This window comes from Canis lupus, chromosome 22 (assembly GCF_011100685.1).
Source record: "Canis lupus familiaris isolate Mischka breed German Shepherd chromosome 22, alternate assembly UU_Cfam_GSD_1.0, whole genome shotgun sequence".
Taxonomy (NCBI): domain Eukaryota; kingdom Metazoa; phylum Chordata; class Mammalia; order Carnivora; family Canidae; genus Canis; species Canis lupus.
The window spans coordinates 1,460,042-1,717,889 of record NC_049243.1 but is presented as its reverse complement, the minus strand read 5'-3'; the positions used below and the strand labels follow the sequence as shown (position 1 = coordinate 1,717,889).

The following is a 257,848-nucleotide window of genomic DNA, read 5'->3' as shown; positions in this document are numbered from 1 at the left end:
CTGAGTGTTGTGTGGGATACAATGAAAGAGGGAATAAAGTGAGAAGGCATTCTCGAACCAGTTAAATAATGCGGGAGGACAGCCTATGATACGTATACCTACACTTAGTAATTTAGAAAAAGGAAGGCACAGTGGGATTATTTAAAGAGCTAAAATACCTACAACTTACTTCTGTCACTTCAGTGGTCATGGACTCCAAAACCCTATGGGAAAGGGGCTGGTAAGGACGGAAGAAGGCTTGCTCGTTTCTTCTTTGCTCAAGCGATGATGCTCTTGTGAGTCAAGGTCTATGGAAATTTGGGACTTGATGGGAAATTATTTTCACAAATAGAGATGAAGGCAGTAATGCTAGGATATTATCTAGCTGTAGGTCTTGCCTTCTGTCCGTCGACCCAGAGAGCTGAGTGTACATATGTATTCTTCTAGCTACTGCAGTCCATTCTTTAAAAAATTTTTTAAAAAATTACTACTATTCATCATCATCTTCATTATTTTTTTATCCAAGTATAATTAACATACAGTGCAGTCCGTTCCTGCATGGGCACAGATCTGTCTGAGGTCACGGGCGCTCACCTTGATTTCTATTTTTTCAGAAGAATGTTAGTCAAATGTCAATTTGAGGCAGGGAGAGACAGAGAGCCCTATGTGGAGTCCTGTTTCTTCCTCGCTGCTTCTCCTCTTCCCTGACCTCAATGCCCCCTTCCCAACATTTTTACGGATTCCCTTTTCTCCCTTCCTCCTAGGAGCACGTCTCCTTTTTCCTGGCATCCATTCCTCGTTTTCATTCTCGCTGCTGTCCATATGCCACTGTCTGTGTCTAAGTCTGAAGAAGGAAAAGGACTAAAAGAAAGGTTGCCAAGAAAGACGCTTCCTTTCCCTTCATGTTTGGAAGACTCACTCCTGGGATATAGCCCTTCAGGTGCAGGAGCCTTTGCACCTTTGTTCTGCACACATTCCAGGGTGCTCCAGACATTTCATAGAGGTCAGATGGGAACAGTAACAGTCAGGCGTCCTATGCAAGACGTTCTGGGCTTCAGCTGAGGGAGGCGGCGCATCGCTCCATCTGTCTCATTCACTTGTTTAGAATTCATTCATGCCCCGAATACAGAGGGAAGCCCAAGCCAGATCTCGCTCAGCCTTCCAGGCCATAATGAGTTCAGGTTTGGTTCTAAGAACTGTAGGAGACCAGGGGAATGGCATGCTCTGATTTGTGTTTTTAAGACTTCCGTGTGGCTGTAGCGTGAGAATAGATGGAGGCCAAAGGCATGAGCAGGACGTGGATTGCAGGATTCTACGCTAGAGGTGATGACGACTTAGACCAGGGTGTTTGAAGTGGAGAGAAATGACCAATTCTGGCCAAAGTGTGTTTCTGTAGGCCAAACCCTGTTCCTTATACCAGGGTAGCCTTCTTTGATGACTGGGTGGCTCTAGCATTTGTGTGCTTAGTGTCTGAGCAGCTCGTTTGGAACCCGAGAGGCCAGGCTTCCCTGGAGCATCTCACTGGTTTAGATGCGCTCCTTGTCTGCTTGCCATGCATGCCTGCGTCGGAGGCTTGATGCTGCTCAGAATGTTTGGTAACTTGATTATTGTTTGTTTCACCTTATATTCCACTGGCTTAAACTATACATATATATTAAAAATATATATATATATATTTTAATAGCAAGCAGATGCTGGAACTGATGGTTTACAAAAATTGCAAAAATGCTTTTCCCATCCATGTCTTACTTTATTTATTTATTTTTTTTTTGTGTCTTACTTTATTTAATTGCATTGGGTTGTGAGGTATTTCATCCAGTCTGCTGAAATGGAAGTTTTAATATTTTGAGCATAAGGACGGCCCGTGTTCTTTTGGAAAACACTGCGTCAGCTGTCACCAAAAAGCACTGGACGTGGTGGGGCTCGTCTCAGCAGGTATTTGCTAAAGGCTGAGTATGTGTAAGACAAAAGAAGAAAAATAAAAGATAATAGAAAAGACGTGGTCTCTGCCTCCAAGACACTTGAGAGGAAGGGAACGTAACAAAATTATTGTGCATCTGTTAAGGCCCGGCCTCTTACGTCTACCTCTCATTTGACCTTTGTGACAGCTCTGAGGTAGGTGCTGTTCTTACCCATATTTTATGATGAGGAGAGGGGCACCATCCTCTGCCCCAGGTCACACTGCAGTTGTGTGTAGAGCCAGGGTTGAAGCCCAGAGCCCAGGGTTTCCCCACGTTACACTGTAGGTACCGTACACTTCTCAAGATTTCAGAATATTGCCCCTGCCCCCTTGACAGCTGCAAAATCTTGGGGAAAATGTCTTCATCTTCCTGAGCCTCTGTTTCTGTATCTATAAAATATGGGTAATAGTATTTACCTCAAAAGGGTGTGTATGAAACACGTATGAAGATTTTCTGGCGCATAAGTAGCAAGCAACTAAAGTTCATGTTTCCTTTGTTTTGTGAACCAGCTTTATGGCAAGAGAACCTGTGATGTGATTTTGTTGGAGAGCCCCAAGCAAACATGGCAAAGCACTGCTTTTATCATTATCATCATCATCATCATCATCATCATCACCATCATTTTAAGCTTACAACTGTCAGAAAAACCTGTGTTATGCATTTGGGCCTGGGGGATAGGAGAGGGCTGTACGATTGTGGGATTTGTTTCTGGAATATCTGTGTGCAGGAGGCAAGACATTTTCAAGCCCCTTGGTCCATATCAGGCAATTGGGGGAGCAGCAGGAGGGTAAAAGGCAGTTGTTTATTTAGGACATATGGATGAAGGCCTCAGATCCCAAGGGGTCACGTTTGTGTGTCCTTTGGAGGTGAAATTAATGGATATTTCCCTTTGAAGGATCAGCTGTACAGTCACTATCCAGTGGAATAAAATGACCTCATGTTGCTTTTTTTATTTTTTCAATTCTTTTTTTTTTTAATTAAAAAGAATTTTTAAAGAATATTTTTTCAATTCTTGTTGAAAACCAATCTGCCTTTCTTGAACCTAAACACGTAAAGTTTGATGAGCTAACGAGAAGGGAAAAGAAGAACCACAATAATCTTCCAGTTGATATCAGACTCTTAAAAATAGTGCATGGGACAATAAATAATACTGTTGGTTTTTCTCCAAAGTGGCCTATTATACACATGTGAGGAAGAGGAGAAACTACCACCCTGGGAGGAAAAAAAAAAAAAAAAAGCCAAAAGGCTAATCTTAACTATTGAAGTGTTCTGTAGTATTCTCCAAAGTTTTTTTTTTTTTTTAGATTGTATTGTGGGGGAATTTGGGGGGACACCCTCAGTCTCACTGGGAGACTGTGGTTTATTAAAATCATCAAAACACAGATGATTGTTTTACTCTTCTTCCTTTACTCTGTGTCTGCTTTGAATCAAGTCTTGTCCAATAAACAAGGACACCGAGAGACTTTGTTGGACTCATCAACTATCCTTGGTCGTTGGATTGCTTCTCTTCCAATTTCATTTTCCTGTAGTAGGATCTATTCCACACTGGTGGCCAGTCTCCAGCAACCTTTTTTTTTTTTTTTTTTTAAGATTTTTATTTATTTATTCATGAGAGACACAGAGAGAGAGGCAGAGACCCAGGCAGAGGGAGAAGCAGGCTCCATGCAGGGAGCCCGACATGGGACTCGATCCCGGGACCCCGGGGTCATGCCCTGGGCCGAGGGCAGATGCTCCACCGTGGAGCCACCCGGGGGGCCCCAGTCCCCAGCAATCTAATGAAGGCTCTGCAAAGGGCACTACCCGTGTGTTCACACGATCATGCGTGTTTCTAAATTCTGCAAAAGCAAGATGTTTTCAATGTAATCACCCAAGATCATCTCTGTGTACTCTGACTTCTCCACCACCCTGTGTCAGTTGGCTTCAGAGTGATAGGCATGTATTGGCACAGGCTAAGAGGAAGTTGAACTGAAGATACGTGTAGTTTGGTGCAATATTTTTATGTAGTCTGCAGTGCCTTTTGTGGCCCTCTGGGTGAGGAATGCCTTCTAGGAATACTCCTACCACCCGCTGGATGACTCACCCAACAGGGATGGTGAGGAAACGCCAGGGCCAGAGGTCTTAAGGGTATAAGCCAGTTTATGGTGCTCGGCCCTGGAAGGGAAGCACAGTGGTAGTGGAGATAAAAAAAAGTTTTGAAGCGAGGTTTGAGAAGCTCAGCTGTGGGAAATTCTTACCTTCAGCAGACATAAAATTGTGAGTGGAGGTTTGATGCCCAGCCAGGTATATCCTCTCCTACCTGGAAGACGCTTGATCATGCTGAGTGTCCAATTATCAACTCCGTACCTATGTTTTTCTATTTTCATGTGGAATAGATTTCATCAGAATTCTTGTGTTTGTGCGTGTTTCTTCATCCCCTTCCGGATCTCATCTTGTTATATCTGTTGCATCTTGTCCCCATAAGACTTGGTGGTTTCAGAGGAGAGGTGTCCAAAGTCACCACCGAAGCAAGAGAAACGCCCTGAGAATAAGTGTTCTGGGGCTGAAACTCTCACAATTGGTCCGCAAGTCACAGTACGTAGCACAAGAGGAGCCCAGTTATCCCATCACGTAGCGGAATGCCGTGGGGGGACATTTGACTTAGTCTTGTGGGTGCCTTCATTTTAGGTTAATTTTGTCTGTGTTTTGTTTTTCCCTAGAATTATTGCTCATACCAAAATTCAATGTGATAGAAAGGGTGTATGTCTATTGCAAACCAAAAGTATAAATTGAAAGAAAATGTCTGCGATATCTGTCATCTTCAAAAAGACGTGCAATTTCTTTACTCGTTCTCAAGGAATATTGAATTTTTGTGTATCTAATTTTGCATTTTGTTTTCCTTAAAGAGGGGTGCAGAAATCCTATTCCCCTCTGGCCCCACAGAGCCCGATCCACTGTGCCCCGTGCCCTTGCCCTCACGTGGACACAGCAGCAGCCGGAGAGGGGCCGGGCTGTGGGGATCTGCATGTCTGTGGGGGCAGGAGCCTTGAATCTGCCCCCAGCCACCCTGGGGCCCCAGCAAATTTCTTAGCCTCTCTGAACTTCAGGTTCTTCAACCGTAAAGTCATAATAATGTGACAGTTTAATAATCACAGGATTATCGCGAGGCCTAAAGAAGCACTTCATAAAGGCTTGGCAGGGACAGACACTCAGAAAATGTCATTTTCCTTTTTTTCCTCTCCAGTGGTTCACAGGTTTATCTCAGGTCAGGGACCCAGCTGAGGACATATTTCGTCTTTTCAAAGGGCATTTTGATAGAAGGGTATGAAAAAGAGAGTTGGGGCTCCCCCATGATTCTCCTCTTTATTTTTATTTTTATTTTTTGATTCTCATCTTTAAAAAACCCCAGGCCCAGTGGCTCAGCGGTTTAGTGCCGCCTTTGGCCCAGGGTGTGATCCTGGACTCCCTGCATGGAGCCTGCTTCTCCCTCTGCCTGGGTCTCTGCCTCTCTCTCTCTCTCTCTCTCTCTGTGTGTGTCTCTCATAAATCAATCAATCAATCAATCAATCAATCAATCTAAAAAGTAGATTAAAAAAAAAGCCCCACACAGTGTGAATCCCGAAGTGATCTTCTCTGGGTAAAAAGCAAAGAATGACGTGCCCTGAGCAGCTGTGCAGAGTAGTGGACCGAGACTGCTAACCCCGCGTGGCTGGGCTGTGCGCACCTGCCACCCCTCAGCCCCGCACATGCTCTCATTCATGTGACAGGGCCCAAGGATTAGATTATTCTGAGTCACTGCAGTTTTTCTTTTTCTTTTCCTTTTTTTTTTTTTTTTAAGATTTTATTTATGTATTCGTGAGAGACACAGAGAAGGAGGCAGAGAGCCAGCAGGGGGAGAAGCAGGCTCCATGCAGGGAGCCTGACGCAGGACTCGAACCTGGGACCTCGGGGTCATGTCCCGGGACCCCAGGCAGACGCTCCACCACTGAGCCCCCTGGGGGCCCTCACTGCAGTTTTTCTACATCTCAGGTATCCGTCAGAAACGGTTGGTGAGCAGGCCCCGAGCCAGGTGCTGGATTGATGCTGCGGGAGTCCTTCTGCCGAGGCTTCCCACCCTGGGCACCCCATGAGCCCCGCTGCCCTGGAGCAATGTGGTCTCCCTGGAGCCGCTTCCTGAGCCGCGGGCACAGAGAGATGGGCTCAGGGAGGTGGGGCCGGGCACCGACTCGCTGTTAGGATAGCAGTGGGGGCCCCCGGGGCCTGGGCTGCTGCTGTGCTGCAGTGATGCCTTCGGGGACCGTGCCACCCAGCACCGCGTTCCTCTTGGTTTCCCCAGGCGCCCCCGAGCTAGGGGTGCCTGCGGGCTTTCTCGGGGGCACTTATGCTCTATCGGCAATGGGGGCACAAGGCGAGGCTTTTAGGACGCCCGAGCGGTTTTCCTTTTTGAACGAAAAGCATAGCTTTTGATTTATAAGCACGCCCATTATGTCCCTTGCCCTGCTGTTTTGGGAGAAGAGGAATGTTTTTGAAAAGGGACGTCAGGAAGCTACTTGGCCTACTTAGTCTAGAAAGGCTTCTAGGCCTTTCTTCCTCTGTGGGAGAGAATCCTAACCAGTGGAGGGCGGGTTGCAAAGTCAGCCCACCTGGAGAGACAAAGGGATCCCCGGGTGGCGGTCTGCTGAGCGGAGGCCAGCGCGACTCTAACCTGTGGGCCTCTAACCTGTGGACCTCTAACCTGCGGGCCTCTAACCTGCGGGCCTCTAACCTGCGGCCAGTCAGGGAGAGGCTGGGCCGAGACGCGCCCTGGCCCCATGGCTGCCGCCAGAGACTGGCTTCCAAGGACGAGCGATTGCTGATTGAATAAGAAAGAGGCTGGGAAATGCGCGTTGTAGCGAGTTACACGTCTGCCCCCCGGTTGTTGGGAGGCCTGGCGCACTGGACTTCACATACCTTATTTGAGGCTGCCTCGGTTCCCTCGCCTGCCTTCCCCACCACGGCGTTCAGCGGGCTCCCCAGGTGGTGGCGCAGTGACCCCACCTGGTCTCACTGACACCTTGGGGTCTGGATCACAGGTACCCAGGAGCCCGTCTATGTGGCTGCTAAGCACCGCCCCCGCCCCGGGTGTATACACGCACGCTTGTTTACACGTATCCTCGGTGTCTGCTGTGGCCGGGGAGTGTGCCGAGCATGGAGGGCGGGAGCACAGTCCTGTCCCCCTGAGGGACGCAGCGGCCGTGTCTCCTCTTTGCCTGTTACGGGGACACCTGCAGCGTGTCCCCAGCTTTCCCAAGTGTTTCCAGTGGTGGCCACACTTGCTGCTTATTTAGCCTCCCAAGGGCAAGCCCAGCAGGTCACTGAGGGGACAAATGCCCCCCTTCATTTTCTCCTGGACCTCTGCAACGTTGATCCGCTGATCACACGAAAAAATAGAAAAAGTCTCAGAGAGCGATAATCTCTTCAATAGCCATGTTTGATGTGACTTGGTAGTTACCTGGTTGCGTCTGTGGGATGAGACGAGCCTCGGGTTCCCCGCCCCCTCGGTTGTCATCTTCCTCGTAAGTGGCTCAGGTTAAAGGCCACTTCTTACATGGGTAAAATATTGAACGTGAGTGAATCGATCATTTTAAGGCCCTTCATGACAACTGTCTTTAATTGCAGTAGTTTTACTTTTGGACACCGATTGTGGGGGTACGTTTTAAACCTGGTTGGAAAATGGCACTGAAATGGTACCAGTTTTGCCAAATTTTAGTACATGGGTACTTGGAGTCATTGAGATCGACTCTTTGTATGTTGAGGAACGTCAGCCGATTCAGACTGGAATATGACTGGGTGCAGCCAGTCGAATAAAATTCCTGCAGTTCATCCATTCTTCTCCTACCAGCAGGTGTCATTATGGAAATATGAAAATACTGTAAATTCCAAAGTCGTAGGAACTGGCTGTGAGAAAGAGAAGTAGCACTTTGGATATGAAAAAACAACAAAAAGTGAAGAGAAAATTTGGTGCTAACCGAGGATGGCATGTTTAATGGCCAGTTTGGCAAATGTTTTACAACGTAATGTAACTGATACAGGATTTTAAGGCACGAACTTAATTTATTTTAATTAGATTAAGCAAATATTTATTAAGGCCTGCTCTAGGCTCCTAGGAGTCTCAAAAGAAAAGTCATAACTCTTATCCTTAGGGAGCCGGCATGCTATCTAGGGCGAAAAGGGCACATTCATGAAATAATTAGCAGAATGCGTCGGTCTTTCTTTTTATTGGTGTATACCAGATCGAAGTGCATTCACAGTAGAAGTAGAGAAAGTTCCAGCTGGAAGGGTCGTGTGTAGTATTGTGGATTCTGGATTAATCAAATAATGCTCTTTGTAAATTTATGAAGAGAGGAGCTTCAAAATTAGTAACTTGACAGGTCATCCCTTCCTGTCTTGCTCGCTGCCATCGCCTGTCTTTGTCCATGATGTCTTAAGTAATACGGATAATATAACAGTGTGCTATCACCAATCGATGATATGATTAAGTCTTTGTGAAAAACCAAGGTAAGTACTACCAGCGGTCATTTTTACTAGAGGACTTAATACAGTACCCAGGATAGGAAGAGTATTAAGTGTTCGAGCTCAGGGTCAGTGCTTCCTCTAGTCCATTTCCCCTGCTAGACTGTGAGCTGTTTCACGGCACGGGATATAGGGCGCTTGTCTCTGTACTGCTGATGCTCTAAAGCTGTGTCCGTATCTTTACTGGGCTCTTAGTACATGTTTGCCGAATGACTAAATGAGTGATATTATCCCCAAAGGATAGGGTATTAGCCATTGTGCATCCATTATGTCGTTAGAATGTGTGTTGGTATTAGATTAAGAAATCTCAGACAGAATAACTCGGGATTGAAAAGTTTATGGAATCCTAAAGTTTTCTCTTCTGATTCCATTAGTCCATCTAAGGAGATTTGTTTCAAAAATTATTTACAGACTGTAGGAAGGACGTTATAATTTACCTAAATAGAATGAGTCCATCTTTTCCAGTGACAGTTGACTTACTGTATTCACACTAATTCTTTTTATTTGTGCTCATACCAACTTTATTTGTTCTCATACTAATTTTGATTAATTTAACAGCTGCCACGCAGTGAGTCTGACATCCTCAGCCTACCTTTGGTGGGTTGGGCTAACTGCCCTTTATTCATTAGTTACTTAACATCTCCAGCTGCTTACTGGACTTCCCCATTTTGATTTTCTCTTGTCAGCTCCAACCTAACATGTCAAAACAGGAAATTATTATTTTTTACCCATAAACTACCTCCTTCTGCTGGGCATGCCTTTCGTTTTTCTAGTTCCTGGGCTAAAAACGTTGATGTTTCCTTTTTCTTAGTCATTTTCTCCACCCGATCGGTCAACAGATTTTGTATATTTCCTTCGTGATGCTTTGGTACAAATTCTTTTCTTCCTTTCCATTTCCTTTACCAAGACCTTGGGTTAGACCATGCATGGATAAAAAAAGCCTCCTGGATCATCCTGCTACCAGTTTCTCCTCTTTTTTCCTATGAATGACTATGAATGTTTGAATCATTCAAACATCACTACTAAGTCCAAACTCTTTATCGGAGTTGCCATGGCCCCTCATGTTATGCTATCTGACCACCGCTCTAATTCAAATCTGGTTTACTCCACTGCTTTGCATCAGTTGTATGGAAAAAATGCAATTTTCTGGTCTAGCCATTCTCTCTCTGACTTCTAGAATTTTTTTATGGTGGTAAAATACACATAATGTGTACATTTATAGTAACGTACACATTATTTTGTACCAAATTTATAAAATTTATCATTTTAACAATTTGGTTAAAAATTTGGCAAATTTTTGTAAAACGTATACAGTTCAGCAGCATTAAGTACATTCATATTGTTGTGCAACCTTCACCAGTATCCATCTTCTGAGCTTTCTAATCTTCCCCAAATGAAACTCTATACCCATTAAACAACTCTCAGTGACCCCTTCCCCCAGCCCGACAACCACTACCATTGTTCAACCTTCCGTCTCTGAATTTGGCTACTCTACGTACCTCACGTAAGTGGAATTACATATTTGTCCTTCCGTGACTGGCTTATGTCACCTACCATAACGTCTTAAGGTTCATCTGTGTCGTAGCATGCGTCAGAGTCCTTTAAAAGGCTGCACACTATTCCATTGTGTGCATATATCACAGTTTGTTTATCCATTCATCCGTCAAGGGACATTTGTAATTTTTACTCTTTTAACCTGTCTTACTAATTGCGAAGGATTAATCTTCCTATACGTTACTTCAGTTACATGACTTGACTGCTCAGAAGCCTTCAGTGATTTCCTTTTTACAGGTAGGATGAGGTACAGCATTCATAACCCCACATCCATGGCTCTCCCCAGTGGGTCCCGACCGAGGTATAGAATATTATTGCTCATTATTGACCTTCAAGATTCATTCATCAAACAAATATTTTTTCCATGCCTGGTGTGTGTTGGCCCTGAAATAAGTGCTGCCAATCCAGCGCTAAACTCCAGTATTAAACCAAATAGACCTGGTCCCTTGTCTCAGGAACCTGACCCTGGAGCTAAGTGATTCCTTCATTCATGCCAGGATGCTCTCCTCACCTTGGAAGCTGCCTACTTCACCCAACATGAAATTGCTGACCAAGTTGCCCAAAGCTAATTCTCTAGTAATCATTAGACCAAAAGATGAACTTGCTGAAATACTGAATTTTTCTAAAAATTTCTTTTTGTCTTGGTGTCACTGAAGTTCTTTGCGTGGAGACCTATTTTGGCCAAATGCTGATTGATATCAGCTTTGCCTGTGTTTCACCTTGTAGACCCCGAGAATTCCTAGGACTCTTAATGCTTTCTGACGTTAAGATGATTAAGTTTTTAACAGTGATTTTTGTCAGAATTATTATTGCCACTGTCCCTGTTGCTTCTGCCCCTGACTGTGCCCCTGCATTGACAAATGGTCCTATATAAGGTATTAGTCCCATGATTGCTCAGCAAGGTGGTTATGTGTTGAATTAGTCATTAGGGGCTGATCATTTGACAAATCAGTTTCCAAAAAATTCCAGAATGTCTTCTCTCCCTTGTAGTAAATCAGAGGGAAGGAATTTCTCTTATTTTTCAGGGTCTATCTTCTCTATTGAACCATAGTATTTTTTTGATAGCTCTTTTGATTTGCCTTTATCAGTGTCCTTCTTATGACATCTTGTGTTTAGAGCCAACAGTTGGTTGGTTAATCATGAGAAGTTGGGGGATAATAGAAAATCATACAGACGCATCTTTTAAAATAAAACATATTAATGTAAACTCTATTAGCCAGTCTTTCAGTGGAGGGCCAAGGCATTTTCTTTGCAAATAGGCCAACTGATTATTCATATCATCTCTCTTATAAAAACCACACTCATGATGAATCACCTGTGATTTCCAGTTTCATGTGTTTAAAATAAGAGCAAAATCTTAAAGACACTTGTGCTATAATGAGTGCAGAATCCTCGTATATTTTTATTATGCTTCCCTGTCTCACTGATACTACGTTTAAGAGCAGCTTTTTTAGCAACTCTTCACTGATTCTTTTAAATTTTTTGAATTTTTCTATTTTTTAAAGATTTTATTTATTTATTCAGGAAAGACACAGAGAGAGAGGCAGAGACCTAGGCAGAGGGAGAAGCAGGCTCCCTGCGGGGAGCCCGACAGGGGACTTGATCCCGGGACCCAGGGTCATGCCCTGGGCTGAAGTCGGCGCTCAACCGCTGAGCCACCCGGGCATCCCTTCATTGATTCTTTAAGAGTTCAGTTTGCTCTTTAAAGAAATACAACTGTCTCTGTTGTCATATTTCATCAGATAATACACATATTTAATTGAATTATAGAATTATAATAATACAAGTGGCACAACTTTAGTCCTTTGGAAAGCCCCCCACGTGGTCGGTGGCAGTGGAGGCTGCGACCCTGCGACCCCGTGACAGCAGACGCAGGCCCCGAGCACAGAGGGTGCTGGGTGTGTCACCTGATGGTTTCCCGAGGCCCCGGGAGCCCCGAGCTCGGCTGCGTGCGTAGTGTCTGCGCGTGCTGCCTCATGCTAGCGGGCCTTGACACGGGCACAGAGAGCCGCGTGCTTGCGGCCTGGCACTGAGGCGGGAGCTGAGGAGGGTGTGGGTGTGCCGGAGCCGGTGTGGGGAGCTGCGCCAACCCTGCAGCTCACACGGTAGGAGGTAGCCCCTGCTTCGCTGCAGATCCACACGCAGGCAGCCGCTCTGGGGCCCGGGCCGGGGTGCAGGGGGCCGGGGAGGGCAGGCCTGCGGGCCCTCACGACCGGCCACCTGGTCTCCAGGCAGGTGACGTTTTCCCGGCCCCCCCCCCCCCCGCCCACTTAGGTCCCCCACTTAGGTGGCCGCGCAGGGCACAGCCAGGGATGGCAGCCACTTCGGTGTCACCTGACTGCCCTCCTCGTGGCAGGCCCCCCTCTGCGGCCAGAGGCTGTGCTGGTGCTGCTGGGTCAGGGGCTGCCCTGGGCACTTGCACACGTGTGTGTGTGTGTGTGTGTGTGTGCGGGGGGGGATGTGTGTGCGGGGGGGGACACCATTAAACGTCCTCCTTCCTCATCAGACCCCAGGCCACGGGGTGACGATGGGGGCATCTCTCCCGTGCGGTGCCTCCCGGGGTGAGGGGGCTTTGTCGCCTCGGTCCCCGAGGTAAGTAACCAGGCTCTTGAGAAGAGTGCCGGTGGGCAGCACTTCAGCTGAGGCGGGAAGGGAGCTGTTTCTCCTCTCCGGTCTGCTCGGCCTGCAGTGCAGTCGGGCACTTCGTGACCCCTCTGCTCCCAGCTCTGTCTCTGCAGCGGTGTCAGGACACCAGCTTGTAGTGCTCGCCGCCCCCCGCCCCCCAACCGATACAGCTTTTGACAGAAAAGAAAGCTAGACTACTAAGCAATGTCAAGGAGAGCGCAGACCCCAGGCCAAGTCTCGAAGCCAGCTTTCGGACACTAGTGGCCGGGGGGCCTGGCCTCCCATCTTGTGTTCTAACTGCCCAAGTCTGCACGGTCATGGACGGGCCCATTTCTGCTGGATCAAGGAAAAGGTGAATTCTGTGGCTTTGGAACAACATTTTCTTCTATTTCTTCAATCTCTTCTTTTTCTATTTCTTCAGTTGCCTAACCACAGGCAGAAGAGGGTCTTTTTGAGAAAGGGAAACTGGACTACAGGCATCTTTCTTGCATCAGAAGACGAAATGGATCCTCCATCAGCCTCACCACATCCAACTCTTGCTTTATGTTGACTTATGTTGAAATCTTAGGGACTCTGTCATTGATCTCTGAACTCTAAATTCTCTTGTAAGGCTATAAATTACCCTCCCTGGCTTCCTTTTTAAAGCTCTAGTGAAGAATCCAAGTGTTCTCAGGTTTCTGTTCTAAAAATGCCCTCCAGCGACTTACAGTGAGAATGAGGCATTGTTTTATGTTTTTTTTTTTTAAATATTTTACTTATTTATTCATGAGAGACAGAGAGAGAAAGAGAGAGAGAGAGAGAGAGAGGCAGAGACACAGGCAGAGGGAGAAGCAGGCTCCACGCAGGGCCTGATGTGGGACTCGATCCCGGGTCTCCAGGATCACGCCCTGGGCTGAAGGCGGTGCTAAACCACTGGGCCACCTGGGCTGCCCTGTTACATATTGTTTGAACCCGGTCCCTGCTTTGACTTTGGAGGCTGACCATAGGTGAGGGGTTCTCTCAGCCCCCAGCTAGGCCAGATTCCCTCTCCTCGTCCTTGCCGCCGGGCCGGAGCCTCTGCCTGCACGGAGGTGGGATAAGGAGTGTGACCCACGTAGGGAACAGTGGAGGCTTGCTCCCCCAGCGAAGCGATGAGCCTTGATGAAGTGGTCCTGGAAACGATCCCCCGTTAAGACTGTCAAACACGAGCAATGCTCAACAGAATGCTGTGCATATATTAGGCCCTCAGTGTTTGTTGAATGAAAGATGAATGCTGCAAAGGGTGGCAGTCGTTCTATTCCTGGCAGCACCCCCCCCCCCCGGTGATGGTGACAGCCTTCCTCTCTAGCTACTCTCTCTGTTCTTGACCTGCCCTCCACCGTCCCACTGCTGCTCTACCCTTTCTTCTCTTACTAGGAGAAAAGACAAGGGCTCGTCTGGGGATCTCCTTCGGAGGCAGGACTGGGCTGATGGCAATTACAGGTCACGGCCTGAGGAGGCTGCAGAACCAGCTTCTCTCAACTGCATACATGGACACCTGCCTCGACTGCCCTGTCCTGGGGCTTGGCTGGTGGGAAGGTCATATAGGTGGTCCAAAGAAGTTCATAGAATATTAACTTTTCAGGGTTCAGGTTGGGTTTCTACTGTTTGATAAACCGAGGAGTTTAATTAGCTGTGTTCCCACCACGCATCTGTATCCTAGCGTACTTTGGATGAGTTGCATGCTCTTGACTCTGGCAATGTGATGTGTCCTCCTCTAACGTCTTAGCTTTACAGAACATGGTTTGTGTCTATTACCATTGTCATTTCTGGCTTTCGTATGGCCACAACTATCTGTTAAGTCAGTGGAAAACAGGCTGTGGTTTTTCTTAGATATTTTCTTAAACTCCTCCGGGGCAGTGTCTACTCTGGAGGCAGATTTTCCTTTCTCCACCTTTAGGATAATTCTGAGAATCTAAAGAAAAATTGGTATCTTTTGGATTTTCAGCCAAGCGTATTTGCTGGCGAAGCTAAACATTCAAGCAGATTTAGAGTGAGTAACACTCAGTCTTCGGTTACGGGGTGAAGTTCATCACTTTGATGTGTCTTCTTTCCCACTGTGTGTGTGTGTGTGTGTGTGTGTGTGTGTGTGTGTTTCTTCTGAATAGAAGAAAAGTCCTATCAAATGTATACTTAGCTTAAACAAATACAATTATGTTCTCTACTGCAACCAGTAAGTGTTTGCCTTGGGGTGCACAGAAGATGATAATAGGAAAGAACCTGCTATTCCCCTTTTTGTCTCAGTTCCCATGTGCTGCTCGTGGTGTTAACTTTTCGTTGTGCCAAGTGTGATTCTAATATTGATTGTACAAGAGATTCTTGTTACCACGTAGTCTCTAAACAGAAGTTAGGTCGCTGGTCTCAACCAAAGCCATGGTTATCTGTTCCATCTTAGCAGGAAAATTTGAGTATGTTGGACTGAACTGAGAGACTGTGTCTCCGACATGGTACATTCCTTAAGGATTTTCAAGGGTAATTTTGGTGACATGAAATTTTAGCCCAAAGTGCTCTCACCTCAGAATCTGTCACCTAAGATAATACACCACAGTAGTGTTTGATTTATCTTTATGGTGCCTTTTGTGATAAATAATTCAAATCCTGGTAACATTCTGCATTTTAAAAAAATTTTATTTTTAAATTTTATTTATTTTTTTCCCTTTTTAAAAATTTAAAGTGTTTTCTAGTCTTTTTAGATAGTGAGGATATAGTTTGAGCTGGTGTTTGCTGTCTTCTCTACATTTGCTATATTGGGCCTATATAACCTTTCTGTTGTTCTGGGACATTATGGAAACTTAGAACCATGTCTGGAGCCAAAATGTTGGACACACCCCAATTTGCTTTTTTAAAAGAGTTGATTGATGGATACTGTATGCCACAAGATACTAAGAGTCATAAAAATAAGCTAAGATTTCTGAAAGATAAACACCAATAACACCAAAGCTCAGTCCTACTGTTCTGGACAATGACTTGCACTGTTTATTGTGGATTGTAAATTGTTATAGTAACAGGAAAGGTTTGCCCCGGTGGGGGATTGGGAAGGATGTTGGAATACGAAGATGGGCTTTGTCTAAGTGCAATGAAACCCACACAAAGCCAGGCTTCCGTGTACGGCAACGTGCAACAACAGTGTAACTCAAGAAATCTTGAAGAATGATGTCAATATTTACTCTTAAGTTTTATTTTTAAGGGATTTCAGATAGTTGAAATCATACAGAATCTTTCTAAAAATTCCTTTTACATGCCTTTCTTTTTCCCCAGCTTCCCACTCATGGCAACTGCATAAGGCCCTCTCCCGCTCTGCCTAGAGTGCACTCGTGGGTGGCTCTGCCCTTCTGAGCCCTCACACAGCACACACTGACCTTCTCTGGTGTATGCAGTCTTCTGGAACATGTATTGTCTAGTGCTGGTGGTTTTTCTCGTAAGCATAATCTACTCCTGCCCTAGAATTTTGGTGAATAAAATCTTCATATCAGTATGAAAGTTTTGCTTCATTTACTCTTTGATATTGACTTGAGACCTATCACTTGCTCTCATGTTGATATAATATGTTCAGTCTAGGTGTCTTCAACCCTGACGACCAACCAATCTGCCTTCGCTCAGACGTTAGATCAGCGGGGCCACTATAAGGAGAGGTATGGATACGGTCACAATTACAGTGTAGAGCAAACGGCAGGCCCAGAGTGATGCTCCTCACTGCCGCTCTCCCCCTCTTGGCCTCTGCAGAAGGCCACGTGCAGGTGGTGGATTTAGACGTAAATGGCTCTGACTGAATGTGGCGGCTGAGTATGGTGCTAGTGGTGGTGGCTGTGGCTTTCCTTTTTAGTTTGGGTGTGACTTTTGTATCAGATGATTCTTTGAGTTACTACCAGAGTAGAGCTTATGGCTGCGGGCTGGGGGAGACGAAAGCAGCTAAGTCAACTTGGTATATCTTTATTCTTTGACACAACTTTGCTATAGAATTTATCCAAGCATCCTTTTTCGTCAGGTTCTCCAGAGAACCAGAACCAATGGAATGTGCCTGTGTTTCTCTCTCTCCTCTCTCTCTCTCTCTCTCCTATCTATCTATCTATCTATCTATCTATCTATCTATCTATCTATCTCTAAAGAGATTCGTTATAAGGAATTGGCTTATGCAGCTGGGCGGCTGACACATTTTAGGGGCTGCAGGTTGAGTTGGCAAACTGGAGACTCAGCAGAGCACTGGTGTAGTTCCAATCGAAGGCCAGCTAGGCTCAAGACTCAGGAGAAGTACAAAGCTGAGGTTTTAGTTCAGGTTTGAGAAAAATGGATGCAGTCAGACAGAGGGAATTCTCTCCTTCTCGGCCTGGTCCTCTTGCTCTATTGGCCTTCTATTGATTGGACAAGCCCCGTCAACAGTAGGGAGGACTGTCTGCTTAACTGAGTCTCCCAATTCAAATGTTGATCTCTTCTGGAAGCACCCAGTAGACACACCCAGAGCAAGAGCTGGGCACTCTGTGGCCCAGGCAAGTTGACATATAAATTTATTCATCGCAGCCTTCATGATTTATAATTCAATTCCCATTTACAGGTATGGCTATTACTTGATGGATGTGATCATGCTTTTAGAATTCCATGAGAAAATTTTAATGAGATTATTTATTTCCTGTGTTTTTCTCAAGGAGTTATGTTAACCTGAAGATCTTTTTTTCCTCTACTTCATTAACTAACTTCATTATCTCCTTCATTTAACTAACTAATGTGTATACATTATCTTTCTGTCTTTGGCATCGAAAAATGATGTGATAGATCTTTCTCTGTTCTGTGAGAAATGATTTTTTTTTTTTTCTCTAAAGAAGGTGCCGTAAAATCTAAATGGTTGACCCACCTCAAAAGGAGCGTTTGGGCCAGAATTTCTGCGTGAACGGTAGCTTAAGGAAATCCTGTGGTTGTGTTCGTTTTGTCAGCACTTATACTAAAACTGGGATGATCCAGAGAAGATTAGTGGTGGCCCTTGAGCAAGGATGACATGCAGGTTTGTGAAATGTTCCATATTAAAAAAAAAAAAAAGATAGAAAAGAAATCCTGTGGCTTTTTTTCCATTAGCTTCAACCAACATGAATTGTCTCAGAGAAGCCTGCTTGAGCTGACTCACCTCAATTTGATGCCTGTTGGGTTTTGCATTACCAGCTTTCTTCACCTGAGAATTTGACGAAGAGAGAAGTCTGTCAGCAAATTACAGCTTGATCCAATTGGTGGTAATTTGGGTCACAGCACAGGGAGATATCTGAGGGTTGGATGGGCCTTCTAGGTGTGAGGCTCCTTCCTGCAGACGTGGTTTATACATGAGACAGAGAGGCAGTGCCTGACTTTCTTAATCCAATCAACAGGGAGGAAAAATTTATGCTGTGATTGTATCATTTCTGTGGTAAACCTTCTCAGAGATCTCTGGCCCAGGAATTGGCCCAAAAGAAAGACTCAACAGAAATACTAACTTTACTTAAAGTCTATGGGCTATTTTTCAAAAAAAAATATTTTATTTATTTATTTATTTATTTATTTATTTATTTATTTATTTATTTATTTATTTATGAAAGAGAGAGAGAGAGAGAGAGAGAGAGAGCATGAGCAGAGGGGAGGGGCAGAGGGAGAGGGAGAAGTAGACTCCCCGCCAAGCAGGGAGCCCGATGCAGGGCTCCATCCCAGGACCCCAAGACCACAACCCAAGCCAAAGGCAGATGCCGGAGCAGTTCACCCAGGTGCCCCTGTGTGGGTTATTTAAAAAAAGTTTTTATTTTAATTCCAGTCAGTTAATATATAGTGTTATATTAGTTTCAGGTCCACTATATAGTGATTCAGCACTTCCATAGGATATCCAGTCTTCATCGTGACAGGTACACTCTTTCCTCCCTATCACCTGTTTCTCCCAATTCCCACCCCTCTCCCCTCTGGTAATCATCAGTGTTTTTCTGTATAATTAAGAGCCTGTTTCTTGCTTTGTCTCTCTCTTTTTTATTCTCTTTGCTCATTTGTATTGTTTCTTAATTCCACATATGAGGGAAATCATATGGTATTTGCCTTTCTCTGGCTTATTTCACTCAGCATAGTACTCTCTAGCTCTGTCCATGTTGTTGCAAGTGGCAAGATTTCATTTTTTTTGTGGCTGAATAATATTTCATTGTAAATATATAGCACATCTTTATCCATTCATCAACTGATGGACACTTGGGCCGCTTCCATCTCCTGGTTGTGGTAAATAATGCGGTTATAAACATAAGGGTGCATGTATCCCTTTGGATTACTGTTCTTGTATTCTTTGGGTAAATACATATCCAGTAGTGTAATTCCTGGGTCATTGGGTAGTTCTGTTTTTAACTTTTTGAGGACCCTCCATATGGTTTCCCACACTGGCTGCACCAGTTTGCATTCCCACCAACAGTGCAAGGGGATTTTTTTTCCACATCCTCACCAGTACCTGTTGTTTCTTGTGTTGTTGATTTTAACTGTTCTGACAGGTGTGAGGTGATATCTCATTGTAGTTTTGATTTGCATTTTCCCGATAAGTGATGTTGAGCATCTTTTCATGTATCTGTCGGCCATCTGTATGTCTTCTTTGGAGAAATGTCTGTTCGTGTCTTCTGCTCGTTTTAAAAAATAGATTATTTATTTGAGAGAGAGAGGAAGAGGGAGAGAGAGCGTGAGCACGTGCAAGTGGGGGGGAGGGGCAGAGGAAGAGAAATAATCCTCAAGCAGACTCCCTGCTGAGAGGGGAGTGTAATGTGGGGCTCAATCACAGGACCTTCAGATCATGACTTGAGCTGAAATCAAAAGTAGGATGCTTAAAAAAAAAAAAAAGTAGGATGCTTAACCAACTGAGCCACCCACATGCCCTTTCTGGCCATTTTAAAATCAGATTATTTCTCTTTTTGGGTCTTGAGTTGTATAGGTTCTTTATATATTTTGGATACTAACCCTTCATTGGAAATGCCATTTGCAAATATCTTCTCCCATTCCACAGGCTGCCTTTTAGTTTTACTCATTGTTTTCTTTGCTGTGCAGAAGCTTTTTATTTTGATATAGTCCCAAACGTTCATTTTTGCCTTGTTTCCCCTGCTTCAGGAGACACATCTAGAAAGTGGTAGCTACAGTTGATGTCAAGTTACTACTTGTGTTCTAGAATTTTTATGGTTTCAGGTCTCACATTTAGGTCTTTAATTCATTTTGAATTTATTTTTGTGTTTGCTGTAACAAAGTGGTCCAGTTTCATTCTTTTGCATGTAGCCGTCCAGTTTCCCAACACCATTTGCTGAAGAGACTTTCTCTCATTGCATATTCTTGCCTCTTTTGTTGAACATTAATTGACCATAGAATTATGGGTTTATTTCTGGATTTTCTATTTTTTAAAAAGATTGATTAATTTTAGAGAGAGAGAGGGAGAGAGCGAGAGAGAGAGCGAGAGAGAGAGTGAGCACGTGAGCACGGGGGAAGGGTAAAAGGAGGGGGAGAGAGAAAATTTCCAGCAGACCCCCTTGCCAAGCATAGACACCAATGCAGGGCTCGATCTCATGACCCTGACATCGTGACCTGAGCCAAAATCAAGACTCAAATGCTTAACCAACAGAGCCACCCAGGTGCCCCTGGATTTTCTGTTCTGTTCCATTGATCTATGTGTCTGCTTTTGTGCCGATACCACACTGTTTTGATCACTGCAGCTTTGTAATATAACCTGAAGTCCAGAATTATGGGGCTTCCAGCTTTGTTTCTCTTTTTCAAGATTGCTCTCTTTATTTGGGGTCTTCTGTGGTTCCATACAAATTTTAGAATTGCTTGTTGTATTTTTGTGAAAAATATTGTTGGTATTTTGATAGAGATTGCATTAAATGTGTAGATTGCTTTGGGTAATACAGACATCTTAACAGTATTTGATCCTCTAAACCATGAGCATGGCACATCTTTCCACTTTTTGTGTCCTCTTCAATTTCTTTCATCAATATTTTATAGTTTTTAGACTACGATTTTTCACCTGTTTGGTTAGGTTTATTTCTAGATGTCTTATTATTTGGGATACAATTATAACGAAACTGTTTTCTTTTTTTTTTCTTTTTTTCTTTTTTTGCTGCTTCATTATTGGTCCATGGAAATGTGACAGATTTCGGGGATCCCTGGGTGGGTGGCTCAGCGGTTTAGCGCCTGCCTTTGGCCCAGGGTGTGATCCTGGAGTCCCGGGATCGAGTCCCACATCAGGCTCCCTGCATGGAGCCTGCTTCTCCCTCTGCCTGTGTCTCTGCCTCTCTCTCTCTCTCTCTCTCTGTCTTTCATGAATAAATAAAATCTTAAAAAAAAAAGAAATGTGACACCTTTCTCTACACCAATTTTGTATTTTGTGACTTTACTGAATTTTTTTTATCAGTTCTAGCAGTTTTTTTGGTCTTCTGTACAGAGTATCACGTCATCTGCAAAGAGCAGTAGTTTTACTTTTTCCTTACCAATTTGAATACATTTTGTATTTTTTTGTTGTCTGATTGCTGAGGCTGGGACTTCCAGTACTATGTTAAATGTAAATGATGAGAGTGGACATCCTTGTTTTGCTCCTGACCTTAAGGGAGACGCTCTCAGTTTTTCCTCATTAAGGATGTGCTAACTGTGGGTTTTTCATAGATGGCTTTGATTAAGTTGAGGTCTATTCCCTCTAAACTTATTTTGTTGAGGGTTTCGTCATGAATGGATGTCATACTTTGTCACATGCTTTTTCTGCATCTATTGAAATGACCATATGGTTCTTATCATTTCTCTTATTAATGTGTTGTATCGTGTTGATTGATTTGTGAATATTGAACCACCCTTGCAACCAGGAATAAATCCCACTTAATTGTGGGATTGAATGATTTTTTTAATGTACTATTGGATTTGGTTTGCTAATATTTTATTGAGGATATTTGCATCTCTGTTCATCAGGGTTATTGCCCTGTAGTTATCTTTTTTAGTGGGATCTTTTTTGGGCCATTCTTATTGCTGTTCTTTGTATCTTATGTCTTTCCAGGCTTGTGCTTGCCATTTTGGATTGATGAAATTTTCAACTTCTTTGACTCCCGTACTCTTCTCTAACTCTTCTTGTTTCTAGGTTTTTGGAATAGACGACTCTTCTAATCCTATTCTGGGCTTGCCATTTTGGATTGATGAAATTTTCAACTTCTTTGACTCCCGTACTCTTCTCTAACTCTTCTGGTTTCTAGGTTTTTGGAATAGACGACTCTTCTAATCCTATTCTGTCTTGTGCTAACCTGTCCAGTCTATGGTGGGGATGGGTAGAAGAGGAGCAATCTAATGAATATCCCATGAGATCCAATTTATGTATACAATGGAATATTCCTCAGCTGTTAGAAACGACAAATACCTACCATTTGCTTCGACATGGATGGAACTGGAGAGTATGATGCTGAGTGAAATAAGTCAATCGGAGAAGGACAAACATTATATGGTCTCATTCATTTGGGGAATATAAAAAATAGTGAAAGGGAACAAAGGGGAAAGGAGAAAAAATGAGTGGGAAATATCAGAAAGGGAGACAGAACATGGAAGACTCCTAACTCTGGGAAACGAACTAGAGGTGGTGGAAGGGAGGTGGGCGGGGGGTGGGGGTGACTGGGTGGCGGGCACTGAGGGGGGCACTTGACGGGATGAGCACTGGGTGTTATTCTGTATGTTGGCAAGTTGAACACCAATAAAAAATAAATTTATAAAAAAAATAAAAAAATTTAGCACTTACCATAGCTATTTTGAAAGTAGCAAGCTCATTTTATAGACTAAACTTATATATCAAATAAATATATGAAAATAAATAAACATATATAAAATTACTTCATTTCCCAAATTATTTTTCTTCCAGACTTTTGCTTGCTAAGATCAGAATTTTGCCCCTTTAGAACATTCATAGTAAATCACTAAGGAAAATGCAAAATCTGCCCCTAATAAAACAGCCTCCAACATGGAGGATGGAGGGCCAAACCAAAAGGAGAAAAAAATAAAATTTGAGAAATAAGAGAAATATCTCTTTTGGAATTAATACTTTTTAGATTATATTTCCATGTAGTAAGCTCTCAGCATTTTATGGGGCAAACAGGAGTTTAATAACAAAAGTGTTAGGTGGTTAAAACATACAGGAGGCCAAGCTTAATTGTTAGGCGTTTTAAGGTATCACAGAAGGGGTCACTTTGCTTAGGGGACTCAAGCAAAAACTCTGTTTTGAAAGGTTTTCCAAATGATAAAACATTGTTAGAAATGAGTGAGATTTTTCTATTATGTGTAAACTCTTCATCAGAAAGAATTAAGAATTTCTTATCCTTATATAATTGACCTAGGTTTTTTTTTTCATTAACAATAAAAAATAGTTACTGCCTGCATTGTTTTCACCCTGGGGCTTATTGGCCATAAAGTACTCTAAAAACAAATTAATTTGTAGAGCTTATTTTGACAAGAAGTAAATACAAAGGTAACGCATAGTTTGTATAGGGTTGTTATCATGGCACTCTTGGGCATAATTTATATATCAAGAAAATAAAAGGGCAAACATAACTTTCAATCTGATTGCCTGTAAAGAACTTAATTGAAAACAGTTTTCTTTTAAAAAGTGATTTATTTTAAATGTGCTTTTAAGAACAAAGGTCTTATTGATAACCATTTTAAGTGTTATCTCAGTGTGGGATTTAAGTAAAAGGTCAAATTTATAGAGGTATTTTTCGTATGACTCAGTTCTGATCACAGACAAACTATCAAGAAAATGAAATTAGTTAACATTCTCACATCTGAGTACTTGTCTAGAGAGGCAGCAACAACACCCCGCCCCCACCACCACACATACAGACTACAAGGAGAGAACTTTGGTTGAGAAACATGGAAAACAAAAAATTCAAAATGCTGTTGTATAAATGTTCTTTAAGTAAGATAGTATTATATGATGGGAAAAGCACTGGATATGTTTCACTAGAAGAATAAACTTAAATCACATGTATGATTTTTGCAGTGTGGACAGATGAATCAGATTTTTTTCTTTCTTTTTTTTTTTTTTTTTGCCTAAAGTTATTTGCATTTATTCAACATATTCAAATCAAGGGTCCACATTTTATTTCAGGAAAGCTAATGTGGAATTTTTAATTTAACATTTACCTCCTGTCCAGTAGTTAATCTTTCACCCCTAGCCCCCTCAGCTTCCATCTCTGGAACATCTGTGACTTGTCTTTTTCCTGGATCTAGTGTGACTCCTACAAGTAGTTTATTGGCCAAATGAGAGTCAACACACCCGGTCATAGCAAGGAAGGCTCCGTTTGCCGATGGGCTGCGGGACTTGGGGCTCACAATATTTAGTCATTCAGCTACTTTTCCAAGGAATAAGGCCCAACCATTCGAGTAATTGACCTTTGCTAGTCTGGAGGTTCATCAGGGGCAGGGCAGGAAGGACCTTCCTTTCACTTTCCTTCTCAGTGCCGGAGCTCTCCCCAGCTTCATGGTTGACACCAGAACTGTGCGCTAAGGAGGGAGCAAGTGGCACCCACGTCCCTAGCACTACATGGTAAAAAAGTTCTCAGCTATCTAAAATATTAGACAATGACAGTCTCTTACTCCCTACTGTTCCCTGATGGGGAACTTTTATACCATTGGATTTCATTGTCTTTATCCCATTTCCTGCTCTGGAAGTGGCTGAAAGGAGGTGCCTTCCTTTAGGAGTCTGATGGCCAGTGGGGCAGGAGGTTGGGCAGCAGCGAAGACCTCCAGGCCTCTGTCTGCATTCCTGATAGCCTCTGCCTTAGATGTGACTGATACTTCAGGCTCTTCCTGAACTTCTGTTGTAGGCTCTGGCAAACGGATGCCTGTCTTGACTCTTTTCCACTATGTTGTGTGTATTGGAGTCGGAGATAGTGGTTGATGTTGTCCTAGACTCTGCTTCCAGCTTGCCTATTTTCCGTTACTCCCTTCTGCCTTGCTAGCAGAACTCTGGTTTTCTTCATAAATTGGGTGCAACATGCTGAGACCTAGACAGTGGATCCTGACTGGTCTAGGCAGGTTGGAATATTTTTTTCCAGTGGCCCTTGTAGCTTGAGGAAGCTCAGTAATCTAGTTCTGTCCAGTAAGACTTCAGCCACAAAAGTCCCCTGGGAGGAAGTGTGGAGGGACAAGAGAAGGCAGCCTCCTGAGAAAGTTTTTGTGCTCCCGATGAAAAGGTACAGAAATTGCTGGGCTTTTTGTCTCTTTATGTTGGCTTGAATGTGAATGTGTTGCCTAGAGCTGGTGCAGCCATTTTGTGACCATGAAGCACAGGTCTAACTGCTTGTTATGTGAGAAAAACATATCCCCACCCACGTAAGCTCCTGTCACTGGAGGATTCCATTACTTGGTATAGAATTTCTGATTGTTACACACAAAAATTCTAAGATGTGCAAAGAGAATATAATTTCTTTATATTTTTTGTAACTTGATTTTACCTTCTTCCTGAGTTTCCGAGGTTGGATATGATGACAGAGGCAGTGGTAGTAGACACTAACATTTATCAGTTAGTGATAATTTACTTTGGGTAAGTGACTCAGTTGTTCATTTTTCCTTCCACTTGCCCTGTACCTCTCCAAGATGACGTTTGGAGGAAATGGGTAGGAGTTTGTAAGCAGTGGCATGCTCAGCTGGCTTGCACTGACTTTTCAGAATGGATTGTTTAATTTTTTTTTTTTTTGATTGCTTAACTTTTGGGAGTTTTGCAAGTCAGTTTTTATATACAGTCTTTATTGACAACTAAAAGCTTGCAATTAAATAAGTAATATTAAAAAGAAAGTTTAATCCTCAAAACTCATCATTTCCTAATTATGAACTACATTTGACAATTATCTGTACGATTGGAGTTATTTATGTCTATGGTATTGTAAGTGGAAATACCATGTAATAGTACACTGCCATGTATCTCATCTATCCCAACTCTAAGGTCAATGGTATAATGTTGGTAGCTTGAAGTCGGCCTTGGTGGGAGCATTCATACCATAGAAATCTCCGAGTGCTACAAATGGGGGCTTTTTCCTTAGGAAGAGTCTCTTGTTAAGCATTTACTGGAGCTCTGTGGGTCTTACATGACTTTAAGTTTTGAGCAGAGAGGAGGCCTCAATTCCACACATGCTTAGGCCCTTGTGCTCCTCCCTTCTCCACACCAGTGTCACTCATCTTCAGGTCACTGATAGTCCTTTGGTATCTGCTTCCTGTGAATTTGGGTCTCTGTTATTCTTATAAGGTCCTTATGGTTGGTCTTCCCCGGATAACTTGACTCGTGGATTCCTTCCTTGACGTTTGTGAGCAGAGGAAGACTTAGGGGTGTTACTACAGACCTTATTTCTTCTACTCACATCATTTTTCCTCCCATGAGACTCCTCCATGTTGGTGTGGAAGTTATTCTGGGATGCATTTTCCTCCTGGAGTCCTTTAGAGGAAGTGGGACAGAAACTCCTCTACTTTTGACATTTCCCTTAGCCTCTACCTCATAAGGCTCCTGTTGAGATTTAGGCCTAAGGCAAAGAAACCATGCCATGCTCGTCTCCTGGCTTATGTCTCTTACTTGAGGTCACCATTTAATTCCCCCTTGTGTGTGGTAGGAAATATTTCTAAATGCTGTCCTCCTCCCTGAGGAAGGAGTTGCCTTTTCCCTTTCTCTGAGGCCATCCTGGTGAAAAGGCCGCCTGAAAGCTGAATAGGAGAGAATGAATTAAAAATACATCTGTAGGCATAAAAATTATCCCCATCATGCTTATTCATATGAGTCATCCTGCCCAGCCTTTTACTTCCCAGAACTCCATTAATGACTCCAACGCTCCACAGATCTGAGAGTAAAAGGATTGAAGTGAAGAATAACAGACAGACATTTGTCACTGAAAAAGAATGAGTGGTTGCATTACCCTTTACCCTTGATATGTCAGGACTTAAAAAGATATCTTTTGCAATTAATAAAACCCTTGAGTCCTTTTGGGTACTAGAAATAAAATTGGAGGTAAAAAAAAATAAAATGGTCTTTAAGAGGTTAAAATATACTGTTACAGGGACCAGTTTAGGAAGTAGGCAAAGAATTTTGCCAATGCTTTGCTATCTCTGCAACAGCTTTCTCAGTGCCCCTGGCACTTGTGTCTTCAACGGAGTCCCAACCCTCTGTCAACCGGTCCTTCCTACTATTAATTGTTAATGGCTTAAGATGTCACCACCCCCTTAATTGCATTTAAAACCTTAAATATGCTTTTACTATTTCTGGTTATGAATAACAACTCATGTTCATTTTAGAAAATATAGATAATCGTAATAAAAGTCACTAAAAACTGTTGCCTAGAGACAACCACCACTAATCCCATGGGGTGCATCCTTTATTAACCATTTTTCTACAAATTACTTTAAATGGCTGCAGAGAGTAGGTCATATTCATTTTTATTAGTTATAAATAACAACATATTTATGGTTTAACAGTAACTTCGAAACCTTTTACTGACATTTGGAACCTGTTGACAAGGACACTTGTGTTGGGGAGTTGTTCCTGGTGCACCTTAGATCACTCCATGCCTTTGTTGTTTTGCTTCTCAAACTCAGAAGTCTTTTCCTCCTCTTTTACGTCAGTTACAATCCTCCCTGTCTTTTAGGGTCCACTGGAGTCTTACGTGTTCATTCTCCTTCAAATTTCCTGCTAATGTTGCTCTTCCCTTTCCCTGAAGCCCTTATTACATGTGTTTGCTCACATAGTACTCGTTTGTGCATTTTCTCAAGTTGCAATTAATAAAATCCTTGAATCCTTTTGGGTACTAGAAATAAAATTGGAGGTGAAAAAGAATAAAATGGTCTTTCACCAAACTCCTTGTCTCACAGAAATGTTTAGGGCAGAAAGGGCCCTCATGATCACCCAGTCGGTTTAAACAATGAGACCCAGAGATCTTGTTATGTATAAAGATTCCGTGGCTGGGATTAAATCCCTGTTCTCCTGACTTCCAATCCAGCTTTCCAGTACTTCAAATTCCACCTCTTCGTTTATGAAGCTAGCTAATAAGCTTTATACGCAAGGAGCCACTAGTCGTATACTCTCCATTTTAAGGGTGAGGAAACCGAGGCCACGGTTGAGTAATTCAACGCAAAGTCAAACTGTGTAGTTGGTGGAAACTGTTCCTGCTTTTAACTCACATGGGATAACTTCAGGGAAGAATTATTATTTTTTATTTTTTATTTATTTTTATTTATTTTTTATTGGTGTTCAATTTACTAACATACAGAATAACCCCCAGTGCCCGTCACCCATGCTCCCACCCCCCGCCCTCCTCCCCTTCTACCACCCCTAGTTCGTTTCCCAGAGTTAGCAGTCTTTATGTTCTGTCTCCCTTTCTGATATTTCCCACACATTTCTTCTCTTCAGGGAAGAATTAGATGAGAACTGAAAACCGGGTTTGACATGCTGGAAAATGCTGATTTTTTTTTCCAGGGGAATTTTGATATGGAAGCAGGATTGGGAGCAAAACTACGGCTTGGCTGTGAATGGAGGGTAGCCACAGCAGGGTGGTGGTTTGAGGACGAGGTGGGACTGAGGGGAGGCTTTATTGACCGTTGCTTATTGACTGTTTGGATGGGGAAGACTCAAGAACCGATGAAACATCTCAGAAAGGGAAGGCAAGGGTGGGATCAAAATGTGGGTGAGGTGACTAGTCCTGGAAAGGATTAGGATACTTTTCTTTTTAAATGAGAAGGAAATGGGGAAGATGGGTAGGAATAAAACCTGAAAGGTAGAAGGAATGGAAGTTGTGGATGACAGTTTTGTGTGTGTGTGTTTGGAATTTAGGCAGTAATGTTGTCTTAGGATAAAGGGGCTAAGGTTGGGATAAGGAACTTGAAAATCGTGGGACAGCTTTGGAGGTGCTGCTAAAGGGAAACGTAGTAGAGGGATATTTAGGGGAGGGCAGAGATTGGAGCTCTTAAATTTGTAATTTTGGTAATCAACCTGGTTTTGTGAGTCTCTCCAGTAGTTCCAGGACTCTCAGAGTCGGGGAAATATCAGAGAGTTTCTGGGGATTGTCAGGAGAGGGGACAGTAGGACAGGACAACGGGGCAAGAGAACGGAGATGTTGATGAGAACATCGTTGAGGGGATTGAGCGGGCCTCATCGTGCGTGTTACCCGCAGGCTCAGAACTCGTCTGACACCTACGTCCTGTTTGCTTACGCTTTTGTCGTACCTAGAGATGAAGAACGTACAGGTGTGCATAGGCTTGCGCATCACACTGCCAAAGTCCATTTCATCCACTCTCCGACCTTCCCGGCAAACCCTGGTTCTGGAGAAGAGGGAGGGAGGTCCCTAGTGAAGGTCACATTTTACTTTCCCTCGCATTCAGGGGTGGTGGGTGTATGCTGATGGATGGTAAAGGGAAGGAGATATTTTTCAGCCACCTACGGACCCCTGGAGTGCTGAGTCACTGTCTTCGGGATGGAAAGAGACAGCATGTCTTTCAGATCATGCCAGCAGTGACATCATGGTCAGAGAGTGTGCTCCTGTTAGATCAAGAGCCCCACGGGGCTCAAGGGAAAGCACAGGGCCTCATTTTTACGAGGCTAACTGGGAATAGCCATGGTTCTTATCAATTGCCACCTGCCATCAGCTGTTTTCTCTCCACCTGGTTCCAAGCAATCTAACACACTTATTAAAAGTTCAAACCGGCACTTACATCACCATCATAACATTGCTTACAATTCTAGGCCGAGAGGATTTCACTAATTTAATCAGTAGTCTGGTGATCAAAGGGAGAGGGTTCATTATGTGGGCATTGAGCCAAAGGAACAATTTCATGAGGGATTTTCCTGGCATTTCCTCTGGCCACAGGTATGGAAGGAAGAAGTGTCAGGAAGGGTTGATAAGCTGGGAGTAAAGGCCGGGGTTGACAGGTTGGACATTTGATGAGGTGGGGGAAGAGGTTTAATGGGAGAAGTAGCAAGGTAAGAATGTAGGGTCAGAGAGCGGGATTTTCGGGTTTACATTTTTACATGTTAGATGCATTCTGAGGCAGTGTTGTAGAGAGAGGAGGACATGAACTTGGGAGTCTGACCAGCATGGTTGCGAGGCCCAGCTCCCGCTGTCTCTAAATAGGGGTGCTGTGGCCTACCTACAGATCTATTGTGAGGGTTACAGGTAATGATGCAAAGTTACAGATAGGACGTCTGGCACTCTGTGAATACAGAGGACGTCAGACTGGCTGGGTCATCGACACGAACGCTGAGGTTAGGACTCCAGGGGAGAGAAAGACGTAGAGCCCGAGGCCAACGCCTTCAGGCACCCCGGGGGAGGGAATGGAAGAGGCTGGTGTTTCAGAATAGCACAGGCTTCAAAGAAGAGGATCCTCAGGAAAGACCACAGCGGTGATTTGGAGAAGACAATGGAGAGCGAAGGGGGACAGCCCTTTCACGCGTGGGCCCGAGGAATGTGCTACCTCCAGTCACTCAAAGGTTTGTTCACGGCTGGATCCCAAGGCCAATCCATCCATACTCATCCTGCCTCTCAGGATTCTTCTCCTTCCTCCTCCCTGTCCCCCTCCGCTCCCCCGGGAATGAAGGCATGGTGGTCATTGCTCCCTTTTCTAGGGCCTTCTTCCTTTCTGGTCTTCCCCAGGTGAAGTCTACCCAGGATCACTATGGATTTGGGTGGTTGCTTTTCCGCTTGGTAGAGAATAAGGGTCGGGGCTGTGACTAGATCCAACTCATTAACTCCTTCCCCACGGAGAGCTTCCTTGGGAGAGACCCTACACCTTCTGGCGGGAGCAGGTGTCCCTTGTCTCTCCCCTACTCCTTTCTCTTCCTTTCCCAGCCCCTCTTCCAGCCCTTGGGGCTCCCGTCCTGGGGGCCGTACCGTCCCTGAGGCAGTGCTGCTCCCATCCTCTGCGGGGGAGGCCTTGTCCTTTCTTGTCTTTGCTCTTCAGATCATCCAGCTTGTGGGCAGCCAACGGTGGTGCCTGTGGGGTTGGGGTGGACTCGGCCTCGCGTGCAGGTGGCTTCAGGGCTCCAGAAGTGGAGGATCAGCAGCCCCGTCCGTGGGCCTGCTGCATTGGCCTGGCTGTTCCCGAGGCTCTGGGCGCGCCCTGTCCCCGGGCAGACTCACGCTGTTCCGTGTGGTTGGTTGGTCATCACTAGAAGGATCATGTAGGACAAGAGCATGTGTACACGGTACGGGTGCACGTGCGTGTGTGCACACGTGTGACATTTGCAGAGCTGCCCTGTCTGCTGAGACCTGCGACCTAGGCCCTGGCCAGCCGGGCACCCCGCTTTCCTGGAGCGAAGAAGGCCCCGCTCAGCAAGCGTTTATGGCAAAACAGGCTATGGGAAGCATCGAACCCACTAGATTTTCACACATTAAATTTTGTTATTTTTACTTTCTTACATCAGGCCTTTTAAATCCTGGAAGGAGAGCAGACGTTTAGGGATGACTTTTTTTTTTCCTTCTGTTTGGAAATAAACTATGTTCGTGTGACAGTTCAGACGGGCTGCGTGGGAGCCCCTGGGGAAGCCCGGCGTGGGGGGCAGGAGGAGGCCTCGGGGTTCTGTGCTTAAGCCCTCGACTGTGATCCTGTCCATGGGACACAGCGGAAAGGCACAGTTGGCATCTCACCCCCGGGGAACCGCCTGGGTTGTCTGGGCCAAAGTCAGACTTGGAGGTTTGCTTAGTCATTTCAACGCAGCTCCAGGAGCTGGGCCCCCGGAGTGACCCCTCGCTGTCGGTAGAGTGACACCTGAGGACCCGCCTGGCCCCACAGGTGTGGCTGGTGGCTCCGGCGCTGGCCTGTCACAGCCTCCCGGGCCTGCCGTGGGCATCCAGGTGACAACACTTGCTCCACGTCAGGTGGGCCGGCCGAGGCTTCAACATACTGCTGTATGCTGTTGCTGGAATAATCATACCCCACGTCACTAGGCGGTTTCCCTGCACAGAGCGGTGGTTGGAGCAGGAGCCTGGGGCGTTGGCGTGTGTGCATGGGTTTGGATACTGGTTGTTTCCCGAGTAGACAAATCACTGAGCCCTTCTGGGCCTCTGTGTTTCCACTTATCAGAGGGATCCTGGCACCCACTTTTTAGTCTGGAAGAGAGGAGTCTTTATTTTCAATATTCCTGGGTCTAGAGACTCTACAACCACATTAAATAGCCCTTCTAAGTCAACGATTTGATGACAAACAAAATCTTTTTCTTTTCATTGGAAGTCAGAAGACCTACACTCTGGTCCCAGCTCAGCTGCTAGTTAGTCATGTAGACATGATGAATTTAATCTTTTTGTATCTCTATTTCATCATGTGTAAAAAGTGATAAGGACGAAATGAGTTAATACCTAAAAAGCGCTGAGGGTGGTGGCTGAGACGCGGAGAATGCCCAACGAGGTCGCTGCTATCATCACATCTGAAAGCACTTGAGAGCCAAAGTGCCAGTCAAGTTCTTCCCTCTGTGTTAGGTAGAGGATGGTATCGAGTCTTCTTGTCACTCTCTTGTCTGCATGGCCTCCATTACCCCCCCAGCACCCCCCCAAGGCCTCCACTTGGGGTATTGATCCCCTTCTTCCCTCAATACCTCTCAGTGGCTCTCCTGAAAAGCCAGCCACCCTGAGCCGTGAATTTCCCAGGATTACCAAGTAACACCCCAAATGCATCCTACTGAAATTATTTGCCTTACATTCCATCTGTCAGGTGGGGATGTTTGCTTTATAAACTCCTCAGGCGTCTATCTTCTATGCGCGCTTGTGTAAAATGCTTTAGGTACTCAGATTGCTTTCTTCTGAAAGCCTAGCAGGGACCCCTGATTCTGGGGGTGTTGTTTGTGGAGCCAGGAGGGGGAAGGAAGGTGCATTCTGGATGTGGTTCTCTAAAGGAGGGTGGGTTTGGATAAGGTAAGGCGGTGGGGACTACGGCGGGAGGTGGCATTTGGGCCTTTAGTGTCTGAGGGCCAGAGAAGGGATGGGGGTGGTGGGGGGGAAGGCGGATGAGGGTTTGGAAGAGAGGTGAAAGTTTGCCAAAGATAGCACAGGGCAAGAATGACTGTCTCTGGATAGGCCTAGGCCAGACCTCAGCTCTTTCACTGTATAGATCTACGGGGAGGCCGTTTCGTTCTCTCACGATGGGGATTTTTCTGTCTCGGGCCCTAATCAAATACCTGATGCTATGACTTAATTTCCATAGTTTAACATTTTATATTTCCAAAGAAGGGAAGGGATTTGGAAAGGGAATCCCTTTTATTTTTTAGTGCCTTATGCCTTCTTTCTGGTGTTAAGGGGGCGTAGATAAATGTCCCCGTTTGCTAGGGCTGCTGTAAACAAGTGCCACGAACCAAGTGGCTTAGAGCGACAGAGATTTATTGTCTCATGATTCCGGAGGCCAGAAGTCTGAGGCCAAGATGTCAGCAGCGTTGGTTCCTTCTGAGGGTTGTGAGGGAGATATTGGTTCCATACTTGTCTTTCTTAGCCTCCTGGCGGTTGCCTTCTCTCTGTGCATCTTCGCATTTGTCTTCTCTCTGTGCCCGTCTGTCTCCATGTCTAAGGTTCCACTTTTCATATGGACACCAGTCACACTGGGTTAGAGCCCCATCCACTCCGGTATGACCTCATCTAATTTAATTAATTGCACCTGCAATGACCCTGTTTCCAGCAAGGGTCACGTTGTGAGGAACTTCTGAGGTACTGGGAGTTGGGACATCGACATACAGATTTTTGGGGGAATCCCATTCAACCCATCACAGGAGGCTTGAAAGTCATCTCTCTGTGTATCTGGGTTCATAGGACAAGGACCAGTTTTCTCTAAATTCTGTTCCTTTGTTGGAGGTGATAACATGTGATATCCTTCCCCCCACGGTGTCTGCGTATCATGCTGTATCATATTTCATCTGATATGATAATCCTATGGTGCTGACGTCTTATCGGATGAAGATGGTAAGAACTTTTTCTTCATGGGTCATTCTTCTTGGAATAGTTGTGTAATTTGAAGCCGAAAATCACTTGCTTAACTGATTTACAAATGTAATTTAATATTGCTAAGTGTCAGATGATAGGATAAATTTTGGGATGTCTTTACTGGAGTCTCCAATGTATGAGCCGGTGTAGACTAACTCAGTGAGTCCAGCACTATCCCCTGGCGCGCCAAAAGCAGCCATTTCTTTCTCATATTTTGGACCTAGTGTTCCTGGGCTCATTTGCACATGTAATTTGTACATTTGAAATTTTGGCATTAAGCAGACTGTGGGGGAAGGAAGGGCTTTTCATCTTACCCGGTGGTTTCTATTTGTCTGAGCATCTGGACTGCTCTCAAGAAGAAGGCATCTTAGGGGGCACCTGGGGGGCTCAGTGGTTGAGCATCTGCCTTTTGGTTCAGGTCATGATCCCGGGGTCCTGGGATCGAGTCCTGCATCAGATTTCCCCTGGGGAGCTTGCTTCTCCTTCTGCCTGTGTCTCTCATGAATAAATAAATAAAATCTTAAAAAAAAAAACCATTTTATTGGAGTAAATGTGGGTCTGATTTGAACTACCAGACTTCTGATTTGAAGAGGCTGGTTGGTGCCCATGAGAAACCAACAGAAGCCAAACACAACCTCCAGAACCCCTAGAAAACGCTAGTGAGTTTAAGGAAGCATGCTGCAGAAAAACAGGAAAGAACCTTTTGGAAATGTACCTAATTTAATCTTATTATAAACCTCTTACCACTAAGAAGCTCCTGATGCTCTCTTCTTAACTTAGATTTTTGATTATTGCATATATGTTTATTGCAAGCACCTCAAATTATTTAGGAGGAGGGACAGTCATAAATAAAGACCACATTATTTTTTTTATAATAATAGAATTCATAAGCAGAACCTTAGTACTTATTTCTGCTCATTATTCATTTTTTCTTTGTAGCTGACTTTCTACATAGGATACATACTCGGCGACAATAAAGGCCACATGTTTAATATTCAGCAAGAGCTTATCCCCTCCCCCCTCATCTGTCTTTTCATCTGTGTACTTCATTAGTTTTACAATTGCTGCTTCTTCCAGTCGAATCTAAAGGAGCTGGTAACGTGGAAATGTCATATAGGGGTTGACAAGCAAGGAGAGACATGGAGGAGCTTTGTCTCTCACCCCACATATAACACTATATTGCAGTGTCCTAGAATATTTGTCGCCATGGCTGGTGCTCAGTATACTTCTCTGTGTGCTTTTTCCATGTCAAACAGAATCAACAGATAAAAGTCCATGTGTCATGTTAATAAAAGCCTGCTTGTGCATGTAATAAAATCTATCTGATGCTGTTAAGTCGTAGGCTATCTTTTTTTTTATTTTATTTATTTTTTAATTTATTTTATTTTTTAGTAGGCTATCTTTTTACTTTATCATTTTCTTAAAGATTTATTTATTTATTTTAGAGGTGTGTGTGTGTGGGGGGAGGGACAGAAGGAGAGGGAGAGAGAGAATCTCAAGCAGACTCTCCACTGAGCCAGGAGCCCAGTGTGGGACTTGATCTCATGACCCTGAGATCGTGACCTGAGCCAAAATCAAAAGTCGGATGCTTAACTGACTGAGCCACCCAGGAGCCCCATCTGATGTCTTTTTAATCACTCTATTATTTTGTTATAGGGCACAGATTGTGTGTGTGTGTGTGTCTGCAGCATATACACCCTTACCATAGGTGTATTACATATATGTATCATAGAGATATTAAAATCACGTCTAACACCTGTCCTCGTAAGGACATACCTGAATATCTCACATCCAGTAACAATCATCAAATCCTTTTTCTTTTTCTTTTTTTTTTTTTACCAACATTTTATTATAAGATTTTCAAACCTGCAGAAAAGTTGAACGAGTTTGATAGTGAACAACCATATGCCCACCGTTTAGACTCCATGGCTAACATTTTTGCTGTACTTGCTTCTTCACATGTAGATCTCCACGTGCCTATCTGTCTATTTATTAACACATCTCCTTTTGGGGATACATTTCAAAGTAAGTTGCAGGCATCAAGACATTCATTCCTGGACACGTCAGCATGCATTATCTTTAACCAGAGTCAATTATTTTCTATGTTTTTTTTTTTCCCCTATGAGGTGAAATACACATACAGAGAAATGTACACATCTGAACTGTGTCGCTGGAGAGGCTTTGGTAAGTGCATACGGCTGTGGAACCAGACCACTGTTCGGAGGTAGAACATTACTCTCATTCCAGAAAGTTCCCTTCTCACTCCTTCTCGGTGAGTCCTCCTGCCCTCACGCCCACCGCAACAGGTATCTTGATTTTTTTTTTATTAATCATAGATGAGTCTTGCTTATTTTGGAGCTCTCAGCTGGAGTCATACAACTGCTTTCGAGAATAAAAAAGGTTTTCTTTTATTGTTAATACCATTTAAATGTGTGGGATAGGGCAGCCTGGGTGGCTCAGCGGTTTAGCGCCGCCTTCAGCTCAGGTCATGACCCCGGGGTCCTGGGATCGAGTCCCGTATTGGGCTCCCTGCGGAGAACCTGCTTCTCCCTCTGCCTCTGTCTCTGCCTCTCTCTGTGTCTCTCATGAATAAATAAATTTAAAAAATTTAAAAAAAGAAAATTCAGTAAATGCCTGGGATAATTAAATGTGGCTCTCAGGGTCCTAAAGGACTTTAAACGCCATCGATTATTGTAGGTGGGAGCACTGCCCAGGGCAGGCCGGCCGGCCTGAGTCCAGGTGGCAGGGGACGCCTCCACCTATGTTCTTGGGCAAGTCACTTCCCGTCAAGTTTTCCCCTGTGGAATGAAAAAGTGCAAAGCTCTTGGAAGGGAGTCCAGTGAGCAATCAAATAGGCACAAGTCTGCGGTCGTCTGGCCAAGGATTACTGGTTAGTCATGGGGACACTGGGCTGGCTGGCTGCCCCAGGGACAGGGACAGAGGGGACAGCGGGGGGCCCTGGGCGCTTCTCCTCAGGCCCTTCTTCTCCTTTCCTCCCTCTCTTTTTCTCCCTTTGCCTTCTGTGCCCTCTTGGCCTCTGCTTTCTCTCCCTGCCCCCTTCCTCTGCTGGGCCTGAGGTCACCGTGCGGCCCCCAGGCCTCCGGGCCTTCCGGGCACCTCTGCCCCCCAACCCCGGCCTTGCTCCCCCTCACCCCCCCGTAGACTGCAGGGGCACAGGCTGGGGCTGCGGGGCACACTCGTGTGAGCTGGGGTCGCAGGCCTAACCGGCTGCTTCGGCCTCAGGCCCCGAGGGTGGGGAAGGCGAGTTCTCAGGATGACAGGAGGACCGCGGCCACCCAGCTCAATCACATTCTCACGTCTAAGACGTGCGAGGCAATGTTCGAAACATGTCAGAATGGTTTAAAAAGTCTTTGAGGGTCTTTTTTTTCCCCTGAACTTTTTTTTCCTTCTCTTTAAACGTCCAGTGTGATGCTTATAAAAAGCTTTACACATAATAGACATATAATAGGTATTCAGCAGGTTTTTGTTGGTCACAAGAAGTGCAATAAATTAAAGAGATCATGAGAGATTACTCTGTATTTAAGGGACTGCGATTTTCTACTATTTTTAGCCAAAGAACAATTTGCACTTTTGAATTCCAAAATTACTCATTACCGATTGGGAGCTGGACTATTTTGTGAAAGCTGGTTGCTGTATAATATTATATGATGGTGAGGTATCTTTGTAAGTTTAGTCTTGCTATATAGTGAATTTTGAATTTTAGTCTTGATATTAGTGAATTTTGAATAAACACAGTTAAAAAAAAAACCCTCTGGCTTATTTATCTTCATGTAGCTTGCCTGGCTCACAAAATTTTATTTCAATAGTCACTTGAAAGTAAATTCCTGAATTTTTTGCATTGTATAGAAATATCCCAGGAACCATTTCTGGGCTGAACAAGACTTTTTTTTTAATCAGTTCCTGAGACATAGGAATATATGCTTGAAGTTGGCTGTGGCTGTAGCCACTTTACATTTCTGGATATGGTGATACGATTTTTAATTAGTCACAGCCACTGGTGAAGACAGATGACTAATTTTAAAATGCTCGGCAGGCTCATGGGCATTGTATCCTGCTAACAATCTTCACAGATTATTCCTTTTGTCTAACTTAGATTTCTCTGGGTGAGATTTAGACTCATTTCCTCTGGTTCTGCCTTTGATGGTGACTAAGGCCAGCTTTATCCCTACGGCTGAAAACTGCTGGGTGCCGAGGCAGTAGCTTTCCTCGAGGGCCCAGTTTACCCTGGAGAACCAGCCTGGCCCCTATGTCCTTGTCTCCTCCACGGGAGAACATGGAGTCCCTTTTTCTCAGAGCCGGTTATGGCTTAACCATCCTGCACCTCTCAGTGGTGTGACATGTGAGTCCTTGGACCTCTGGTGAGAACAGTGGACTTCTTTCAGGGATGAGCTGCGAATACTTCAGCACCTCTCTTGGTACCAAGCACCACGAGGTGTTGGAGGACCTCACAAACCCCTAGAGATCCACATGTGCTCTAAGTAGAGCTAGACTTTCAGTATCAGGATCCTTAATTTGTGCCATAGGAAGACGATGTCTGTGGAAATGGCTTCCCTCTTCCGTGTCTAGATTTTCTCAGTTTAGCCCGACTCTATGTGTTAAGAGACATATTATAGAAAGCATGCTGAGATTAGAGAGTTCTGCTGAATATCTAGGAGTTTATATCTAGAATAATGGGATGAGCTATGTCCTAGGCCATAAATCTGGGTATCCTTGTTCTAAAATGAGACATTGCCCAATTACAAAGTCTACTCTATTTAAAGCAATATGAGCCTGGAGAAATAATTTTTCTACAAACCCCCTTTGGAAATCAGGATGAAGGTAGCCTAGTTAAAATGTTGCTTGGAGACCTTCACGGAGAGTAAAGTAAAATTTCAGGATGGCACATGGCACGACACCGTTCAAATTGCTCTGCAGAGTGTGGATCTTCCTTAGGCAGGACCAACCCACTTTGCTACTAAAATGTTGAAAAAATGAGTGCCTTTTCTTGATTTTAAGAAGAAGAATTTTCCCAGCATTATTTTTTTTATTCCAATAATACTTTCTTAAGCTTTGATATCTGATCTCTGCTAGAGTCTAGTGTAAGAGAGTATCTGATTAAACATAGCACATTAACTTAAAAAAATTTGAATATCAAGATTTCAAAAATATCATTACTTTTATGTACCCCACCACCTGAAAAGCTTTGAGAACAATTGATATGGTATAAAGAACACTGAAGTATCAGGAGGACCAAGTTCTAATTCTAGCACTGCCACTAACTAGCTAGGTGTCTTTGGGGCGTCAAGAGAAGCTTCATGACAGAGGAAGGATATGAATGGGATCCTGAAAGAAAGTCAGATTTTGGATAGGCAGAGATAGGTAGATTAGGTCATTTCAAGCAGAGGAGAGAGGGAAAGGGGAGCAAAGACTTGAGAAGAACAAGGTGAATGTGGGTTGTCAGATAGTACATCTGCTTGTCATGAAATGTTTTTGCTTAGTTTGGTTAGGCTCAAATGCAGGCCTGGTGTCTCTGTTCTCATCTGTGATCTCACCTGGGAACATATGTCAGTTTATCATGCCACACTGGATTAAAAGAGTTCCACAGGCCGAGGGGGACCCTGACACCAGATATTGATGTTATAAACCATATAATACATTGCAATTGATTTTTCTTTGAATAATCAATTACCTTTTAATGAATTAATAAATAAAAAGATGAGATTACTCACATTGTATCTTCCACTTGAAGGTCTTTGGCAATGAATTTTTCGCTTTATTTTGTCTGTGCTTTTATTTTGCCTTCATTTTTGAAGGATATTTTTACTGGTTATAGAATTGTAGGTTACAGCTTTTCTCTTAGTGCTTTAAAGATGATAGTCTGTTGTCTCTTGGTTCACATTGTTTCTGATGAGAAATCAGTGATATTTTTAATTATTAGTGTGTTGGTGATATGTCTCTTTTCTCTGGTTCCTTTAAAGATTTTCTCCTTATCATTGGGTTTTTTGCAGCTTGATTATGATGTGCCTTGGAATCTGTATGTGTGTATTTTACTTGTGGTTTATTGAGCTTCTTGGATCCTTAATCCAGGGAACATTCATTCAAGAAAAATGGCTGAATTTTGGTAAGATTAGAAAGTCTTGTGGTGTATAACTTGTCCCACCCAAACCCTTCACTTGTTCCTGGATCTACATTAGCCTTGAAAACCAATAGCCTGTAAATCATAGTTAAAACCAGCAGTCTGGTAGGCACCAGAGAGGGTGGAATGAGGCTGAATTTCCTTCAAATCCCCATTCTCAGAGACTTACCATTATGGACCTATCTGGTGGTTCATTGGAAGGCCCCACTTGCAGGGCTGTTTTTATTTGGTCAAAGTTAGAGCTCATTTAATGTGAATAGTTGTTTCATTGGGAATGTTTGTTAAAAACAATGAGAAATGAATATTGAAATCTCAGCTGCCAGTGAAGCCGTGAATAACAGTTGAGTCAAACAATAGGCTAACCAAAATGGTTTAAAAGGAATATCTGAGGAACTAAATGTCCACAGGGGGCTTTGAAAGCCTGTGACATATTTCCAGGAATCTAAAAGATCACATTTACGTATGGGATTGTGTGAGCCCAAGCTGTGCACATACTCAGGAAAGACCTCTGAGCTCTGGCTAATCTTGAGGCTCTGCAAGAACAAAAAGTATAGGCTAAGGTGCAGTTGTAAACTGCCTGGGTGACTGTTGAAAGCATGCTTAAAAATGCATACAGAGTCCCATAGCAAAGACTGGGAAACTTACTGATTCCAAGGGAATCTTTAATTTATTTTTTTATTTTTATTTTTTAAAAATTTTATTTGAATCTTTAATTTATTAGCTGAATACCTAACTGAGCAGAGATTTCAGTGGCTACATGCCATAAAGAATGCAACCTTATGGAATTAGTTCAGAAAAGTCATTAGCCCATAGGCACACCCTCACTATCACCAATAACAACAAACCCTAGGGAAGATTGTACTCTGCAGTTGCCACATTATATTATTTAAAAATCTAGTTTTCAACAGAAAATTATGAGATATGCAAAGAAATAAGAAAGTATAGCTCATACACAGGAAAAAAAGTCAACAGAAACTGTCCCTGAGGAAGCCCTGATGTTGGACTTTCTAGAAAAAGTCTTTAAAATGCTATTTTAAATATGTTCAAGGAGCTAAAGGAACATATGAAAATGATATCCCACCAAATAGAAAATATAAAAAAGAGAAATTGTAAAAAAAAGATCCAAATAGAAGTTGTAAATTGAAATAGTATAGAATGATAAGTTGAAAGTTACAATAAACAAAATAAAAAATTCTTTAGAAGGGCTCAGCAGTAGATGTGAGTAAGTAGAGGAAGAATCAGAGAACTTGAAGGTATCATTCGAAATTATCTAGTCTGAGGAAAAAAGAAAAAAAAATGATGAAAATAAACAGAACCTCAGAAACCATGGGACACTATCAAAGTATCAACATATGTACATAATGGGAGCACCAGAAGAACAAAAGAGAGAGAAAGGGGCAGAAATAATAATATAAGAAATAATGGCTCCAAACTTTCCAATTTGAGGGAAAACAATAATCCACAAGTAATAATAATAATAATAAAAACCCTGAATGAACTCTGAATAAATATCTTTAAAAAAAGTTCTACATCTAGACAGATCATAATCAAACTGTCAAAAGCCAAAGACAAAATGTTAAAAGTTAATAAGTTTCATTGATTTTTCAAAGAACCAATTTTTGGTTTTGTTGATTTTATCATCTTTTTAGTCCCTATTTCCATTATTTCTACTCTAATCTTTAGTATGTCTTTCTTTCTGATTGTTTGGGTTTAGTTTGATAATTTTTTCTGGTTTCTTGAGGAATTTTTCTGGTTTCTTCTAATTAGGTTATTTTTGAGATCTTCTTTTTAAAAATAAGAATTTATAGCTATAAATTTTCCACTAAGCACTGCTTTAGCTGTGTCCATGTTTTGGTATGTTGTATAATCATTTTCATTCATTTCAAAGTATTTTCTAAGTTCCCTTCTGATTTTTGCTTTTACACAGTGGATAATGGTAATGTGTTGTTTAATTTCCACATAATATGTGTGAGTTTCACAATGGAATGCTGCATTCCATTATGGTTGGAGAACATACTTTGTATGATTCCAGTCCTCCTTTTGAATTTATTGAGACTTGTTTTATGGCTTGACCTATGGTCTGTCTTGGAGAATGTTCCATGTGCAATGGGGAAGAATGTGTATTCTGCTATTGTTTGGTAGGATATTCTATAGACGTGTTAGATCTACTTGGTTTATAGTTTTGTTCAAGTCTTCTTTTTCTTTACTGATCTTTTATCTAGTTCTTCCCCCAGTAGGGAGAGTATTGAAGCTTCTAACTATATTATTGGATTATCTAATTCTCCCTTCAATTCTGTCAGGTTTTGCTTTATGTATTTTGAGGCTCTATTATTAGATGCATATGTTTATAATTCTTATCTTTTCTTGATGTACTGAACTTTATATCATTACAAAGTGTTCTTTCTTAATCTTTGGCACATATTTTTGTCTTGAAGCCTATTTTATTTGATGCTAGCAAAGCCACTCTGGTTCTCTTGTTGAGTGTTTGCATGGTATGTCTCTTTCCATCTTTTTATTTGAACCTGTTTTATCTTTGAGTCTAGAGTATGTCTTATAGATGTCATATAGTTAAGTCCTTGTTTTTTATCCATTTGCTAATTTCTGCCTTTTAATTGGAGTGTTTATTTACATTTCATGGCTTACAAAGGTAAGGTTTAGCTATTTTTTTCTATATACAAATGTTATGCCTTCTTTGTTTCTCCATTCTTACGTACTGCCTTCTTTTGTGATGAGTAGATATTTTCTAATGTAGCATTTCCACTTCTTGTCTTTTCCTTTACTGTATTTCTATTTTCTTATTGATTTATCTAAGGATTACAATTAATATCTTAATTTATAGCAATTTTTGTACCTCAGGGAGGCTTATTCACATGTTATTCATGTGATTATTCAGAGATACAATAGGAGATATAGTATAGAACTTTTTATTGACATCAGAATAGTTATTCATATTATATGTAGTTTTGTTAATTGTTGCAAGTTTTACTTGCTACTTACCATATTAAAAAAAGAGAGAGCTAAAAGTATAAAACTCTTAGAAAAAAATAGGTGTAAATTTTTGTGACCTTGGATTAGATAATAGTCTTTTAGACATATCACCCAAAGCATAAGCAAACAAAGAAAACATAGGTAAATTGGATCTCACCAAAATAAAAAACTTTGAACTTCAAAAGACATTATCAAGAAAGTAAAAATAAGCTCTCTTAATGGGGAAAAATATTCACAAATCATACATCTGATAAAAGTGTAGCCAGAATATATGAAGAACTATTACAATTTAACAATAAAAAGACAAATAACTCAATGAAAAATGGCAAAATATTTGAATAGACAGCTCTCTTTCCTTTTTTAATTTTATTTAATTTTATTTATTTTAAAAATTTATTTATTTATTTTTAAATTTTCTTAATTGGAGTTCAATTTGCCAACATATAGCATAACACCCAGTGCTCATCCTGCCAAGTGAATAGGCAGCTCTGTAAAGAGGTGTATAAATGGTCCATAAGCACATGAAAAGATGTTTAACATCAATTGACATTAGGAGAATGCCAATCAAAACTGCAGTCTGGTATCACCTAACACCCGATAGAATTTAAAATAAAAAAGGCAGACAACCACAAGTGTTGATGAAGATATGTAGAAGTTGGGAATGTACATGTTACAGCCACTTTGGAAAACAGTTTGGTAGTTCCTCAAAAATTTAAACGTGGAGTTCCTACATACAACCTAGTGATTCTGCTCCAAGGCATATGCCCAAGGGAATTGACATCACGTGTCCACATAAAAACTTGTGTATGGATGTTCATAACAGCATTATTTACAAGCTAAATGTGGACACAGCCCAAATGTCCATCAACTAATTAGCAGAGAAACAATATGTTGTATTTTTATACAATGAAATATTGTGTGGCTACAATCAGGAATTAAGTACTGATATATACTACGTGAATGAACTTTGAATAATTTACACTAAGTGAAAGAAGTCAGGCACCAGAGGCCATGTGTTGTATGTTCCCATTTTATGAAATGCCCAGAATAAGCAAATCCATACAGAAAGTAGATTAGTGGGGGCGCCGGCATGACTCAGTCGGTTAAGTGTCTGCCTTCAGCTCAGGTCATGATCCCGGGTCCTGGGATGAAGTAAATTAGTGGTTGGCAGGGGCTGGGCAGACAGGAACATAGGAAATGACTGCTAATGGATTTCTTTTTAGGGTGACGAAAATGTTCTGGAAATAGATAGTGGTGACAGTTGCACAGCGTTTTGAATGTGCTAAAGACCACTGAATTGTACTCCTTAAAAGGGTGAATTTTATGGTATGTGAATTATATCTCACTTTAAGAAAATGCCAGTTAAGAGAGTATGGAAAAATACCTGTTTAGTAATCCTCAGAGCTGTCAAGGTCACCAAAAACAAGCAAAGTCTGACCAACTATCACAACCCAGAAGAGTCTAAGGACACCTGACGGCTAAATGTAATTTAGTATCCTGGATGGGATTCTGGGTTCGTAAAAGAATTATAGGGAAAATCTGAGGAAATTTGAGGTAAGTATAGACTGTAGTTAATAACAATGTATCATTATTGTCTCATTAATTGAGAAAAATACACCATATAGTAGATGATACTAATGGGGGATACTGGTGTAGGGTATTTGAGAATTCATGGTACTATCTTCACAACAATCTAGAAGTGTTTTAAAATATGAAGTTCATTAAGAAAAAAAGTAACAGGGAAAAATGTAATTAAGAGCCTATTGGATTATTAGGCATGAATTCCCAGAGAGAAACGAATCCCTGAGACTCCTTCTAACTTTAGAAACGTGATTTCCTGTGCAGTTTGGCCAGTTGAGTTTTGGGCTGTTTCACAGTCCCCTTCCCAGGCAGGCCAGGGTTAGCCCTCTGGCTGTGGGCTCAAGGGCGACAGGAAGCACTGAGTGAAAACTTCTGTCGGCCCAGAACACCCCTGTCGGGTGCATCCTCACCCACACTGTGCACAACTTCGGTTGTTCTTTGGAACTACTATCGTGTCACGTCAAAGCGATGCACTGCGTTTGTGGCAGGCATCGCCGAGGTGCTTATTTCGTCAGACGCCTGGGAGAGGCCAAGGCGAACACAGCGCAAAGCACACATTCGGCTACTAGCTGCACACGTGGTCAGTACAGTTGTGATGTGATGCTAAGCATGATGAAGAGCAGGGTGCTTTGAGAGGATCTCACCTCATTTGGCAACTGGGAAGGTTCTGGAAAGAGTGCACTTTTAAGCAGAGAGGAAGGACCAGTAGGAGTTCTTCAGGTGAAGAAGTGGGAGGGGCATTTGTGGCGGAGGGAGTGGCATTGGGAAGTGTCTGAAGGAATGGAAGGAAGGCCCTCGTGGCTCTGAGGTGCAGGGGCAGATGCTGGCAGGGGGGTGAAGGGGAATACTGGTGTGAGATTGTGCTGGAGAAGTATGAGGGGGTTATTAGAAAGTCATTGAAAGTTTTTAAGCCTGACGTGTTTTGGTCAGATTTGTTTTAAAAATCCAGGGCTCTGAGTGCAGTGTATGGATTTGGGGGGCAATGGCGGAGTAGGGGGGCCAGTCAGGAGAGTAATATTGAAGGCGAAGGTGACAGGGGCTTAGACAGGGTGAGTGTGACGAAGAGAAGTCAGTTGAGTTGACTGAAAGCTAGGAGGTGGAATCAACAGAAAAGTTCACGGAGTGATAACAATTTCTAGACACAGGTAACGTGAGTACACAGGTAGCTTTTACTATAAAAAAAAGAAATCAACACCAAGTACGTCTTAAGAGGCAAAAGACAAAACAACGACTGCACTAATGAACCCAAGGATAAGTTAAAACCAAGGCTCTGGTCTGAAAAATAATAGGTTAGATATCATGATAAAATGCCTGATTTTTGTTTTAAATCATAATTATTTCTGCAAAATAGCTACTATTTATCCCCCTAAAATTTTGGCTTGCTCTTTATCAAATTATATAAGGTCTGTCACCGAAGGTTAGTGCCTGTTTTCCACATTGCCCACGGCGGGACAGCAGCGGCGCGTCTTGGGACGTGAGGCCCAAGAGGGTGCCCAGTTGAGAGGAACTCTCCGAGGCCGGCCGGGCGCCGATGTCAGTGCCCGGTGGGATGGGTTCAGGACGCGGTCCCAGGGAGGGTGTTCAGTGGCCAGGCAGGCCAGGGGCAGGGGCAGCTGAGACTCTGTGGACGGACTCATGCCCTCCGCGTCTACAATCCCCACAGCTGCTGCCTGGCTGCGTTACAAGGGTGTCTCGGCCGAAGCCTTTGCTGTCTGAAATCTGGCCTGCGCACAAGCCTCAGACTATATTTTACAAGTTCATTTTCTAACACGCAGGCCCACTTTTATGGCATCTGGAGCATTTTGCTGAATGGCTTGGTGGTGCACTGCTGACCAGACAGCACATTTCCAGATTTAGATTATAAGAGAAAAACAGCAAGTGGTAAGTTCAGCTGCAGGTCAGTGGCTACTCGCACTGCAGTTCCCTGACTGCGCACGGGGTGCTTTGTCCCATGGGACCGGTACCGTGAAGCATGGAGATGGCCCTAGGTGCTTGCTTTTACAACTGTGGGCCACACTCACATTGGCGGTGTGCTGCTACCAGTGTAAACATTATTCTTAATATCAGAGAGCAAACTGGGGGGAGTGGCGAGAGCTGGCGTGCAAAAACTGGGATAACGTTGCCAGTGGACACTCTTCTTATTTTCTGGACATTCACGCGTGATGGGAGGTAGGTGCAGTTTATAAAAGACAGAGGTGATGAGAGACATTAGCCAATGTTTACTGATTTTACTTCAAACTGTGTGCATCCTACATGTTTTAGGTTCTTGCTGGAGTTGGGATAACTTAGAGGGGACGTAAGGATGTTCATTGACGAACAGTCTTCTGAAAGAGTCAGGAGTTCATACATGATTCCACAAGGATCAGAGACTCCTGGAGCTTTGCAAATTATGATCGTATAACTTTTGTCCGATCTATCCAATCTGTCTAATTTAATTCTAAGAATGAGGGAGGATTAATTAAGATGGTCGTAGTATTAAATATATGAAACCTTGATTTTAAATGATGGCTGTCAGCAAATTTGCCATCACCGAGAATGAAAATTTAAAAACGTTTGTGCTGGAGATAGCAGACATTGCTTGGTCACCCACAGGCCCTTAATAATTATGTTTTACGCTACAGGATCTTACCCTGTCTGTCTGGACCTTGGTGGGCTCTTCCCTTCAGTCAGGGATGTCTCCAGCCTAGGTCGCTGGGGAGTCTCCCGCCTAGACTGACCAGTTACGTTGTCCCACAAAGATGCTATGGGCCCTTGAGAATCAGAAAACGGGAGACCAAAACCAAGGCCAGCCAGCTAAGAAGGTCACGTAATAGACTTAGGAGATGGCCATTTTGATCTGGCGTAGGCTGGAGGGACAAGGAGGCCAGATGGCAAAGAGAAAAGAATGAAACCCGTGGTGGAGGGAAGGATGTGGTTTAAAAGAGAAAGAGGAGAGTAACTGCCTAGGATCCTGATAGTTTCTGAGCCAGGCCTGGTCCCCTTGTCTTTAAATATCGTTTTTCCTTGAGGCAACCTGAACGAGGTTCAATCTTTACTACAAGAGAGGAATTACTCTCACCAGGGACACCTGCCTGTGTGGTTGGTGAGCAGTCAAAACTGGCAACAGGAGGGACAGCTTCAGCGGGGAATGAAGTTTGGCTATGAAATTTGGTTTCAAGTCAGAGGGAGTTTTAAGGATTGCGACGTCCTTGTTCAGTCCTTTCTGCCTTGGAGGCGGTATGGTGACTCCCATTTATCCGAGGCATACTTGCCTGGGTAGCAGTTTTGTCTCACCTTTGGTGAGATCACCTAAAAAGAAAATACTATAACCATGATGGCTTACCTTCGGCTTTCGCCAAACAAAACAACAACTGCACAACACCTACCTGAGTCCTCTGAGGTTGGATTGAGAAAAAGGAGGGGAGCTTGTGAAACCCGGCCAAGGCCCGTGCCCATGTGCCTGATGACTAAGATGGAACCCCATGTAGGAGTTGAGTCAGTAATAACATGCCTCTTGCTGCAGCTCAAGTTGCCTGCAAACCCCCACGCTTTTTAGCAAATATTATTTTGAATGTCAGAGTGCACAGAGCTGTTCTCTAGGGTTGGGCTAAATTTGACTCTGTGGGAGAATAAAACTAGAATTCCAAATGTGGTGATCCCAACAGAGTATGTGATGCAAGACCAATTTTCCACTTGTGTCGGGTGGGTTTGTTCAAATCTCACACAGAAATGAGAGATGCCAGACAGAGTGTTGACTTGCCCAAACATAAGGTAGTAATTTAGGTTTTATTTTAAATAGGCATTGGAGTCTGGGTAATCCAAAATTTTAATTTAGGAAGGAGCCTGGAGAATGGCAGAGGACAGGAGCTAGGTGGCCCTCTGATGTAGGGTGGGAGTGGAGGAGTGAGGCCCCATGGGCTTCGGTTCAGTTCTGGAAGAATTGCTTTGTGATAGACTAAAGGCAAACTCCAAGTCTGTGTCTTTACACGATGCTGAAGATGGATCTAAAGGAGATGCTGGTGTCGTGATTTGGAGCGGTCGTTCTATTCTTTAACGTGCAGATGACCGAGTAAACTCTAATGATTAAAGCTTTGTAAGCTGACCGTGGTGTTTAGACACTGACCCAGTTTCCGCAGTGACCTAATCAGGGTGGCCTGGGAGAAGCGGGGCTTGGAGAGCAGCTCGGAGGAAATAGGTCAAAAGGATTCCTGCCAGCTCTCGTCGGGCGGACACAATGGGCTTTTGCAGTCTTCAGACAAAACCCAGGGGTTGCACGAGGAGTTCTCTCCCAGAATGCCCCTCCAAGTGACTTGTTCTTGGTTCAAGTCCATGCCTGGCATGCTGGGCCATTCCCTTAGTCTGAGGAGGATGCACAGTGTGTTCGCTTAGCAACTGTGTAGTGAGCACAATACTCTATATTCCAGGCACCACGTGGGCGGCTGAGGACACAGCACGAGTGAGCCAGGATCCGGGATCTCTGTGCTCATGGAGCTGCCCTACAATGGAGAAAAATCAGAGTTCAGATTCAGACTCGGTTATTGGCTTGTTGAGTTACTCAACCTTGAATACACTAATCCCTGTGCGTCCCCAGGCTCCATGTCTATAAAGCAGGATGAGTACATCGTACTTGCTCATAAAGTTGTTTTGAGGATTAAATGAGGTAATATGTGTGAAGAGCTTACAGCAGCGGATGCCTTCTAGGGAGGACTCAGCAGTGGTGATTATACGTCAAGCGAACTTGAGCCGTAGTCCAAGGACGGGCAAGAGCAAGAAAACGGTCGAGCTTCTGGTTAGTTCGGAGCAAGTGTTTAGGTGAGGCCTCCTGCCAAATGTAGCTGTTGGGTGTGGAGTTCAACACTTGTGAAGAGCAAAGGGACCCAGAAACCTTTTTTTAAAGCGAACATTAGCCTTTGAAATGGAAGCCTAAGTGGAAATGTGTTAGAGAAATTGACTGTATTCTTTTGCTGTCACATTTATAGCCAGGAGATTCTGCTTGGAATTAGTGGGAAGTATGAATCAGCCCCCTACGGGGAGGAAGCGCCCCCATTTGCCCCAGTTGAAGACTTGCTATGTGAATCTACCCACGGGCGACCAGGCGTTTTGAAACATTGATAACACGCTTTGGCTTGTGCAGAGGAGAGTGATTTGGTGTCTCGATTTTTTGTATGACATCTTGAGAATTCTGTGACTTTTTTTTTTCTTTTCTTTTTTTTTTAAGTTTAGGCTCCATACCCAACGTGGGGCTTGAACTCATGGCCTTGAGATCAAAAGTCGCATGCTCTACTGACTAAGCCAGTCAGGAGCCCCAAGAATTCTAAGATTTTTAATATGCGTGTTAGTGTCGATCAGGCTGGTCTAGCTGATGTGTCACTCCACTACCTCCCAGCTTAATTTCTTTAACTGCTGGCAGAGGAAGCTCAAAGAGTGACCTCTGGTTAAATCAGTAGGACGCTAGGAAACATTTCTGCACAAGCAAATGCCCATTGGCTAGGGTACCTGCAATATTGTGCGGCAGGAGCAAAGCACCTACATCTTCCTTGCTTCAAGGTGATACTAATTCGTACCTGGAGTCGATTCTGATGGGCAATGTTAATTCTGTTACGTTGAGAGACATGACACTCTTTAAATAGCTGTTTGTTCATCTCAGATTCTTCCAGTTGTTGTGGTCTGAGCCTTTGAAATGTCCAAATATGGTTCTAGAGAAAATGGGTACATGTTCTTTCTTTTTGGAGCAAAGGCTTTTTGGAACAAGGGCCGTGTTACTGATGAAAATGTTATATTGGGTCTCATGGCAATTCATTTATTGCTTTCTTGACCCTGTGTCATCCCGGGAGTGTCAAAAACCACATGGTGCTTCTGAGCCCTACAATTTTTGCAGTTGAGTCTCTGATTTAGCTGACAGATGTTAAAACACAGACACGGCCAGATAATTCCCCAGTGACAACACAGATGCAAAAACTGAAAAGTGCAGTTATTCCAGCTTGGGGAGGGATTATATTGATGCTCCAAATTTCCCCTATTCATAGCTCTTACTTTTTTTTTTTTTTTTTTTGGTAGTTTACTATGGCCTAGGTTAGAGGAAACTGAGTCTCTTGCCTTCTGCTTCATTCAATCTCCCATCACTACCCCTAAGAAAATGTGCAGACCTGGAGCTCAGGAGACCATGGAAATATTAGCAATAATAATGGGATCAAGTCTCTTTTATGGCCAAGCACAGCTTTAACTGAGCAACTTTTGGCTCCGAAGAGAGAGAGAGAGGGAAAAAAAAAAAAGGCCTTAGATCTGGAGGGAACTTTCCTTGGTGCGCACCCAGTCATTTTATGGATTAGGAAATAATGAGGCCCACACTGACTTTGTCTGGGTCAGAGACGGGACTGGCCAAACTAGGACCAGAATCAGGTCTCCTCATCCTCAGTAGAGCCTTTCCCCATTGGGTCCTGACCTCTTAGGTGTCCTCTGCCTGTCTTCATTTCCACCTCAGATTTCTCCTTGGATTGGTGTTGGGGGCCAGGGGTGATGCACAGAGGGGGGTGGTATAGGGCTTCTGGCTCTGCCTTGCCTCGGGTGTGTCTCATCTCAGCCCATTTCCTTTTGGGAAATGCTAACCACAAGCATGGTTAAATTTTTTGACTATAGAGACGATTCATAATTGTGAACTGATAAATAAAGAAACTGAGGCTCAAAGAGGGGATGTAACTTGCTAAAGTTTCCATAGCAAGTCAGGAAATCAATCGATAAATATTTATTGAGCACCGAAGATGGGCCAGGCTGGTGGAACCTACACAGGATTTGACCAAGGTGAAGACGGTTGTGGTTCTGATGTTGGAAGAATTTGCATCCTGTATTAAGACATGCAGAAAACGGCCACAAATGGGAGGAACTTTATGGAAGGGATGTGCAGAGTCCTTTTGGATAACCTAACCTGGTCTTTCAGAACACTGGTGGAGAGTTGAAAGCTAGGGAAAGATGCCTTTGAGGTGACTTTCTTTCTTATCCTATTTGGATGTTTGGATTGACTTTAAAAAAGTCTCTTTCCTGTACAGCTGTCCTGGTGCTACTCAGATCCTTTCTGTCATCACCCTGTTATTTACCACACTGAGGCATCGGTTCAAAGTGTGGCCTCCCACAGGCCACCCTGGGAGACGCAGAGGTAGGGGTAGACTGGTTATTGGGGCTCGCAGGGGAACGGGGCCCGGTGTACCTCCAAGAGAGAACTGCTGCCTGCATGGCTTCTGGTCACCTCTGGAAAAAATACAAAACCCCAATAATAGATTTGTGACATTAACTAGTTGCCTGCGTCTGCCTGGGCTACAGACATGTATCCTGGCAGGATTGTGCCTTTGGACCTACAGACCTTTTTTCTCCATGTTTCATTTCTCAAATTCTGGAACTTTTCTATATGACAGCCATTTTTTCTTGCTGGAAGAGAGTGCACCATGCCTTTCTCTGAGCTGTGCTTCTCCACCCCTTTCTGCTCAAAGCTCTCCTCTTGCAGACCAACCCCACCCCTCCTCCAGTAGCCCCTGACGGCCCTTGCGTACCAGCTGCAACTGGTTTTGCATATGGCTATATATTCAAAACAATTTGTATTCCTGTCTCTTTTCGTTATGTGCATCCTTCCTTCTCCTCTGGATTACAAGTGTCCTGAGAAGAGGGCTTGGGGCTCCTGTTTCCTATAGGGCTTAGATCACCAAGAGTGAAGTTGGCTAAAGGCTGGGAAGATGGGTCCCTGCTACTTCAAAAGCAGATAGGAGAGCAGGAGCGGGGAGGATCCATGCCAGGAGTGCAGTGACAAAGGCAGTTGTCGGAGGCCAGACAGGAGTCTGAGACACTGATTTGCTATGTAATTTCGGACTGGGTTTTAGTTGCTTGTCTGTAAATGTGTGCAAGCGCGCAGTGTCTCCTCACTGCAGGGTCTAGCGGTGCAATGTCTGGGAGGGTGCCCTGGACAATACAAAGCACTAGGACTGTGTCATAACATTCTGCTCTCAGACCCTGCCAAGCATGTGGAGGACCAGGAAATGTCGCTCAGGCTTTCTTGTGTTCGGCCTGGATCCTGAACCAGGAGATTCCAATTCTAGTCCTCATCAGAGGGATGGACGGTGCTGAGCAACCCAGAAGACAGAGTCTATGTCGCTGCAAGAATTGGCAAGAAGGAGGCCCTCAAATGAGAACACAATGTCTTGAAAAAGTTTTAATTATTGATTTATAAATATAATAGTTGATACAGACATATATGAATGTGTGTGTGTACACGTGTGATACATAAAAACATTGATAATGATATATATGACAGGGCAATCCTATCAACTAGTCATTTTATGGATTAGGAAATAATGAGGCCCACAGTGACTTTGTCTGGGTCACAGACAAAGTTGGGCCCTACCCCAAACCCCACTGTGCATCACCCCTGGCCCCCAACACCAATCCAAGGAGGAATCTGAGGTGGAAATGAAGACAGGCAGAGGACACCTAAGAGGTCAGGACCCAATGGGGAAAGGCACTACGGGGATGAGGAGACCTGATTCTAGTCCTAGTTTGGCCAGTCCCATCTCTGACCCAGTAAGATGGGATCTTACTACACTCAGTTTAGGGTCTAAACCTTAAAATTATTTACAATTTTAATTATACTTGGAGAGTGAGCATAATAATCTCTTTAGTGCTCATGGAGTCTGAAGCCCTTAAACCAGTGATGTGGGAATCGAATCCACACCCTCCAGCCCAGAGTGCTGGGGTTATGCCTGCTACCCCTTCTGGTCTATTCCCACCTTCTCCTTGTTTTCTATGTTGGTGGAGATACATAAGTGTCTCAGCTCAAGCCAGTCTCAAGGCAGTCAGGGCAGAGTGAGTCTCTGTACACCGTCCACATCCAAGAAAGGGTGATGGCAGACTCAGAAGCCTTGGAAAGCGAGTGCTTGTCTGTTGGGGTGGAGGGTCCAAATCATACACAATGGTTTGTTTTTTGTTGAAAGCAGAATAAATTATCACCACTTTTTTATGGACATTTAAAAGGCCCAAAGGCAGAAATTCCACTTCTGGGTGTGTACCTCCAAAGAATTGAAAGCAGAGTCTCAAACAGATATTTGCACATCCACGTTCATGGTAGCATTATTCACAATAGCCAAGAGGTAGAAGCCATCCAAGTGCCATAGATGAATGAACGCATAAGCCAAATGTACCAGATTTTACGTATATTACACATATAATGGAATATTATTCAGCCTACAGCACGGATGAGTCTTGGGGACATTATGCCGAGTGAAATAAGTTAGTAACAAAAAGACAAATTCTGTATGATTCTTCTTATATGAGGTACATAGAATAGTCAAAATCAGGGACAGAAAGTAGAATGATGGTTTCCAGGGGCTGTGAGAGGGGAAAATGGGATGTGATTGTTTATTAGGTAGAGGATTTCAGATTTATAAGATGAAAATAATTTTGTAGATTGGTTGCATACAATGTAAATTGACTTAACACTGAACTGTACACATAAAAATACTTAAGATGGTAAATTTTAGGCTGTGTATATTTTACCACAATTAAAAAAAAAACACAACAAACTCTAATGCCTTGGCTGTACCACAGAAGGATTAAATTAGGGTCTCTGTGAGTAAACCTCAGGTATCCGTATTTTAAAAATTTCCCCAGAAATTTGTTTTTAAAGATTTTATTTATTTATTCATGAGAGACCCAGAGAGAGAGGCAGAGACACAGGCAGAGGGAGAAGCAGTCCCGATGTGGGACTCGATCCTGGGACCCTGGGGTCACACACTGAGCCCAAGGCAGACGCCCAACCACTGAGTCACCCAGGTGTCCCTCCCCAGAAATTTTTTTTTTTTCCCAGAAATTTTTTTAACCAAAATGGAGAACCACTGGACTCAGGATAGGTAATCTCATCCTGAGGGCACTGCTGCAATCCAGGGGTGCAATGGAAAGGAATGGGGTCACAGCGAATAAGACCACGTGTGTGATGTGAAGGAGGAAATGTGAGTGTTCAGTGATAGATTATGTATGTGAAGAAGACCGAATGGATCAAAGAGGTTCCCAAGGTCTTAGACTACATTGTGGATTTGTGGAAAAACTGAATATTTATGGGGAGGTATCTGGGGATGATGATTTATTTGATGACTTGCTAGTGTACTTGGATAAAAATTTCTTAAGAGGCAGCTGGAAATTTTCATACTCTAAATAATTTGTTCATTTCTTCCATAGAAGCCAGAGTTTCATTTTTACATTAAAAATGAAGTTTTTATTAAAAAGAAGAAAAGACCAAAGGCAGAAACATTTGCTAAGGGATACTCTATTTTCAGGAACCCAAAATATATCTTTACTTAATCATATTACTATTATCTCAGGATGCCTTTTGGCACAACTGTGAAGTTGAAGAGCTTTCTCTGAGGCAGTCTTTCCCTTGCTATTCTGTTCTTTACTTCCAAATATTCCACATGGCTCCTCTTCCTCAGGACCCCGTTCAAGTGTGGGTGCCTGGTTCCTTCTGCCTTTCTGGAAAGCTTAGTGTAATCAAACCCACATTAAGGCAAAAGAGACTTCCCACAGTAGTCTTCCTAAGAGCATTTATATTTTTAAAACAAACTGACCCAAGACAACAATATTTAACAAATAAACAACAACAACAACAAAAAGAATAAAACTTGAACAATAATATTTCAGGAAGGAGAAATTCTGGATGAGACATTTTGATATCCTCAGATCTCTGGAAAGCACCTTAATAAAGAGTCCTGGTTAGCTGTTCAGAACGGGGTGAGTGAGTGGAGGATTCAGTGAATCACAGACACCCGGAGAGGGGGGTAGGGACTGGAGGAGGTTATGCGGTTTGGTCATACAGATCATGGGGAAAAACCAACGGGCATTCACTGTATCATCTTCCCATATCATACAATAGTGTTTTCTAAGCAGAACAGTCTTTGCTTTACCCCATGGAATTCAGTGGGTGGAGGATCCAAGGAAGGTCTCAAAAACTTTCGCCCAAAATGGGCTTTGAGACGCCTTCATCGCGGACTCAGCAATTGCATGCTCTGACGTCAAGCCGTTGCCAGGTTTATTTTTGGACACGTTAAGGTGGGAAGCTGAGGTTCCTTCTGGAAGGGAAGAGACGAAGGAAACAAGAATTAGACAAAGCTGCTGCACAAGCACAAAGAAGTGTTGAGCTTTTTCCTACCTTCCTAGCTCCGTGCCTGGTATACGTAGGTAGTGAAGAGGCACCTGTTGAATGAATAAAGGCAGAGTAGAAATAGTTTCCTTGTGGTTAATTTTATAGTTGTCGTTTTGCTGTGCTACGTGTGGGTGGCACGTTGGAGGAAAACCCAGAAGGCCTGGATTCCAGTTTGGTTTTGTCAGTCACTGGTTCTGTGACATTGGCCCAGATACCTCGACTCCTCTGAGCTTGTTTCCCACTTGTGAAGTGGGGACTGTGAAGCTGTCTTTTCCACTCCCCGTGGCTGTTTTGTTTGCATTCAGTGAAATAACTCTAAGGTGCTCTGCAAGCATAAGAGAACAATCATTTTGAAAGGGGGTGGGAGTGAATGGGTGTCGGGCACTGGGTGTTATTCTGTATGTTAGTAAATTGAACACCAATAAAAAAAAATCTTAAAAAAAAAAAAAAAAAAAAAAAAAAAAAGAAAGCACTTGGCTTTGTAGAAGGTTCTGTGAATTAATGTATGCCGATCAAAACATGGGTCTCAGTAGGTTAAAGACTGAAAGTAAAACTCATATACCTTAGGATGTGAAAATAAACCCAGCAACGTGTGTGACACTAATTTCCAGAAGTAGCATATTAATTTCAAGTAGGAAATTTGTAGAAAAGTGAAACAAAACTGAGATGTGAGAAAAAAAAAAAGTTCAACAGTGTTGCCTCCGACTTGCTCCTGAAATCCCTAAATATCTTTATAATTCTGCCTAAGAAATTCATATTAGGGTGGGAACACATCAGTGTCTGGGCAGATACTGAGTTCCTGCCGGGTGCCGGGTTCTCGTGGGTACCAGGTATCAGGGTCGTGTTTCTGTTGCTGTGTTAGAGCAACCACTGGTCTCTTGGGCAGGTGGCTGCTGGTCTTTCAGGACCGTGTGTGTGTGTGTGTGTGTGTGTCTGTGCCTCACATCACGACACGTTACTCAGCTTGACACAGTACCGATCCAAGTAAGTACACTTACTTAGTTGATAAATACCTTTTTGATCTGATAACGACCTTAATGGGTATAAGGTCACCAGAAACTGTGTGTGTCCTTTCCTACATCGAATCCTGATCTCAGTGTGTTTCTGGGTAGTCATTAATGTAAATTTAATAATAGATGGATGAGTAAAGCATTAGTGACTGCATTCTCTTTGAAATAAAACTTGTTGTGGCAGAGAGGGTGAGCCCACCTCTTATTTGACTTTGGCTAAGGTGGATTATGCTTGGACATTTTATAGTGGTTTATAAAGCTTAGCTTCCTTATGCTATATTGGAGGATTTACTTGTTTGTTTATTTATTTATTTATTTATTTATTTATTTATTTATTTAGTATATTTTTTATTGGAGTTCGATTTGCCAACATATAGTATAACACCCAGTGCTCAACCCGCCAAGTGCCCCCCTGACTGGGTGACGGGTGGTGAAGGAATTTTTATTTTATCTTTTTATTTTTTATTTTTTGGTGAAGGAATTTTTAGTATAAATTTGGTGATAGTGACGAAGCATCTTGCACTCTTTGATTGCATTCATTTTTTCCCCCCAAAATACAGCTAACGCTTCACCTACCATACTGAGAGTTAGAAAGGGCAAATGAGCACCTCTCTTTTAGAGATAAAACTGAAATATATTGCAAGAAACAGTGAGTAAATGCACTGTGGATGATACCCGTGTCATATATAGATATATATATATATATCTGTTGCTTATGTACTTAAAAAAACTAAATAGGAAAATCTTACTCATCTCGGTAGAAAAACAGTGTGAAGACTACAACTTGGGGACGTCGTGATATTTTCTCTGTGTGCAGTTTGTCAAAAGGCAATTTATGTAAAGCTGGAGAAGGATACGGTTTGGCTGACTAAACTGTGGAGAGATACAAGTGATACGTGACGATAAGAATGCTTAGGGGAATTTTCGGGGCGCTCAAGTCAAGTGTATAGGGCTGCGTGGGTGTCAAGAGCAGACTTCTCCTGTATGTCTCTCTCTCTTTTTGCACAGTCTTCGAGACCGTGAAAGTCGCTGACTTTCTACACCCAGGCTGGAGGTGGTTGCTCGGCGGCCTGCCTGGCTGGGGAAGGCACCCTGTCTGCGGACCCGCTCCATCCTGGGCCGCCGCCTCTAGTTCTGATCTGGGAGAGAGGTGGGGACAGACGTCAGGAGGCGCTCCCTCCAGGGGGGTTTGAGGGATCAGAAGCTCGAGCCTCCGGGTCTTCACACAGATGCCCCCTCCTCGAGCAGCCTGTTCGAAGTCCCGACATGCGGGTGTGTGGCCGTGAACACAGGCCTGGAGGCCGCCAGATACGTTCGTGGGGCGAGTGGTTCTGAGGCCACTTCCAGTCTCTTTGGTAAAACGGGGCCACTGATCCTGATAAATGATCCGTAATCAGTAAAATGAATGATCAGTATTATTGAAACGATGCGTCCTGATAATTAACCCGGGGCCACTGATACCACGTTGGTGGAAATCAAGCGAGGCAAAGCGAGTGCTTGATACATGCTCATTAGTGATGGTTGTTGCATTTTTTAAAAAGATTTTATTTATTTATTCATGATAGACAGAGAGAGAGAGAGAGAGGCAGAGACACAAGCAGAGGGAGAAGCAGGGTCCCTTCAGGGAGCCCGACGTGGGACTCGATTCTGGCACTCCAGGATGGCGCCCTGTGCCAAAGGCAGGCTAAACCGCTGAGCCACCCAGGGGTCCCCTGGTTGTTGCACTCGTCACTGTGTTTCTTTTTGCGAGGAAGAGGCTGTAACTTACTGTGGGTTTTTTTCTTTTTCTTTTCTCCTTTCCCAGCTGCACCCTGGTTGGTCACAGAGGTGAGGCTGAAGGAAGCCTCTGTCAATCGTTGCCAGAGAGGTCTTCTTGGGGGGCTCCACGAGAGAAACCTTCACCTTTCCGAAGCATGACGTCATCTGTTGATTTGTTTCCACGGTGTACGGGTGCGGGTGGCAGGGTGGGTGTCTTTTCTCCATAGGTGAGGAAACCCACACGCAAACAGGTGCAAGAACTCACAAGCTAGTGGTAGTACCGGGGTGAGAACCCACGTCTCAGCCTCGGAGGGCATCCCCCTTTCTGTTAACTGACATTCTCAGAATCAAATGATCTCCTTCCCAGGTTTGTGTTGGAGCCCAGATGCCTCCTCGTGAGCCTGCTCCTGGCATCCTGGAAACCAGAAGGGATGAGAGATACTTGCAGACTGGTTTCAGCTGGAGGTGGCTGGGGTTACAGCACTGAGACAGGTGAGTCTTCATTTCCTGGCCACTGATGGAGGTTTCTTCCCGAAGCTGAGCCGAGCGGCGTTGCACCCGGGGGCGGCCCGACTCCAGCCAGGAGTCCTCCCTGACACCATCCCCGCCCTGCACTTCAGGGTCAGCCCAGTGCCTGCACAGAAAGGCGTGAAGAGGAGATGCCAGGAATGTCGAGAAATATCAGGAAAGTGTGCTGCTGATGCCTTTCTATCACTTTCGTCTTCCTTCCCTCTTTCTTTTTTCCATTTTAATGATACAAAAATAATTCCAGAATTTCAGAGAGGGGCTCTGTAGATGTTAAGCCTTTCTGTTATGATTTTTAACTGCAAAGCCCTTGGGGGCATTGGATTTCCTAATGTTTTGGGTAGCTGCAAAATTTAATTTTAGGTAGAAAAGGGTTAACTGAGGGTCACTGTAATTCCCAAATCATCAGCTGCAAATCATCTAACCATATGTGAAAAATTCAATGACATTAAAGGTAATTCTCTGGGAAAGCAAAAAATAATATGCCGTTCTTTGGCCAGAAGGAAAGATTTGCAACATTTCTTTATGCATAGAAAATTCTCTAGTAGGTGAACTTGGATTCATGTTAGTCATCATGAGTTAATGTCAAGTATCTAGGATTTATTTATTACTTTAGCTCTTTTTTTTTTTTTAAATAAAGAAGAGTTAACGTCGTTTAGGTAGGACACAGATACACTAAGACCAATGCAGATAAACTCAAGACAAAAACCAGAAAGAAAAAGGAAAAAGGAGAGGTTGATAGAACAGTGAGGCCTCCTGACAGAGGAAAGCCTGATCAAGTGAATGTGGGTTCTGTCTGGTCAGTACTATGGTGCCTATTTCGTTCATTCACTTATTCACTTGTTTATTCATTAATTCACCCATTTCAGTGCAATGAGATGATTTGTCTTGTATGACCATGGCACTGTGTTCACAATAGTGAACAGGATCCAGAAGTTTTTTGTTTGTTTGTTTTGCCCTCATGGAGCTTGCAGTTTGCTTCAGAAGGCACGCAGACGAATTATTACAATATGCTAAGATCTACAGGATGCGCGGCGAGGTCTGGGAACATCCAGGAGTTCACCTTACCTGGATTGGAGGTAAGGCGGTTGTTATTATTGCTCCATAAAACATTTTAAACAACCCCACCTCTCCAGTGACGTGAGTAGCTTGTTATGGGATTTCAGGACTACTTTTCAAAACAAGAGTCTGATTTATTCACATATAACTTTAATTAAGCAAACCCAAATCGCCGAGGCCCTTTCTATGTGCCAAGCACTCCACCAGTCCTTACTTGGAAATCTACGGCGTGAAATAGGGTCTCTATTACTGGACATTTTCCTTAGTATGTGGTTTCCGTCCTGGTTCTGTGTCCCTTTGCTGTCTCTCCAGATGCCTTCGATGAGAGAGCACTGTGATAGAACCTGCAGGTGCGTGAGTTTACCCCCGCCTTGAATGATGTGGTAGGATGAGATAGTTACTTGGGGTATGAATATTGCCAGGCTCTTTGGAGAGCAGACTCAAGTTTTTCATGAGATTTGGAATGTAGAGGGGGGCAATAGTAAGCTGGAAATCTTTGTTTTGGAAAATATCATTGTATGATACATAGGGAGTATTTCTGCTGAACCGTCAAAGGAGTTCTGAATTTTATGACGCAGAGAATTCCTCTAAGGCAGAGGTGGGGGCTAGCGCGGGTGTGAATTGGGAATAAAGCCAAGTTCTCCTGCCACTTGGTGGCCGTATGAACGGGGATAGGTCACGTAATCTGCGGCTTCGTTTCTGCATCCAGAGCCTCAGGATGATCGTGTTTACCTTGTGGAGTCGTGACCAAGTCTGTACGCAGGCACCTGGCGTACTCAGCTCCGAGCCTGGCAGAGAGCACATGCTCAGCACGTCAGCTACTGTTTAAAAAAGATTTATTGACTTATTTTAGAGAGGGAGAGAGAGAGAGAACGGGACGGGGAGAGGGAGAGAACCTCTGGCACACTGCCCGCCCAGCACGGAGCCCGTGGCTGGGGCTCCATCTCCTGACCCCAAGATCACGACCTGAGCCAGAATCTAGATACGGGATGCTTAACCAGCTGAGCCACCCTAGGCACCTGAACTGTTAGCTGGTTTTAATATCAGGGTAGAAAATGCAGAGTTTTGAGAGTTAAGAGAAAATATTTTAATATTCTATAGTATTTATTTGGAATCTACAAAAAGAGATGTCTTTTAAGAGGAAGGAAGACCAACAAGGACAAATGACCACAGCCTTTTGATTTTATTTATTTTTTATGTATGTATGTATGTATTTTTTTGGCCACAGCTTTTTTAATCTAAAGATTCAGGGGATCCCTGGGTGGCTCAGCAGTTTAGCGTCTGCTTTCAGCCCAAGGCATGATCCTGGGGACCTGGTATTGAGTCCCACATCCAGCTCCCCACATGGAGCCTGCTTTTCCCTCTGACACAGAGCCTGTGTCTCTGCCTCTCTCTGTGTGTCTCTCATGAATAAATAAATCTTAAAAAAAAGATTCCATGAATTCAATATGAATGGAGAATAAAGGTTATACAGCTAACATTTCCCTCATTCTTATAATCCTCATTATGTCAGAGAAGCCTAGGAATCTGCAGAGAAGTGATTTTTGAAAGAGGACTTACCAAAGTGTAGAGAAGCAGCGTACGCGATGGTTAAGGGCACAGACGCTGGAATCAGCTTGAACCCCATCTGCACGTGGTAGCTGTGTGACCTTGGGCAAATTACCTAACCTCTCTGTATTACAATTTTCTTATCAGTAAAAAAGAGGATAATGAGAGTATCTAGCTTATTGAGTTGTGAGATTAAATAAAATAATTGAAGTAACATGTCCTGAACGGTGATGGCCCACAGCTCTCAGTACAATTAGCTGTTTTTATCTTTTTTTTTAAAGATTTTATTTATTCAGAGAGAGAGAGAGAGAGAGAGAGAGAGAGGCAGAGACCCAGGCAGAAGGAGAAGCAGGCTCCATGCAGGGAGCCTGACGTGGGACTCGATCCTAGGTCTCCTGGATCATGCCCTGGGCTGAAGGCGGCGCTAAACCGCTGAGCTCCCCGGCTGCCCAGCTGTTATTTATTCTACTTGGATGTAAGCTCATTGACAGCAGGTATTCTTTGCCTGTTTTCTTTTGTTGGCTCATGCATCCCTAGTACTTGAAAAGTGCCTGACCTGGCAGTTGCTCAAAACCTTCTTATTGAATGGAAAAATATATGCATACTCTGTTAATCAAGTAAGAGGATGAAAAAGCTGGGCCAAAATGTTGAGAATTATTGAAGCTAGGTGGTGAGCCCAGGGGAGTCTCTTAGATGATTCTCTCTCCTTTTGTGTATGATTGAAAAGTTTTATAATGAAAGTTAATAAGAAGACTAGGCTGATAGATTCACTGGAGATAACCAGACATTAAAAAAAAAAAAGTTTGTATCCCTTTTTGTTACAGCTTCAAAGCGTAAAAAGACATTTTATATTACTCAACACTACTATTCTGCTCAAACTCCAAAGACACTTGTTTCTCTTTTAAGGACTCTGATGGCAAGCACAAATTTCAGTACAAACCAACAAAGCCGATCTGCCAGCCTGCACTATTTTTCCTTATTGTCAGCCTCTCATAAGCCCAAAGGGCTGTAAGGACCCGGGGTGGGGGGGACACGTTTGTCCATGCACTTCCCTCCGAGGTTACTCAGGTGGCTGTCAGCACTGTCCACTCCCCTCACCTCCCTCCCTCTAGGCCAGAGATCACGATGCCCACATCAGACTTCTCAGTGAATTTCTGAATGCTGACACAGTAGTTCCTCCACACCTTGCCTTGGCCTGGTTCACCTTCTGCCCCCCTTGGTTCTCGTCTTGATTCCCATTCTCATCTTGCACCACTCAGCTGCAGCAAACAGCCTCAGATTGCACACCTTCATCCTGACGTGGCTCCTTATGGGACATACATAGTCTTTGTGTGCTGCCCTGAGCTCCTCCTCACATGACAGCTTGGGCTTGGAGGGCTTCCCTTTGTAGGAATCCCATTCAGGACCCACGGTTGCTGGTCACTATGTTCCTCCTGGCCCCTGGTCCCTTGGGAAACACCATCTGATTAGCAGCTTAAAGAAATCACTTTATTTTATTATTTTTTTAAAAGGATTTTATGCATTTATTCATGAGAGACACAGAGAGAGAGAGGCAGAGACATAGGCAGAGGGAGAAGCAGGCTCCCTATGGGGAGCCCCATGTGGGACTCGATACCAGGACCCCAGGGTCACACCCTGAGCTGAAGGCAGACGCTCAAGCTCTGAGCCACCCAGGGGCCCCAAGAAACCATGTTAATACCACTAAGCTATGCTCTGTGAACCCCAGATTTGTGGATAAATGAACCATTGCTCCTAGGGGAAATATAGGGTTCGGTTCCTGCCAGCTTCTGCTCACAACGTTTTTTTGTCACTGATCGATACCTAACCTTATTTTCTGTGTGTTTCTATTTAGATGCCTTATTTAATATACAGTTGGCTCATTACCATTGAACTCACAGCCAGCAGCACTATAACTCATACCTGAAGGAAGCTCATCTCACACAGTTATGTTCTCTGTAAGGCACGTCACAGTCTCTTTGCATTTAGGGACACTAGGCAGCCCTTCGACACTATGCGTGGGCCCATTTTAAACAGAGAAATTACCAAACAAAAACCACCAAAATTTGGAAAACGTGACATGAAGTAAATGAAAAGGATACTTGTTTATGCTGTAACAGCTGAGACAAGAAGGCAGAGTGTTGCCTTCTTTCGTCCCCACTGGGAATGTGAACATCAGGTGATTCAGAAATTTCACCACTGCTCACGTTTGCCAATGGCTATGAAAAGGCCGTGTGTGTTGCTTTTGGAGTCACAAATAAATTCTACCAGATTGGGAAACTTGCAAATACAGAATGTGTGAATAATGAGGATTGATGACATATCTGTTAATCTTCCACAATACACCATTATGTTTAATAAAACGAAACATGCCATTTACTACCTACATGTTACAGAATATTATATATAGTTATGTAAAATCATGGTTCTTAATTCCATGTCTTTGATCCAGGCGATCTGAAATGAGAAAAAAGAAATAGATGACAAGATGAGCTATAAAATTTTAAAATATATGATCCCTTGAACTCTTAAACCTTTAGGCTATGGGTACTGTTCATATATTTATACACATTGTGTGCATAATGCTACGTCGGGTCATTTTTATCATGTGTATAGCTCATAATTTTAAAGTTTCCTTTATTGGTTTGGAAAAAGTTGAACTGAGGGAATTTTTAGTGATTACCTGAAGTAAGTTTATATCTAAAGAATATACTAAAATCTAAGAGGCATAGATATAACCTAAAGTATTAAAAATCATTTCCAAATTTATGTCTCTAATCATTTCAAAGGGCAAGGAATTTTCACATTTAAATGACGTGAGGGCAAAGTTGCCTTAATTTTAAGTCAAAAATTAGCCCTCCCAAGGGCAATGATCATGTAGAACACTTTATTAGGAGCTTTCACTGAGAAACAAAGGAGAATTTTGTCTTCCTGAAGTAGCAAATTGAGGGATAGGAATTGGATGTTTCAGAATGGAAAGGCATTCTTAGTTCTGTGCAGCAAGAGGTTTCCCAGATATACTTCTGCTTTCCTACTCTTGGGAATCTGCCCCTTGTCTCCCAGTGTCTTAAGGTACTTCTATAATTATCACCCGATCATCATGGGTACAGTAGGATGATGGAATTTGGGAGGCGATTGGATGTTTTCAATGCATGTCAATCACAAGAAGAGCACTTTTTAGGATCCCCTGGTGCTTGATGCAGTGGTAGAAAAAGCTTCCCAGGAAGACATATTAAAATAGCATATTATTTTCTCCCCAGTGATCCCAAACGTTCCCAAACACCACACCAACAAGGGAAATAGGCTGAGTGTCCATCCAGATGACAAGAATAGGGAGAGATGTCATAAAAGATGCCACAACCAGCTCAGACATGCAGTGGGCAGACTCGCCTCAGGCATGTAGCCCTTTAGCCTGTTGACTTTAATCCGGTCTGGGGATGTGTTACAGGAAGTACGGTCTAGCGGGATCAGTTGGAACCCTGTCCCTGACGTGCAACATTCCGCATGAACTTCTATTTCCCGCCAGGGGACGAGGAAGCGATTCATGAAACAGTTAAACTCAAGGTGTGTGGTTCTTAAAACGTATATGGAATTGCAGAAACAAGGAATGCTGGGGCGAGGAGAAGGAAAAAAATGGAAATTAGACTGAGATTGGATATGAGAGTCAGATTCACTCCCAGCGGAGTCATTTGGCACATTGAAGATGTGAATCAGAGCACACGATTTCTCAATTGGGTGCCGGGCATGAAAACTGCTGGGAGCTGGACCATGGTTCCCCCAGTGATACATCTCTCAGCCCCCAGTGTGTGGTCAGACTCACCGCTCACAAATTCCACCAAAAATAGTCTTTCTTTTTCACACTTAAAAATTCGTTCCAAACAAGTGTTTCCTTTTAACATTCCCAGAGCAGATTGACTTTTTGAGCTTTGTGTTGCTTCCAACCCTGTCAATGTCAGAGGCCTCAAATTAATTCCAACATCTCATTGCTGTTTTCCCTTAAGAAGTCCTGATGGTATTGCACTCACTTTGGGTTCAATCTGTTTATGCTTATCGGAATGCCCATTGGAGCAGCATTTCTACCATTCTGTCCCATTTGTCTTGGTCCAGGGAATTCTTGTGATTAGCAGAGGTCTTGGTAGTCATCCCTATCACCTTTATGTCAACTCACTGGTTATGAAACAGTTACATCCAGTTAGAATAAGAAAGGAATCATGTAGGGAGAAGGGGGGGCATTGAATATTATTAGAGCCTTGAGGAATGAAGGCCACAGGGTGAAATCCATTGCATATTAAGTAGCTCGGCTTAATAAAAACCAAAGGAAACAGCAGCAAACTCTTACAGAAAGTTCTTTTGACCGGTCCTCAGCCCATTTCTTTCCTACTTCTGTAAGTGATACTTGGACAGACGTGTGCCTTCACACATGCCCAGACCCGATTCTGACCTGGTTTTACCCCTTGGCATCAGGCTCAAGGGCATCTTCATGCCTTCTTGTGTGAAGGCTCATAGCTGGTGCCCGATTCATGTCCTTTTTAGCAGCCAGTAAGAAGGAGACCTGGAGAAGGCCTTCCCTGACCACACAAAATGAGGCGGTGCCCACTCTCCCACATTCTCTTTTGTCACACTTCATTGCATCACTTCATTTTATTTCTCTGTCTAGCAGTTACTACTCTCTCTTGTGTATTCATTACTTGACTTGTTTATTTTTTGTCTCTCCCAATTACAGTGTAATTCTATGAAGGAAGAGACTCTGTCTTGTTCAGCACGATCCCTAGGGCCTAGAAATGTCCTTGGCACATCATGATTCCCCAGGAAGTATTTATTTACTCAGTGACTAAGAAATAATGAGAGAATAACTTTGCATCCTGTATTGTGAGTGTACATATAGCACCGAACAAAGTGCCAGGCATGCAGCAGGTATTCACAGTGATCCTCTTTTGCCCCACACTCACTTTAAAATGGGGTGGGGTCTTTTGGGTTTTCCACATAGGATATCATGTCCTCTGCAAAGAGTGAGAGTTTGACTTCTTCTTTCCTGATTCAGACACCTTTTTATTTCTTTTTGTTGTCTAATTGCTGAGCTATGTTGAGCAACACTGGTGAGTGTGGACCTCCCTGTCGTGTTCCTGACCTTAGCGGCTCAGTTGCACGCTAAGGGGTGATAGGATCACAGTCTCATTGATTCAACTGTTGACTGACTTATTCCTTTTATTTCTGGCTCAGCTTTGGCCTTTGGGCCAGGCCAGGAGGCTGCAGTGCAGCAAACACACCAGACTACTAGACGTGGGGATTTCGGGTTGCAGACTTGCTTTCACCTCTGACTCACTAGGTGAGCTGTGGGCAACTTATTTAACCTCTCTGACTCTGTCTTATTATCCAGAATGAAGAGGTTGGACAGATGATGCTTAAATCTCTTGTGGTTCTTGCACTTTTAAAACGTCGCCTCTTTACCTCTGTTCGAATGTGAGCACAGACCGCTGTCTTCATATGACAGTAAACATACATACAAAGTGTCCTGCAGCCCTTGGAGAAACACTGCTGCACAATTCACAGTGTGGCATCACGATGGACACACACCACTCTCTCCTCACCTCCGAGATTTCATAGAAGTTATCAGAACATTATGTTTTCTTGCCATGTACTTTAGGAGTCTCTGTACTCAAAGTAGATTTAGCAAGTCCCCCTGTATGTAGCATTTTTCAATTGAGGATATCAAGATTTATCTACAACTTGTCTTTAAGAGCTATTTTTTTTTCTCTAGAAATTCTCTATATTCTGCTGATTTATCCCCCTGTATGGGCTTTCTGGATGTAAATTTTTATTTATTTATATTTATTGAGGTATAAGTGATGTAGAATGTTATATTAATTTCAGGTGTACAGCATTGTGATTTGACATTTGTATATGTTGCGAAGTGGTCACCATAATTAGCCTAGTTACCACCCGTCACCTTGCACAGTTAATACAATATTACTGATTATATTCTCCACGCTGTACCTTACATCCCCATGACTTATTTATTTCATAGCAGGAAGCTTGTAGTACTTAACCTCCTTCACTCACTTTGCCCACCTCCAACTCCCCTCCCCTCTGGCAACCACCAAGATGTTCTCTGTACCTAGGACTCTAGGTTTTATTTTATTTGTTTTGTTTTTCAGATTTCACATACAAGGTAAATCACGTGATATTTGTCTTTCTCTGTGTGTCTTTTGCTTAGCATAATGCCCTTAAGGTCCATTCATGTTCCTGCAAATGGCAAGATTTCATTCTTTTTTATGACTGGCTAGTATTCCATTGTATACATATACCATCTCTTCTTTATTCATTCATCCACTGATGGATGCTCAGGTTCTTTCCTTATCTTGGCTGTTGTAAGTAATGCTACAGTGAGCGTAAGGTGCACACATTTCTTCAAATTAGTGTTTTCAGTTTCTTTGGATAAATACCCAGTAGTGGAATAAGTGGATCATATGGTAGCTCTATGTGTAATTTTTTGAGGAACCTCAATGCTGTTTTCCATAATGGCTGCATCAATTTACATTCCCATCAGCCGTATATAAGGTATCTCTTTTCTCATGTCTTTATCAACACTTGTTATTTCTTATCTTTTTGATGATTGCCATTTTGACAGGTGTAAGCTAGTAACTCATGGTTTTGATTTGTACTTCTCTGATGATGAGTGATGTTGAGCATCTTTTCATGTGCGTGTTGGCCATCTGGATGTCTTCTTTGGAAAAAAATGTCTATTCAGATCTTCTAAGTTTTTAATTGAATTTTTTTGTTATTGAATCATATGATTTTTAAAAATATATTTTGGATATTAACCCTTTGTTGGATATATGATTTGCAAATATCTTATCCCATTCAGTAGGTTGCCTTTTCATTTTGTTGATAGTTTCTTTCACTGTGCAGAAATCTTGTGGTTTGATGTAGTCCAAATAGTTTATTTTTGCTTTTTTGTTTCTCTTGCTTTTGGAGTCAGATCTAAAAAAATCACCAAGACTGATGTCAAAGAGCTTCTTACATATGTTTTTTTTTTTCTAGGAGTTTTATGGTTACAATTCTTACATTCAGTCTTTAATTCATTTTGTTATTTTTTATATATGGTGTAAGATAGTGGTCTAGACTTATTCTTTGGCATGTAGCTGTCCAGTTTTGCCAACACCATCTATTGAAGAGATTGTCCCTTTCCTATTGTATGTTCTTGCCCTTTTAGACATAAATTAATTGACCATATATGCATGCATTTCCTTCTGAGCTCTCAATTCTACCCCATTGATCTATGTGTCTGTTTTTGTGCCAGTACCATACAGTTTTGATGACTACAGCTCCGAAATCAATGACTATAGCCCTCTGAAATCAGGAAGTTGATACTTCTGGCTTTGTTCTTTCTTAAGTTTGTTTTTGGCCTTTTGGAGTCTTTTTGGTTCCAAGTGAATTTTAGAATTATTTGTTCTAGGTCCGTTAAAAATGTCATTAGAATTTTGATAGGGATTGCATTGAATCTGTAGATCGCTTTGGGTAGTATGGACATTTAGCAGTATTAATTCATCCACTCCATAAACATTGAATGTCTTTTCATTTATTTGTGTCTCCATCAATTTCTTTCATCAATATCTTATAATTTTCACAGTGCAGGTCTTTTTACTTCTTTAAACTATCTTATTCCTATATATTTTATTCTTTCTGATGTGATTGTAACTAGGATTGCTTTCTTGATTTCTCTTTCTGATAGCTTATTATTTAGTGTATAAAACCACAACAGATTCTTATATATTAATGCCATACCCTGCAAATTTACTGAACTTATTTGTTTAATCTTAACAGTTTGCCTATATATAGTGTATCATCTGCAAATAGTGACAGTTTTACTCCTTCCTTTCAAATTTGTATGATTTTTGTTTCTTGTTCTTTTCTGATCACTGTGGCTAGGACTTCCAATAGTATGTTGAATGCAAGTGGAAATGATGGGCATCCTTGTCTTGTTTTCTTTTGTCTCTAAGGTAGTTTTTGATTTCTTCTATGACTCGGTAGTTGTTAAGTAACATGTTGTTTAATTTCCATGTTTTTTTTAATTTCCCAGTTTTCTTCCTGTAATTAATTTCTAGTTTCATACCATGTGGTCAGAAAGGATGCTTGATATAATTTCTGTCTTCTTAAATTTATTCAGATTTGTTTTATGGCCAAACAGGCAATTGATCCTGGATAACATTCCATGTACACTTGAGAAAAATGTATTCGACTGGTTTTAGATGGAATAGTCTGTATATATCTGTTAGGTCCGCCTGGTCTAGTGTGTATTTTAGGGGCCAATATTCCCTTATTGATTTTCTGTTTGGATGATCTATCTGTTGATCTAAGTGAGGTATTAAAATTCCCAACTATTACTGAATTGCTGTCAATTTGTATCTTTTGTCTGTTAATATTTGCTTTATATTTTTTGGTGTTCCTATGCTGGGTGCTTATGTATTTATAAATCTGATATCTTCTTGCTGGATTGATCTTTTTATCATTATGTAGTGCTTCTCTTTGTCTTTTATTACAGTCTTTGTTTTAAGATATATTTTGTCTGGGATGCCTGGCTGGCTCAGTGGTTGAGCATCTGCCTTTGGCTCAGGGCATGATCCTGGAGTCCCAGGATCGAGTCCTGTATCAGGCTCCCTGCATGGAGCCTGCTTCTCCCTCTGCCTGTGTCTCTGCCTCTCTCTCTCTCTTTCTCTCTTTCTCTCTCTCTGTGTCTCTTATGAATAAGTAAAATATTAAAAAAATCTATTTTGTGTAATATGAATATAGCTATACCAGATTTCTTTTGGTTTCCATTTATATGGAATATCTTTTTCTATCCCTCCTCTATTTGGTCTGTATATGTCCTTGCTACTGAAAGAAGTCTCTTATAGATAGTATATAGATGAGTCTTGCTTTTTTAATCTTTTCAGCCACTATGTATCTTATGATTAGAGAATTTAGTCCTTATACATTTAGAGTCATCATTGCTAAGTTTGGACTTATTGCCATTTTGTTAATTGTTTTCTGGGTGTTTTTTTGTTAATTCTTCTCTGTTCTTTTCCTTTCTTTCCTTTCGTTTGATGATTTTCATTAGCATTGTGTTTAGATTTCTTTCTTATTTTTCTCCTGTGCATTCACTTTAGGTTTTTACTTTGTGGTTACCATGAGGTTCACATATATCATCTTATGCATTAACAGTTTAAGTTGATAGCAACTTAAATTTGAAAATATTCCAAAAGTCTACATTTTTACTTCCACCTCCCCACATTTTATGTTTTTAATGCCACCTTGTACGTATTTTATGTATTTTATCTAATTATTGTAATTTTACTTAATCTTACTACTTTTGTCTTTTACCTTTCTTAGTAGCTTTATAAGTGATTAATCCACTGTCTTCACTAAATATTTACCTTTTCAAGTGAGATTTTCATTTTTGTATGTTTTCTTGTTATTAATTAGTACCATTTCTTTTTAGCTTAAAGAAGTCCTTTTAATATTTCTTGTATGACTGGTTTAGTAGAGATGAACTCCTTTTAGCTTTTGGTTGCCTGAAAAGCTCTTTATTTCTCTCTCAAATCTGAATAATAGTCTTGCCAGGTAGAGTATTCTTGGTTAGAAATTTTATCTTTTCTGAACTCTGAATATGTTATGCCTCCCTTCTGGCTTGCAAAGTTTCTGCTGAGAAATCTACTGATAGCCTTATGGGATTTTCCTTGTATATAACAATTTATTTTTCTCTTGCTGTTTTTAAGATTCTCTTTGTGTTTAATTTTGACATTTTAATTATAGCATGTCCTGTTGTGACTCTCTTTGGGGTTCACTGTGTTTGGAATTCTCTGGGTTTCCTGAACCTGGACCTCTGTTTTCTAGGTTAGGGAAGTTTCCATTCATGATTTTCTCAAATAAGTTTTCTGCCACTTTCTCTCTCTCTTTTACTTTTGAGACCCCTATAATGCAAATATTATTTTGCTTGATCTTGTTTTAGAGATTTGTTATCTTCATTTTTTTAAAATTCATTTTTCTTTTAGCTACTTTGTCTGGGTGAGTTCCATTACTTTTTCTTCCAGCTCACTGAACTGTTCTTATGCTTCACCTAGTGTGCTGCTGAGCCCCTCTAGTGTGTTTTTTCAGTTCAGTCATTATATTTTCAACTCTGTGACTTCTGTTGGGTATTTTCTTATATTTTCTGTTTATTGAAGTTCTCACTGTTTGCTTATGCATTCTTCTCCCAAGTTCAGTGATCATTTTCATGACTGTTACTTTGAATTCTTTATCAGATAGATTACTTATCTTTATATCATTAAGGTATTTTTCTGAGATTTTAAAAATTCTTTTTTTTTTTTTTTTTTTTTGGTTTTTGGAATCTATTTCTCATTTTGCTTGATTCTCTGTGTTTGTTTCTATATATTAGGTTAAACAGCTACTCCTCTTAGTCTTGGAGTGGCCTCTTGTAGGTGATGATCCTCTCATTCAACCTTACCATAGCTCTTGTTTGTCTCTTGAACATTTGTGATTGTCTAGTTATCTAATAACTTGATTCATTCTTGATATGACCCTGTTGTTGAGGGTAGATAAGACCTGTCAGTGATCCAAGGAGAGGAATCTCATTTAGCACCTAGTTTCAGGCCAATTGGACGTCAGACCCTCAGGCAATAACTTTTAAAGTATGCAAATATATATAGTCCAGTGGGGCTGCAATCACAATTCCTGCTGGTCTTCAGACCAGGAGATCTGGACCAGGAGATCTGTACCCTGGGTGACAGTTGCAAGAATCAGGGCTCTAGATGAATGTTTAAGCCTTTTACTTTTCTTTTGGTAAGTCTCATTGAGCTGCAGTGAGGCCAAAGGGGTATGCAAAGATTTTGTCTCCCTGCTTAAGTTCCCTAGGAGTGCCTCCTTAGCCTCTAGATATGTGGGAAACCTGAAACCTGTCCCTCTGGCTGAAGCTCTAGTCTGAGTCAATAGGCCTTTTTCACAGGAACACTGGGTTGTATTTCAGTCTGCTATTTGTGCAGTGCTCTGGGTGTGATGGCCTGCCAAAAACTGTCTTTCCAATTGTTACAGTCCCTCGGAGCTCTGGAATGCTAGCCCTCTTGGCCACCAGGGCCAGGTGATTCAGGAGTGACCTTTGTGGGAATTGCCCGCACCCACTGGCTTTAGCAAGGCAGCTGGAGAGTGTAGAGGGTGGGACATGCTCACTGGCATTAGAAAGGCAGTAGGAAAATGTCTTGACTATGCATGTGGGCATCAACAGTGCAGTGAGAAAGTGCTTTGTTTGTGTATGTGTGCAGCTTTAGGCTGGGAGTGGGAGATGCCATGACTGTTCACACTCACCAGCCCTGCCAGGGGCTTGGGGAGTGTCACAACTGCCCATGCTTGGAGACTTTAGCTAAGGAGCAAGGGAACACCGTGACTGACTATCCTCCCCCACCTCAGCCAAGAAGTAGGGAAGTGTTGCAAATGCCCACACTCTTCAGCCTCAGTGAGCACTGTGACTGCTTGCAGAGAGTGCAGTAGGTATGACCTTCAGTGCCTCCATCTCTGGGGAGCATCTCAACTGTTCCCCACCTGTTCAGCCAATGCTCTCAGATCAGCAAACAAATCTCGCTTACATATAATCTAGGCACTTCTCAAACTGCTGTTTTTCTGCTGGTTCTCTGGGTCAATCCTTTAAGAAGGGAATCTCAGTTTCTTATAGCAATTTGGGACTCCTAGACTTCAGCCCTGTTGGTTTTCCAAGCCAGATGTTCTGGGAGTTCATCTGTTTAGTGCAGATTCTAGTTGTGGGTGCCAGTGTGAGGCCTCAGCCCCTGTGTCTCCGGGAGAAGCACCTGTCTGGTGAGATCCCTCCCTATTGTGTGACACCATGCTGGGGATGGATTTTTTGGCAAGACCATGTCTCTGCCTCTCCTACCTATTTGGAGGTGGTCCTTTTATCTTTTGTTGTGGACAGCAGTTCACCTGGTTTTCAGATCTTTTTCAGAGGGACGTGATCCATATGTAGCTGTAGATGTGATGTGTCTATGGGAGGAGGGAAGGTAGGACATTCCTAGGCTGCCATCTTGGACTGCTTCATCAAATACTATTATTTTTAAAGAAGTGAAAGGATGAATGGGTTGAAATCATAAGAATAACCTACACTTTATATTCCGTCAGTGATATGCATCAGAAGTCCAGAGTTACAAAGTCTCTTGGTATCATTACATGCACTACAGAATGTCCTCATAAGCGCTAACTCATTACATGAATTAAGGTTATCACTTGTCAAAATGTTACCCCATAAATGACTGGGTCTGCTGACTATGGTTCCTGTGAATTCACTCTCCAATTGACTGCAGTTTGAATGTTTTCCTTCAGTTTTCTGAGTCTGCTTTTGCTTTAGAGTTGGTGCTGCCACCTAAACTCTAAATCTATAGTTACTTTAATTTTTATCTTACTTGATGGATCTCTGGAAGGTCTCCCTCTGCCCTATTACTATGTCCAAGCTTGTGTTCTTGTGCTGGATCATACATCTATGCTTTGTACATGCTCTTCTCTGCCTAGAGTGTTCCCAACCTCATTTGCCTACCAAACTCACGCTCGTTTTTGAAGATGTGGCTCATACATCTAATTCCTCTTTGAAACCTTTCCAACCCACTCTCCTGATTCTGGAAAGGACTGACTTCTCTCTTTCTTATACTAACATTATGCCAATATATAACAAGATCAGAGTATTCTTTATTACTTTACTTTGCATGTCTGTATTACTTACTGAGAATTCACTGTAGATAAAGATTTTTGTCATTTTAAGTTTTTATATTCTTAACCATAGTCTAAACATACTTTGGTAAATGTTGAATGAATGAATGAATGGAAAGACAGGATTTAATTTCTGATCCCAACACTAAAGTTTTAAACAGGTTTTGATCTATGTATATGAAATATTCTTTGAAATGGCTTTATGGGTAGTAATGGGATTGGAAGGAAATCCAGAGGATTCCATGAATCCCATGAAGGATGTCTATAGTTAACTATGGTATGAATCAAACTGTGGTTTAGTTTACATTAATTCATCCAATTAAGAGATGTTAATTAGATCAGCCTGCCAGCAAGGGGATTAGAACTAGTATTAAGATGACTGTTTTTTTTCTCCATCATAAAATGTAGCTTTCATAGTCTCTAGACACACTAATGAAGTGAAATTTGTGAAGCAGCCCATGGATTGATTGAATTGGCAAAACTTCAAATACATTTTTAAAAATATGGCTTTCATAACTTTTTACTACTTTATAATCTTTAATTGAAAAAATGCTATAATATAATTAAGGAAGACTTAAGAAAGAAATAAAACCACTGGTAAACCTGTCATGCTAAGTAACAGATTTTTTTTTTAAAGATTTGATTTGATTTTTTAAAATATTTATTTATTTATTTTAGAGAAAGAGAGACAGTGCAAGCAAGCACAGGGCAGGGAGGGGCAGAAGGAGGAGAGAGAAACCCCGAGCAGACTCTGCTGAGTGTAGCACCTGATGTGGGGCTTGATCCTATGACACTGAGATCATGACCTGGACTGAAATCAAGAGTCAGACGCTTAACTGACTAAGCCACCCGAGTGCCCCTTTTAAGATTTTATTTTTAAGTAATCTGTACACCCAACATGGAGTTCGAACTCACAGACCTGAGATCAAGAGTCATAGGCTCAACAGACTGAGCCAGCCAGGTGACCTCTGAGTAATGGATATTTTAATTGTTGCTTATTACCTTCATGTGCATTCATATTTTAATATAGTTGCAATCATGGGATTTTTCATTTTTCTACAGACTTCCCATATATGATCTTTTTTAAAAAAAATTTTTATTTATTCATGAGAGACACACATTGAGAGAGGCAGAGAGAGACACAGGCAGAGGGAGAAGCAGGCTCTATGGAGGAAACCCGATGCAGGTCTTGATCCCGGAACCTGGGATCACGCTCTTAGCTGAAGGCAGGTGCTCAGTTGCTGAGCCAGCCAGGGATCCCCCATATATGATCTTTTAAAATAGGTAGGGTAACTGAGTGATGGCCATTAAGGAGGGCACATGATGAGATGAGCACTTGGTGTTATACCATATATTGGCAAGTTGAATTTAAGTAAAATAAAAAAATTAAAATGGCTAAATAGCAATATTTACCAAAAGATATTTCACAAATGCAGGTTTCTTGGGATTTTTATTTATTTATTTTTTTTTATTTTTATTTTTTTTAAATTTTTTTTTTTATTTATTTATGATAGTCACAGAGAGAGAGAGAGAGAGAGAGAGAGAGAGAGAGAGGCAGAGACACAGGCAGAGGGAGAACCAGGCTCCATGCACCGGGAGCCCGACGTGGGATTCGATCCCGGGTCTTCAGGATCGCGCCCTGGGCCAAAGGCAGGCGCCAAACCGCTGCGCCACCCAGGGATCCCTTTCTTGGGATTTTTAAAAAAGATTTTATTTATTTATTCATGATAGACATAGAGAAAGAGAGAGAGGCAGAGACACAGGCAGAGGGAGAAGCAGCTCCATGCCGGGAGCCTGACGCGGGACTTGATCCCGGGACCCTGGGGTCATGCCCCGGGCCAAAGGCAGACACTGAACTGCCGAGCCACCCAGGGATCCCCTCTTGGGATTTTAACTTATATTACTTGGGGAAAATAAAACGTCTCTGAGGTCAGATCAGTTTGGAAAGTTGTGAAAGTGAATAAATTCCTTCACTGTAGGATTTCTCAAAGAAGAAATCTAGAGAAATCTTGCTTTAAGGTAAAGAATGAGAATATTACACATTTTTTTCAAATTAATTTAATGTGAAACTTAAAAAAATATACGACAAAACATCTGTTCCACAGTTAAGTGTTTAGAATGCACTTTGGAAATCAGTGATGGTTAGTCTGATGCTATAGCCTTATTTACTAACCTAATCCTCTACTTTTTGTCAACAGTTTTCAGTCACACTTGGGAAGAAGCCCAGGATCCTTACATGGCTGACAGATCTGTATGATCTGGCCCCCCATGGCCTACCTTCCACCATTCTTCCCCTTGCCTACTGAGCTTTTACCATTCTGGTTTCTTTCAGTTTCTTGACCTCACTAAGCTCTTGCCTATTTGTACACAGGGCTTTTACACGTGCTAATTTTTGACTTTTATAGAACATTTATAATATTTCCTTTCATTGAATTATTTCCTAATTTGCTTCCTATTTTCAGGAGATATAATTGGTAACCTAAAGAAATATAGTACTATCGGTTTCATCTTCTACCAACACTACGTTGCATGGCATTTCCTTGTCTTATCTTCCCATTTCACCATTATGGATGCTAGCCTAGACAACCCTGAAAGAGAAAGGCACATTATAGATCACAGGCCTGGTATCAGTAACTCTTAGTTATTTTATTTCCTTGATTGATAAGATGAATCATCAATCAGCTTTTTCCTTTCAGGGACTTTCAGAATATATATTTCATATTGTCATATATTGTAGCTCATGAGGATTTTGCTCAGTGTGACAAGGAAGTGGCAATTTGCTATCTCCCACACTTTTGAAGACCTATGGTGCTTTAAAGGAAGTGAAGGATGACTGTTGACCTAGTTAAAGGAGTCTCTCAAGAACACAAAGTAAGACCTGGGAGATATAGATATATATTCCTCTATATTTTGCTTGTAGTCAGTAATTTCATCAGTAAATAGGACAGAGCATCAAAGGAATGTTTATCAAAAGTGTAAGTGACCCCAAATTACAGAATGAGGTTTTGTTCTAATCTATGGGCAATGGCAGATTCCAAGCCCGGGCCACTGCACGACATCCGGCGGGGCTGTTTGTATAGGTGCTGTTTGGCTCTGGGGTAAATTGGGTCTCTGGAGTTCAACATGGTAGCCCTGGCAGAGAAGTTAAGAGATTTGCTAAAGGTCATTTTGTGGTCTCAGGCTGCCAGTCTTATATGTTTGATGATAAAATCAAGAATTAAACATTTTTGGCCAGGTTTGAGAGATGGTGAAACCAATGTAAAGTAAAAAAAGGGTAAACTTTCAGTTTAGATTTTGAAATCAATTGACTCAGTCCAAACTGGGGAAAATCTGACTTGAGGGTGTTTAAATTTCAAAAGCCTCAGAGAGGAGTTTGTTAACCATAAGCACTGTTAGGCAATCCAAAGGCTACAGCTGCAAAATGGCCTAGTTGAATTCTGGGCTGAAGAAATAGAGAGAGAGCATCCCAAGCCCCTGTATTGGTCAGAACATAACAGATATTGTGTTCCATTCTAGGAGCCATATTTTAAAAATGGATACTAATACATTTTTGATCCCTGAGATCAAGTGCATGGTACCTAGTAGCAACTCAGTGAATATTCAGTTAGGCTGTTGCTGAACTAACTACACTATATGTAAAGCACCTGGCACATAGCAGGTCTCAGAAATGTTTGGTTTTCCTTCTCTTTTCACAAGGAGGGAAATCAGAATGATATAGGTCTCGGAAAACACTCTAACTAAATAAACTTCCCAGAAATTTAGAATTTTGCGGGGAGGGAGTATCTGGGTAGCTTAGTCAGTTAAATGTCTGACCTTTGGTTTTCATTCAGGTCATGCTCTCAGGGTCATGAGGTCGAGTCCTGTGTTGGGCTCCACATTCAGAGGTGAGTCTGCTTGAGATTCTCTCTCTCTCTCTCACTCTCTGGCCCTCCCCCAATTCTCTCTTTCTCTCTCTCTCTCTCTCTCAAATAAATAAATCTTAAAAAAGAAGAAATTTGGAATTTTTCTGAATCTGAGTCTACAAAAGCCTAGAGCCTGATTCTTGCTTTTGTTGTCATTCTCTACAGACATGTGGGTTTGATATTATTAAGACACTACTGGAATTATAGAAATGCCAACCAGCGATATTTCCCTCCCTCTCTCTCTCTCCCTGCCTTTCTCTTTTCCTCTTTCCTTTCCTTTTTTCCCCCCATTTACTGAAGGCACCAACAATGTCCTAGACTCTGGGAATTAAAAAATTAATCATTTATGATTTATTTGAAGGGACTTAATGTGAAAGGAAGTAGAGAGACACGAAAACAAATAAGTTATGGTATAATGTGTGGTAGCAATAGAAGCACGTAGAGGGCACAGATATAGCAATTCAATTCAATATATACTGACTTTGAGGACCTTCTGTGTACCAGGTACTGTGTTAAGCCTGGGAGATACAACTGAAAACAAGACAGACCCATCTTTAGTAATTACATGTGTGTAAGTATTCTAGAGAAGGAAGCATAAGCTACCATGAGAGTTAATCAGGAGAAGAGAAGGGGTTCCCTGAAGAAGTGATGTTTGAGTGGAGGCTGAATGAAGTATAGGAGTTGGCCAGGCATGAAGCGAAGGGAAGAACAGTCCAGGCAAATGTCACAGATGAGCTGAATGTTGTTGGATTTTCCTTGGAATATGATACCTTTCACAACAGGTAATGTTCTTTGGCAAAAGTCAAGTGTGATGGTCATTTCAAGTTGCTCTCATGTTTGCTGGAAAAAGAAGTAACCCAAGAAGCACACACAACTAGCAAACTTGGAAAGTCCTGTTTGTTTTGGCAGCATTGGCCTTACTTACAGGCAGAACACAAGGTCTTGCCTGTTGTTGTAAATGGAAGCATTTGGAGCAGACCCTCCACCTGAAAATGAAGACTCATTTTTTAGAGTAGCAATTTCTTTCAAGGGCCTCTTGTAAAATTTATCTATTCTAAGAAGATATGACTTACAACACATTAGTGAGAATGAGTGCAAGAGATTACTTTTTATTTTTTTATTTTTTTTAAGGATTTTTTTTAAGATTTATTTATTCATGAGAAACAGAGAGAGAGAGAAAGAGAGAGAGAGAGAGAGAGAGAGAGAGAGAGAGGCAGAGACACAGGCAGAGGGAGAAGCAGGCTCCATGCAGGGAGCCCGACATGGGACTCGATCCTGGGTCTCCAGGATCACGCCCTGGGCTGAAGGTAGATGCTCAACCTCTGAGCCACCCAGGCATCCCAAGAGATTACTTTTTAAAGAAAGAGGAAAGAGGATGGTGTGGGAAGAGTGAACAGAAAAGAAAGAAAATGGAGACATTTCAGGGTGTTGTGAGTCTGCAGAAACAGGAGGCCTTAGAATGAACAGCAAAGTTTCTAGACAGCAACCATCGAGAGTTGACTTTGGGAGTCTCTGGGTGAAAAGAAAAAATGGAAGACTTAAACAATTTCCATGAATTTTCTGACTATAAGAATAGTCTATGAGGAAATAAGGGTGAAAGATCTGCTTGCAAAACCCACTCAGTGAGACTTTTCTGGCCACCCCCACCTAAATGGGATTAATCACCTTTTCCGCTGTGCTCTTTAGCTTCTTTGTATATAGCTCTATATTAGCAGATATTGCATACTGTGTTATATATTTACATGGCATCTTAAGGGGCCCTGGCCCAGTTGGGGACATCAGAGGAAGTTTCCTGAGGGAGTGACTTTGTTTTGTTTTTTATATATTTTTCAATTGGAGTTCGATTTGCCAACATATAGCATAACACCCAGTGCTCATCCGAGGGAGTGACTTTGAATTGAGATTTGAAAGTTGAACAGGCATTAGCTAAGAAAGGAGGGGAAACCTGAAGGAGTAACCTAGGTAAAGGTGCTGGGTGAGGATGGAGATGACTTGAGAGATAGATAAAATCAATAGGACTTTATTATTTCATTCAACAAATGTCACACGGTAGGCATCCCTCAGGCTCTGGAGATGTGATGGTGAGAGAGATTCCAACATTCAAGGGGCTTACATCGTAGTGGAAGGAGACAGATAACAAACACGAAACAGATCATTTGTTGATGGTGTCAGAAGGGCGAGGGACAAGAATGCCTTCTGGCCTCTAGGTTGGGCAACCTGATGGATGCTGGCCCCAAATCCAAGGTAGGGAATGCTAAAAGACTTGTCTAGGAAGAGCATGGGTTCAGCTGGGACATGGTATTTGAAGTGCCTTTGAGATGAACAAGTGGATGTCAAGTATTTGGTTGTATATGTGGGTTTGAGTTTCATTGTTGTCTGGGCCTGGGACAGACATTTTGCGGTTAGTAATGTACGGATGGATATTAAAGCCACAGGAGCGGATAGAACAGCCCTTGTGACCAAACAGAGCCATGCATTGTACAACTCAAGGGAGAGCCAGTTACCTGGAGTGTGATGGGTGTCGCATCTTCTGGACTTGTGCAGAGTGCTGGCTATGGATATGGGAAAGATGGCACAGGGAAGGAAAATACAGTAGAAGGAAAGTGAGCTTTTATTTAGTAATGCCAACATGTAAAGGCCAGGCCGAGAGGAAAGAGCGATGAAGGGAGAATGAGGAGGAAGAGCAAAGAGCTAGGAGGAAAACCAGGGGAGTGATGCCAGGGCAACTAAAGGAAGAGAGGACTTCGAGGGAGAAGTGGTCACCAGGGTCAACTGCTGCCGAGGAATCTAGTAAGACAAGGTCTGGACACATGGTCATCTCATCTTGGTGCCTTGATGAAAGCTGCTTTGGTGGAGTAGTAAGCATGGAGTAATAAGGCTAACGGGAATGAGTTGAGGAGTGAGTGGGAGGTGAAGAAATGAAGACAACTGATGTGTCCTGTGATGTGACATTTGAAACGGTCCTCACCCAGCCATGCAGGATGAGCCCCAGGTTGGGTGGTTCAGCTCAGAGAGAGGTGGTAAGTGTAAGAACCCTATTTGGAGGTGTTGAGCTCAGTAGTGGTTAGGTTTCTGAGCAATAGGTTTTTTTCTTCCTCTTCCTCTACCATTTTATTGTCTGGAATATGACACTGATTAGAATGACAGTGTCTGAGGTGACGACAGGAGGGAGTTTTTGGAAAAGGGGCTGGAGTTCTCAGCACACACTGAGTTGATTCTACTGTTATATTTGAACAGGACTAATAAATTGGGAAAACATGGTACAGACCACACACAGGTTTTGGGAAGTCCTCCACTGATGTAAGGAGCATATCCCTCAAACTCTTTTGTTTAAATATACCCTGCTGTTCTCTCCCAGTCTATCCATTGCCCTTTAAGGGGTATCAATCTTCTGATCACTTGCCGCTTCTGACCTTTGTCAGGGCCTTCAATGGAAGCAACCTGTAAAACTAGTGTTCTACGGGTGAGCATTAGTTTGGCGGGGGAGAGTCTGGGAAGCTCAGTGGCTTTAGGACGCACCTGTTGGGAGCATTAGCTCCTCCTTTTGCTCTTGTTCTCAAAATCTCTGTGTATTTTTTCTGCTCTTCAGGAGTGTTGTCCAAGGACCTGCTCTCCGAATCTATAACATACAGCTGCCCTCCAGAATGCTCTTTAGAAAGGCCCTTAAGAGTTGGAATTCATGCAAGTTTAGAAAAGCGTCTTTCCAATCCATTTCCACAGTCATTTCCTAAGAAATTTAAAAATCTCTTATAGAAAAAAAATGACTTTGGGCAGCCTGGGTGGCCCAGCGGTTTAGCGCCACCTTCAACCCTGGGCCTGATCCTGGAGACCCGGGATCGAGTCCCACGTAGGGCGTGGAGCCTGCTCCTCCCTCTGCCTGTGTCTCTGCCTCTCTCTCTCCATGAGTCTCTCATGAATAAATAAAAAAAATCTTAAAAAAAAAGAAAAAAAGAAAAAAAGACTTTGCATTTCACGTAGGCTTGAGATAGCCTAGTGTCAAAATTCAGAGCATGAAGGAAATAGGCTCATCAGAGCACTTGCAAGCAGGGAGCCTGGCGTGATTAGCGCCTTCGTCTTGATACTTGTGTCTGTGTCCAACCTGACATGCTTTAACCTCGAGCAGCATAGCTTGCTCACTAAACATCACTCCCATTCACGTAAAACTTCCGTGCTCAGGAATTCACTACTAACTACATTGAAGCCATGTCAAAAGAGTGGACTCTTCTAATATAACTCTGAACATGCACAAAAAGTTGATAACCCGAAAAAATGGAGAATATATATAATGGTAATGTGAAACAAACAAACCAAAAATCCAAGTGAAGGAGGACATCATTCTGCTATTCAAAAGGAAAGTACGAGTCAACTGGATCTTAAATTTCACACACAGGTTCTCTGGAGGCAGCGCATCCCATCCAGCTAGCCCTCAGCGTGGAAATCCTCCAAATTTGCGTTTGGGGAAGGCAAGGGGCCGGGACTCCTTCTGACTCCTTGGGAGCAACTGGGAAGCTAAAGAGAGTGGGACAGGGCTCGTCTTGAGGAAGTCTATTGACAATGTGCCTACTAGAATAAAGGTTAACATATATTTATTTTTCAGTCTCTGAGTATTTCCATGTATTCTGGACTGCGTGTGTTTTCCTTTATTTTTGGAATGGAAGTCTCTCGAGAGTAAAGTGTTTTCCTTTCAAGGAAAGCACCCAAGTGACCGATGTGATGGGCTCTTACTCTTGTTCTCACTATTGCTCTGAGCACTTGCTCCCCCTGTATTCTCTCCTTGCATGGCCACATGTCACATGGCGTGGTCACACGGCAGGCGCTGTGGGCATTTCCAGGCGGGAAGGGTTAGTCTGGTGGGCCAGTGACACTCCAGCGCTCAGTCGGCTGAACCCAGAACGCGACAATCACAAGATGCTGCTGCTGTGCCACTTTGGGGACGACATGGCCATGGTGCCTCTGAACAATGCCACGGCCATTTGAAATCTCTCAAGCGCTGGTATTGTCATCAAGGAATTTCTCCGACTTGTATGTCTGGAGCTACCACGAACTGTCAACTGTGAGTGGTGTCACGGGCCTACGTTGTTGGGTTGTTGGGAGGTTAAGGAAGCAAAGAGGGAAGGCCCATTCAATATTTTTAAAAGCTCTTTTTATAAAAGTGATTATAAAAGCCATACTGGCTTATTGCAGCAACTTGGAAAAGACCCATTTAATATTAAGAGAAAAATGTTTCTTTTATGGACACTGTGTTTTTTATGGTTTTCGTGTATTTTGGGGGACTTGATTTCATGTCAGTGTAGAACAAAGCATCTCACACCACTGCCCTCTGTGCTTTGCACCTCTGTTCCAGTTTTCTTTCCTTTCACAATGTGATAAACAAAACCACATGTTACTTGTGTGGTCAAGTCAAAGGAAAGAATATCTCACCAAAATAAAAGAATTACAAGTGAAATATAATAAACCCAGTCTTATTATGGTTTTTCTTTTCTAAGTTTTTCCTAGCAGGCCCGAAGTAGCCAATGTGAGCCAATGGTCATATCTCTAGCCATCTGTTCTCTTTGTGGGCTGCCCCCAAAGCTGGCACTTTCTCCACTGGAGAAAATTTATCCCAAACAACAGGATTTTTGATTTTCCAAGTTCCTTTTCAACTTCAGCTCGGCTTTATTGATGTTGAATATATTTATTCATTGTGTTTGCACTGGTGTTAAAACTGTCTGTGTGAATAGACTTGACCAGGTTATGAGTTTACATTATTCCTTCTCCACAACTTTTCAACAGCAATTTTCTTTTCCTAAATCCAGTTTATATAATGTTAGGTGTACCCAACAATTTTACCTCTCTTAAGACATGGTTAAATTTCTCCTGTCTTACAGAAACACACACACACACACACACACACACACACACACACACACACACCACCACCACCACCTTAGAAGAACTCTTTGGCTAATGCCTTTCCTATTTCTTTCTTAGAATAGGAGAGAATAAAGGTCACTAGTATAAGAATACTTCCAGTATTTAAACCTGTCCCCATTCCTGAGCGGGATCCTGCTTTTTTGGGCCTGGTGGAAGGAAGGTGAACCATCTCCCAAGGGGCATCTGGGGGGCAATGTCTGGAAGAGCATTTGGGGAGAAGGATTTGGGAGCAATTCTAGTTTGTGAAGGAAATAGAGGGAGAAGGAAGGACGTGTTAAGAAGTGTCAATGGGATCTAATGTCCTTCATGGTGTTTGCATTATTTTGAAATCATTTTTGGTTACATGAATTGGGATTCAGCCAGAAGGACGGTGGTCTATAAGTCTCAGAGATATATATATCACCTCTGCCCTGGGTGTTTATTTTGCCCACATTGCATGGGGTAAATGCATGCTATGGTGCTGTGGGAGTGTGTTGGGTGCAGGGCTCGCGTAGGTCATGCCTTCACCTTTGGTTCTCTAGTCTGTGTTTACCACCCACAGATCCCTCGAGCCTCACTCTGGAGTGTCCCCACTCTGGAATTCCATGGTGTTGTGCTAGTGCCATGGGAATAATACCGAGGCACACCCCCCAACCCTCCCAGCTATGTGCTGCAAATAACTTGAGCACTGTGCGCACGGAGGGAAGCCGTCTCCCCACTGTGTGTTCATGTGGCCTGAGTGGCCCAGCGCAAATGCAGCTTCTCCGCTTGAGGGGCTGGAACCAAGCTCTTGAAATGCTCTGATTAAAGAATCTAAGTAGGCATGATATTTTTTTTTTTCTAATTTGGATTTCATAGTTAAGTCCCAAACTGCGACCCAGGGTGGCTCCCAAAGAGAGGGCGCCCTGGTCATTCCTGTTCACCCTTCGCCATCACCATCGAGATTCTAGGGATCTGGTGATGCTGTTTGGGTTGGCAGTCTTCCACCTTCATGTGCTTGCCAGTTCCTCCTCTCTCCCTCTCCCGCGTCCATTTGGTCCAGCGTTCTTGATTAGCTGCTTAGAAGAGGAAATTGTAAGATTTCCATGGTGGCTTACAATATCTAGGTGATTAACATATATAGCACATAAATATACGTATACACCCTCCCGCATATTTTTTGGTGTATGGATTATGGAGGTGTCTCATATGTATTTATGTATATTCATATATATGTTGATATATTTGTATTTTGTATATCAAGGTGTTCCAATATATATTTTTTTCTTATAAATTAACTTTGTTTTCCACTTTCTTCTTTTTTTTTTTTTTTGGTTGCACTTCCTGAGAAACTTCTTGAATTTTAACTTCTAGCCCTTTAAATGAGCTTTTCATTTCTACTCTCACATTTTTATTTTCTAAAACTTTCTGTTGTACTTTGAAAACATTAAAAATCAGATTTTTTTTTTTTGTATTTATAAGTGCAGTATTTTCCCTTAACTCTTTGAGGCCATTACTGATAGATTTTCTTGAAGTTTCCTTTACCTGCATAGTCTGCTTCTTCTAGGGTGTTTTTTCTTTTTGTTTCTTTTGTTTCTGTCTTTCATGATAGAAGTTCTCCAATAGCTGGTATCCTTAATTGCCTGCTCATAGGCAGAAATGGAGTATCAGGAGCAGGTTGGAAACCCTTTTGTGTGTGTGTGTGTGTGTGTGTGTGTGTGTGTGTATGTGGGTGTGGTGTACTGGAGGGTGATCTGACTGCGCTGTTTGTGGGGGGATTTCTGAAGTTAATAATTAGAAATAATTTTTCTCTTGAGCTGGTTGGGGAAGGCTCTTCCAAACCCCTGTCAGGGGGTGTAAGCCTGACTGTTCGCCTGATGGGAGCTGAGTGAGAGAACAGCCTGGGAGTCTCAACATCTTCCTGTTTTTACTTCATCTTCCTGTTTTCAGTGTGGTACACACACCCTCAATGGCGCTGTTGTCTCCCAACCCAGAGACCTGTTTCTAGAGAATAAGCCTTTGTTAGTGAAGGGGAGGGTGGAGAGCTAAAGATTTTTGAAGAAATCTGTTTTAGCCTGTCCTCTTTCCTTATTTCTAGAGGTGCCCAAGCCTTTTGGAGGTTCTGAGGGATCAATTGGGGTTGCTCCTGGCTTTCCCTAAAGGCCAGAGTAGGATTCAGCTTTTTTTGTTTTGTGATGTCAATTTCCCTTTTTTTCATCAGCTTCTAGCTCCCAAAATATTTTTGCTGTTATCAACTCTCCCATCTTCACATTTATCCTTATGGGCTTATACCTTTAGGAAAATCTTTTTACTGTTATTTCACTGGGGTTTTGGGATGGAGCAGAATCTTGAGTATGAGTCTTGTCCATCATTTTTAACAGAAATCCTTTTATAGAGATTTTGTCTTTCTTCTCTCTTCTTTCTTTTCTTTTCTTTTCTTTTCTTTTCTTTTCTTTTCTTTTCTTTTCTTTTCTCTTTTTCTTTCTTTCTTTCTTTCTTTCTTTCTTTCTTTCTTTCTTTCTTTCTTTCTTTCTTTCTTCTTTCTTTCTTTCTCTTTCTTTTTTTTTCTTTTTCATAGACTGACACCATGCTGTGCCCTCTAAGACTGGGGCATTGATGTTGGGCCAAGCTCATGCAAATGTTTTCACCTCAGGGTGAATTATTTTCAACTAGTTTCTCACTCCAGTCTCTCAAGCCAATGCTTTCTAGTTGAGTTGCTCCACTTATTTTTCAGACATGACCCCAGAAGTCTGAATTCTAGCCATAGGCACAGCTTAGGCTCAAGCTGGAACCCTTTTTCCTTATCAAAGACTTCTCTCTTGCTGGAGGACTCAGAGTTGGGCTATTCAAATTGGTCATGGTGTTACACTGTTGGTTTGTTAATAGAAGTACATTTTTCTTTGTGGGGCATTAAAATCCTCGGTATGGGGCACTATACAGATATTATGTATTCTGGGACTCACTAGTAGGAACCTGGTCAGAGACAATCTGATTTTCTAGAATGTTTGTTTCAGAAGATACCTTGTTATGACAGGGGTATCATGCTAAATGATAAGTTATATACCGCAGCTATAAATTCAATTATTTTCTGATTTGTATTTCCAAAGAAACAAACATGTTGACGTGAACTTTTTTTTTGCCTTAGATAACTGGTATATAATACAGTATTAAGAAAATAAATAATATAAGATCTAGAGAGATCTATCTAAAAACTAAGATGCCAGTACTTATTGTCTACAGAAATCTTGTCCCTTTGTATGACATCAAGTTGCCAAAAAGATATTCATCTTAATGTTTTCACATGTACATCAAAAGAATATGAATGCTTCCAAGATGTTATTCTGTTTCGTTGAATTTCACAGCTTTGCATCCCAAGTCAGGAAGCTGTAGTGGAGCTGTGCTGATACACCAGTGCTGAATGCCAGGACACCCATATGCAGACACATATGCTGGACCAGGAGCCAGTGCTCTAGCACTCGGAGGTATCCCATCCCAGATATTTCAGAGCTGAGGTGGCCCATGCATGCCTTCCCTAAAGTTTTCCTCTGGCTATGATTTGAGACAAATCATTTTACAGTCTCAGGTTATAAGAGGATAGTTTGTGAAGTTGAGACTTGACACTTGATACGTTTCCAAAGCCAACAGCTGCAGTCTTTATTATCAGAGGAGTAAACCATGGGCTGTAGTCATTGTAGAGGGCCAGTTTTTTGGTCTGTCTGACATCTCTGTGGGTGCCATTCCTTCCCAGTTTTCAGGCCTTGAATTCTGATGGGATGCACTGCAACCTCTGTACCCAGAGGTGGGCATATGATCCAGGCTTGGGCCATCAAAATACTCCATCAACTGGACTGCTGTGATGGCTCCAGAGTGGACACCTGACTCCACCTACCTGTCTGAGCCTGTGCTGGGGCTCTTGCTAGAACTATCAGGGATGAGGTGTTTCTTTGGTGGTTCATGGGCTATAAGGACAAGTCTAAGTCTAAAGCTGCCAGTGGCCCTGTTTGCTGCTTTCGGAGAGAAACAGTCTGAGAAAGGAGTCAACATAGAGGAAGCAGGGCTAAGAGATAGAGGGCAAGAGGCAGATTCCTGATGATATTACCTATACCTCAGTGATGGTTAAAACTAGGAATGCCCCTGCCTTTTCTAATTATGGGATTCTAATATGTACTCCTTTAAAAAGTGCTGGTTTAATTGGATTTTTATAACTATAATCGAAAGAGTCTTGACTAATATGGTTATATTGGTCTCTACCAACTATAATTTTTCTGCCAATCTGTTTACATTGGTCAGATCTCGGATGGTAATCAAGTCGAATTATTCAACTGGGCTATCTGTATTGAGGCATTTAACTTGATATTTGCTGAATCTCTGCTTTGTACTGTGTGGATAACTATGAACCAGCAATAATGAACTGATATCCTAGCTGCACATGATTCACTTTGACAAACTGTCTACCTCTCAGGGCTACAGTCCTCACCTGTAAAATGATGATGGAATTCATAGAGACCCTGCGGGAAGTACTTTACACGAGTCATTTATACAAGTCCCGATTATAGTTAACTGTAGTAACAAAAGGGATTTTACTTTCATTATAAGATGGCTGTTGACCTCTCAACTGATCAGGATATAGTGAGAATTTTCTCAAGCTTTAATGTGAAAATGATTTACCTAAATAGATTCTTCAGCATAAAATCTGAGAAAATCTGTTTTATTCTTTTGTGTGCTCAGGTTACAAATATGACTTATGTATGAAATGTTGATAGCTAGAATTCTAGGGTTTTGGCATGACAGTTCTTATTTAAAGAAAGCAGTTTTTAAAATAATGCCAACAAGAAATGGTATAATAAAACACATTGCTATTAAAATAAGTAAAAGAAAAAATAATTTTAAAAAAGAATAAAAAAATGGAAAAATAAGAAAAACCACATTGTTAATGAAAATATTAGGTCTCCCAAGAGCATGGACAGCAACAAACCAAATGTATTTCAAATATTAATTGCCTTGCCAGCTTCTCTTTCTGTATAATGTATACTAGAACTTTTCCTTGTCTACTTTAAGGTGGTCCTCTGTCCTATTCTTTTTTAGAAGTAGCTTTATTGAGATATAATTTACATACCATAAAATTTGCCCAGATATATATACAATTCAATGACTTCTACCCATTATTACACAGAAAATAAACTGTACTCAGTTTCTTTCCATCACTGCACTTATCAAAATTTGTAATTACCTATTTACTTGTTTATTTATTGTTTATGCAACAGGATCCCAATTTTGTGAGAAAAAATAATGTGTGTATTGGAAAGACAAAGACCAGAAGAAATATAGGCTTATGATAAATTTTATTTTCTTCTTTGAATTTTTTTGGTGTGTGTTTTCTAGAGTTTCTACAATGAGTTTGGGTCCTTTTTTTTTTTATCAGAAAATAGAGGTCTCTTTAAAAATAGCCCTCAGTGCGACCATATAGGTGAATCTTTGCAATGTAACGGTTAGCTAAAAAGGAGTTCCAAAAGAGAGCAAACAACATGATGTAATTATTATGGTATCAGAACAACCAAAATAAAAATATGATTTTTGTGAACAAGTATAAATGCAATAAAACTACCCCCCCAAGAAAATGAAAATGAAAACAAAAAAACTGCCACCTGAAAGTTGAACATGGGTTCAACATTCAATTAGAATGACAATTATTTCAGATGGGTGAGGCCAGTGGGATGGGACAGGAGAGTCATATAGTTAGAGAGAAGATGTTGTTAAAAACCTAAATTTGGGGTCACCCGGGTGGCTCAGTCGGTGCCCTTGGCTCAGGTCATAATCCCAGGACTCTGGGATCGAGTCCTGCATTGGGCTTCCTGTTCAGTGGGTGGGTCTGTTTCTCCCTCTCCCTCTGTCCTTCCCCTGGCTTGCATGCACTCTTTCTCTCTCTCTCTCTCTCAAATAAATAAATAAAATCTCTATAAAAAAGAGAATCTAATTTTTGTTTGTTTTGTGGCCCTTACAATATTATTAGCATAAAGACAGAAAGGGTGTGTGGGGGGTACCTGGGAGGAGGAAGAGAAAGGGAAGGGATGGCTGGCTGGATAGATAGATGATAGGTAGTCGGAGACCGTATCTCCTTATTCAAGCACCTGTCTTTTTTCTTTTTTTTTAATTTTGTTTTTATTTATTCATGAGAGAGAGAGAGAGAGAGAGAGAGGCAGAGACACACAGGCAGAGGGAGAAGCAGTCTCCATGCAGGGAGCCTGACACGGGACTCAATTCTGGGACTCCAAGATCACACCCTGGGCCAAAGGCAGGTGCTAAACCCCTGAGCCACCCAGGGATTCCCTCAAGCACCTGTCTTGCATATTACAGCACTTTGCAAGTAAATCCTGTCACTAGGAAGTGCTGGGGTCGCCAGGGCCAGAGTCGCAGGCCCAGCACCAGCAACCCAATCTCTGTGTCCTCCTTCCTCTGCGAGGAGCCAGAACAGGAGTCCGGGTGGGAGCAGGCAGGGCTGACAGTCAGCTGGGACACAGCTGTGTGGCAGGCCAGCCCATGTCTGTGCTGTTGATTGGGTGCCTGTTCTGATTGGATGGGCCCCTGTCCTGGCTGTTCAGTATTTTCAGCATTTCCTTCTGTGGGGGCAAAGCTACCCAAGCTCATTCACCGACAGGCCCATCGACCACACTGACGTGCGGCAGCATGACCACAATCAACTTGTACTTGAGCTGATGATTACAAAGAGGGGGAGAAAAAGAGATAATTGCAAGGTTCAAAGAGACAGTACCTTTTTGTGTGGTCAATTAGAACTGTATGTGGAGTGAAGAATTCGAAGCCAGAAAGAGGCTCCACATCTCATGGTGCTCCCGATGTCTGCTCGGCTCTGTTTTCATAGTATTTCCTGACGTGAGATGTGTCATCACCTCTCGTCTCGGCTACTCATTTTAGACACATACTGTAGATGAGAAAGATTTCCGAAGAGAGGAAGTAGACAGATGACAAAAGGCTCTTTAATAAGCCTTTCCAAATATAGATTCAGGCATCTGGCGTGGTCCTCAGAGAGCTCCCCACTCCACGCGCCTCACTACACAGGCAGGACAGAGGCCCTGTGGGGCTCGGAGCTCTGCTGGTAGTGGCAGGTCACCCCCAGGACCTGGTCTCCACCTCCCATCCCGGCGGGCCTTCCACTGTGCCACACCGTGTAGAGCATTTGCATGTGAAGAAATCTTCCCAGTTAGTATTTATCTCATGAGTTTTACGCTGCCTGACCTCAAAAAAGAATCTCAAATAGCTTATAACGTCATGATACCCTAAAATGCAGAAGAAAAAGATAAAGAGGTTGGAAACCACGTAGAATTGGTCTCTGTGTTGGAGCCTGAGTCTCTGGAACATATGGGTATCCTAGCATCCGAGGAAAGTGAAGGCCTGGGAGTATCTTCATATATGTGCAAAAAGTGGTGAGAGCGTGCAGACACCCAGACATGGTAAAGGGCCACTTGACCCAATACAACTGAAAAGTTGTCTGAAAGTCAAAACAAATCCTGTTCTGTATTGGAAACGTGTCCTGGGTCTGCAGACTGGAAAGAAGTCTTGTTTAGCTTCTGGAGCCTGAGTGCTGTGGCTTCTGACAGGGCGCTCCTTGCTGTGCGGGGGGCCGCTTGGAAGGTGGAACCAAGCCCCCCCCACCATAGGCCGGGGCTGGTGGAACCGTCTCTACACCTTCCTTCGCCGCCATTTAAACTCACGGGCGAACCTGGAAGAGGACAGGAAGGGAGGAAGCTCGTAGCTGGAACTCACTGGATAAAACCACGTCACGTGCTGCCAAGAGGCGGGCCTGTAACGTTGGTTGTGAAGAGTCTCATCGAAGCGCCGCCCACTGTGGGACTGGCCTTTACGGTGTTTTCTCTCCTCTCGGGAGCCAGGCTCGCAGGAAGACGGTAGGCCGCACCAGGCTGGCTTTGTCCTCAGGTGGCCCTGGTGTCTTCTGCTCTGCATCCAGGGGTCACCGTGCCTCTTCCCTGGTGAGTAACCTTAAACCATTCCAGTAAACGTCCTTGACCTGCTGTGTTGGTAGCCGGCATTAGCTTCTTGTTGAATTTTCTAGGATCATGGTTGCACCCTAACAGTGATCTTAGGGCGTTTCGTTAGGTGATATGGGCATTTCAGGCAGTTTCAGGGTAAGAGAGAGGCACGTTGTGGGTAGGGGACTTTCAAGCCACACCAAGTAGTTGCTTGGCTTCCACTTTGCAGAAGAGTGTTCTCGGTGCACGCTGCTGCAGAGCGGCCCTTGTTAATCAGAACACAGGAGTTGCCTCTACTCCCCATCTGTGTTCTTTGATGACCGAAATCAGAGCTAATAAAATCTGTTTGGACACTTTCAGAGACCTCCAAGGTTTGGATGGTGCCAGGGTGTCAATGATTTCAGAGGCTGGAGCTGAGCGGGGGTCGGGAGGTAGCCGTGGCGCGGTATCATTATCTGGGTTAACACCAGGTGGGTTAAGTCCCCCCACCTGTTGCTCACAGCCGCCCAGACTCTGGGGAAGAGTCACATCTTGGATGGTTTGGTCTCCGGGCAGCCCCCACGTCCTGCCCGGTGGTTCTTGCAGAGTGTCTGAGGTGTGCTCCCTTAAGAGGCCCCGGACTTGCAGAAATTGTGTTTGCAGCCAGAGAATTTATAATTTGCTACATATGGCCAGTCTTTTTTAGCAGCTTTCCTTCTTTCTTTTGCATTTTCCCACACCCACTCCCACTTACTGTTGGCTGCCCTCCCAGTACCTTCTCCCCACCAGGGACTTATATTAATAGGCAGATTTCTGTAGGCAGAGAGAGAGAGAGAGACAGAGAGCGAGAGCCCCCAATGGCATTATTTGCCTCTTGTTCTCTTTTAATTATTATTATTTTTTACATTACTGATCCTTTACCCTTGGAGGTTAGACATTAAATAGAAGTCAAGGACATGGTCATTGGGCCAGGAAAGGAATCAGGGACCCCTGGCTGCTGGGGAGAGGAGAGGAGACAAGACAAGGCAGCGCGGGACAGGAGAGGGTTGCCTCCTGCAGAGGCGGGAAGGCCGGGGCCGGGGTGACAGGCCGCGTGGCAGGGACGGAGTCCCACGGAGCGTGCGTGGCATGCCAGCTCAGCCAGCGGCCGCCCGCCTGGTCACGGGCCTGGCATCCGACCCCCCTAGGCTTCACTTCTCTTTACCTTCTCTGTCGAATGAAACGGAAAGCTTATTCTGATAATCAAACGAGATGATGGATATGAAAGTACTTAGTGGTGCATAAAAGGCACTTTGTAAATATTATTTTCTTTTTTCCTTTCACTTTGAGGGAATGAGGGGAGAAAAAAACCCCAAAGACATGAAAATCTCCATGTTCTATTAATAACAACTCCCATTTTTTCTTTTCCATAATATTTTCATAATGCTTCAAACCATGTGGGTAATTGTTTCAACATTTAATTTTTCCACTGAATTATTTAATTACATTTATGACAGGCACATATTTATTTTGAGTATGTCAGTGGAACCATTCATTTATTCTAATGGATTTACAACATGGCCAGAATTTTTTTTTTTTTTTTTCACCATTCACTTTGCGGTGATAGAAAGCGGTGCGGCCTGCCATCGATTGATCTTGCGTCAATCATATTTTAATCAAAATGAATTCTGGAGGGATCCCTGGGTGGCGCAGCGGTTTGGCGCCTGCCTTTGGCCCAGGGCGCGATCCTGGAGACCCGGGATCGAATCCCACATCGGGCTCCCGGTGCGTGGAGCCTGTTCCTCCCTCTGCCTGTGTCTCTGCCGCGCGCTCTCTCTCTCTCTCTGTGACTATCATAAATAAATAAAAAATTAAAAAAAACAAAACAAAACAAAAAAAAAATGAATTCTGGAAAAGTCTAGATAAGGATTCCCCCTAGAGGAAAGGTGTAAGGAGATCTTCTCCAAAAACTGTACCTAGGCCTGATAGCGCATCATCAGGATGATAGGACTCCCCCCTTCCTCCAGCGCTAGTGCTCGGGAAGCTTGCTCAGTTTACCCCTGGTGGGGGGCAGAGAAGTAGGGAGGGGAGGGCTTTCTCGAAAGGAAAGGGTCATTCTGCCCACGTGGAGACTGGTGCAGTCGTTTGGCTGCTTCCCCAAGCGTTGGCAGCCTGGCATCTGCGAAGCTGTCCGCCCCGGCGCCTCTGGCCTTCGGGGAGCTCTGGGCCCGGCAGCAGTGCTCCCGCCTGGCCGCTCCCGGCCTCTCCTGACGGTGCCTCCGGCTGGCCGCCCCGACGGGAGGCTGACTACCCGACTCCCCAGGTCGTCCTCTCGGGTTTTAAACACTCAGAATGACAGGACATAAAACACCTGCCTTTCTTCACTTTTATTTTCCTATCCGCTCAGGGCTCGGGAGTCTAGGTTGACCTCTCAGCTGTAACGGGGTTGAAAGGAGCAGCGAAAGCCTCCTAACAGTTCTTTTTGCAATCTTTCCTTTTTTTTTTTTTAAATTTTTTTTTTTTCATTTATTTATGATAGTCACACAGAGAGAGAGAGAGGCAGAGACATAGGCAGAGGGAGAAGCAGGCTCCATGCACCGGGAGCCTGACGTGGGATTCGATCCCGGGTCTCCAGGATCACGCCCTGGGCCAAAGGCAGGCGCTAAACCGCTGCGCCACCCAGGGATCCCCAATCTTTCCTTTTTAATTGTATTTATTTATTGGAGAGGGAGAGGGAAAGCATGAGTGGGGCCGGGGTGGGAGTGGGCAGAGGGCAGAGGGAGAAGCAGACTCCCTGTTGAACGGGGAGCCCAATACAGAACTCGATCCCAGGACCCTGAGATCATAACCTGAGCCAAAGGCAGATGCTTAACTGACTGAGTCACCCAGGTGACTCCTTATTAAATTTAATAATTTAAATTTATTTAATTTAAATATTAATATTAATATTTAAATTATATATTTTATCATAAAATTATAATATTTAAATAATATAATATATAATATTATAAAAATTATATTTAAAATTAATAATGAATATTAATTATTATTATTTAATAAGGCCCCTCCTTTTTAAATTAAAAAATTTTTCATTTATTTATCGATGGGGAGGGGCAGCAACTGGGGTGTGAGATTTGGTCATGAGCAACAGCTGCGAAAGGAGATGCTAAGCACGGGTAGTTGCAGGTGAAAAATACTTTCACACTTAGTGTCTTCCACCTAATGGTTTAAAGGTGGAAAAAAAATTTTCCAACTGCTGAAAGATATTACAAAATAAGGACAGGCTGATAGATCTTGTATTAAAAAAAAATCTCATTCTGGGAAAAGCTTTACCCTTCTCATTCTTAGTCACAGTTAAGACATGGCAAGTAATTTTTTTATTTTTTTATTTTATTTTTTATGTATTTTTTATTTTTTTCAAGTAACTTTTTTAATTAGTGTGTCCAGTGGAACAAATTTCTCCATGAAAAATTTACAAAAGCTCCAGAATAAACATCTGGAGAGCTGTATGGGCCTTCACTTGAGCTAATAAGGATGCAGTGCAGATGACCATGTTCACAGCTTAGAAATGGACTGTTTGCGTTAGCATGAGGTGGGCTGACCTTAAAAGTGTAATAGCCACCATTTATCTCCCTTTCTGCTGACTTTACTTCAGAAGACTTCCATGCTTGAAATTTGAGGAGGTCATTTCAATGGCATTCCCTTTTTTTTTTTTTGATAGTCATTAATGCTTTGTCACAAATACATGATTTCAAATGGCTTGTCACATTCTTTATATGTCTTATGCACAAGATGTTTCTTTTATGGGAGTATTAACGAAAATCAAGGGTAAATGTGATGCTATTTATAGAAATTTGCTTTTTTCCTCAATGACTTTTTGAGTCCTACTTCTACATGTTTTATTCACTCTCAAGTTGGGTAAGACAATGAGGAAAGAAAAAGTGGCTTCTGAGTTCTTGAAGACCAAACGTGTCACCTTGTGGAAGGGCGTTCTTCCCATTTAAGTTAGGAAGGACTTTGTCAGCAAAGGCCCAGGACACCTTCGTCTGCCCTCCGGGACCTTTCTGAGGCTCTGTTGGGAGGCTGCATCTGGAAGTAGGCCTGAGGACACTCAGTCAGCCACTCACTGGGTCTTGGTCAGACACCTGGCTTCCCTAAGCCTCCAGGGCCAACTCCTAGAGTATCAATGGTGACACCAATGAGGAGACCGCACCTAAATTGCAAAGTGGCCTTCTCAGGTCATGCATCTACTAATCTGAGAGCTTAGGGAAAGAACAACATAAGAAGCAAGCGTGCGGGCAGTTTTCATCAGGCCAAAGCTTCCAGATGTCTTCCCAGTTAGCCCGAGCTATCAAAGTGGTTAGGACTGCTAAAACAATTTACATGGGAGTTTTTTTGAAGAGCAAAAATTCAAAACAATGCCGAAGGCAGCCCAGTGAGCCTAGTGGTTCTCTCAATGAATTGTAAAACATTGTAAGCTGTCAGTGCAGACGTGTAAAACAAAGTGCTGCTTTTTTTTTTTTTTAATTATATTTGGCTCTTAAAAAGCATGATTTTCCTGGGGGAGGGTTGGGAGAGAGGGTTAAAATGTTGTTTTACTTTGTTTCAGTGGGAGAGTAGAGAAGAACTGTTGACCAAGATGCCTAAGGATGGAAGCAAAGGATGGAAGCAAAGCACAGGTAAGGACAGTAAAGGTGCAATTGCCTTGATGGAACGGGACACTCAGAAGAATGACGGCTTGGCCCGGTGGAGGGAACATACATATATTTTATTTTATTTATTTATTTTTTTCATATATTTTAATCTTTGTATGACTTTCATCTATATATAGGCTATTTCCAAAAGCGATTTGAGGTGGTTTGTTTTTATCCAGGACAGCTTGGATTAGGGTAAGACATGGATGCCCAAGAAGGGTCACAGTCTGATGCTGTTCTCTTCTGCCCTGAGACTAGATGTTGGGCTACGTGATGACTTCAGGCCTGAGGTGGTGACAGGAGTCAGGATGAGGAGGAGATGGTACCAGCTGCTGGTGCTAATGTACTCACTTGTCCCATAGAGTTGGGGTGTGTGTGTGTGTGTGTTAAGCATAAGATGGGGTGGCTGATGGTAACTGTCTCCGTACGTTCTCCTGGGGCTTTCGATGGCCATTGCTGAGAGTGGCTCACCTTTGTTCTTCCTCCCTGTGGAACATCCCTACCTCCTGTTTATCACTGTCTTGCCTGGTTAAAATGTGGGCTCCACTGAATGGGATTGGTCTTTTTTTTTTTTTTTCTTTTTTAAAGTCTAATCTGTTTTCAAATTTTTTTTTAAATTTTTATTTATTTTATGATAGTCAGAGAGAGAGAGAGAGAGAGAGAGAGAGAGGCAGAGACACAGGCAGAGGGAGAAGCAGGCTCCATGCACCGAGAGCCCGATGTGGGATTCAATCCCGGGGCTCCAGGATCACGCCCTGGGCCAAAGGCAGGCGCCAAACCGCTGCGCCACCCAGGGATCCCAATGGGATTGGTCTTAATGTTCATCTGCGTAAGATTTTACCTGTATTTGCCTCTATGTGTGTGTGTTTGGAGGCACACGCACACACGTTTGCATTTGTATCTAGTAGTTTGCTCTGTGTTCTACGCTTCTCGGAGAAGTTGCTGACCCTTTCCTAGCTTAAACTTAGCAGGGAGATAAAATGGGCCCTTGCCCTCTGTGGGTTTAGACAAGGTATGGGACCAAACAGATGTTGTTTTCTCTCCTAGAACTTGCCAGCAACCTTCTCTCATTAGGAAGTGGTGTAAAGTCAGGAGACCTTTTCTTTCCTTACATTGCCAATAAAGGGAGACAAAACGAATCTACTAACACTAATTTATCTACTCTGTTGCATTCAATAGAGATCGTTGAAGATCTTATACCATAATCCAAAGGAATAATTCTTATCATGGAAAAGTTAGGCTAAGTGGAGAGGCTTTCGGAATGCTTCACATCACCTATAGTGGTGATCACCTGCTGGCTCCAAGAAGCTGGTATGACTTTTTGGAGAAAATGGTTGTCATGTTGTATTTACGTTGTCTGTGAGACATTCAGATGAGAATGTGAGGGGATAACTAAAAGTGCAGTTTTGGAACTTAGGAGCTAGGAGAGGGCCAGAGGTGGGAAATTTGGGAGTCATTGCTCTGTGGGTAGCACTAGAAGTTGTAGACATGAAGAATCACAGAAGTGGGACGGCCTGCACTAATGTGTGGCTACCCTCTTAGTGACCTAGTGATCGATCTTGCTAGACTGATAACACATATACAAGAACCGATTGCACGATACTGCAAGTTTAAGGAACAAATTATTTTAAGATTTGTGTGGAATCAGAAAAGACCCTGAATAGCCAGGGGAATTTTAAAAAAGAAAACCATATCTGGGGGCATCACAATGCCAGATTTCAGGTTGTACTACAAAGCTGTGGTCATCAAGACAGGGTGGTACTGGCACAAAAACAGACACACAGATCAATGGAACAGAATAGAGAACCCAGAAGTGGACCCTCAACTTTATGGTCAACTAATATTCGATAAAAGAGGAAAGACTATCCATTGGAAGAAAGACAGTCCCTTCAATAGATGGTGCTGGGAAAACTGGACATCCACATGCAGAAGAATGAAACTAGACCACTCTCTTGCACCAGACACAAAGATAAACTCAAAATGGATGAAAGATCTAAATGTGAGACAAGATTCCATCAAAATCCTAGAGGAGAACACAGGCAACACCCTTTTTGACCTTGGCCACAGCAACTTCTTGCAAGATACATCCACGAAGGCAAGAGAAACAAAAGCAAAAATGAACTATTGGGACTTCATCAAGGTAAGAAGCTTTTGCACAGCAAAGGATACAGTCAACAAAACTAAAAGACAACCTACAGAATGGAGAAGATATTTGCAAATGACGTATCAGATAAAGGGCTAGTTTCCAAGATCTATAAAGAACTTATTCAACTCAACACCAAAGAAACAAACAATCCAATCATGAAATGGGCAAAAGACATGAACAGAAATCTCACAGAGGAAGACCTAGACATGGCCAACAAGCACATGAGAAAATGCTCTGCATCACTTGCCATCAGGGAAATACAAATCAAAACCACAATGAGATCCCACCTCACACCAGTGAGAATGGAGAAAACTAACAAGGCAGGAAACCACAAATGTTGGAGAGGATGCGGAGAAAAGGGAACCCCCCTGCACTGCTGGTGGGAATGTGACCTGGTGCAGCCACTCTGGAAAACTGTGTGGAGGTTCCTCAAAGGGTTAAAAATAGACCTGCCCTACGACCTAGCAATTGCACTGCTGGGGATTTACCCCAAAGATTCAGATGCAGTGAAACGCCGGGACACCTGCACCCCGATATTTATAGCAGCAATGGCCACAATAGCCAAACTGTGGAAGGAGCCTCGGTGTCCATCGAAAGATGAATGGATAAAGAAGATGTGGTCTATGTATACAATGGAATATTCCTCAGCCATTAGAAACGACAAATACCCACCATTTGCTTCGACGTGGATGGAACTGGAGGGGATTATGCTGAGTGAAGTGAGTCAATCGGAGAAGGACAAACATTGTATGTTCTCATTCATTTGGGGAATATAAATAATAGTGAAAGGGAATATTAGGGAAGGGAGAAGAAATGTGTGGGAAATATCAGAAAGGGAGACAGAACACAAAGACTCCTAACTCTGGGAAACGAACTAAGGGTGGTGGAAGGGGAGGAGGGCGGGAGGTGGGGGTGAATGGGTGACGGGCACTGAGGGGGGCACTTGACAGGATGAGCACTGGGTGTTACTCTGTATGTTGGCAAATTGAAGACCAATAAAAAAAAAGGGCCAAATTTAGTGGGAAGTTAGGCAATCTGCTTAATTGTTGTTGAAAATGAATTTATCAGACTCTTTTAAAAAGTATTTTATTTATTTATTCATGAGAGACACACAGAGAGAGGCAGAGACCCAGGCCGAGGGAGAAGCAGGCTCCCTGCGGGGAGCCCGATGTGGGACTCGATCTCAGGACCTGGGGTCACGCCCTGAGCCCAAGGCAGACGCTCAACCGCGGAGCCACCCGGGTGCCCAGACTGTCTCTTTTGTCCAAAGATGGAGGTTAATAGAACGCAGCCTACCAAGGATTTACTAACTGTAAAGACCTCTGTTCCATGCCAACAGAGAAAAACCACAGATAAATTAGATCGGTTCTTACTTCCAAGAAGCGAGGGAGGCAGATGTGTCAGCGCCTGACTGTAATGTGAGGGTGAATGGAATAGGGGCTTTGATGGTTGAACGCTGTGGTGGGAACTTAATTTTAAAGTGGAGTTTGAGGCAAATCTCACAGCAGAAGGGGAAGGGTGAGTGGGATTCCACTAGGTAAAGAAGTGAGGGAGAGACCCTCGGAGAGATGATGTGCGTCGTGGCCAGCGAGAGGCACCATAGGCTGAAGCGGGCTACACCTGCCGGCCACCTTGTTAGCGTCTACACCTCAGGGCCTCCACGAGAGGACGAGGGGACGAGGGCCTCTTCCTAACCAGCAGTGAACTGCGCCCTCCCACTAGAACTTCCCAGTGACATTTCCAAGCAAGGAAAACGGGTACTTCACAGCTCCTCATACGCGGGAAAGGGAACGCGGGCCGAACAGTGCGCCTCCCACGGCTTTCCTACTGAAATACGGCTGGGGTCGCTTTCAGAGCACCCAGGGAATTTTAGCAAGATACAGTCTATTTAAAAGATAAAAAACATCGGGACGCCTGGGTGGCTCAGTGGTTGAGCGTCCGCCTTCGGCCCAGGGTGTGGGTCCCGGGATCGAGTCCTGCATTGGGCTCCCCGCTGGGAGCCTGCTTCTCCCTCTGCCTGTCTCTGGGTTTCTTTCATGAATGAATGAATGAATGAATGAACGAACAAATAAATAATCGATCTTTTAAAAAAAGAAAAGATAAAAAACATTGCTTTCAGTAGCTCAAAAAGAATAAAACAATAACAGACCAAAGCCTACTAATTTGGTGGGAATTTATTCTGGTGGAGATAGTGCCTGGAGTCCATACCCATTTGGTTTCCTCTTTTCTTTCTTTTTTCTTCTCTTCTTTTTTCTTTTCTTTTTTTCTTTTTTCTTTTTTTCTTTTCTTCTCTTCTCTTTCTTTTCTTTTCTTTTCTTTTCTTTTCTTTTCTTTCTTTCTTCCTTCCTTCCTTCCTTCCTTCCTTCCTTCCTTCCTTCCTTCCTTCCTTCCTTCCCTTCTTACATTTTTATTAGATTTATTTATTTATTTGAGACAGATAGAGTGCAAGTGGGGGAAAGGGGCAGAGGGAGAGGGAGAGAGAAACTCAAGGAGACTCCATACTGAGCACTGACCCTGACTCAAGGCTCAATCCCAGGACCTTGAGATCAGACCTGAGCTGAAACCAAGAGTCAGATCCTTCACTGACTGCACCACCTAGGTGCCCCATTTGGTTTTTAAAAGGAGAAAAAGCAAAAATGAAAGAAGAGGGGACTACTTTTCTCACATTTAAGTCTTTCCCTGGCATGCACCATGTTGTCAGTGTATTTACGAAGCCTTTGTATTTGAAGGATTTTGCAGGGTGGATGTGAAGTTTAGTCTTTCCTTCATGTGTTTATTGTGTGAGACTTATTTTTAAAATATTTTCCCAATCTTCTGTATCGCATTTAGTATCACATTTAGTTTGCATCACATTTCATTTAGTACATGGACTGCACTGGGATTACACCTCAGATTCCTTTTCATGCTCTCTTCCCAAAAGTTAAGTGCTAATCCGTTTGTTAACAAAATAAAAGAAGCATCCAGGGTATGAAGTAAATTTAAGTAGACTATACTTTCCTCTCTGAAGCCTTCCTTGATGTCTCTGACAGCTTCCTCCATTTTATGACTTCTATACTGTCGTAGTTGATTTGAGCTGCTGTAACAAAAATAGCCCAGATTAGGTGGTTTATAAACAATGGAAATATATTTATCATAGTTCTGGAGTCAGAAGCCCAAGATCAGGGTGCCCAGGTCACAGACATTATATCTTCATATATGGAAGGGGTGAGCATGCTCTCTGAGGTCTCTTTCTATTAGGGCCCGAATTCCAGTCATGAGGATACCCCATGACCTATTCACCTCCCAAAGGGCCCACCTCCTAATACCATTACCTTTGATATTAGATTTTCAACATGGGGGTGGAGTTTTGGGGGGGACACACAAACAATCATATTATACCATGTACTTTGTAGTTATAACTGTTTCATATTATGATGGGTAATAAGAATTCAATTTTATTGACTGTTGTCTCCTCCTTTGGACTGTGGGTGATTAGAGGGCAAGGACTGTCTTGTTAAGTAGTTCCTGCACCCAACTTGGTGCCAGGCACATGGTATGAGCTCCATAAATGCTTTTCAAACTGAATATATGAGTATTATAGAAATTATTATATCCTAAAAATCCTCTTTGAATTCTCCGGAGCCATTTTTATATATATTGGCCAAACTGCTGGAGAAAATTTGTGAAGACAAATTATGTTCCTGAGCACATTCTACTCCTAGATAAGGCAATGCCAATACGGCTTGGAGGAGCCATAAGACAGTGGGTGTTATTAATGATCTAGGTATAACTGGGTCCTAGCTGACTTTGCACTGCAAGTCTTGTAGTGGTGGCCAGGTTTTGTTTTATTTTGTTGTTCTTGTTTGTCTTTTTAACCTCTCCAAGTGTTGTTTTTCCATCTTTAAAATCATATTATTGGACCAATCAGCATTACAAACTGCTTGGGGGTATGATCACTGAATACAAAGTGGGATTATTATATCCTGTGAGTCCAGCTTTTGTGAATTTATTTATTAATGAAGCCTAAGGTTACCCACCTCCCTCAATCTCTTTTTTAAAAAAATTATTTATTTATTCATGAGAGACACAGAGAGAGAGGCAGAGACACAGGAAGAGGGAGAATCAGGCTCCCTGCAGGGACCCCGACACGGGACTCGATCCCGGGACCCCGGGGTCACGCTCTGAGCCGAAGGGAGACTCTCAACCACTGAGCCACCCAGGTGCCTTGATATATTTGAATTTTAGTTCTGTATTTTATTTATTTTATTTTATTTTTTAGTTCTGTATTTTAACATATTAGTTATCCTGTTCATTGTCAGGTCATTGGTAGATCTGAAAAGTGTACTTCCTAATTTCCATATAAATTATTAACTGAAAATATTAATTATAACAAATTTAAGGATAGAGCTCTGTGCTACTCTGTTGGAGATTTTCTTCCAGGTTGATAACAACTGATTAATTAGCACTCTGGCTATTCTTGTTTATAACTAGCTATAAATCTGTCCTTCCCAACTAACTAGTATTCAATATATGCTCACAAATATTCAAATTCCTGTCTGACCCTAAAATATTGGAGGACTCACTAAGTTGAGATGTTTTTAATTTGTACTACCTGAAAGTCCAAAACAAATTTAAATGTGAATTTCCCCCATAGGAGCAACCAAGACTCCTGAGGGGGTCCTAGGACCCGTCTCTGCCCCCAGTATAGGTTCTACAAGGTTAAAGCTGCTTGGTCAGAAGAGACCTTAAAATTGGTATATGTAGGCCCTCAAAAAGCTCAGCTATCTGGTTCTTTCTTGTGATCTTAGAGTAAACTTGGCTTTAGGGTAAACTAAAAAGTGGACCAAAATTACCTTATTGCAGTTTGGGGGAACTTTCCCTTCTCCCGTGACACCTCTTGCTACTGGGGGTTGGTTTGGTCTTCCTGGTTTCTCCCAGCTTCTTCTCCTTTATCACTCACCAGCTGGGACACACCCTGTTCTCTGAGCTTGCTCCTTCCTATCGGGACGGTCATTCTTTGGTGACCATTGCCTGCTGCAAGGTAATGGAATGGAGGTATTTGCTTACGTGAGTGCAATGTATACACATACACACACTCATGCGTGCATGAGAGTGATAAACCAGGGGACTCTTGGTCTTCTGGTTACATAGCCTCTGAGAGCTGTCTTTCTGACTAGTGTCAGTGCTACCCTCCTTGACTCGTTTTACTGTTGTGGATGAAGAAAGAGCAGGGCATGTGACCTGTGCAGTTGCTCAGGGATGTTGCATTCAGAAGAGCCCTGCATTTGTTTGAATTCTCTGTTGTTGCCATCTTTAAATTACTAATTCTTTTTGGATGGGTTACACTGCATTTGTGATTTGCACTGGGCAACACAAATGATGTAATACGTCCTGAGAAAGAGTTAAGCATTCTGCTGTATGCTGTGCCTATGCCCTGTAGCTGGGGAATCTCTCTATATGCCAGCAATTGCTAGAAGAGTCCACTTTACACTTATTTTCTAGCTGCATATATACAATAAATTATCTTTTAAAGCTATTAATGAGTGGTCTTTAAGAAAATTGTTTCACCCAAGCATTTATCGGATGGAACTATTTATTTTACTATGCTGAGGTCTCAGTGGTCTCCAGTCCTGATTTTAGTTCATATTAATGTCTATGTGTTCTCTAATTCTAAAAAATTCCAACCAGGACAAATCTATAATTGGACGAGGAGAGATGCAGGATATATTTGAGATTCAGCATAGATTCATTCAGTACCTAATAGACGCTAACTCTGTTCTAGAGGTGGGAGATAGAGCAAAGATTATGACAGCATCCCTGATTTCATACAGACTACATTCTCGTGATGGAGACAGACAATAAGCTGATGAATGAATAAATAAACTAGTAAACACACAAATAGGTGAGATAATCTCGGTAAAGGCAGAAGGTTAAATAGGGTCATGTGGTAGAGTTATTGGAGGTGGCTTTAGTTTGATGGTCTGACAGGTCTCTCTGTTCAGAGGAGGTGACGTCTGAATTGAGACCTAAGTTATTTACTCGGTAAATTTAAAGTTTTTGGTAAGGTTTAAAATGTTAGCTGTGATTTAAGCATTGTCCACTGTTTTAGTCAATCATGAAATGTATTTAATAGATGTTCACAGAACGATGGTGGTAGTTCTTAATGAAAACATACATGCTTCCCGAAGGCATCAGGCCCGAACTCGGTGGTTGAGGTCACTGGTTTCTACTCCAGGGCATTTCCAAGTTCTACTTCACTCTCTCATCAAGTCGATTAGTCTTGTTTATGTGCCACATAATGTGTGGGACACTTTACCAGGAGTCATTTGTAGTTTTAGAGGAAGCAGAAGCTACAGAACCTACCCTTCCAATTTACTGAAGAAGACTGGGCAAAATCAAGGAAAGGTAAATAAGACTGCAAACTACAGAAACACAGACATTATCAATGACAGCTGCACATGCCCAGGAGCCAAACAGGATACTAGAGCACTGGAGCCCGATGGGAGCAATCTCCATGTGCATGGATTTTTCCTAGTTTTAAGTGAACCTCTAATTCCTCTATTTTAGAACCCCATTCTTTTCCTTTCTTGAGGTTCTTTTTGAGAAGATAGTCAGAATAGACATTTTTTACAAAGAAGATATCCAAATGGCCAACAGGTAAATGAAAAAGTGCTCGATATCACTAATTGTTAGGGAAGTGCACATCGAAAGCACAGTGAGATATCACGTCACATCTGTTAGAATGGGCATCATCAAAAAGATAAGAGGCAGTGCACTCGGGTGGCTCAGCTGGTAAAGCATCTGCCTTCAGCTCAGGTCATGACCTCAGGGTCCTGGTATCGAGCCCCACATTGGGCTCCCTGCTCAGCGAGGAGTCTGCTTCTCCCTCTCACTCTTTCTCTATGCTCTCTCTCTGTCTCAAATAAATAGATGAAATCTTAAAAAAAATGATAAGAGGCAAAAAATGCTGGCAAAGATGTGAAGAAAATGGAACCTTGTACACTGTTGGTGGGAGTGTAATTTGGTGTAGCCACTATGGAAGTTCCTCAAAAACTTAAAAAAAAGAACTACCATATGATCCAGTAATTCTACTTCTGGGTATTTATCTGAAGGAAACAAAATCACTATCTCAAGAAGATATCTGACTCATTGCAGCACTATTTAGAATAGCAAAGACATGGATGCCTAAGTATGCATCAACAGATGAGTGGATAAAGAAAATATGATATATATGTATATATAATGGAACACTGTTCAATCATACAAAAAAAAAAAAAGGAAATCCTGCCATTTGTGACAACATGGACAGACCTTGAGGGCATGATGATAAATGGAATTAGTCAGATGAGAATTTAATGGAATAAGTGGAATATAAAACAAATAAACTTACAGAAAAAGAGATCAGAGTTATGGTTTATAGAGAAAGGAGATGGGGAGAGGGGGAATTGGAGGAAGATAACTAAAAGGTATGTACTTCCAGTTATAAGATAAATAAGCACTGGAGAGGAAATGCACAACATAATGACTAAGGTTAACACTGATATGTGGCATATTTGAAAGTTGCTAACAGTAGATCTTAAAAATTCTCATCACAAGAAAAACTTCTTTTCTTCTTGTAACTATATGAGGAAAAAAATATTAACTGAAAGTATTGTAATCATTTCATAATATGTATATTAAATTATATAATACCCCTTAAACATGTCCAGAGGTGTATATCAATTATATCTTAACAAAACTAGAAAAAAAAGAAGGTCAGAAACCAGGTAATGTGTACATGTTGGAGGGTTGAGGGCATGGGGAAGCACTGGTCACTTTTTTTAAATCACTTAATTGATTATTATTCATGACCCCTGTGATTATTTAATTATATCCCAAACTGAACTCATGATTTTGCCTCAGTGCTCCTCCTCTGACTTCAACATTTATGTTCCTTCCTCTATCAAATACTATTGGTCAACTCCTATATTTTTATTTATTTTTTTTTAAATATTTTATTTATTTATTCATGAAAACACACACACACACACACACACACACACACACACACACACACACACACAGAGGCAGAGACACAGGCAGAGGGAGAAGCAGGCTCAAGGCAGGAAGCCCGACGTGGGCCTCGATCCCGGGTCTCCAGGATCATGCTGTGGGCTGAAGGCGGCACTAAATCGCTGAGCCACCTGGGCTGCCCAACTCCTATATTTTTAAAACCACTTTTACTTTTCTCTCTTTTGAACTTTCCAGTAGTCTTGTAATTAACTCTTTGTATTATATTCCATTTGTCTGACACAGCTGGAGTAGTTTCTGTTTTCTTGATTATATGATCGTTGTATCTGGTTTTTTTTCCTTCGTTCATCAATTTAAGACATTTTCTCTTGTCTCCTCCCTGTAAGTGGGAGCTTAAGCCACTTCACAGCATCCATTTATCCTCTTTTTCAAATTTGATACTCACTACTTAAAAATTTTCAATGTTTTTTATGTACCTATAAACCTCAAACCTTGTACAATCAACTGTAGAGATGATCTCTTGACTCCTCACTATGGTAGATGGGGATATTTATATTCTTAGGCTTCCTTCTAGCTATTTTATATTATCCCACCTCCCATCTTCTGACCATTGAACCTTTATTTTTATATTATTAAGGCTGTTAGCATTTACATTTTGTTCTATGGCAATATTTAAATCTTATATAGTCGATTGATTATAAAGATTTAAAGCTATTTTATTGTTATGCATGGAAATAATATGTTGCCATTTCACAACCCCAAATTTTCTTTCCTAAGATTGTATTTCCACAGTCTAAGGTTATATTTATTTTTCCTTTGTCTGACATCATAAACTCTTGACCCTTCAACAGACATTATTCCCTCTGCAGAGGTCAAAAGGATAAATGGGTTTTCTTTTCTTATAATTCATTAATGATTCAAAATTATTTGGTGGTTTGGTATTTTAGTTTTCTTTATATTTGTACTATGATTTTTTTCAAGACCATTTTTTTCCCTTGGAGTTTCTAAATGTTAATTCATTATTGGGATAGGAAACTTTTCTCCTTTTTCCAAGTATCATGCTCTTTTTGATTCTGTCCATTGCTTGAAATCTATACAGTTTTTCTTGAAGATATTTTTCATGGAATGTACTGATACCTTGCTCCAATTGGGCCTGCTGCTAGGCCAAACACAACTGTCATCCATATAATTTCTTTCTGTTACTTGGTTGAGTTCCAGCCTTTTTTTTTTTTTTTTTTTTTGATTTCCAGTTTTTGTATTTTGCTTTCACCTTCCTGGAGCAAATCCTCAAGTAACTTTCTCATAAAAATTGCATACGAGGTAAATATTCTGTGTATTTCCTGTCTGAAATTGGCATGGTGATATAGCTAGGCATTGCTATTTTTTCCATTAGTTCTGTTAAATGTGTTAGGTGGTTTTTCCTCTGGGTATCTTCTAAACAGGGAAGGCTGCCCGAGGTTTGCATATGAAGGTGGAGCATGTGGACTGGTAGGCCTTACTTTAGAGTGAGTTGATATGGAGGCAGCCCTTAAACAAAGAGAGGCCTTCACATTTCAGAATGAGAAGAGTTTTCATCTGGGCTTTTATCTCCCAAACAGCCCTAATTCTTCCCAAGAAGTTGACTTAACTTCTTTAGAGAAGATTCCTCTAGTTGTTAATTGTTTTGCCTATGAGATGGAGAGAGAGAGAGAGAGAGAGAGAGAGAGACCAGAGAGAGACAGAGACGCAGAGAGAGAAAGAGAAAGCCAGAGCCATACTTTCAATGAACATCATTGTTGTCCGTGTCACAAATTACTGACAAGGTCAACGCTGGGGTCCAGCTTTCCCGTGAAGTCAGGTGTATGCGTCTTCCCTTAGATTGCAGGTTTCCTTTTGTGCCTGAAAGAACTCATGAGAAATTTCTCCACCTTAAGTGAAAGATATGTTTATGATGAAAAATGAACATTAGCCAAAGTATTTCAATAGATAGATACTTGGACTTTGTTGGATAAACGTAGTAGCAAAATTTTAGGTCTTTCCTTAGCTCCATGTTGTTAAACCTTCATGTGGAAAATAATAGTTTGGCGACTAGAGATAAAAAGGAGGAAGAAACATCTGCCTTTATTTGGTGGCCACATTACCAAATAAAGTAATAGTTTTTTTCTTGCTTGGCCAGATTCAATTCTGATACAAGCTTTGGTAAGTCTTATGAAGCATTTGCAAATTGTCGCAAAACTCCAGCCTTCCAAACTGCTGGAATTTTTTTTCCTGTAGCTTTTTTTTTTTTATGGTTTTGTGACAGAATTATAAGGAAGTAGATGTTACTCTTTGCTTTTGAAAAAAGAAATAGTTCACATGTGTGCACTTTTTAGAAACTTAGTGTGGAATATTACACTGTATGTTAACTAACTGGAGTTCAAATAAAGATTTAAAAAAGAAAAAAGAAGAAACTTAGTGTGGAGAACCTGACTGGGATACTTTGCACCTACCTAACTCTTAAGAATGTGAACTAAATTAAATGGGAGGATGCACCTGTTTTATAATAGGTACTGGAAAATGCACTTTCTATCACCAATAGTGCATATTCAAGGATGGAAACAGGAGGATAAAAGAGTTATAGTGTGTACGGTGAACAGGAGATTTTCATTCTGAATAAATAAGATCGAGCAGACCAGTTTTATCTATGTTGTTGCAGATGCATGACCTCTCAGAGACTTACAGAAGTGATCTTTAAGTTGTATGACACCATCATTTTGGTCTAAAAGAATGATCAGTGGGAGAACAATCATCTCTGATAGTAACCTGGATTTTAGGTTTCTCCTTCCCCACCAGTCCATAGCAATGTGGACATTTTGGGGAAAAAAATTAAGAGAAAGAAAGAAAGTAAAAGAAAGAAAGAAAAGCTTTCCCACATTTATTTCTTCAAGGACAGGTTTCTATCCATGTCTTTCTGCTTATTAGGACAAGGATTATGAGTGGCAGTTTCCAGATGTATTTCTAAAAAAGGATGAATGAGAAGGAGCTGTGTTTGGTTGACCCTTCCATTCCTGGGAGCAGTTGAGTTAGTGGAAGTAGAGAGGGAAGTGGATCATGGGAAGACCGACGTGGGCGTTTGCCCTTCTCATCCCTGTGTTGGCATGTGCTCGTGCTTAGGTGTTTAATGTTAGGTATGCTTAACCTGGGTTTCGGTCAGTGTGGAGTTTAGAAATAAACCTTCAACAGTGCATGTGGATAAAACATCATCCTTTAAGTGAATTTTCTTATGTATTAATTTTAAGTTTACTCTCTTTGGCATTGTAGCTGAATGGCTCTACTTAAAACATAGATCTAACCTTGTTACCTCCTGGATTATGATCCTGTTGTGGCTGGTCCCCAAGCTTCTAAGTAATAGTATATGAGCCCTTTGTGCGATGCCTTCTCTCGGCCTCCCCAGCCTCATTTCCTGCCCCTCCCTGCTTTGCACTTGACATTTTATACTCTAGTGAACCCAGCACTACATCTCCCCACGAGATTCCCTTCTCTTTGGAATGCCCTTCCTGTTTTCCTTTTCTTGGATGACTCTTCCTGAATAAACCATCATTCTCTCCAAAGAGTCTTCCCTTGAATGAGGTGGGACTGAGGGCTTCTCTAGATTCTGTGGCTGCTGTCTTACTACTGAATATATATTAGCACTTCTGCTCAGGTGTCATTTAACCTTTTAGTCTAGAAGCATCTTATAGGAGGAGACTATGCCTTATTTGTTTTTGCATGTATCAAGTGCAGTGCCAAACATACAATAGGTGCTTAGTAAGTGTTTACCAGCAACTTCTGAATATTAGACATTCATCTCAACTAATATTTCAGTTACTTCCTATTTAGTGGTAAGATTGAACTGAAAAACCACAAGAAAGTTTCACGATGATAAGTGGTAAATAGCAGTTATATCAGGAAGTGACTGATAGATTATTATTTTTCTGTCAATGGTAGGGTCACAGTATTTTTAATGAGTTTATTTTTATTTTATTATTTTTTGGGGGGGTGGAGGAAGGGCAGGGGGGAGAGAGAGAGAAAATCGTGAGCAGGCTTCACATCTGGTATGAAGCCCCAAGCGTGGCTCGATCCAGGGCTCAGTCTCACAACCCTGAGATCACCACCTGAGCTGAAATCAAGAGTCAGACACTTAACCAACTGAGCCACCCAGCGCCCCTTTTTAATAAGTTTAGATAAATCCACCACACACGTGAAGTATATGTGTACATACAGCATGTGCAGGAGGGATCACAGATACTACTTAGTCTTAAGGGCTATAAGAATTGGGAAAGGCCCTTGATGTCTTCCAGGCCAATTATCTGTGGCACAAGAATACTTTTTATAATATTTTTGATAAATAGACATGTAATTTATATCTAAACACCCCCTGTAATGGCCTGTCTTCTCTCATTAGACCATTTTTTGGACCATAAAATTTTCGGAAAGCTCTTTGTACTAACTCAAACCTACCTTTCCTATAACTTCTATCTACTGGTCCTAATTCTTCCTCTTAAAGAAGAAGAAGATACAATAAAGCCAGTCTCTCTTCTTCCTTAAATCTTGAAGATATTGGTGAGGCATCAAGTGTCCTGTAAGACCCCCTCTTGAGGTGAAATTTCCTTCCATTTGACAGTTGTTCTTCAGCTTTCCTGGGTTTGTTCCCCTCACTATGCCAGGCCCTCTACTCTGCTTTTCTTTAGTTTGTCTGGATGGGAGCCTATAGTCCAGGTTCTGCTATCAGCACAAATTTGAGCAGAACTCTGACAAATGTTAAACTGAACGCTGTACTTCGGTTCCTGAAGATTGAGGTTGTGTTACCTTCTCAGTTAACTATGCTTTGGAGCTTGTAATCAAATGAATTCTTAACACTGTCCCCCTCATATCATTGCTGAGCCTTTCTGTGATCCGGTGATGTTGCCTAGGTCTTCAGAACAACACCACACAAGAAACTTTGAAATCAAGAAACATTGACCAACTGTTGATAATGTGTGTAGACCAAACACAGGATGAGGCAGTGCCTGTGCCTGAAGACATGAAAAGTACTTTCTCAGTGTTTTCATTTTATTTACTTGTTTTTCCTGCGACAAGTCATCCAACCATTTAAAAACTAAAATTTCCAGAATTTAGTTTTTCAAACAGTATTGCTCTTTAAATCAATGCCCTTGTAAAATTATATGCTTAGTCTAATGATGCTTTCTTTTTTAAGTTATTGGGACGATACAAATTTTTTGAGTGCCTACTATGAGCTTAGTGCTCAAATACTTTTTAAAACTTCTACCTTTGAATTGTTTTTAAAGTCAGCAAATGAAAAACAGGAAAATCATTCTATATTCTATCACATTTTTTTTTTTTTTTGATCCCAAGCTTCTAGTACAGTGGACTTGGTGCTATATGACCTTTAGCTATTTCCAAAAATCAAATTTGTCCAACCAGGGCAGTTAACAAATGTCTTCACACAGGCCCCAGGAACAGGTTGTCTTCTGGGATGGCCACAAAGCTTCACCAAGGCCTTACTTGTGCCTCCCTAACAACAGGACTCCTAGAAATTCTGTCAGGAGTTCCCAGCTCCTGTCAAAAAAAAATGTATTTTCTCCTCTAAGAGCAATTGCCAATTGCTCTGTGGCAAACCCAGATGAAATACTGTATTTCCCTACCCAGTTGGTAAGAGAAGGAATTAAACTAACCTGCTGTGCAGAGCAGGCCTGAAGCCATGCAACAGTCACAGCACCTGCAGCGGGTGCACTTATACGAGAACAGGTGTTACAGGCCTGTGCATTTCATAATCACTGTCCTCAACAATGGCAACCAAGGGCCCCGTCTTGGTTCAGAAAGGCAGTTCACAGCCCTTGTGGGTATGGTTTGAGCTGCCATTAAAAAGCAAAAATTTTAAAAAGCACACACTAAGTGTGCTCGTCACCACGGCTGGCAATGGTTGTTCATGGAGCTCAGATAAACAAGTATGGACCTACTTAACTGGATCTAGGATGGATTTGCTCTCAAGAATTGCAGTGACATGAGCACAACTTTTGTTTGATGAAAGATAGCCTTTGCTTTTATTGGTCAACCGTTCCATCCATCAATTACATCAGCAAATTCAGGAAGCATATGACTTCTCTTAAGACGAAAAATCACAAGGTATCCTGTAACCTACAGTTATCAGTCAGGGCAATCTGAATTTCTATAGCCTCTTTGAACTTACCAGGGTTTGCTAAAATTCTGGAGAACTGTAGAATCTCTAGTGTTTGAAAAGTGTAGTAACACACATTTTGTTTCAAATGGCAGACTGAACAAATTAGATATAATTCATTGTCCTTTAACATTGCATAAAATTTGGTTAAAAAATTTGTTTAGTCCTTCCTAGGTTATTAGGAAACAAACAAACAAACAAACAAAAAAGAACAGAAAAAGAAAGAAGAAGAAATGGAAAACTATCTTGCTGAAATAAGGAATGTATTTCTTTTAGTCAATAATAATAATAATTGTGTTGCTGGTGGCAGTTTTGAGACCATGGATTTTTTTTTTTTTTTGAGACCATGGATTTCTTTAGCTGAAAAATTGTCCATAGACATGCAGTACTTAAGAAGTTAGTCTGAGTAATAGAACTAAAAAAAAATTAGTGAAGCAAGAATTTCAATGATTTTAAAAAGACTAATAATGTATTGTATGCACATAGCACTATGAAATTTATAAAGCATTTTCACATTTCAGTAAAGAGTTTTGCAAAGGAGGAGGCAGGTCTCGGGCAGTTTAAGTAGCAGGCCCTGGATTTGCTATTCTGGTGCCAACTGTTACTAGTTGAGTAAAATGCACTCAATCAATCCAAGTCTTCCTGATTTGATAGAATTTTTTTTTTAAAGATTTTATTTATTTATTCATGAGAGAGACACACACACACACACACACAGAGGCAGAGACACAGGCAGAGGGAGAAGCAGGCTCCATGCAGGGAGCCCGACGCGGGACTTGACCCCGGGACTCCAGGATCACGCCCTGGGCTGAAGGCAGGCGCTAAACCGCCGAGCCACCCAGGGATCCCCTGATTTGATAGAATTGTAAAAGACTGTGTGTTGAGTTTGTTTGTGTCAGATAGATCCTTGACCTTAATGGTGACAAAAATATCTTTAATGGAGCTGTATTAAAATTATTTTTCAGATGTATTGCCATCTACTGTGAATCTTGATATTTTGGGGGCTTCTCACTTATTTTATTTTTTTTAAAGATTTTTTTTAAAAAAGATTTTATTTGTTTATTCATGAGAGATACAGAGAGAGGCAGAGACACAGACAGAGGGAGAAGCAGGCTCCTCGCAGAGAGCCTGATGTGGGACTCGATCCTGAATCTCAGGATCATGCCCTGAGCTGAAGGCAGATGCTCAACGCTGAGCCCCCCAGGCGTCCCAGGGCTTCTCACTTATTGAAATGATGGGCTCAATAGACCAATGGAAGTGGCTTTTCTAAATATCTGTAGACTATCAAGAATCTGGTCTGGTGTGCTCAGATCATTCAGATTTTTGATGAAGTGTTCAGAAGATTGCTGTTCTGCCTCTGTAGGTAAAGCCAAGGGTCTCGCCCTTGGGTAGAAGGAAGATATGATGTAAAGAGAAGTAAGCAAAGTTTGCTTTTCCAATCTGGGAAAATTAAGGGGCTAAGGAGAAAGTGAGATGTCAGGGTCCTTGTTTCTCTTTTTTTCTTAGGGCCCAATGTGGGATGGGGAAGGGAGTGTAGCTTTAGAAAGTGTCATCCATATTGGAATGGAGAAGCCAAATAAACATTTGTTCCTTTGGACTAGTATGATGAAGACTGAAGCCCTGTAGAAAAATTGCAGCTGTGAGCCTGGTGCCACGGGCAGCGTAGCATATGAGCAAATTCAGGTGGTGTTAAGAGTCCAGGTCAGCAATGCTGGACCCCCTGGACCTCTACATGGTACCAGGACTTTTAAGTTTCTTCATGTCCTAGGGAGGGGAGGTGGAGATGCTGGGAGTCCTGGTGAACTAGCAGAGGCCCTATTATAGGAGAGAGTTCATTTTGGGTGAGCCCTTCACGATGAGGATGAATAACCTGGATCATGTGTTCCTATAGTGAGTGCTAACATGTGACCTCAAATGGCGAGGTATACCTACCCCATTTGTACCTCTGTGGTCACTAGTTCAGAGAGGGCCTCAGTCTGTCCTCTCTGCAGTAGAGACCTAGTGAGAATCCAGATGACCCCGTGTGCCTCTGAGGTCTCCCTCTTCTCCTTTGTCACACTGTTAGGTATGACCACTGCTGTCCTCTTCAACCAGCCACCATCTTGTATTAGAGGACGGGGAAGAAGAGGAGATTTTACCCGAATCAAATGGTTAATTAAAGTGACTGCTATAATTGCTGGATTGGAAAGACATTTTAATTTTTTCCCCAGGTTTGGTTAGTGGGTAGGGGCTTATGAGGATAATCATATGGGCTATGGAGAGAAAGTAGAAATTCCTATATTTTATCAAAGCTAAGATACCATAGACTATTAAAGGAACCATTTTTTAATGAATTAATGAGAAAGAAAAAAAACTATATTAGTTAGAGTTCAACTAGAGAGAGAGAACTTTTAGGAGATATATATTAAGAGATTTATGGCAAAGAATTGGCTTACATGATTGTGGCGGCTGCCTGGGTGAGTCCAAAACACTTAGGGCAGGTTGTAAGGAATTGCAGGCTGTAACTCTTGGGCATGGGATGAAGCTGTTGTCCACAGGCAAAATTCTCCCTTCGTCAGGGAAGCTTTAACTTTGCTCTTAAGCCCTTTCAGCAGATTGAATCAGGCCTACCCAGGTTACCTAGGATGATCTCCTATACTTAAGTCAACTGATTATGTACTTTAATTACATCTATAAAATACTTTCACAGGTCACATAGATTAGTGTTTGAATAGCTGGGGACTGTAGCCCAGTTGACACATACAACTAACCATCACAACTACCAAGTAAACTATGATATGTTAAGTTTTAGGTATGTTAAAATGTAAAAAAAAATTATATTTTAAGCACTATGAAATATAGTATGTTTTCTGGATGTAGTGTGAGTGAATTTAGACATCTGCTAATAACTTCATTTAGTAATTCTGGAGATTAGTAGTGATTCTGTAACCCTGTAATGGTTCGTAGTTCTAGAGATTAGTAGTGATTTTGATTGCCCATTTGCATACAGGAAGTCTGAGATACGGAGAACAGGAAGCCATTTCCCAAGGGGTCACTTCAGACAATGCTAGAATTAGGATCTGGTTTTCTCCCTCTTTGTTCTTTGAGTCTATCTTTCTGTTTTATTAGAATCACGTGTAAAGCAGATTGGTAAAATGTGAATCGTGATTCCCAAACTGGTGTCCCTAAGTACCTGAGGGGTCCAAAAGCCATGCAAACTATTTCAAGGAGCCTAATGGAAAGTGTACATTTAATCTGAGGCAAAGCTTCATGGGCTAAATAAGATGTCAAATGGGTTTGTTTTTGGCCAGACTTCTTTCTAGTCCCTTGAATCACTTTGTTGCCATATGCTGATCAGAAGATCTGGTCGCCAGTTAACCGGGTTTTGTGGGTCATTTACCTGTTTGCTTTCAAATCCGTTGTCCATCTGCTGTCGCCCTACTCTGTATCCGAGGGAACTGCATTTCCTTGGTTTACTTGCTAACCGACTTCTGAGTAAGTTCAGTCAATGGGAGGCATTGGAGCAACACCAGAGGGGGTGTGTGGGGGGAACCAGGAACCTCTCCCTTCTGCTCTGCCTCAGGCCATGCCTCCTTCCTTGGCTGTGTTTCCTCAGTGGCTCTGACTTCCACTCGATAGCCCTTTGCTCCATAGTCCCAGCCCACCAGGTAGCCTCTACTGTGGGTCTAGCTCCTGATAGATGATCCCAGCTTTGGACACTAAATGGCAAATCTCCTTCCATTTTTTCTTTAGCCGTAGGAATGGCAATGGCTTCCTGTTCTTCTGGTGGTTTCCTGGGTACTCTCTCAGCTCTTCCATCATCCATGCCATAAATTCCTTGTGTCCAATCCTCTCTGCTTGGAATGTCTAGGGTGGTTTTTGTTTTCCTTACTGGGACCTCACCAATGCATAGAATTAAAAAAAATCAATTACAATGGGAAAAATTAGATCAATTGTTACCCGAGATACAAATTTGGTTAGATACCATCCATCTAAAAAAGGAAAAATATGAAAAAGAAGAAAAGGGTCTTTGGTACTGGAAGGGTGAGGAGGACTCCCTGAGCAGCAGGGTGTACAAGGTGGTGCTGAGGGGAGTCTTAGGAGCCACTTTTCCATAGGAGGAAAACAAATCCCAGAGAAATAGGATGACTCGTCTCTGGTCACTCAGCAAGTTAGTAAATGAATGTCAGGACTAGAACTCAGCTGCTTCCAGGCACATCTCACAGAAGTAGAAGGGCATTTGCAATCAAGAGAGATCCAGTTACCACCCAGTTGCTCTGTGACTTGGGGCAAGTCTCTTATTATCTCTGAATCTCAGTTTCCTCATCTGCAAACTTCACAGAGTTTGTGAAAGTGAAAGCAGTCACTGTAAAAGAACTTAGCCAAGAGCAGGGCCAGAGTAGTCACTAAATGTGTTACCTTTCCTTCCTCCCCGTGCATGATTTTTCTAGAACACTCTCCAGGAACAATCAACATTTTCAAGATGGGTTTTTGTTTTTTTTGTTTTTTGGTCTTATCTTGTTTTTAAACTTTCTTAAAATTTCTCTTTTGCTTTGACTGACTTGCAACCAAAGAGAATAAAGGGGTTGACAAAATATCTCAATAACATGACCTAATGCTTTTTTTTTTTTTTTTTTTTTTAAAGTTCCTATAGTTGTGCTCTGAACATCCTTCTCCATCCTACGTGAAGAGTGCTCTGGAGGGTACCTCTTTTTATGCTATCTTTCGTTTCCATTCTGCCTCTTAAGACACTGAAGTGAGAATTATTATCTGTCTGAAGTCATGTATGCTTGGACTTGCTCTATGACATTGGCAATCAGCAGGCATTTAGGCCTATTTTCTTCCATTTCCTGATTGGTTACAGACCACAAATAGATTCTGTTACCCAAAAAATGATGCTTTCAGAAGGCTGCTCCTATGGGCCCATCCTCGGAGAGCTGCAACCCTTTGGCTCAGTTGAAAAGCTGAGCTATGTAAGTTGTCAGCCGCATGGCAACCAGTGCTCCCGCCCAAGTCCTACTGCTGAAGCGATGTAAAGAGGTAATTATTTATACCCCCTAACTCTGTTCTTCTCTTTGAAACTCTATTAGATTGGAGAACACCTGTGAGAGCAAGGCCTGGAGCACAGTGAGCCCCCCTTCTCTTCCCCCTCTCCTGCTCCCCTCATCAATCCCATGTTTTAGAAGTTGTGCTGCACTAATCTTTTATTTTCTTTGAATATTGTTGTTACTCATATATAACACCTTGAGATTCTTGGCTGCATATGGAGAGCTTCCTTACTTTGAAGTGAGTTTGGATTTAAAAAATTGTCTTTCTTGCAGTTTCCTTTCAGGCACTTAGGTTGTGTGTAGCCATGATGCAAAGCAGGCAGACAGCTGGCGCAAAGGACATGGCAGCCTATGGAAACAGACTTTCCCTGGTTAATGCTATAGGTTCGCTTTTATTGAACAAATGAATGGAATAGCCTGGGGAGGGAAGGTTCTGGAGTCCATAGTTGCCTAGCTAAGGCCACCAGAAACGTGGATAGATAGGTTTATGTTTAGAGCGCCAGTCAGAAGGATTTAGATTCTGTGCAGACTGCGTTGCAACTCTCCAGGTTAGAACGCTCTTTATGTTTTTGCTAGCAGAGTGCTAGAAACAGGGACCTCAGGAATGCAGCTCTATGTCTGACCTGGGGTGATGGGACACCTCTATTTATGGCAAATGGCTCTGACTTCTGTGGGATTGGGTCATATTGTTACAGCTGCAAGACTAAAAAGGATTTGAATGATTATATTTTGACTAGAATTCTTCCTACACTTTTAAGGAACAGGGAAGCTTTAGTCTCTTTTTTCTTTCTCCCAATCTCTCCTTATTTTCCCTCGTTCCATCTCCATCCCACTTCTCCCAAATTCCTTTTTTTGGTCACTGTGTAACACCAATCTTTTATTAGTTGTCATGGAATATGGTGTGCCACTCATCCGTTGCACCTTGGTATTCCTGGCCGCGTAGAGAGAACTTCACTTTGAAGTGAGTTTGGGTTTAAAAGTTACTGTTTTCTTGTGGTTTCCTTTCAGGTGATTTCTTTATATGTGATAATGATGCAAAGCAGGCAGAGAGCAGAGTTCAGGCTTTAGGATGGGCCAGAACTATGGAAACAGATTCTTCTTTAGTCAGTACTACAGATGTGCCTGACTTCAGCGTCATCCTGGGGACGCGGTTGATTGTTGCCAACAAAGAGGAGAATAAGCAAGAGAGAAGGAAGGAGTTGCATATGATTAAGAACAAAAAGAGAAGTGCTCTGTGTTTTCAATACTTAAATACCAAGAACATGTCTAAGTTATCAATTTTCCATCATAGTTATTATTTTTGTTTGAAAAAACAATTTATTTGCCCTTCAGTAGTACACTTTCTACTGAGTAGTGGAAAAGGGAACTAATTGTCAGATATTGTACTGGGCACTTTACTTCCATTATATTATGTAAGCCTTGCAACAACACTGAAGTAAGCATTTATGCTGGTCTGTGGAATGTTGGTCAAGTGCTTAGCACGCACACACATACATACAACATACACACACTGACAGGTATGCACGTGTGTCCACTCCCCTGTTGGAATTTCTCAATCTCAATAACTGGGATAGCCTCATTCCTCAGCCTATAAATCTACTGAGGATTTTGGTTCGTCCTATATCACCATCTCTTCCACCGACTGCAGCTGTAAACTGGATAAAATACAAACAAAACAAAACAAACTGTATTTGAGGATTCTGAAAATGTGGACACGTGACCACATGGTGGTGAGATTCTCATCTTTTCCCCTTCTTTTCTTAGAGCTGTACCCCAAGGGTGGTACTGATTATGGAGTAGTAAGGGAGTGATGGCAGGACCAGCAGATAGAATCTTAATAGAAACCCACTCCTTCTGGCTGGAGGAACCGGGAAAAGGAGCTGTTGCAGCGTGAGGGTGAGGGGAGAATGCCAACGTGGAGAGAACTGGAAAATAGATCCCGCATTCTGTGTTTGCATCTGCACAAATCTCAGGCTCATTCTTGAAGTGCAAATGGGAGTGACAGACTTAACTAGCATAGCACGGGCTTTGACAATGAAACCGAGGTTTGAACCAGTACCCACAGATGGTAAGATAGAACTTGCAATCTGAGCCTAAACAGTTGATTGCCACTAAAATAAGAACATCAACATTCTCTAGAGGATTATAATAGGACTCAGCATCTAAAAAATAGAACACTTACAATGCCCAGGCACATTTCAGCAGTTATGTGACATATTAAAAAAAAACCAAATGTGCTTACATTTTTACCCCAACAGAAAAGATGATCAACTTATGTTAGACTCAATGTGTCCTGGATATTGGAATTATGAGACACAGACTTTAAAGCAGCTATTATAACTATGCAGCATGAGGTAAGGAAACACACTTGAAATCTATGGAAAGATAGAAGCTTTTCGCAGAGAACTAGAAAGAGAAGCAAATGGATATTTTAGAACTGCAGAAATCACATAGAACATTTAGAACTAAAAAAAGCCCCCAATATCTGAAAACTGGATAGCCTCAATAGCAACATGGAAATGATAGAGAAAAGAGTCTGAACTTGAGGATAGAGCAATAGAAGTTATCTAAAGAAAGGAGAGAAAAGATGAACAAAAATAAATGTAATCTCAGGGACGTGTGGGACAATATCAGTACATGTGTTTGGAATCCCAGAAGGCAAGGACAAAGAGACTGAGGCAGAAAACATTTGAAGAAATAATGGCCAAAACACTCTCCAAATTTGGAAAAGGGCTCAAGAAGCCTAGTGAACCCCAAACAGTATAAAAATTTAAACATACTATGCCTAGAACTCATCAAAATCAAACTTCTAAAAATGAATGATAAATGTAAAAATCTTGAAAGAAGCTGGAGAAAAATGGCACATTATATACAAGGGAATACCAGTTCAAATAACTTTAGGTTTCTCATCTGAAGCCACGGAAGCCTAGAAGACAGGGAGACAGCAAAAAAAAAAGCTGAAAGAAAAAAACTGTTAGCCCAGAAATTCAACCACCACTGAAAATATCTTTCAGGAATGAGAGCAAAATACATTCTCTAATAAAGAAATTTTAAAATAATTTATCCCCAAGATAAGAAATGCTAGAGTGCCAAGTGCCCATCGACTGATGAAGAGATAAAGAAGACGTGGTACCTACGTATACACAATGGAATAATATTCAGCCATAAGAAGAATGAAATCTTGCCATTTGCAAAAAAAAAAAATGGATGGAGCTTGAGAGTATGATGCTAAGTGAAGTAAGTCAGAGTCAAATACCACATGACTTCACTCATATATGGAATTTAAGAAACAAAACAAGCAAAGGGAAGAGAGAGAGAGAGAGAGAAACAAAACAAGAAACTGGTTTTGGTATCAGGGTAATGCTGGTCTCATAAAATAAGTTTTGAAGAGTTCTCTCTTATTTTTTGGAAGAATTTGAGACAGGTTGGGATTAATTCTTTAAATGTTTGGTAGAATTTACAGCGAAGCCACTTGGTCTGGGATTTTGTTGGGAAGTTTTTTATTAGTGGATTGTAAGTAAGATTGATCTCCTTACTTCTAATGGGTCTGTTGAGATTTTTTGTGTCTTCACAACTCAATCTTGGCTGGTTGTAACTTTCTAGGAATTTATTTCTTTCATATTCTCCAATTTGTTGATATATAGTTGCTTATAATAGTCTATTATGATCCCTTGTATTTCTACAGTCTCAGTTGTAACTTATCCTCTTTCATTTCTTTTTTTTTTTAAGATTTTATTTATTTATTCATGAGAGACACAGAGAGAGAGAGAGGCAGAGACACAGGCAGAGGGAGAAGCAGGCTCCATGCGGGGAACCCAGTGCAGGACTCAATCCTGGGTCTCCAGGATCACACCCTGGGCCGAAGGCGGCACTAAACCGCTGGGCCACTCGGGCTGCCCCTCCTCTTTCATTTCTGATTTTGTTTGAGCCTTCTCTCTTTTTCTTGGTGAGTCTGGCTAAAGGTGTGTTAATTTTGTTTTTCTTTTCAAAGAACCAACTCTTGGTTATGTTAACATTCTTTATTGTTTTCCTATGCTCTATTTCATGTAGTTTTGCTACAATCTTTATTATTTTCTTTCTTCTGCTAATTTGGGGCTTAGTCTGTTCCCTTTTTAGCTCCTTTAGCTGTAAAGTTACGTCATTTGAGATGTTTACGTGATGTGTTTATCACTATAAACTTCCCATTTGTTTGTTTTTTTAGAGAGAGAGAAAGTGCTTGCACAAGTGAGAGCACACGTGTGCAAGATGAGGGGAAGGGCAGAGAGGGAGGGAGAGAGATGCTTAAGCAGGCTCAATGCCCAGTGGGGAGCCTGCCAGGAAGCTTGCTCCCAGGACCCTGAGATCAAGACCTGAGCAGAAATCAAGGGTCGGACACTTAACTGACTGAGCCATACGGGAGTCTCTAAACTTCCTTTTTAGAACTGTGTTTGCTACATTCCTAGTTTTGGTATGTTGAGTTTTCATTTTCATTTGTCTCAAGACAGTTTTTGATTTCCTTTTTGTATTGTCCTTTGATATGTTGGTTGCTCAAGAATATGTTGTTGAATTTCCCTGTATTTGTGAATTTTCCAGCTGTTTTCCTGTAATTGATTTCTAGTTTCATTTTATTGTGGTCTGAGAAGATACTTGATATGGTGTCTATTTTCTTGAATTTGTTGAGACTTCTTTTGTGTCCTAACATGTCTATCCTGAAGAATGTCCCATGTGCACTTCAGAAGAATATGTATCCTGCTGCTTCTGGATGGGATGTTCTGTAAAAGTCTTTGGAGTCTGTCTGGTCTAACACGTCATTGAAGCCCAATGTTTCCTTATTGATTTTCTGTCTGGATATCTACCCATTGATGAAAGTGGGATATTGGAGTCCTCTACCATTACCATATTGCTGTCTATTTCTCTCTGTAGATCTGTTAACATTTGCTTTATGTACTTAGTTCTCCTTTGCTAAGTGCATACATATTTGCAAATGCTTTAGCCTCTTGTTGGATTGATCCCCTTGTCATTATATAACGACCTTCTTTGTCTCTTATTACAGCCTTTTCTTAAAGAATATTTTGTCTATGTATAACTAGACAGCCTTTGTTTTTGGTTTCTTTTTCAAAGATACTGAGACTTGGAGTGGGGCAGAAGGAAAGCACAAAGATGGCACTCAGTGGCCTCTCCAGTCTCTGAAGAGAATTGCAGTTTGCCCTCTAGATGTATGTTAAATTAGAAGCCTGCCTTCAGCCACAGCTTTTAAGATAAGCAGATAGTCCTATTTCAGAAAAACTGGGTGTTTCTTTTTGCTGCCTCTGCACTGTGCCCTGGAAGGAAAATCAGTAAGAACTTTCTGTTTATTATGATCCTTTGGGACCCACAAATGTAGGCCTCATTGTCCACCAGAGCCAGGAGATCAATATGAGTCATCTGGGAAGCAGCCATAAAAATTGGGGTGCCAGATGTGTGCACAAACTTCTTTCTGGACTATTCCGGCCACCTGTAGCAAGGCAGAGGGAGAGTGGGAAGATGGTGCCTGCTGACCTCTATGGTCCCTAGAGATTATTGCAGTTGGCCCCTAGATATGTTTTAAATTAGAAGCCTGACCTTCGGGCTACAGCTTTTACAATAAACAAATAGGCTTCTTTCACAAAAAAGACACCAAATTTTAGTCTGCTGCTTCTATACTGGAACCTTTGGGGACAGCCATAGTGAGTCTACTTGAGCCCTTAAAAAACTGTCTCGGTTTGCTATGACCTTTTTTGGTCTTGTGGATGCAAGCCTTTTTGGCTTTAAAAGCTAAATGATTTGGAGGCCCATTTTCAGGTGGAAATTTTAAAATTCGGGGCCCTAGACATGGGGTCTAAACCCTTCAGGTCCATACTTCTCAGAGGAAGTTAGGAGTTCTGTGTTTCCTCTCAATTGTGTGTCACCATGCCAGAGTTGGGATTTATGTTAGATTGTGTCTTAGCCTCTCCTACTCATGTTGATGTGGGTTTTTACTTGTTCCCTCAGTGTGTAGGAGTCACTCAGCTAGTTTCTGGATTTCTTTCAGAGCTAATATATTCACTGTGTTCATGCGAGGTGGAGAGTTCAGGAGTCTCCCTATGTTACCATATTGACCAGAATCAACAGTTTATTAAAGATTTAAAGTACACTTACTCCAAAATCATTCCACTCCTAGATATTTGCCCAAGAGAAATAAAAGACCATAAGTCCATACAAAGAAAATGATCATAGCAGCTTTATATGTAATAGCCTCAAACTAGAAACAACGCAAATGAACATAACAGGAAAAAGGATAAACAAACTGCTGTATATCCATACAATGGAATATTACCCATCAATAGCAAGGAATGAATTGTGGGTACATGGAACAGCATGGATGACTCTCAAATCATGGTGAGTGAGGGGTGGCAGGTAGTTCAGTTGGTTAAGCATCTGCTTTCAGCTCAGATCATGATTTCTGGTCCTGGGATTGAGCCCCACGTTGGGCTCCCTTCTCCATGGGCAGCCTGTTTCTCCCCCTCTCTCTCTCTGTTACTCTGTGTACCTACCCCATGCTCTCTCTCTTAAATAAAAATAAATAAATAAATAAATAAATAAATAAATAAATAAATAAATATCCTAAAGAAAATCATAAGTGAAAGAATCCAGACACAAAAGAATATATACTATATGAATCCATTTATATAGAATTCCAGAACATGCAAACTAAATCTATAGTGACAGAAAGTTGATGGATGGTTCCCTGGAAGGAGGATAGAGGGCGGAAGGGATTGCAAAAGGACATGGCAAAACTTTGGGGGTGATGAAATATTTGTTATCTTTGTGGTGTTTGTTTCACAAGTATGTACATTTGTCAAAACTAGTCAAATGATATACTTAAAATTTTGTGATTTATTTATTGTATTTCAATTATACCTCAATAAAATTTTTTAAACTATTGGAGAGACATTGTAGGAAAAGATAAACAGAAATATGTTGCTTCTCTATGGACTCTTTATTCTTTTAACACTTGAATTTTAATGCCTTGTATATCTTTCATGTTAAGTTTAAGCTCTATCCACGTGCAGGACTTAAGAGAAAGGAATCTAAGCCAAAGATGCAATATTGGTTTTTGAGTAGGAAATAGTCCTTAAAATCTCAGGAGTAGATGTATTTACCAACACAAGTGCAAGAAATAGAGATAGAAAATCTGAAACTGAGCTCTGAGGAACAACACCAGCAATATGAAGGTAGGAAGAGGAGGTGGAGCCAGTGAAGGAGGCCAAGAAGGAGCAGCTAAGAGGGCTGAAGGAAATCCAGGGAGTCGAGATCAGGGAAGCCAGGAGAGAAAGGTGCTTCAGGAAAGAAGGAGGGTTCGCCTACGCTGAATTCTACTGAATGCTCAGTAAACTGAAGCTATAATAGTGTTTGAGAAGTATGGTATTTCGAATCTGGAATCAGAAAAAAAATAACACAAGTAGAGCTAAGCAAAAACTTGCCAAAATGTAACAACTTTTGCCTGATTTTTTTTTTGAGTTAATGATCTCCTCACTTAAATTAAATATATACAAAAGGCTGGTTTATTATAGGCCATTTTGATGTATCACTGGGTGTAAGTGATAGCATTTTACTGGTCCTGAAATTTTATTTTATTTTATTATTTTTTTTGGTCCTGAAATTTTAATTGTAAATAATCATCCTTCTTATTACTATAATTTTTAATGTTCATAGCTAAATGATTTCTGAGATTTGTGGCTGACCCATACGATGAAAGCACGAAACATCCTTATACCACCGAAATAGAAAAACCATGGCAAAAAAACCGTTGGAACAATTGAGTTACGTGAATGGGTTACAAAATGGTTTACAGTGTTAGGTTTTCACCTGGAGTACCAGCCGTCAGACCTTCCTGGGAAATGCTAAATTAAAATAATGGTGTAATTCCATTTTTATTTGTATAGAGAAGGATTTAAATAGTAATGCAGTGTAAACAACCTTGACAGTAATCTTGATTTATAAGTTCTTGAGGGCTTCAGCTAGGACTTTAGGGCATGAAGGGCATAAAGAGAACTTGGCAAGAACTTGAGCTGAGGAAGGCAAAATACTAGCCAGCAGCGTGTATTTTCTCCTCTTCTCTCACAGGAGGAGGACATCCTCCAAAAAAATCACGGAGGCAGAAGTTGCCAAAGAAAGTTGCTAAAGCTAAAATTATAGAGGAGTTTGAGGCAATGACAGTTAATCATTTAGAGAGATGGACTCTAACTGGATGACTATACAATGCTATCCTTTCTAAGAAGTAGGATATATCTGCTGAGAAACAGCTGGGAATGAACTAAGCTTTGGCCTATAATCTTTTTGCTGACATTTTGCCATATTTTCAGTGATGCATAAGAAATACTATACTGGAATCATATGGTTGCATAGCTCTATTATCCATCCAAAGCATAAGAGTGCCTGGTTCTCCCTCTCCCCCTCTCCCCCAAGAATTTAACACCTCCTGAGCATGCAGGCCCATTTTGGCCATAACGGGGAAAGTTGGCAGCATAGTCATCCCTAGGGCCCAGCAGTGTCCATGATGGGGATGCATCAGTAAAACATTCTGGAGGAAGTTAGGGTGAAGGAGATGACCCTGCCAGCAAGTGTTTAAAGGCTTTGGCTGATCTGCTTAGAAACTACTCTCTTTTTACCTTCTCAAGGCCAAGAAGGACTGCCCTGGCTTATGCCAAGTATATACTCTCCTTGTCTTTTGTGGTTTCTTTTTCTCTGTGTAGTTGCCTTCAATCAAGTTTATTTTAATTGGTTTCACACTTACACTGAACAAGGGAAATGCAGGGTGGTGATAAGGCTGACGGGCGGGGAAGTAGAGGCAGAAAAGGAGCTAAGGAGGAGAAGGGGTGCTTTTTCTATCCTGCCCTGGATCCAGATCTCTCTTGGATGGTCCTGGGCACCCTTGAAGTCTGTCCACTTTGGGCCACAATAAATGAGCGAAGGACTTCAGATCCTGAAGACACAAAGGCAACCGCCTCGCTTTGTACTATTACTTTCTGCTTTTTAGTTGGGAACCTGTAGGGCATCACTTCAGGTGGGTAAGAGATGAGACAAAGCAGAGCACTGGCTTATGAGTTAGGAGATGTATGCTCACTGTTTACTAGTGGAAACATTTGGAGCCAGTTACTCAAGTCTCTCCATGTAGGCTTACCATGTAAAATGGGAAAAAGAACATTCATTGTCTCTTTAGAGGATCTACCTAAGGATCTGAAAGTGATGTACAGTAACCTCCCCATGGGACTATAAACGTCTATTAAAAAGTAAAGTATAAAGGCCCTTTAAGAATTGCATTAAAGTCAGAATATTTTAAATTGGAGATTTGAAATCCATTAGGGGAGTTGCATTTTGAGGTCCCTTGGTGACTCTTGTGTGGTATGAAGAAGAGTTAAAGTATGCACTCTAGAGAGAACTCCGAGAAACAGAGGCATCCCGATACAGGAAGGTTAAGGGGTGATTCCACATAGGCAACTAGAGAAAGGTTGTTTTGAGTGTAGGAACCAGAATGTGTGTAGTGAACGAAAACCATTGGAAAGAGGTCCGTGCAGGTTTGTGATCTTTATCTAGAGCAGAACTTCCGGACAAGTGTGCTGTGATTGGATTCATGGCATGAAATATTCATCGGGAATAGCCTCTTTGGCGAAAAACACACAGTTCCAGGTGGCCACCCCAAACCTCTGCCCTCAGTTATTGGCAGATCTGTTCATGTGCTATTGAGAGGCCCTTTTGGTGGCATTCAAGTTGTCTTCAGAACTACAGCAACAACGTGTGTGCATTCTGTAAATTAGAATTTCATCATTATTTTGAAATTCTCATCATGAGAAATCTTGTTGGTTTTGAAACATATTTATGTTGTCAACAGACATTGCAATTTAAAATAAGAGGAAGAGGTTAGATTTGCTAAATATAGGGACTCCTTGGTGGCTCAGCGGTTGAGCATCTGCCTTTGGCTCAGGGCATGAACCTGGAGACCCGGGATCGAGTCCCACGTTGGGCTCCTTGCATGGAGCCTGCTTCTCCCTCCACCTGGGTCTCTGCCTCTCTCTCTGTGTGTCTCTCCTGAATATATAAATAAAATCTTTAAAAAAATTTGCTAAATGTAGCTTTAGTGGTTGTAAATTATTGAACGATTATATAAAAATGTTTAAAAATTTTAAATTACCTGCAAGTTTCTCATTGATGGTGGTGATCACGAACCATACAGAGATCATGATTTAAAAAGGCTTCGTCAGAGAGTACATGTAACCAATTTTTACATGAAACCATATAAGAAGAAGCTATGTTCAAAGGAGTAATCTTAGATTTCTCATTAAAAAATCTGAAAAGGTCTTATTTGGAAGCTTTAGATATTTCAACACTTAGTATCTTCCCTGCTACTTTTACTTTATTTTTCAGTCATAAGTATATAACAATATAACATGAGGAGGCCGTAATGATTTCCCCCAGCCCTCCCCCAGTTTACCCCATTGTGCCACATGGGCGTCACCGTTTTCTCTGAATGCCACCATACGATGACGTCGAGGAGCAGTGGCCCAGGGAGAGCCCAGAGCACAGGGGTCGGCCACCTGTTCATCAGCGAGTTTCCAGGGAGCTGGCGAGGACCTTGCCTTCATCAGGTTAGCCCGTTGCCAAGAATTCTTTGCATCTCTTCTTTGTATTATGAGCTAACTTTACTCTAAAGCTCTTGAGTACTTGTGAATCCAAGCAGGTGTCAGGGCACGTGGGTTCAGGGACTGTGGATGGCAAATGTGCGTGTCTTACTGCACTCCAACCTCAATTTTATGCCGGAAAACAGCCCAAGCCACATGGCCCTAAATGGTGAAAGGTCGTTTTTGTTCAGAACCAAAATGTTCCTCCCACTAGCTGGTGTTTTAGGGGCTGCTCTGGATTCTGTAGATAATGGGGGTGGTTGCCTTGTGACCTGAACTCGGGCCCGGAAAGAGGTGGCGGTCGATGAGGGGGCCTGTGCTTCCTTCCCAGAGTGGGCTGGAGAGTGGGGTCGCTGCAGGGAGCCAGTGCTTCTGCCGTCCTTGGGGCCCGACAGCGTGAACGGGGGGTGGGGGGTCTTGCCAGAAGCGTAGTACTTCACGTTTGACTTTAAGTTCTTAGGTCCTAGCTTTTTCGGTTCTAAAACAGATAACGGTAGAAACCCAGTTTTCCGATGACTGCAGCTGTGCAATCTGGCTTAGAGGAGAGGACTCAGCCTTTGGAATCAGGCCTATGTTCAGGTCCTAATTCTATCACTTAGTAGCTAGACGTGACCTCTCTGAGCCTCAGTTTCCCCATTGTGTAATGGAACAAGCACTCCATAACTCATGGAGTTGGGACGAGGATTCAAATGGGAGAACAGACGGCAAGTGCCTGGCTTGGCACATATTTAGTATTGAGTAGATGATGGACATTATTCCTCTCACTACTATTATCCCACAGCTGTATTAAAAAGGACATATATTCAAACGAAGATTGCTAGAAGCTTGAGTGAGGGATAGCTTATCTAACTTTTGCGCTCATTGCAGGCCTAAATGTGAGTTCCGTTATCTCCGAACTCAATCATAACCGTTTCTTTCCTCCCCTTCTCACCCTGGGGCAAGGGTGAGGTGAGGGGTGGCTCACTAACCTGTGAGTGAAAAACAGAAGATCTTTAAAAGTGAAGATACTAACAGTGATTCTTTCTGCTAGTGGAATCTCAGGTGCTTTTTCCTTTTCTCTTCTTATTTTTTAAAAAAATGTTATTCTGAAGTCTAAAAATGTTAAGCTATTTCCATTTTGGAAACATAATCCAGAACAATCGAAGTAAATGAGTTTTACAACGTTGAGATTTCTTTCATTTCATTGGAAACGCGCACTGGCAGCCAGATGCATCCCACCCCACTCCACTCCTCCCACCAGGAGTTGTGTGGGGCCAGGTCTCCATCCTCCCTCTGCCCTTGCCCCTACTAGGCAGGGGCTGGAGCAGCCCCGATGATGGTGCTGGAAGGTTTCCCTTCTTCCCTCAGGCAGGAGGGAACATGATCCGCTTGGCACATGAAAAGCAGCAACAAAATAATACGGTTAATGTTAAAACGCAAAACACAACTAGAAGCCTAGTGCAAGTTTGAGAATCTGGGAAACCAACTAGAAAAGAGGAAGGGAAGAGGCGAAAGCAGGATGAATAAAAATACACGTACGACAAGAAGGAAATGGAAAATAAATAAAGGAAATTACTTAACCCAAACTTAGCCCCTTGAGGGAGTTTTGTGAGAGTAGATGGTGGTGGTGGTGGTGGGGGGGGGGGATGGATAAAATTCGCAGAGGATTGTGTAATTTGTGGGGGATTCCTCTAAAATCAATTAAAAAAGGACTGCCTAGAAGAATTCAGATAGGACTCATTTGGGTTTACTACCCTCCCTGGCAGTCTACACTTTCGAAATGTGTGGATTTATGAGCTTTAGATCATTTGTTTCCAGTCCCACTGAGGTAAATAGCCCAGAGCAGTTGGTGCATTTATGACTGTTGTGCAGAGGAATGCAGCTGATGAATTACTTCCTTTCATTTGTCTTTTGACCAGAAAATGTATGGTTTTCTAGCAACTTGACTTTTAATCTGTAACATTTTTCTTTTCGGGTTTGTCACAGGTGTAGTACAGCTGGTTCTAATCCAGGGATGAACAATAGTCTGCTAGGGTGACCCAGAGGGTAGGACTATTGAACACTTGACATGTGGCTAGTCTGAATTGAGATACGCACATTGGATTTCGGAGTCTTAGTATGAAAAAAGGAACGCAAACTATCTCATTAATAAATTTTTATGTTGATTGACATGCTAAAATTATACCCTGCGTATATTGGGATAAATAAAATACGTTATTAAAATTAATTTCATCTGTTTCATCCTCTTCTTAAATGTGGCTACGAGAAAACTTAAAATTACATATGTGGCTCACATTTGTGGCTTACGTTCTATTTCTATTGGACAGTGTTGAATTTAGAACAAGAGCATAGGAAGTCTCGGGGCCCTGCCGTTTCCTGCCTCATGGTCTCGGATCAAGTATTCAAACTCTTAAGCTTTAATTTTCAACGCCAGGTGAAAGGGAGATAATAATATCTATTTCACAGGGTCGTTAGGAGTATTAACTGGAATAATTCCCGTAATACCTGGAACATAATAGGTTCTTGACACGAGTTCTCTTCCCTGTGCATTTGAGTAACTGCTAGTACATGGAGCCATTTGGTTTGTGAAGAATTGTTCGGGATCAGGATAAGGTAGCCTGTACTTTTCATTCAAAATGTTAAAATGGTTGGCAGATATGCAGTCATATGAGGTCTGAGAAAGGAAGACACCATTTTTGGCTCAATGGAGAATGAGTCTGTGATTGAGCTCTGCGCTGTTGGCATTTGCCCCTTTCGGTCACGCTGGCTGCCGTGATTGTTAGGTGCATTTGCAGGCCCTGGGTGATGCTCTGCTAAGCTGCTGAGGCGTCTGAGCTTCCATTGTACAGCCCCATAGAAGTCTCTGATTGTGCTGAAAGGACACACCTTCAGCTTCAAGCGCTAACCAGTAGAGTATTCCTGCAGGTGTCTTAAAGCACACAATTAAGAAACAGGGTCGACCTCTTTCCAACCCCACTCTGCCTCCTCCTTCATCTTCGCCCTTTGAAGGGGACAGAAGAGCACAGTTTGGAGTTGGTTTGCCTTTTCGAGTGCCAAGGCATCATAACCCCTTGGTTGTAGGTTATCTGCAGGGGTGGCACTTTGCCGAGAATCAGCCCCTCATCAAGAACTTGTGAAAACACATCTTTCTGTGTAGAAGGGTAGGTGTGGAGCAGAATAGAGAATGGAGAGACAACGCAGACGTAGATCTCCACAAATATAGTCGACTGATCTGTGGCAAAGAAGTAAAGGCGATTCAGAGGCTAAAGGATAGTCTTTACCTTTCAAACAAATGGTGCTGGAGCAATTGAAAGTTAATATGTTAAAAAAAAAAAAGTGAACCATGACACAGATTTTACATTTTTGAATAGTTGATTTTTGAGCTGTCATTTTTTTACTTGAAATTTTATTAGTTTATATTTAAGAGAACTTAAGTTTCACCACATTCATAAATTTGTCAGATATATAGAATTACTTAAAGTTCATGGGAAAATGTGTTGGTTAAATATAGCTGAAATACTTTAAAAAATAGATGGAATATATTAAATTTATAAATTTAGTCTTAAATATTTGAACATTAGAACCGATAGTTTCCGGGATGAGCACTGGGTGTTATTCTGTATGTTGACAAATTGAACACCAATAAAAAATAAATTTATTAAAAGAAAAAGAACCAATAATTTCCAAAAGTTCTTAAAAATTATTGTTAAGGAGGTCCCTGAGTGGCTCAGTGGGTCAAGCTTCTGACTTGATTTCGCCTCCAGCCGTGATCTCAGGGTCGTGAGACCACGCCCTGAGTCAGGGCCTCAGCATGGAGCCTGCTTAAGATTCTCTCTCCTTTCCCTCTGTCCCTCCCCTCCCACTCCCACGCTTGCTCCCTCTTTCTCTAAAAAAAAAAGTCATTGTTAAAATTTGCTAGAGTTACAAATATAATATTTATAAGTTGAACTTAAAAGTTTAGGGAATGTGCATTCTTTATCAAATGGGCATCAGGTGCTCAGAACTGGATCAGTTGGGATCCTTGGTTTGCGACACATATCCATCATCGGTCCATGTGTTTATTAGTTGGTGACTTTAATACATTTAACACATTTAATATTAATCTTTAAAATGAAAGTAAACCTCTGAATCATCTTCATTTCAAGATTTCTGTGAGCACATATTCATAGGATGGGGAAGGGCTGTGTCAAGTGTCTAAAACATGTTTTTATGTATAAAACAACTTCAGAAATAGCAGCATTTATCTTGTTTATTAAAGAGAGGACATTTCAGCAATAAAAATAATATGGATAAAATGGGAAAACGCTTTTTGGATGAGGTCTCATTGTGAAAGGCCAACGGATAGGAAATTTAAAATAAAGAATCCTATACTTGGAATTAAATGGATAACAAATTTAATGGGGTGATTCCTGACACATAAGGACACTCAAAATGTTATTGCTGGAGGTTCTGGTGAGTTAGATTAGTGAGCGATGAGTTTGGGCCATCTATTTTTTTTTTAAGATTTTTTAAAAAAGATTTTATTTATTTATTCATGAGAGACAGAGAGAGAGAGAGAGAGAGAGGGAGAGGCAGAGATACAGGCAGAGGGATAAGCAGGCCCCATGCAGGGAGCCTGACGTGGGACTTGATCCTGGGTCTCCAGTCTCAGGCCCTGGGCTCAAGGAGGCGCTACACTACTGAGCACCTGGGCTGCCCAAGTTTGGGCCATCCAGATGAAGACATGGGTGATTACAGACATGTTACCAGCACTTTTTCAGAAATGGGGATTGAATTGAAGATGACAATGTGGGAATCACCAGTTTAGAGTCAAGAGCACTCTTATCTGCTCGCACCTCTGGCAGGGAAGCCCCCACTCTCCTTGGACCGTCTGCTCTGGACTCCAAACTGTATTTTCTCATAATTCTAGAGCCTGGAGGTCCAAGATTAAGATGTTAGTGGGTGTGGTTTCTCCTGGGGCCTCTCTCCTTGGCTTGCAGGTGGCTTCTTTCTTGCCCTTCCTCACATGGCCTTTCTCTAAGTGTGTGTACTCCTGGTGTCTCTTCCTCTCCTTATAAGGACACGAGTCAGTAGGGGCCCATCCTTATGGCCTCATTGATACTTATTTATCTCTTTATTTATTTAATTAAAAGATTTTATTTATTTGACAAAGAGAAAGAAAGAGAGAGAAAGAGTGCAAGTAGAAAGAGCAGCAGGTGGAGGCAGAGAGCCCAATGTGGGATTCCATCCCAGGACCCCGAGATCATGACCGGAGTTGAAGGCAGACGTTTAACTGACTGAGCCATCCAGGTGCATCCTTATTTATCTCTTTTAAAGGCTATTCTCCAATTCCAGTCACGTTGGAAGTTTGGGATTTGGGAGGGGGGGCGGGTACAGTTCCATCCATAACAAATGGTAAACTGAGATTTGTTTACTGCAGGCTCCCTGACACACGGTGCTCAACTAATGACTGTAGAATGAATGAGGTTGTGACTAGGTAACTCATGTCTTAATGTGTTGCCATATTTTGTTAATCTTCATAAACTGCAGCCAAACAAATCTCCATGTTGCAAAGGTTGGGAAAGATGTCTGAATAACTTGGTAAATGTGTTAAAATAATAAACCTATCTTGGGCCTGGACCCTAGAAAAGGGTCAAGTGCAAGACCATAGTAGGGTTGGTTTCCTCTCTTTACCCAAGTGTAGTGCCTGAATAACACTGCAGTGAAAGTTTAAAGCTAAATATTGAAGATCAGATAGTTGTGTCATCTTCGGAATGATACGTGCTCATAGGCCAAGGGCAAGCATCTCACTTCCTTTTTACAAAGAGAGAAACAGATTGAAGTGGTTGAGTAACGTGTCAAGATCTCACTGCCGGTTAGTGCCAGAGGTGGGATTAGAACTCAGTCTCATGTGATACCAGAGTACAGGTTTCTTTGATGTACCTTTTTTTTTTTTTTTTTTTGAGAGAGAGAGAGAGAGAGAGAGAGAGCCAGCATGCACAAGTGGGTTGGGTGGGGGGGAAGGAGAGGCAGAGAAAGAATCTGAATCAGGCTCCACGCTGAGGCACAGGGCTTGATCTTGGGACCCTGAGGTCATGACCTAACCAGAAATCCAGAGTCCGATACTTAACAGACTGAGCCACCCAGCTGCCCCTGATGTGCTGCTTATTTAGCACATTTAGCCAGTGAATGTCAAGGTCCAAGGAGAAAGGCTCTTCGTGTCGATATACAAGCAGCTAAGTTCTCTCTCTCTCTTTTTTTTTTTTTTTAAGATTTTGTTTATATATCCATGAGAGACAGAAAGAGAGAGAGGCAGAGACACGGGCAGAGGGAGAAGCAGGCTCCATGCAGGGAGCCCGACGTGGGACTCGATCCTGGGTCTCCAGGATCATGCCCTGGGCTGAAGGCGGCGCTAAACCACTGAGCCACCTGGGCTGCCCGCTAAGTTCTCTCTTGAGGAAATTTTTCAGGCACGTTCAGGTGGATTTGATGAATTGATCATTGAAGGAATCCAACAATAACCTTGTATTCATGAAATTCACCATACTTATCAATTTTCGGTTTACAGATTAAAATAAGCCTATTACTTACATTCAAAATATTATCTTTGCCAGTACATCAGTACAGCCTGAAAACCTTGAACCACACACAGAGTTAACTGATAATACAAATCGAGTAGTTTGCAGAAGTGAAAGGACTTAGGGATGAATTCAGCCAACAGTGATATGCTTAAATACAATGACCCGAAAGAACTGTCATGTTTCATAATTGAAAATAAAAGCGTGCATGACAATTAACACTTTTGGTGGGTCCAGTCAACACTAGTTAATAATTTTCATCATTCCTCAGCGAGGTGAACATCAGCCTTATTTTGCAGATGCACTTGGAGTCCTGAAAGATTACTAGAGGACACCTCCTACCTACCTCAGTGCTATGGAGGGTGAGCATTCATGATATTTTGCTGAATTGAACAGGACATAATTTCTTTTAGCGGCTTTATTGAAGTGTGATTCACATACAATAAACTGCATAGTATGTGTGAGAGAGAGAGCACATGAGTGGGGGAAAGTGGCGGAGGGAGGGGGACTCCCAAGCAGGCTCCACACCCAGCATGGAGCCTGACGCAGGGCTTGATCTCACAACCTCAGGGTGAGATCTCAGGATCATGACTGAGCCAAAATCAAGAGCAGATACTTAATTGACTGAGCCACCTCATTGCCCCAATATGTACTATTTTTTAAGTCTACTTTCTTTCACTCGGAATAATTGTTTTGAGACTAATTGATGTCATCGATGTATAAATAGTCCATTCTTGTTTGTTGCTGAGTAGTATTCCATTGTATGGTTATACTACAATTTGTTTATCCATTCACTAATTATTTTTTTAAAATTTTATTTATTTATTCATGAGAGACACAGAGAGAGGGGCAGAGACCCAGGCCAAGGGAGAAGCAGGCTCCATGCAGAGTTACTCGATCCCAGGACCCCAGGATCATGACCTGAGCTGACGGCAGGCGCTCAGGTACTGGGCCACTGAGGCACCACCATCCCCCCTCTCTTTTTAAAAGATTTTACTTTATTTACTCATGAGACACACAGTATCCATTCACTTGTTGATGGACGACATTTGGGCTGTTTTCCAGTTTGGGGCTATTACCAAAAAAACCCAACTATGAACATTTGTATATTTGTGTACAAGTCTTTGTGTGAGCATTTTTTTCTCTTGGGCAAATATCTGTGAGTAGAATTGTTGGATTATACGGTAGGCGTATACTTAACTTTTCAGAAATTGCCAAATTGTTTTCTGAAGTGAGTGCACCATTTTGCATTTATATTAACAGTATCCGAGAGTTCTAGTAGCTCCGATTCCTTGCCGTCCCTGGATATTAGTCTTTTAAACTTTAGCCATTTTCATAGTTGTGGTGTGGCACCTTGCTGTGATTTTAATTTGTATTTTGCCAAACACTAATGATATTGAGAATATTTACATGTGTTTGTTTGTCAGCTGTGCATCTTCTTTGGTGAAATTTTTGTTCGAATCTTGTGGCCATTTTTAAATTGTGATTTTTGTTTTCTTATTACTGAGCTTTTTATGTGTCCTTTGTCAGATGTGTGATTTCCAACTATTTGTTCCCAGTGTGTAGTCTTTTCATTCTCTTAGCAAGGCTTTTGAAGAGCAGAAGTTTTTGGTTTTGATGAGTTCTAGTTTATTAATTTTTTGCATGTATTGTGCATTTGATGTTATATCTAAGACATTATTGCCTAACTCAGTGTCACAGAGATTTTCTTCCAATTTTTTTTTTAAAGATTTTATTTATTTGAGAGAGAGAGAGCAGGAGTGGAGGTGGGACCACAGAGGGCGAGGGAGAAGCCAACTTCTGACATGGGGCTTGATTCCAAGACCCTGAGATCATGACCTGAGCCGAAGGCAGACACTAACTCACTGAACCTCCCAGGCAGCCCTCCTGTGTGTTTTTTTTTTTTAATTTTTAAATTTATTTATGATAGTCACAGAGAGAGAGAGAGAGAGAGAGAGAGAGGCAGAGACATAGGCAGAGGGAGAAGCAGGCTCCATGCCCCGGGAGCCCGATGTGGGATTTGATCCCGGGTCTCCAGGATCACGCCCTGGGCCAAAGGCAGGCGCTAAACCGCTGCGCCACCCAGGGATCCCTCCAGTGTTTTTTTAATATACATTTTATAGCTTTAGGTTTTACATTTAGGTAAGCCTATGTTTCATTTTTAGTTAATTTTTGTATATGATACAAAGTATGGATATTTTTGCATGTGGATGGTCAATTTTCCCAGCACCATTTGTGGAAAAGTTTATCATTACTCGACCATCTTGCTTTGCGGTTTTGTCAAAAATCAATTGTTTGTGTATTTGTGGATCTATTTCTAGACTCTCTCCTCTATTCCAGTGATTTATCTATCTCTATGCCAATAAGTATAATATAAATATAATATGTCTTTATAATAGGTCTTGAAATCAAGGAATGCTAAGTCCTCTAATGTTCTTCTTTTTCAAAGTTGCTTTAGTCATTCTAAATCCTTTTCATTTTCTGTATGAATTTTAGAATTCAATTCTCAATTTCTGCAGAAAAATTTGCTTTCAAGCTATGACAAAAAATGGATTTTTGATTGGAATTGCAGTGAATGAAGAGGTCAATTAGGAGAGAACTGACATCTCACCAAAATTGCGTCTTCTGAGGTTGCTCACAAATCCACTTAATTAGACAAAATGACAACCAACCTCTGTTATGTCATGGAATTTCCACTCTTCCCTTGGGGCAGCATATGGAATTTGATGTTCAAACTGAGTAAGATGTTAGTGCTGGTTCATATAATAAATGCAATTCCAGTAAATCTTAATTCTTTGTCCTTTAAAAATGAAAATGAATTGAAAATCCAGTTCTAATATGTTCTTCCCATACCTCAGTGGATCAGTATTTTCTTCCCAGTACCTCAATGGAATGACGTTCCCTGTCTAGGAGAACACTGACAATGCCTTTCTCTCTCTGAAGTGCTTCAAAGGAGTGAAACAAAATGCGCTGTGCTCATCACAGTGATCAGAGTTGCACTCTGTTCTGTGATCACGGCATTTGGTCTCCGAGGTAGCAGCCATGGTGTCTTACCTCTTACCCTCTGTGACCTGGGGGGAGAGAAGAGATAATAGGCAGCAGTTGGCAGCCTAGCTTGGCACAGTGTTAGAAATAAGACACAGCTATTACTTCTTAGCCATATTGCTCTGATTGCTATTTGTTGATGAAAGCTGTGGGAAGAAATGGCAATGCATATAAACAGGAGAAATTTAGTCATAATTTATACTTCTTTAGAAAATGCCAGCAGCAAAAATCACTTCCAAAGTATTCAAACCACCTATGACTAATCCCAGGATGACCTGTGTTACCCTTGAGGAGTGGTAATCAAGCGCGTTGAAGACATTCCCCCTCTAATTTTGAGCATTTTTTAAAGCAATATGATGCCACAATTCAGATTTTCCTAGTGCAGGTGTCCACAGTGTTTCCAAGTTTATAATATTTTGGAGCCTGTACATTTTTCCTTATAGGCATTGATGGTGCACACTAAGTAAAATTAGCAAAGTGGGGCCTTTGGTTGCTAAGCAATTCTTAGAGTTATGACGAGCTGGATCCTGTTCGAGTTTGTCATGGCAGCTGTTCCAAACTTTTGCATTCATTAACATCCAATAAATATTGACTACAGCCTTCTCTGGAGCAGTACTGTACCCCCACCTTCTATCCATGTTTTCTTCATTCTTAGCAGATGAATAAAGATTTCAACTTTTCAACTAAACATCTTTTTTTTTTTCTAAATGTGTCCATACCCCCACATTTTTAACTCTATCCATCCAACTCTCAGGAATAAGCATCCTTTTAAACTTATCCTCACCCCTCTGCCCTTATTCCTGCTGATCTTCCCATGTCACTAGGAACTTGTTCAGATATCCTGCTTCTCTTAGGCCTTCAGTCAGTCCAACTGGATCCATCTTTCCAGAATGCAAATCCGATAGTGTCTCCTTGCCTGCCTCCCCATCTCCAAACACTTAACGCTCGAAGGGCCACTTATTACTCTTAAGATATCCTAAGGAAGAACTCTTCGATGTGACCTCCGAAGCCCTACACAGTCTGGCTCCTGCCTGCCTCTCCATTCTTGCCTTGTACTCACTCCTCCTCTCTTTGCTCTACACATGCTGGACTTTTCAGTCCCTCAAACACATCCTGGGCTTTCTTCTACTGCAAGGCCCTGCCTGAGCTCTTTTTTCTTGGCTTAAGTTCCACTCGTCATTTTCGTTTGAGCATCATTTCTGTAGGGAAACCTTCCCTGACAAGGTCTAATTCTTCTACTGCCAAGTCTAATACTTCTAGACTCCCATGGGTTAGCATGTGTCTTTTTCTTAGCCCCTTATCATAATTGCCATTTTATATTTGGTTCATATGATTATTTGGTGAGTGTCCAGTCCCTCACCAAGCTACAAACTCCATAAAGGCAGATGCTTGTCTTGCTTTTACTATTTAACGCCAGAGGCTGGCCCTGTGTCTGATACTTTAGAAATGCTCAGAAAATAATTGTTGGATGGAGAAGCTGTAGTTTCTCAGAGGTCACCTGTGACCTTCAAATTGTCATATTTCATACCTCCCTTTCCCTGATCTTATCCTATTTAAACTCTGCCATCTTTGACACTGCTAACTACCCCATCCTTGAAATTCCTTCTTCTCCTCTTTGTGACTGAACTCACTTTTATTTATTAATTTATTTATTATTTATTAATTTATTATTATTATTATTATTTTAATGTTTTAACTTCTTTTTTATTTATTTTTTCTTAATAAATTTATTTTTTTATTGGTGTTCAATTTGTCAACATATAGAATAACACCCAGTGCTCATCCCTTTAAGTGCTATTTATTTTGAACTCACTTTTAAAGTTTTATCACTCTTCTCTCTTCCTTCATTGTCTTTTCTTTCTTTCTATTTACAGTGTCATTATAGGTAACAAGTATTTGTTGGACAAATAAATGAAATGTTAGTTTTCCTTAGAGTTCTGCCATTGACCCTTTTTCTCTTTTTCTCCTGCCCTCTTTTCCTTGGTGATCTTATCCACTAGAGTGACTTCACCAACATCCATAAGCTGGCCCAGACTTTTATTTACAACTACTTATCTTCATGGAGTTGTCCTAGAGGCATCTTAAACTCAACCCAATTCAAACTAAAGCAGTTTTCTTCCCTAAATGTTTTCCTCCTCTTGTATCCTGCTCTCAGTAGAGTTCCTCCCTACCCAATTTGGAGAGTCTAAGTATGAGACCTAAGACCATCCTCAACTCTTTTATTCTTTTTACACCAATACCAAATTCTGTTGATGTAGGTGAGATGTCCTACCCCGCTATACCCATCTATGTATTCTTAACTACTAGCACCTAGTTCTGTAGTTCTCAACATTTTTTAAGAGAATGTTTTTAAAAGTGAACCTTACACAGAGAATTATTATATAAGGCAGAGGAAGGGGAGCTGCTCTATTCGAAGGTCAGGGAAGAGATCTTGGAGCACTCTCCCTTGCCTCTATGAGGTGAAGATTCTGTGGTTTGAGAACCACTAGCCAATGTGATTGCAACAACCTTTCAAAAATGCTTTAAAATTGTATTAATATGTAAAACACAGAAATAATACTCAAGAGAGTAAGAAAAGAGAATTATGAAGATTAAATTAAATATAAGGCTCTTGGCATGTGGTACACACTCAGCAAATGATGAGTATAACCATTGTTATTCATTATAATCTTTCTTCAAACTAACTTCTTAATAAGGCCTTGCTCTTCTTCTTAGACCTATCCAACTAATCATGTAGTCTGGACACTTCTTAATATTTCCTCTCTTTTCATTTTCATCCTCACTTTTTTTGTCTAGACTTTCATGGCTTCGTTACCATCTCCTAACTGGCCCTCATTTCTCCCATCAGTTCCCCTACTGCTCATCTGCACATTTTATTCCCAGGCCAAAAATACTTCTTGGCTCGGTAATGACCACAGGATAAACTTCAAACACCATGGCGTGGTCACTACCCTGCTCTGTGACTGGTCTTTACTTTCACATTAGCATTTTCTCCTTTTACTTCCTCATACAGTCCCTCTTTTGGAGATAACCTAGGTTCTTCATTGCTCTGAAGTGCATCAGGCATATTCCTGTTGCTTCTGTGTGTTTTATTCTCATTCACAGCAGGAGAAGCACTCTGTTTTTTAAGTCCTAAGTATCATTTAAGGCCTATGTACCTATAGTCCAATCTGTCTTATCAGTTCCTGAAGAACTCAACTGGGTTCACTTTTGCCTGTTTGGGGCTTTCTTAGATGTACCATGCACCCCAGCAGGTAGGAACCGATTTATTAATTGGTTCATTCATTTATTTAACAAGTATTTATGAAACACATATTGTGAACTGGACATTGTAGTAGGTGCTGGGAATACAGCCTCTAACCTCAAGGAGATTATACCTAACAGGGATGGAAGGGAAAAAGGCAATTATAGCAAAATAAAGTAAGTGCTCTGATGGGGGATGCGAGGAGTTGTGGGTGTATATAGAAGAACCTAGGATAGTGCAGGGACAAGGCGGGGTGCACTAAAGGTGGCTACCTACTGGAGGAGACTGTTAGGCTGAGACATGAAGGGTGAGTGGAGTTAAGCAACAAAGAGGAGGGATGATATTCCAGACAGAGAAAACATTGCTGTTGGCTGTCTCAGGCAGGTCAGTTACTGGGAAGTAGAGTAGCAAGAAGTGTTCCTGGCAGGGTTCATCTCTAGCTTTAAAAGAACCAGAGAAACTCTGGAAAGTCAGGATGTAATGCTTTCTCCATCTTTTCCTTGGCCCTTCCCTCCTTCCCTCCCTCCCAACTCCCCCCCACCCCACCGCCCCCAACTCCCGCCAATGCACATGCACCTCTTCTTTCAGTTTTGGTACTTTTTGGGATTAGTTCCTCACTTCTAAGTTTCAAGCCAATAATTTGATCTGAAGCAGATGACTTTCAGCAAACGACCAGGAGCCTACCCCTTCCCCACTTCCATGTGACAATCCAAAATGATTCAGAGCTACACAAACCTTGAAACCACCTAAGCCCCGCCCAGAGGTCTCATAACTCTTTTTAAAAAATCTTCCTCAAAAAGAGGAATTTTGTGGGGCTGTTTGATCTTTTTATGTTGCTGTTTTCAGGATGTAACTTTTCTCTTTTTCTCTCAAGCCTGATCTCTAGGCAGTTATCCAAGAGAGGAGAGGTCTGGGGTCTTTGGCCAGCCCCAGGGCACACATCAAGGCAGAGATGAAAATATAGGCAAATAGGCTGGGATGTCTTTATGAACACTACTCAGATGACTTGGCTGATGTCTTCTTCTTACATCACAACTCAATGGTTTTAATGACACAATTTGATAAAAACATTTTCTTTAGCAGTCATGTTACAGTCATTAAGATGTAACCTAAAAAAAAAAAAGATGTAACCTTAGGAACTTTATACATGATTTAATTCCTCTTTGAACTAATTTCACCTAGTTTTATAGACATTTACTGAGTTCCTTTCCAGCTACAAAAGGAGTTTTAAAAAATATTGTCATATGAATTCTCTGCTTAGCAGAATTCTCTAATATTTGAGTATACTTAGTTAAAAGTTAGTATTATACACAAAGCAAAATGAAAATTAGTTTGAGACTGAGGTACTTTCCAGTCTTAAAATAGAGATAATAATACAGGTCTGCAAGTTCTTATATGAAACTTTTGAGGCCATATGTATGTAATAATTAGATGTTTTGCAGATACCGGAGCAATAATATGGTGGCTGTATTACATAGTATCCCAGGAAGGACTGGGGGCAGCATCCTCTAACCAAGCATACTATTTCTGATATGGCACATCTGAATATTCAGCTACATGGGATGACCTGATGTTAGTTAACCAAATGAGTTTTTGATGCCAAACTTAGTAAAAAGAGTTTTGGTTTCCGTAACATTTGGGATTTTGGAATTGGTAATAAGGAATTATGAACCTGGCCTCATCTCACTTCACTGAAACAGTTGTATCAAATGTGTTGTTAATCATAAAAATGTTATCTCAACATAATATGTTATTTTATAGCCTAGCTCAACAGCATTAGAATATCTGTCCTTTCTGGCACATATATGCTTACAAAATCCTTTATAGTTATAAATAAAGGAATTCATCTGTCTGGAAGTTCTATATACTACCCTCTGATCTTACTGCTTATCTTACTATCAGCTGCTCTTTGCTGAGCTGGTTGGCATATATACATACACATATATTTCCTTTACTACAAATTGTAGGGTTTCTCTTGCTAGATGACCTATTGAACACAGACCCTAACATCTTTATCTCCTGTTTTGAGAACATTATATTATTTATTTATTTATTTTTTTGGAGAATCTTTTAAAAGTTAGTTGTTTAGTTGACTTTGTCAGCCTGATGGCAGTGGAACCGGAGAACCCTAGGCTGGCCTAACCCCAGTAGCACAACTAGATAACTACCAAATCATCCTAAATACCCCCAAATTGACCAGAAGACTGGCAGAACAAACTCACAACTAAAGACAGAGAAGAAGCCATATTGGAGAAGGAAGGAGGTTTGGAGATATGGTTTAGAGGAGAAGTGGCTCATGGCCACTGTGGTGGGGAGGGAGCCATTCATTGTCCTAGAGAAGAGTGAGAGACAGGTTGGCACACAGGGGAGCATATGGCGAAACGGAATTGGCTTGGAAAGTGAGAGGGCCTGAACTGTATGACTTCTGGCAACCAATGGGCCTTAAAGTCCAGAGTGTTGAAGGTTAGCAGACTTGGCTGGGATAGAGCCCAGAGGGCACTGTGTTGCTCTTGGAGAGAAGACAGACAAACAACCCATGGACATATAGCATGGAAACAGCAATCTGAAGAGCACCGGCGCACATACCAGGGGAGGTTATTCACTCATCTCAGGGCATGTTCCAGAGAGACAGTATCCACAGAGAGACCCCTCTAGAAAAAAGAAACTAGTCAACACCATTTCCCTCCCCTGTCCTTCAGTATAAGCATAGGGTCACCTGCAGGATCCAGTGTAGCACCTAAACTGGCTGTTTAACTTGCTTATACCAAGCCTCACACCCCCCACACTTCAGTGGAACTGCCCTTCCCAGTCTCTCTTGCCTCAATCCCAGTATAGCAGGCTGCCTGCCCCAGCAGATGGGCCCAACGCATGCTCACATCACATCTCCCAACTGGGGAGTTTTGCAGAGCCTCAGTTTTGGCAATAGTGGTGACAGGTCTTGTTTCATAAGAAGACCAGGGAACGCCTGGTTAAAATGCACCACATGCAGGTCAGGGACCAAACACTGCCCATAACAGACAAAGAGAGCCCCTACAGATTGGCCTGGAGGATAAAGTGGGCAGGACAAAACAGCAGAGCACACACAGCACATTGGAGACACTCCCAGAAGCACCAGGCCCTGGGGAGCAGGGGACACTATATGGTAGGTGCCACAGGGCCTCTTCTTTATAAAACCATTACTCTCAAGAACAGGAGACATAGCTGAATGCCCTACATAGAGAAACAGGCACAGAGACGTAGACAAAATAGTAAGAGAGATTTATCCCAGATGAAAGAACAAGACAAGACCATGGCCAGAAATCTAAGTGAAACAAATATAAAACATACCCGATAGAGTATTTAAAGCAATGGTCATAAGGATACTCACTGGACTTGAGAAAAGGGTGGAAGACGTGAGTGAGACCCTTAACACAGAGATAAGTAATAACATAGCTGAGATAAAGGGCTCAAGAAATGAAATGAGAAACATGCTTGATGGAATGAACGGTAGGCTGGAAAAAGTAGAGGAGGAATTAATGACTTGAAAGAGCATGGGAAGTAATCACACTGAACAAAAAAGAGGAAAAAGAATTATGTGAAACAAGAATAGACTTAGGGAATTCAGTGGCTTCATCAACGTAATAACATTTGTATTATAGGAATCTCAGAAGAGGTAGAGAGAGAGAAAAGGGGGCAGAAAATTTATTTGAAGAAATATCTGAAAACCTCCCTAATCTGAGGAATGAAACAGATATCCAGATCAAGGAGGCACAGAGAATCCCCAACAAAATCAACAAGTCCACACCAAGACATATTGTAATTAAGTTTGCAAAATACAATGATAAAGAAAAAAAATTTAAAGGCAGCAAGACAAAAGAAGACAGTGGAAGCCCCATAAGGCTAGCAGGGTACTTTTTAGCAGAAATATTCCAAGTCAGAAGGGTGTTGCATGATATATTCAAAGTGCTGAAAGGAAAAAAAATCTGCAACCAATAATACTTTATACAGCGAGGCTTATCATTCATAATAGAAGGATAGATAAAGAGTTTCATAGACAAACAAAAACTAAATGGAGTCCATGACCACCAAACCTTATTTAAATTATTATTATTAAATTAAATTATTTTTAATTATTTAATTATTTAATTATTTAAATTATTATTATTAAATTATTAAATTTAATAATTTAAATATTATTTAAATATTTATTTATTCATGATAGACCAAACCAGCTATGCAAGAAATTTTAAAGGGGACTCAAAGTGACAATATGAAGGTAGGAAACACAAAACCAGTAAAAATTAATATTTCCATACAAATCAAAGAACTCACAAAATTAAAGGATATAAAATATGACAACATATACCTAAAATGTGAGGAGAAGAGTAAAGAATGGTTTCAAACTTAACCATCAATCTAATATAGACTGCTATATACATAGGATGTTATATACAAGTCTAATGGTAATCACAAATCAAAAACCACTAATAAATATGCAAAGAATAAAGAGAAAGAAGTCCAAATGTATTATAAAAGAAAATCAGCAAACCATGAAAGAGAGTAAGACAAGAAAGGATCAGAGAAAATCTCCAGAAACAACCACAAACCAAAGAATAAAATGACAATAAATACATCTTTATCAATAATTACTTTGAATATAAATGGATTAAATGCTCCAATCAAAAGACTTAGGATGACAGAATGGATAAAAGAAAACAAGACCAATCTATTTGCTGCAAGAGACTCATTTTAGTCCTAAAGACACCTGCAGATTGAAAACAAGGGAATGATGAAACATCTATCATGCAAATGCATATCAAAAGAAAGCTGGGGTAGCAATACTTATATTGGACAAAAAAGACTGTACAACAATGATTGTAATAAGAGGCACAAAAAGGACACTGTATAATAATAAACAGGGCAATCCAACAGGAAGACATTAATATTGTAATTATGTAAGCACTCAGCATGGGAGCAACCAAATGTATACAATAGTTAATAATAACTAGTTAATTGAAAATAATACAATAGCATGGGACATTAACACTTCACATACATCAATGGACAGATCATCTAAACAGAAAGTAAACAAGGAAACAATGGTTTTGAATGTAGCATTGGAACAGATGGATTTAAGATATATTCAGAAAATTCCACCCTTAATCAGCAGAATACACATTCTTTCAAGTGCACAGAGAACATTCTCCAGAATAGATCACATATATTAGGTCATAAGTCTCAACAAATTTAAGAAGATTGAAGTCATATGATGTATCTTTTCTGACCAGAATGCTAGGGAACTAGAAATCAACTACAAGAAAAAAAAAATCCTGAAAGAGCAGAAATACATGGAGGTTAAATAACATGCTACTAAATAGTGAATGGGCCAATCAGGAAATAAAGAAATAAAAAAGTATGCAGAAACAATTTTAGTATATATGTACACAGAAACAAATGAAAATGAAAACATAATGGTCCAAAACTTTTGGGACGCAACAATAATGGTTCTTTTTTTTTTTTTTTTAAAGATTTATATATTTATTTATTCATGATAGACACACACACACACACACACACACACACAGAGAGAGAGAGAGAGAGAGAGAGAGAGAGAGGCAGAGACACAGGCAGAGGGAGAAGCAGGCTCCATGCAGGGAGCCCGACGCTGGACTCAATCCCAGGACTCCAGGACCACACCCTGGGCCAAAGGCAGGTGCCAAACTGCTGAGCCACCCAGGGATCCCCAACAATAGTGGTTTTAAGAGGGAAGTTTATAGCCTCATGAAGCAAGAAAAATCTCAAATAAACAATCTAATCTTACACCCAAAGGAGCTAGAAAGAGAACAACAAACAAAGCCTAAAACCAGCAGAAGGAAAGAAATAATATTATAACAGAAATAAATGATGTACAAACTAAAAAAAAGCCAGTAGAAAAGATTAATGAAACGGGGAGCTGGTTTATTGAAAAGATCAAGAAAATCGATAAACCTGTAGCTAGACACATCAAAAAAAAAAAAAAAAAAGGAGAGGGGCTCAAATAAACAAAATCAGAAATGGAAGAGGAGAAATAACAACCAACACCATAGAAATAAAATTATAAGAAAATATTATGAAAACACTCACTATACGCCAACAAATTGGACAAACTAGAAGAAATGGATAAATTCCTAGAAACATGCACAGTAGCAAAACTTAAACAGGAAGAAATGGAAAATTTGAAAAGACTGATAACAGGCAAAGAAATTGAATCAGTAATAAAAAACAAAAACTCCCAACAAACAAAAGTCCACGGCCAGACAGCTTCACAGGCAAATTCTACCAAACATTTAAAAAAGAGTTAATATGTATTCTTCTTAAACTATTCCCCAAAATAGAAGACGGAAAACTTCCAAATCTATTCTATGAGGCCTGAATTACCCTGATGCCCAAATCAGATAGATACCACTAAAAAAAGAGAACTATAGGCCAATATCCCTGATGAATATAGACACAAAACCCTCAAGAAAGTATTAGCAAACTGAATCTAAAAATACATTAAAAAAATCATTCACTACAATCAAGTGGGATTTATTCCTGGTTGCAAGGGTGGTTCAATGTTCACAAATCAATCAACATGATATATCACATCAATAAGAGAAATGATAAGAACCGTATGATTATTTCAATGGATGGAGAAAAAGCATGCATTCATGACAAAACCTCTCAACAAAATAGGTTTAGAGGGACTAGACCTCAACTTAATCAAGGCCATCTATGAAAACCCCACAGCTCACATCATTCTTAATGGGGGAAAAACTGAGAGCTTTTCCCTTAAGGACAGGAGCAAGACAGGGATGTCCACTCTCACCACTTTTATTCAACATAGTAGTGGAAGTCCCAGCCACAGCAATCAGACAAGAAAAAGATATAAAAGGCATTCAAATTGGTAAGGAAAAAAGTAGAACTATCACTCTTTGCAGATGACATGATACTCTGTGTAGAAAGCCCTGAAGACCACCAAACAACTGTTAGAAGTGATAAATGAATTCAATAAAGTCACTGGATGCAAAATCAGGGTACAGAAATCTCTTACATTTCTATGCACTAATAATGAAGCAGCAGAAAAAAATATTAAGAAAACAGTCTCATTTATAATTGTATCCCAAATAATAAGACACCTAGGAATAAACCTAACCAAAGAAGTGAAAGACCTGTACTCTGAAAACTACAAAATACTGATGACAGAAATTGAAGACGACACAAAGAAATGGAAAGATGTTCCATGCTCATGGTTTGGGAGAACAAATATTGTTAAAATGTCTATACTACCCAAGGCAATCTACACATTTAATGCAATCTCTATCAAAATACCAATAGCATTCTTCACAGAAGTAGAACAAACAATTCAAAATTTGTATGGAACCACAAGAGGCCTTGAATAGCCAAAGCAATCTTGAAAAAGAACAGGAAAGCTGGAGACATCACAATTCCAGAGTTATATTACAAAGCTGTAGTCATCAAAACAGTATGGTATTGGCACAGAAATAGACACATGGATCAATGGAACAGAATAGAGAACCCAGAACTAAATCTGTAACCAGATGGTCAATTAATCCTTGACAAAGCAGGAAAGAATATCCAGTGGGAAAAGGACTGTCTCTTCAACAAATGGTTCTGGGAAATCTGGTCAGCTACATGCAGAAGAATGAAATTGGACACTTTCTTACACCACAAACAAAAATAAATTCAAAATGGATTAAAGATCTAAACGTGAGACCTGAAATCATAAAAATCCTAGCAGAGAACACAGGCAATAACTTCTTTGACATCGGCTGTAGCAACTTTTTTCTAGATATGTCTTCTGAGGCAAGGGAAACCAAAGCAAAAATAAACTATTGGGATTTCATCAAGATAAAAACCTTCTCTGCACAAGGAGGAAATGATCAACAAAACTAAAGGCAATGTACTGGGTAAGGGAAGATACTTGCAAATGACATATCTGATAAAGGGTTAGTGTCCAAAATATCTAAAGCACTTATAAAACTCAACACCCAAAAATAAATAATCCAATTAAAAATGGGCAGAAGATATGAACAGATATTTCCCCAAAGACATCCAGATGGCCAACAGACACATGAAAAGATGCTCTTCATCACCGACCGTCAGCGGGATGCCAATCAAAACCACAATATCGCTTCACACCAGAGTGGCGAAAATCAACAACACAGGAAACAGCAGTTGTTGTGAAGATACGGAGAAAAGGGAACCCTCATGCACTGTTGGTGGGGATGCAGACTGGTGCAGCCACTGCGGAAAACAGTGTGGAGGGTCCTCAAGAAGTTAAATGTAAAACTGCCTTATGATCCAGCAATCACATTACTGGGTATTTATCCAAAGAACAGAGAACACTAATTCAAAGGGATACATGCGCCCCTAATGTATAGCAGCATTACTTACAATAGCCAAGATATGGAAGCAACCCAAGCGTCCATCAGTTGATGAATGGACAAAGATGTGGTGTATCCATATGTATAACAGAATATTATTCAGCCATAAAAAAGGAATGAAATTTTGCCATTTGCAACAACATGGATGGAGCTAGAGAGTATAATACTAAGCAAAACAAGTCCGTCAGAGACAGACAAAGCCCATATGATTTTACTCATATGTGGGATTTGAGAAACAAAACAAATGAGCGAAGGAAAAGAAAAAGGGAGAGAGAGAGAGAGAAACCAAGAAGCAGACTGTTAACTATAGAGAACACACTGATGGTTACCAGAGGGGGGGTAGGGGGGCAGAAGGATGTGTTAATAGGTGAAGGGGATTAAGGAGTGCCCTTGTCATGAACAGCGGATGATGTATGGAACTGTTGAATCCCTACGTTGTACACCTGAAACAAATTTATTTTAATTTTTTAATTTTTTATTTTTTAATTTAATTTTTTAATTTTTTAATTTAATTTTTTAATTTTTTAAATAAATTTATTTTTTATTGGTGTTCAATTTGCCAACATACAGAATAACACCCAGTGCTCATCCTCTCAAGTGCCCACTTCAGTGCCCGTCACCCAGTCACCCCACCCCCCGCCCACCTCCTCTTCTACCACCTCTAGTTCATTTCCCAGAGTTAGGAGTCTTTCATGTTCTGTCTCCCTTTTATTTTTTTATTTTTTTATTTTTTTATTTTTTTCACCTGAAACAAATTTAGCGCTGTATGCTAGCTGATTGGAATGAAAGCAACAACTAAAAGAAGAGTGAAGTACTTAGAATACTCAGAACTCTGGAATTTTTACTTTATTTCTATCCCTAGTAATGGGCGTGCACAGTTTCTTTGACTTTTGTGAGCTTTAATTTCTCAACCTCAAAATGGGGATGATCATAAATGCCTGGGCTATTTCGCAGGCATGGTTGACATGCAACAAGAAGCTGTTGGCGCGAGCAAGTAGATCCACTGGAAATTCGCGTTCAGGGAGAGGGGACTGTCTAAATCCAAGGCACGCAGGGGAGTATCTATTGATAAATGTTGGGTTAAATGACTTTATTTTGCTCAGCCCTGGATATGGACCATTTATTGTCTGCTCTGTCAGGAACCGAAGGAGGCATCCTTGATTAATCCCAACAACACTCCCCTCTGAGGTGGCTGCCATCATTCTCCATTGGGGAGATGACAGAGACTTGGCCAAGGTCACACTGCTGTCTCGTTCCTGAGCCAGACTGAAAACCAGATTTGTTTAGTGGTTAAGTCAGCATCCCTTCTAATTGTAAAGACTATTTTGCAACAGTGAATGTTTTGTGTTTTGCAAATTGAGAACAAGATGGGATTCATAAAAAACGTAGATAATTTACTTCTCACGAACGTGAATTCCAGACGGTATCAATAAATCACACGCTTTAGAAGCTTAGGGAAATTAGCCATGATCTGAAGCCTTGGAACCTCTTCACTCACTCCTGTTTGCGGTAGAATTTATTCTTATCGTGCAGTCCTTGTAAACAAGATAGAGTGTTTCGCCGGTTTAAGAAAATGTTTACCAATCTACTCTTCCCTCGTGAGTCTCACAGACAGTACAACAGCATCGTTTCTCTTTAATATCCTTTTGGCTGGATCGTTGGCTTGCCCTCAATGAATTGTTGAATCGGGAGTGTCTGGCAGGGCCTCTAAAGCCTTCTTCCCTCGGGTCCCCAGTGTGCGGCCCAGTCCTCGCCGCTCCCATAGCTGTCAGGGGGCTGCCCGTGGGGGCCCCCGGCCGTACTCTGCGGAGCTGAGGATCTGACCAGGCCTTGCTGCTGCGAGAAACGCAGCCCCAGTGCGTTAGAAGGCCAATGAAGACCTTGCCTGACTTATCGATGGCCAACTGGAGTTTTGTTCTGGAGAGTCAGAGACTCTTGATGGATTCAGACCCCTCGGGTCTGTGTCCAGCCAAGTCCTCATCAACGTCCACGTGTCGGTGGCTCTCATTAGGTAAAGTGTCTAGAAGGAATCAGTTTTGGTGAAAAGTACTCCAAGTGGGTATGGATTTTGAGGAAAAGAATGTTGGATCCCAGTGATCCTATGGTTTCCGTCTAGGGATGGCTATAGGGGACAGGGAGACAGGATGGGGGATGCCTATGAGTGGGTGAGTGTCCCACTCTCCTGGAGGCCCCCATGACCTCAGAGCTCCTTGTTTTTTTTCCTTCTTTCTTCTGCGTACTCAGAGCTAATGAGCACCTCCTAGGCATCCAGGCGTACTGTACCCCGGGCCATACTGCAGTCATCCACTATGTAGGGAGCCCTTGCTCTCCCGGAATTCCTGCTCTAATGGAGCACGTTAATCAAATAACTGCATAATACATTATAAAGTTGTAACCGAAGAAGAAGGTGCTGTTAGAGAAGGCTTTCCTTCTGCGTGACAATTCACTGCTGGTGGCGTTGCTACGCCCCACGTCTCGGAAACATCAGAAGCCCTAGCTACTTTCATTAGGTATTAAAAGGAATATCATTGTAAGAAAAAGATTAATCATATATTTTTTTAAAAATTTTTAAATAATAAATTATTTTTATTGGTGTTCAACTTGCCAACATACAGAATAACACCCAGTGCTCATCCCATCAGGTGCCCCCCTCAGTGCCCGTCACCCATTCACCCCCATCCCCCGCCCTCCTCCCCTTCCACCACCCCTAGTTCGTTTCCCAGAGTTAGGAGTCTTCCAAATCATATAGTTTATGGATAGACTGCACTAACGTTCAAGCACACACACATATGAAATAAAATATATACTTCGTTGTATATATGTATTAATATATATGTTTTGTATATATGTATGAAATTTGTGTTGTTTCTTAAACTAGCATTTTTGCCTGATTATAAAAGCAATGTGACATTATCACAGAGAATTTGTAAAATTGCAAAACGTTTAAGGGAAAAAAAATTAAAATTTCCCAGAAATAATCAATTGTCATGTTTTGATGTATATCTTTCCAATCTTTTTCGAAACAGATAAATATTTAAGAATATAATCTGGATCATACTGCAAAAGCAATTTTCATTTTGTTTTTAAATTTTTCATTAAATTATAAGCATTTATCATGTCATTAAAATAATACTAGAAGGAAAATTTATTTACTATATTATATTCTATATTTGTATCATAGTTTAATTATTCCTTTATTGCCCCACGAATGATGTATCCTGTTTTGCTACATAAACAATGCTGGGAAGTAGAAGTTTCCACAATTTATGACAATTTTCTTAGACTAGATTTTGAGAAGAAAAAACATAGTCCAAGGGATGAAATTTTCAGGCTTGTGATATGTACTGCAAAATTGCTTTCCATATAGAAAATATAAATCTAGTTCCCATAAGCAAAGTATGAGAATGATTATTTTACTGATTACTCTTGTCATCATGAATATGGTCGCTGTTAATTAAATAGTTAAAAGATATTATCTCTTAATTTGCTATTTTGGTCTACTAGTGGGATTAAGATTTGTAAGTGTTTATCAGCCATCTGCCTTCTTTTGTAGATCTCAGTTTATGTCCTTTGCTCATTTATTACAGTTTTTTGTGCTTTTCTTATTGTTTGTTAAGCCTTTCTTTTTATTTATTAAGGATACCAATCTTTTGTCCAATGCAAAATTTCCAAGTCCAGAGAACAGAAGTTTCTAATTTTCATGTGCATATATATATTTTTTCTCCTTGATTTCTATTACTTTCGCACTTCAGAAAGTCTTTCCCTATCTTACTGGTCAGATAACATTTTGTCTATGCGGTGTGAATCTGGATGAGTTATTATCTTGCTGCGCATAGGATACTTCAGCAAACCGGCACAGGGCCTTGTTCGGCGTTTCTGAGTGTGTCATGCGGGTGCCTCACGTTTGCCAAATAGTTGGATCTCAGTAGACACGGATCGTTGGGGCAAGTGTTCTTTAAACCAGGTTCTGAAGGAGGAGGAAGTCTCACCTGATCAAACAAAAGGGAGGAAGGATGTCCCAGGGAAGGGGACTAATACGCGAGGGGTGAGAGACAAAAGCCACGCTGTGCAGGGCAGGCCTCCGGCTGGCGGTCCGCGTGCACGCTGGCGAGGCTGGAGCTTCACACGGGGCCGGGCTGGAAAGGGCCTTCCAGGCCGCGCAGAGAAATTTAAACTTACGTTATAAAATATGGGAAATCATCACCTTGGGTTATTTAGGGAAATCATTCTAATCAGAGCAGAGACCTAGAGATGATGAGATTTGAATTGGGGCCTTCTGTCAGGAAAAAAAAATGTAACTTTTCTCGGCAATATTTAAGAAATGTGGCAGGTGGAATGTTACGGGCTGGATGGAAACCGATTCAAGAAATATTTAAGTGGGAGGATTAAATGTGGATGAAGAAAGCAGCACGGCGTCAAAGAAGAAAGCACCCAGATTGGGAACCCAGGGTCCCCGCCAGCTCATTGATCCTTATTCGCCTCTTCTCCTCTGAGGGCTTCTACTCCCTTATCACTGCATGTACTTTCTAGACTCGATCATCTTTAGTCCTGTGGAGCTCTGACCGTTCTCTGTTCTCAGTCTCAGGAGGCACCGACGTGGCATTTGAAACTGCACAGGAGCTTGAGAAATCTTGTTGAAAATAGGAACTTGCACTCTTCTAATATTCCTATTCCCCGTTTCCTAACATCTGAGCTAGAGGGGCCGTTAGGAAATAGGAGGCCGTGGCCCTGGCTGCGCGGGGCGAGCTCATCGTGGAGGTTCCAGTGTCCAGGCCTTGCACCCTTTGGGGGACCATCGCCACAGCTCCCACGGCTGGGGACCCTCGTCGCCCTGTGCGTCTCGGCTGCCATCGTCCTTCCATCCCTCCCTTGTCTCGAGGTGCAGACCCCAAACGAGCACGCTCAGGAATGCCGGTCGTGTAGCAAGCGACGTTCAGCCGCGAGGCCCAAGAACTGTGCTTCCAATCCAGCTGGCCGTTGAGGTAAAATCTGTTTGAATGGATGCGGCTGCTTGCTGACCCGCAGGGTGGCGCAGGCTGTCCCTGTCCCCAGAGGGGGCAGGAGGTGAGAGGACACTTGTCTCGCGTCTCAGGAGTTCCTTGCTTTTCCCGTATGTACTTTGCTGTTCTCTGTCGCTTTTGTCTCGGGGCATTAGAGTTGGGTCCACACCCCGAGTCTGTTCTGTGACCTTAGCTAAGGAAGCTGTAGGTAGCTCAGCTCCTGGGGGTCACTGTGCTGAAATGACCTCTGCAGAAGGCCCGAGAACCCCACCGCCCCGGCATCGTGCTAACTAACCTTGGAGACGCTGCGCCTTATCCGGGCCTGCCTCCTACCTGATGCGGAGAAAACCGTCAAGTGTTCTCCTGGATTACTGGGGAACGTCCAGCTTCGGATGCTTGACGGGCAGACTGTGGCCTCCGGGATGACACCCCAAAGACGAGGTCCAGCTTCCCCAGCCCGCTGTTACTCCACTGATGTTTTCTGTTATTTTTGTCGTGAGATCCCTGAGCCCAGTCACCCAGCGCTTGGGAAACTCACTTTAGGAAAAGAGCGTAGTAGGAGAGAACTCGTTCCCAGTGGAGAACTCTTAGAGGGGCTTTCATCCATCTGCCTATAAGCTTAAGAAGGAGTTTTAAATTAGATGCGGTTATTGGAAATCAATTAACATCTTTAAAAGCAATTTCAGGGAAGGCCTAGGCTATAATCTGATTCTTTATATACTTAAAATTAACCTGCAGATGAATTCAAAGACAAAGTTTCTATCAGCTCTTCCAAGTTGCTGACAACATGGAATTTTCTCCGATCTCTTGCTTTTTGTTCTAGAGCTGCTTGCGCACGTAAACACTCTTTACACATTACGGAGTTAGTGTCTCCACCTCCGTTCTCTAAACCAGAAGCCGAGGGAGGGTTCCCTCAAAGCCACGCGCTTTCCTTCCCCCTCAGTTGTGTTCATTCTGTCATTGAACCTGAAATGTCCTTCCCTCTCCGTTTCTGCCTTTAAAAATTGTATTTCTAGGATTCAGATCAAATGTCACCTTCCTCTTCCTCCGAGGACAGATTCTCTTTAAAGGGGAAAAAAAAAGTCTGTGACTATTTAGGGAAGGCAGCAGTGATCACCATGGATCGTTGATAAAGAAGTCGTTCCACACTAACCTCATCTCCTTTGGGGGATTATTAACTTGTGTAATAAATAAATGCGGTAGACGCGGGATCTTCGGCTACCAGCACGTCTTTGATCAGGCCTCTCTGGGCAGCCACGTGGGCCATGGGACAGGACAGTCGGGTAGGTTAGTGACTGGCTAGCTAAGCCGGACGTTGCTGACTAATGGCGCGAGGCCAGTGAGACCGCCTTCTGCGGGGTGCTGTCCGCGCTCGTCCTGGACTCCATCTGAGAGGAAGAGTTTTACTAATGATTCATCGGTTGGGATCGATTTAGGCCAGGCTGTCGTAAAGAACCACTCTTGGCATCTAGTAGTTGAAACAATAAAGGTTGATGTCACCTGATGCAAACCCACCGAGGTGTGGGGGACAGGTGGGCTCTTGATGTGGGCCACTGTCATACCCGTTATGTGGGCCACTGCTGTGGGGAGAGACCATGTGAAAGCTCTGTGGATGCAGATCATATACTCTGATCTCAGGTGGGTGGGCATGTGAGCCAGCCGTGTGCCTTCAAGGAGACAACTGTCATGTCGATGCCCCGGTGCGTCTTGATGACCACCGCACGTGCTTGGACAAACAGAGACATAAGCTACCAGTGGATGACATGAATTTGGGGATAAGGTAAGTGGGATTCCCGGCAGCAAGTTCTGGATTCTTCCACTTATTATCCATGACCCCGGGCAATCAGTTAACATTCCTGAGCCTCAGTTTCCATATTTATAAAATAAGGCCATCGGTGATGTCAAAATCTCAGGGTCGCTGTTGGTGTGATGGAGTCAGGTGATGGAGTCAGGTGCCGGCCGGTATTGGTATCTCTGGGCTTGGAATTTAGCTTTCTGTAGGGGTGCTTTGTTCTTAGATGTCTAAAAGAGTTCTGTTGTAAGTTTTATTTTTAAATATTTTACTTATTTATTCATGAGAGACACAGAGAGGGGCAGAGACACAGGCAGAGGGAGAAGCAGGCTCCCTGAGGGGACCCCGATGGGGAACTTGACCCCAGGATTCCAGGATCACGACCTGAGCCACTCAGGCCTCCCTCTATCATGAAATATTTATCATGGATAGTACCATTTGTCATTTTTTAAGAATTGGCTTCTTTTTAAATTTAATGTAATTTATTTTGAATTGCGTGTTACATTTGCAGGATATATTTTTGCCAGTCTTAAAAATAATATACAGAACCTTTTATATGTAGCTTATTATTATTTATCCAGTCTGAAAGTCTTTTTTTTTGTTTTTTTCAGTATGGGCATTTGATACATATAGTCTCATAACCTTTTAACTAATTTTTCTTTTATGTATCTTGATTTATAATTTCAGTTTCTATATTTCCTTTTTTTTTGTTTTGTTTTTATAAATTTATTTTTTATTGGTGTTCAATTTGCCAACATACAGAATAACACCCAGTGCTCATCCTGTCAAGTTTTATTTTAATTTGTGCCATGTATACTATTTGCTTCCCATTTTCTTCTTTGAGTGTCAACTTTCTGGTTTTCATTCCATTAATATACAGCTTAAAATGTAAAAGCCTCATAAAGCCCATCTTTTTCTGAAATATCAAAGTCGAGAACAGAATCATCATTTATGAACCCCAGTTTCGATGAGTGTAGTATTTGAGATTTCAAATGTCTAATGTGTGATTATAAGCCTCACCATTTAATTTGAAAAAGTAGACAATGTGTATCTCCTTATAACCTATTTTTCCTATTTTCCAGTGAGGTTTCCAATGAGATTGACAGTCATTAATTAGACCCGTATCCATGATTTAACAGTTTTCATGCTTCCAGGATTCGTTTTGACTACTACTTCTTCCTTCTTGGGTTCTTCATTGCATTGCATTTCTGTGCTCTAGGGATTTGCTGCAGGTACCTTATTCAGAGAGATTGGGACATTGCTACAAGAAGGGCGAGAGCTGCGTATAAATTCCTGGGTCAGCCTTTCTTCTCTGTAAGCTCTGCAGCTGCTGCTCCACCGCCCTGTGGCATTTGGTGGGTTGTGCCTTATCAGGACCAGGAAGCCGGCCTGGTCTGCTATTAGTGTTGCCAAGGAGAAGTCTGAAGTTGACTTCGGGTCTTTTGTCAACGGAGCAGGTGCTTCAGAATTTGGGGGGCTCACTAGTGTCTGGAGCCCTGGCACTTGTTCTGCCCTGGGAGCCGCTGCGATGACCAGTGTAAGCTGCCCACCGAGTCACACGGGCACAGCCGCCAGCGCCTGGCCTCGGGTCAGGCCGCGTGTCCCTCCATCTCTGCCCTGGAGCTTCCCTGATAATGCTGAGGCACGGAGCTCTTGGGACTTGCTGGGCGTGATGCAGGGATAACCCACAGACATGTGGAAGTCAACACTCCCGGGTCTGGGTGTGTGCGTGCAAATCTTTGGCCAATGGGAGTTGAAAACCAATGGATAAAATCCTTTCTCCTCGTCTTGTGGTCAGACTCTGCTGAGTTGGAGGAGTTCAAGGGACTTCTTGGAAGATGGTCCTATATGGTGAGTTTTTTTGTTTTTGTTTTTGTTTTTTGTTTTTTGTTTTTTTGTTTTTTTTAGATTTTATTTATTTATTTTAGAGGGAGAGAGAGCATCTCCAGCACACTCCCCACTGAGTGCAGAGCCAGACCCCGGGGCTCAATCTCACAGCCCATGAGGTCACGACCTGAGCCGAAATCACTAGTCCTCAGCCGACTGAGCCACTCAGGCACCCTGGTCCTGTGAGGTTTTGAGAAATTAGCTGTGCTGACTCGATAGCGAGGTGGTCTTGTCTGTGCTCCCGTGGGGTTGATGCTGTCCACTCACCAAAATAGCAGCATGTAAACCTCTGGCTCAGGCTTTGCTTTTAGGGAAACCCAGGCTAAGACTATAGGTGATTCGCAGTTTTTGCCTGAAGGCATCTAGAAATGCTTTCTTTGTTTTTGGATTTTTAAAATATTCACTAAAACATGCTTGGTATAGAGGCGCCTGGGTGGCTCAGCGGTTAAGCATCTGCCTTCGGCCCAGGGTGTGACCCCTGGATCCTGGGATCGAGTCCCGCATCGGGCTCCCTGCATGGAGCCTGCTTCTCCCTCGGCCTGTGTCTCTGCCTCTCTCTGTGTGTGTCTCTCATGAATAAATAAATAAAATACTAAAAAACAGAAGCAAATGCTAGGTATAAACTTCTTTTCAAAACGATTACCTGGGTTATTGCAAGGACTCTATAATCAGGCTTGGATCAAAAAAAAAAAAAAAAACCACAGGATAATTTCTCTTTAGTATGTATTGTTTTATTGTCTGTTCCAGAAATGCTTATTATTTTTTGGTTAAATCCTTACTCTATCTTACCCTTTCTTCCTTTGGATGCAGGGAGTGTTGCTCCAGTTTGCCCTTCGTTGGTTTTATTTACCACTACTATTTTATTTCTTAACTTTTGGTCCAGACGTCACTCTTCTTTGGGCTTTACTCTGCGTGACGTATGTATTTTTGTTTTCCAGATAGTTCTCTTTTTTACTGTGGTTTATCTTTTTATTCACAGAGATCATGCACTCTTTTATTTTTATTAGTAACATGAGCATGTCGGGACATTTCTTTTTTTATGATGTGCGCTTTAGAGGGCAGGGGGTTGCACAGAGGGTCTGGCCTTTCTTCTCAACTCGTTGTGTTTTAGAACATCTTCATATGCCCAGATTTACTTCTCTTGACTGATGCATGTGAAGAGGGAGCTGCGAAGCCCAGAGTCTAAGAGCAGACAAGATCTGGGAATTGCCCCGTGAGGAGATAAGGGAAGATGCAGAGGGCCCTCCTTGGGGCTTGATTAGGAGACTCAGCTGGACACGTGGAGGTGCTGAGGTAGCCGTGGGGTGGCGGGGGTGTGGGAGGAGGGCTGCTGTGGTCTCGTGGGACCCAGTCCTGGGTGGCCTGGCACAGAGTCACCGCTGCGGGGGCCAAGGCCCGCTGCCACTCCCTTGGCCCCCGAGCAGCCGGGATGAAGTCCACATGCACGTAGCCTCCTGCCAGCGACACAGGGACCGAGTGGTCTCGGGGGACAGGGGGCAGGGGGGAACCAGTCCAGGCCTGCCGCAGGTGCTCACTTACCTGGTGCCGGGATGGGGCACGCTGCGACGCCCAGGGTGTGCGCTTAGCATCCGGGCAGCTGTTCTTGCTCCATAGTTTCTCTGTTCACGTAGGTGGTTTCTGGGGACTCGATGTTCAGATGGTTCTCCCGTTGCCGGGGCACACGCCGGGCCATCGCTGTGTCCTGGACGACAGTGCTCCTGTCACAGGCCCGTGGCTCCGGCTTGCAGGCTGGGTGGCCGCCGGGGGTCCGTCCTCCCTTCGGGTGAGGGTGGGGGTGGCCCTGCGAGGCAGCTGGAGACGGGCGCTCGGGGAGCCTCTGGGCGACAGTCTGAGAAGCCGTCGAGGCGGCGCAGCACCGTCCCTGCAGCGGCGCCGAACACCTGGGAACTCAGCCCGTGGGGAAACGTGGATGCGCGGCCGGAGCAGGCGGAGCTGGGAAGGGCTTCTGGGGTGAAGGCACTACAGACCCGGGATCGTGACGGCAACGCCCAGTGGCTGCAAGGTCCGGGAGCAGCAGGTGCAGTGCTGAAGTGACCCCGAGGCTCTGCGCGCCGGGGACAGGCCGTGGGGGTCCCTTTTAGCCCCTCACCCACAGTGCAGCCACCTGGGGGCCAGCTGCCACCCCCACCTGCGGGTGCAGCGCTGAAGTGACCCCAAGCCCCTGAGCGCTAGGGACAGGCCCATGGGGGTCGCCTCTCAGCCCCCCCACCCGCAGTGCGGCCACCTGGGCACCACCTGCCAGCCCCGTCCACAGGTGCAGTGCTGCCCACAGGTGCAGCCACCTGCCACCCTGCCTGCAGGTGCAGCGCTGAAGTGACCTCGAAGCTCTGCATGCTGGGGACAGGCCCGTGGGGGTCGCCTCTCAGCCCCCCGGCCTGCGGTGCAGTGCTGCCTGCAGGTGCAGCCACCTGGGGGCCACCTGCCACCCCGCCTGCAGGTGCAGCGCTGAAGTGACCCCGAGCCCCTGCACACTGGGGACAGGCCCGTGGGGGTTGCCTCTCAGCCCCTGCCCGCGGGTGGTACCTGCTGCCGGCAGCCCCGCTCCCCGCGGAAGGACAGTTGGCCCTGCTTCACAGCTCGCCCATCGCCTACGCTGCGCCGGGAACATTCTCGGCCGTTCCCTTTAGCACGGGTTAGTAAGGGTCCCACTGTTTCCTCCTTTAGCCCCCAAGACACCAGTTCCGAGGACCTCATGCCGTCTGCCCCAGCCTGGGGCGCAAGGCCCTTCCCAGGTCCACGGGCGACCTGCGTGGTCCCAGAGGCCACGGGAGGGACAGGGACCCCGGCCTGAGCTCCCGCAGTGCTGTGGGCTCAAGCCCAAGGGGGTCCCAGCGGCAGAGCGGGTGGCTTCCAGAAGCCTGTCCCTCCCGGCTTCCCCAGCGCAGCCCGGCCGTGTGTTCTGGCCTCTGATGCTTTGTCACCCTGCTTCCGAGGTGGCACCGTCCCCAGAGCCACAGCCGCGGCCCCCGTTCCGCTGCACACGTGTGGCTGCTCCAGCCCTGCTGTCACCCCTCCCGTCGGGGCACCTTGGCTTGGGTCCCTCTGCGCCCTTGCAGTGTGCTCGTCCACACTGTGTTCTCTGTCCCGGTTCCTAGGTGTCCCCAGGCCCCCCGAGATTACCACCTTTGCTCACACCAGCCTTGCCAGCTGTCCTCCGCTCCCTGGTGGGTGGTGCCGCCTTTTGCTTTCCCACCTGGACGGCGACTCCCGCCACGGGCTGAGACCCCGGGGACTTCACCCAGCTTCCCCCGCCCTCTGTTGCAATTACTTGCTGCCTTCGGGGGTGAGACGAACGTCCCCCCGGGACCTGCTGGGTGGCGGGGCCAGAGACGTGCGGGGAGGCCCGCGGGAGCCAGTCCCCTCGGAGACGCCCCCTGGGTCGGCCAGGACGCTGGGGGCAGCCTGTGCCCCGGGGTCACCTACGGAGCATTCCCAAGCCCCCAGCCAGGCTCAGCGGGCTCTCCTGCTCCCCTGTGCCTGCTGACCCCCAATCCTCTCTGTCTTCTTCTAAAGTCCTTTATTGTCTGTTCCCCCACCCGGGAAGCTCCGCAGAGTTTCACTTCTGTTTCCTCTTTCCAGATCTTAGAGTGAACTCATGACTTTAAGGTCTTCATCTCCTTCAACATGACATGGTGGCGTGTTGGCAAGAAAACGCACCCGGCAAACTAAAAAAAAAGCAAAAAACAAAAAACAAAAAACAAAAAACAAAACCCCAAACCCACGTTAAATGGTGCACACTCGTAGTGAGGCTCTGGGGTCTGCTCCCTTTATAAGCCTCATCAGACGTGATCCCCCGCCCTGATGCCTGTGTGTTTCTTCCCTGCAGGCTCCGCTGTGTGACCCAACCCATGCTGTCGGCACAGGCTGTCCTTTTTCCTGGTGAAAATGATCCCGGGGGTGCTGTGCGCGTAGCACACATCACTGCATCATGCTTTGTGGGCTCACATGTCACATCAAACTGTCGATCCTACAACTTAAGCGGAGGGACGAGGCCTCATTTGGGAGTTAGGACAGCGAGGGGGAGGTAAGCACGCTGGTCACTGTCCCATCACATGGAATCTGGCAGACGGAGGAACTCATGGGTCAGATGAACTCAGGGACGGTGAATGTGTGGGATAGGAGGGAGTTTAGTGATGCTCTAGTCCCACATGCCTATTTTACAGATGTCAGGATGGGAGCCCAGAGAGGGAAAGTGATAGATGTCCATGGTTCTCGGAGAATTAGTGGCCAGTTGGCCTGTTTGGTGGCGCCCTTTCCACCACACTGTCACCCCCGGAACTCTGGGGTTGCTGTAAACTGTAACCTTATTACAGCAGGTCCTGCGAGGTCGGTTCCTCTTAATCCATTGAGGAGAAAACGGAGGCATCTAGAAGGTAAATTACATTGCCCAAGATCATGGAACCCTTCTCGGTCAAGACATTCTCACGCACAAAATGGGAATACAAAAATCTCAGTCTATGGAATTCTAGGAATTAGGGAGATACTGTCTGTGAAATAGTGTGTCGCGAGGCGTTAATTTATACGCCATTTCCCTTCACGCTCCCTTTCGCCCCTTTTGTTGGAGCAGCTATGTAGGGGGGAATCTGAGCATTGAGCCAGAGATCAAAGGAATGAAGGTTCTTAACCTTTATTTTAAGTCCTTGCAGGGGATGTTTACCTCTTTTCATCTGTCAGGAGTTCTGAGGCCTTTCCTGGGTCGGGGATCCCTCGGTCGCATGAGCCTTGGAGGAAAGGGGGCCCCTGCCTGCCCTTGTGGGGAAATGTGGGGGCTGGATGTCCCACCTGGCAGCCAGCTTGTGGACGGACATGTGACCTGGGCATGGCTCCTGCCAAAGGCGCTGTGTGAAGGCGGTGACCCCGCGCTGTAGGGACCCTTCCTGCTAGTCACAGCGGCAACAAAGACAGGCTCAGTGGCGGCAAGACCCTGACCATTCAGTGTTTAGTTTCTGCTGTCCGGCCTCCTGGTTTTCACTGGATTTTCTGGCTTTCCCAGCGAGTCTGTGAACTGCCCAGCATCGGTTCAACAGCACTCCCTTTTCTGCTTGGGTTGGCTGGAGTGGTTCACCACACCCCCCAGGTACTATCCAGGTGCAAGAAATACTTGAAGCCGAACCTGCAGGACACATTTCCCTCAGCAGAGAAGTGACGAAGCCCTCTGTGGTGGAGAGTGGGAGAATTGGGGGAGGGAATGTGTGCCCCCCCGCCTCACTCAGCAAAGTTGACCCCAAAGGAACATGACAATAGGACATACAGGAGAGTTTGTGCTCAGGAACACAGAGGGTGTGTGCCTCATTCTCTTCAAGCCCCGGAAGGAGTTTGCTTCCCACAGCTTCTCCGTGTTGCCGGGACTGGAAGCCAAGGCTTAAGATGGCTTCGTTGGGTGCCAGGCAGAGAAGGGGCCCAAGACAGCCCATCTGGACCTCTCTTGTCCCCAGAACAGCTGAGTTTTCCTGTGTGCCATGGAAGGTGTGGAAGTTGGCTGAGGGAGCAAAGGATGACTAGTCAGCACCAGTCAATAGGAGAGCCGGTGGACCCAAGACGGGCACTGGGGTCCTACTGAGAGGTCTTTGCTGCAGAAGGCGGTAGTGGCTCCATAGTCGAAGACAACGTGAGTATAAGACCCCTCAGTAGCGCTGGCCTGAAAGATGGCCACCCGTGGGGTCAGCTGGGGTAAGTGACTCAGATATCTTGGGGAAGGGGGAGGATAGTCCCAATCCCAAGACCTCCCTGTTGTTAATGCTGACACTAAGGCATTCTAGAAAACTTCTGGGACTCAGGTCAGCTGAGGGGAGGAGGGAGGGAGGGCGGGCAGGAGAAAACCTGGAACAGACGGAACAAAAGTGGTAACGATTGAGGAAACTCCAAAGTATTGAGTTTCTCTAGAATTGATAAGATCCCATTGGTGAACTGGAGTTTGAGGCAGAAAAGCAAGATGGCATTTTTGTAGACCTGAGATGCATGGCCCTTGATTAAGAAGAAAAATGCTAAAAAAAAAAAAATGCTAAAAAAAAGAGGAGGAAGAAGAAGAAGGAGAAGAAGAAGAAGAAGAAGAAATGAAGAAGAAGAAAGAAGAAAGAAGGAAGAAGAAGGAAGAAGAAGAAGAAAAGAAAAATGCTTTCAGTGAATCAGGCTTCTGGCGGATGTTATTATGAAGAAGGCGCCCAGCGCCGCAGATCGAGAGTTCCATCCGTGAGCGACGTCTCTGTAGCCCACGTGTGATGATGGGAAGAAGGTGGCCCTCAGCTCTCCGGGGTGGCGTCCGGCCCCGGCGCTCGCAGCTTCACGCAGCAGAGTGGCCACCGGGTAAGCAACCATCCGGAGGTCCGCGGGGTGAGGCTTGGCGGAAACCACAGTCCTGAGCAACCAGCGTCCCAGACACACGCGGAGCTGTTGGCCGGGAGCACCTGCGGGGCCACGTGAGATTCCCTTCCTCCTTTTCTTGCTATTTCATACTTAAAGCAGTTAAAAAAAATTTTTTTTATAAAGACCTTTCCAGGAGAGCAGTTGCGGACTGAATATTGCGAATGCCTATTGCCCCTTGTTACGAGCTTGAAGGAATGATTAAATGATGGTCCACTTGGGCCTCGCAGAGGTTTGTTTTATTTATTTATTTATTTATTTATTTATTTGATGTATTAATTAATTTATTTATGATAGACACAGAGAGAGAGAGAGGCAGAGACACAGGCAGAGGGAGAAGCAGGCTCCATGCAGGGAGCCCAACGCGGGACTCGATCCTGGGTCTCCAGGATCATGCCCTGGGCCAAAGGCAGGTGCCAAACCGCTGAGCCACTCAGGGATCCCCCTGGCAGACATTCTAGAGGAGCTTATCATCATCTGCAATTTCTCACCCCCATGACTTTCCATCATCCTTCGAGATCAGTTTTCTGCAAAACAGAGTCAGCGAAGAGATGGCCTAGGCAGAAAGATGCATCCTGGTTGGACTCGCGGGGAAGAAGATCTGACTTGGGGCCCTTTCCACGTACTCCCCCAAATGAGCACCACCCCACAGAGGCTAATGGGGTGAATAGAAAGAAATAGCAGAACTAATGACCACTGCCAACTCTTTGGTTTCATACATAGACACACACACACACACACACACACACACACACACACACACACACGGGCCAGTTCTGGGTGAGCACAGCCCTTGGTGTGTCACCCGAGAATATCGCCTGCCGGTGAGGTGTACACCGTCCTGCACCAGCCCTGGAATCTGAAGTGTGTGGTACGTGTGGTGAGGGCGGGAATGGGGTGAGACTGGCGTTCCATAAAAGGCTTGGAGGTGTACCCTGGGACTCCGGTGAGGCTGATTTGTTTTTTCCCTGAGGCTAAACCTGGTGTTTTGGTCTGTGCTGAAGCAGAAATAGGTGTCGGGCACAGTCTAGACACATCAAAGTAGATTAATGTTCCCCTTTGAATGAGGCTTGCACGTCTGGTCCTCAGGGGAGCTTCAGACTGGGGCTGAGCCAGGAGCAAGAGAGGCCTCCAAAGACCCCTCTGAAGCACGAGCTGGGCCCCACTCCACCTTGTGCAGGAGAGCGACGAGCTGCACCCACGCTGGACTTCTGGGATGTGCTGAGCGTCACCTTGACTCGCCCCCGGCCCGGGGTTTGGGGCCCTGGGCGGTTTAGTCAATAGCTCTGCAGATAACCTTTCCTCTGTGATCCTCACCGGTCCCTTCACCTCTCTGTGCCTCAGTTTCTTCTCCCAGACAGCTCCTTTCCTCTAAGGCCTGCAGGGAGGATTAACTGAAAGTTGAACCCCATGCATTTTCGCACGTGGCATGCCTCATGAATACTGAACACCGCCGTCTCTCAGTGGCACGGGTCTCTAAGTATCAATCTTGCGTCTATGTTCTCCGCTGGCCCTAGTGGACCTTAAAGATAACTGCGTGGTGGGTTTGGTGCAATGGGAAAAGAGTGTCAGCCTGCCGTGGGCCCTCTTTTGGACCAAAAGTCTACTGAAGCTGGGTCGGCGTGGTGCCAGCAAGTTAGACACAGAGAATTGGGTGAATCATCTAGATTCTGGCTCCTTGCTACTGTGTAGGCAGATCATCCAGATGATTAAACGGTCCTTTTCAACCTTGTGCTTGGAGATGTGTCCGTGTAGGTAGGTTTGTATGTCATTTTGTGCTTCCGGCAAGGGTGAGTTGCTAAATTATACAGGAGTTAAATCATGTTTTTTGGAGATGTGTTCAGGCTTAAAGCTCACTTTTGTGGCAAATTCTGGCTTCTTTGCTCTAGCGTTCCAGGGGCCGATTTCTGTTTCTCATTTCCTCTCCCGATGCCTCATCCCTTTCTGTTCTGTGCCTCTCGCCATGTGGCTGGAGACGGATGGGCTGAAGTGATTAGGCCCACAGACCCCTGAGCTCCAGCCCTGCTTCAGCAGCACCTGCTACCCCTTTATTTCATGTTTCTCTCAACCTCAGATCTTGCCCTTTTACTCATCTGCCATCTGGCAGCCCCCCCTACATTCCATTCCATCACCCCGGGGATAAGGCCGGGGGCGAACCAAAAATGGCAACTGCCTTGGTTGACAGACCCAACTTCCAGGAGGCCATGGCCCAGAGACCTGGGTGACGATGTGCAGCTCGGTGAGCAGACTGGCTGTCAATTAGCGGGCCATGCCCGGAAATCTAGAAAGTAGCTTTTTTTTTTTGTGCCTGGCCACTAAATTCCACTCACCTGGATTGTTTCTCCGATAGAGGTGTGCAGCCTTTTTTTTTTTTTTTTAAATTGTGGTAAAATAAATATAACACAAAACTTACCATTTTAGTCATGTTTAAGGATATGATTTGGTGACATGAAGCACATTCCCAACTGCTGTGCGCTCATGACCACCGTCCATCTCCAAAACCTTTTTCATCTTGCAAAACTGAAATTCTGTACTGTTAAACAATACTGATATTTAAAAAATACCTATTTCTTCTTCCTTTGGCCCCTGGACACCACTTTCCTACTTTCGGTCTTTATGGGCTTGAGTACTCTGAGAACTTCATCCAAATGGGATCATGAGTATTTGTCCTTTTGTGAGACTGACTTATTCACTAAGCGTAATGTCCTTCAGGCTCATCTGTGTTACAGCATGGGACTGAATTTCCTTCTTTTCAAGGCTGAATAATATTCCATTGTGTGTTTATACCACATTCAGTTTATCCAGTCATCTATCAGTGGACACTTGGGCTAAGGATATGCAACTTTTTAAAAAAATATTTTATTTATTTATTCATGAGAGACACAGAGAGAGGCAGAGACACAGGCAGAGGGAGAAGCAGGCTCCCTGTGGGGAGCCCAATGCGGGACTCGATCCCGGGACCCCGAGGTCACGCCCTGAGCCCAAGGCAGACGCTCACCCCCTGAGGCCCCTAGGCATCCCAGGACCTGCAACTTTTATGTAAATGTAGTACTGGGGAGCCGGTATGTATGTGAAGTGATAAAAACACCATGAACTTTATGGTCAGACAGACGTGGGTCCCCTGTGGCTCTGTTACTTTTTAGTATGACCTTGAAAAAGTTAGCTGACCTCTGTTTAAAAGAACAGTTCTTAAAATTTAAAGCACATCTTACATACAAAAGAGTATAAACTCACATGTCCAGTTTAAAGAAAAATAATCTGTTCATGACACAAAAATAGAAGAGCTATTTACTGATCACATGGACTAAGAAACTGAACATTATTCAATCCTTCGAAACTCTTCAGTCCCCCTCCTGGTCACACATTCCTGACTCTGCTTTGAACTGAAAATGTATGAAAATTATTCCTTTGCTTTTATTTGTAGTTTTACCATATATATAGATCTCTAAGCAATACATTATTTAGTTTTGGTGTGAGTTTTGAGATTTATGTAAGTGAAATTCCACTGGTTTTTCTCTTCTTGTAAGCTTTAAGTTTTGAGGTTCATTTATGTTGAATTGTGTAGTTGTAGTTGATTTATAATTATTATCATAAAATACTCCATTTCCATTTATTGGGTTTCTTCCCTTCATTCCTTACCTCTCCCCACCCTGAACAAAATAAAATAAAGAATATTCTTATAACGAATGGAGTGTAGAAGCGTAAATATTAGAATTGATGAGAGGACTTAGATGATTGCTATTCGATTCTTGAGGGGGAGATGTTAGGGAGTCTGGAGAGAGAGATCGCCCTACTCTCTCTCTTCTCTCTCCGCTATCCTCTCCTCTCCTCTCCTCTCCTCTCCTCTCCTCTCCTCTCCTTCCTCTTCTCTCTCTTCCCTTCTCTTCTTTCTCTTCTCTTCTCCTTCTTCCTTTTCTTTCTCCCCTCCTCCTATAAACTCTGATGTTATGGACTTTCTGTACATATTTCCTGGTACTCACATACAAGAGTTTCTCTAGAATATCTGCATACAAGCGGAATGACTTGGGCATAGGCACTGTGCAGGTTTCATTTGACGAGGCAATGCTTGGTGTTTTCCTAAAGTTGTGTTCATCCAGGTTGTGTTCCCACCAGCAGTGCACGGAAATCCCCATTGTGCCAGACCTTTGCAATGACATTTAAAAATTCTTCAGTTGGGGAGCCTGGATGGTGCAGTCGTTTGAGCATCCAGCTCTTGGTTTCCGCTCATGTCATGGTCTCGGGGTTCAGGGATGGAGCCCTGCTTCAGGCTCCCTGCTCAGTGGGGAGTCTACCCAAGAGTCTCTTCTCTGTCTACCCCGCCACTCTTTTCCCTCTAAAATAAATACAAATCTTAACATTTTTTTTATTAGTCTGGTGGGTAGGAGATGGTATTATTCTTTCTTTTCAAATATTTAATCTCACCTATCTTTATTGACCACTTCTATGGTGATAATGCAATGTTTGTAATGCACATATGAGAATTATTTTAACGCAAAACTGTTCTATGAATGTGAACAGCACAGATAACTTGGAAACTCTCTGTAGAGATGACTGTTTTGGGGAATCGATACTGATATAAGTATTGATTAATCTTTAAGTTGATCTCCTGATTTCACTCAAGGAGGAAGAGAGACTTTTTTCCTGGCCCCCAGCTCCTAACCACAGTGTCAGTTAGAGGTATTTATTAGGCGTCTACTCGGAACTTACAAAGCATGGAGAAATTACAGATCTGAATTTATTAGTAAAGGGGAAGAGAAACATGAGGGTCTGCTGAGTTCCAGGCAGGGTGACAGGTACTTTCCTGTATGTTAATCCCCGCAATATACTCTTCAAGATAGGTGTAACACCTGAGTTCTTACAGATGGGGAACTGGACCCAGAGAGGTTGTCAGTCAACTAAAGATATATTTTAGTTCTGAGTGTTCCAAACCTTGTCTTTGAATACAAAATGAATATCCAAGGTTCCTGCTCTCAAGAATTTTATACCTAGTCTGGCAAGGAAAGCAGATGTGAATTGAATACACTCATAATTACATTTCCATGTGCGAGGAGGTATGATAGACATGCACATTCTAGAAACAGCGAAGGCTTCTCGGGAAGAAGAAACTTAAACCGAGTCTTGAAGGGTTAATAAGAGCTGGTCAGGAAGCAAGAAGGAAAGTTTCAATTAGAAAGGAGAGCGTGAGCTAAGTAATGAATATTGAAATAGCATTCTCTTTCTTAAGACTGTGCAGAGTTCCAGTTGTTACGGAGTGGTAGCGGGGATCAGAGGGAGGAGTTTTGGAGAACAGGCAGGGGTTAGATCTTATGGGACTTATGAGTCCAGTGAAAGGAGTTTGAACTTTATATTTTGGTTCTAGAAAAATCACTCACATGGCTATATAATTGGAGAGGTGAGGCTGGGGATAGGGAGGTTAGGGTAGGATAATGATAGTTCAACAGACAAGGAGGGCAGAGGCAGCAAAACTACATTTTGAGTCTCTTCAGGCTTTAGTGACTAGTGGACATGGTGGCTGAGAGGGCTGACAGTGTCCGAGCATCATTCGCTGAAATACTGAATGAAAGAAGGTGAGCAGGTGGGATGTGGTGATGATTTTAGGGATGGACGTGTTAAATCTGTGGTACACTTTAAGTAGAAATGTCTAGTAGGTGCTTAGAGTTTGTTTGCTTAAAGTTTAAGTTTTTTAGGGTGACCAACTCTTTCTGGTTGGCCTGAGACTTTCCCAGTCTTAAAACTGAGAAGTGCTGAGTCTCAAAAAATCTTTCAGCCCCCAAAAAACTGGGATAGTCTAAAACTCAGTAGATTCTGGGACTAATCTGGAATTTATGGAGGCCAAACACATGGATGAGCCTCCATAGGGAATATGGAGAGTGAGCAGAGAAGGCAGTCAGAGATGGTCACATATCAAAGATGATTATATATAATATACGTGGTGACTAATTAAAGTGATGAAATAGGATAGAAAATTTAAATTAAAATCTAGGCATAGATCACCATCCTATGTCTGTCAGAATATCAGATAAGTACATAAAATATGTGATACATAAATATGTCAGTACTCTACATTTTATGAATGGAATTTTCTGGTAATTGTGATATGCTTATCATTTATAAGAAACATGATTTTAGATGTAAAACTGTGATAAAAATATCCATAAATTATACATCTCAAGACATACTTGTCCCTTTAAGACATAAAATATGAAAACTTAAATGTATAACACTAAAAATGTGAGTGCCATAATGTTCTAAATCTTATTTTTGCATGAAATAAAATTTGTGAGTGTCTAAAAAAAATATATATATATATATATGTGGTGATATGTAATATGTATGTTCTGTGTGGTTCTGAGAGCATCAACCAGTGGTCAACTGTTGGAAACTGCAGAAAATTTACTATAGGATTGGCTTTTAGAAGTGGTCAGGACTTCCCGTAAGAGCAGATTCATTTTGTAATAGGAATAAAACCGGAAGCAGAGGATGATTAATGGGCAAAGAAGGGGGTGCACACTTTTAAGAAGCTATATGGTGAAGTGACAAAGAGAGAAAAGCTATTTAGCATAGGACAAAAGGATGAGAGAGTTTTGAAAACAATAGATAGGAGCTTATTAAATGAGAGAAAGAAGTTCATGGAGAAAGAGATGGAAGGCACAGAGGTAATCTGTTCAGTTAGTGAGAGACGTAGGGTCAAGAAATGCGTTGAACCAGAGCAGACCCCTCTTTTGAAACCAAAGGTAACGGAGTGCGAGGGAAGTGTGTAGTTAGGTCATGTAGCCCCTTATTCACAGAGTTGGGATTTGAATCAATGTCTGCCAGACTTCAAAAGCCATATTATTTCCACTTCATCATAGAAAACTACATGTGAGCTTAGCAAAGAACGAGTACACATATGCATAATCACTTAGTGCTACACGCAGACAGATCTGTGTTGTGGGTGAAATTGGGGAAGCATCTGGAGCCAGGTGTAGCTCATCTGGGAGCTCAACAGGAAAGGTGAACTTTGAGCAGAATTCTTAGAGAATAGAAAATACAATGAGGCAAGAATTAGTTTAAATGATAAAAAAAAAACACCTTAGGTTGTTTTTCCAATCATAGTTCTTTTAAGAAACTTATTTTGATGAAAGAACTTTGCTTCTTGTTCTTACTCGAATGCAGAGTCTCAGATGTCACGGATGGAGAGCTATACTCACCCCTGCAGAGCAGGATTGCTAGGCCCTGCCTCTCCTGTATGCATTTTTCCTCTTCTTCGATAGTAATTGAATTTTTAAGTGAGATCATGGCTGCGTTTCCTGAGGACTGCATTTCCTAATGTTCCTTGCTAATGTTCTTGGCCAAGTTCTGGCCAAAGGGATGTGATCAGAAGTGACGTGGGCAACTCCTGGCTGTGCCTGTAAGGACAGAGCTGCACCTCTCCTCCCCTCGTTCCTCCACCCGCTGCCTGCACCACACAACAGCGATGGGGAGCCGTGCTGGCCCATGCAGAGGAGGCGACATCCTAGTCATAGTGGAAAAGAAACAGAGTTGGAGTTTGGGTTTCTAATGCTGACCAGCTGCCATTTATGAGGCTTTGTTAATTTGGATTTATATTACAGATGAGCACAGAGCTGATCACAGCATTTGGGTTATTTACTCCATTGCTAGTAATAAGACTAACATGAAATTTCTTATTTTCTCTGCAGAGTTCATACACTTTTCCAGTATTACAGTGATGCCTGGATTCTTTGCTTTTCTCATTTCTGTGCTAAAAGCTTCCAAAGAGATCATCATCTCCGCGGAATAGAATTCCTTTGCCTAAGGCCTAACTCAGAGGGATACTTATCTACAAAAAATGCCAACCAGGAGGGGTGGCGTGAGCTGGGTCTTGGTCCACATCCTGCCCGTCCACCGTGTTTATCCTTGGTCACCATGTGCAATCCGTATTTCCTTCTCCATCCACCTCGATTTCTAGCAGCTGCTGAGGACTTGGTTTATCTGTTAGTGTTGCGTTTTGCTGTGAATAACAGAAACCCTGACGAGACATGACTAAACAAGTTAGGATTTTAACTTTTCCTGTGAAACAAGAAGGCTGGAAGCAGGCACCAGAGAGCTCCACCGTGTACTCAAGGACCCCCTGGGCCACCTCTGTTTTCTACCCAGCAGTTTTTAGCATGTGGTTTTTGTTCTCATGCTTGTCACCTTATGGTTCCACTTCAGGCATCACATCTGTGTTCCAGACAGGAAGAGGGGGAAAGGTGAAGGAAAAAGTGCAGGCCCAATGAGTTGGCTCTCTCATTTTCATAAAAATTTTATAGTGATATATAACATATATACAGAAAAATTCACAAATCACAACTGTACCGCTTGATGAATTTTTACAAAGTGAACGCAGTCATGTGCCTGGCACCTAGGACAAGAACTGGAACAGTCCCAGAACCTCATAATCTTCCTCATTGCCTCAGAGGTCCTTCTTCTATACCCAAAGGAACAGCATAGATTAATTTTGCCTGATTTTGAGCTTTATGGAAATGTACAGCATGTACTCTTTTGTGTCTGGCTTCCTTTGCTTAATATAATGTTTGTGGGATTTGACTATATTATTGCATGTAATTTTAGGATATTTATTCTCACTGCTATGTTATTCCAGTGTGTGAATATAATTTTTTAAAAATCCGTTCCAGTATTGGTGGGCATTCAGATAGCTTGCAGGTTTTAGCCATTATAGAAATAGGACTTTAATGACTTCTACAAAGTCTGCAAAGACTTCTACAAGTCTTCTGGTGAATATATGTTCACATTTCTGTGGATATATCTCAAGAGGAAGAGTCCCTGAGTTATGGATTATGCTTGAATTTAGCTATGATACTGCCAAACCGTCTCCCGGAGTATTTGTGCTCATTTACTGTTCCATCAACAGTGTATAAAAGTTTTGGTTGCCCCACATCCTTGTCAGCACTTGGTATTATCCGACTCTTTCATTTTAGCCATCCTGGTGGGTGTTATACTGTATTTTTAATTTCTGTTTTCCTGATAACTGGTCTATCAACTGAAGTTGAACAACTTTTCGTATGTATATGTTTATAGGCTATTTGGATATCCTATTTTAGTGACGTACCTGTTCACATTTTTTGTTTTATTGTCTTTACGTTGTTGGTCATTTTCATAGTTTAGTTAGAGATCCCTACATCTTCTGAATATGAATCTTGTGTTAATTAGTTTTCTGGGGCAAGTACTACACAATACCACAGACTGGGTGGTTTAAACAACAGAAATTTATTTTCTCATTGTTCTGGAGGCTCGAAGTCCAAGATCAAGGTGTCAACAGGATTAGTTTCTCCAGACGCTCCAGGATTAGTTTCTCTTAGCCCCTGTCCTTGGCTTGACCACGGCTGCCTTCTTGCTGCCTCTTTACATGGCTGTTGCTCTATGCATGGCTGTCCCTGCTGCCTCTCTCTCTGTCCCAATCTTTTCTTACACGGATACCAGTTAGATTGGATTAGGACCCATCCTAATGACTTCATTTTGATTTAATTACCTCTTTAGAGACCCTATTCCCAGGTACATTACATTCTGAGGTACTAGGGTTAGAGCTTCAATATTTGAATTTTGTGGGGACATGATTCCATCCATAAGAAGCTTTTTGTTGGATATATGTATTGTAAACGTTTCCCCCCACTTTGTTAGTTACCTGCTTATTCTCTTAATGTTGTTTTTTTAAAATAATTTTTAAAATTCCAATGTAACTAACATAGGTGTACAATATAGTGATTGAACAATTCTATGCCTTACTCAGGGCTCATCACAATAAGTGTACACTTGATCTCCTTCACCTATTTCTCTCATCCCCCCGCACACCTTCCTTCTGGTAACCACCAGTTTGTTCTTTATATGAAAGAGTCTGGTTTTTTTGTTTGTTTGTTTCTCTCTTTTTTTCTTAGTTTTGCTTCTTAAATTCCACATGTAAGTGAAATTATGGCATTTGTCATATGGTAATGGTATCTTTTGATGAGCTGGGGTTCTTATTTTTAATATTTAATTTATCAATTTTTTCCTTATACTTGGCACTTTGGGAGCCTATTTAAAAGACTCTTTGCTGATTTCAAGGTCATAAAAATATTTCTTATGTTTTTTTTTTTCTAAAAGCTTTTGCTTTACCTTTACATTTGGGTGTACAATATTTCTGGAAGTAATTTTTATTTGTGGTGAGAGATAGTTATGATTTATATTTTTCTATGTGAGCCCAACATTATTTATTGAAAAAACCATCCTTTTCCTATAGCATTGCAGTGTTATCATTGTAAACCAGGCATCCACATTTGTGTGGATCTACTTTTGGGTTCTCTTTATTTTCTTTGGTCTGTTTGTGTATCCTTAATTCAATACCACTGTTTTATTTAATAAAATGGGTCTTGATAACTAGCGGTTTAAGCCTTGCAATTGTTTGCTTTTTTCCTAGATTGCCTTGCTATATTTAACCCTTTGCATTGCCATATATATTTTATTTTATTTTTAATTTTATTCTTATTGGGATATAACGGACTTATAACAATGTGTAAGCTTAAGGTGCACAACATGATGATTGAATACATTTATATATTGCAGTATATTGCAGTATGATTACCACTATAGTGTTAGCTAATACCTTTATCGTGTCACATAATTATTACTATTTTCTTTATGGTGAAAATAATGTAGGTCTAGTTTTTCTTCAACTTAGACGTTTATAATACAGTGTTATTGACTATAATCATTATGCTGTACATTAGATTGTCAGGACTTATCTACTAGTTGTAGGCTTTTACCCTTAAACAACATCTTTCCATCCACCTCCTTCCTCCCCACCCCCCACCTGCCCCAGTGACCACCATTCTACTATCTGTTCTTACGGGTTTGACATCTATAGATTCTGCATACTGCATGAGTGATATCATACCCTATTTGTCTTTCTCTGCCTGATATCTCATTTAGCATAATGCCCTCAGGTTTCATCCATGCTGGCATAAATGGCAGGATATTCTTCTTTCTCATGGTTGGATAATAAATCATGAAAGAACTGGAATCTTTTTTATCCATTCATCCATAGATACTTAGGTTGAATCCATATCTTGGTTATTGTGAAAAATGCTGCAATAAACATGGAAATGCAGATCTCTTTTACTTGTTTCATTTCCTTTGGATATTTATCCAGGGGTGGCATTGCTGGGTCATACATTAAAGTTCTACTTTTAATTTCTTGAGGAACCTCCATAACGTTTTCCACAGTGGCTGAATGAATTTACATTCTCACCAGTTGTATGCCAGGGATCCCATTTCTCCACATCCTTGAAAATACTTATTATATCTTGGCTTTTTGGTAATAGTCATTCTAATGAGGTGATATCTCATTGTGGTTTTGATTTGCATTTCTCTAGTGCTTAGTGATATTGAGTATATTTTCCTGTACCTGTTGGCCATTTAGATGTCTTCTCTGGAAAAATATTTAGTTACTCTGTCTTTTTCTTTTTTTTTTTTTTAATCACACTGGGCTCTGATGCCACCCCTGTGTCCCCAGCAGCCAATGCCCTAGAGGTCGACATGTGCACCAGAACTGGAGGGCCTCAGAGCTAGTTTTTCATGGGGAGCATGGGCAGGTAGGGCATGGGGCTGGGCATCCCTGCCTTGGGTTGGCACGCTGGCCACCAGGGCCCAACCGTATCTCTGAGTGTTTGCCTTCCACCAAGCTGCATGCCTGTTGCCCTGGTCTCCCAGCTTCCATCCTGCCCCACCTGTCTGTGACTCTCTGCCTATTTTTTTAAAGGTTTATTTATTTATGATAGACATAGAAAGAGAGAGAGAGAGAGAGAGGCAGAGGCACAGGAGGAAAGAGAAGCAGGCTCCATGCCGGGAGCCTGAAGCGGGACTCGATCCCGGGACTCCAGGATCATGCCCTGGGCCAAAGGCAGGCGCTAAACCGCTGAGCCACCCAGGGATCCCCTCTCTGCCTATTTTTTAATTGATTGTTTTTGTTGTTATTGTTGTAATTGAGTTATCTGAGTTCTAGATATAATTTAGATATTAATCTCTTATATGTGGTTTGCAAATATTTCTTCCATTCTGTAGATTGCCATTTCATTTTGTTGATTGTTTCTTTTGCTGTGCAGAAGCTTTTTAGTTTGATGTGGTGCCACTTACTTATTTTCTTTTATTGCATGTGCTTTCAGTGTCATCCAAAAAAAATCATTGCTCAAACTGATGTCAAGGAGCTTCTTCTTTATGTTTTCTTCTGGGAGTTTTATGGTATTAGGTCTAATGTTTAAGTCTTTATTTTGAGCTAATTTTTGTGATGGTTCATGCTAGGGATCCAATATCATTTTTTTTCCCATGTGGTTATTAGCTTTCTCAGCAACATTTGTCAAGACTATCTTTTTCTCATTGAGTGTTCTTGGGTTCCTTACCGAATGTTAGTTGACTATATGCAGGGGGGTTTCTTTCTGAGCTCTTTATTCTATCCTATAGGTCTATGTATCTGTTTTTATGCTAGTTTTGATTATGCTGTTTTGATTACTTATAGCTTTATAGTATAGTTTGAAATTCAGAAATATGTTTTTTTAAGATTTTATTTATTTATTTATTCGAGAGAAAGAGAGAGAGAGAGAGAGAGAGAGAGAGAGAGAGAAGCAGACTCCATGCAGGGAGCCTGACATGCGACTCGATCCTGTGACCCCAGGATTACACCCTGGGCTGAAGGCGGCGTAAACAGCTGAGCCACCCAGGCTGCCCCAGAAATATGTTACTTCTAGTTTTATTCTTCTTTTTCAGGATTGCTTTGGCTAGGATTATTTTTATTTCTTTTTTTTTTTTTACTGTTTCTGTGAAAAGCATTATTGGAGTTTTGATAGGAAATACATTATATCTATAGATGGCTTTGGGTATGAAGGATTTATTAACAATTAATTCTTTATATCCATGAAAATGGAATATCTTTCCATTTGTAGTATCTCCTTCAATTTCTTTCATTCAAGGTTTGTAGCTTTCATCATACAATCTTTCAATTCCTTGGTTAAATTTATTTCTAAGTGTTTTTATTGTTTTTGATGCTACTGTGAATGGAATAGCTTTATTTTTTTTTCAGATGTTTCATTGTTAGTGTATAGAAATGTAACTGATTTCTGCGAGTTGATTTTATGTCCTGTGATTTCATTGAATATATTGATTAGTTTCAACAATGTTTTGGTTAACTCTTTAAGATTTTCTCTATATAAGAGCTTATCATCTGCAAATAATGATGATTTCATTTCTTTCTTTCTTATTTGGATGCCTTTTATTTTTTTGTCTTGCCTAACTGCTCTGGCTAGGATTTCCGGTACTACGTTGAATTCTTAATCAATGAAGGGGCACCATTGTCTTCGTTCTGATCTTAGAGGAAAAGCTTTCAATATTTCACTATTCAGTATGATGTTAGCTGTGGAATTGTTGTATAATCCATATATATTTTAGAATCAGTTTATCATTTTCCACCCGAATCTTTAGATGACTCTCCTTTAAAGAGGTCTCATGGGAGTTCCAACCAATGACTTATTACATTTCATTGGTTAGAACTATGTTACATGACCAACCCTAGCTGCAAGAGTGACTGGAAAATATAGTATTTTTAGATGGACTTATTTATCTCTGAACAAAATTGAGATTTTCTTAGGATGAAAAAAGGAGAATGTACATTGTGTAGCAACCAGCAAGTTCTGACTAAGTTCTTCCAAAACTAGTGGGGATAAGGGAAGAAGAGGTGAGTTATACCCTCCCTACTTATGAAATGAGAGGAATTCCAGGGCTTTTGCTATCATAGTTGGAATCACATTGGTGCAATTCAGGAGAATTGATGGTTCCTATTATTTTCTTGTCTGCTAGGATTGGGCTAAGCAGGAATGAAGGTCCCAGCAACTCCTCTGGTAAGACTATAGGGTTGCCCATGGTGGTTTCCATTGAGAGTTAATAGGCCAAGAAGATTTCCTGTTACAGTGTCACTTTCAGTTTAATGGACTGGAAAGGGCCAAGAAAAGTATCCATGGCAATACATCTACTGATAGAAGAAAATTATTAATGTTGGGACAGAAGATTATTAAAAAATTTTGATTAAATGAGTCTTTATTCACATTGTCAGATATAACTTCAAAAACTAAACCTTTGAGATATTGGACTATCTTGCTTATAATTTTAGTAGGATGATTTTTAGTGTCTTTCATCAACCCTAATTCACCCTTCCTATCCCACCTTTTAAAGTTGAAATTAGTGAACTTAGGAGCAAGGACTAGCATACAGAGTAATCTATGCCCTGAAGAAAGAAAATGTGAGGTCATCTGTTCTCTACTATGCTGGTTTTATCTATTCCCTCTAGACTATGACCCATAGTCTCTTATGACTATAAGAGAAAGTAAGGAGCCCATATTTGTGTACTAAGATGCAGTCTTCCCATCTTTATTGAAAAGGACCAAGAATGAAAAAGCAAGCTATGTTAGTCTGTTTCTCTTGGAAGCAGACACTAAGATGGGATTAAATGTGCAAGGATTTTATCAGGGGAATGCCTATATGAGAGGAAAACGGAGAGGGAGTTGGAGAGTCGTTAGACTATGATTTAAATCTAGTAAGTGAAAGAGAGAAGAGAACTCTGTTGAACAAAAGTGTCCTTGACCACTGTGCAACCTAAGAAAGGTTCAGGAAGGCCACTGGGGAGTCCTTGACCCAATGTTAGCTGTCTGGTGAGTCCTCTGTTTCCTAGGAACAAGACTGTCTGCCACAGCTACTCATTGGCTGGGAGTGGCCTGTGGTACGTGTGCTCTAGGGACAGATGTGGCAGCAGATATCAGAGTGCAGTACCTAGAGATCTTGGTCAGTTATACTCCCCATTGTTGGAGAGCTGCAAGGCACCGTCTCATGGCAACCTCAAAGCCTTAATTAGCTTTTGCTAGAAATTAAAGAGAGTATTAGATGCCCCTTTTGCAAAATATAGAAACCCACGTTTGTTGGCCTCTGTTGGCATGGATAACTTAAAGAAGGGAGGGAAAGAATGGTAAATCAAAAGAGAAGAAATAACATATATTGGATGTTCCTAGAAGTATATAAATTAGAGCTGAGTAGTTTATGAATTATTTTCTTTTTAAGTTCTGTTGCATCTTCTTGATTAGGTGCCGTTAATAACTTTCTTAAAAATTTAAACAAAAACTTTTCAAGTAAGTTGACTTCTCAGGTCCAAAAACATCTGCATTGGACATTTGGTGTGTAGTGACATAGCAAAACAAATACAGGGCAGGATCTCTGACCTGTGACTTGTTGACAGATTCACGGACGATCATGTTCTTGTTTTAAAAACAGGCAACCTAGGCATATAAGCAAGATATCAGATATCTAAGAATTGACTTTTTGCTGGTGGTTTTATTTTTATTTTTCACACTATCAAGTCCTAGAATGGGCAAACATAAGAAAGCACTAAAATTAAGGTCACTAAGACGTCACCCAAACAGGGATGAAACATCCACAGCCTTCAAACTGATTTATTCTTCTGTCTTCTCTCTAAATCACAATTTGTACTGATAAGGTGACCTAATTTATTTAAAAGTGAAATGGAGAAGCTGAACAAAAATTGAGTGAATCCCGGGTTTATGTGTTGAACACATCCATTAGCAGCAGGGCCATAGGCAAAAGGGGATGGGAGATATGTAGCCAGAAACAAGATTTAGAGATGAGAAAGCTCATGAGATAATCTCACTTAACGCACCATTTTACTGCTTGAAAGGCTGGGGAGAGGAGGAGGATGTTCTAAGTAATCTGTTTTCTGATTCTCCTTCTTTATTATAAATGATTTAGTTCATAGCTCTTCTGCTGTTTCCCTCAGGGAGATAGCCCTCAAAAAACAAAAAACAAAAAAACAAACAAAAAAACCAACCCAAAACATAAATAAATAAAAGTCAACAGTATCAGAAGATTTTCTCAGATGAATTTCATTTTTGCAGATAATTCTTTTATTGCATTAATCTTCCTGGAACAACTCAAATTATTTTCCTCCTTGCATTCACTCTCCCGAGCTACCTAAAAACTATCACTCGTCATTTTAGCCTTCCCTTTATCTGGCTGTGGCTCTTCTTCCCTTTCTGATGAGTGGGCACGTCAAATCCTTTGGATTTGCCGCACCTATGATTTTACCAATGGCTGATGGTCTCTTCTGTTTTTCACTTAGCTCTTGAGAGGTCCCACAGCCTGGGACCAAGTGGCGCATATTAGTGATCTCTTCCCAAAGAAATGTATTCAAAAGCAACAACATTTCTTTGAATATTTAAATCAACTCCTGCAGCAATTTGGAGCTGTGAGTCCTAGCTCTGTGAAATGGAAGATTAGACATTCCCATAGTCTGTAAGGCTTGAAAATGTCGCAGGATGTTTGGTAAACAAAAAAAGCAGTCTTGGGAACATCTTCAGCATGCAGGGGCAGTTCCAACACATTTCACAAGAGAAAAAAGTAATGCGCAGAAAGAGGAATTTCAGTCTTCTCTGCTGATTACCCCTCCTAGAACTCAGCCTGCCCTCCCTCCAACGGGGTTAGCAAGGGCAGCTGTTGCAAGGCTGCAGCTGTTCTTAATTGTTGATTTTAGCTTTGCAGTGGTCCCAGGTGGGAGAGGATGCCATATCTGCCCCCTGGAATGGACTTACAGGTGTTTGAGAAATGTTTTCTTTCCTACGGGTTACTTGACACTGTAACAGACAAGCTATTATGATATCCTGGCCGATGTCAGGAGACCTGGGTTTAATAGTCCCTACTTTCTCTTTCCTCTCATGTATAGACCTGCTAAAAAAAGATCTGCTTTCTGTGCATTTCCCAGTCATTTTCCTTTCCATGATCTCTGCAAATGAGCAGGATACATTGACAGCAAAAGAGAACACTGGGCATAAGATCTCTATGAACTCGCTCAAGGCAGGCCCTGGTTAAAATGGGTTCCAATTTGAAATGCCATTAGAAAAAACAAAACAAGTGTATCAGAAATTGGCTCTTTAAAAAAGCAAATAAAAATGCCACTTGAGTAAAAATAATGAAATCTGGTTTTATTTTTGTTTTGTTTTCTAAGAATGAATGCCCTAGAACTTGGGTTCTAAATTAGGCTGGGCATGCATTCATGATTGTTCTGATGAGGTAAGGAGGTTTCACTAGTGGGCCGTGGATGTCACATGTGTCATTTTGAATGCATTAATCTGAATATATTGATACTAGCACAGGACTTGTGCCTCTCCCCACCCACACTTAGGTTTTGGGCAATTGGGGCTCCTTCCTTGGGCGCCGTGTCTGCTCTGGCCCACTTCTGACCCATCCCTCATATCCCCTCTGACAGCCCACGTCTAAACTATGCTCTGAGACCAGCACCTCGGTATCCCTGGCCCTGTGTCTACCCTGGCATGCACCCCTTTAGGTCTGGGGAGTGGCTATATTTGGGGTGGAATTAGAGGGTGCAGAGGCTCCCCCCTCACGTGCTGGCTGGAGTGTCCACATGCATTGACTTAGTTCTCCTCAGGTGAGCAGAGTAAGGGGCACCTAAACCTGGTCTCCTTATGTGTTCTTGCCTGGATATTCCTAATATTAGGGATGAGCCTCTCCTGCCAAAAAAGGTAATGACTATGAGTTTTAATTTAAAAAATACATTATTTCTCACTTGTTTTAAATATAAAGGCAAGTGCAAAGGAAACTAGTCTCAATGGAAACAGAGAATGAAACTGCCCACGTTGGTTCCCCCTTTTAAAGATCTGTGAATTGTCTCTCTCAGCGTATCATGCATTTATTCAGACGTTAATTTGAATGTTTGTAAATTATTGGTATTTTAGTAAAGTACCTTTGAAGGGTCAACAGTAACATTTTGTTGCAGTACAATACATGTCGAACAGTATTTTAAAAACCTGCAAATTGTGTCAGGGTTCTGAAGGCTGTTGGGGCTCAGGATTATTGTAATAAGCATAACCACAACTCTGAATTATATTAGTTCAATCAAATATCTGGACTATTCAACCCAATAAAATGATCCACACATTTATTATAGTGCCCAGCCTAGTAAGGGCTCCGGAAGTATTCACTGTATCTTAAAAATCAAATATTTAATAAATATTTGGTCACAGTAGTTCATCCAATAGTCCAAGATAGAGTCAGCCTAAACCTCTTGATGTTTCAGTGGTATACGGAAAACCAACCCTAGTTTCCAGAGCCAATGGCTTGGACGATTTGTCAGATACTTTGGATGAGAAAGCGGAGCTAACTTTTTCATTTACAATGTAAGTAGATGCAAGAGTGCGGTCAAATCAGTGCAATTTGACTCATCCAGAAAACTGGCCCACTTCAGTCTCCGCTGAATAATGGCATCAGGCCGTTTGTTGGGCATTGTCCCTTTGATCTTTGTTTCGATGCAGGGGTTTGAACTGGCCTCAGTTAAATAACGCATGACCAAAAAACCAAAAACAAGACCCCAACAAGCATGATGTCTTCTGTCAGATTCATTTCAGGATGGTATAGTAGCTTTCTGTGGTTGTGGACGAGTTTGGGAGAGTGTGGGTCGAGGGGAAGTCATGTAGTCAGAAGACTGAACGGACTCCTGTGACTTTGCCTCAAAGCCTCGTGGGATTTCCCTCCTAATCTTATTTTCCAACCTTGAATACCCTAACTTGTATTTTATCAGTTCTGTTCCAAAATGGCCTTAAATCTCAGTGTTTTTCATATCGTGAATCTTGACCCATTAGCGGTTGTTAGGTTAATGGGTAGAAATGGCACCGAAAACTGAAATAGAATGCAACCCAGTAGAAGTTGTCAGAGCACATCTTAGGCAGCAGAAAGGACCTGTTCTATGGCAAAACCTGTGTTTCAGTTGTGTGTGTATGGGACGGTATTGAACATTGCTATGAAACACGTTCTTTGCATGGGTTGTAATGAGAAAAACGTGAAAAAAGCACTGACTTAAGGCAGATTGTCTGAGAGTGGATCTTAGGGCTGTGACAGGCAGTAGGAGACCTTCTGTGAAGAACTCCCACGACTCTACGTGGGCAGCTAGCCCCTCACGTTACCTGCTCATTGGGGTTGCACCCTTTGATGTTGCTCTTTTATACTTGCTTTGTAGAGGGCCACCATGAAGTCAAGATGCTCGTCAGTGAAAAACGTTTTTCAGCGCGTAAGGTGCTTTTGCCCATGGTCTCCTACTTGATTATGGATTCTAGATTCTAGATGCTCCATTTGTCCCAGAAAGGAGGCCGGGTTCAATTCTCTGCCTCTAAGGAGGCCTCCAGCAGGATATTCTCTAGCCTGTTTTGATGATTCAGTGTTCCTGTGGCTACTGCACTTATCCGAAAGGATTTTCTGTGTCCAGTAAACTTTTAACCTTTGATGGTATGTTGCTATTAGTTGGCCCGAGTAAGGTTTGACTGGCCCTTTGCTATCTCCAGTAAACACGGGTGGATATCAGAAGCGAGTGAAGCAAGAGGGTGGCACTGGCTCTCCAGCATAAAGGTAACAAGTAGAAGGAGATGGCTCCTGACGCTGGGCGGTTCCATGGAGGCAGGGGTGGCCTCGGATCTTATTGCTACCGGTTCATAGAATCCTCCACTGAGGATCACAGACAGACTCAGGCAGCCAGTTGCTTTTCAAAGGGACTGTTTTTGGTCGTGTTATCCCATCTCCGTTCCAGGGGCCCAACTATTTCACCCTGGAATCGCTAACAATCCCATTCACTCCACATCAACTGCTATTTATTACAAGCCTACAAGTACTTTTCCCCTGGGGAAGCACAGGGACATGGCATGCTTGGATGAAAAGATGGGGGGTTACCTCTCGGGCATTTAATTAGCGGAATCTATTTTCAAGCCTCCTCGATCAAGTAACGCCGGCTGATGCCAAGGAGAATGGGAGTCACGTTGGCTCCGTCGTCTCTATTGAAGGCTCCTCGTATTCACCAAAAAAGGCCTTGGAGAAATCTCAAGCCCAGAAGGAGTTAAACTGTGTGTCTGCACAGTGCGGCTTTGTTCTGGCAACGTCCCATCAGTTTAGGTCATTTCTAATGACTTCACTCTCCTGGTGACATCAGCTTCTAATCTCCTGAAGGTGAATTCATGTGCGATTGCTTCAAAATACTCACTCCCTGAGTTCCAGGCCATTCCCATTGATATATGGACAGAGCTTGTCTTTCCCAGGCCACAGTCTGGTCTGTGCACGGCATTTATACTTACCACATCATATTACTGTGTGGACATTATGTCACGAACTGGCACAGCCCAGCTCGGAAAGGAACTGTGTTTATTGCAAGCAAAAACCCAAAAGCTAACATCAACTCCTGCAACCGACCCCAGGCATAAAGTAAAAAGATTAGAAGGGCGCCTCCTCTATGTTTTGGGCTGATCTGCTAATTGGTCTCTCTCGGTGCCTTCTCCATGTGGCCTCAATGTTGATAGTGTCTTTCTCATAGTTTTCAGTCCATTATACCCACTAACTCTCAAAAATATTTTGGGTAACTGAGGGCACAAGTTAAATCTGAGGCTTTGAAATAGCTCAGTTTAGCCTTGTCCCAAAATATCAGTTCTGTGCATGAAGGTAACCTGTTCACCTTCTAAAACCATGTCCTATACTTTGTCTTTCAAGTGTCATGAAAAAAATAAAGGGCGGCAGGAAAGTAGCTCAGGCTTATAGGGTGAGTGCCCAGAGTTGGCCGTGCCCAAGGTGAGCAAAGCCGACAGGGCTGTGGATGGCTCGTGTCATTGTGGGACGTGGCCTGGAAGGGTCCTTGGAGCTTGCCCAGTGTCATAGCGCAGGGTAAGCACATTTTATACAGCTTACTGCCCTTTTCCTGTTACGCACAGGCAGTGGCGCCACCCGGGTATGTCACCAGGGAATGTCCTGAGCCCTGTGGTTCTCTCATGGCTCCCACCCCTGGGAGGGGGAGGGGGATGTGTTGTACTTGGGGTCCTATGTCTTTGGCTGGGACCACAGTGGGGCAGCAGAGGGGAGGGTCTCTGTGGAGAAGCAGAATCCTTCTACCATTTCCAGGACCCCACACATCCATTGCTTCTTGTGGTGAGTAGCTCTGGGCAGTCAACCGTCCTTCCGGTGCACCCTGGGGTGTAAAATCACGTCAGGGAAGTTTCACACTAACCCGGTATTTTTAAGAGGAGAGACTGGTGTTTGAATAAACCAGTACAGTGACCGCCCCTCTCGCTGTTCATCTTCATTTCATATCGAAGGGCAAGAAAGCAAGGACTAGGGCTGTTCGCCCTTGCAAGAGTAACCGTGCAGTCTTCAAAACCAGCCATGGCCACATACATTTGCTTTTGGGGCCAGCCTGCAGACTATAGGGGTACTGAAAACATATTCCCACCCCCCCATCGCCCTTCCTCTTCACAAAATAAATTTAGAGGATTTTCTTTTTTTTTTTTTTTTTGAGGAAGGAAATAAAGTCACTGGATGACTTGCAAATATATTTTTAAATGCAGGGATGGTTAGGCTTTCTGAGTTTCAGATCTGTTTTAGTGGAGGAGGGGGTAGGGTCGGGAGATTGGCCGCAGCAGAGGAAACTGGTGGCGTCTTAGTCCAGGACGCTGGCAGCGTGGCCATTCACATCTGCTCAGGATATACGAAGCTCTCCGAGGATTTTAAAGGCCTACTGTAAAGTACACCAACTTTCTCTCTCCTTTTTGCTGCATCTCCAGGGAGGTAGAGATATTAGAGAAGCTTCTTCACAAATACTCTGTCAATGCCATTCTCTTCGTCAGTTCATGTAGAAAAAAATAAAAAATAGAAGGAAGAATAAAGAAAAAAAACCAACCTAATTAAGTGGAAATTAAAGAAAACATCTCTTGTGCCCATTTTTTTTTTTTACTTATTCTCTTCTGGCAGCACAGCGTGCTTCATAAACACCCATTTTTATACCCTTCCCCCCAAAATAAAGAAATACTTCCGAGGGATTGGACTTTCCCCCTCCTGCTCCCCACAGCTTGCTCGGCCATGTGGACTGTGGGGCGAGGCCTCATCCGGGGTGGACAGGGGTGGGGACGTGGGGAGGAGGGCGGCTGGGGGCAGGGGTGACGGCCCTGTGCCTCTCCCACACACGCTGTCCGTGGGCCCTGCAAAGGCGGTGCTTTCCTTCCGTTTCTGAGGACACACAGACACGTTTGCCTTTGCGTCTGGAGGGGAGAGGCTGGCAGCGGGTGCCGCCAGCTGGGTACTGTGTGCCTCATGTCATTCCTTTGTTTGCATTTATTCTGGCTGTTTTCTTCTTCTTTTCTTTTTCTTTTTTTCTTTCTTTTTTTTTTTTTTTTTTTTTTGCAAACTAATGGGGAACAAGCTCGCCTTGCTGTCAGTTTGCTGAGAGCTTTTCTCCAGAGTGAGGTTGCTAAACCAGCACCAAGGCCTACCTTCAGCAGCCTGTTCCTGGGTCACTAACACCCCCCCTCATGGGGAAAGCCTCCCCCTCTCTCCCCACCTCCCCTTGAGCCTTGTGCTTAAATCAGGCCTGGGCCAAGGTCGTGCCACGCTCAGGATTAGCAGCACCATCACACTAACACGCAGACGGGGGAAGATGCTGGGCCCGGAGGCCCCACTCCCCAGAGCTCGGGGGCACCCATCTCTGTACCCAAGGGCGTGAGCAAGCAGGCGAGTCAGCCGACCCTGGGCGGACGCTCTGCCCTCTACTGCCCGGGTGAGCCTGAGCAAGAACCATGGCCCCACAGCAGGTGTTTTATCATCCGTCCTCAATGCTGGCTCCGAAGGGAGCCCTTAGCACCTGCAGCCGGCGGACGACAATCGCAGGTGTAGCTGCACTCACCGAGGATTGGTTTAATGAATAAAAGAGCTAATTTGGTGAAAAAATTCTTCGAGAAATCTCCCCTTTCTGGAAGGCCAGATTAGGGGCTCTGGGTAATGAGGGTGCAGGCATTGCCTGACCTGCCCCAACCCACCAAGTTCCTTCCAGTTCGTGATCTGGTCTGAGACTAGACACGTTATCTGACGTGACATTCGCACCCAGGACCAGTCCCCTCAGCAGGACCTCATGTGAGCCCTGGCGGCTCCTTGGGGCACTTACGTCTTGGTGTGGCACCTGCACGCTTGTATCCTGTGCCTGGAGCAGAGCCAGGAGCCTGGCGCACATGGGCTCTTGGGAACTACCTGGTGGATTTGAATTGTTGAGCTCAACTAAAAATTTGCTGTCCCAAATAAGCCCTGAACATGAAAAACAGAAGCTACAGATAAGCCGTGAAGTTTCAGGGATCTGCGGGGTGCCACACATAGAGTTCTTTGCAGGGACCCACCTTGATACTCATACCCAAGTCTACTTATTTTCTTCCGTTTGACATTTCCATAGGGTGGTCATGGAGGGGCTTCCAAAAAGGGCTAAGTCTGAGAGGAGGGACCCACAGCTTTCTCCAAAATCAGAGAATCTTAATATCTTGTTGGTTTGCTGTTTGACCTTTAGTTAAGGAATTCGGGGAGGTACCTTGCGTAGAGATGGCTTCTCAGGCGACCTCTGCCCTGGAATATCCTCGTGTAGACTTTTGACAAAAAAGCTGTGGCATGTGTGCGTTCGCTCCACACCATCTCTAATCTTGGTTCTCCCCTCCACACCCCCCTGAGCCCCTCCGCCCCACTCGGGCTGCCCTACCCTGCATGGGGGTTATTACTCTGTGAGGACAGTGACCATGCCTCACTTGTTCACCACTGAGCTTCAACCTCAGCACCTTGCCCAACCAACACTTGGGCCATAGATGGTGCTTAATTATTGTTGTGCTTGATGAATGAACTGGTAGAAGCGAATGATGGCTTCTGACAACGCAGGGGTTCCTGCCCCTGGCGTGGTTTATTGCACTAGATCCCGGCCACCCTCAATACATGTGAAAAAACAATTGAAAGACAATTCTCTGGTGAATCTAGTTTTGGCAGCGGGTGATTGGTGTTTGGCCAACAGCTTCTCCTTGTAGGCAGTTCTCATACGTAAGCCATATAAGCCTGCCCGGGGAAGTCTGGCTTTGTTGTTGTTGTTAACTTAGCGCTGTAAAAATTGTGGAATATTATATATGTAAAAGCTGCACGAGACAAGTATGTACAGCTTAATAATGCATCATAAACCAAATCAGTGTAGAACGACTGCCCCAGAAATAGAGCATCGCTGGCTTCCAGGAAGGCCCCTTCATGCTCCTGCGCCACCTGGGCACCCCGTTGGCGTTTCTCTTACTGATTTGTAAGAGTTGCTCAAGTATCCTAGCTATGAGCCCTCTGTTAGGCAGATACGCCAAAATCCTCTTGTACTGTGTGATTTTTTTTTTAATGCTGTCTTTTGATGAATAGAAATTCTTAATTTTAATGGGGTCAATTTGATCTATGTTTTCCTTTACAGTTAATGCCTTTTGTGTTCTGTTTCTTTCTATCCCTCTCCCCAGAGATTATGTATATATTTGCCAATATTATATTCTAACACGTTATTGTTTTATCTTTTTTTGTTTGATCTGTAGTCCACCTGGAATTGATTTTTGTGTGTAGTGTGAGAAAGGGAGTTGAATTTCAACTTCTTTCCCATAGTGATATTGTATTGCACCATCTTTGTCATAAATCTCTTTCTGGACTATTCTATTTCATTCGTCTGTCTGTTTTTAAGCTAATATGACACTTCTTTTTGCTGTGCTTTTTAGCTAGTCTTGTGGTGTAGTAGATGGAGTCTTTCAAAATTATTCTTTTCAAAAAAATATCTTAACTATTGTAGGTTTTTGCATTTATATGTAAGTATGGGGGGGGGGATCCCTGGGTGGATCAGCATTTTAGCGCCTGCCTTTGGCCCAGGGCGCGATCCTGGAGTCCTGGGATCGAGTCCTGCGTCGGGCTCCCGGCATGGAGCCTGCTTCTCCCTCTGCCTGTGTCTCTGCCTCTCTCTCTCTCTCTCTCTCTGTCTATCATAAATAAGTGGATAAATCTTAAAATAAAATAAAATAAAATAAAATAAAATAAAATAAAATAAAATAAAATAAAAGTTTATATGTAAGTATTGGAGTCAGCATAGAGCTTTATGCCTATACCACACACTGTGTTGGTTACTATAATTCCATAAGTCTTAAAATCAAGTAGCATAAATCCTCCAACTTTCTTCTTGTTTTTTGAAATTGTTCTGGCTACATCAGGTCCTCTGCATTTCCATCTGAAGTTTAGAATCAATTTGTTAATTTCTACAAAATATTCACTGAGATTTTGATTGGGATTGTGTGTTGTATCTATAGATCCGCTTAGCAAAATTCATATCTTAAACTCCAATCTGTGAACAAAATTTAGCTCTCCATGCATCTTCTTAAATTCTCTTAGCAATGTTTTATTTTTCAAAGATTTCCATATTTTTATGTTATTATTGTAAATATTTTAAAAATTTCCTGTTCTGATTGTTCGTTGCTTCTATGTAGAAATATGATTAATTCTTATATGTTGATATCATAAAACTGCAATCTTGTTGCATTAGTTAGCTCATTATTCTTCTAGTACCTTCTTTGTACATTCCATAAGATTTTCACCCAGATGATCTTGGCATCTTCCTTTTACTTTTCTCTTTCCAATCTTTATGCCTTTCATTTCTCTTTTTTTTTTATCTTATCGCACTGGTTATAACCTTCAGTTTAATATTGAATAAAAGTTGTGAGAGTAGATATTCCTGACCTTAGAGGAAAGGAATCCGCACTATTAAGTAGAATGTTGACTCTAGGACTTTTGATACCCTGTGTCCATTTGAGGAAGTTCCTTTCTATTTCTAGTTTGCAGGAGTTTTTATAAGACTGGAGGTTGGACTTTGTCCTCTACTTTTTATAGATGTATTGAAATGATACTTGGTTTTTCTTTGTTTGTTTGTTATATGGTGAATTACATTGATTGATTTTTGAATGTTAAATTAGCCTTGCATTCCTGGGACAAACTCCACTTGTCTATGATGTTTTAACCTTTTGTCCTATTATTGAATCTGATTCGCCAAAACTGTGTTTAGAATTTTTATATCTATATTTATGAGGAATAGTGACTGTTGTTTTCTTGTAACGTCTTTGGTTTTGCTATCAGTGTAATAATGACTTTGCACAATGAGTTGGGAAACTTTCTGGAAGAGTCTGTATATTAATGGTTTTATTTCTTCTTTAAATGTTCAGTTGAATTTGCCAGTAAAGCTGTTTGGGCCTGGGTTGTCTTTGTAGAAGAGTTTTAACTACAAGTTTAACTTTTTTTTTAGAAACTATAGTACATTTCAGTAACATTTATTTTTGTTCAAGTTTTGGTGACTTGTGTTTTTCAAGGTTTACTTAAATTGTCAGATGGGCATTAGGTTTTTTACAGTATTTCCTTCTTTACCTTTTAATATCTATTGTATCTGTAATGATGTTACTTCTCTCCTTGCTGATATTCACAATTTGTGTCTTCTTTTTTTTCCTTTTCAGTCTGTGTAGAGGTTTATCAATTTTATTGAACTTTCTGAAGAGTGAGCTTTTGGTTTCATTAATTTTCTTCATTGTTTTTCTTTTTACTATTTTATTGATTTCTTTTCTGATTTTTTTACTCGCTATTTCTTTGATAGTTTCTTAAGTTGCAAGCTTTATGCTATTGATTTTATTTTATTTTCTAATGTAGGCATTAGGGCTATAGATTCTTGTTAAATTATGGCTGTAGCAGTGTCCCATGCATTTTGGTAAATTACATATTCATTTTCATTCAGTTCAAATATTTTCTAATTTCCCTTTCGATTTTTTTTTATCTATGGGTTACTTACACATATTTTATTTAGTTTCTAAATATTTGGGAGATTTTCCAGAGATAATTCTATTACTGATTTCGAATTTAATTTTGGTGTCAGAGAACATTCTTTGTGTGACTTTTGTCTTTTCAAATTTGAGACTTCCTTTGTAGCCAAGAATATGTCTATTTCAGGAATGGTCTGTGTGAACTTGAAAAAAATGTGTATTTGCTATTTTTTGGTGGATTGTTCCTGAAATATCAACTATATCAAGTGGGTTGATTATCTTTTTCAAATGTATATCCTTACTGATTTTCCCTGTACTTATTCAGTCAGTTATTGAGTGAGTGTATTGAAATGTCTATCATTGTGGATTCGTCTTTTTCCCTTTTAAGTTTTTTCTTTATGCATTTTAAATTCTGTCATTGAGTATATAAACATTTAAGATTACTATATCCTACTGATGAATTGACTTCTTTGTCAGCTTTATCCACCAAAATATTCTTTTCTCTAAAACTTACTTTATCAGATATTGACATAGTCTCTCCAGTGTTAGCTTGATATATCTTCTAGCCTTTTAACTTGTGATCTATTTGTGGCTTTGTATATAAAGTGTGGTTCTTTTTGGCAGCATACAGCTGGATCTTACTTTTTAAAATTAAATCTGAAAATTGAATTTAAGTAAAATATTAAAAAATCAAATCTGGAAATCTGTGCCTATTAATGGGAATATTTAGACTGTTTATATAACTATTGATATAGTTAAGTTGATATTTATCACTTTGCTCTTTGTCTTCTATCTATTCCATTTCTTTTATATTTCTCTTCTCCTCTTTCATTGTTATTGTTGTTTTTTTTAATTTTTTAAAAAAATTTTATTTATTCATGATAGTCACAGAGAGAGAGAGAGAGAGAGAGAGGCAGAGACACAGGCAGAGGGAGAAGCAGGCTCCATGCACCGGGAGCCGGACGTGGGATTCGATCCCGGGTCTCCAGGACCGCGCCCTGGGCCAAAGGCAGGGGCTAAACCGCTGCGCCACCCAGGGATCCCTATTGTTGTTGTTTTTGATTGAATTGTTTTTCTCGAGAGAGAGAGAGAGAGAGAGAGAGAGAGCTAGAGTGGAGTGGGAAGGAGCAGAGGGGGAGAGAGAGAAAAACACAGGCCTGGATCTCATGACCCTGATCATGACCTAAGCTGAAATCAAGGGATGGATGTGTAACTGACTGAACCACTCAGGTGACCCTAGTTTGAGTTATTTGTTTTCTTGTTATTGAGTTGAGTTCCTTATATATTTTGGACATTAACCCCTTATCAGATGTATGGTTTGCAAATATTGTCTCTCATTTCATAGGTTCTGTCTTTACCTTGTTGATTGTTTCCTTTGCTGTGCAGAAGCTTTTCTAGTTTGACGCAATTCCATTTGTCTAGTTTTGCTTTTGTTGCTTATGCTTTTGGGGTCATATCAAAAAAAATAATTGTCCACATCACTGTCAAGCAGCTTTTTTCCTTGTGTTTTCTTCTAATAGTTTTATGGTTTTAGGTCCTGTAGTCTTTAATCTATTTTGAGTTGATTTTTGTATATGGAGTCAGAGGATGGCTTAATTTCATTCTTCTGCATGTGGAAAACCAGTTTTCTCAGCATCATTTATTGAAGACATTGTCCTTGCTCTATTTTGTTTTTTTAATTTTAAAGATGTTGATCTACTATCTTTTTGTTTACATTATTTCCAACCAGAAATTTTCTGTCAGTCTTACCTTTGTTCCTATGGCTTTTTCTATGGTTGCTTTCTAGTTTTTTGTTCTTTTGTTTGTTTTTTTTACCTTTCAGGGTTTGAGCAATTTGATTATGATGGGTTTTGGTGTAGTTTTCCTTATATTTCTTGTTCTTAAGGTTTATTAACTTCTTGGATAGGTAGATTTGATTTTTATCAAACCTGGAGGTTGTCTTTGAGTTTTGTTGACTGTATCCTTTGCTGTGCAAAAGCTTCTTATCTTGATGAAGTCCCAATAGTTCATTTTTGCTTTTGTTTCTTTTGCCTTGGTGGATGTATCTTGCAAGAAGTTGCTGTGGCCAAGGTCAAAAAGGGTGTGGCCTGTGTTCTCCTCTAGGATTTTGATGGAATCTTGTCTCACATTTAGATCTTTCATCCATTTTGAGTTTATCTTTGTGTCTGGTGAAAGAGAGTGGTCTAGTTTCATTCTTCTGCATGTGGATGTCCAATTTTCCCAGCACCATTTATTGAAGAGACTGTCTTTCTTCCAATGGATAGTCTTTCCTCCTTTATCGAATATTAGTTGACCATAAAGTTCAGGGTCCACTTCTGGGTTCTCTATTCTGTTCCACTGATCTATGTGTCTGTTTTTGTGCCAGTACCACACTGTCTTGATAACCACAGCTTTGTAGTACAACCTGAAATCTGGCATTGTGATGCCCCCAGATATGGTTTTCTTTTTTAAATTTCCCCTGGCTATTTGGGGTCTTTTCTGATTCCACACAAATCTTAAAATAATTTGTTCTAACTCTCTGAAGAAAGTCCATGGTATTTTGATAGGGATTGCATTAAACGTGTATATTGCCCTGGGTAACATTGACATTTTCACAATATTAATTCTGCCAATCCATGAGCATGGAATATTTTTCCATCTCTTTGTGTCTTCCTCAATTTCTTTCAGAAGTGTTCTATAGTTTTGAGGGTATAGATCCTTTACATCTTTGGTTAGGTTTATTCCTAGGTATCTTATGCTTTTGGGTGCAATTGTAAATGGGATTGACTCCTTAATTTCTCTTTCTTCAGTCTCATTGTTAGTGTATAGAAAGACAACCTACAGAATGGGAGAAGATATTTGCAAATGACATATCAGATAAAGGGCTAGTTTCCAAGATCTATAAAGAACTTATTAAACTCAACACCAAAGAAACAAACAATCCAATCATGAAATGGGCAAAAGACATGAAGAGAAATCTCACAGAGGAAGACATAGACATGGCCAACATGCATATGAGAAAATGCTCTGCATCACTTGCCATCAGGGAAATACAAATCAAAACCACAATGAGATACCACCTCACACCGGTGAGAATGGGGCAAATTAACAAGGCAGGAAACAACAAATGTTGGAGGGGATGCAGAGAAAAGGGAACCCTCTTACACTGTTGGTGGGAATGTGAACTGGTGCAGCCACTCTGGAAAACTGTGTGGAGGTTCTTCAAAGAGTTAAAAATAGACCTGCCCTGCGACCCAGCAATTGCACTATTGGGGATTTACCCCAAAGATACAGATGCAGTGAAACGCCGGGACACCTGCACCCCGATGTTTATAGCAGCAATGGCCACGATAGCCAAACTGTGGAAGGAGCCTCGGTGTCCAATGAAAGATGAATGGATAAAGAAGATGTGGTTTATGTATACAATGGAATATTACTCAGCTATTAGAAATGACAAATACCCACCATTTGCTTCAATGTGGATGGAACTAGAGGGTATTATGCTGAGTGAAGTAAGTCAGTCGGAGAAGGACAAACATATATGTTCTCATTCATTTGGGGAATATAAATAATAGTGAAAGGGAATATAAGGGAAGGGAGAAGAAATGTGTGGGAAATATCAGAAAGGGAGACAGAACGTAAAGACTGCTAACTCTGGGAAACGAACTAGGGGTGGTAGAAGGGGAGGAGGGCGGGGGGTGGGAGTGAATGGGTGACCGCACTGGGGGTTATTCTGTATGTTAGTAAATTGAACACCAATAAAAAATTTTAAAAAAATGGAAATAAAAAAAAAAAAAACCTGGAAAACTCTTGACCAGTATTTCCTTGGCATTATTTTGGCATTATTTTTCCTGCTTCCTTTCTGGGGACTCCAATTACCTGTATATTAGTTTGAAGTTGTACTGTAGTTTACTTTTAATTATTTTTAAAATCTTTTTCTAAGCACTTTATTTCAGTGACATTTTCTTCTTACTGCTATATCTGCTGAATTTCTTCCAGTCTAGTTTTTGTCCTTAGAAGTTTGATTTTCTTTTTTAGAATATCTTTTCTGTTACTATTTAACTTTTTGAATTTATGAAATATACTTATTCTTTTAAATGCTGATGTCTATTAATTTTAACATCTGTGTCAGTTTGGGGTTGGTTGATTTTTTTCCTCAATACTTTCTTGTTTCTTTGGATACTTTTTTTTTTTTTTTTGAAAAGTACTTGTTAGCATTTAATGAGCCTCCCTCTGCATGGCTTAAGCTACAGGACACAGCTCTTCCTCACCCCCTTAATCTCTTCAGCTCTTCTACTGAAGAATTTGGCCTTCATGATGACAGGCTGTTTTGGGAGCTGTTCTTTCCCCAAAGCTTTGTAGTGGCCTGACTGTACCACATCAATGATAGGAACAGCTCCAGTCTTGTTTTTGGCAGCATTTACCTGTGCCTGCCCACTGACCAAGGTCCACAGTTTATCCAGGTTGACAGTTGGGCACAAGCTCTGGCTCCTTTTTGAGTGGTAATGCCTCATACCAACTTTTCCAGAATAACGTGGGTGATATTTGTTGAAGTTGATCCTGTGATGATGCATGCCACTAGCATCACCCAGGCCTCCTGGGTGCTCCCAGCGCTTGTTGATGTGGCCTTGGCTGTGGCTCATGTGGCCCTGGAGTTTTCAGGTCTTCTTCAGTCTGGATGGCATGTTGGCAGCCCAGATGAAAGAGTATGTCCAATATGTTTTGATAGAATATAAGACATTATAAATTTTACATTGCTGGTTTCTGACTATATTTTTATTCCTATAAATTTCTTGGGCTTTGTTCTGGGATTCTGTTTCAGTTTCTTAGGAACTGTTTGATCCTTTTAAGTCTTACTTTTAATATTTTTTTAGGTGGGACCAGAACACTGTTTAATCTAGGGCTAATTATTTCCTACTACTGAGGTAAGAACTTTCAGGGTATATTTAATTTCTGTAAATTATGAAGTTTTCCAATCTGGCTGGTGGGAACAATCAGTTTTCCTGTCCTTATGTGAGCTCCAGGTGCTATGCTTTATTGTTTTTGTTTTTTAATCTTTAAACCTGTTTATTTATTTACTTGGGATTTTTCGTTTATACAACATTCACACAAATACATTCTCCTAAAGAATCAAGTAACACAAAGAGGATGGAGGGGGAGAGGAGCTCCTATTATGGCTACTCATGGTATCATTTTCTCCTCTCAAAGGTAGTTGCTGTCAATATTTTGTTGTAACTCTTTCTAGTTACCTTTCTATGCATCTTCATATGCATATATGTCCCACACACTGCTGTCACACTTATTTTCTGCCTACCATAACATCTTGATGATCTTTTCATGTTAGTGCTGAAGATTTTCAACACTGAATGCCCTGTATTTTACTTTTGAATAATCTCCCTCTGTCGTCGTCTTCTGGTCTGTTGAGACATTCCTATGTTCTCAGACTTGTGTTTTCTCCCTCAATGCGATCGTGGGCTTATGGGATGCCAGCACCTGGCATGAACCTGTAGGTAGACCCTTCCTTTTCCTGGTGATGGTTGATACACCTAAGTCCCCACAGAACTGTGTGCTCCATAGCGTGGACTCTCATCTGCCATGGTGTTCCCAGGGCAGGGTTGGCTGATGAAAGTTATGAAATGGTGAAGATGAATGACTACCATTTATCCATACCCCTTTCATCCTCACTCAAAGGGACCTATCCTGGAGAAGCAAGACATCAGACCCAGGTACTGTTCTTTCTTTAAAAGTCTTTCGTAGAGTTCTTCTCTGACCCCTGCTAGTTTCCTGACATGTATGCACTGGTCAGTACTTTGAAAATGAGGGGGACCCTCTGCAGATGCCCAGTTCTCTTTCCCTGCAGCTCTTTGTTCTCCCTGTATCCTGCTAACTGTAGCCACCTTGGTCTTTCCAAACCCTTAGGTGCATACCTTCATCATAGGGAGTCTGTGGACTGCATCTGAGTTTTCCTTTCCTGTGCCATGATCTGGAAACTATTTCATGGCAATAGGCTGGAGCTATTTTGGTCTCTCCTCATTCTTTTTCTGTCTGACGTCTCCTCTTAGGTTCTGTTCTGATAATTATTCACTATCATCTTAACTTTCCTATGCCATCAAACATTTTAAAAAACATTTTATCCAGTTTTTCCTAGTTTTCTTTTGTAAGAGGTTTGACAGTAATTGTTGTTTGCAATTGTTGGAATAAAAGCCCCAAACATTTTAATTTCAACCAAGTATTTTTCAGAGGAGTAAGCAGTTGGGGTCCTCAGGTAGAGTCTAAGTGGGGTTCGGAACTGATTATCTGGCATGTCTGGCAGTTCTGGTGGAAAAGCCTACTGGAAGTCTCTTTTCTGATGAGGACTGAGGAAATGCTTGAGAGGGGCTTGTCCTGGGGGCAGGAAAGGCTAGACAGGATGAGCTTGACTTAACTAAATCTTGGTTATCAGCGAGGAGGAGGAGTGAGAATGATGTCAATCATTCATGTTTCTTTTCTGCCCAGGTCCCATTGGGTTTATGAAGAGTTGTATATATAGAGTTTACTATATGTTAAAATAGAAAGACACTTTTACTCAAAGTTCTGAATAATAAAAAAAAGGAGGCAAAGGCCCTTCATCAGCAGGTAGGAGCTGTGATTTCCAGTGAAATTTGAGTTATTACTGTTAATATGACTCTTTAAGCATACCCAGCTGGTGAAGCTTGGAGAAATGGGGTTAAGAGAAGCCAAGTTAGCCTGAGTGCAGCTGAAACTTTACAGAGCTTCATTAGAAGGAATAGACGGAGTCCTTGGCACAGACCCATTGTCCATTAGAAACTAGCCCGAGGCCAGAAACTCATTTTACCTTGACCCCAGAATATCCATCAGATGGTGAGGTTCTTGCCTGGGACTGATATTTTTCTGGGCTGGTATTCAGAGAGATTGACTTAAGAGTCCTTACATTTGTGTAATGAGTCACACATAAGGCCAGGTTTGCTGAAGCTTAATGTGTTAGAACTGCCTGGGGGCAATTTGTTGGGAACCTGTAGGCACTGAGAAGATATAAAAAGATTAATACAATGTGTAAAATGAAAGACAAATAGTGGAGGTGGGGAGTGAGGAAGCTATTTGCAGTGAACATAGCTCTAGTTCGTAAGATGAAATCTATATTTCACTCAGTAGAAGGTACAAATCTGTATCGCATTAACTCTGCAATTTTAACCAAAACAAAGACAGGATGGCAAATATTTAAACAGTGATTAAAACATTGCCCAGGCAATAGGAAATGCCTCCTCTTGCCAACTGTTTGCTTGGAAAGAATAAAGTAAATGAGGGGCATGCAAACCATTTTCCTGGTTGCTCTTGGGGACACTTCTCTGGCGTAGGGGCAGCTCCCTCAAACTTTAACTGAAGTCCTGTGGGCCCCACTGGAAAGAGCCTAATGAAAAAGAACTCTGAAAACTGTCGATTGCTAAAAAGGGATGTCATATATAGTTTTCTTTTAACATATTTTGCGTGTATAAATGACAGGGTGCAATCAGAGCGGATTCCCCTACCATAAGTTTGAATATTTAATTAAAAACAAACCCATATTTGATTGGGTAGCATAACTCTGCCCCCATCCCCTAATTTGGCTCTTTGCCTCCCATTAGTCTGATTGCACGGGTGGCAGTCTGATACTCTATGGCCCTTGAGGGCAAATTGAAGAAAACGTTGCCATTACTAATTATAGTGGCGCTGTGATTGAAAGGAACCCCCGTCCTGTGAAGGACCTAAACTGATATGAGAGCACAGAAGCACCTGAGTATGCCTCCTAAGTCTAGATTCTGTTAAAGTTCAACATTTCCATCAGGTCATAAGTGGCAGTGACAAATTCTCATTCCAGTGCTCAGCCAAGGTGGCCACCGTTTTGACCAAACCCCACCCAGTGTTTTCTCCAGTCATGTTGAAAGTGAAGGTGTTTGGTGTGTTGGCACAACGTAGCCCCGGTGCTCTGGTGCCCTTTGTAGACAGGCAGATGAGTGAGCCGGTAACTTGAATCACATCAGTAAATAGCATTCACGGTCACATTCTCGGAATTGGGCTAAATACTGAAATACTGGAGGTGAGTGGCCAAGAGAAAAGAGTGTTATGAATTGAATTGGGTTCCCTCAAAAGGAGATGTTTTGCGATCCTAACCCCCAGTACCTCAGAATGTGATCTTATTAAGAATAAGGTCATGGCAATTAGTTAAGGTTGGGATAGCGTGGGCTCCCAGTCCACTATGACTGGTGTCTGTATGAGAAGATGGCCACGTGAAGATAGAGACCCAAGGCGAATGGCCACATAAGGATGAAGGCGGAGATTGGAGTTGGGCAGTTGAAAACCAGGGACTGCCAAAGATGGCCAGCAAACCACTGGAGGCTGGGAGAGAAACAAGGAGGGACTCTCACCTACAGCTTTTAATGGAATTAGCCCTGCTGACGCCTTGATTTCAGACTTCTAGCATCCTGAACTGTGAGACAATAAATTTCTGTTGTTTTATACCACTGGTTTGTGCTCCTTTGTTCTGACAGCCCTAGAAATGAATGTGTCAAGAACGCATCTTGTCCTTAGGACGCATGGAATCTAGGATGGATATGTTGCGTATGCAGTGTGCAGCGAGGATGAGGTGCGGAATGCAGGGGAGGGACAGTGGAGATGAAGCTATTAGAGTTGCTGAGTTTTAGGCTGGTTTCAGAGTGTCCTGGTGAAAGTCCTCAAGGACTTTTGAATGGACCTTTTCCCTCGGTGAAGTCTGGACCCCGAGAGAAGGCTGTCCGCAGAATGGCCGAAGTGGCCAGAACTTTCTCCTCCCACAACAGACTCCAATGACCTGCACTAGCCCTAGCCTAACAGGCACCCTCTTTATTACTGGAGAGCCAGCTTAATGACGTAGACGAGAGGAGTTTGGAAAGTGGAATGTTAAAGCCCAGAGTCCAGTGGCTGGTTGTTCCGCATTCACTGTAACCATCCTAAGCCCAGTAGCTGTGCTAACAGCCAGGTGACTAGAGCCCTGAGAAAACAACCCTTTAGGGTGCTAGGATGGAGGTGCCACATCCCTGGATTTGCCGGTCTGGGCCAAATGTGGGTCCGGTGCCAGGTTAGCAGGCTGCTGCCACTGCCCCAGCACCACGGCAGGGCTCTGGGGGCCGTGGCCTGGGTGTCGCCCACCCTGGAGGCCCACCTCCTGGGGAGTGAGCACCTCGCAGGGTGCTCACTGCGCCCAGCCTCGTGGGGTTCCGAGCTCCTGGGGATCACACCCCAGCAGCACGTCGTAACAGGCCTCCACCATCCATCCCTGCCACATGCTCTCTTAATTTGACTCGTAGCTGCACAGAACTACGCGCTTACAGGATGCGTCCTTATATGTCCTGCCCCTGTGACTTTAGTTCACTACCACCCAAACATAAAATGCCTTTACTTCCTTTTCTGTTGGGAAAACTAGCTAATCTTCAAACTTTTTAAGAAACACTTCCCATGAAAGCCTTCCTTGACCACGGGGGCTCCAGATAGATTTTTTTTTTTTTGACTGTGACGTTCACTTCAGGTGTACAGCATGGTGATTCCATAAGCTTCTACAGTGTAGCTGCCATCTGTCTTGATACACATCTAATATCACGGACTATGTTCCTCATGCAGGGTCTTTTATTCTCGTGACTCCTTCATCCCATAACTGGGAGCCTGTATCTCCCACTTCCCTTCACCCATTTTTGCCCATCCTCCTGCCTCCCCCCACCCCCGGCAACCATGAGTTTGTCCCTCGCATTTATAGGTCTGATTCTCCTTTCTGTTTGTTTTATTTTATCTTGTTTTTATATTCCATTCCTAAGTGAAATCATGGTATTTATCTTTCTCTGTCTCACTTATTTCACTTAGCACGATACCACCTAGTTTCATCCATGTGGTTGCAAATGGCACAATCTCATCCTTTTTTATGGCTGTGTAATAATATTCTAGTGCACATACGTGTGTGTGTATGTACATGCACGTATCTATATTTATATCAGATCTTCCTTGTTCATATGTCATATTTATATCAGGATGTCCAGTAGTAAGCACAGTGCCTATAGCAGGTGTTTAGTAACTCTTTAAATGCACTTATTTCCTCAACAAATATTTATTGAGGCCTTTAATGTGCCAGATGTTCTGGGCCTTGCAGATAAAGCCGTAAACAAGACAGATAAGGACCTTGCCTATATGGAGCTCACATTCTGGTAGAGAAGATGGATAAACAAGTAAACAGGTAGATATGGTATATACTTGTAGGTAATAACACATGCTATAAAGAAAAACAAAGAAATGTAAAAAGTAAGATAGTTGATGGGGATTCTCTTAAATTCATAAGTCAATGGGTAGTCTAACAAAACTTGCCAGGAAAGGCAGAGACTTGTGTCTAATTAGCCTTAATTACTGATAACCTTAATAGCCTTGATTACCGTAACCTAAGGTTACAATCAGGATGAAAGGAAGAGAATATATGAGACCAACTGGGCTGGATTTACCTACACCATGTTACTGGAGTTTAATAACACCCTTGAGATGGGTGCTGCTACAGGTGTGTTAACCTACATTTCAAGGGTGTTAAATAATGTGTCCACGGTGTAGTGTCTGAGTGTATGGGCCAAGATTCAAATTCAGGTCGTGCTGGGTCTTCTGATTAACACCAGTTCTACAGTTGGGTTCAATAAGCACATACAATAAAGTGTTGACTTTGTGCTGAGCCCTGTTCTAAGTGCTTGGCATATACCAGTGAGTAGAATAGACAACAATTTCTGCCTTTATGGAAAATAAGCATTGGTGAGGATGCTGCGAGATTAGAACTCTTGTGCAGTATTGGTAGGTAGGAATGTAAAATGGTGTGGCCACTGTGAAACACAGTATGACAGTTTTTCATTGAAATTAAAGTACAGTTACTAGATGATCCAGAAATTCTACTTCTGGATATTTAAGAACTGAGAGCAGAGTCTTGGAGAGACACTTGTACACCCATATTCATTGCAGCATTACTCACAATGGCTAAAAGATGGAAGCAACCCAAATGTCCGTCAATAGACGAACATAGAAACAAAATATAGTACATACAACGGAATATTTTTCAGCCTTATAAAGGAAGGAAATTCTGACACACGGATGAATCTTGAGGACTTTATGCTAACTGAAAGAAGTCACTCACAAAAAAGACAAATACTGTATGATTCCACTTGTCTGAGATGTGTAGGGCAGTCAAATCCATAGAGATAGAAAGTAGAATGGCGAGTGTCAGGGGCTGGAGGAAGGGAGAGTGGGGGGTTGTGGATATCAAGTTTCAGTTGGGGAGATGACAAGAGTCCCATGGATGGATGGGGGTGATGATTGCCTAACAATGTGAATGTACTTAATATACTGCACTGTACACTTAAAAATGGTTAAAATGGTAAATTTTATGTTGTGTTCTGCATTTTACCACAATTAAAAAAAAAAAATCCCTGCCCTTGCAGGGATCGTACTATAGTTGGTGGAGATGGACAATGAACAATAAACAGATTAAAATGTCTATTATAAACTTTTGTCAGAAGGAGATGAGCTATGTAGAGGAAAACAGAGAAAGTCAAAGAGCAGATTGAGAGGGCTGGGGGCAGGGAGAGACTATTTTCAGTTTTTTAAAAAGGTGGTTTGTCCTATGGTCGTCTTCAGCTGATGTTAGGACATTGTCCGAGAATGTGTCAGCCCTGAAACTGTGATACCTCCCTTGACATCCTAGAAATTTCTGGCTTGTTGGAGTCCTACGTGGAATTGAGTGGGAATTTCAAGTTTTTCCGGAATAACTCTCAGACACCATTGTGAGGCCAGTGGATTTTCACATGGAAACACCCAGAAGGGCTTGTTTTCAAATATGTGAGGGACATATTCAGGAGGGGCGTGTACCTTAGGAAATAAAAAACAGTAAGTGGAAGAGGTAGGAACAGAGGCAAAGAACTTGGCAAAGTGGGTGGTTTTAGGCAGGGCAACAGACTTTAAAGTTGGTAGGCTAGGGGTGTCGGGGGAGCTCGGTTGGTTAAGAGTCGACTCTGGGTTGTAGCTCAGGTCATGGTCTGAAAATGAGCCCCAGCATCAGATGGACGGCTCCTCAGAGTGTGGTCTTCAGACTGGCATCTGTCTGGGGACCACTCATTGGCTGGTGGCATTATAGGTACAGAACATGAGAGGGGGCATTTAGAAACTTTATTTTATTTTTATTTTATTTTATTTTATTTTATTTTATTTTATTTTAGCATTTAGAAACTTTTAAAGTGAGGTGGCTGGTGGCTCAGTTGGTTAGGTGTCTGCCTTCAGCTCGGGTTATGATCTCGGGGGCCTGGGATGGAGCCTCACATTGGGCTCCATGCTCGGCAGGGAGTCTGTTTGTCTTTCCCTCTGCTCATGCTCTCTGTCTCTCTCTCTCAAATCAATCAATCAATCAATCTTTTTTTTTTTTTTAAGCTGGTAGGTTAGATGTTGGTAGGCACAGGATTTTTATGGCTGACTCTCTTTTACCGCATCCAATGACTCCTTCTTCAAGTGTGGTGAGGGCCACTTCTGCATGTGCCCCTGGGCTGGGTGCTGGGGCTCAGGATAGACAGTAGCTCTCTTCAGGGAAGTCCATACTCTACAAGAAGACCAAAACACATGCCCTTTGCAAAAACTTGAATAACAATGGCATATAGTTTATGATAAAATACCCAGATGAGTGATGGAGAAAATAAATGCTGTAGGTGAGAACGACAGTCAAAATATTTAACAGCTGGCATTAGGGATTAGAATGGATGCAATTTGATCAGAACATGCTCCGGGAGTGAATGGTCTGTGCATCACGACCACGAATATCGGTTCTGGTTCTGGGAGCTTCGAGGAGTGAAGGGCCCTGGGGACTGGGGCCACTGCAGGACCCTTCAGGGAGGAGATGGAGCTTAGAATGAGCCTGGAGGGTGGAAAGGGAGAGAGTAGCAGGAGTAATTAAGTTTGTTTCATGATGTAAGTGGGATTCTTGGAAGATTATTCTGACAGCTGGGGTGGGATGCAGGGGAGCAGCAGGAAGGAAGGAGGAAACCCGGTGAGGCTGTCCTAGGAACTGAGGTGTGAGATGGGGAGTGCAGGACGGGATATTGGGAGGAAAGGGAGCGCCGAGGGCAGAGGCTGAGTGACTCCATCCCATACGACCAAGGGCCAGAGCGTTTCTTTCTTAACATGAATTGTTGAGATGTGACTGGGAAATGTAACAAACGCATAAAAAGGTGTGAACTTAAGTTGCTGATGATGCTCCCAATCCCTTCCCTGAACTTCCCCTCTTATGACCCAACAAGGGAGTTGGAAAATAATATTTGTGGAGATGGCTTGCAGAATAGAGCTGGGGCGCCCAGCGGGGTGACCTTGCCGTCAGGGATCACCCCAGGGCCTGCGGTATTTGAGGGCACACAGGTGGCATCTCAAAGTCCGCCTTGGTTTACATCTGGAAGAACATTATAAATTCTTTGAAGCCCCCAAGTTCTGGAAATGCTATCCTGGGAGGTCTCACCTTAGGACTGCGTCTGGGGATCCAGGACCATGGGAGGTTCCCCGACCTGCTGTTCCAGCAAAGCCCAAACTAATCTTGTTAGCAGTGGCCTTTGGGCCCGCAGCTCTCCAGCTCTCCACTGAGGCAAGCCGTGTAAGAATTCAGGGAGCTCCAAGGGCGTAGGTTTCCCTCCTGCAGTTTTAAAGTTTTAATTTGAGGGCTAATGGAAAACCCTCCAGGCAAGGAGTGATGTCTGCACAGACACCTTTGGAAAGAGGAAGAGGAAGATATCGGACTAGATGGGTTTCAGTTTGCAGAAGACGACTTAAAGAGGATGAGGGATAAGAGGAAGTAGCAGGTGGACAACCCGGCAAGCCAGTAGGATCTCAGGAGCTTTAGCTACGATGACTTCACGAAGCCACTGCATGCGTGACGTCAATCAGAAATACATGTGGGTTACTGTGCTTCCGGAGTCTAGGGTTGAACCTAAAAGCCATCACATTTTATTAGGATGTATGGTAGAGTCGGGTAAGTCACGTGGGGTCGGCAGCTCTCAGGGGATGGACCACTGGGCAGAAAAGACGGGAGTGGGAGGGTGAAGGGGGCTGTGAGCTACAGAGAGTGACTGAAGCAGGCCAGAGGGGGAGCGCCTGGGTGGCTCAGATGGTCCAGCACCTGCCTTCGGCTCAGGTCATGATCTCCAGGTCCTGGGATGGATCCCCACATTGGGCTCCCTGCTCAGTAGGAGGTCTGCCTCTCCCTCTCCCTCTCTCTCTCCCCCTGCTTGTGCTCTCTGTCATTCTCTCAAATAAATGAATAAAAAAATCTTAACAAAAAAAAAAAAAAGAAAAGAAAAAAGAAAGAGGCCCACCCAATGCAGGCAGGAGGGGAGGTTTCCGAGAGTGAGGATGGCGTTGAATGATCAGGTGGCGTGAGGCCCTGGGGAGAAGCGCAGACGGATGCGAGCCCTGATGGACGGACAGGTGGGGGCCCCAGAGACGAAGCAGGTGCCACAGAGTAGTTACTGGGTATAAAAGAGGAATAATGAATAAATAAATAAAACCTTAAAAAAAAAAAAAGGGGATCCCTGGGTGGCTCAGCGGTTTGGCGCCTGCCTTCGGCTCAGGCCATGATCCTGGAGACCGGGGATCGAGTCCCACACTAGGCTCCCTGCATGGAGCCTACTTCTCCCTCTGCCTCTCTCTCTCTTTCATGAATAAATAAATAAAATCTTTAAAAAAGAAAAAAAAAAAAAGAATAAGACAGGCGCCGAGAAATAGGCGAGCCCACGAACGATTTGCACAGAATATTTTTAGTTGGAGTAATTTATACAAACTCAGAATGAAGAGGAGTCATAACCACGAACACCCGCTGGACACTTTGGTGCCAGACACAGTGCTGAGTGCTTTGTGCGCGTCGCTCCCGCCCTGCTCCAGAGGAAGAACCAGGCTGCCCGGCAGAGCAAGGGACTCGCTGTCGCGGGGGGTGGCAGAGCCAGTTGCGTGACACGCTCCCCACGCATTCCAGGATTGTTAATTGTTGATGAGCCGTGACTTTAGGCTGCTGGTGCTCCTTGCCTTCCCTTCCCGGAGAAATAAATCTGGGGGCTAGGAGCTGGATTTTTAAAATTCGTACTAAAAGGTTCTGATAAAGAAGAGCAATCAACATGGACTAGACCTACCAGACATGAAAGCTATGAAGCTATGATAATAATCTGGATGCTGGGATGCTGGTTCTACGGATGAAGAAGTGAGTGACACAGAATAGGGGGGACATATGGAAATGTATGGCACTTCTATGACAGGACCATGGTGTGGGATAAGGTTATGGTATGCACATGACGTCCGATGGAAACACCGTTTATTCTGTAAAAGGCAATGAGAGAACTGGGTAGGTATTTGTAAACACACGCACACAACATACAGACTACTTTGTGCATCAAGCGCATCCAAGACTTAAATGTAAGATAGTCACACAGCACTGTAGGGAAACATGGCAACATTTTACAATAATTTACCACAGGAAGGGGTTTCTAAGCATGAAACATTCCTCTGAAGCTGTTAAAGGAAAGGTTAATAAAATGAACAACATAAAAATATATATTTTTTAAGATTTTATTTATTTATTCATGAGTGACAGAGAGAGGCAGAGACACAGGTAGAGGGAGAAGCAGGCTCCATGCAGGGAGCCCGATGTGGGACTCGATCCTGGGATTTCAGGATCACGCCCTGGGCCAAAGGCAGACGCTCAACTGCTGAGCCACCCAGGCGTCCCCATAAAAACATTTTTAATCATTAAAACACCATAAAAAAGTCAAAAGACAAACAACAAACCGGCAAACGTATTTGCAACGCACGACCTAGACAAAATGTTTTTATTTCGTTCTTATATGATGGCACAAGATATTTATGTGTTTAGAGTCAAAGGAGTTTTTAAAATGAAACTTTTAGTTTTTTAAAAAAAGGTTTTATTTATTTGAGAGAGAGCGAGAGAGAGCACGCACAGGAAAGCACAGAAGAGCCTGGGGAGAGGCGGGGCGGGGCAGGGTGAGGGAGGAGGACAAGCAGACTCCACGCTGAGCAAAGAGCCCGACAAGGGGCTTGATCTCATGACCCTGAGACCATGATCTGAACTAAAAGCAAGAGTCAGACGCTTAATTGAGCCACCTGGGCACCCCAAAATTAACCTTTTATTTTAAGATAATTGTCTGCTATCATCACAACCTTGTTCCAAGCATATTGTTCCAAAGAGTAAGATTTCATTCCTTTCATGGCTAAATAATATTCGTATGCACATGAATATTCATATTCATATACATATTCACGAATATATGAATATTCATATATGTGAATATTATTTTTATTATTTACATATATGTATATATTGCATCTTCTTAATCAGTTCGTCAAATTAATAGACACATTACTTGCACAATTTGGCTGTTGTAAGTAATGCTGCAATAAAGGGGTGCATGTGAACCTTTGAATTAGTGTTTTTGTGTCTCTTTGGGTAAATGCCCTGTAGTGTGATCACTGGATCATAGGGTTGTACTATTTTTGAGTTTTCGAGGACCCTCCCCACCTCCTTCCACAGCGGCTGCACCAGTCTGCATCCCCACCAACAGTGCACGAGGGGTCCTATTTCTCTGTGTCCTGGCCGGCATTTACTGTTTCTTGTGTTTTGGCTGCTATAGCCGTTCTGACAGGTGTCCGGTGGTACCTTATTGTGGGTTTGATTAGCGTTTCCTTGACAATGAGTGCTGTTGAGCATCTTTTCGTCTGTCTGTTAGTCATTTATATATCCTCTTTGGAGAAATGTCTTTCCGTGTCTTCTATTTATTTTTAAATTGGATTATTTGTGTTTTTTTTCAGTGTTGGGTTGTATAAGTTCTTTATATATTTTGGAACCTAACCCTTTATCAGATACATCGTTTGCAAATTTCTTCTCCCACTCAAGGTCGTCTTTTAGTTTTATTGTTTTTTTTTTTCTCTCTATGCTGTGCAGAAGCCTTTATTTTGATATACTCCCCTCCCCCAATTTTTTTTTTTTTATGCTTTTGTTTCCCTTGACTCAGGAGATATATCTAGAAAGATGTTATGGCCGATGTTAGAGAAATTATTGCTTGTGCTCTCTTCTAAGATTTTTATGGTTTCAGTTTAGGTCCTTAATCCATTCTGAGTTTGTTTTTGTGTATGGTATAAGAGAGTGGTCCAGGGGTGCCCAGACGGTGCAACTGTGGTTAGGAGTCCAACTCTTGGTTTCAGTCCAGGTTGTGACCTCAGGGTCATGGAATCGAGCCTCATATTGGGTTCCCTGCTCAGCATGGAGTCTGCTTGGGATTCTCTTTCCCTCTCACTCTGCCCCTCCCACTTGTGCTCTCTCTAAAATAAATACATAAATACTAAAAAAAAAAAAAAAAAAAAAAAAAGCGGCCTAGTTTCATTCTTCCATGTAGCTGTCCAGTTTTTCCAAAGCCATGCTTGCATCCTGAGACTCAATTGCACTTGATCATAATGAATGATGTTTTAAAAATATATTGTTGGATTCAGTTTGCTAATATTTTCTTGAGGATTTTTGCATCTATGTTAATCAGGGATATTGGCCTCTAGTTCTCTTTTTTGTTATGTCTTTTTCTGGTATTGAAATCAGGGTAATGCTGGCCTCATAGAATAAAATTGGAAGTTTTCCTTCCTCTTCTATTTTTTGGATTCATTTAAGAAGAATAGGTATTAACTTTTCTTTAAATGTTTTGTAGAATTCACCCTGTGAAGTTGTCATGTCCTGGATTTTTGTTTGTTGGGAGTTTTTTGATTAATTTCAATTTCATTGGTGGTAATTGGTCTGCTCAAATGTTCGATTTCTTCCTGTCTCAGGTTTGGTAGGCTATGTGTTTTTAGGAATATATCCATTTCTTTTAGGTTGTCCAGTTTGTTGGCATGTCATTTTTCCTAATATTCTCACACAATTCTTATTTTGGTGGTGTTGGTTGTTATTTCTTCTCTTTAATTTCTGATTTTGCTTATTTGAGCTCCCTACCTCCCCGAGGAGCCTGGCTAGAGGCTTACCAATTTTGTTGATCTTTTTACTAAACTAGCTCCTGGTTTCATTGATCTGTTCTATTGATCTTTTGAGTTTCTATATCTCTTATTTCTACTCTAGTCTTTATTATTTTCCATCCTTCTGTTGGTTTGGGGCTTTGTTTATTCTTTTTCTAGTTTCTTTAGGTGTAAGGCTAAGTTGTTTGACATTTTTTCCTTGCTGTTTGAGGTAGCCATGTGTTTTCATTTTCGTTTATCTCCATGTGTTTTTTTATTTTCTCTGATTTCTTGGTTGACCCATCCGGTGTTTAGTAGCATGTTATTTAACCTTGGTGTATTCGTGCTCTTTCCAGATTTTTTTCAAATGGTTGATTTCTAGTTTCATAGTGTTGTGGTCAGAAAAGGTGCATGGCATAACGACAATCTTTTTGAAATTATTGAGTCTTGTTTTGTGGCCTAATATGCGATGTATTCTGGAGAATGGTCTGTGTGCACTTGAAAAGAACATGTATTTTGCTGTTTTAGGGTGGAATATTCTGAATATATCTGCTACATCAATCTGGTCCACTGTTTTCTTGTTGATTTTCTGTTTAGATGATCTGTTCATTGATGCAAGTGGGTATTAAAGTCCCCTACAATTGTGTTATCATTGATACATACCCTCTGGAAGTTCCTTTATATTTGTTATATAAGTGGTTTTATGTATTTGGGTGCACCCATGTTGGATGCATAAATATTTACAGTTATTATATGTTCTTGTTGGATTTTCCCCTTTATTGTTATATAGTGTTCTTGTTTGTCTCTTGTTAGTCTTTGTTTTAGAGTCAATTTTGTCTGATCTAAGTATTGCTACCCTGGCTTTCTTTGACCTCCATTTGCATGCATTTCTCCATCCCCTCACTTTCAATCTGCATGTGTCTTTAGGTCTAAAGTGAATCTCCTGTAAGCAACATATAAATGGGTCTTCTTTTTTTATCCATTCCATCACACTATGTTGGGTCTTTTTTTTTATCCATTCCATCACACTATTTTTTTTTTTTTACTTTTGTAATATTCATTTTCATTTTCTTTTTTAATGTAAGCTCTACACCAAATATGGGGCTCAAACTCATGACCTGGAGATCGAGTCACCTGCTCTACAAACTGAGCCAGGTAGGCACCCCACTCTATGTCTTTTGTTTGGAGCATTTAGGAATTTTACATTCAAAGTGATTAGTTTTAATTTTTTTTATTTTAAAGATTTTTATTTATTTGAGAGAGAGAGAGTGAGCACACAATCAGTGGGGAGGAGCAGAGGGAGAAGAAGCAGCAGACTCCTCACTGAGCCGGAAGACCAATATTAGTCTTGTTCCAAGAATTCTGAGATCATGACCTGAGCTAAAGGCAAATGCTTAACTGACTGAGCACTCAGGCACCCTTCAAAGTAATTATTGATAGTCATGTATTTATTGCCATTTTGTTATGTTTTGTGTTGTTTTTGTGAGTCTTCTGGTTCCTTTCTTGCTTTGCTCTCTTCTCTCAGCATAAGTTGGCTTTCTTTTTTTTTTTTTTTAAAGATTTTATTTATTTATTCATGAGAGACACACAGAAAGAGGCAGAGACACAGGCAGAGGGAGAAGCAGGCTCCTTGCAGGGAGCCCAATGTGAGACTCGATCCCAGGACCCCAGGGTCAGTATCTGAGCTCAACCACTGAACCACCCAGGCATCCCAAGTGGGCTTTTTTTAGTGATATACTTGGATTTCTTTCTCTTTACTGGTTTTTGATTTGTGATTACCATTAAATTTGTATATAACCTCTTCTGTACATAGCAATCTATCTTAAGTTGACAGCTCCTTACTTTTGAAGCCATTCTTTACTTCTCTCCTCACATTTTAGATATATGGTTTCATATGTTGCTTTGCAATATTCTGTGAGCCCCTTGACTTGTTTTTATAGATATACTTATTCTTACTCCTTTTGTGCTTCTTACTTTTCTTACTCTTATACATGGTCTTTCCTTTCTACTCACAGAGTCCACTTCAACGTTTCTTATAGGGCTGGTTTAATGGTCATGAACTCCTTTTTACTTTTGTTTCTCAGAGAAACTCTTTATCTCTTCTGTTATGAATGAGAGCTATGCTGGATAGAATGCTCTTGGCTGCAGGATTTTTCCTTTCAGCACTTTGAACAGATCATCTACCCCCTTCTGGCTTACAAAGTTTCTGCTGAGAAATCTACTGATAGCCTTATGGGGTTTCCTTTGTATGTAACTTTTCTTTTCTCTTGCTGCTTATAAGGCTCTTCTTTTTCTTTTTTATCACTGCTTTTTGCCATCTTGATTCTAATATGTCTTGGTGTGGATCTGCTTTTGTTGATTTTTGTTGGGAGATCCTGAATCTGAACTTCTGTTTCTTTCTCCAAATTTAGGAAGTTTTCAACAATTATTTCCTAAAATAAACTTGCTGCCCACCTTTCTCTCTCTCCTCCTTTTGGGATCCCTATCATGTGAATGTTATTATGCTGAATGGAGTCACGGAGTTCCCCAAGTTTATTCTCATTTTGCATATTTTTTTTCTCTTACCTGCTCAGCTTAATTACTTTCCATTACTCTGTCCTCCAGATCACTGACTCCTTCTGCCTCATGTAGCCTGATATTTATTTCATCCAGTGTATTTTTAATTTCAATTATTGTTTTTTTCATCTCCAATTGTTTCTTTTTTTATCTCTATAGTACAAGGGATGTCACTGATGTCTTCCACTCTTCTCTCAAGTCCAGTGAATATCTTTATGGTCATTACTTTAAATCTCTATAAGGTATATTACTTATTGCCATTTTGCTCGGATCTTTTGCCATGATTTTGCTCTATTCTTTTATTCAGGACATATTTCTCTGTCTTCTTATTTTGCCTCTTTGTGTCTGTTTCTGTGTGTTAGTAGTCAGCTGGTCTCTTATTCTTGAAAGTAGTGTTCAGGGCATGCACTTTTAACAAAGTGGCACTGGTCCTTCTCCACAGGGGACACCTAGCTGGTGTTGAGACCAGGGTGGCTGAGGCCACTCTGCAAAGTGTGTACGAGTTGGGGGTATAATTCCAACAAGGTGCGCACCTTCTCCCTAGGAGGCAACCAGCCACCACTGATGCAACTGTAGCCCCCAACATGTGAGGTCAGAAGGCATGGTGTCAGCAAAGCATTTGCAGGTCTAGGGGAGGGGACCCACAGTGCTGGTCTGAAGCAGGACTGGATAGAGGTGGCAGGATGTGGTGTAGGCAAGTTAGTGAATGCCAGGTGCTGTGCTGGTTCCTGCAGGTGGCCATGTGTTTATTCTGGGGGACAGGGGAGGGAAATGGTGACTGCCAGCTCCTTTGTTTCTGGAGATGTCCCTCAGTGAACTCTGAGATTAGTAAATAATTCTCCTATGTCCCAGGCATTTTTCCAACTGCTGCTTCTATGCTGTATCTCTGTGGCTATTTGCTCTCCTGTCTTTTTAAGGGCAGGGACTCAGCTTCCTATTTCCTCTGGGCTCTCCTAGAGCTAAGCCCACTGATTTTAAAGCTCCAGGCTTTAAGTCCCTCTGGTTATAGGAGTTCATGAAATTCAACCCATTGTTTTTCAAAGCCAAATGCTATGGGCATTCATCTTCCCTGTGCAGGCTCTGTGGTATGATTGTTTCAATCTCCTTTTCACCCACAACTCCCTCCCTCCAGAGGCCAGACCTGCAGGATGTAGCTCCCTACTGCATCTCAGCCCTTCCTACCCTCCTTGATGTGGCCTCTTCTCCACATTTAGTTGTGGAATTTGTTCTGCCTGTCTTTGGGTTATTCTGTGGGTTATTTACACTGATCTGAGTGCTACCTAGTTGTATTTGTGGGACAGGGTGTGCCTAGGGTCCTCCTATTATGCCCTCTTCCCCAGAATTCTCTCATCTCTGGAGACATTTTTGGTTGTCATGACTGGTGAGGAGGATGCTACTGTCATCTAGTGGGTAGAGGCCAAGGACTCTGCTGATATCCTATGAGACATGAGGACAACCCCTATGACACAGAATTATCTACCCCCAAATCAATAGTGCTAAGGTTTAGAAACCTTGGTTTAGGGGGCCTTGATTAAAAAATTTCAACTGGACTACTCTGAAATGGTGGAATGCACTCGTGTGTATTACCAGTGTTTCATAGCCTCGACTTTTTTCCTTCTGTAGCATGTGAGCTAAGATCTTCCGAAGTGCCAGCTGCTGAGGAAAGACTAATCAAACAAGAAGCTCTCATCAGCTTCCTTTTACCAAATTCTTTCTGCTGGTTAGAAAAAAAAAAAATGACTTTCTATATTTTAGCAAAAGCTCCATCTGTATTCGAACATGGTCTTTTGGTTTTAACAAATAATGTGCTTCAACAAATGGAAAAAGTACCATAAATGGCAACAGATGTAGCTTAGTGCTGACTTTAGAAGGTGGCAAGGCCTCCTATAGGACAAGTATTGCTACACACTTCCCACTCAGAGCCATCGAACAGAATGCTTACAAATTAGAAAGTAATGACCATTGATTTGCTTGTTATGATAAACCAGAAAAACAGGCTTCAGCTTATTGAATCTATTATTGAACCCTAATTAGCTGTGGTGTTTGGATATTCTGAGGCCTATGGTAAGATAAATAATATTTATGGTTTCTTCAATGTATCAAATCATTGTTTACGAAATGCAGTGTAGTATGAAATGCTCTCTTCTCTCCGAGTTTAGACCACAGAGTGACCAGGCGTTCATTCTGGGGTTGTGATTGAAACACTGGAGCCCAGCATGGGTAATCTTCACGTAGACACTCTAACCACAGAATGTCAGAATGCTAAGCAGTGCCTCAGGCCCACGCAGACTCCTCGACGGGTTCTTAACCAATGCCCTTAACATCACCATGTGAGCTTTGGGTGGAATTGAGGAAGGGTAGCATTAAATACACTGAGTAATCTGAAAATGAAGGGTGGGGAATTAAAAGTGAGTTCATTTGGGTTCAAGGAAATTTTCTGAGGATGTCAGCGTTTTCTATTTTGGGGAAAAATGTCTTTTAAAACTTTTCTGTAGGAGAATTTGCTAAAATTTCATCAGTCTATATGTGAACTGAAATGGTATGGAAAAAAAATTTTAAACCATTAACCAAAAAAGTAAAGTATTGAAGACTCAAACTAAAATACCAGGATAATATATCAATGAATACAAATAAACTTGTTTCCTTATCTATCAAATAGGGAGAAATAGTCCCTTATCTGAAAGTCCTGGAGCTAGATGAGTTTCACAATTGGAGATTTTTAATATTTTAGAAAGCTAATAAAGTACAATATGTCATTTATTGTAAGAACCCTAGGAGGGATTCAGGACATTATTCTCTAGTGAAACATATTAATATTTCTGTAGTGAAATGTGCACTGAGTGGTTTAAATAAAGACTACAAGTAGCTTCATATTAGATCAAGTCAGGTTTTGTTACCAAATGCGTTTGCTCTAGACTTATTAAAAACTTTGGGTTTTCAGAACTTTGAGATTTAGGAATTACAAATGAGGAGTTGGGTATCTGTATCTGTCTCAAAGAGGTATAATAAGAAGAAAATGCTATAGTGGATATGCTGTATAGTGCTGTGTATAATAAGCATGCAATAATAGCAGTTATTATTAGACTGAGCCATATGAAGTTTTTGTTTTTGTAGATAAAAAATAATCAGATGCTTTAGTTAAATATTATTAAATTATTGGAATTCTTTGGATTGATATATATTTTGGCTCCATTTCCTTTCTTTTCCTCCTTCTTCCTTCCCTCTCTCCCAAGAGCTTACACCTTAAAACCCTTACCTATAAAAAAGTGATGTGAGTGGTCATCTTTGACCTGGTTTGATTACTGAACAGGTTTGTTCAGCTTCATCTACTTATACATGGGTAGAAGGATTTTGCTTTAAAAAGATAAAAACAAAAACAAAAATAGCAAAACAGGCAGCAAACATTTTACTTGTCTTATATTTCCATGCCCTTCTTTCTCAGCAAGACCTAAGTGTTCTAACCACAATGATTCTGGTGACTAGGAATTTTAGCCCTGGCAGTCTGGGCTGAGTCAGAGGGATCGGAGTTGGATCAGCAAGGAGTCCAGGCCAAAGTCATGGTGAAGTGGCAAAAAAAAAAAAAAAAAAAAAAAAAAAAAAAAAAAGAAAAGAAAACAAGCAAAACACAAAGCAGCCAGCTGCTAACCACCTCAGAATTGCACCTAAATAACCTGCTGCTCGTAACTCCATTTCCTGGACCCCATTTCTCTGTATTCCTCTCTGACTGCAGACCCTCTGTCATTCTCTCAGATCAAACTAGATCTTAGATAATGTGATGGACCATCCACAAGGGCAGAAAACCCAACAAACTCATCAACTGCACTCTGTTTACAAGTTCGTTTCCAAGGCTGATTATTTATTTGTTTAATTAAGAAGTTCTGTATCCCTGAGAGGACCTTAGTAATTGAAAGCTGCTTTTATTCTACTGATATGCTTAATAACTCCTGATTTTTTTTTAGTAGGAATGAATCTAGGTTTGTCAAATATTTTCATGGCGTTCATGCTATTTTGTGTTCTTTTACTTAACTATTGTAAATATCTCCTTTTTATCACAATATATTTGATGGTTAAGCCTTAATTTGTTGTCCGTACAAAGTTTATTTAATTCCCAATGTTAGACATTTTGGTTGTTTATTTTGTTGTTAATATAAACACTTAGATGAGAAATAACTTTGTAGCTAAATATTTGCACACATATATGATAATCTTTCAGGATAAAGTTCTAGAAGTGGAGTTATTGGATCAAAATGTATGCAGTTTTAAGGATTTTGATTCTTAATGGATAAATTGACCTCCAGGGACTCTGTACTGATTTACACAACAATCGAGCAGTCTGTTAGTCAAGCTTTACTTTCTGTGGCTTCTCTTTCCAAGCTTTCCATAGCTTTTGGAACCAAATCGCTTGTCCTGAACTTTCAGTTCGAGCTCTGGCCACTTTGTCTCAGAATACTACTCCACTCTTCTTTCTTTTTCTGCCATTGGATCTCCTTCTATTGAATTGGTTACCAAGCAGTACAGGAGAAAAGTGTGCCTAGAGTTTTTTGCACCCCATTCAGCCTTGGGGAGGCAGTAGTAGCAGCAATTTAAACTCGAGACTTGCAAGATTTGCTTCCATTGGGAAATGAAAGACCCACAAGGTTCAGGAGCCCATTAGTGGCAAGTAAATTAAGAGCATAAACCCAAAGAATTGCCTGCAGCTTGCAGCTTGGTATTACAGGGTTGCTTACGATTCATGTGATGTCTTGTTGCTGAAATGTGTTTAAAACACAATGACAACTCCAATTACATTCCTGATATAAAAGCTGGGGCCAGCCACCTGTGGCCCTAGTCAACAATCAAAGATGGTTGTGACAAATGTTGCACAAGATGATAATAGTTTAGAGGGGAAGAAAAACATCAGCACTGTTTTGGTTTTGTTTCTTTAATTGTTTAGCTTTTCATCTTATGTGTTTTGGGGAGCAGGACCTGAGAATCCTACTTATGGGCTGTATGATTCTTTCTTTTGCCCTTGGTAGTCAAAAGGGCATTTGGGGAATTTTGTACTGGCATTTCCAGTGTAGCAAGCAAAGACAGGCTGACAAAACAGTTATTTTTTACTGCCTGTTTGCCTCTCTTGTAAGAACTTCTGAAACGTCTGAGAAGTTTGAGGTTACCCATTAATTGTGTAGTTGGGCTTTTGCGAATTACCTGTTTTAGTTGTTTATGTTCTCTCTAACCAAAGTAGTCCATGCCATTGAGAATAAACTGTATTTTTCATACATTTACTTACTCACTTGCTCTTCCCTTGTTCAAAAAACATCTACTGAATCTCTATTATGCTGCATGTTTTGCATACATTTAAAAAAATTTGTATATATTTTATTTGGGAATTTAAGACTCATCAAAAACAGGGGTTTACAATTTTTAGATATTATTATGCCTGGTTTCATTACAACTTAATCTACTTCCTGGAAGCCTTCCAGACCTCTGCTCTTCTGCGTGGCATGGGAGGGTTGAGAGACTGCTCTCTAATTAAGTAAAAAGGGATGAGGCATGGCAGAAAGATTGGAGCCTTACCCAGGGTTCCCAAGAAGGATTTTCTGTGAGGTTGAGTGTGGGTCCTTGTGCTGTGACCTGTGACTCTGCTGTCACTAGCTGCCATAGTGTCTTGTACGTCCTGGGGCAGAGTTCTTATCTTCCCACTGCTGCCTCCCATACTGGGTCTCACCCCTTTTCAATTCCCCCAAAGTGCTGTTAAAATAAGACTGTTTGCACGAAGTAGATTTTCCTGAGAGTTTTGGGGTAATGCAGGATAATTACAGTGGAGTTTGCTGAACTTCAGGGCCTGAGGGAGTGCCCTCATTTCTAATTCCAACTAGAAGTTCAGGGGCTTCCCCAAACTACCCTCAGTTTGGATAATTTGCTAGGAGGAGTCCCAGAACTCACTGAAAACTATACTCATGGTTTTTACAGGGAGAGGATACAAGTTAATATTAACCAAAGAAAGAGACATGTAAGGCCGAGTCAAGGAGAGGTCCAGATGTGGAACTTCCAATTGTCCTTCTCTCTTGGGGTCATGGGTGGCATTACCTCCTCCTGCCCATGATATGTGACAGTGTTGAGAATATTGGTGACCAGGGAAGCTCACCAGTCTTTGGTGTCCAGAACTTTTTTAGGTGCTTGATCATACAATGTCCATGTGACTGACCTGTACTGTCCAGACCCTCTCGGAGATTCAAGCTAACTCCTTTAGTCTCCATTTTTCTGAACATGGGATTTACATAACATGGCCCAAAGCCTCCATTATAAGTCACATTGTGAGACCAGTCAGTGGCCCAAGGCCTCAGGGCAAAGAAAGATATCCTATCATGTAAGACAATCCAAGGGTTTATGGATCACCTTCAAGTAGCCAAAGGGCAAAAAAAGACAGACCTCTTTGTGCATAAGGTCAATTCTTTTTTTTTATTTATTTATTTATTTATTTATTTATTTATTTATTTATTTATGATAGTCACAGAGAGAGAGAGAGAGAGAGGCAGAGACACAGAGAAGCAGGCTCCATGCACCGGGAGCCTGACGTGGGATTCGATCCCGGGTCTCCAGGATCGCGCCCTGGGCCAAAGGCAGGCGCTAAACCACTGCGCCACCCAGGGATCCCCATAAGGTCAATTCTTAACCACATAATTATACTAACAGGAAATTTCTAGAAACTTATTGGTCATTTTTAATTTCACTGACTGGGTCATACACCTTTTCTGTTATGTTTTTTGAGTTTCTTTCTTTAGATTTTCTTAATCTTTCCCTTTTACCTAATTTCTGGAGGCATATGCTTCCTTTGTAAGGCTACCCTTAGAAATGCAAAATTCTCATTTCATAATGCAGAGCAATTCATCTTTCTTGGACTTGTCTTAGTACAACCAGACTGAGCCCAAGAGGCCTGCCTTGATTTGTCCTAAAGGCCCATCAAAATCCATAAAGTATTTTCTTCAATTAAAGAACCATCTGTTCTTAACTCAGGCTACTCCTTTAGAAAGCAAATACTGAGTGAGAGTAAGCATCAACCACATGTTTCTATACCTAATGAAACTATTTGCAAAAATGAAAATAAAGACTGTTTCAAACAAAAGCTGAAAGACATCCACTATTAAAAGTTCCTTCCTAAAAGAACTTTCAGAGGATATACTTCAGGAAGAAGAGAAATGGTCCCAGGAGGGACATCTGAGATACATGAGAAAAGTGGAAGGAACAAATAATCAACAAACAAAAAAGTAAATGTGTGGTAAATATTTTAAAAATTGTAGCTGCAGTTGTTTTTTGTTTAAAATAAGGGGTTTTCCCCCCATTGCATGTACTACTTTTATGATTATATTACTTTTATAACCATCTGTGACCTTTTCCTGATATTGCTCACAGTCACCTTTCCTTAGAAAAAAAAGAAAAAAAAAGAAAAAAAAATTTTCAAAGAATCTGGCCCTTTTACTTTAGTTGTCAAATCAAATGTTTCTTATTTTTCAGCTTAAGTAAGGAGACAAACCGGTCTTTTATGGATTTCATAGCAATGATAGAATGGTACAAATCAGAGATTATTAAAATTGAACAGAAATGAGTTAAAAAAAATCCATGTCCAACTGGAACATTCCGTTAAATATTTCTCGTCAGTGATTCCTTGTGTAACTGCTTAAATTTTAAGTTCAAGAGAACTAGTATGGATGGTAAACTTCTCTGCATAATGTTGTTTAGTAAATGAACAAATAAGATCACAGAGATCAGGCTCTATGTAGAATTTAGTGTTTTAGAGTCCGAAGAACACTCAGAGCCTTTCTGGCCCAGGTAGAAAAAAATAGAAAATCGGGAAAGTATGATAGAGTAGTTATGATCTGACATAGCAATGGGACCATTCGAGAGCTCTGATGGGTAGAGGGCTGCAGAGCATTTCCAACTGGAAAAGCTGACCTGTGCTTCTCCAACCAGTGCTCTTCCACTGGGGAACTTTAGCGAAAGCCTCTTTCATTTCAGTGCATGTTGCTCATTGCTGCCAGCAACAGTGGTGCAGCTCTTTTCATTGCCCTTGTAATACTTTGTTCTTCCAGGAGATTTTGTTGTCAGGTAACCATCATATCTGGACAAAAGCAATTGGGAAAATTTGAAGCCAGGGCCAATTCACTTAAGATTGTTATTGTTGTTTTAAAACAAGTGGTCAGCCTTGCAAGTTTATGGATTGGTGTCCAAAGTCTGTGCTCTGTGATGGCTTTTTCTTGACAGGTTAGCAATGGAGAGACAAAGGCCACGCCATAGGAAGGAAGAGCGGTAGGCATGCTGAGAGGTTGAGGGGTCTGTGCGTGTGTGTGTTGTGGGGTGGGTGGGTATTGTTGGAGAAAGATGACCACATGTAGGAGAGAAGAGACTGGTCACCATTCTTTTATATTTGAAAGAAATTTCAGAATCTCTGTAGAGATTTTCTTTTGCTGTGCATGGACATAACTGGGAAAACCTCAAAAAGTTGAATGCCTTAGACGCCCAAATTTCATTTTCTCCAAGAGAATGCCTATTTGGCTATGGCAAGCAGCCCCTGGGTGTGCAGAAGTGTGGATGTATGTCCTTCTTCTCTTGGACCTGGAACGGGCCCTGAGCATGGGAATGTCTGCAATTGTGGATGAGTGGTGCAGGGTTTGCACCAGTGTGGGAGACCTTCATGAGTGACCCAATCTCTGTCATTTCTAAAATGTTCGTATAGACTCTGTGTCCTTTGCTTTAAACCAGCTGCTGTTGGGATGCCTGGGTGGTTCAGCGGATGAACGTCTGCCTTCAGCTCAGGTCATGATCCCAGGGTCCTGTGATTGAGTCCTGATGGGAGCCTGCTTTTCCCTCTGTCTGTGTCTCTGCCTCTCTCTCTATGTGTCTCATGAATAAATAAATAAAATCTAATAATAATAATAATAATAATAATAATAATAATAATAAACAACAACAACAAAGAAACCCAGCTGCTGTCATTTGTCAGCAATGCTGTCTCTTTACCGGTGCAAAGTCTTAGGCCTGTCCACCACTTCCTCAAAAACTTTTTTTTTTTTCTTTATAAATTGAAATATAATTGACATTCCTGGGGTGATTTTCCAGGCCACTTGTATTGTCTCATTTTGGGAGACAAACTTGTGAGTTGTGTGGTCAAACTGAGCTGTTATTACTGACTTAGGGGTATTTTATTCAGTTGTCTCTATTTGAAAATGGAGATTGCGGAGGTCTTTTTTCTTGTTTGGGGTTATAAACACACACAGATGAGGAAAAACAGAGGAAAGCAGTCTTTTGGAACTTACACAGGGTGCACAGATTCCTAAAACATCAGCCAATCTGACTGACCGAGGCATAACCAATAGAACACCAGGAGACCTAATTAAAGAAATGAATAAATGAGTAAATAATGCAGTATGAATCTCAGAATATTTAGTGACTTCTGGAATTAAAAGATATCTTAGCAATAGTTTTATCTTACTAATTGTCTTATAGATAAGAAAACAATGAAGATATCTCCTCACAAATTCCTGTTTTCTAGGTTAGAAAATCTAGAATCTAGGTTGCTAGATTGTCTGGGAAACTGGCCTTTAATCTAGGACCTCTGACTCTAAGAGATCTGGGTTTGGTTAAGAGCCTTCAGCTTTGTACTCCCATTTTGGGGACATCTTTGTTTGGCATCATTAATGATGTCATTCTCCTCAGGGAAGAACTTTTCCAAGTTCTCTGCCCAGATGATCCCCTTTATAATGTATCTTCTACTCTCTGTAGCTTTGTCCCTATGATATTCCTATATATCTAACTTTTTATATAATTAAAACACTGTTAAGTGTGTTTTTGCATTAAGACTGGTTTGTTATGATGATTTAAGTCCCTCTTCATTTTTTCCTTTAGAATTCTTGCCCAGTATAGTGTTATCTTCTCTTTGTTTTTTTTCACCTATACTTCAGGTTTCTTGTTATAAGTTTAATTTTTCAATATCTTTTTTTGTGGCGATGATGATGATAATGATAGAAAACAGTTACATAGCAATGACTATGTACTGATCATCGTTCTAGGACCTATTGTTACTCCTCATTTATATATGTACGTGTATTCAAATATTTTCTTTTGATTAAAATAGATTTTAATTCTGATTTTTACCTAGTTTTGCACCTTAAGTTTCAAATCTATCATTTTTTAAAAGATTTATTTATGTATTTTAGAGAGAGAATGCGCGCAAGGAGGAGGGGCAGAGGAAGAGGCAGAGAGAATCTCAAGTCGACTGTGCGCTGAATGCAGAGCCCGAAGTGGGACTTGATCTCATTGCCCTGAGATCACGACCTGAGCAGAAACCAAGAGTTGGATGCTCAACCGACTGTACTACCCAGGTGCCCTCAAATTTATCATTCTTAAAGTTTTATTGTTAAAATTTTTTCTAGCTTAAGCTCAACTATCCAGTACTTTCCATTTTCCTCTAATTTTTGTATTTTACTTGCTTACTTATATTTAATAACTATTTTTTTGCTGCCTTCAATCGAATATTATTTGTATATTTTAATCCATCTTTTAAAAATTCTTCCTTTCAAACAAGAGATCGAGAAAAAATTAGACAATAGCAAGAGGATATATTTAGACAAATGCAAGAAACATCACGGAGGGGAAAAATAATGAGAGTGTGTCCCAGATTAAATAAAAGATATCAAAAAGAATTAACCATATGTCACTTGTGAGCCTTGATTAGATGCTGGTTCTAAAACAAAACAAAACAGTTAGCAAAGGCATTCTTAGGACAGTTGTGGAAACTTGAACATGGGCTGGAATAATTGTTGATCTTCTTAGGTGTGATAATGGTAAGAGGGTTGTGGCAGAGAATATCCTGGGGGCGACTATCCCTTAGGCCATACATGAGAGAGATGGGTCAAGCAAGTTTCACAAAATGACAATGATTCTTGAATCTAAAGAAAAGATAAAAAGGTATTGACTTTACTATTCTTCAGCTTTCCTGTAGATTAGAAAAGTTCCATGATAAAGGTGAGAAAATACAAACAAAACCAAACACAGAAAAATTCTTCTACCTTTATTATCTCTTATTTTTTAATTTTTTATCTCTTATTTTTGTTCATAATTTGAGTATTATTTTTATTTACATTATTATTTGGCTTCCTGCATTTTTAATTTAACACTTTCAATCATCATTATCTTATTCTACATATTCCTTAGGGTCTATTTTATCAAATCAGGTAATGGCTTTGGGCCTACATGGTGGTTGGGGGAAAGGAATGGCGTGCCTATGTTAACCAAGATAATCAGGTGAGGGTCGGAGATCATGTGCTTTCTCTGGCCTCCTAATCAGATCACCTGCTCTTCACAGTTGGTTTTCCCGAACACATGTAATGAGGGAAATCACAGGTTTACATCTTTCTCCTAAGTTACTGGGTGACCCCAAATGGAGAAGCTTCATTTTAGGAATTCCATCTTCCCACTGCAATTCTCATGAAAACAACAACAATAACAAAGGCAAAGTGCAGCAAGCAGGAAACCTGCAGGAGCAATTTCCAATGGCCTGGATGTAGGAGCAGCTCCGCGGGAGGACAGCAGCAGGTTTCCCTCCCACGCTCCTGGGGCCAGAGGGCAAGCTGGCCCAGAGCTGCCCCAGGTGTACGTGCGGTTCGTCCAAGGGAACACAAGGCCGCAGGCAGGACACAATGCAATTTCCTTAAGTGTGGATTTCACTTTAAGATTTGAGGGAAGTTACTTTTATATTAACATAAACACAAGTCTAGGAAAGTAGACCTTAAAAGTTCTCATCGCAAGAAAAAAAAAATTTAACTACACGTGTTACCTAGACTTTCCATGGCGATCGTTTTTGCAATATATGCAAATATCGAATCATGATGTTATACATGTGAAACTCGTATAATGTTATATGTCAGTTATGCCTAAATAAAAAATAAGGAAACTAAACTAAGCTAAACATGGGTGTATTGTGGACTAGCTTGCAAAATAGTGATTCCAACGGACTTTCATGCTTATTGAAGACTGTTTTTGAGATATCCTTTAAGATTCCCAGGAGTAGAGTGGAAGGGTTTGTGAAGCTCTGTATTATGGTTTGTTATGGGTAGCTTTGGTTAAAGAAGGTTTTATAGGGAGACATTTTATTGTGGGCTAATACTGAATACATATATATTTGGTATTTTCATATATGTTATATATCAATATTTTATATATATATTTATATATATCTATAATCGCATACCCCCCAAATTTATATTTTGAAGTGGTTACTCACCAGGCCTGTATATACATATTAAATTTTTCTGAGTTGTTATAGCAGCTGTTGCAATTGAAAATAATTCAGCAAACAGGATCATTTTCTGTGTAGTTTATGGGCTCGGGAACAGGCCAGGAGCATTGCAGCTTGAGTTACCGTTAGCCAACTCAGCCAATCTCCACATGTCACAGGCTGGTAATTTGACCTTCAGCTCCCTTGAAGTGAGTTTGCACTGAACACAGAAAGCTCTTTTTTTTTTTTTTCTCCCTTTTTGCCAAACATTAAATGGACTTTTATGTGTGTCTTTTTTTTCCCCTTACAAAATCATGATTTGATTCAACAAAAATATCACGCACCTTCTTTCTGAGGGTTTTGTATCCTTTCCTTGGCCCCGCAGCCCTACTTTTCCGGCAGCTTTCTGCCCTCCGTTCACCAGAGAGACTGGGAGAGGCAGGCCTGGACTTCGGCGGCGCCTAAGAAAACACAGGAGGCAGGGAGAAAAGAGCTTCCAACCCCCTTTCTTTTCAAGACTCAGGAAGTCTGCTGCTTCTCAGGGCCCTTATCGTTGCTGCGGGGTTTTGATTTTTCCAATCTCTAGTGTGTGCACATTGGAGGTACACTGGAGCAGAGGCTCAAGAGCTTCCTGTATTGCAAGAGTCTGAGGGACTCTCCCCAGGATGCAGGCAGCGCCCCGGTCTCTCTACCTCCCAGAGGCCAGGGCCCGGGGTGTGCCTGATGCTGGACACAGTTGGAGGCCCTGCAGCAGTGGAAGCTGGCGCCCGCTTATGACATCCGCTGGTGCGTGGATTGTGGTGGGCAGGGCAGCATGCCCCGTGGTACCACGGCCTCACCACTTCGCAACAGGCAGCCCGCCTTCCAGCCGCTTTGCGTGACAGCCAGCCTTCCTGGCAGCGAGGCTTGGCGGGTCCCCGAGCCTGAGGCAGCACCACTGAGCTCAGTGCCTCCCATTCTTCAATGATGCCCTAACCAGTGGTTGAAACGCCTAAGGTAATCGTGGCCACGGTGATGTGCTATCTTGGGTCACTGACAGTGTTTTTTGCTGAAGACTGTCTATCAAACAGTCTAGTAACTTTCATTTTATTTTGTTTATTTATTTTTTTAGTGACTTTCATATTAGTAATACTAGGAGTCCTGTCTGTCTTATCAGCTGGTTGTACTATGAAGGAAAGAGCAAAGTCTTCAGAATCACTGAAGTCATTATAATATTTTAAGTTAAACTCCATAGAGCTGTCTAAACTTATTTGATCCAAGATTTCAGAGTCCTAAAACCATTGTGGCTTAGATGGTACCCGTTTATGATTGATGCAAATTGTCACAAATGTACAAAATCTTGAGTTGTGGAGTCTTGCAGTCCGTCTGATCGACCATCTGCACACAGCAGAAATCTGTGTTTGCTGGAATGTCCAAGAGGAGGAAGGTGGAGGTTCAGATTTGCGTGCGTGAAGTGCAGGATTCAAACCGCATGCACGCTGTACTTCAGGGAACGAATCCCAACTGCTGCAACCTGCTTCTAGTTTTTCAGAACAGAAACCGGTTATGAAGGAAGCAAACAACAACAGAAAACCAACCAAATGTTGGATTATGATATTTATTTTTTGTGGCCATTTCTATTTGTGAGCATGTGAGAGATATTTATTAGGTTCTGATTCTGCAACAGGCCACACTTTGGCCTTGAACCCAGCTCTGTGGGATAATGTCCCCCAGGAGTCTCTGCTTCTGCACTGACAGCCAGCAGCTGGGGAGAAAGCTACCCTGAAGCTTTGCACAGGCAGGATGGACTCCGTGATTTTGGCCTTGTTCATGCACTTACCAAGAGGAAGATAGACTGGAGCCCCCCCCCCACACACACACACACTTAGTGCAATTCTAGGATACAAGATTTCAAAGGTCAAAAAACCTTTAAAGGGGGGATCCTTGGTCTCCATGTGGAAGATGAACAAATGCTATTAAAACATTCCCATTTCTGGTCAATAAATCCGTTTCCAAATACTTACGGAATGCCTTGCATGGTCAAAATCTTGATCGAAGATTGTTCATTAGAGCACCTCACCTACATCAAATGTCAAGGTTATAACCATGTACAAGGGCAAACTGCATAGCCCAAACAGCGACATGCCCTTTTCAACTCATTGGTGGGGGTGTGGGATGGGGAACATCCTCCTATCCAGACTCTATACTAAGAAATTAGGTGATTCAATGACAAGAATACTTTTAGCTAAAGTTTAAGGGAAGTTTACAGCTGTAAAACAGGAAATGGAAAACAATAAGTAAGAAACTATAAAATAAATTGAGCACACAACTTTCTGTTTTATTTTATGACTAGTGGTAGATAGCTTTTACTTTAGGGAATGATAGGCTTATTTGGAGGGCCAGAAACTTCCAGAATCTCTTTCTTTTTAATTAAAATGGAAGTGGGAGAAGTGTTGGTTTTTTATTTTAATTTCTTTGTAAATTTCAAATTGTGTCTTTTATATGTGTCTAAAAGGATTTTTCTTTTAATATTTATAGGCCATCTTACGGCAAAATGAATCTTTGCCGTAAATTAGTATCTAGGTGTAATTATTAGTTACATTTTATTGAGCAATTACAGTAAGCCTGGTCCCACATTAAGCACTAAAATGCATTAGTTTTTATTTTATTTATTTATTTATTTATTTATTTATTTATTTATTTATTTTAATGCATTAGTTTTTAATAAACAAATGCATTAAATCTTATTTAATATTATGATGCAGGTATTATTATCATCTCCATTTTATAGATGAGAGAAAACTGAGGATGAGAAAAGTTATACTGCTTGCTAGCAGGCTACTAGCTACTAGCAGGTTTTGTACCAGGACCTCTGATGTGCCTCCAGAGCCCGAGGTCTTAGTCTATTCTGCTGACTTTAATTCACTATCATAAATTTAGGAATTCTTGGGGAGCTGTGGGTTCATGGTAAGGAGACATCATTAGATGAGTTGTACATGCGACAACCCCCATATTGTATTGAAGTTTCTTTTACAGTTTTTTAAAAATAAATATAAGAGGAGTCTCTGACCAATGAACTCAGATCTCTAAACTGGCTCAATTTGCCATGTGCTATTTCCCCAGGATTTGGGTTTTAACAAACAGCAAAGCTGGAATGACCGCTCCCTTCCCTGGGCTTCAGAGACTTTAATGTCCGGCCCCGATGCTGGAGAGCTCTGAATTTCAGCACTGGTGGCATGTGTTGTCTGAACGGGAAGGGTCTGGGTATAGTGGGAGGTTGGTAGGACTTGTAGTCCGAGGGAGGTCAGAAATCCCAGTGACTCCACTCTGCCTTAAAATTGCAGTTTTCTTACCTTTAATAGAAGTGGTATCAATACCTATTCAACTAGAATATTAGCATTAAATATAATGATAATAATACATATAAATGAAATTTATGAGTTACTGTTTTTGGAGGCAGTCGAGTTCTCCTCCACTGCTTACCAGCATGTGGGCTGGTATTTTACCATCTTCTGTTTCCAAGGACCTGTTACAGTCACTTTTTTTCTGAGAATCCTCTATCTGGTGCGATCTGGCTGGAAACAGATGGTGCACTCTCCCACTGGGAAGAGTTTGGCAAAGGAGCTATTAGCCAAGATGTGCGCTGGATTTAGGAGAAGCAGCAATGGATGTGATGGGACCCCAGCCGTTACCGACGCTTAGCCTGGAGGGACAAGGAGAGGAGTGTTTACCAGAACCCAGAGTCTTTGGAGAGAGCCTCCTGACAGAAACCGTGGCCTTTGGTGGAGGGATACAATCTACCCACAAAAACCTACTTGGGAAATCCTGTGGAAAAAAGTTTTTTTCTGACCTCACTTATCTTCCCTCTCTTTGATCTCCTGCAGATACTCACTACTGGCTGAATTCAAATGGGAGCCACAGGGAAGGGGGCTCTTGATGAAGCCCACGGCTCATACAGGTTGGTTTTTGGGGCAGAGAGCAGGTGCAGAAGAGTGGAAAGTAGCTCTGGGCAAGTAGAAGGTATTGAGCACAGCCACGTGGCCTTCCAAATATGTTAACCAATACTGTTTATCACTTTAGCCAGATTTGGCCTAGTCAACCCTAATTCAACGTCAGGTTGTCTTTCATGGCTATTCCTCCCCTTCGGTGTTTTCTCCCTTTCTAGAGACATTCACTCTTCACTTCTAAGCTGTCTTGTGCTCTTTTCCTCCTCTAAGTCTTCTTGTCATGAAAGAAATGAATATAAGACATTACCTTGCACACTTTAATGTCTTATGCCTAAATGTTATTTTAAAAATGCATACTGATTTTCACTCCTGTGATGGCTACATGTGCTACCAAACTGACGGCAGATGAAAAGTACAAAGAACAGCTACCTGAAAGCACTGGAAAGTGAATAAATGCAAACAGATTGTGGAGGGTGGTTGGCACTTGGATGAGAGGACAAGACAAGGAATTCATTCCTTATTTATGGTTTTTAGCTGACGTATAGGCCGGAGGCAATGTCCATAGTATTTTTGACCTGAAGAATTAGAGGAAAGAGATAGGGGTGCCTGGGGGGCCAGTTGGTTGAGTGTCTGACTCTTGGTTTTGGCATGCGTTGTGATCTCGGGGTCGAGGGATTGAGTCTGAAGCCTGGCTCCATGCTTAGTGCAGAGTCCACTTGGGACTTTCTATCCCTCTTTCCATGTCCTTCCCCTCCGCACTCTCTCTCTCAAATAAATAAATAAATCCTTTAAAAAATCATTTTGGGGCACCTGAGTGGCTCAGTTGGTTAAGCATCTGACTTTGTCTCAGGTCATGATCTCGGGATCCTGGTATGGAGCCCTACTTCAGGGTTGCTGCTCAATGGGGAGTCTGCTTTCACCTTCTGCCCCTCCTCCCCCCCTTGTGCGTGCTTGTGCATGTGCTCTCTCTCGCTCGCTCCCTCAAATAAATGAATAAGTACATCTTTAAAAAGAAAGAATTAGAGGAAAAGAGTTGAAAGCAACCACAGCCATTGAAGAAATCTCTATAAGGAGGCAGCCAGAGAAGGGAGCCCTAAATTCTATAAACTTCCCAAATTTCTGCCTGGCCCCTGGCTCATGAATGTATGTGGCACACTGCAAGCAACTCAGTAAAAGGTAAGTAAATTGAACTGAAATATGAACTATTGCCCAAAATATAAAGTACTTAAAATTTTTTTTTGTAGTTTTGCCAAAACAAAAATAGTGTACTCTTTGGGAGAAGTATAATAGAACCCAGAGTCCTCCCAAGAAAAAATTCACAATGTCCAGGATACTATCTAGAGTTACTTGACATACAAAGAGCAAGAATAGGGTTCTTGATATTAAAAAAAAAAAAAAAAAGATTTACTTATTTGGGAGAGAGAACACGAGAGAGGGAGGGGGCAGTGGAAGAGGGAAAGAGTCTAAAGCAGCCTCTACAATGAGCACAGAGCCCGATGTGGGGCTTGATCTCCCAACCCTGAGATCACAACCTGAGCTGAAACCAAGAGTCAGACGCTTAACTCACTGGGCCATCCAGGCACCCCTTAATATTTCTCAAAAGAAAATATAATCGGTGTAGATCAATCCTGAGGTTACTCAGATGTTGGAATTAGCAGATATATGGATTTCAATCCAACTATCATAACAGTAATTATGGGAAAATTATATCTTTAAGGGCTTATGTTATAAAAGAAGAAAATTCCAAATTGATAACCTAAGTTATTATCTTAGAAATCTAGCAATATTAGAGCAAGTTGAATTGCAATTCAGCAAAAGGATGGAACTAATTAAGATAAGAACAGAAATTTAAAAAATAAACATTAGAAAAACTATGTTAGTTACAAGAGTTGTACTTTAAATATACGTGTACGTAGGTAAAATTGGTTCTTGAAAAGATCAATAAAATGGACAGACCTAAAATAGCTAGACTGATTAAGAACAAAAAAATAGAACACAAATCACAAATATCAGGAATGAAAAAGAGGATGTAACTACAGAGATAATAAGACAATATGCTGACTGTTCTTTTTGCCTGTGATTCCAAGACACTAGGAGACCAACATGTCCTCAACAGTCAGAACTTAGGGTTTAATGGGACACATTAATGTGTCCTCTGGCAAGAATGTACCCTTTTAGGGTCAAGGCCTCCATCTCTGCAGAGCCCAGAATTGTGGGGACAGGAAGGACTCAGTGGATCATTGGAGGTGGTGGCAAGTTGTGGCCTCTCCTGTCACACCAGAGCATTTGGGTTGTGAATTTTGGGTACAGAAATACTGTCATAGCCTTCCAAAATTCCTTCCACAAATATGAGCAGTCTCTCTCATCACTATGACCTGACTTCCATCTTTCTATTACCCCTGTCCATGTAACACACCTCAAAGCAGACCCTTTGCTTAAAAAGTATCTTTTTATTCTCCTACCATTTCTGGAGGGGAAGAGGATGTGGAGTGGGGGAAAGAACTAGGTTTATCTGCAGGAATATAGGTACTGCTCACTACGCACTCGCTCCTCTATGTTTCCTACTTTCCTTTGGAGTTAGTCTCCGGCCATGTGATTAGTTCTCGTCAATGGATTGTGGGTGGGTCTCCTGAGTTGATGCAGTTAAGAGCCAGTGTAACTCCTTCATGGCATTCTATGGCACCCTTGACCTAGTATGACATCTTCGGAGGCCACAAGTGAGAGATAACATAGCTATGATATGAAGGACTGTTACCCAACACATCAACTAACCTTCGTGGTGCTAAGCCTCTAAGATTTCTGGTTTACTTGTGGTAGCAAGTGCTAGTTACCTTGGTTAATGAATCTTCTCTCTGACATCCACTAATCAATAAAATACATTTTAGGAATCTAATTATAAGTGTATTTACACTTGGAAAAAGATGGGCCAATTAAGACATTAGTGTAGGTTATATGCGCTTAGTACTATGCTTCGTGTTCTGCTGTGGAGCGCCAACTCTGGGTAGATGGAACCCTTTTTCCTGGCAGTTGTGGCCTTTCTTGCATAACCAGATAAATAGAGGCTCAGATATATGAAAGCATGCCATGCCAGCTTTATCCAGTTCTTACCAGGGCACGGAGAAAGTTATCGGCTGCCCAAATATGCAGGGATGTACATTGCCGCACATTGGCGCTTCTTCTCTGGATTACTTTGTAATCCTTTCTAAGTCTCATTCCTAAAGCTGGAGCATCACTAGATAATCTCTTAATGTAAGTACACCCAGCAGTTTCTAACTATGTGTTCTCTGTCGAGCCATGAGAATTAATGCTTCTGCTGCAGCAGCACCTCATTCGGTTATCTGAGTCGTGGGGTTAATTCACGAGCAGTTCCTACTGCTGTGGTCATTGGATCCTTCATTAGTCTCTATCTTATCAGTTTAGGTGTCTTTTGCTTTGAATCTACACATTGTTGCCTCATCCTTATAATTCCTCTATTTTCCTCTTTGTCTTTTTATGAAATAAGATGTATTGGCCCTATCAGCAGACCAGTAGCACTGTGCAACAGCCACAAAGGGTAGTTGATTTACATGGGCAGTTTTGCGTCTGACACCGTGAGGTAGATGTTTCTGTTCTCTCTTTACAGATGAGAAAACAGAAGTACAGGGAGGACACAAGAGGAATGTTAATATATGATTCTCTGTGATAGACTCAGGTGGAGAAATAATATGGACATGGAGGAGTCATTAAAATAATAGCACTCTCTGTGTACTCTGAACAACTGAGCTTTGCTAAGAGAAATTAAGGAATATATAAATAAATAGAGAAATATACTAAATCCCTGGGTTGGGAGATTCAATATTGTTGTCAGTTTTCCCCGAATTGATCTATAGATTCAAAATAGGCTTTATTTTTATTTATTTATTTATTTTAGAAATTAAGAGGCTGATCTAAAATTTATATAGAAGTGCAAAGGCTTTAGAATAGCCAAACAGCTTTGAAAGAGAACAAAGTCGGAGGACTCCTATTACCTAATTTCAGGACATTTTATGAAGCTACAATGATCAAAATAGAAAGGTAACAATGTCAAGATGGACAGATGTCAATGGATACAGTGGAAAAATTAATTCATATATCTACAGTTAATTGATATTTGATGAAGATGCAAAGGCAATTCCGTGGAGAAAGGGTAGTCTTTTCAACAATAGGTGCGTGAAGAAATTCTTGGGGGGTGATGGGTATGTTCATGACTTGATTGTGGTGACAGTTTCACAGGTGTATGATATGTCAAAACATAGACTGTACATCGCAAATATATTTTCCACTTACTAGTTGTATGACTTGGGATGGAATAGCTCCTCTGAACCTGTTTTTCTGTATGTAAATTAGAGAACACAGTTCCTACTTCATTTGGTTGTTGTGAGTGGTGTTACTTTATTGATGCAAAGCCCTTATGGTATTACAGGAAGTATTAACAAATGTTAAAAAGTAATGTGCTGGGAATTATGCAGAGTGCATTGTAAGAATCATCTTACTTAAACTTCTACAATCTTATGAAATAAGTACCAATATCCTTATTGTACACATGGGAAAACTGAGGTGTCAGGAGGAGGTATAACCTATCCTCTGGTTGGTATAGCCAACCTGTGCTGTTGGTTGCACAGCACACAAGTAGCAGAATCTGGATTGAAATAAAGGCAGTCAGACTCCACACACTTTAATTCTATGAATAAGTGTTAACAGATGAGGCACTGACTCAAGTGCTAGTAAGAAAATTGTCCAGACAGTGCCCATGTTTTCTAGGATGTTACTATCTGAGATATGTGAAAATATCAACAACCAACAAGTTTGGGCGGCCTTCTGGGAGTTCCTTTTGTAATTACTCCTGGCATCTGGCTCAGTGTTCACCAAACCTGTTTCTTCTTCCTGGGCACATTAGTCAAAATATTTCCCAGGACTCTTATATCTAGAACTTATATCAAGTTCTTGCCAATAGAATGTAAGAAAAAGTAGTTTTATATCCTTTTGAGGCAAAGAAAGTAGGAATAGATGGACTTTCTCCATTTTCCACTCCCATATCCCCCTCAACTGGTTTGAGTTTAAGACGAAGGAACCACAACATTGGGAGGAACTGGTTCCTGAATGACCACCTGGAGCAGAGCTCTTACTGTTGACTGAGTTGAACCACCTTTGATGTGTAAAGCAACTAGAATTTTGAGATTTGAGGTTATTATAGCAATTAGCATACTCTGACTAATGAATGGTTCTTATGTAATTTTACCTTTGCTGACATATCCCATCTCTAGAAATTTTGACCTATAGATCAAATATCTAGACCAACTCTATTGTGAGGGGATGGACCACAGAGGAGTTAGAATAGAAGTTTAAGGGGATCTCTGGGTGGCACAGCGGTTTGGTGCCTGCCTTTGGCCCAGGGCGCGATCCTGGAGACCCGGGATCGAGTCCCACATCGGGCTCCCGGTGCATGGAGCCTGCTTCTCCCTCTGCCTGTGTCTCTGCCCCTCTCTCTCTCTCTCTCTCACTGTGTGCCTATCATAAAAAAAAAAAAAAGCTTCAAATGTGTATTTCCTTTAAAAAAAAAAAGAATAGAAGTTTAATTAAGAAATAAAATCTGGGGATGCCAGGGTGGCTCAGTCAGTTAAGCATCTGACTCTTGATTTTGGCTCATGTCATGATTTCAGAGTCATAAGATCGAGCCCCACATTGGGCTCCATTCTCAGCACAGTCTGCTTGTCTCTCCCCCTCTGCTCCTCCTCCCACTCATGCTCTCTCACTCTCTCTAATAAAAAATAAAAGGAAATAAAAGGAATAATATTTAATTAGTAGGAGATAATATATGAATAGTACATGGAACCTAAGTGTTTCAATACTTAAATTCTTCCCCAAATTCTAATATTTAAATATCCTTCATTCTCACTCATGGTGGTTGAGTACTGGCATATGTTCATGGTTCAAATTCCCTACTGGCTTTTGCTATATCTGCTTCCTGTTTCTTGGGGCTTCAGTTGTGGGCATCAACTTTAGGTTTTCCAAGACCCACAAGAAATTGAATCATCTCTGGCTGTCTTAGATGTATAATTGTTTCTCTGAGTTGTTTTGAAACCCTCCATTGACTTCTCAAAAACCTATTTGATGGGACAGGTTGATACCATCTGTTTTTCAACTATCGTTTTTTCCCCCTCCTTCTTGCTCATTGGAAGGTTTGCTTTCCACTCAGTTTACCGACTTCCCAATCTGTGGTGTGTCTTCTCTCAGAGTGTACCTTCTCTCAACTCTGACAATTCATGGTTTGCTGACAGACCTTTGGTTCCTGGCCAATTACAGCTGGGTTATGACTCCAAAAATCTCTTGGCACAAGAGGATTCTCTTGGTTTTCTAGGGCTTCTGAGAGAGAGAGAGAGAAAGAGAAAAGGAACACTTGCTATCCTGGCTTGAGGACCATATATGACAGCCTGAACATGTAGTACTACTCTTATGTTTCATTTCTTCCTTTTCTAGTTCTAGATTGAAAAAAAATCCCGGAGGCAGTACAATTTTTGCAGTTTGAATTAAAGAAATTTTGGGAGAAATAGCTGTTTATAAAACTGAACAGTGCTTACCTTATGCTATTGTCATGGAGAAGGGGCTTGGTTCTAGACACCTGGTTCTGAGCACCTATTGTTTTGCAAATGGTGATCACTTATAGCATTCCAGAAGCTATCTGTGAAGAAACATGAGATCTGATCATCGGGTCCCATGTTTTCCTTTACGCATGAGGAAAATGGGCCCTAGCATCAGGTGGACAACTCCCCAGAGTATGGTCTTCAGATGGGTGTCTGTCTGGGAGTCACTTATTACTGGTTGGTGGCAATACAGGCACAGAATGTGAGAGTAAGCATTTAGAAACATTAAAAAAATATATTTTATTTATTTATTTGACAGAGAGAGCGAGAGAGAGAGTGAGCACACAAGTAGGGGGAACAGGAGAGGAAGAAGCAGGCTCCCCACTCAGCTCACTCTCTCCTCTCCCAAATAAAGAAATTATTTACTTTTACTCATTAAAAAAAAACAGGCTTATGTATATTTTTTAAAAAATTCATTTATATTTAATCTATTTTTTATTATTATTTTTTAATAATAAATTTATTTTTTATTGGTGTTCAATTTGCCAACATACAGAATAACACCCAGTGCTCATCCCGTCAAGTGCCCCCCTCAGTGCCCGCCACCCAGTCACCCCCACCCCCACCCACCTCCCTTCCACCACCTCTAGTTTGTTTCCCAGAGTTAGGAGTCTTCCATGTTCTGTCTCCCTTTCTGATATTTCCCACTTATTTTTTCTCCTTTCCCCTTTATTCCCTTTCACTATTATTTATATTCCCCCAAATGAATTTATTTTTAAAGATTTTATTTATTATTTACTTGAGAGAGAGAGAAAGAGCATGAGGGCAGGGAAGAGGCAGAGGGAGAGGGAGAAGCAGGCTCCCTGTTGAGCAGGGAGCCCCATGCAGGACTTGATCCCAAGACCCTGAGATCAGGACCTGAACTAAAAGCAGACACTTAACCCACTGAGCCACCCAGGCACCCCTAATTTATTTTTTATAAGAAGCTTTATTTTTTAGAACAAGTTTAGATTTATAGAAACATTGAGAAGGTAATGCAGAGAATTCTCATAGCCTCTGCCAACAAGTTTCCCCTATTATTAATATATCACATTAGTATGGTACATTTGTTATAATTATTGAACCCATAATGTTACATTATTATGAACTAAATTCATATTTTACTGATATTTCCTTAGTTTTTAACTTGACATCCTTTTTCTATTCCAGGTTCTCATCCAAATACCACATTATCTTTAGTTGTTGTGTCTTTTTAGGCTCTTCCTTATTGTGATAATTTTCTCAGATTTTTGTTGGTTTGATGACTTTGACAGTTCTGAGGAATACTAGTAGGGAGTTTTATGGGATATCTTTCCGTTGGGATTTGTCAGATGTTTTCTCATGATTAAATTGGGCTTATGGGTTTTTGGCAGGAAGACCAGAGAGGAAAAGGGCCATATTCATCACATCATATTGAGGCAACGTATTGCCAACATGACTTATTATTGTTGATGTTGACCTTGATCATCTGGGTAAGGTCATGTTTGTCAGGTTTCTCTGCTGAAATATTATTTTCCCAGGTCCCCCTTTTATAGTGTACTCTTGAAGGAAGTCACTATGTACAGCCTACACTTAAGCAGGGAGTTATAATTTATTTTATTGTACTTTATAAAAATATAGTTTATAATATATATTAAATGCATAAGCGTATATATATTTTTGGATATAAAAATACTGTTGGTATGTGATAGACTGAAAATGACAAAGGTCCTTCGCCACTGATCATTTGAGAAGCATTGCTCTAAAAAAACTTGATTAAGGGCACACTGAAGAAGCTCTGGGACTGAACCCAAAACGTGTTGGCTCTAACCCAGCTTTCTTATTCCCCAGAGCTCAATATCCCTCTCATTGTGGAGCAAGTTGATGGCTGGCTGTGTGATACCAAAGATTACCCCATGACCATTTCCATGGACCTTAAGGAGTACGTCAAGTCTTGATGGAAGTTTCTGAAATACCAGTTTCACTGAACCTTGAAATATTAGACTGACTGGGCTACTGTTTTAGGTCACGTTCGGAGAGTGAGACGGATTTGCACACCGGAGTTTATTGGGAGCGAGGGGAATGGGGTTGGGCAGAAGGAGTTGAAGTGCAGTGTAGTCCAAGCAGAGGCCCTCACCAGCCTTATGGGAGTGCGGGGCCTGAGACGGCCATTCAGAATCGCTCCCCACTTAGGGAGATTCGGCTTTGAGGCCCCCATGTCGGCCTGGTATTGGATGCTGTCTGTCTTTGGGAAGAAAGTATAAACTTAGGAGAGGCGGCTTCTTAGCTTAAGGACCTAGCCCAGAAAGGGACTCCGTTGTGCCCTCAAGAGCCAGCATGGTTGGCAGCTGGGGGAATGGGCTGAGGGGGAGATCTGGATGGCACCCCATAGCACTAGCTGCAGATACTATTTCTTTGGAAATTTCTTTTGCTTTTGTGTTGTGTCTAGATTCCAGGAATCAGGAGGTTGTTTGTGCCACTCTCCCTAGCCTTGTTAGCTGTCTCTAGTGCTTGAATGCACTAATTGTACTTTGGGTATGGATGAGGTAATCAGAGAAAGGGATGCTGGGAACAGAGGCCGTATGAGAAGGTTAGTGCGGGCGTAAGACACAATGCGGAGGATTTGTATTTGTGCAATCTGGCTGCTTCTATGATTCATTTGGGTCTGTGGACCCTCATAATCAGCAGGCTCCAGTGAGCTGAGTGTTGCTTTCTAAAGGAAAATGCAAGCTGGGACTTGGGCAGGGAGGAGTGCACATGCCCCACAGTGAGGGGTGCTCTCACACAAGCACAGGGAAGCCGCGCAGAATGAAGCTGCAGGGAGATTCTTGTGATTTTTTTTTTCCAGGGGCTAGTGATGCAAATGGCAGAATTACTATGATTGGTCAAGGATTGATTTCTCTTGTCCCTTGTCCCATGTGGGATTTCGAGCTTACTTTTCCCCACCCATTTTGTTTCCGAGTGGGAACAGGGAATTTCAATTTCCAGGCAAGAGGTGGAGTTCCAGAGGAGAGCAAATTTGCCCAAAGTAAATTCTTATACAGAAAAAAACAAAACAAAACAAAACAAAACAAAACAAAAAAACATCTTTCCTGTGCTCAGCACCTTGTTTCCCTGACTTTGCCTCATGGCCCTTTCTTTTGTTTATTGCAGTTTGAATTCACTAATGAGTCTTTCCTTTAAGCATCAGCCCAGATTGGAGGATGTTTGGTGTGAATTTGCTCTCCCTGGTCGATGGGAGAAGCTTGTACTTAGCAAAGAAGCTCCAAAGAAGGAAAGCCCCTTTCCCTCATTAGCCTTTTCCACCCGTGGCCTCAGGTCTTGGCACCCACCGTTTGGATTGTATGTAACTATGGGGGCAGAAAAAGGTTAGACGACTTAGAAAGCATTGAAATGGATTTCGTTTTCCTATTGAGATTGTGAAGTTTGAATGAGAACCGCCATTTTTGCGTAATAACCGCAGACATAATAATAGCTGACGCTGAGCTCTTTCTGAGTGCTGAGCACTGTGCTAAGCACCTTGTAGGCATCGTCTCATTTTACGTATAATGATTCCACGCTGTGGATACTATTACAAACTGTTCAACACAGATGATGTGACAAAACTTGGAGAGATGAGGTAAGTTGCCTGTGTGTGGCAAGGGGACTCAGATCAGGTGCTGACACCTTTGCACCACTTCCTATCCTGCTTTATTGGCTGTGGGATTGGGACAGGGGAGTAGTTTGAATAGGAAAACAGGAAATGTGCTCAGACTGGCTTCTTTGGGACAAGACCTTCTGAGGAGCAACCTCCTGTAGGCTCCTTCCTGTAGCCTAGGCCTTCTTCTCTTGGACCTAGAAGGAGAGCCCAAAGGGACAATTAAGATCTAAGGGTTAGAATCTTAAGACTGAATTTGGAACTCTGATCTTTATTTGGGAGTCTGTGGTCTGAAGTTGATAGTTGAGGTCCCAGGTACGGATATAATAGCCTGAGGAGAGAAGGTGCAACCAAGAAGTCAAAGGGCCCAGGCTGGATTCCTGGAAACCAACATGTAAGGGAAGTGTAGAGGAAGATGAGCCAATAGGAAGGTCCAAGAGAAGAGTCAGTTTTGCTGTGATCATCCAGGACAGGATGGTGTGTGGTCACCCAGGACCGGGTGGTCATCCAGAAATGAGAGGAGCCATCAGGGAGGAGTGATACAAAGCTGTCAGGTTAGGTGACATCGCATTCTTAAGAAGGGAGAGAAGAAGGGAAAGATGGAAGGAAATGCAAACGCGTCAGAGAGTAGAGAAAGGGCAAAGTTAGGGAAGGTTATGTCAAGGCCTGTATATTCTTAATGAAGTACAATGTTTTTTAGGTTTTTCTGGCCCAGTTGTTTCTTTCTCAAAGTATTCTGTTCATGACTCCTCTCCCGTGGTGCTCAAGGAGGAATATCTCAACCCAAGGGTAACCTAGCTGTGGGCCATGCCAAAATCATGACAGGGAGAGGCATATCTGAGCCTCTGCTAGGTCACTGGTGGTAGAGATTGTGGTTGCAGCTCTTAGGTTGCCCTATTGGGTGGGTTTTCACCTCCTAATGAGCATCTCTAGACTTTCTTGGAAAACAAACTGGACAGTTTTACCTTTTGTCTCTTTATCTTGGAGAGACCTCAGTTCTATCCAGGTTATCAAGTATTCTCGGCTGCCTCCTGCCAGGGGCATCCAGGGAGAGGGGTCTTGGGGACACTTAGCCCACTCCTGTTTTTTTTATTTTTTATTTATTTTTTATTGTTATTATTTATTTATTATTTATTTTTTTATTTTTTTTTACCCACTCCTGTTTTTACTGAGAACTTGGGGCTGCAGCCAAATTACTTGAGTGTCAAAGGGGTCAAGGATTGGCAAATTCAGGGTAATCGCTAAGGTCAGACTCCAGTGAGACATTCAAGATCTGTGCTTCGTAGGTGCTCACCTTGCTCTTCAATACTCTGGTGCCGGCGTTTATGTGCACCATAATGCACATTTATGCTGAATTTATGTGACTGTTAGTGGAAAATTCTGTACTTTGAAAAGATATGAAAGCCATGAGTCAATGCAATAGGATTTTAGCAGCCTACATCATTCATTTTATGGGGAAAGTGACTGAGATTCAGAGAGAACTGAGTTGTCCAGTTATGGCTGGCTGGGATTTGAACCCAGGTCTTCGGGTTCCTAGTCCGGTGCTCTTTATATACTGCATCCTCATTATGTAATAAAGGGTAGCTCATTACAGGAGTGTAAGGGGATGTATTGGTGGCTCTCTCCTTTCCCGTAATTCTCCCTAGATTTTTACCTCTTGCTCTCAGTTCTTTAGGATATAATGGACTTTGTCTCTCTGGGGAAGTGTAACCATAACTCATCCCCATGGCTAAAACCAACTCAGTCCCCTGAATCTTTCCTGTTTACAATATGCTCCTTAGAATTTTAAAATTAGTGAATAAAACTCTTCTTGTCATAGCTAGGGATAAACCCATAAGGTAGCCCTGGAGAAGTTTGACTTAAATTTGAACCAAATCATCAAATATTGGTATAAGACGTTTTCTGGGGAGCAGGCGTTTAGTGAAGGTGGGAGGAGATGACGCTCGTGGCTTCAGTGCTGGGTATTTTGCACAGTCTATTTGAAGTTTGTAACCATACTAGGCATTATCCCACTTTACTGCATGGGAAACCGGGTCACAAAGACGTTAAGTAATTAAACCAGGTCGCCAAGGGTTGGTCATGTCAATTAACTGTCCGTGCCAGATTTCAAATCTTGTTTTGTCTGGCTCCAAAATATGTGTTCTTTCTACTACCCCGTAATTTTCTAACTTGACAGAAAAGTTCCCTGCAAAAGTGGTCTAAAAAGCAGATTTCATCCAATCCAGGGATTTGAATTCAGCAAGACCGAGACAGGGTCAGGAATCTATCTTTTTCAAAAGTGCCCTCAGTGATCCGGGCATATGGCTCGTTGGAAACACCAGAGGGAAAAGACGGGGCAGTGGCCTAGAAGTCTCGCGCCCCTCCTGGGCAGGTTGCAGAGAAGCGGCCACCCTGCCGAGGCTCGCGGCCTCTCCCACTTGTCCGGTATCTTCTGACTCAGAAGAGGTGGCTTTCGGCCAGCGTCGCTAGAGGAACTCGCACGTAGACAAGGCTTCCCTGCGTGAAATCTACGGTTCATCCAGAAGTTTCCAAGGTGGGATTGTAGTCCCGTTACTTCCTCTAAGGGAAGAACCATTTGCCACCACACAGGGAGCTTTCCAGAGATGGGCCCCTCCCGTCCCTATCCTGACACCCGGCACAGACGCCTGGCGCACGGTGGGCGCTCCGGTTCCCGGGCCACCGAGCCCGGCGGGCCTGCTAGTGGTCCGCAGGCCTGAGGGCTTGGGAATCTCCCGTTCGGAGCCTGCGCTGTTTGGGAGCCCGTCCGTCGGCCGTGTAGCTCCGAGGGCCACGGCCAGACGCAGCCAGCTCTCTGAGGCGCCAGCGATGAGTGTCGGGTGGTCCTTTTCCTTCATAATGTTTTATAAGCTGAGCCTTATTTGCTTACGGGAAAGCACTGTGGGGATTACATTTCCAATCTAGTCCGCCCTGTAATCATTTCTTTACTGCGGTGGCTACTACGATTTCAGGGGGCGCCTCCCGGTTCCATCAGCAGCGTTGTTACCTTGCCTCCCAGCCTTCCTTCCAGATCATTAGCGGGAGATGAACAATCCGGAGATTCCAAGAGTCTGAAGCTTAATCAAAGAATCTGGTCTTCTGGCCCGGACAGAGCATCACACGTTCCAGGGCTCCGATTGCCCAGGTCCACGGACCCTGGGAGCCCAGGCGAAGGCCTCTGACGGTTTTCAGTAATGCAGTTCTGCATTCCAGAGAATTCCACTCCTGCTCCCCCGCTCCAGCCATACCCTACATTGGAAGCAAACCACACGTGCACGGGAGGCGTAAGGTAGCTCAGCGACCTGATATTCAGATTGGTGTCCTTTACGTGAGTTTCAGATCTGCCTCGTGGCCCACGTCGTCCAGATAACTGAGTATGGTTCAGGCACAGGTGAGTGAAGGGGGTGGATGCAAGGCACCTGGACGTTGTGGTAGCCTCAATGAGCTGGCCGGGGCATGCTGGCCCCAGAGGAAACTCAACATCTGCTTTTCCTTCCTCCCTCCCTCCTTCCTCGCCACCTCCCACAGTCCACCTTTTCCTCCCGCCACGGATGCTTCTTAAGCTGCACCCTTCCTATATCCCAGCTATCGCAGCAGGCCCCCGACAGTACAAGGCAGCAATGATGTGGCTTTTGCCTGTTAGGAGCGCCAGGCTCACTAGAGCTCGTGATTTGTCCAAGTGGAGCTGTGATTACGTGTATGTCTTCTGGACCATTGTTTCTACATCCCTGACCCTGGGGGCTTTGCAGAGCCTGCTGGCTGCTTTGATGAAGGATCAGGTGAGAAGGTGCTTAAACGCTGCTGTCCTGTAGCAGAGCCTCCTCCCTGCTCTTCCGGTACCCACCTCCCCCCCCCCCCCCCCCCCCGCTCTGTCTTTTCCCACAATCCAAGCATTGCCCCATTTGGATCACAACGGATTCTGGGTTTGTGGGGGGGCGGGTGCCAGGGGGTCAGGAAGCATGGAGCCATCTCCGGGCATGTTGGACAATGACTGCCGTACAACCGAAACAACTCTGATTTGGAGTGGTCTTGGGTTTGAGGATTTGTAACTGTTGCTTCTGTAATGCGGCTGCTGGTAGCTGGTGGTGAAAAGGACAAAGAGAGAAGTAACCTTCACGTTGGAGAAACAGAGTATTTGTAAGGAAAGAAACGTTATAACATTTCTAAGAAATATCCAGATCAGTAAAATATTCACCAGACCGTCTGCAAGTTTGGGCGACACAATGCTCAATTGCTCACTCACCCACTCACCCATCCGTTGTATCGGGCGCTGGGTGAGGGGCTAGGGATACACATGAGCTGCAGCCCTGCTTGCTCTGTGGTTGAGAAACCCGTGTTTCCAAACACTGGATCTGACTCTCTTGGCATCATGAAGAGAAGGACTTGTGGCTGCATATGTCTGGTGGGTAGAGTGGGGGTCTCTTGGCATTTAATCTATGTTAAAAATACCTTCCAAACTCATTTTACCAGCACCTCGGAGCTGTAAAATATGTTACGAAGTTAAAAGAGAAAAATCAGAGAAGCAACTATTAAAAATGTAGAGTATTTCAGCTGAAAAACTTGGACCTAAAAGAAAAAAAATGTTCTACTCGGGACCACTTTGTCTCGAAGGAGGTTTAAAAAAATCTTAAAAATAACAGGAGCTTTGTCACTTGTGGTATTCAGGGCTGAAGGATGCTTAAGCTCCTAATGTTTAGTGATTTTTAAAATGCAGCTACAAGACATTATTTTGGGGTAGAAAAAAGTCTAGTTGTTCCTCAACTCCAGCCACTGCAAATCAGGGAATGGATTCTGTTCCCATCTTCCAAACGCAAGTGAGTTTCCATTGGGTTGAGACCAAGCATGGACAATTTCAGCCTGAAATGATTACTTTCTGGAAATTTTCGGTGAGTGGAAACAGTCATGTAGAGGTGTGGATCTTGCTACCTGGATCAATAACTTTAGCTAGTTAAGGTGCCTGCCAAGAAAGGCAAGGGAAGATCAAATTTCATAGACCTAACAAACCACTGGAAACTTCTTGCACGCGTGTGTTCAAGGATTGCTTTTTATGATTTATAGAAACCAAAGCACTCATTGGAATATGAATAATAGCTAACATTTACTTGTCATTTATTACGCTGGCTACTAGGCCGACTCTTCTATGTACGTTGACTTATTCAATCCTAATGACAACCCCTGAGCAGGTACTGTTGTTTTTCCTAATTTACAGATGAGAACGTTGAGGTTCAAAGAGGCTAACTTGATGGGGATCCCTGGGGGGGCTCAGCGGTAGAGTGTCTGCCTCCAGCTCAGGGCGGGATCCCGGGTCCTGGGATCGAATCCCACGTCGGGCTCCCGGCATGGAGCCTGCTTCTCCCTCTGCCTGTGTCTCTGCCTCTCTCTGTGTGTCTCTCATGAATAAATAAATAAAATCTTAAAAAAAAAAAAAAAAAAGAAAGGCTAACTTGCAGAGAAGGGTCAGTGTGTCCTTCCCTTAGAAGAGGAGTCAGGCTCCGTATGTGTGGATAAATGCGAGCGTTTCTACTTCCTTGTCATTTAGTTTTCTCTCTCAAGTTTGGGGTGGATATTGGTAACTTCTTAGTCCCTGGGAGAAGAGTAAAAATTTGAATTCAGAAGGGCATTTGGAAACCCACGAGATGAATGTAAGAAGCTCAAAGCAAATCTAAGTCCACCAATGGGATACGAACACCTTGGAAAAATCCATTGCCATCTCAGGGTTCGGTCTGGGGAGGGGGGCAGCGGGTGGGGGGGCTCTGTCTTTCCCTCCAAGCACCCCTCACGTTTCCCTCTCAGGTAGAGGCTGACAACAGGAAACCAACTGACTCGTTTTCCAAGTGAGCCACGCATTCACCTACTGCAGGAGCTCGGAGCTGTCAGCAGTTTGCAGATGCACAGGCCGCAGGAGATCTCATTTCTCTTCCTAAAACGCTCGGCCTTCTCCAAAGCGCCTTCCCACGGCATGTCCGGCCGTGCCCACAGGTGTGCCTTCTGTGCACGTTCCTGGACGTGCCTGGGCCTCCAGCGGTGTGAGAAGCCAGGTAGGTAGTGGCGGCTGGGTGACCACTGGCAGGGCCAGGGCCGTTGGAGGTCACCTCCAGGCCCCATGTCACCAGGGTTGTGGAGGTCACCTCCAGGCCGCATGTCACTGGGGCTATGAAAGTCACCTCTAGGCTGCATCTCACCCAAGCAGGTGGTGGCGCTGGGGGACCTGCTCCGGGCCACAGCCCCCCCCCCGCGCTGGTGTGAATGGAAGGAGAGTGATTGCAAGTGTCAAAGGCCGGCAGCGTTTGCCAAATCATGGGCTTTTTAAAAACATATCCATGGACTACACGAAGAGTTTGGCCTTATAAAAAGGATCGTGTAAGTACCGTAGTCTTTTATCCAGAATGTTGTTAAGGACTTTTTATTAAAAATTAAGATGCTTTAGAAACCACATAAAATTTTAAAAGGCTCTACCTCTCCACTTGGCCCTTGCCAGGGCACCTCGGGGGGAGACGGTGCGATGCCCCAACAGTCGGGGAGGCCCGCGGAGGGACGCTGTGCGCTGCAGTCTGTCCCCAGAGTGGCCGCAGTGGTTCCCCGGCCAGGCGTCCCCCTCCTCCCTGGCTCACCCGGCCCCCTGGGGGCTCTCCGGGGTTGGCGGGGTGCTCCTGTAGACCATGCACCCAAGTCCAGATTGGACCTCACGTCCGTCAAGACCAAGGGGCAGGTCTCTTGGTTCAGGTCGACTCAGCCCGGGGGCGGCGGTTCCTTCCGTGGGCTCCAGCATCCGCCCTGGCTTCCTCCCTGCCGGGCCTGCTGACGGCCGCGGGGCCTGGGCTTGTCCTGGATGCACTTCCTTTTACAGTCAGGAGGTCCTGTGCCATGCTGGGTGCTGTTCTATGGCTCGGAGCTGGGTAGTCCGCCCCCGCCCCCTCGGACGCCCCGTCCTGGCCCTGCCGTGATGCGGGCCTTGGAGCGTTGGAGCGCTCACCATGTTGGGGGCCACTTGCCACCATCACTGGAGTCCCCCTTCTCTTGGATGCCCTTCCATCTCTTTTGTGTTTCTCTAACTCCTTCAGCAAGACCGCAGGCCCAGGGTGTAAAAGCGCATCTTCCCCTCCTCTCTCTCCCTGTGATGGGTTCAATTTCCCTTACCAACAGCTCTCGAGTTTGAAAGACCTGAAAACTCTGACTTTGTCCTTTGCTGAAATTCTCTTTTTTGTTTTTGCTCGTAGGGAACCAAGGGATGCTTTTAACCATTCTGACACACTCAGGAATTTTCTGGCTTGCTGCTGCTGTGTGTGTGTGTGTGTTTCATTCAGTAAATTAGAGGAATCTCTTCCTTGTAATTGAGGAGCCCTTCTTTGTGCGAGATAGTGTCCTAGGTGCTGGTGATTCGGAGAAGACCCAGGTCCTGGCGGGAAGAGCTTGCAGGCCGGTGGGGAGACCCATAATGACACATCCTCCACCGCGCTGGGGGGATGGTGGGGAGGAGTCGGAGGGAGTTGTGCGGGATGCTCCGTCTCGTCTCGTACCAGAGAGCAGGTCAGTGAATTCAGCAAAAGGTGGGAGGTGAGGGCAAGTGTCACCAACAAGTGCTGGTTGACCTGAGTTCCAGAGCATGATGAGGCATCAGCCACGGCATCCGTGGCGGAGAGAGCAGCACGGGCACCGGCCTGGAAGCGTGAAAGAGGGTTGATGGTGTCCAGTCTGCTTATGAACCTTGTCCAAGATCCGATCGCCTGGCCTTTACGCAGTTTCTTGCCCGCCGTACAAGCAGAATGTGCTTTGAGCGGGTGATCAGGGGAGGTCAAGGCCTGCCCGGCTGGTGTGAGGGACTCAGGGGCTGGGTAGGGAAGGGTTAGTCACTTGAAAGTTTTGTGTGCTGAGACAAGGCTCTTAAAGGAGCTCTGGGGTTTTTACAGGGGAGAAAGTGCTTAAAGGCAGATTATGCAGCCAACGGTGAGCCAGTAAATGGTTTCACTGGGGCCAATACTGGGATATTTTGGCAGCCCTCTTTATTGGGCGTGGGGCTCTCTGGCTATTCAATACCATTGTGAATCTCCTTGCGAATGCCCATGAGGGGTTAGGGTGAAAATATAGAGCTTTTAAGTATTTTAACGTGATTTCAATTGCATTTTAATTTTTAATAAAACTTTTAATAAAGTTCTGCTTTAGGAGCCACAGAGATCAAACGTTTCTACTTAATAGGGAGTCCAGTATTGTCGTACTGGGAGATAGATGGGCTTTACCAGCCCGCGCTACGTCTCTTTCAAGTAAATGCAATAAACGGTTCTATTGGAATGGGTAAAAAGGGAAGATGCGTGCACGCATACATGCATATATCCTTTTTTTTTTTTCTCCATAGCCAATAATTTCACTCTTTGGAAGTAAACTCTGAGCTCCTGGCGTCTTTGACCAATACCCCGCTCATGTGATAGTTACACCGCTCCAAAGACAGTACGGACATCTGAGCCAAATCATTTTCTCTTTCGTTTGCAAGGAATTGAACTGACAGATATACCTGTCTATTTTGGTTCCAAGAAAATGTCTTGTTAGAAATGTGTGATAATATATTATATGACAGTCGCTGAAAATGTTTCAGATGCGGCCGTACATCGGTTGTGGTTTTCAGCCCAGATGTGCACCATGTTTAGAATTTGCTGGGCTTCTTCATGGGCTAGGCTGGCGCTAAGTGAACAGAAAGAGGTGTTTTGCTTTTCAGTGAAACCTCTTCAGTGAACGGATGGCTTTTCTTCTTTTCTTTTCTTTTCTTTTCTTTTCTTTTCTTTTCTTTTCTTTTCTTTCTCTCTCTCTCTCTCTCTCTCTCTCTCTTTTTTTTTTTTTTGTGATAGGAAATTATAGGAATCATGCAGATTGGAGCAATTCACTGTCCTCACACCCCCTGGGTGGCTGAATGGCTCCTACCAAGGCCTCCTTGGTCTTGTCTCCTAGGGTCGGGACGGCTGGCAGGTGACCGTCGCTGAACGGAGCAGCCCTTCCCTGCTCACGCGGTAACTAAAGAAACCTGCTTCGTATCTGACGGGAGTTACTATCTTAGGCCCCTGCCTGGTGACTCGGTGTAAGGCACGAGCTAATCAGAACTCACTTCATTAAAAAGGCTGAGGGGGACGTCTTTGTATTGCACATCCCAGCGAGGCTCCAGGCAGCCTGGGCTAAAGGGGTCAGGGCCGGGACGTCTGTGTCTCCACGCGTGTTCAATAAAAGGTCTTTCTAGGCAGAGAAATGGTCTGTGTGCCCTGACCGGTCGGCTGTCTCATGCTGTCTCGTCTTACGTTTCGATTCTGGTGGCGCGTTGGTTATGAGTGGGGGAGATCTGCCTCCTTTCCTTGCCAACCAAGCTTGTGCTTCCGAGTCTTTGTTAATCCGTGCGCCTTGATGGTGGCCCACGATCATGTCCTGCAGCCTGCGCTGGGCGTCTGTGCACCCAGGGACGGAGCTGCCCTTGGGATAGCAGGGGGGTAGTAGGTGACGGGCAGGACGGGGAGGACAGGCAGGATGGGGAGGATGGAGAGGACGGGGAGGACAGGGAGGATGGAGAGGACGGGGAGAATGGGGAGGACAGGCGGGACAGGGAGGATGGAGAGGATGGGGAAGACGGAGAGGACAGGCAGGATGGGGAGGACGGGGAGGATGGGCAGGATAGGGAGGATGGGCAGGATGGGCCCAATGGGTAAGACGGGGAGGACGAGGAGGATGGGGAGGATGGGTGGGACGGGCGGGATGGGGAGGAAAGGCAGGACAAGGAGGACGGGCGGGACGGGGAGGACAGGCGGGATGGGGAGGACGGGCAGGATGGAGAGGACGGGCGGGATGGAGCCGATGGGCGGGATGGGGCAGACGGGCGGGACGAGCAGGACAGGGAGGACGGGCGGGACAGGGAGGACAGGCGGGATGGGGAGGATGGGGAGGACGGGGAGGGTCTCAGTTGCAGAACTGAGGTGTTTAGAGCCCTGTGAGGAGCTCCCCACCCCCTCCGTGTGTGTGTGTGTGTGTGTGTGTGTGTTGTGCACGTGGACACACACACACCTGGGAAAGTTTTAGAATGTGGAGGAAAAGTGTGCCATTTAATTAAAAGGTGGATTTGGGGGATGCGTGATGTTGAATCTCCCCTTGCGTCCCCTCATGCGTCTTTTCCTACCAGGAAATAAAGTAAGTCAACCTCTTCGCTGAACTGAAAGCGTCGGAGATTTGTCGGCAAAATCAACAAATTCCCTCTGGGTCTTGGTGAGAGGAGGAAACGGCAGAGGGGCGAGGGGCCAAGTCAAGGACGATGTGGGTGCAGCCAGCGTCTGGCAGTGTCTCTGCTTCCCTGGAGATGCCTTGGCGCTAGGAGGCAGGCGCCGCAGATCTGGAGGGAAAGCCCATGAAGCCGGGAGCAGGAGGGAGCATGCAGGCCCCTCTGGGGGTGGGGGTGGGGGGGCGGCTGGCATTGGCAAGGGCTTTACTTACCATCACTCCCAGAGAGCCCTTCTGCATGTCATCCTTGTGCACGAGCCACGCTGACCTTGTCCGTATTGTTCCGATTTTATGTGTATGTGCTGATGAACTGACATAGTAAGACTTTTGAAATGTTTGCAACAAATATATATTTTTCAAATGTTTTATTTATTTATTCATGAGACACACAGAGAGAGGCAGAGACACAGGCAGAGGGAGAAGCAGGCTCCCTGTGGGGAGCCTGATGTGGGACTCGATCCCGGGACCCCGGGGTCATGCCCTGGGCCCAAGGCAGACGCTCAACCCCTGAGCCTCAGGCGTCCCTGCAACAAATATTTTTAGTACGAGGCATGTCGCACAAATGTGAAGACATAAAGTACAATCTCCCTCTTTCTGTTTAAGGGGAGACATTGTGCAATTTTTTAAACAATTTTTAAAGTGATTGGTGACTTGTGATTTTATAATCGGGCAAAAGAAAAATCTAAGATTCGACAAGTGACTTAAGATTCCCTTCTTTGGTAAATCATGGAAGCTTCTCTGTGGATACGAATCCCATTTCAAACATGGAATCTGAGTTTAAGAGAACGGTGCACACCAAAGTCACACCTGCATTTTTCTGGTTTGAAAGGAAGTAAGGGAATTTTGTGGTGGGTTTGCAAGTTTGATATGAAGATTTCAGTGTGCACAGAATCATTTATGTGGCAGACGATCCATCGGATACCGGGGGATCCAAAGAGGAAGTCCCAGAAACGTATGAACTGTTGAAGGCAGCAGAGAAAGAGATAATACAAAGTGATCGGTCCTACAATATACAAAGAGTGGTTACAGAACAATGATTCACAGGCTGGATAGATGAGTCCCTAGGGAGTGGGTTTTGCAGTATAGACAGGAGTCCAAAAGGGAACAGAGAAGTGACATAAAGGAGGAGGGGGAGGGGCGTTGTAAGCCGAGCAATGTGTAAGTAAAAACTTAAGCACGTTGAAGCACACCATCCGCTTAGGGACCTAATAGCCCAGCAAGGGGGCTGTGATGTATAGTAAAGAAAGAATAATAAGATACGGGGTTATGAGAACAGATCAGAGACAGATGGCCACCGCCTTCAATACCTTGCTAAGAGGTTTGAACTTCATTCCTCAGGCTGGTGCTTCTCAGGTTTTTTTTTTTTTGTTCTGCTCTGTTTTGTTCTCAATATCAGTCCGGCCACAAGCTCTGGAAGGGAAGGGTTCTACAGTCAGAAGTTTGGGAGACAGCGGTAACTAGGCATTGTTCCTCTTAGATACGCATACGTGGTCCCTATCCTGATGCATTTCAGCACTGGGGCAGCTTCGAGAATGCCCGAGAAGGCAGCACAGCCCAAGAGCCTACCTTGGTTATACTCGTTGCTTCCTAGATGTATGTTACTGTAGACCTCCTTCCCGCGGAATACCTTCTCGGGGTTCCTGAAACTACTATTCTCTTACCCTAGATTGGGAAATGCCCCTAGGGGAGCCACTGAGTGTTTCAGGAGGAGGGGGATTTGATCTGGAAAGCACTGGAGGAAGGGAGCGGGAGCCCTAGGGGAGGCCGGAAGAAAGGTGGTAGGCCTGGCACTGGGACATCACAGAAGACTGAACCTAATGCTGGCAAGTTCTCTGTTGCAGACCTTACTTTGTGCTGTAGCTTCCATTTCGTCCACTCACCTGTGAATTTCCCGCCACCGTTATTTTGCATCCCATGCCCAGCCCACGGTAGTTTGTGATTATGACTGTGTTGAATGAATCAAGGGAAGATTGAGCCTACAATTGCCTTTGGTTAAGAAATCCTTATTTTTTTTTTTAAGATTTTATTTACTTATTCATGAGAGACACATAGAGAGAGAGAGAGAGAGAGGCAGAGACACAGGCAGAGGGAGAAGCAGGCTCCATGCAGGGAGCCCGACGCGGGACTCGATCCCGGGACCCCTGGGTCATGACCTGGGCCAAAGGCAGATGCTCAATCGCTGAGGCACCCAGGTGCCCCTGTTTGGTTAAGAAATCTATTTGAAGATCTGGGCCTCTTGGGGAAGCTTGGAGAAGACAGCATTCTTTGGGAGCTACGAAATAAGCAGCAAATGCCTAAATCAGGTGTAGATACAACTCTCACTTTTGACGCTGACTCTGAATCAGCAGTATGACTCATTTTTTTAAAAGAATCATAAAATGTGGTATTTTATGTGTCTCTATTGTCTGTAAATCACCAATAAATTATTTTGTCCACCTCGAAATGTCTTTCTTACTCTCACAAGATAAAAAAAAAATATATAAAATAAATATATATAAATATATATAGGAAAGTATTATTTAATATAGTCATAGAGATGGAGGAGCACACGAGGCACGATAGATTGTGGTCCTTCTGGTGTGGAGTGACAGTTCTCTTTACTTTGCTGAGGGAAAGGAAGAGTTCTCTCCATGCCCGTCATAGCTCTCATGGAAAAGGGCAAATCTCCATTTACAATGTACAATTTGCTCCCAGATTTCTCAGCGTGAGACCTGCCGTCAAGGGGAGTCTTAAGGAAAGGTGGCAAAATGGCTCAGGTACGTAAGGTCCATGGTCATACCTGGAGGGGAACGGTCACAGAGGCTTCGGCTCCGTGGAGGGCTGGAGGCGCCCCCCTTCCGCTCGGCCAACAGCACCCCGAGGGAATGCACAGTGAGATCAAGGCCTTGGGCTCCGAGAGCCTAACGGGGTCCCCTGCGGTGTCGTGGGGCAATACCTGAAACATCAATTGAGGATTTTTTTTTTTTAAGTATTTTCTTGGGTCACTTGGTTCTGGCTCCCATTCGGTCAATTAGGCCATCTGGGTTCCTTGCCTTGGGGAAGGTACAACAAGCCCAGGAAACTAAGTCATATTCTGGCTTTTAGGGTTCCGAAGTCCTGACTCCCACGGGAGGGAAAAGGACCCTGGGGAAGTGATAGTAGGTGAGCCTAGAACACGCCGAAGCTGAGGATCGGCTGCCCGGCTTGGGGGGCTGCACTCTGTGGAGAAGGGAGCACCGGGGGGGGTGTAGATCCACGTTTAGGAGTTTCTGTGTGGATGATCCCTGAGGACGGCTGGTGCCCAGGCCTCACCGCGGCCGAGCCGTGGGCAGGGGTATGACCGTCGGGACCCAGCTGGAGCTGTGCGAGTTGGGTGCACACAGCAGCTGCACCCCGCTCTCTGCGTATTCCTCCGAGGAGAAATGACTGTGTGAAGAGGGGGGCCTCGGACACCATCGGGTTCCCATGGGCTGGCTGACGGGAAACATCATGCTCTGAGCTAAGGCAGTGGGCTTCCGACCGGCCCCCGTTTCCTACAGCCCAGCAAGGTGGGGGGCAGGAAATGACCTCCTGGGTACCAGCGAGGAGCACAGGGGAAGCAAAGCCAAGGCACACGTGGGAAGGCGGGCCAGGCCGCGGCGAGGCTGTTGTATGAGGACCGGGCCTGGGTGGGCCTCTCCGTGGATGCCACCGGCGACGGGGAACTCAGTGCCCACCGTCCTCCTCCCCGCTTCCCTGACACTACTCAGCTCCCCCGGCCCCTACACATCTGCCCTCCGCCCCCCATCCCCAGCATGTTCTCTCAAAATAGAAATTGCACTGTGTTCTAGAAAATTCCAGTTGCGTTTGTTACAGGCACGAGCCTGGGGATTGAGAGGCAGGCCTGCTACTGGCATAGGATGGAAAATCCCATTTGATGATGTTGGGTCAAGAATGGGCACTTCTCTTTCCTGCAGAGATCAGGGTGCCTTCTGGCGCAAGCCCCCACGAAGAGGGGTTTGTTGGAAAGGTCACACGGGGACCTCTCAGGAATCAAGAGCAGAGGAGCGTGACGGGGTCCGAGGGGATTCTCGGAAAGGAGAAAACGGGCGGTTTTCACCGTCTTTAAGGGCCTCCATGAGCTCTTTCGGGCCGTCCTGTATGCCTTCCCCTCCTCCTTCATTCCTGGCTTCCCCTGCCCGGCGGTCTGCGGTGCGACGCCCCAGGTCTCTGCTCTCCCGTCGCCCCACTGCGTCCCCTGGGCTGTGGGCCCCACGCAAGCATCCGAGCAGCTCTTTGAGCCACGTGTCTGCGACCGGCTGCGGGCGAGGTTGCATCCGGGGCAGCAGGGGCAGGGCTGCCACCCTGAACGAGTCCAGCAGGTGCTCGGCCAGTATCGCGGCGGGAATGGCTCCAGGCATTTGGACGGTGCACGTTCCGCACGGCCGGACACCGCCGTCCTGGCAAGATGCCTGCTACCCGCCCGTCTCACGGGGGAGCTTAACCGTGGTTGGACTCGAGTGAGAGCCGCCCTCCCGTGCCCCGTGGCCGTAGGGTGTGCAGAGTAGGATGAGGGGGGCTGAGCTCAGCACCTGCGTCAGCCTGGATGGTTGTCTGGTTAGTGCAGTGGTTCACAGGACAGGCTTGGACGCTCAACAGAACCGTGTGCAAACCCCAGCTCTGCTTAGAAAACGTGACGGTGCTCAGGTCACTCGATTTCCCCACATCTCGGTGTCTTCATCGGGGATGATGATTCCCTTCTTACGGGGATGCTTATGAGGATTACGGGGTTTAATGCATTTAAGGAATTTGGGCCAGTATCTGGGCGCCCATGAGGGCCAGATGGCAGCGGGCTCGTTACAGTGATGATAAACCATATGAACTAACGACCCTTTATAAGAAAACCCTTTATTTATCTGCATCCAAGGTGATTGCTGTGTATTTGGGAAAGGTCTGTATCGTTAAAATTGAGATCAGGATCGCGATGTTACACCAAAGTCAATACGAGTGATGATTAGGAACGATTATGAGGACATTGATGACGATGAAGAAATGAACTTGGATAAACTCTGGCCTCGGGCCTGTGTGGCACTGGTACGCACGGATGAATTCTATCGGATTGGGACTTTACTTAAAAATCTTTGTCTTATTGGCTTTTCCCTTCGCATCTTGACCCTGGGGTGACATCCAGCAAGATGTGATCTCTTCTTTCAAGCTACATGTTTCGTAAACAAGCTGTATGTTTATATCCGACTGTACCCAAGCTGCTGATTATGGGCATCTCTTTCTATAGCTCACTATTAATCACTCACGTCTTTAGGGTCATATAGAAAACAATTTATGTTACAAAATAAAATCTTCCCTTAAAAACCTTTGCCCTGGGAGTGAGGAGGGAGGAAATTGCAAACTGTTATTGTTTTCCCTTAGATGGATCTAAATATTAACATTCCCTTAGCTTTAAAGATTATTTTTATGCCGCTCCTTTGTAAACCATCGAAGTACACTAACCCTTCTGTTGTCTGCGGCTCTGTCGACAGCAGACCCAGACAACTGGGCTATGAGACAGAGCGAGCGAGAGAGGGAGGGAGGGACAGAGAAGCAATTCAACAGGTTATCGGGCATTGCACGCACGAAATCATAAGGTCTGAAGAGCTTGGAGCATTCTTAAAAGCAGGGCCTGGAGTCGCTGGGTTCTGAGGCTTCCCAGCAGCCCACGGAGCCTTCCCACGGGAAGGGGGGTGTCCACAGCTGCAGCTCTGCTGACCCCCTGGACCCCAGCAGGGCCATGGGCCGGGATCCCCGGGGGGGGGGTGCAGGGGGAGGACAGGACGACGGGGCAGCAGGAGGCGGCCTGGGACCGTGACTCCAGGCAGCGCCTGGCCTCACGCAGCAGCCCGGGGAGGCCACACCATTACCCCCTCCTTACAGAAGAGGAAGCGGGGACTGAGGGGTGCAGAGACGAAGGAACCGAGATGCGACAGCCCGCAGCGAGGATGGCCCCTGGCCCCCGGGCAGGGGACGCAGCCTGCAGGCCGCACCCACAGAGGCCAAGGTCCCAGGCCAGCGGCCCGAAGCCACAGCTGCAATCCTGCTTCCGGGTGCGGGGCTCACAGGGTGCCCTGCACGATCTGGGGGACGCAACAGTGGCAGAAGGGGCGTCATTGAAGTGGGAGCTGCAGCCTCAGGTCCCCCCGCAAAGCAGGTGCTCTTCCCGGTGGGGCCCTGACGGCCGGCGTCGGGCGAGGCAGTGCGGAAGGGGAGCCAGGCCACAATTTAAGGCAACACCAGAAATTCAATAATTCATTAGTGTTCAATACTATTTAATATTTCACTCTTACTATTAAATGCTATTTAATTGAGTTAAATAGTATTCAACAAATACTCTTGTAGATGGCAGCGCTAAACATCATGTAAATGTTAAACATGTACTTAAATGAAATAACCAACTTAGTCGATATTAAATATCTTTAAAAATCCATGATTTGGACGAAAATATCAAGGACAGGATCAGTCGGGTCCTTGAAGTCGGGGTCTTCTGCGCCAGACCCCGGGGCAGAAGTCAGGCCGCTGGCCCTCCGCTCACGGCCACCACGGGGTCTTCACCGTCCGGGTCGGGGACCCTCGCGCCACGAAGGAGAGGCCTGGGCCTTGAAAAGTGAGGATGGCGTCCTTGGATCCAGTGAGGATGCTACAAGAGTGAAGCCTCTTCCCTTCCTCTCCTTTTCTCTCCAGAGCTTAACTAAGGAGGTTGTTGAAAAGAGAGAGCCAACGCCTTTCCAACTTTAGAGCTGCGTATTGGGCCAGCCTTGGTTTCTCTTTTCTTATTTACTACTCGGGGTGTCAACTTAAGAAAACACTGGCCGTCCCGCTGGCACGTCAGCTGGGACACATGTGTCTTGCTGGTCACTTCCAAAAGCACTGCAGGCTTGTCCAGTCCCTGTGGCCTCAGCCTTTGAGGTCTCAACCCAGCAGTCATGCTGTTGAATATGAATATGACTACTTCCCACCCCAGAAGACATTTTATTTATTATTTTAAAAATATTTTCTTTGGGCTCCTCTAATCCTAGGGGACATTCGCTTGATGAATAGCAAATAAGTTCCCTTAACCAGACTGTTGTTATAAATATCCGTGGCATTAATTCAAACCATTTGCATCGGAAACTTCTTCTTCTTCTTCTTCTTCTTTTTTTTTTTTTTCTTTTCTGGAGGAAAAGGGGTGGCTGACTTAACCTCAACATTTGGGACATGATTTTCCCTAAAATAACCACAACATCCATCATTTTTTTTTTCCTGCTGGTGTGTCAATTTTTTAATGAGAGGCCGGGTCCCTTCAGTACCTTCGGTCTCCGTGGTAACAATTCCGTGTGTTTATCCTGGCTCACAGAAACAAAATGCTGAGGGAAAGGTCAGTGACTCACTTGTGATTGGGGGTTCCTCTAATTAGAGGATGAATATTTAGAAGTTGATCACTATCGCAGAGATGCCGTGTGCCCGAAAGTAAGGTCTGTGGCAAGCATTTTAAACGACAAGCTGTAAAACTTTAGACAGATGTTTGCGAATTCTGGCGGTTTCTTCACAGGTGCAGGTGTTTTCAAGACTATTATTGTTTCATCCATGTATAACCAACCTTGACTTCCTGCCATTCCCTCCTGGTACCAGGATCTGAGTAATGCATTAAGTAATGGATTAAAGTATCTAGAATGACTAATGCAGTTATACGAGTCTACTTGGACTTACAGTGTGTGCATCTGAGATGAGCTCAATCAATACAATAAGTCCTTTGGGGGTGGCCGCGGGGTGGCCAGAAGAGGCAGAAACATTGTTTGCGTCCCCGTTTTCCCATGTCCTCTGTCACTCTACGCTGTGTTTGGGCTCCATGGGAGGCAGAAAGGGGCCTGCGGCGCTCTAGACCGTTGCCTTGGGTTGCCGCCGCTGGACTTGGTCAGTATCATGCTCCTCCTTCCTCATCTGTCAAATGGGAACTGCATCACGGTGTGCTCCGGGGGCTTAAATGCAATAATGATGTCTGCAGTGTGCAAAGCAAGTACACACTCTCGGGAAAACACCAAGTAAGTGCTGACTGTGATAATTACTCTTTTTTTTTTTTTAACTTTCACTTTTAGATCAGCATTTTGGCCTCTGGATGGAGTTCCTCTGCTCTCAAGGGAATTGTGCTAAACTAAGATAAGACTGAGCAGCAAAGGAAATTTCTACTCTAGAAGGCAAGAAGTCAGTTCAAGCAGATGTGGATCTGTCAGTCTGTGGGGAATGTCACCCCTCCATCCCCATCCCAGGGCTCCGTGAAACTCAACTATTTTGTGCCTGGGGAGCCATGGGGCATTTTGTCTTGAGCCCAGGCTTATCTGGACAGACTTTCAGGACTAAGGGCAAAGCTTAGGTGGAGAACCTGCTCCTCGTGCCCTCATGATTGAATCTCAACCAGTCTCTAAAATATGAAGGTGTGAGGACTATAAATACGCCAAGCTCATAGAACCAGAGAATACAACAGGGGTTGCCAAGGGCTGGGGGTCAGAGTCATGGGAAGATACTGGTCAAAGGGTATAATCTTTCAGTTACAAGATGAGTAAGTTCTGGGGATCTAATGCACACCAGGCTGACTAGAGTTAAAAATATGGTATGTGCACGTGCACTTTGCTGAGAGAGTAGATCTTAAGTGTTCTCACCACGCACGCCCATACACAAGGTCACTAGGTGGAGTGATGGATGTATCTGTTACCTTGATTGTGGTGATCACGGGCTGCCCCAAAATGATGATTTAATATGTACACATTGTAAAGTGATCACCACAATCAAGGTAACAGATCTTTACAATGTGTACATGTTAAATCATCATTTTGGGGCAGCCCGGGTGGCTCAGCGGTTTAGCACCACCTTTGGCCCGGGGCGTGATCCTGGAGCCCCGGTATCGAGTCCCACATCAGGCCCTGCACGGGGCCTGCTTCTCCCTCTGCCTGACAGGTCTATGACTCTCTCTCTCTCTTTCTCTGTCTCTCTCTGTATGTCTCTCATGAATAAATAAATAAAATCTTAAAAAAAATAAATCATCATATTGTACACCCTAAATATAGATAGTTTTTACTTGCAATTATAACTCAGCAAACCTGGAAAAACAAAGCACTAAGAGATCCAGTCTCGG

At 42.6% G+C, this 257,848-nt stretch overlaps 3 long non-coding RNA genes, 1 other non-coding gene and 1 pseudogene across 8 annotated transcripts; 4 read left to right on the top strand and 1 right to left on the bottom strand.

Annotated features, from left to right (window-relative positions):
- The first annotated feature begins 17,574 nt into the window (after positions 1 to 17,574).
- Positions 17,575 to 17,682, top strand: LOC119865289. The gene has a single exon (XR_005376665.1). It is a non-coding gene; the product is annotated as a U6 spliceosomal RNA (small nuclear RNA).
- An 18,050-nt stretch (positions 17,683 to 35,732) lies between these two features.
- LOC111091794 lies at positions 35,733 to 82,563 on the top strand. Of its 2 annotated transcripts, none has more exons than XR_005376128.1 (8): positions 35,733 to 35,849; positions 58,249 to 58,408; positions 58,570 to 58,694; positions 59,695 to 59,806; positions 63,187 to 63,289; positions 64,780 to 64,895; positions 77,903 to 77,956; positions 82,365 to 82,563. It is a non-coding gene; the product is annotated as an uncharacterized LOC111091794 (long non-coding RNA). The 2 variants fall into 2 exon arrangements; XR_005376127.1 differs by having other exon boundaries at positions 58,823 to 59,806.
- An 8,781-nt stretch (positions 82,564 to 91,344) lies between these two features.
- Positions 91,345 to 164,187, top strand: LOC119865118. The gene is made up of 4 exons (XR_005375969.1): positions 91,345 to 91,848; positions 96,416 to 96,485; positions 162,249 to 162,446; positions 163,858 to 164,187. It is a non-coding gene; the product is annotated as an uncharacterized LOC119865118 (long non-coding RNA).
- Positions 164,188 to 195,716: 31,529 nt separating this feature from the next.
- LOC100682699 lies at positions 195,717 to 196,154 on the bottom strand (annotated as a pseudogene).
- Positions 196,155 to 238,623: 42,469 nt separating this feature from the next.
- Positions 238,624 to 257,662, top strand: LOC111091793. Of its 4 annotated transcripts, none has more exons than XR_005376125.1 (4): positions 238,624 to 241,027; positions 241,511 to 242,270; positions 244,285 to 244,529; positions 256,815 to 257,662. It is a non-coding gene; the product is annotated as an uncharacterized LOC111091793 (long non-coding RNA). The 4 variants fall into 4 exon arrangements; XR_005376126.1 differs by lacking the exon at positions 256,815 to 257,662 and adding exons at positions 247,429 to 247,487; positions 248,639 to 248,867 and having other exon boundaries at positions 238,624 to 242,270; XR_005376123.1 differs by having other exon boundaries at positions 238,624 to 242,270.
- The last annotated feature ends 186 nt before the right edge of the window (positions 257,663 to 257,848 follow it).